The sequence below is a fragment of the Lytechinus pictus genome, chromosome 10 (genome assembly GCF_037042905.1).
Source record: "Lytechinus pictus isolate F3 Inbred chromosome 10, Lp3.0, whole genome shotgun sequence".
Taxonomy (NCBI): Eukaryota; Metazoa; Echinodermata; class Echinoidea; order Temnopleuroida; family Toxopneustidae; genus Lytechinus; species Lytechinus pictus.
Window position 1 is genome coordinate 2,984,490 of NC_087254.1, and position 259,007 is coordinate 3,243,496.

Genomic DNA, 259,007 nt, shown 5'->3' on the forward strand with positions numbered 1-259,007 from the left:
AGTAATTTAAATCGGTTCAGAGAAGATGCCTCTTTTATAAATGCTCTGTCCAAAGAATTCCTGATTTTTGGTCCTGTGAAAAATATACTCTTGCTCAAAAATACTGTTGTTTTAGGTAAGTGATAGTCATTTGACTGTCTGGTATTATATATGAATGCAAAGTATTATTTCTCAGTACTCCTTTTTTCTGAAGTAGAAATACTTTGTCGAGTCTCGTTTGAGAGGCATTTCCCCATGCTAGAATCCCATAATTAAGATCAATGCAAAATACTGGAAAATACAAAAACAACAACGCGCTGAAGTTCGATCTGTGAACAAGTCACTGCTCTGGATGCAGATCACACCGTCACTTTCCTCGAGTGAATTTTTGCAAACCAATCTAAATTCTAACCACTTCTTAAATTGCTGATGCTGTCTTGAACTCGCATTATTAGATCACTGATCTGTATGTACGTAATCACGTTGACTCCATAGAGATGTTATTAGTATATCTCTATGGTTGACTCACACTCATCAAATTGGTAGTCCTTTCACCGATTTACCAATATCATTGCTAACTTCATCCGCCTAACGCGGTAAAAAATAGTTCACTGAATTTCTCCCGCAAGCAAAGTTATGTGGCCGAGTTCATGAAACAAAACCGCTGATTGGTTTATAGCAATCAGTTGTGAAAGGTGTTTCCCCGCAAGGTCTCATAAATATAAATGGTAGCAAATAGGTTATTTGTAGTCACCGTCAATTTATATCTTAAGTTTTGCCACATCTTGTTCAAATTAGATAATTGTGACCCGGGGTTCATAGTTAAGAGGATAACGCATCAGATTTGCTTGGAAAATGCAATTGGGAAATTGGCACATATGCAGACTAAACGCGCACCAATAGGAAAGCATAATCGGAAAGGAATAACGTTGGAATGAAAAATTCATTATTTGTTATAATTTCAGACGTTTGTCACTAGATCATGTAGATCAGATGCAGTCAATCATTTATGAATTTAGAGGTATTATTTGTCATGATGTTTGGGTATTTGTAAACATGTACTTGGGCATGAAGGGGGCTCGCCGAGCGATCGATCGCGATAGCGGTAATTGAATGCATAATTGGTCACGTGGTCATCTACATCAGAAAATGGCGGACAGTGCAGAACTTGCGTGCGATTCGTAAATATAATGCCGAAATCGTGTTTCACCGCGAAGCTTGTGGATCTCAAACCTAAGTTAGGTGTGCGTTAGGTTACCAGGCACCCGCTAGCAGCCGATAATTTGTATTTCAAGATGCCGAGGGGACGTGGACGTCCGCCTAAGTCACTTGTTGATTCATTGGACGAGACGCCGGGAAATGCAAAGAAATCTGGTGGAGGAGCCGGAGTTGGACGGGGCAATGATGGCCAGAGCAACGGCTCCAGTCCTGCAAGTTCTCGCTGTAGCACACCGGTAAGTCAAGCCAGCAGTACCGGCGCAGTTGGCCGAGGGAGATCCCCGAGATTACGTGAAGCTGCGAGGCGGAGCAAGCGGCTAATTCAAGAGGTCATAGAGGCTCAAAGAAGTCCCCAGGCTAAGGCAAGTCCATCAAGCAGTAGCACAACAAGTACTGGAAAGGGGCCAGGAAAAGGGAGAGGGAGAGGTAAGACTCCCACAACACAGAGTAAACCGGGTGCAAAATCAAAACCAAAAGGGAAAGGGAAAGGAAAAAAGGCAAGGCCAAAATATGAAAGTTCAGATGAAGAGGGAGTTGATTTCAATGAGGAATTGTTGCAATCTTCGTCAGAAGATGAGATTAGTTCAAATAGTTCGCAGTCTGAATTACCAGATGATGATGAATTAGAAGAACTAGAAGAAGACGACAGTGACGACAGCAGCACGGCTGCCAAGAAGAGGTTATTACTTTCACGGACAAATCGGCCTTTCGCATTGCCATTCCTGGAGGCAGAGCCAGAGGAAATTCCTCCAATTGAACTTCCAAAATCTAGCACAGACCTCCTTATCGACAATGAGGATATGATGAATGCTCTATCTGTGTATGAAGTTCTTAGGCATTTCAGTCAACAGTTAAGACTCTCTCCATTCCGTTTTGAGGATTTTTGTGCAGCTTTGTGTAGTGAAGAGCAATGTTTGCTCCTAGCGGAAACCCACATTGCTCTGTTGTACAATCTTGTGAAGGAAGATGAAAGTAGCAGTACAACGTTTGGTCCTCAAGACCAGCGAGACAGTATCAATGTCCAGTTCTTGTTTCTAGATAATATGACGTGGTCTGAAGTTGCAAGAGCGTATGTTGAAAGTGACAAAGAATTCCGTGGTGCATTAAGTGCTCTAGAAGGAGAAAACTACCCTTTTGCTCCTGTGAGTGACAAATTAACAGTGTTGCATCTCCTTTGCGACCAGTTCCTGGCATCGAACAGAGTGCGTGAAGAGATTCTGAGTGAAGGTGCAATAACCTATGACGACCATTGCAGGTCGTGTCATAAATTGGGAGATTTAATATGTTGCGAGACATGTTCAGCCGTTTATCACTTGGAATGTGTGAATTTGGTGGAAGTACCAGAGGAAGACTGGATGTGCTCGGTGTGCAGGCAGCATCGCGTTCTTGGTGTCTATGACTGTATCTCAGAGGTGGAGAAGAGTGGACTCCTCATTCGACAGGAACCCTTGGGTTATGACAGGCATGGCAGAAAGTACTGGCACTTTGTTAGGAGAATTGTTGTGTGAGTATTTCTTCCTACTATCTGTCTTTCTTCCCATTAACTTTAGACATTGATGGCTATAAAGGGTGTGACCTTTTGAGAATCTGTAAACAATATTTCAGTCTTAAAAACAAGAAGGCACATAACTAAGAGCAAATGCATTTCCTTTTTATACTGATTTAACTTTGAAATAATGAAGAAATAAGAAATAGATTTTGCCTTAAACCTTTGAAGTGTAATATGTGTATTTCAGAAGTAAATTTCCCACCAACCACTTATCATCTCCCCTCCCTGTAAATTTGAGATGGGCTATAAACATAAGGCTTATTGAATTTAATTTGTCAAACATGCATTGGACATGAGATAAACATTATACACTGTACCCTTGCCACTGGAGGTTTATTTCTCTAAAGTTTGCATGCAGTATATCATAATCATTGATACTATTTATCTTTTAAAATATGCAGTGAAGGTGAGAACGAGCTATATTACTACTCCACCAAGCTTCAATTTGAAGAATTGATGCATTCTTTGGATGCAACAAAGTGGGAGGAGGACTTGTGTCTTGCACTGCAGGATTGTATGGCAGAGATCCTTGAACAGATGCAGAGGACAGAGGAGCTGACCAACAGCGCAAGGGGTAACCAGAAGTCAGTGCTTCAGAAGTCAACAGGTTGGTTGGTGCTGTCTTTTGTAAAGCTTGTCAGTTTTATTTCAACTAGTTTCTGTTTAAAATCAAAGTAGGCCTATGTTAACTAAAGAAAGTGAAAAAAAAGGAATTATGAACAAAATTCATAAGTAGCACCAAATTAAAGAGGAGGTTATTGTTTAATCTATTAGACTGTGAAGCTGTTATTTTCTGTGAAGGGTAAAAATCTTGAGAAGCTCAACAAAGCATGGTTGTAGAGAAGTAGGAGCAGCCTACTGCCTTCACAGCCACTCAGAGCTTATTCATTTGTTGTATTTGCTGTTGCTGCTGGCTTACAATATCTGTAGTGATTGGTGGCTGAAATAGCAGATTCCTCATTTAATGCATTATTTTATTGCTTAATCATTGGCTATTACATGTACCGTTGGAACTTATGAGTTATGCACAAGTCTTTCGCATGTTTGGTGTAAGCAAACTGGTAATAACTAGAAGGTCCTCTTGTTTGATTTTATATAGGATGTAGTTGTAAGAGTTATAAGTACAAAAACACAATTCACCCTCACCCTCCGTTTTCTTTCCTCCATGTAAATCTGTGTTACATTATAATTTCCTGCCCGGGTCTTTTTCTAAGAGCAGAAGAATATTATTAAAGTTGCCATCAGACTTGATTTAGTTTATTTTATTTCTGGTCTTTCCCCTTTTCTCTTGACCCTTCCCTCATTCTTATACTGTATATTCACAAGTCATAGGCTATGCAGAACAAAGGATTTACTGGGAGGGACAGGGGGCTGACAGTTTGCTGTGTAAATTGTCCATTTGAGTAAAAAAAAAACGTCTTGATATGCAGCCTAATGTCCCTGGCAGTGAGTTACTGATGTGTGTGCAGAAGGACCCTCAGAATAGAAACAGTGCTCACTCGATGAGTACTTGTGAGCTGATGTGAAGAACCACTTGTTCAAAGTTTCAGTCAGGTTTTCTGTAAGGTTACATTCATGTACATGAAAGGGGAATCCAACCCAAATAAAAACTTGTTTTTATAAGGAAAAGAAAAATCAGACAAGTTGAAAGGTGAAAGTTTGAACAATGTTGGACAAACAAACAAGAAAGTTATGAATTTTTTAAATTTGTAAATATTGGTAATCACTATACCCATGGAGACTTCAAATTGGCCGCATATGGGATGTCATAGTGATGTAAGGCAAGGACTACTCTTCCATGTACTCCAATACATATTATGGCTAAAATGTCATTTTCCCCAAAAGTTTTATTTCAAATTATATTTTTCTTTCATGAGGACATAAAACAATATACTACATGGGTTATATTTGGATGACTGCCCCAGGGGAATGGGTACTTAGGAGAAAACCACAAATCCCTGATAATAAAGTACATGGCCTATGGGAAAGTTGTCCTTGCCCCTTGTCATAATTTACTTACCCAGTTGCCAATTTGAAATCTACATAGTATTAGTGATCTCAATTTTAAAGCAGCTATAACTTTTGTATTGCTTGTCCGATTTCTTTCAAAGTTTCACCATTCTGTTTCATTTATTTTTCTCCTTCCCCACACAGCATTTATGGCCAAGGCTGGATTCCCCTTTAAAGGAAAACCAATGAAACCAGTTGAATTCATAAAACGAGAAAAATCCAAGAAATGGATCATTGAAAGATTGAATGAATAATATAAGTTTGAGCCTTTGAATATAGAGGTGACCACTAAAACTTGACCTTCCCTTTGGCAATGCAACCTAGATCTGTGGGGTCTCACACATTCAACTTCCCCATTACTTTGTCTATTTCTCTTAAATTTTCTGTTTTATCTAGTCTTCACTGTTTTTATGTTTTATCTAGTCTTCACTTTTTTTATGAGAGGACATGTAATAAAGGCTTCACTACATATCATGGATGAATTATTTAAAGCCCTTAAAGTGAGCAAAAAAAGAAGAAGATGGTTTAGGGTCTTAGGGAATTTTTTACCTAATAAGAAAGTTGTACATATCATATCATAGATCTCCATAGCATTACCATTAGTGAACTTGACATTCGAATCCTAATAAGTTTTTTATTGCTCGTCAATTTTAGTCAAACTTTCATTGATCCTATTCTTTTATTTTTCTTCTTTCACATAAAGCTAACTTGCTTCAGTGGTTTAATTCTCCTTTAATTCCTTGGATGGTACATTTAGGTGTTGTAAGCCATTGATGTGGATTCAGGTTTTTTTTTAAAGACAATATTTGCGTCAAGACTGGGGGTCGAGAATTGTGAATTGATTTTACTCCTGTGCGCATTTATTTTGTTTCAGATGAATTGAATGCTTTGAAGGCTGAACGAGAAGAGGCACTAAGGAAAGCAGAAGAGGAGAAGCGAAGGCTGGAGGAAGAAGCCGTCATCGCGCAGGCCCAGGCAAGAATGAAGGAGGAGGATGAATGGCAAGAAGAGAAAGAGGATGAAGAAAAAATGGAGGTTGATGTGGCCAAAAGTTCAAACAAGTCTGTTCAGGAGGAAGTGGTTGGTGATTCAGTAACCAAAGAAGATGAGACAAGAGAGGGGACGGGAATGAGAAGTGAGGAGCAGATGGAGCAAGGAGATCAACCTGATACCAATCAATCTGAACGTGACCCAGATTCAGAGCTATCAGAAAAGAAAGAGGAAGGGGATAAAGAGAACAAAGATGAAGCTGATCAGAAGAATAAAACTATTGTCATGACACGGTCAAGAAATCCCAACTACAAACCCCCTCCCCCTAAAGCCACTCCTTATCTAACGTACACTACAAGCATTCCAACTCGTACAAACACTTCCCTTGTAACAGGCAGACCGAGGACCGAAGAGACACTCGTCATTAATTCCAAGGGAGAGATTAATCGCATTGGTGGAGATGACTCCGGTAAGGGTGTTTTGACAAGGGGCGCCATGCGTCCAGAATCTCTCTTCAAGCTTGGCATGGAGGGGACGTATAAATCGTACAAGAATCAGTTCACCACCAATCGGCTTGCCCTCAACAAACCCCAGCACGCTGAGGAGCGAGATCGCAAACGCTACCTGGTCAACAAGTTCAGTCTGACCCCTGCAGCCGAGTTCAAGTGGCACGGGAGCACCAACAGCAATCGCATGCTCACCATATCCACGCTTCGTCTCACCACCACGCAGCTAGAGAGCAACATCCCCAGGGCTCTCATGCACACCAACTGGACAGTCCATCGGAACAACTGGATCAAAGCCGTCCACATGTGCTCCAAGCCTCATGCCTTTGCCCTAGCCCTCTCTGTCTTGGAATGCGCCATCAAACCTGTGGTGTTCAACTCCTACTTTGCAGATGGACTAGGTCACGTCAGAATGGTGAGGACTACGGCTATGGATAAGGAGGAAAGGAAGAAGATTGACAAGAAGAGGAAGGATGATGACTTTGAAGAGATCCAAACGAACTGTAGTTGGGTGAAATACTGCTTCCCTATCAAGCATCAGGTGAGTACTTCCAGGCCAAAGCTTTGGTAAAATGTCATAGTATTATCATCGAACATACTAAGGTTAAAGAAGTCGAGTTACCATAGAATCTTTTCTCAGCTGCTAAAAAAGCTCTCTGAAATTTTGAAATTTCAGTGAATTTTCATGTGAAAAGTTAAGAACCAAAACTGATTTTCTGTTTTGATTTAATACTGGTGAACGGAAAATCTCTGTCAGTATAGTAGCACATGTATCAGAATATTCCTTAAACATTTACGAGTAATGCTTTAGTGTTGTTTTTTGTACTCGGATGTCTCAACGTATGCTCTGTATCAGTAAAGACTCTTCTTTTTCCTGTGACGATTTTTAGGTGTGGAAGATGAAAGGCGAGGAGTATCGTATCTATGGCGGGAGTGGTTTTCGTTGGCATAGCTCCATCAGGAAGAGGCGCCCCTTGCCCCCACCGAGTCCGGCTAAGATTGGTCTTGACAGGTGTATCAAAGCAGCCAAAGCTGGTAAGTCAATCGTTAAGCTTTTATATAATGAGAGGGAATGAAACCTTTGGAACAATGTCATCTTGTGTAAAAGCAGAAAAATAAGTTCAACAAAAGTTTCAGGTGAAATTGAGCAAACAATTAAAAAGCTTTAAGCATTTGACTGTCAAGAAATGCTTATGGCTGTGAAAATCCTCCCAATGTGAACAAGATGTGAGATGTTGTCACACATGAACAACATTCCTCTTTGTCACTGAAAATTCTTTTTGCTCATTCTGATGATAGGACAAATAATTCATCGATTAAAACATGTGCAACCTGTATTTATAAGCTCTCATAAAAAAAAACACACCTCATTTTGTTACATACTAGTTAAAAGAGAAATAGGTGAAATATGTCCATAAGTTATGGCGAAGTTGTACACGTATTTGTGACATTACAGAGCTTGGTCGCATTGCCAAAGGGAGGATCTGCATAGCATCAAGCTCAATATTGAAGTACTGATAACTTTTGTTGATCAATCTTATTCAATTTTCTGTCTTCACACAAGTTAACTTGTTTCATTCTCTTTAAAAGTAAAACAAGATTAAAATTCAAGTTGTAGCCTTGCATGAAATAATGAACAATTAAGTCTTTGATTTTATTGCTTGCTATCAACAAACAGCAACAAGATTCCACTTCTTCATTTGTAATATTCTTTAGGTTGTAAATTGTTATTTGAAACACATTGAGGGAATGAAATGGATTTCCCCCTTTTTTTCCATGTACAATAAGTTATGCCTAAAGCCAACATACATGTACATGTAATGTATGGTTTGAATCTTAAAGGTCAAATTTACGTACAAGGATAATTCAAATGATCGTGTCATGTTTCCAGGTGACTTAACAGGCAACTTTGGGATTTGGGAAACATTATTACTCAGTTTTCATGTATTTTTCTACCAGTTTAGGTTGAAATTTGTGAAAAATCATGACTATTCAATAGGTGTGCTGATGATGTCATTGCTCCACTTTCCCCTATTTTATATAAAGTCATTATTATTTCATGTTTTCATACACTGTACAGTATGTGTGTGTATGTATGATATATCTCCCTTCAAACAAATTAAGAACGTTCCACAGTTAAAGTGAAATCCATTTTAACCACACTTTGCACATACATGTAGATACTTTAGTACCTGAATATTTGAAATATGCATAAGTTAACATGGGTCCATGTGCTTGATTTATTGCAATAGAGCTTCAAAATTCACAGAATGGATGTTCATAAGGATTGCACATTCAAACGATTTGGCATTTTTGGGCCTCACGAGGTCACTACAATGAGTTTAAACCTCTATTACTCAGTCAAAATCTATGAAAATTTCATCAAATTTTTCAATATAGTTAATCAAGGCTCCACATAAACTTTAAATAATTTTTTTTTGGTGGCCCGATATTAAAGTTTGGTGGCCCGAAAAATATAAAGAAAAACATTAATTAAAAATGAATAAAACAAACTTCTGAAATATTAATTCTGCAGCCACTACCACTAAAAAAAAGTTACTTTCACTTTGTACATCTTGTATGTAAATCTTGTTTGCTGTTATTTTACTTTGCTAATTGATTTGTGGTAATAAATAAATTGTTCTATTGTTGAAAATATGAAATGATTGAAAGAGAATAAATGAAAGAATTGTATTGTTCCCAGGTTGTGTGGACTTTTTTTTAAATCTCCGTATAGACACACACTCATAATAGTAAAGTAAATAAATAGTGCATAGCAAACTCAGATAGATGTACAAAACAATGATTTTTTCCCTTCTTCTTTTTTGAATCCTAAAACCTTCATTTAGATTATGCAGGCCCCAAATCCAGTTTATTTTCTCTTTTCCAGCATATTATAGCAGGAGAAATTCACAGAAAAATATGCTGCAAAATTATATCAATGCATAAAAGGGGGAAACAAACAAAAATAGTTTTTAGAATAGTATATTGAAAAAAGAAGAAAAAAAATAAATAAATAAGTGAAATAAAACAAAAGAAAGGGAATGGAGAAAGAAAAAACAAAGAACAGGAGAAAAAAAGAAAAGAAAAGAAAAAATTTAGAGAAAAACCCAAAAGGAAATGAAAGAAAAATGAAGAAAACAAAATTAATAAAAATGGGGAAAATTATTATTATTATTACTATTATTTTTCAGTAGAAATATATTCTTTAATCAGGCATATTCAATGGGAAGGGGTATAAATGGTTTAACCACTTAAAAAAAAATGAAACGGAAAAAAAATAAGAAAACGGTAAAAGTTGTATCTGGAAAAAACAGTGTGAGAAAAGTCCTTCCCTATATTTGCCAAAATGCTGGAAAATTCACATTTCATATCAATGAAATGCCTTCCCAAAGTATTTACCTCCTCAAGAGTGGTTTAAGAAGTCATTTATAAACAAGAAAGAAAGAAACTGTCTGTTTATTTTTGGCTAGAAAAGACACAGCTTCGAAAGAAACCAAGTATCAACATACATACAAATGCACATGTGGGACTGTGATGTACTCACCTATGTGTTTTATGTGTATAAATGCATTTGGAAATCTGTCTTTTTTAGTCAAAAGAGAGGTCATAATTCTTCTTTTTAATGCTTGCAAATAAACAGGTTACACCAGATTTGAGTAATATGGACTGTAGAAGGGCATTTCATTGGTGTAAAATGTGACTTTGACGAGATTTTCAAAGTTCTGTGGAAGATTTCTTAGCAGCAACATTTCGTATCGCAGCTCCCTAAGTCTGAATAGTCTGCTAGCGCACAGCTAGCTGCAGTGGTTTCATGCATGCAAAGCTCACGCCAGACGGCCAGCACGGCCGGCTGGATAATAGTTACTGTATGCTATAGTGGTAGGCCTACATACTGTCATGACTATGCAATCTTTGTGTGTGTGTATTTGTGTGTAGATTAACAAAAAGGGCGCATGACGAATTGGCTTGCAATTTGAACTGTAGAAAGTTGATAAATGCGTGCAAAATCAGGAGAAAAATTGCGCTACTTTGAAAATTATTGGTTGCCCGATTCGGGCCACTAAAACTTAACATTTTTTCAATAATGGTTGCCCGAGGTGAATTTCCGGGCCACCGCTAATGTCGAGCCTTGAGTTAATAATAGTACCCTTAAGATGGAGAATCTATTTATATTGCTATTTGCTCTTTATAATAATAATAATAATAACGGCATATTTACCCAGGGTAGCCATTTCAGTTCCGAAAACTGTTCTCCCAACGGGCCCTGCCATTATTATTACCTGGCTAAAGCTAGGCTACCGATTCAGGTGCACACAGCTTTTTGAGGATATCCTGCTGGTACCCATTTACCTCACCTGGGTTGAGTGCAGCACAGTCTAAGTCTAACAGCACTGCCAGTTCTTCAAAATGGTGTGAAAGATAACAATCCCAATCTCAAAAATGGGAAATTTCAAACAAACTTGGGAAGTACAATAAATGCTGCACTTTATTAAAACCCCATGTCATTTTCACCAAACTTTGCAAAGTTGTAGAGGAAGGTATACCTAAAGAGGTGCAAACATTACAAAATAGGGGTTCTTGTGCTTGATTTCAAACTATCAGCACTTTCATTAGAACAAAATGTGCTTTTTAAAACACCAAAAGCGTGCCAAATGCTTTGTATCTATGTGAGGAAAAACCTCTTCCATTTATTCAAACTTGGGGTCGTATTCGACATACTTTGTAGCACTGCAGAGTTAAGTACATGTATTTTTAAATGGGTATTTAAAAAAATTGGTCCATGGAATAATTCCAGTTTATTAACTTCATAAAGTAACATATCGGATCTGCTGTTAGGGTGCAGATAATGAGAAAAATCAGCTCATACATGTACCTACAGCTGATTAATCACCTGTTCATCCATTGTAACGTCAGCGCGCAGAGTGTAAAATGTGCACAGATCATGATGCGCACAAACATAACTTTGGAACGTCCTTAAGTTGCAGCAATGATAATCTTACTCATTAAATGGGCAATCAATCCCAAGGATTAAGTGTTTGAAATGTCATCTTAACTTAGAAAGTATATGGACCTACTGTACACGTATTTCATGAAACTTGGACATAATATCAAGTATCACTGATCATGTTGCATGAGTTTCAGGTCACATGACCAAGGTCAAAGGTTCGGGTCAAGACTATGTTGGGGGTATCAACATTGAAATCTTAACTAAGGTTAAGTTTGGAAAGGTCATTAATTATAACTTAAAAAGTGTATGGAGCTAGTTCAAGAACCTTTGACATAAGCGTAATCAAGTATTACTGATGGTCTTGCAAGAGTTTCAGGTCACAGGATTAAGGTCAAAGTTGATTTAGAGTCTGAACTTTGATCATGTTGGTGTATTTTTTGTAATGTCATTACTTTGAAATTTTATGGATCTCGTTCATGAAACTTGGACATACATTTAGGGGTCATCAAGTATCACTAATTGTCTTGCAAAGCATGAGTTTCAGGGCTCATGATTTAGGTCAATGATCATTTAGGGGTTAATGAAGTTTGACCATATTGGAGGTATTTCTTTTTTAATGTTTTACCATAACTTTGAAAGTAAATGGATAAGAAGAATTAAGTATCACTGACCACTATGCACAAGGTTCAGGTCAATTGATCAAGGTCAAAGGTTATGGAAGGTCCATGAAATTAGTGCATGTATTTCATCATCATATGAATGGTGTCTTTGGGAAATAATTATTCATCTTTTAGTTGTTTTCAAAGTCAACACTGCTGCTGTACAGAATCGCGTGATGCAGTGCATTTCACTTTTTTTTGCGATGAAAACATTACAAGAATGATTTTGATTAGCAAAGGTTAAAATATTGATAGAGTTACATGTATGAATTTCATCTTCTGTACATAGTAGAAACAGAATTTGCATTTGATTTGTTTGGGAAATCACCTTTTTGAGTAATTATTGGTCTGACATGCACTTCGAAATGTTGCTAAATTTAACAAAACCCATGTACACGGGCATCACAAATATGGTCTCAAAAGTTGTGCAAGACTTGAAAAAAATAGTTATGAAATATGCAAGGCAAACCTTTTGCATTACAAATTGATCTAAAAAAAATGTTTAAGCACCCCCCCCCCCCCGTGACTTTTAAGGTTATGACATTTCACTTTCATTATATTTGCATAACAAAGAAAGCATAAATTTGTTTTTAACAGATTAGCCAATTTTTTTTTAAATTCTTTTTCCTGTCATATGGTTTTTCTTCAGCTGGAAAGTGGGGCTACCCACCAGTTGACAACCCCAAGATGGAAGAGGAGATGGACACCGGTGAGGACAAACTGCCATCCGCAGAGACAGAAGAGGCAGGTACCCAGAAGAAAGAGGAGGGCAAAGAACCAGTTGCAGCAGCCACTGATGATGCAGAGGAGCCTGAAAATAGTGAAAAGGAGATTGAGATGCCTACGGAAGTGACGATGGAAGAGAAGATGGATACCAAGACAGCTGATGAGGAGGTGAAAATGGATGTTGATATGACAAAAGAATCAGAGCAGAGTGAAAAGGCAGAAGAAGACGAATCAAGGATGAATGAGGGCAAGATCCAAACACCCAATGATTCATCCCCCGGTGATAGCTTGGGGTCTAGTGGGTTGGATAAAAACAATAAGGATCCTGATGACACATCCATACAGAAATCTTGTGAAGAAAAGGCAGAAAATGAAGACAAGATGGCTGAATCAACAGATGTTGGAGGGAAATTTCTTGGAATAGCTGCGAAGAAAACACCTCAAATCATGAATGAGCTTAACATTTCCATTGCATTGAGGAATCACACTGTGTACAGGAAGATTCCTTACAAGTCCAGACTCGAGGGGCTATTAGAGAGTCGTTCCAAACAGCACTTTGAGGAGACAATAAAGTTCAAGTCAGAGATTGGGAAGTATGCCAAACAACAAAAGTTGGTGGAGGAGAAAGAGCAGATGCTGAAGGTCCTGAAGGCAAAGCTTGCTGCTGGTGGTGACATCAAGGCCGTGCAGGGTGTTGTAGAAGGTATGAAGCAACAGATGGAAGTCAGGAGAGCAAGAAAACCCCAGGTGTATCGTCAGTCATCAACAGCAGCTAAAACATCTCTGTCTGGTAAAGTAACCAGTGCTGCCAATGTGAAAAATAAAAAGGAACCTTTACCTTCTCAAGCAATTCCATCGACAAGTGCCCAACCAACTGAATCTGCACCTACAAAATCCACACCTGTAGCTCCGATACCATCTGTAAAATCAGAAGATGCTTCAACCCCACCAACTGCTTCAGAGAAATCAAAACTGTTGAGTGATATTAAAGAACTAAATGTTTCTAGTAGTAGTGAATCAACTCAAAAACCTACCATGAGCGTAGAAACGCCCGCAATAGAGACATCTGCAACAATATCAGGGGTTGGTCAGACTGTTGTGGCAAAATCAGTTATGAAAGCGGAAGAAACTATAACAGATAAGACTGATCAACAGGCTAGTGTTGCGCCTATAGTGCCTCCAGTTTGCATTCCACAATCAGAATTGACATTAGGAGCAATGGATGGAAGTCTTACTGAACCAGCTGAGTTGAAAACCCAAAGTACATCAGATGTCCAGGAACCATCTACAACACAACTTGCCAAAAATTCTTCTTCCAATCAAGATACTTTCAAGGAAATGCTCACCAAAGCAGATGAAAGATTACTATCGGAACAGTTACCTCCTATGAGTCCTAAACATTCTAGCAGTGATGAAATGCAGAGTGCACCAGGCGTTCAAGCTGGGGAACACAAAGACACAACTCTTTCATCATCCCTGGAAGTTGAGACTCCAGGGAAGAGTTCAGAGGAAAAAGAACAGATGATGGAAACTAGTGCCAAGTCTTTGGAAAATGATTCGCCCAGAAATCCTATCATATTGACAGATGATACCTTGAGAGCTAGGCCTTCAGAAATTCCTCCAGTGACATCTGAAAACAGCTTGATTGAGGAAGCTGAAGTGACTTCTGCTGAACAAGAGCCTCAGCTTTCACAAGAAAAACTGAGAGATGCTTCTCTGCTGAATATGGACATTCCAATGGATCAAGATCAACAGGATGAAACTGCCTCTTTGTCAGAACCAGTGCCAATGGATCAGCAACCCACTGAAACACCACAGGCAGACAAGCAAGAAGATTTGGCTTCAGTTGCTTTGCATCAACCCTCACCACCTACAATGGAGATAGATCAACCCCCTCAAGAGATGGAATCTACAAAGGACAGTGTTCATCCCGAAAAACAGAACTTAGAGAACATGCAGCATAATCATCTTGATAGTGTTTTATTATCCAACGAAACAGGAACTATTGTATCCATGGATTCTGAACTTCTTGAGAGTGGTCTTTCACAACCAGAAGTGGTTGAATCAAGTTGTGATGGAGAAAGGACTAAGCAAGCTATTTCAGGCACTAACATGCTTGAATGTATGCCATCTCCATCAAGTGGTGTTGGTGGCACTGTAACTGAAATTATTGAGGAAAGTGCAAAGTCCCTTGGAACAAATTTGTCTACTTCAAATAATAACAGTAATATAGCTGCTTCTGGACTCTTCCATTCCTCAGATCACGCAGATCTACAAGAGCCAAAGTGTGAAAGATTGCCACCACAGGATATCTCCAATATGCAACATCATGAAACTGATTGTATAAGTGCAGATGTAAACATTTCGGAACCTAATGACAAGGCATCTATCTATGAGAACGTGAATTGTGTGGATAGTTCTCTTGCTGCAGAGACCAAAGTGAATCCCATCTTAGTAATGGACCATAATAATGTTGATCGAGTGGCCAAGGATGTCCTTCCTCCATTGCAGGGAGATAACATCAATGTTAGTCCAGACCAAGGGGAAATCAAAGCCACAATAGACATGGAAGCGGAGCCAAATGTAGAGAGTGAACAATTAAACAAGGGCGACATCAACATTCATTCTTGTGACCCGCCTGAAAGAACTTTACATGAAGAAACAGAGCTCACACCATCTGTTGAGCAAGAGCATGCTATAGATACGGGTCCTGCCCAAAAATCGGATAGCTCAAGAGATGAACAGCTCATTAACGCCGTGAGTGATAATGCATGTGTCGACACATTGCCAGATTCTGCCAACAATAAACTGATAGAAACAGACACTGCTGTTATCAGTGATACAGATCAACAGAGTTTGAAACGTGTGCAAGAGTCTACTGTGTTGGAATCAATGCAATCTGTTGAGAGTACCAAAGTAGTTCCAGATGTCTCGACGGCAGTCAAGTTTGAGAATCAAGAGAACTCAATGGAAACAGATCCTGAAGCTGCACCATGTGACATGAAACAACCAGGTGAACCTCTTGTTGAGGATTCCAATGTTGCAGTATCAACTACTATAGAAGGCCCACAAATAGATACTAGTAATACGATAAATGAAGTCCCTTTGACGCCAAGCAAAGAATCTGATCTGCAACTGAAAGACGATTGCTCTCAAGTGACATCATCTGTTGATGCTACATCACTTCAGGATGCTTCCCAGAAAACTAAGATTGAGAGTTTAGATGAATCAATGGAAGTTCAGGCTTCAAATGTATCAAGAACTAATGTTTCCACTAAAGGAAACTTTGAACAATGTGAAACTCATGTGGAAAGCCCTATGGAGACAGATACTCTATTGACTAATGTGAAAGTAACTGAACATGAAGAAAGGAAAGTCCATGTGACTTCCGAGATTAAACAGTCACAAGAAATTAAAACCTCTGAAAGTAAGGTTCTTAATGAAGTCGACATGGATGCAGTCGAAGATGTACCAGCAACTACCATTTCGGTTGTTGTGACAGAGAAATCAGAGACTGTTATGACAACTGTCACAAAAACCACTACAACAACCACGTCTACCATGATCAGCCGTGAATTGAAAGAACTCATTGCCAGCAACACAACCACAACAACAACAACAGAGAGTATTTTAAGCAAGATTGACACCTCAGTCACCCAGACCATGATTCAGGCAGAGATCATCAAACTGGAGAGTGCTTTGAAAGAAGAGTTGGCTGCCATTCCAAAACCACGGAGAACCAATGACCGTGTGCGCCTTGAGAAAGGACCAAAGGGAAGGCGTCCTATCAAGCGCCTTGCCAAACCCTTGCCCATCTGCTATATGTTCTCCACTCGCAGCAGGAAGAGAAGCATCTTGGTGTTGCCTCAGCACAATCTCAGGCGTCTCAGCAGACGTGGAGGTAAACTTGAAGTAGAAGGCTACATATCCAACACCAAGAATGTAGGAGACTTCTGGCCTTACCCTTGTGCCCGTCCATCCTTCAAGATCTGCTGGAGGTATCGACTGCAGACTGTGAGGTCGCTGTCAGCCGTGAGTCTGCTGCTTCGTATCCTGTGGGCTTGCATACGGTGGGATGACATCAACATTAAACCACCCAACAACAATGGTGTCACTATCATCAATACGGATAGGGAAAGGATCACATCAGAGATCATCGATCGGCGGGATGTTACTACGAGTGGTGTCAGATCTCAGTACTTGGTGCGCAAGATTATTGTACCCAAAGAGACTTCCTTCTCCACACCAGGTAAAATGAAGTTTGTTTTATCAGCTTTTGACTGAGTTTGTAGTCCAACTGAAACAGAATATGTCAACACTTTTAATGATCAATAATTGCAAGAAGAGGTTATAGAAAAGAATTTGTTAAATTTGTAGTAAAGTAGCAATCAGATTATTAATAAAACAATTATGAATTTAGAAAATCTATAATTTAGAATCAAATTGTTTACCATTTGTCACTTCGAGCTATCATGTTATTAAAAAAAACTAGCTTACAGTACAAAATATGGAAGATCTTCTTTAAAGGGAAAGTTCACCCTGACAGAAAGTTTATTGTAAAAATAGCAGAAACAATAAAAATATTGCTGAATGTTTGAGAAAAATCCATCAAATAATAAAAAGTTATTTTTTTTAATGACATCATATGCGTGCAGCTTTCTTACATATTGTATTATAAAAAATCAATGAAATTGGTTTTTTACTATACTGTCAGTGTATCATTAGACAGTCATTTCACACTCATTCCTAAAAATAAAATAAGTCATTACGAACCATTCAAAAATTGAAATTTATGCATTTTATATTACATAGCATATGGGACAGTTACTCATTTATGACGTCACAAATCCCAAACTTATAACTTTCTTAATCTCTTATAATGGATTTCCTTCAAACCTTCACCAATATTTTTTATTATTTTTTCAACAAACATTTCTTCAGGGTGAACCTCCCCTTTGATATCCATGCTTTCCCCATTTGCACTTTACTTTATATTCTAACAACTATACAACCTACATCTCTCCTTAACAGAGGTGCACAAACCCCAGCGATCTGGTCTAAGATCAAGCATCACACCCTCACGGAGAGTGGTCCCAGAGAAACCAAAAGGTCCACAGACCATCGAGGTATGGGTTCCAGAAGAAGAACTGGAACTGTGGGAAGTTCAGCAGTTCTGTGAGAGGTAAGATCAACTCATAGATGTACAATGTCTTTGGGGCTTCTCATTCTGAATGTTAACACTTACATATAGAACGTGGTTAGAAAAGAAAGAAATGTACTTAAACATTCGAGACCATAAAAAAAATGTTAATCTTGCGGTAATCATGTAAATTGGCAATGCGATAACACTAAACTGACAACTTTTTGGTAAATCTGTTCATTTATTATTTTGGACTGACTTACGTTTTATCCATATTTATATTTTTAAAGTATGATAGGAAGAGGAAATTATTGATTGTTGCAAATTTTTCGGAGCAAATGAAGATTAATTTTAAAGTTAGAAAGCTGTGTACCGGTACTTCTTTGGGTTAACATATGATAAAAACATTTTTGAAATGTCATAAATCCTTTAGTGACTCTCATATTTTCTGTGCAATAGAGAACTGTATCATGTGCCTCTGTACTGTAAAGATCATTATTTTTTATTTATGTTCGTGTTGTTTATTCATATTTTCCTGCATGATGTAAACCTTTTCATTTACATCATTTTCTGAAAAAATTGAGTAATATAAATTTCACCATGGAAATGAGGCAACCACTCTAACATTAAGGGGAAGGGGGTTGTGTAATGAAGCAACTTGTTGGAGATTTGAGTTTAGATTTAAAGTTCTTTTTATTTCACAAAATCTTTCAATTGATAATATTCCTTATATTATTTGGAGTAAGTGTGCCAATTATCTCATAAAGATTTGAAAGAAATATACGATTTTCTTGGAAAAATGGTGCCCCATATCTGTGCAACCATTCACTTCGCATGTGATTCAGGGATTTTGAAGCCAGGGTAATAATATCGAAGTCCTTTGGAAGCGCATAGGGACGTTGTGACATAATGTGATATGCGCTATACAAGAATGCGTTATCATTATATTATATTGATGAGAAAGGCTGCATTTTGAGGCCGTCACATGAAATGCTAAAAATTCTTTATTTTTCCTACCATTTTGAGTCAGATTTTTCAAATTAATACCTGGGCAATTCCAAGTAAAAGTGGACATTTTCCAAAAATTTGTATTGGCTCTATTTCAAATCTGGATCAAATTTTTCTATCAAAACTCATGGAATTTCATAAATACAAAAGGGGAACATTATTAGCCACAATTTTTTTTCTTATGCATCTCCTTATAGGAGAATCCAAACCATACAAGAAATTCTATACATGGGACTACATATATTGTTTTTTACTTAATTTCAATTTAACAGAAAACTATTGCTTGTTTTGTAAAATTTTCTTTTGGATAATCTGAAGGTCATCATTTTACATCATATCAAACAAAAATTTTAATATATAAGTTCATTTACGTTGCCCGTGAGTGGATATTTCTGATGTCACTCCGTAACCAGGTATGGGTTTACGTTTTAAGTTGTAATTAATGAAATAATACACCAATTTTTTTATGTAATGCAGCATATTAAAGCTAGAACAACATAGAATCCAATCAATAAATCAAAATTATGATAGCAATTCAAAATTCACAGAGTTTGAGCATTATGTTTTCTCCTCAAATGTGCATGTCCATTTTGCGTCACTCCGTAACCAAGTTTATGAATATTCATATCTCATTAATTCAGTTGATCAAAATAAAAAATGTTGTTATTTTGAAAAGTGGGTTTCAGCAACTACTGTCAGGTACCATTTCTTTGCAAATAACTATTCAAATATGGCCAATATCTTTGTTTGAATGCAAAAAAGTTGTTTCTGAATGTCACTCCGTAACCGTGGAACTGCCCACCTCCTATCTGTCTAGGTATTACATGTGTAAAGCTTGTGTTCGCTGTGTATCTTATTTTACAAAAATCGCGCAGATACGTGTATCCGCAGACAAGGGAGACTGCGCAGACTTGGGGGAACTTGCCATATAGTAACCAATTTCCAGAATTTTTAAAAATATGTTTTTGTAATCTTTCAGGCAATTGAAGCAACAGGCCAGGGAGAAATACAAGGAGAAAGAAGCGCGTGAAAAGGAAGCCAAGGCGTTAGCCCTAAAGAGCACCCACAATAAGGAGAACGAGACTGCCGTCAGACTGGCTGTGACACCCAAGGGAAGCAAGGTGACCATACCTACTGTCAAGGGCTCCAAGTCTGTAGCTGAGCAGGTGAAGCAGGAGTTAGAAGAACAACTCAAAAACCAGAGGTTGCAGATGCAACAGGTGAGATGGTGGAAGAGGCGCACTGTCGAGTGTTATAATACAACTGTTAGAATTGTATACGTGTGTTCCAACTTTATTTAGGTTACAACAACTGTATATATTTAACAACTATACATGTTACAACTGTATATTCTACAGCTATATATTGCAACTGTATATTTACACCTATATGTTACAACTACCATCAAATCTGTCTTTCCAGCTCCTGTCTACAGTGAAATCCTGTGTTTAGTGGCCACCAATCTGCTTGACATTATATGCTTCCTAAGATTCAATGGATCATTAAGGAAGATGTATACTTTAAGTTAAAACAATCATCAATTTATCAGGTATTGTCAATTTGAATATTGGTTATTTTGGGATGACTGCAGACATTCGCAGCTATACATAGAACTTCTGGTTTTTTTTCTGATATTGAATGAAATAGTTGTGTGTATTGGGATAATTCTGAGTAATGTCTTGCAGCTTGTATCTTAATAGCAAAAGGTTAACTAATTTGTAAAAGCTCTTTATTCTCTCTCTCTCTCTGTCTCCAGAAGCGTCTAGGTGTATCCAGCCAAGGTGCCAAGGTGATTGTAACTGTGGCCAAGACAGGAGCACCTAAGACAACCATCTCCATGGGTAACATTGCATCAATGGGAGCCAAGAATAAAGGTTTACCCCCGGGTACTACAATACAGTACATCTCAGGACCAGGTGGAACTCAACAGGTAAGTGAAATTGAATGAGAGAGTGCACTGACCAACACTGTTTGGTCCCTCATGACTGTGTGTTACATATAGCTAGTCTAAGAGGGATAGCAAACTGACTCTCACCATGTGTTGACTCTCATTGCCTGTGTATTATAAATGATTTGTCTTGAAATATACAATCAGTATTAAATACAGAAGATATTACATGTAGCCTATAATATTATTCATGTAGAGAAACTTAAGTGTTTTTGAGAGGACAGGTATCTCTTTTGCTATTTATTAACATAATTATTCAGATATGAATGTATTAAGTAGTGAATGAGTGTGTGATAATTCAATGGCCAATAAGACTACACTGCTCAGAATGTGTCATGGGTAAGAACCTGGGGGATGCTTTAACCCTAATCCTCCCGGGGGGGGGGCCATTATGGCCCCCCCTCGACAATATTCGCGATATATCTGCTACGCAAAATTTTTTGACCTCGCCGCTCACTGACTTTTTACTTTCAAGTCTCGCGCAAATTTTGAGACCAAATTTGTGACGCCAGGGTACGCGGTTACGACATTACGCAACATTATGTAAGCGCATGTCAGACCCAAAATTGCTCATAAACGTGATTTCATGTACAAATCCAATGCAAATAGTGTATTTGGCCAAAATTCATAAATGTATCATTATTTCTACTTTTAATGATTAAACTTAATTAATTTTGCCGTGTTTATGATTAGAATTAAGTCTGGAACGATTTCCATCGAAAAAACAATAAAAAACAAAAAGTAAAAAAACACAAAAATACATAAGAAATTAAAAAAACAATAAAATACATAAGAAATCGGTCTTGGTACCAGAATTTTTTTCATTCACAATTGTAAGGAATGCTATAAAGAATATTTTCACCAAAAAATAGCATTCTAGGAGCTTTATTTAGTGAATCAGAGCAAAAAGTATGATTTCATGAATAAATTAGCATAATTAATTCATATAAAATAAAAATATATGAATTCAGTGAAATTTACCAATGCAACTGCGTAGATTACGTCATTCTCTACCATCATGCAAATTTTCGTTGTGATCGCGCAATCCACGGCTGAGATCTTAAGGGGGGGCCATAATGGCCCCCCCTCGGGAATGACAAGAATCAAAATACCCCGGGAGATTGAGGGTTAAGGCTGTTGGTTCATATATGCTTTACATGAATGAATCCAACAATAAGGGTTATGATTTTGGAGTGTTTTGTATCGAGCACTTTGTACGTTTAAGTCAGAAGTATTGTTGTTTGTTAGTTTTGAATTTGTCCATGGTTCTTTTTCATAAAAATTTGTTATAATAACATATGTATAATATCTATAGCACGTTTTCTATCAGCCAGTCAAATTGATTTAAGTCAGTAGCTTTTAACTGTTATTGCAATTAATTGCATTAATTGTTATTATAACAAGTATTATGAATCAGCCACCAGGGCTGCCAAGTATCATATGTAAGCTAAGAAGATCCCTTTGACTCTACCCATCCACCACCAGGCACGCATCATCACCGCCAACAACCCTGCAGCTGCGGGTCAAGCCCGTTACGTCATCACCAACTCCCCCGGCGCTGGGGGTGCCGGTACCCTGAAGGTCATCAAGCAGATGCCTCTACCTGGTGTAGCCAGCGCCGCTGGTGGTGCACAATCCACCACCATCATAGCTCCCAATACTCCAGGCAAGGTAACAGCCATCAAACCCGCCGGTGTACAGCAGATTGCACCTGGAGGCACGGTTCCTATCGGTGTCAAGGTGCAAGCAGCAACCACCCCAGTGGGTGCTACAACGGTGGCTGCAACCACTTCTCCAGCTCAGGGTCAGTTTATTCTCTTCTATTTTATTGACTTGCATTGTCCGTCAGATGATATTTTTCACCCACGGAAAATTGAAGCGTGGATTCTGACTTTCTAAACTTATGCTTCTTCAATCATTCCTAGTATGAAGAAAATATTTATTCCATTTCCCCAAAGACAAAGATGAGTGATATTAAATGTGTTTGCATAGCTTTTTTTTCAATTCTTCACTCACTAACATAATAAATATTGAGTGGAGTAGGAAAGAGTGACCTTGTTTGTCAGACGTAAATCCTATTCATTGGGTATCTTGTTAAAAGTGTTTTCATATTCTGTTTACTGTGATATATTTGATATTCAATGTTTTATATATATATATATATATATATGTATCATACTTGTAACAACATTTCACTTCTCCCGTTCTATAGGTCAGCCCCAGTTGACCGGTCAAGCCCAGGTCTTCAGCAACCAAGCCCAGGTTCTGCAGGTTGGTGGGCAGAAGTTTGTCATCACACCCGCTCAGGTCCAGGTCCAAGGAACAGGCCAGATGATCCCAGCCCAACTCATCCAGACCCAGACCAGTCAAGGAGCAGTTCTACAGAGGCTGGTCTTGACGCCTAATGCTTCCCAAGGTGAGACTGCTTGGAGCATGGTTTTATCTGCCATTTAGCCGTCATTGCCATAAATTATACACTGAATAACAATTGACTGTATCCCTTCATAGACATTAAGTGCACTCCTTTGCTTTACTTTAAGGACAATTCCATAAAGTATTCAACCTTGAACATCCGAGCCTAATATTTGTTTCCATTATTACTGCAATTCATGTTGTGCTACAGCCATGATAGCCTAAGAACATTACACGTTTTCATTTGAACTAAAGAAATATTATTTCAGGAAGGCCGTAACAGTGGTCATTTTTGTTGGATTCCGTACGAACTCCTTTTGTAATCCTTAACCACAGTGGTATTTATCGTGAAACCCATTAATTTGATGTGCAGTATTTCTGAGTTAGTTTCGTTATCATATTCAGGATCTACCCCAGGAAGCATACCCCAGGTGAATCTCCAAGCAGCCGTGCAGGCAGTTCAGCAGACTCAGCAAACTCAGAAGCAACAAGCAGCAGCGGCCGCTGCAGCTGTGACCACCATCACTTCACCGGCGAACCTAGTGTCTCAACAGCAGAGACTGGCCCAGAAACCAGTCCAACAACCACAGATTACCAAGGTCAGCATTCAGACAGTTGCATGTTGATGTTATTGATGGCAGTCTTTTGAATTGAAGTCAAAGATAAAAAAAAAAATGAATGAGATTATACTTATACTTGCCAATGTCAGGATCATGTTAGATGCTCTTAAAGCAGTTTTGAAGCAAGACATTTAAGAATTTATTTCCAAAGGAGTTTTTGATGACATTAAAGGTGTAGCATTTTTTGAAATTCATCTGCTCGTTCAGAAATTGTCATGAATGTTTTGTGTTGTTGTAAGGTTTAGATTGAATGAACTATTAGGAAAATCTTCTGACAATACTCTCCTTTCTTCCGTCCATCTACTTGAAGATTGCCAGTCTCCCGCAGCAGCCCCAGATCTCCATCAAATCTCACAACCTGAACACCAACCTGCCTCAATCACCTCAGGCTAAACCTATCCGTCTAGCCCAGACCCAAGGGGATAACCTACTCATACAGAAGACATCGACAGGAATGACTTCAATATCCCCAATAAGACCAGGGGTGCAGGTAGCAGCATCGGGACCATCAACCAGTGGCGCTGCTGGGGTGGTGGGAAACCAGGTTCTATCTGCTCTTACTCCGCAACAGCAGGTAAGATCAGGATAACCTGGGCACTGTAGCATAAAGCGTAGTGATTGGCAGATTTTCACCATTGATCATACGCAAGAATCAGTGTAGGATTTTGTCTTATTTGAGGGTTTGGTCAGGATGATATTAAGATCATGATTAGCATTGGAGCTGAGTTAGGTTATGGATCAGTTTAAGGCTGGATATGGCTCATTATCCAGGTCTTGCTTCAAAGAGATTGTCTTCAGGGCAAATGCCATGAAATTGAAATTGAATAGAATGTAAAATGATTAAAAAATATTTGAATATATACACATTCTTACCAGTACATTGCAACAGTGTGATATGTCCACTCCAATCCTGTCTCTCCAACATAATTATCTGCCACATAGCTCTTATGCACAATTGAAACTTAAACTTTTTCATGTTCATGAGCTTTCAAAGTTGTAACTCAAGGAATCAGTGATGGTGGTATGATCTGAATGATGTGTTTGCCATACCTTCTTCAGGAAATTCAGGTGCATGCTGTGTGCTTGTAAAAGATTTTATGTTGTCACTTGTTTTGTGCATCATCCTCTGCTTGTTGAGTTTTGGTATGCGTCGAATCATCCAATTGCTCTGAATTGTAAACTTCAAGCAGTTCTGAATATGGTACCCAATGTCTTCCATGTTGTCTTTTTGTAGGTAAACCTAATCAAACAGCAACTGGAGCTCCTCCAGAAAGCTAAGCAAGGACAAGGTCAAACGCCGTTAGCAGCCATCCAAGCACATAAGCAGTTCACACCCGATCATCTCAGGGTTACTCAAAAGGTATTTATATTCTAGTAATATCACATGCCTGCAAATAAGCTATATCTGAACAGGCCTTAAATTGTCAATCCACCATGAAGGCATCTTAGCCCGTCTTACAAAGAGTAACGATTGATCCAATCAATCTCAACTGTATGGAACTCCATCCATTCCATAATTTTTTTCTGCAGGAAATTTGCACAATCTCCTGAGTAAACAAAGAGAATCACAGTGCTGAATTTGAGAATGATGAGTGTATGAATAATGATAATATAGATATATTTACCCAGGGAAACCACTTCAGTTCTGAAAACTGTTCTCCCAGCGGGCCCTGCTTTTATTATTACCCCGGCTTTAGCTGGGCTGCCTAGGCGCTCAAGCATTCAAGGAATTTCTTCCTACCGGGAACATACATTATATCAAGGATATATTTTGAACAAATTTGAATTTTAGATGTTGATGTTGCTGGCCATCCATAGTTGTGGCTGATGCAGAGCTGCCAAGTAGTACGATTTTTCCGTATTTAGTATGTTTTTGCAACCAAAATACGGCAGTACGTTTTTTCTTTAAAAAATATGTTTTTTGTATTTTAAAAAAAAAATTAAAAAAAACATACACAAATATGGTTATAAGATCAATGTAATTTCAGGTAACTTGTTTTTTGTTCAATCATTTTTGTAAAAACCAGGGTGAGATATACACAAGTTTCAATGTTGTTTTTTTTTCATCTGCAAGAGCAGTGCACATTTTAGCTTGCATGCAGCTTGAGCGCCGTGATGGGCGAGTGCGCTAAGCATTTTATTATGAAATACACTTTTGGGGGGAAAAATACAAAATATTTATCTCACACGGTAAAAATACTGATTTTGGGGGATAAGAATACTGAAAATGCAAAATACAACTTGGCAGCTCTGCTGATGGGATCAATCGCAACTCTTTGTAAGACAGGGCTCAGGTGTTCATCTGTATTGGAGTGTATGCCTGTTAGAAAGGACCTGTAATTTGCTTTGTTACTGTTTATATGGCATTTGTTGGGCTTGTGTTAACACATCTGACTTTTCAGTGTGTGAGAACAAACCAAGAAGAGCCTTGTGAGCTTTGAATGTTTACTTGGTGGTAAGACCGGATGACAAGGTTTTCAGTGATATTCATGATGAAGAGAGGTTTTTCTGCTCAAAACGTTGAGATTAAGTGTTTGTTCGTGAACTATTATCAGAAAGATAACCTTCCTGACTTACATGGTGTTACAGCAAAAATTACCATCCAAGATTATATGTTATATTGAATTTTGCTTGCACAGTAGTTTAGCAATGTAATGGTGTTCAAATTAGAGTGTTATCTGAAATGAAAATGTCTTTCTGTTTTCCAGAAACAACAGTCGAGACAGCAAATGCAGGAGCAATATCGGAAACAGTCAAAGGAGAAGGAAAAAACACAAAGGTAACAATTTGATATTCGCTTTGTTGACTATTTTGAGAAGAATATACTTTTCCATTTTTTAAACAAAAATCTTACAATGGCTATGCCCTGGTACTCGTGCTGAACAAGTGAGCTTGGCTTGGGTCAGGGTCACTGTGATGTGTTACTTCAAAGAGCCTATTGTTTCAGCCTCTTCCTATCACAATCAAGGCAAAAGTGACTGAAATAATAACCTGATGTACAGTTTCTAACGAAAAACATGATGCAGAATCAAGATTTGTTCAAACGTCTCCCCTATAGAATGTATGCAAAATATGAAAACATTTATAAATAGGCTCTTTCCTTTTGGAGCCACAACATATGAAAATAAAGATGTCAATATTTCCCAATATAAGGTCAAATATGCAAAAAATTGATGATGTTGTGGAAAGAAATGCAGTCATATTAGTGATTCTTGCTTTTGATGTATGTCTCTCTGCAGAGAACATGCATGTCAGATGGTGATGAAGTCAATGTTGGATCGTATTGAGAAAGAGGAGAGACATGATCGGAAGAGGAAACTCCTAGCAATGAGGCAGGAGAGAGAGGAGATCGTCAAGAAGAAGGCTCTCCTTGAGACACATAAAGACAGGCTCAGAGAAGTCATATTGCTCAAACGCAGTCAGCTAGAGAAGAGACTCAAGATGGATGTTTATGTAAGGATCATAATTGTTTTATTGTATTTATGATAATCCAAATCCTTATTTAGAACAAAATATTAATCTAGTGCTTAATATAAACAACATATCATTCTTCATGTGTAGTTTTCTGATTTTACGGCCCTGTCTTAGGGCTTAACTTGAAATGTGGTTACTGTCTCCTAAGACTTTGTAAGCCATGATTATTTGATAGATGTTTTCATCAATTCTTTCAATTTTGATCATATACCGTTAAACCACTTGTCATTCGTAGATACACAGGAGAATGAATCTTTTCGTGTTAAATCAAGATGATTGTTTTTCAATGTTCCTCTCAACAAATGAACCATGCATTGTCTTGATTTTTATTTTGGAAGAAAATTTGAATGGTTTTCATTGGAATGATTGTGAGAGATTAGTGCCTTCCTTCATTTTCCCTTATCAATGTTGAATGGCAATCAGGGATTCAGAACATTTGTTTTACACTTATTGATTGATTTGTCATAATACAGAATCCAACCTTTAAATCATTTAATTATTCTCACAGAATGAGGTCAGAAGAGAGAGGTGGGCCCAGAAGAGGAGAGAGAAGGAATCGAAAGGCTTGATCAAACCTAAGAAGGTCAAGACTGAGAAAGCCGGCGGCACTTCCAGGTCGGTCAACACCCAGAAGACATCAGCGGCCACTGCTGCGAGGAAGAAGATTGCCAAGGCCAGGGCCCAGAAAAAGATGAATGCAAGTAAGAAGTCCAAGGCAGTCCATGCTGCTAAGAAGGCAAAGGCTGAAGCAGAGATAAAAGAGCGTGAAGAAGCCTCAAGGCTCATCATAGAGACCATGCAGGAAGGTCCGACTGCTTTACCTAAACCAGCAGTTGCTGCTATAGGTGCCCCTGCAGGAAACACTCAGCTCTTCTGTATATGCAAGACACCCTATGATGAAACAAGGTTTGTAGCTTCTGAACAAGGTATCAGTTATTTTCTCGCCTGAATAGCAGTGCGATACCTATAGGTGCGGCTTTTCTGACGGCAGCGGCGTCGTGAACATCAAATCTCAACCAGAGGTTAAGTTTTCGAAATGTCATCATAACTTCAAAAGTATATGGGCCTAGTTTATGAAACTTAGACGTTATGGTTATCAAGTATTACTGAACATCCTGTCAGAGTGTGAGGTCACATAACCCAGGTCAAAGGTCATTTTGGGTCAACAAACCTAGACCATGTTGGGGGAATCAACATCAAAATCTTAACCGAAGCTGAAATCGCCCCCCTCCCATGTTCCACGGCCCCTGAATAACACTTTATATGGTCATGGTATTAACATTCTTTGTCCATGCGGTACATAATATTTGTAATTCTTGGAGCATAACATAGGCTGGTTGTCGCGAAAGCAACAGGTCCGTGGCATTATGTCCACTGAGATCTGTCCAAATCCCTAAATTCTTCATATTAACTTTGTATAGTTACAGTACATGGGAATATAAATCTGAACCTCTTGAGTCCTTGGCCTTTCCTGTGTGGCCCTTAGCTCAGGTCTGTGAAGAATGTGTACAGGTACTTCAATGAATCATATCATGTTCAACACGTTAATATGTTCAATTATGACTGTACATATACTTTGATAATGTTTACTTTCTTGTAAATTAGTTTTTGCAAAGTTGATATTTCACATTGTCTAATGTATTTCCCTATTCAGGTTGTCAATCAGAAATATATATGCAGATAGGCCATTAAGTGGAAATCCAACCCAAATAAAAACTTGCTTTTAAAGGAAAAGGGAAAATCAGACAAGTTGATAGGTGAAAGTTTTTGGACAAACAATAAAAAAAGTTATGCATTTTTTTAAAGTTGTGAATATTGGTAATCACTATACCCATGGAGACTTCAAATTGGCCACAAATGTGATGTCATAGTGATGTAAGGCAAGGACTACTCTTCCATGTACTCCAATACATGAATGGCTAAAATGACATTCTTTTCAAAAGTTTTACTTCAAAATATATTTTTCTTTCATGAGGACGTCAAACAATATACTACCTAGGTAATATTTAGATTACAGGCCCAGGGGAATGGGTACTTAGGAGAAAACTACAAATCACGGATAATAGAGTACATGGCCTATGGGAAAGTTGTCCTTGCCCCATGTCATAATTGTATCCCCCGAACAGAGTTCGGAGGATACTATGGATTTGGCCGCCGCCGCAGAGATTTCCTTGTGAGTGCTCTATCAGCTGCATTTCTTCTCCGATCATCTTCAAATTTGGCATGAAGGTTGAGTATGGTATAGCAAAGCCGCCTATCGATTTTGGTGTGTGCGGAGACATCGTAGCCATGGCAACAAGAGTTTTTGTGGAAATAGCAGAGATGTCCTTGTGAGCGCTCTACCAGCTGCATTTCTTCTCCGATCATCTTTTAATGTGGCATGAAGGTCCATTATGGTAAAGCAAAGCCGCCTGTAGATTTTGGTGTGGGCGGAGACATTATTGCCATGGTAACAAGAGTTTTTGTCGAAACTGAGTGATCCAAACGTCGTCCGTCACAAACCTTATGACACAAATCTCCACAACCGTAAGTCACTTTTCAACCAAGCTTGGATGGTACATGGACTTGGGGGACCTGCATGTTATGCTGCAGTTAGAGGTCACATGGTAAGGTCAAAGGTCATTTTCAGGTCAACATTAAAGTTTACATGCATGACTCTCTTCTGACACCTAACTCTGCAACCGCAAGTAACTTTTCAACCAAACTTGGATGGTAGATGGACTTGGGGAACCTGTATGTTATGCTGCAGTCGGAGGTCACGTGGTAAGGTCAAAGGTCATTTTCAGGTCAACGTTAAAGTTACATGCAAGACTCTCTTATGACACCTAACTCTGCAACCGTAAGTCACTTTTCAACCAAACTTGGATGGTAGATTGATTTGGGGTACCTGCATGTTATGCTGCAGTCGGAGGTCACATGGTAAGGTCAAAGGTCATTTTCAGATCAACGTTAAAATTTACATGCAAGACTCTTATGACACCTAACTCCGCAACCGTAAGTCACTTTTCAACCAAACTTGGATGTTAGATGGACTTGGGGTACCTGCATGTTATGCTGCAGTCAGAGGTTACATGGTAAGGTCAAAGGTCATTTTCAGGTCAACGTTGAAGTTTACATGCAAGACTCTCTTTCTCCGCAACCGTAAGTCATTTTTCAACCACACTTGGATGGTAGATGGGCTTGGGGGACCTGTATGCTAAGGTCATTGTCGCCATGATAATTGTATTTATTTGTCAAATTTCAGTGTGAGCTCTATATATCGCAATGACGGATGACCCGATGGGTTCGGGGGATACATGTGCTCGGCTGCGCGACCCGCCGAGCATCTCTAGTTTACTCATCCAGTTGCCAATTTGAAATCTACATAGTCTTAGGTATCTCACTTTTAAAACAGCCATAACTTTCTTACTGTTTGTCCAATTTCTTTCAAACTTTCACAATTCTGTTTTATTTATTTTTCTCCTTTCAAACACAACATATGAACAAGGCTGGATTCCCCTTTAAGTATATTACAGTGTGGATGAAATGTTGACCTCGATTTTGTTTAGTGCTTGGATTTTACCATATTTCCTCTCTCCTCCAGGTTTTACATTGGTTGTGATGTTTGTCAGAACTGGTTCCATGGCACCTGTGTCAAGGTCTCAGAGAAGACAGCTGCGAGCCTCAAGGAATATGTGTGTGATGAATGCAAGACCAAGAAGCAAGAAGTCGAGGAGGAACTCTACTGCATCTGTAAACAGCCATATGATGAAGCACAGTGAGTCATTACCTGCATTCATTGTCGCAAGTCTCCACTGATTTTTTGTTATTGCTGTTGAACCAGAAAGATACATCTATTTTAGCTGTCCTTTGAAAATGTCTTAATTGTATTATGTAACATCAAATTAATTCATGTACAGGGGCCTGTTTTAGAAAAGGAAAGCTCCAAATGTATTTATAGATCTCTTAGATGCATTTTTAAAATGTTTTTTCTGTACATTTCTACCCCACTTCAATAACCGCTCGAACCGCAATAGTGTGAAAGCATGTGCCCCTCTTTTTAATGAACTAGAAGTCCAAGGCATATACAGACAGAACAGATAGATCCCATTATAAAGGGAGGGGTAGGTTTGCCCATATTCAGTCTTACAAAGATTGAGCCAATCAACCACAGCTAAAGAAAGCCAGCAACACCAACATCTAAAATGCCTGTTTGTTCAAAATATTTTCTAGATATGCTGTTAATTCATACATTCACTGCTTTCTTGAGAAATTAGTGTGCTTCTCTTTGTTTACACAGGCCAATTTTACTTTAGAAAGAAAATACGACACTGATGGATTTCCATACATTTGAGGTTGATCGGATCAATCGTAACTCATTGTAAGACGAGGCCCAGACCTCTCCCTACCGATTTCTATTCTTGTCCAAGTCCAGTGATAGGAAAAGAACTCAAAGACGTTTTGTTGAATCGCCCGCCTTGTCATTTTAGGTTTTACATTGGTTGCGACCGATGCAACGATTGGTTCCACGGCCACTGCGTTGGTATCTCCCAGGATGAAGCAGAAGGTATTGATAACTACATCTGTCCAGGGTGCAAGACAACAACCATACAGAACCTGGCTAAACAGAAGACCTTGACTGGCAAGGACTACGATCATCTCAAGAAGATGCTTAGACAACTCCAGGTGAGTTCTATCAGGTTTTCATTATGATGATAATTATACTTCCTTAATGCATATAACACATCCTTTCTCAGAAGTCTTTTAGCAATCTAAAGTACTGCAGCATAATTACCTTTGTGTTAGCAGAGCAGCTCTTATGAGCACTGCATTTCAAGGAATTAATTCCTGCGAGGTACCCGTTGTCTCACCTGGGTTGAATGCCAATCAGCCATTCTTCATCGTTCAGCAATAAATTTGGCATGAGTACGATTCAAACCTTTACTGTTGAACCACATCCAATTGCAGAGATTTTTTGCTTCAAGACAAAATATATGCTTGAAACCCTTAATCCTAATTTAACTGGGCTATTTCAGACCAGGATATACTGGGGGAGGGTCTATTTCACCCCCTCCCCTTCAGATCTCGGCCGCTGATTGCACTATCGCCGCAAAAATTTGCATGGGCGTAGAGCCAGATGTAAACTACAAGACTGAAAAGTAAAATTTTCAAAAAATTGTTAATATTTTTGTATTAATCATGCAAATTAGCATATGAAATTTGCCATAAATTTGCTTTTGTGTATGTTTTTGCCTTATACTCACTTTAAATTGCTAGTAGATTGCTAATTTTGGGTGAAATAATGACTTTTTTTTTCATTTTTAACAAATATATAAACAAAAATGGCCCCCAAAATAATGAATTTATTGCGACATTAGGGCATGTTGTGTATTTTTTATTTGTCTTGCAATGAATGGAGACTAATTGCCTTTCACCTTCATTCTTTTCCAATGATTGTTTGTTGCAGAGTCACAAGATGGCTTGGCCTTTCTTAGAACCAGTCAGCGAATTAGATGCACCGGATTACTATGATGTCATCAAAGAACCCATGGGTAAGATTGGTCTAGTGTCTTTTTAGATTGAGTTTGCAGGTGTTTCATTACATATGCATTGAGATCTTTACACGAAGATTGGATGTGGTTGATAATTAAAAGATCATTTGAATATGAAAGTAGGTGATGAGATGTCAATTCAATTTAAAGGATATCACAATACCATTTATCCCTTCCATCCACCCTAAATTATATATTTTTTAAAATGATGATGATAAAAATGAAATGAGTTCAAATCCCGGCCGCATCAGACCAAAAGACGTTAAAAGATGGGAGTTGCTGCTCCCATTTGGCGTTAAACATATGCTGGATAGAGCCTCGTCATCGATCTGGTGCTGCACAGCGGCTGCTGGGCCCACGATCAATTGGGCAAAACAAATTTTCAGAGTATTTAATTTCATGTCTATTTCGAACAATAAAATATGGACTGGACTGGACTGATTGTTGAACGAATGGATGGATGGATAGGTGAATAGGTTAGAATAATCAGTTTTGAGATTTACAAACTATGAAAGAAATATAAATAGATAATGAAATGTAATACCTTATCTGATCCCATTCTTTTGTGTAAAATATCTTACTTTCTTATACATGGTAACCATCTTCCAGCAATTAATGATCAGACTCAATAATCAAATATGATTTCCTTTCACTACAGACCTCTCAACGGTGGAGGACCGCCTGAAGAACAAGCATTACGTCAAGCTGAGTGACTTTGCCGCCGACATCGGCAAGATCTTTGACAACTGTCGCTTCTACAACCCAACAGACACACCATACTACCAGTGTGCCGACGTCTTGGAGAAGTTCTTCATCCAAAAAATGAAGGCTCTCAAGTAAGAGACCACGTGTAAATAGACCTTGATTCCTTTATTCATCTTTCATATTTATGCCAATTAATGTTTATATTTTCCTTCCTGGAAGGCGTTCTCTGTATGGCTGATGTGTAGTTTGTATATTAGTTCACCCCCCCCCCCTATGTATCCTTAGTTTCCAATGCAACATACCAATCCTGTGTACATTACTTTAAAAACAGTTTAAATTGAGGTATTGTAAGTAATATTGATTGTATTTATAATGTGATTTGCTGATTTTTTTTTCATTTGAAGTTAATTTGTAGAACATTCTTTGATTTTTATTATTCATGTAATAATCATAATCTGATGGTCCATGCTTGATGTACATAGAATGAATGGACAGGTTTAATTTGTTTTCGGAGGCCAAATCTTCACAAATTTGAACTTAACGTACAATACCAGCTACATGTATTTTTTCACTTTTAATACTTCACAAACGGCCAACAGCAATTGATTTAGTCCTCAAATGTATTGTTCTGTCTCTTGCTCTGTTTTGGAGAGTGTGAAGGGGTCATACAATGCTGACTGATATTACAGAGTACAACAGCATAATATGAAGATATTTTTATATGATTGGCAAAGTGTATTCACACTGAGTTAATTTCATAAAAGTAGAAAACAATATGATTTACAAAAAAACCTATCACTACAGACACGTAGAGATTAAGGCCCCCTCTTACAAATAGTTACGATTTATCCGATCAACCTCAACTGTATGGAAAGCCATCAATGTCATAATTTTTTCTCAGAAATTTGCATGATGTCCTTTGTAAACAAAAATAAACACACTCAATTTTCACCAAAAAAAACAAATGATGTATATGAATATACATCATATCTAGAAAATATTTTGAACAAACATGCATAATAGATGTTGACGTTGATGGCTTTCCATAGTTGTGGTTGATTGGACCAATCGCAACTCTTTGTAAGACGGGGCCCTGATGGGCCAGTTGATGATTCCTAGTCCTTGCAGCAATATGCAGGCTTATTTATTTGCTGCATTTATGAACAAATACATTGCACATGCTTTTACATATGGCTCTTGTGAAAAATAATTCTCGACTCCGTCATTTGGGCCACCATCTTTGAAAACGCATGACAGGGAACCATTAAGCTTTTGGAGCTAATCTCTGTTGAAGAATATATGTATTAGATTTGGGGTTCATTTAAAGACTAAACCCCACATCTGACCCTGATGCATTGTTTTCTTTAATCCAAAATGTTAGTTTACTTTGTAAAATGACCACCCATGACCATGGCCAATAAATAAGTTTGGTGCTAGAATTCTAATAAATGACAATAAATCGAAAATGTTCATTTCCAATTTTGAAGGAATAATCTGTTTTCGAGAAGTAATTATGTAGATGAAAAATAACTTTGAAATTAGTTTGTAATACATGTTCGTCATTCATCTTTGTCAAAAGTTCATTGACAGTTGTATGTACAGTGGTGTATACAATGTGGTACGATTTGAGATGCCGTAGTGGTTTATGATATCCCAATTCCATGTTGCTGGATTCCTTATTTATTATTTTTAGAAAAATTAAAAGTGTGCATGAATTCTAAAAATATTCAACCAAGAGTCTTGATTCCTCACCCCCCCCCCTTGATTTCCCCTTTTGTTGTGTGCAAAAGTTAAAATACATGTATGTTGATATTTTTTATTTATTCCTTAAATGTGCATGTTGCCCCATTTCCACCCAAAATTTTCCTAATCAAGTTGAGATTTGCATGACAAATGAGGATGTGCATGATTCACGGAACAAAAAAATGGCTTTGTTATTCATGTTGAGTGTAAGGTCGGAAAGGAAGACATTTTCTGTTGATAGGACAGAGAAAAATGTATAAAATTTATGTCCATTTGATGTCAAGTTTAACAAATGTCTAAAAACTCACCATGTAATGTGATTAGGACTTTTGGGATTATGTTTTGTGAAAACGCTTTTTCACAATGTCAGATCTTGAAATTGAACTTCATTGATCAACTAGTGTAGTTTTTTAAAAGAATGTTTATTGCTAATTTACTGCAGACCATTTTAGGGGGATGAATACAATTGAATGGCTATGAATAATGTAAAGAAACGCCTCATTCTTGATTAGTCAGAATTAAAGCTCGATCAGCTTCATACTTTTCATATTACCCCTTGTTGTCCGTTTCATAAAACATGTCATTGTTCTCATCATTTGCAAGTTCAATCAACTTGCTTCTCGTTCAGCCACTAATCAAATCATAAGTGGGCAAATTTGTTACCACTTCAGATAGTGTAAGACATTTTTGTTCAATTTTTTTTTCTCAAAAATTTGAATTTCATTATATAGTATTGAACTGCAAGCCCGGGATTACTGTAGTTTATTCTTACCATAATTTGGCCATATGAAATCAAAATCAGTGAGATTTATGAGAATGAAATTGCACGCAGGCTAACGACTTGGATGCCCAAATCTCTATATTTGTCTATGTACATATATATTTTTGTGACATAAAGCACATACTCTGTATAATTAATTTCTTATTTTGAACATGGATGTACAAATGTGAGTACATAAACACTTATTAGTACAACTTTATTGTGTATACATGTATATAATAAGATGCACAATTTTTGTGTTTGCTACGTGTAGTGGCCACTGTTCTGGAGGGAAGAGCTGCTTGTGCTTTGAAAAAAAAGCAGCTTTTTGACTGAAATCATGAAATTTGTGTATTTTGTAATTTTCATTAACATTTAGTAATTGACGAAAGGGGAAGAATGTCAAATCCTAAAGGATAATAACTGTAACTTGCTTAATTATTTCACTTCCACATATCCATTCACATTCAGATCGGTTCGATTACCATATTTTACATACATAATGATAAAGCATGTGGCTAAGCAGGGATTTAAATTCAGTTGGGTTACCACATAAATGGAAAACTATCAATTGTATGAAAATGATAATTTGGTTTCCTTTACAAGAGACGACCTCCATATTTCAATTAAGTATTGAAATTTTCATAGAATTTGTAAAGAACAAATGTATTTTCCAAGTGTTAATTGTACAAATAATGGTGTTCTTAGTTAATAAAGTCTGAATAAAATAATTGGAAAAAAAGAGCACTGGATGTGGAATCAAATATTTCATGTGTCAGTGGTTGTGATAAGATTAGATTAGTGGAATAATCTCTTACAAAAAAAAGCAAACATTGAAAATAAAGGCTCTGTCGCATCGTTCCGTGCAAGCCGTGCGGGTGATTGCCTGCAACTCACCCGAAAAAATGTTCAAAACTTCTCTTTGTGCAGATCAGACTTGCATGTGAGATACATGCGAGACATTGCCAATGCGGGCGACCTGCGGACAGCAAAAATAGTAAACCCGCAAGTCACACTCGGGCTTGAACGTAACGATAGGACGGGGCATTGAGAGTCGGACAAAGGATTCCATTCACACTTTGTGTCTATTGTGACTTTCATTACAAAAAGCTTCCATATGGTATCATTTATTCAAAGTTCTCACTTTTTTAACCTTCGATTTCACCAAACATGTACACATCAAGTTTCTACAAACCAGGCAGGTTACAATTCAGTCTGTTTTCAGTATCAATACACTACTTTGATTTAAAACTCTTTACAAACGTGAAATTCATTGTATCAATCATTTTGGTGCAATGGACACACGATCATACAGATAATAAAGAACCATCTCACCGTGATGCAGGTGAAGATGAAAAATTTGATGCTATAATCGTATTCTCTACAATGTAGATATATATAAATCAGCCGAGTTGAATTCTCTAAATGTTGACATTCCTTGAGTTGTAACGCTACAGATATAATGTACAAAGTGATTATCATAAAAACGTGATCAATGCACAAAGTCAATGTATTACAATCTCCCTTTCCTAAAATAGATGGAGAAACTTTTTTTTGCAATGACATACATGAAGGTAGATATTTCAATGGCAAAGACGACTACTATATCAAATCTATTGAAATGTGATAAGGTAGTGAAGAAATTTACCCTGAATATTAACATTTTGAAGTACTTTGCATTGTCTTTCCACTTCTAATATTGTTTTCTTTTTTTTTTTAGTAATGTGTATGTTACCTGATTTGAATTAAGACATTAAAAGCCTACATAATTGCAGAAAAATAGCTCTTAAATCATCTCCCCTTGATCATACAAAGTACAATTGTATAACATTATAGGAACGATTAATCTTTGCAATTTTAATACCTTCACTTTGACAACATTGCAGAGAACAGACTCATTGGTAATCAATAATAATTGGTAATGCCAATTACCGTACCTTCAGAGAAAAGAAATAGGGAAGATTTAAAATTCCATTCAAATCTCATTAGAGGCATAGTTCTTCAGCAACATTTATTCATTGCATAATACTGTACATACATATTATGTATGACTTAATCTGAACTTCTAATAAATAAACTTGAGTGCTTCAAAGACAATCTTCCCATTTCTACACTTGGGTCTTCATCAAGCCCGACTTGACATAATATGGAGGTTTAATTCGTATTTTATTGATACAAAATCATTAAGAAATTTGTAGTAATAACTTGATTGAAATGCTTTTAAAACATTACCTGATATTCAGTGAATTTTAATTTCAACATAAGCAATGGCAAGTAGGGGAAGTCCCCACAAAGACAAAAAAGGAGATATCATTCACTATACGGCATCCATGCTTAAATGCTACATGTGTAAACAGGGATAGACAAAAGCACCACAAATGCATTTTTATTGTCTATAACATGAGCTTTGGAAATACATTACAATGCAGATAACAATCAATATAAGAAGTGCAAAAGAAAAGAATGAAATGTCAAAACTGAGATATCAAGCTAGAGTATACAGTTCAGGTGAAAATTCAATATGAACTATATTTTACAAATGCATCAGCTGAATCTTTGAGGAAATTTGACGATTAAGTTAAATTACAGATTTTCTTTCCCTTTATATAAAAGCCCTTTGAGAACTAATCTGACAGATTAAAGTTATTTATACCTGAAAGCTACAAAAGATTTTGGGTACTAAAACGCTTCCTTTTCTTTACTACATTACAATCCCAAACCCCCACCTCCCCCCCCCCCCCAAAGCTAATTATCTAGCCTGACATGTCAACTTTTAGTGTAAAGGTTCACAATACGGTGCCCCATCTATCAGTTGCAGCGGACAGGTCTAAATTCGCAATGCCTCATGGAAAAAAAGTTGACATCTGTTGCGTGCTAGTGCATGCATGCGAATATGCTGTGTTGGCCGACGCGGCTTGACCCGCAGCTTGCATATGCTGTTAACTAGGGTCCAGGAGGTGGGAGAGAAATTTGCCGCATATTTCTTTGCAAAATGTAGACCGTTTTTTGATGAATTCTTCCAAATCGTTTTTCATTTTTTAAGAAACACAGTCACATTACTGTACACTAGCACTGCCCTGCCTGTGCCCGATGTCGACCCAGAAGTCAGAAATTTGGACTGTTCGCTGCAACCGATATATGGTGAACCATATTGTGAATCCATCGAATTAAGGTCAAAGTGGAGACTGTGCTTGTAAACTAAGTGTAAATTGTGATAAAAATGTTCACAATTTTGTATTTTTATCAATTACATACATGCCAAGTATTTACTTACTTATGTCTCAAAAACAGAAATGACATTGCTTAACCAAAGCTCAATTAGGATCTGGATTGCAGCAGATAAAAGTAGAATTTGGTTTTAGTACGATAGAAGCTTGAAGAAAGACCAAATTTAATTGCACATCATTGCTTTAATACCTACTCATCAAATAAAAGAAATAAAATAATCTTGATATAATGCTTAATTATTTGTTCAAAGTTTAACCTGTCAAAGATAAATAAAAAGAAGAATTTGGTCATTTTTAAAAGGAAACATGGATTAAATTCCACTTCAGACTATGGTGGAATATGAATTGCAAAGTCAAGATTTTCTTTCACAGAAAGTTTGTGACTTCTAAATATGCTACATGATTTCTACAGAGAAAAATATGTGCACACTTTGAAAAACCATTACAGTTTATCAACACTATAAAATATGATAACTTGACATTTCTAGCTACTTTTTTAAAGGTTATGATATACCTTTAAATATACCTCAGTTAAAACTGGTTTCCATCTTAAGAGTTACGATTGATCCAATCAATCTCAAGTATATCCATCAATGTCATATTTTTTTCTTTAGAAAATTTGCTCAATGTCCTTTGAAAACACAGAGAAGCATACTGAATTGTCAAGAAAACAGTGAATATATGAACATACATCACATCAAGAAAATATTTTGAACAAACATGCATTTCAGATGTTGACGTTGCTGGCTTTCCATAGTTGCGATTGATCAGATCAATCTGAACTCTTTGTAATATGGGGCCCTGGTCTCTATTTCATGAATAAGAAATACGTTGAGACCGTTTTATTCTACTATTTGATCTTTCCATGATATGACAAAGATACTACTATTTATAAAAGCTCCCTGATCATCTTAAAAGGGTACTCTGGGCTGAAAGTAAATTATATCTGAATTAAATTCAATGAGTTAAATGCTTAAAAACTTCATCAAAATCTGATAATGAATATAAAACAGTTTTTTAATTGAAATTAAGCAATATTTTTTAAAAACAATTTTATGCGTGTCGACATGATTATGCAATAGTTGGGTTGATGATGTCACATTCCCACTTTCCTTTTTCTTATGTTACCAAATAAAATTGTAATTAATTCATGTTTTCATACATGCACAGCATGTATGATACATGTATGTTTTCCTCGTAAGAAAATAAGTTACACCAATGATCATCTTACACATTGGATCAGTAGCCAAAAATAATTTCATATAATAAGTGGAGATATCACCAACTTGCTTATTTGCTTACTTGTTTTCCCCCCAAAATGCATATATACTTTATAAAATGTCATAACTTAACTGTTCCTTGTCCTAATTTGATGGAAATTTCAGCATAATGTTTTTTTTTCTTCAGATTTTACTTTATATGTTTAGATCATTTTATTTTCAGCTTGTTGTAGCCCTTTAAGACTCATCAGTGAATATCAATACATTTGATGAAGAGGTAAAAATCACAAGAAAAGGTGTACTGAATTTTTATATATTTTTGCCAAGCTTTAGAGAAGTACTCATGAATTTATACCTGCAGGATATTGGCCTTACTACAGGGAATATAATATCCTTACTAAAATGGATGGAAAATTTGATACTATTTTACTTTTATACATCCTACGTCTTGAATTTCAAATGTAGCAATACAATATATATAAAATACACTCGGTAGTATGAAAAGCACCTACACAATATACATGTACATAGAAAGCTGTATTTAAAGCACATATGTGAAATCTTAATGGTAATGAGGAATTAACACATAAGAGATAAAGAAGAAACAGAATGCTTTTTTTGTTAATTAATGTTGCATTAATAGATAATCTATCAAATCTATTAAAACAATATTGATCACTGAGCATATATTGCTCTACTAAAGCAAATATAAGATTGATACAGTATCTTTTAGCTAGTAAGGCAACATTATCAAATTCTAAAGTGAATTTAAATCATAATCTTTTCATTATTCATCTTTGAATAATGCGTCATTGCATCAAAACGTCTTCGTGTGAGCTTGGATAAATGAATAGAATACAAGAGTAATAAAACTTATCATTAAATTAAGTACAAATGGTGAAATGTGAAATAAAATCTTGCAAAAATGCAATTTCTATTAATCTGCTTATCAAAGTCAAAGGTAAATCATAAATCTTTACACATTTCAAGCAATTTTTTTTTTCCATATTAAGGAAAAGCAATTATTTGAATTGCACTACCAGGATTCAATTAATACATGTATCGTTAAAAAGTACTAATTGAAACAACGAGTAAGAAAGCAAGTATGCTGATTTTTTTAACAAATGCAAAAATAAGATGGGCTATCAGAAGAATAATTAGAATCCTATACAAAAATTATTGACCAAAACTGTGAATAGAATAGAAATGTGAAGTTTAGTTTAATAAATAAGACCAATGCATGATAAGGAATGATAGCAGTAAATTATTTAATTTGGGATATCTTATGTTCAAGTAAGTTCACTGAAAAGGGGACAATACAGTAATGAGTTGCATTAAATAGCAACATTTGCTTTTAAGTAGTACAGGAATAGACCCTATGGATTTGAATCATCATTCTATATTTATCTGTCAAACGGAGTACACTGTATCACAAAATAATTTAAAACTCATCATTATGCATTTCTTTTCATTTGATAGTAATTTGGATTTGATAACAAGCAAAAATATTTAACAATATCATCAATAAATATTCTCGAGATAAATAGGAGAGGTGGCACCAGTCCACTTCATAATCTTTTTAATTCATTCCAAACATGAAAATTCAATCAATTTACAAGAACATTTTCCCAATCTTTCAAAATTATAAATACAATCTCACAAAATATTTAAGCAGCATGCTTATATTCTTCATTGCCCTTTTCTTTACCAAAACCAGTTTGATTGTCACATATTACACAAGTAGTTAACACTAATACACAAGCATCATACACATATAAAAGATGAGAAATCTTGTTAGACAAGACTTTATTGCTTCATATCATCCAACTAGCTTTGCTTCTTTGCATATAACAAATAACAAAAAAATCATGAAAAATGTGATTAAATTTAGGTGGGCATACATAGAGTTGTCTGCATTGAGTTGTATGTAAGTGCCGAGTTGTAACACATTGGAATTAGTAGTTTCCTATGTACACTTTAAAAATGCAAAGCAAGTCAAACTCACTACTTCATGATGAAAAGACTTAAGCAAAAGTAAGGTCAATGTAGATTGTTCTCAGATGAATTATACATTGATAAATAGAAGGATCGAAACCCTTGATAGTGAATTTCCAATGAAAATCATCAAAACACCAAGTCGGTTGTGCAGATATATTCATTTGGAAAAAATACAATAGAAGTGAAGAGAAGTAAGAACGAAATCCATTGTGCCAATGCTATATCATTCAACAATCAAGACGTCAGAGGCCATTTCTTATGAGAGCAATAATTAAAACCATTCAACTACTGCATTTTAAAACAACAATGTCACAATTCATCGAGCACAATGCCCACATCTGAGAATACAGTGTTCTTAAAAGATGACAAGCACTTGATATGTGCCACTGGTTTGAATACTAACTGTATTTCTCATCAGTGTTTCCCCAGGAAAAATCTTTGCAGCTGACAAATTATGACACCACTGGCATTCCATAGCTGACAATGACAAAATTAACCTAACTCTTCATAATATTGGGTGATGTACATCTGATCAAACTGACTAAAACTTAAACTAAACTTCTCTTCTTCTTCTTCTTAAAAACAGTATTATCAAATCTGTACACGACATAATATTACTTCAGGTGAATCACTAGTGAAATGTACATAATTATCTTTTCCTTCAAAATGGAAACGTTTTACCTTACTTTCGATACAATTGAAGCACTTGACTGAACACAACTTAACAATAACAGAAGTGTAAAATACTTTGGTGAAATCCATTGCTTGGTGAATACCTCTTGAATAATCAACATTGCAAAAATATTGTATCATTTGCCTTGTCTTCCTATACATATCACCTGCAAACATATAAAAACAAATTATTAAGTGAAATATATCAAAAAATAATGGAACTCATGATAAAAATTAGGCCTCACATTAACCATATTGAAGACGTACACTAGTCATTTTTTCATTCTTTTTTTTCCTAACAAAGTCACACACTTATAGCACATGTTACATATTAAAAACATGCTGAACTGAAGAGCACAAGTGATAAATCTATTGAATTTTCTCAACTTATTGAAAATGAATAAGAAGGACATGTACATAGCTAACGCAAACCATTCATCATACTCGGTGATCGTGATTACTCTTAGATTTGTCTTGCGTTGAATCTACATGAATAGCGGGCGGAGTGGATCTACCATTCTGTGTCCCGTTTCCCAGTCTCGGACTGTTATTTGTTTGTCCATTTGGTTCCCATAGTAACGGGTTACTGTGACCCTTTCCAATCAATGGGGATGGAGTCCTTAGCCCGCTCTCTTCGTTGCTTGCACCTAGACTCCGCCCAGATTTGGGACTGTTCGAGCACGATGACGAGTTTGAAGCAGGAGTGTTCTTTCGCCGAGATTTACGTTGTCTAATTTGAGGTGAGCTGAGCAACGAATCATTGTCACTTGAACAGCCAGACTCTACACTCAGCAAGGAGTCCGATCGATTCTTGATCTCTTTGCTGCTATTACCCTTTGATCCGGTATGATTAGGTTTCTTTGCAGAGTTTTTACGCCCGGGCGATGTCCTGTTCCTGGCTCCCTTTTTCGCAGGACTTTCCGGTAAGGCTTTGGCACCTTTTCTCTGAGAGTCATCTTCGCTGGATGTAGATGATATCACTACAGGCGGTACCCTCCATTCCTGCAAGGGTACCTCCTCCCCACTCCCTATACCTCCTGCTGGTACAGCATCATAACCACTGGCACCCAGGTCACCTCCAAGGGTATTGTCCACAGGGTTCAGCTGACGCGCCGCAAACTTCCTCTGAGGGTTTGGGCTGCCTTCTCTCTCACTGTCCCGACCAGGTACCATCAGTCCACAACCGAGTCCACCACCACCACCACTGGCGCTAAGTGATGACTTGCTGAGGCCTAGACTAGAGGTATCCTTAGGAGCCTCCGGTGCTGAGATGCTATCAGCTGATGAGGATTGTTGACCAGCAATGCTCTGCTCTTTGGGCTTCAGGTAAAGCTGGGGAACAGGCAGGATTTGGTCTCCATCAGTCTTCTCCTCATTCTCATCTGCATCTTCAAAGACCACAAGTAAACAGGAAGAAAAACAAATAGAAAACATTTTTAAGCTTGGAGGATATATACAGTGCGTCCCACAAAAAACCAAACCGAGATTTATCGATGATTAATCATAACTTAATCACAAACACAACAGACAAATGACCTACCATTGTAAAGCTTAGGGATCTCCTCTTTCATCTGAAATAACTTAGATTATTTCTCATTCACGCATGAGTGAGCAAAAACAATTTTAAGAGGGGATATCAAAAAGTCATGTGGCGGGCTATATCTGGGTTTCAAAAAGAAAACTCCATTTTTAAACGTTTCAATATCTGCTCTTTAATTTGATACCTCAATTACAGAAAATGGTCGAGAAATAAAAAAGTTCTGGTTATTTGAAATAAGGCTTGAATTTCAATAATTTCATAAAATTAAGAGGTTCTACAGGCCAGCGTTCAAACTCACTTGACACTCCGTTTTGTTGACGATCAGCCATGCATTAAGTCTTTTGTTAACCATGCGATAGCTTCTTTGGGAAACCGGTGAAAACATGTTTATTTCATGAAATTATGGAAATACAAGCATTGTTTCGAGGGAACATAACTTTTTTACTTCTTAGCCATTTTTTGTGATTAAGGTATCAAACAAAAGAGCAGATATTGAACTTTTTAGGCATGTGATTTTCGTTTTGAAATTCAGATACCCCCCGCCAAATGAGTTTTTGGTATCCTTTCTTCAAATTGTTTTTGCTCACTCATGCGTGAATGGGGAATAATCTAAGTAATATCAGATGAAAGAGGAGATTCTAAGCTTTACATTGGTAGGTCATTTGTCTATTGTATTTGTGATTAAGTTATGATAAATCAACGCTTAATCTCGGTTTCGTTTTTTCTGGGACGCACTGTATATATATATATGAACGGCATAGCAACCTGGGGTTGTTTTATAAAGGTAAGAGTGACTGAAATTCAAGCTCGATTGCAAAGCACATATCATACATAAGACATTAACTTATTGATGGCAAAACAGGAGCAAGCTTCACGTCTCCTGAGCAAGATTTAACCAAAAATATGTGTTAGATATGGCACACATCTGAAAATAAGTTTGAATTCAATTCATAGACCCCTTTCTCACTATATATTCTAAAACCAGTTTACTGTAAACCGGTTCAGGAAACCAGTTTACTGGAAACCGGTTCAGGAAACCAGTTTGGAAGATTGCTTTGGTGGCATTCCTATCTGATCACCTGAAAGTGGTTTTCAGTTTTTCACATGAAATTTGAAACTGCGGCGTAGGCATTCTTCACACGGTATGTGGAGCAGCACACTCAAAATGTGTGAATATTGCTTCCTGAAGATTAGTTGTGTCCTCACTTATGCTAAAATCAGTATAACGAGGCAAAGCGATCTTGAAAATTCCATCGAGAGATAGTTTCCAAAACCGGTTTCGAAGATCGCTTCCAGCAAGACCATTTTGAGCATTCTCATTACATGTTAAACTAGTTTCAACTACATGTAAGCTCGTTTCCACTAAACTAGTTTTAAGACGGTAATGAGAACTGTGTCATAATTTACCACAAATACCACAAAGATATACATCTAAGTACATGATCTGTACTATCTGACCTTTGACAAAAATGCTTACTTACCATTTGGCGATGTCTGATTTTGTTTATCGGGAGCAAACTGGAAGTTATCTGGTAGAGATTTGACCCTGCTGACCGGCTGCTTGACCACCAGGTGTGTGCTGGGATTGTCACTCTATCGGGAGAGAAGACAAATCATGATTAAATGGATACCTCTTTTTCTTTTTTTTTACAGTCATTACATTCATTAATGCAGTGAAGATCGTCAATAAAGTATCAAGCTTCAGGGGACCGTTTAATAAAACTTGTTATTGAAAAAATTGGAATAGAAGTTAAAAGCTTCTGATATCCTGCAATCTGATTGGCTGATGGTAAATTTGAAACAAAAATTTGGCATTTGTTATCAAAACAAGTCTTTATGAAACGGGACCCTGTTCTCAGTCTTGTTCACTGCTTGGGGAGCATGTTATGACACAAATAGTCACTGACTGATGTTATAAGCTACTGAAATCATTGCATCTGATTGGCTCTTGAGCTAATTTGTCAGTGAAGATCACTTATCAAACATTTCATGAAATGCTCCCCCCGCAGATGAGCAGAGTGGAACTGGAACACTCTGGTTAGACAATGACAAGCCATATTGTGTGTTAAAGTCATATGGGCATCAGTTTTAATGGGAGTTGGTTATCATTTGCAGATATCAGACTCTGTGGAAGACACTAGAAATACCTGTAATAGAGACAACTTGGGGGGGGGGGCAAACTCGGTGTTCAAGGAATAATTTCTTAGGCCAAACCACAAGCAACTATCAGGCCAGGGAAAATGGGATAATAAGTTTACCATCAGATAGTTTCCAGTGGTATTAAAGTCTGCTGATCATAAATCTTGTTCTACTCTGAGTGATTTATATCTGAATGGTCTCAAATTCCACTTGAAAACATATGATACTGAAATAAATGCATCTGAGCAGCTCAAAGTAGATTTTTTAGTGATTTTTTCGTGCAATCACAAAGCATCTTTCCCCCACTCCTCTGTATCAAGATATATACAAGATATAAGATGTATACACATTTTTTAATGTCCGCCATGCCTCTAATGATATATAAGGTGTGTATATATATATATATACATCTCAAAATCTGGGACTAAGAAAAATATGTAAAGGATGAATATGATTTTCATGCACATGCTATTGTTAGACTTGCTCAGTGAATGCATTGTGTATTACAAACACCATTAAAATGGGGTTATAACATGATAGGCCTATCAGACATACGTATTAGGAAGATGCTCTTCTAATATACATGTACAGTACTTCTTGTAGACCTACCAAAAACATACACAGTAAGGAGCTTTAGTTTTCTCCTCCATGATGGGAAATCGTCTGAGTCTTGTTTCATAAAGACTTGTTATATTAACTTTGCACAATTTCCATAGTAAGTTCACCGTCAGCCAATGAAATTGAAAGATTTTAGAAGTTTTAAACTGTCTGTGCAAATTTGTTAGTATAACAAATTTTTTATGAAATTGCAATGGCCCCAGATTTGGGGGATCGGCCTTATTTTTCAAGGATGAGGAGGAAAACGGGGTATCAAGGGAGTCGCCATCATGGGTAAGGTTGTAAAATCTTAAGACCCCTAATCCAGAAAGAGGAAAATAGCATTATTTTTATTCTGTCTATATCAATTTTATTGCCAGGAAAGACTTAAATGACAAGTCCACCCCAACAAAAAGTTGATTTGAATAAAAAGAGAAAAACCCAACTAACATAACACTGAAAATTTCATCAAAATCGGATGTAAAATAAGGAAGTTATGACATTTTAAAGTTTCACTTAATTTCACATAAGTTATATGCACATCCTGGTCAGTATGCAAATGAGGAGATTGATGATGTCATCCACTCGCTACTTCTTTTCTGGTTTATTTTATGAAGTATGAAATATTCAAATTTCTTTCTCATTGTCAAGTGAAACATAGATTAATTCCTCCCTGAACATTTGGAATTATTATATGGTTCAGTCAAGTTGGTCCCTATTGTCAAATCTGTAAAAAATGAAATATTGTATAATTCAAACAATAGAAAACAAAAGAAAAAGTGAGTGAGGGACATCATTGACTGTCTCATTTGCATTTCACTGAGTTGTGCATATCACTGTTGTGTAAAAAATAAGCAAAACTGTAAAATGTCATTACTTTCTTATTTTATATCCGATTTTGATGAAATTTTCAGCATTATGCTAGTTTGATTTTTCTCTATTTATTCGAATCAAAATTTTTCTAGGGTGGACTTGACCTTTAATCTATTTCAATTCTCATAAATGCCATAATCAAGTAAAGAAATATAAATTACTGTATGTTTCTAAATTTTTGTTCATTAGCTAATTTGCTCATGTGAATTCTTTCTCTTTTTCATAAATCGAATCAAATATAATTTTAATGGGTTTATTTTGGCAAATATTTAGGAATTTTACAAATATGATTTTTTTTTTATTGCCCTTACAATGTACTTATTCCCAGCAACTAGTAAGTTTTGACAGTACAACTGACACGCGTTTTAAAGATTATAACCCTGATGCAAACTGGAAATTTAACAGATACTGTACGTACTTCCAGGGCCCCATCTTACAAAGAGTTGCAACTGATCCAATCGATAGCAACTATGGAAAGCCAGCAAAGTCAACATAGAAAAATGCGTGTATGTTCAAAAACTTTTGTGGATATGAATGTATATCCATATTAAAATTCATTGATTTCTCGACAATTTAGTGTGTTCTCCTCTGTTTAAAAAGGACATTTTGCAATTTCCTGTATAAAAAATTATGACACTGATGGATTTCCATAGAGTAACGATTGATTGGATCAATCGTAACTCTATGTAAGACAGGGCCCAATCCAATTTATATATCATGGTCTATTGTCAATAGCTGGATGACAAAATGACCCATAGAACTGTGGATTCTATAAGGGTATTCCTGAAATGAAACTTGACTTGGGTATCAGACATGCAATAATGTAAGGTACTAGTTTTCTATCTAAACAGCATAAAGCAATGGTTACACTTCGTAATTCCGAAGGTTCGTAATTCCTAAGGTTCTTTATTCCGAAGGTTCATAATTCCGAAACACGTAAATTGCCTATACCTCGATGTTCGTTAACCCGAAAACTTAAAAGGGTTCGTTAATCCGAACATTTGTGGCGTTATTCCGAAGGTTCGATAATCCGTAAACGAAATAAGGTTCGATGTTCCGAAGGTTCGTTAATCCGAAAACGAAATAAGGTTCGTTGTTCCGAAGGTTCGTTAGTCCGAAAACGAAATAAGGTTAGTTAATCATTCAGTTTTCGGACTAACGAACCTTCGGAAATACGAACCTTTGGAAATACGAACCTTCGGAATAACGAAGCTTCGGAATTACGGTTGTATGCGAAAGCAACTCTGGCAATATACTATTATTTAGGAATGGGCACCATGCATGAATCTGATTTAATACATTATCCATTTATGAAAGCAATACACATCTATCATAAACATCACATGTCGTTGAAATGTTCATACAGATTAAACATGTGATATAAATGAAATGTACTTAATTCAGATGTTGAGAAATATATAAGTTTGCAATGAACAAATTCAATGTGTTTTGATATATCAATGAACTGTATATTTGATCTCTTATTCTTTCACAATAAATGGATTTAATATTTAATTGGAAAAAGAGGAAACAAAAAAATTAAAAAACAGGGATTAGTTTGAACAGAAATAAAGAAAAGAGAGTACTCACTCTCTCAAGCAAAGGTAAAAAACAAATACATTAGGATAACAAGTGGAGCACCTCTGGCAGTCTCACCTGCATTACACAATTCGATATAGCAGCAGTTCTGACTTTGAAAACAGCTATATAATAATTATTCACAAAAGAAAACACTCATATGATAATAAAATACTAAATGCTATGTCCATTGACCCAACATGACCTTTGACCATGATCATGTGACCTAAGACATGTGCAAAACATACTTGATTACCCTTATGTCCATGTGTCATGAACTGCATGTGTAGATCCATAAACTTTCAAAGTTATGATGCCAATTCAACAAATACCCCCAACACTCCCAAAGTTCATTGACCTTAAATGACCTTTAATCTTGGTAATGTGACCTGAAGGGCGCACAGGATATTCAGGGATACATGGTTACTCTTATGTCAAAGTTTCATGAACTAGATCCACAAACTTTTAAAGTTATGACAATTCCACAAATACCCCCAAAATGGTCAAAGTTCGTTGACCCAAGTGACCTTTGACCTTGGTCATGTGACCTGAAACTCAAGCAGAATGTTTCGTGATACACTATTACCCTTATGTATAAGTTTCATGAACTACGTCCATATACTTTCCAAGTTATGACAACATTTCAAAAACTTAACCTTGGTTAAGATTTCGATATTGATTCCCCTAACATGGTCAAAGTTCCTTGACCCTAAGTGACCTTTGTCATGTGACCTGAAACTGAGGCAGGATGTTCAGTACTACTTGATTACCCTTATGTCCAAGTTTCATGATCTAGGTCCATATACTTTCTAAGTTTTGATGAAATTTCAAAAGCTTAACCTTGGTTAAGATTTCAATGTTGACGACGCCGCCGCCGTCGGAAAAGCGGCGCCTATAGTCTCGCTCTGCTATGCAGGCGAGGCAAAAATGAAAGATAAATTGTAGCATCATGAAATGAAATGTGGAGTCATTTTGAAATATATTTTGTTATAAATCTTACTGAAATAGTAATCAAATATTGCTGAATTGTGTATTATCATTATAATAATTATTATCAAAATTATTGTGTAGATATCAAAATACTTGTACATTCTTTCACCAGTCTTTTCACTAACACACTAATGACCTTTTGATAATAAGATTATATTTCCTTCATTTACCCTTAAATTCATTATTTATTTATGTTTTTATTTGGTTGAAGGGGGTGTTTTACTTAACTGCTAGAAATAAATATTCACAATCTTGTTTCAGATGTTATATATAAAAAGAATTGTAAGAGCAATTACATTCATTTATTTAGTTATTTCCTCTTTAAGGATATTCATAGCATAGAATGATTAAGAATATTCCAGAATGTTTTTGTAAAGCTTTGTTAGGCATGCCTACACCTATTTAAAGGCCGAGGAATTTCGTTATTTCTGAATAGAGACAGCAACACAAAAGAGATTCCTGGTGGTAGTGAAAAAGAACAATAGGATTGGTGGTAGTAAAAAGAACAATAGGATTAGGTATGTTGTTTACATGTTAATTTCACTGAGGTCATTCAAGAGCCAGATTCTAAAATTAGAATGCTCTAGAAATTGGCAGAATGTTCTTTTTGTAGACAATACTAGAAGCTTCCAGAATAATGAATACTAGAAGCTTCTAGAATAGTGAAGAATTTATATATAAGCTGGCAGTTTCTTCAAGGAGATCACATCATATCAGATCAGAACTCAGAGTTTCACGCCAGACTTTATGTCAGAGCAGAGTTTATTTCCACCTGGAATATTTATCTTCTGTGGAATTATTTGCACGTCATCAATGAACTGTTTGCAGTAACTTTGAGAGAGGAATTCTCAGTTCTCATTGAGATCATCAAGCTGTTTTAATGAACACTTTTCAACCCATGGATTGCTGAAATTGACTGTTAATCATCATTTCCACTCATTATAGTGACTCTTGATATTCATCGTGCTTCAACATCTGTTTCATCATCACCGTCATTGTGAACTTTGATTTACGGAATCTTCGCCAACCCACTTGGATTTTTATTTGGATATAACCTTGGATTGCACTTCTAACACTTCAAGAGATGTAAGATTATCATTATTTTTTATTTGTTTATGTATGGTTAATTATTTCCTGTAATTAAAAAAAAAGGAAATCAAATTTAAAACTAAATTTTCATTGTTATTTGTTGCAGTATCGTAACACAGAAAGCAGGCCATTCTGTCTACAGCTGGGTTTGCAAAAACTTGTCCACTGAAATGCATAATTCCTGTTGTGCATAGCATAAATTACAGGTTAATGGACATCTGTATCATTATCTATGTATTAAAGAAGTTCATCCTCGCTAAAATTAAATACTTAACTTTTATACAATATATATGTACAATGTCAAGTTCTATGCATTCATTTTAAATGTTGTTTATGTGTTTTCTTTAGAATATATCTTGGTCTTCATTTTAAACCTGATTTATCCGATTTGGGTAAGAGGGTGTCAGGAGGAGATATATGTGATATTTTATTAGCAATGATATATAAAGGTTTTCTAATCACATGAGATATAAAAGTGCTTTATACAACATGATTTCATGTATGATATTAATACAAATTAGATGTAGAGGCAACAGTCAGTATATGATTACTTATTACTTTTTTGTGACTGCATGAATAATTCAAGTTTTTTAATGATTGAAAGAATGCTTTAAACCAATTTCCTTTCAAAATGCATAAGAAGAAATAAAAATTGATAAAGAATTGCAAAAAAAAAACTAAGGGAAAATCATTAAAAAAAAAAAGTACTTTGTATATTGTTGTGATTTAAAGTAAGAACACTACAGAATACTTTTATCCAAGAGCTCACAAGTTTGTAGCTTTCATTCCAAACTGTGGAGTAAAATGTCTGATTTTTGTGTGATTAGCATTATAAAATACCTTATTGATAAAATGCAGTAATTGAAAAAAAAAAACCTATGCAACTTTGTAGATGACATCAAAGGAGGGCAGAAGGGAGGGCAAGATTAGAGGGAGAGGAGGAGAGGGGAGGGGCTGGTTTAGGAGGATGCAATGCTTCATGTATGCAGCTATGAGGTAAGTCATCCATAACACCAAATAACAAAACAAATCTACACTTGAAATAAAAGAGTTTCAAACAATATCATGTAAGAAATTGCATGTGTTAAAAATTTTACCTGCAATAAAACAAATAATATAGTAAATGATATAGTCAATCTATGTGCAATAAATGCATTTTGAATAGATTGTAACTTTGATACTGGACCAAGTTATATAATTAAGCATGTGATTATAAATGTTGATCAGCATGATATCAAAAAGAATATGATAGCAATCTGCTCATAGCTAAAGTGTATTATGATCTGCCAAAATATGCCAAGATGCACGATATGAATGTGTGTTCATGCAATGAGTGTGAAACGTTGAATGTACCGTTAATTTATGTCGATGTGGACTCAATGCCAATATCACATCAGCAGGAGAGAGATCCTACCCAGGAAGATGAAAAAGAAAGGTAAAAAGATGATATAATAAATGAAAAGTTGAAACACGAAGGATATTTGAAATTATAGATGAAATTATACCAAGGAGAAAAGCAAGTATAGTGTAGAAAGACGAACAGGGAACCTTTTTAAAAGGGTATAAATTAATAATAAGTATTTTACCACACATTGAAATTTAAACTTGAATCAGAATGACATACAAATTAACAAGGAATATAATGGAGTATATGTAATATACAATATGTAAAAGACTTCCAATTAATTTTGTTGATGTTTTTTATCATTGTGAACAGCACATCACTAGAGGGGTTCAAGTCAAAGATCGAAAAGAGCTACCTACGATACGACTAAATATCACCGTGCCCTCTCTCACCCGCTGCATTCATACCAATTGGTCCAGCAGTGTACACATCCAGATCCAGATCCAGATCATATTTTATAAATAAACTACTTTGATTAGTGCACTGGAATATCCTCTCTGATTCATCAATGGCTTGTAAAAAATAAAACAGGTTTATGGATAGGATCCATACATTTAGACACACCAAAAAAATATGAAAATATGGGTATTTTGTTTCCAGTGCCCTGTAAAAATCTCACTTTTGTTGAAATTTCTCCAGATGAATGATTCCTACAAACTGAAAGTAGATCCACATTACATAAGGTCATCTGAATTTATTGGTCTATATGCATCCTTTTCAAGAGAAAGTTCACCCTGGCGTGTAGTCGGTTTAAGTAAAAAAAAAATTGGTGTACCATCCCATTTGTCAACTGAAAATGACTTTATTTGTACATTCATCAATACTTCAGACACTCTGCTTCTAGAAAACAAATTTCAGTCATCACCAAACTATTCAAAAATGGGAATTTATATTACATAACATACAGAGCTGCTGTTTGCATATAAAACCACAAATTAAAATTAAAGCCAAAAAAAACTCTCTTATTCTTTGATGGATACAAACCTTCACCACTATTTTTTCCAGCTTTTATAAAAACATATTAATTTTTCCCCAATGAGCTAATATGTGAGTAATGTTGGTAATGTTAGTATCATTGAGAAATAGCTATAATCAATAAAATAATGTACCCAAATAAAACTTTTTATGAAATCACTTCATTAACAGAAGATGTAGAAATAACTTGAAGATGGATTAATGAAAAATAGGAATAAAAAATGAATCGTTTAATCTACAGTGGTGTGATGATGTATGTGTTCAGTTTGGAAAACAAATATATACCTTTTCTGACTTTTTATCTCCTCGAGATAAAGACATTTCAGGGTTGGAGGAGGTAACCTGTTTCATGCAAGAAAGGTAAAAATAAAACAAAAGGAAAACAATACAAAATAAAGGCTGTATATCAAATCAGATAACATAATCTGTATAAAAATGAAAAACAAATAACTTATATGGATTATGGAAATAATCTTAAAGAAGATAAATACTGATATTGTATTAATACGGATATAGTGTACTAAAGAGACTGATATTGAATAAGATACATCTTACAAGATATTTTAGAGTTAACAACCTATACTCACTTTAAATACATGTGATTCATAGGGACAAGTAAGTTAAAACGATGGAACAATATAGTGGACAAATGAAGATGAAATAGAGTAAAGTGTCAAAGTACTTGGTTTTACAATATACCAATATATCATTAGCTACCCACCTCAATATCCTGATATACTTTACTTTTTATTACGAATCTGTTATATGGTCTACTTTTAAAAGAATTTTTAAGCTTTGTAATTGTAGCATGTAATTAGTAATACCATACATGTAAAACATGCAATACAGTCTAAACATATATGAACCACTCGCCATCCTACTGTTCACAACAAAACAGACAAAGTTTCTTACGAGATATTATTCAGATATATAAAAGATGTATAAAAGTTGATTAATAAACACATACAAGGAAATATATCAGATATACATTATAAAAACAGCAAACTTTAAAAAAAATACAGTTTTACATGTACAATCAGGATAAAATCATTTTCCATATTTTGATTAAAGGGTTTGTTCAGTAAAACAAACTTATTTAAATCAAGCATTAATGACTTGCTGTATTTCTTTTTCCAAAGCGACTATTTTGTTTTTATTGTATACTAGTAAAGAAGATGTTTATCAATACACAGAGCTAGTAATAATAATAGTTACATATGATGCTTGTTACTTTGTTTCTAAGTGCTTTACATTTTTAATATACATATCATCCTTGACATTCCTGATCTATCTTTTCACATCATTCATAATACAGAATATTCAGATTGTAGATAAAAAATGAGCTTATTCACCAAATTTAACCCTAACTTAATCTTTTGAATAGAGAAAAATTGACTATATGAAATAGTTCAACTGTTGTCTTGTAAAATGTTTTATGGGAATAATCATGTAAAGTTGTATATCAAATTATAGGTTTGAAGATCGTTAAGATGTATGACATTAATCTTTTATGTTTGTATTTTGATGCTTTGCATAAAGCCTAGCTCTGCAGCGCTGCATTTTGGACACAAGTTTACTTTTAATAGCACTGCATTTCTACAGATTCCTAAGCAAGCAAACTAATGTCTGTTCTCTCATGCAAAAAAATGCATGCTTCTTCATGCCTTAGCAGTTGATATGGCTTCTGAAGTTCTGATTATCAGTCAAAAAGATTTAAAATAAAATATTTAAAAAAATTGGCTTGTATTCTATCTATCACACTTTACTTTTTTTTATGCACTTAAGCCAAGAGTCTCCTTAACACATTGTCAGGTGTTACATTTTTCCATATAAAGGCCCAAGATTAAAATGTCATTTATGACATTAATCAGCTCTGAACAACTGAAAAAGTGAACAGTTTTAGTAATTATACCTTAAATGTATTCTGAAATATATTCTTTTGTGTTCTAATCTAAACATCACATTGCATGTTCCTTGGTGAAAGTGATGTGTATAAAAAAAATTATAAAAAAGAAACATTTGCAAATACGATAAATCCTAGAAAAACACATGGTTATCACTGCAAACAGGTTTGAGAGGCATATTTACAACTATGCACTGTTTAATGTGAATTGAATTTTGTAATTTCAATAGGCTTTCTATAGTGATTATGTGGTTCCAGTGAGTAATGGGTTAATCTATATTGCCGGTTCCTAGGCATGATTCAAGTTGGTTGTTTGAAATTTAAAATATATCTAAAATATACCTTTTCTTCCCATTAAACTGGTCCCTAATATAAATCCTGTCAAATTTCACATCTTTTCAATGTCAATAGTATTTCTTGTTAATCGATATTATTCATCTTTTGATTACTTCAAAAATAAGTAAATTCCCGGTAGGTTTCACAATCTTGACTTAAATAAAATATTTAAAAAAGGTTTCACAATCTTTAGATATGAGCCAAAGTTTTAAAGCCCAGGCTGGCCAAAGCTGTAACAGTAAATGTGAATCATATTCAAGTATCATTGGGGCATTCTAATACTACAAAAGTGTAGTGGTCATTGGATGTTTCTTCAGCCTTGGGAATTCAAGTTTCTACCATTTTTTCAGCCGTTAGAGTTTCAATTTTACATCTACTGCCCTCTCTCAGTAATGCATCTTTTATAGGTTGTGTGCACTTACTTTACAAATTTAGTAATTGGATATTAAAAAGCAACAAAGAATATATTGCGAAATTTTCAGCCCATTCCATTCTTGACAGGGGGTTTTATATAAAGACAAAAAATACAAACCATATCATAATATTTTTTTATATAAAAAGTTATATTTTTGTTTCAACATAACACATTTTTCCTTCACATCATAAACTTCTTAGGGCATGAGTGTTCATACAATTTAGTGTTAAATTGGAATAGTTACATGTACATGCACTTTGGGGGATTTTCTTTTTATGCACAAGTGTTGTATGTTAGTAATAAAGACTTCATTGTTCTATTACTATCCTCATAAAAAATATTAACCAGTCATACTCAATTAAGTAAAATTAAAAAATTCAGAAACAACTTATTAAGAAAATTCTAATCAGAAAAGTGTCAATGATGAACAATTCCAATTACAATAACACAATATATTTCAGTACTATCAAGTTGTTGTATTGGGTTAGTTGGAATCAATACACAGATAGAATCAGAATTCACAAGTCAAAATTCAACCTTTTTAAAAAACGAAGAGTAAAGGTTAGTAAAAGGTAACGATTGGTGACTGTTAATCCAGAAAGTATTATTAGAATGAGACTCGAAAACTTTAGAAAAATATAAAGAATTTAAGACAAGAGATCAAAAATGCACATCTTACTTTCAACAACAATTGTGCCTGTATTTTCTTTTTTAAAGTCGAGGTGATTATATTGTTAATGAATATAGAGTGCATGCAATATGTATACCTTTAAAAGAGGAGTAAAAACATTGCCCTGTTCCTAAATAAAAAGAAGAGAAAGAGAGGGCAAAGGAGACAAAAAGAGATAACAATCTGGGATTAATTGAGGTTTGGCATCACCATGGCAACTCCAAAATGATGGATGAAAATGGTTTAATTTGGAGCATATTGTTCAAGAAATGAAATGTTCAAATTCTGCTATCCATAATACAGTTGGCTAGATTTTTTGAAAAGATTAGTAATGATTCAGAAAATGTTACTTTTCACACAAATGGATGTTAGTTTGTAATGAAACAGGAATATAAAGGTCGTGTGCTTCTAATATGTTTCAGCAGAGTGCTATAATGGTCGCTAATATTTCAATATGGATGGAATTCTAGTGCACGGGGAAGGAGTTGATTTGAAACTCATCTACATGAACTAAAGAGATGAAAAACAGTTTGATGATTATAAACTGGAATTTTTAGATTTTTAATGATGCTTTTTAGTTTGAAATAAAAGTGTTTCAATCCATTCTGATGTCTACTTTCAAATTCATACAGGGTATATGGACTGATGAAATCTGCTACTGACGTGGTGTAATGACCAGGAAGAAAAGAGGAAAATAGATGAAAAATTGCATGAGAAATCTACCTACTATAATAGTGCTATTCTATAAGTCTCTAAATAATTAACACTCATATACACTTAAAATTACTATGATATCTGGATCAACTCTAAATAGTGACCAGTCAAGCACTGGTTTAAATCTCAATCAAAAAGATTGAATTTGAATCTCAAAGGAATTGATGCAAACCTTAAAGATTAATATTCCAATCCTTTATGGATTTAACCTAAATCCAGTGTTTTGCTGGCCACCATTATCAGCCAATCTGAATCTATTTTCAATCCATGAAAGTTAGCATGTGGTAGCAGATTTTGTGCATTGTAAACTTGATTTTTTTTATTATAATCAATAACAGGTACTTCCATGGTCATATTTGTTGTGATGTCACAATATTCAGACAACGGATTATTAGGACATGAAGAATGAAGTCCTACAATTAATATACAGTCTTACACATTTCTAGCAAAATTTTGATAAATTCTATTACTGAACAAGATGAAAATATACGTAATGCATACTTTGTTGATGTATAAATTAATGAATTTAAACTATCGCAAAATATTATACCGTTTTTCAAAATTCAAATTTCCAATACACAGCTGAATGGAACTATGATTTGACTGAACATTAAGTGAATCTCTTGTATGATCTCTCCTTTAAGAAATGGTGTAATATACTGTATGTGTACATGTATCTTCACTTTTTAAAAGAAAGGGGGGAATTTGGAGAAGGTTTTAGAGTGAATTTTTATATTCAACCATTTCTGTGACTTATCCTGAAAGTCAATCCCAAAAAATAAAACTTCCTCTCTAAACTCAGATCTTCTACTTTTTACCTAATTCACACCTCAAGTTGTGAATGTTTTCATTTTCTACTTGAGAATGAGAAGAGACTGAAATATGCTACTTTTGTGGGAAATGTCATCTTGACAGCTCCTACAACAATACTCTTATGAGACATAAAATGCACTCTTAACTGTAAATGGTAAAATATAAAAAATCTTGAAGAAAATGGGAAAGAATGACAGCCCGAAGTTTTAAGAGAGGCTTTTTGTATTTTTATCTTAAAATATTTGATTAGCACAATTGATGATAAGTGAGGTCAAGTATCTCATTGCATTCCATATTCACCTAACATACCATTTTGTAAATCAAATCATGCATAGTCATGCTTTCATGCCAGTAAATCTATTGATTCATGCAGTTACATTCCACAAAGAATAGAAACCTATCTATAGCAATTCCATTCATGATATAAATTTTCAACAGTGTTAAATGTTACGTAAATGAACATGCAATGTCAGCGATAAGTTTATGATATTCCATATCATAATAAATGATGGGTGATGTGTATAGAGAAAATTGATATTATTGCTAAAGTTTAAAGTCTATTTCAAATTTGATTCTAAAAATGTATCATTCTGTATGAAATTATCTTCTACACACCAAATCTGAGATGATTAACCCGTCCTCAAGAAACCATATATAAATTCCAAAAATCATATGACACAAGACACACATCAGTTTAGACAGCTTTCTAGAAACAATTACAAATGATAAGAATTGTAGATATAATGATTCTCCCCAATTACATCTGTATATATTTATAAATATATATGCATATTTTATCAATCTTAGATATTTCATATTTAATCGGAAGCTGTTCAATGTAACTCTCCATTCATTCACATAAATTTAAATGTGAGTATTTATTACTTGTTTTTTATTGAGGTGATGTAAGATTGAAAAATACAGGAAAATATCACTGAAATAAGGGAGTGAAATTACAAAATGGAAGTTAAATGTTCTGCAGATTAAATGAAAATTGTTTTTGTAAAAAGGAATATTATTGATACATGTATGTATTGCAATGTAAGAATCCTCCATGAAATGTATCAAAACAAATCGATGACCGTGAATGATGAGTAACTTTTCTATATATAATCATGAACATAAGTCGATTATAGTCATAACAAATCCATTAATAACTCATGTAATAGAATTACCAATATCTAAACAATAAAAAAACATAAATAAAAGAAAACGTGGTATAGATACGAATATGTAGACTGGTAATAATACAAATAATAAAAACAAAGAAAAATAAAAATGATTATTTGTTCATTTATATGACTAATTTTACTGATTTACTGATCTACTGTAAGTGAATATGATTATATACGAAGTTGTTAGTACAAAATACTCTGATAATAGGCTATGGTTATGTGTTAAACTACTAATGAATCTAAAAATTACAGGAGAAACTCAGATAATGGTTTACCATTCAAAAGTATTTTTTGTCCATTTTGAATGGTATTTGGGGTGTTTTATAAATGGGAGACCTTTAGCAGCAAAATACTGAAGAATATTTTGAATACAAGCAACTATGTACACAAATTGTACACAAATTTATACCAATGGTGGCACACTTTTCAGCTTTTTTCTTTCAAAGTGTTTTTTCGACATTGATATTTTCTTTTGCGAATTGTTAAAGCAGCATTTTCACTCAGCAACAAAATATGTATACATCTGCACATCTTTTCTGATATGTCGTATAAATATGTCATTTGAACACTTTGAATACATGCATGTAAGAAATACTAGATATTTTATTTTGGATTTCCTGAAGAAAAAAAAAGAATTTTGCAACCATCTTACAATTTCTTACAAAAAGTGTGTCAAAAGAGTTCAAAATTTGGAATACTTTGATTTATGTTTACATTCAGCATTTTACTCAAGTAAGACTATATCTCAAATAACTACAATTTAAAAAGTTAGCAAAGTAAACATATTTCTTTTATCTTTTATGTTTGATTCATCAATTGATACCATTTAAGACACTCATTTTTTTAAATACGAATGAACAGTAAACTGACTGAATTACTCGAATTTTATATACAAAATAAGAAGAAAAAAAATCATGCCTATAATGAATAACACAAACAGCCAATAAATGGTGTGGATATTTGAAATTGACCAATAGCAGGCGACTACCTGATTGGGCCATGATGGCTGCGCCAAGAGGACGCTCTGTGTCAGGTGTGGTGAGGAGGAAATGTGAAAAATGGACTACGAAAGAGAAGAGGCCGGGGAGGTAACAGGGTGAAAAGAGAAAGAGATGGAGAAGAATAATGCACAGCATGAAATCTGTGAATATATATATGACACTGCACACATTGTTAATTCAATCATGACTTTGAGTGGAAAGAACACAGTGTCGCACAGTGTACAATACAGTGTGGAACACAATGTGAAAACACCTTCACACTGTAGAGGTGTCCACTGTGTAAAATCATCTCCACACTGTGAAATACAGTGTGTAAGTCACATTTTAACATAGTCCACTGTGTGAACACACTGTGAACACTCACACAGGACAGAGGTCCACTGGTGTCCACAGTGTGAAGTTATCTTAAAACTCTTAAATCTGAGTATTTCAACAGTGTGAACCACATTTTCAAATAGTCCACTAATGCACTACAAACACTCATACTGATGCAGTGTGCACTGTGCACAGTGAGATATTCTCTTCATACTTTTAAATTTGAGCATTTTAACAGTGTTTAGCATACATGTATTTCCATACAGTTCACAATGTAAATACACTCTGTAAACACTTACTGTAGATATTTTCACAGTGTGAAATTATCTCCACATTTTTAAACTTAATGCATTTTAACTATATAAATCACTTAGTCAACTATGTGAATGCAATGTAAACGCACTGTGCGACCCTGAGTTCTTTCCACCAGGGGTTGTTGCTTGTATCACACACCACTGCAATTTAAAAAGATAATAATCTTTAAAAAGATATATATATATATTTGTTAATCTGTTGTAGTTTCAAGTCCGGGATCTTGCTGGTGCGATTTATGAAATAAACCTTAAATACATGCGTTAAATAGTCAGTACAAACTTAACATACGTACATGTATTGTCAAGTGCAAATAATTCCCATGTCCAAGGGAGAGATGGGGTAGATATTAGATATAAAGTGAATCTTGCTCAAGTGTGTCATATTGTATACAATCGCATACATTCGTAATTCCGAAGCTTCGTTATTCCGAAGGTTCGGATTTTCCGAAGGTTCGTTATTCCGAAGGTTCGGATATTCCGAAGGTTCGTAATTCCGAAGGTTCGTTAGTCCGAAAACGAAATGAGGTTCGTAATTCCGAAGGTTCGTTAGTCCGAATACGAAGTGAGGTTCGTAATTCCGAAGGTTCGTTAATCCGAAAAAGAAATGAGGTTCGTAATTCCGAAGGTTCGTTAGTCCGGACGCTAAATGATTAACTAACCTTATTTCGTTTTCGGACTAACGAACCTTCGGAACAACGAACCTTATTTCGTTTTCGGATTAACGAACCTTCGGAACATCGAACCTTATTTCGTTTTCGGATTATCGAACCTTCGGAATAACGCCACAAATGCTCGGATTAACAAACCCTTTTACGTTTTCGGATAAACGAACATCGAGGTATAGGCAATTTGCGTGTTTCGGAATTACGAACCTTCGGAATAAAGAACCTTCGGAATTACGAAGTGTAACCGTATACAATACCTTATCATAGTAAAGTCTTATAAATATTACCACATACATGTAGGTAAAATGAACTACTTTAACACTCGCCATATTGGACAATACTGCATAAAGATCTTTGGGTACAGTGCACAGACCCTATGTTTCTTTACTAACTCCGTTTACAAATGAAATGATCTCACTTCGCCACTAGAATATATGTATTTCTTAAGCATGTTTTGTGAGGCAAAAGTGAGCTCATTGAATTTTATGAAATAGAGCAGCAGCAATGATTTCATTTCAGACTCCTTGCATATTTCTGATTTTGTTTTATCAAGAAAACCTAGTTATCCCTAACAATTAAGATATCTTCTTAACTGAATTAGAAAAATAAGAATTTTTTTTTAATCCAATAGTTTATGAATCTTAAAAGGAACACCACAAAGCTCTTCAACCATTTTTTTAAATTTTCCATTAAAGTATTGAAATAGTCTGTATACATTGTTTACTTTTGCCTTAAAAAATATATATATAATCATTTTAAAAAAAAAATCTTTATGCGAGTGTTAATTTTTTCAAAAATATATATATATAATCATTTTATCAGCTAATCCAGTAATTAACATCTCAATTCAAACTGATAAAACTATTCAAGCATTGGCTATCTCGTGAATTTTTCATTTGAGCAAAGGTCTGACCATTCATCAAATATATAAAATGAAAGAAAAAAATAAAATGCTAAAAATACATGAATACCTGTACATTTAAAACTAATGTTTTAATATCTTCTACAATACAAATTTAACCACGTCATGCTCATTGCTTTCGTAGCAAAATAATCTGTCTTAAGCAAGCAACTATTACACAGCAATTTTCACTGATAATTTCTTATAAAAGATCAACATGACATGTTGCATATCATGCACTTGATAGAATGAGTTCATAGAGATTGTAAATACAAAAAATAAGTTGAACTTCCCCCCACCCCCCCAAAAAAAAAAAAGTAATAATAATAATTGTCAAAATCAAAGTTTATTTATTAGTAGTTCAATCATGATAAGCACCTTTAGGGTTTATCCAACTAATAATTGTATTGAATGACTTTTAATTAAAGTCTGAATAAGAATGTGTCTTACTATGGATACATTAGTTGAATTACTTTCCTTAAATCAGTAAATCTACTGATCACATTATTTCATAAAATGATTTCACACTTTTGGTTTCTATGGTAAGAGTCAAAGCTAACATTGAAATGAAAATAAAAAAATGAAAATTGATCTCCAAAAGCTCACAAAATACTAACTGAAAATCTAAAACATTGGATAATTTAACCCTAAAGATGCAAGTGAAGGAATCTGTCATACAGACTCATGTAATAAAATCCAACCTTCGCCCAACATATATGAGATATTTTCCAGGACAAAAATAATGGATTAATGCTACCCCATAATTTTCTATTCGTGCTATTAATACTGGTGTAATTCATGTGCAAATATGATTTCAGATTACAATAATCAGTTTCAACTGCACAGAACAATTACGACAAATTATCAAACACACACACACAGATAAACGCCACATGATTTGAAAACTTACAATATGTTGAAAATTTGTCAGAGTAAGCGAGACATACATGTATTTTGACACAAACGATTCTAAATCTATACTACAATGTGACATGGAGCTCTACAGAGCCTTAATCTACATGTAGCTAAGCCTACATTTCAATACAATCAATACTAAAAAAAATAACAACTCAAAATATACAAATCTTTCTTAGTTCCTTCCCCCCCCCCCTCCTTTCCTCCCTCCTCTCTCTCTATCTCAAGTGAGTCTATAAAAGTGATAAATGTTATTTCTACCAGATAACATGAATTGGATATAAGGGAGAATGGTAAAATTCATATTCAAATTTCTTTGTCTTATTTTCATCTAGTCTAAAATATCCATTGTCCTTAATGCATGGTAGCCTTATCCCTCAACAAAATCTTTATATTTTCTTTCATTTTCAGCCCTCTGAATACCTTCTATAAACCGCTTTCTCTTTGTCTATTTGCATGTCTACGTCCCTCTCTGTTCTATAATCTCCCATCATCTCCCTCGTCTTGAAGAATGAGTCTTCGGATCAGTTTTCCGATATTTTTTTTGTTTCATGTTTGATAGAGTATACTACAGAGTTGCCTTTTTAAACACTATAGCATGCACTCTGAAGTCCATGTTCGATTACAGCCATGGTATAACTGTCCTAAAATTATGGGAAGCCAAAAATGCTAAGATTAGTTCACATCATATTTATGATGTTTCACTTTGCTTTTGTCTCATGCTTTTAATGGTAAGGAAAACTATTTGTCAGCATGTTGAATGGTTTTGAGTGAATCGAGTGTCAAATGAACGGTTAATTTGTACCTTTACTAATAAAGAGACTTGTGTCACAATTGGCTATCCATACTTTAAATAAAACCCAAGTTCACACTCCAGGCCTGCATCTCACTACCTCACACTCTGGACCACAGATGTCTACATAAACTTTTAGCCTTCCCTCTTCCATCACACCCACCATCTCCCAACCTCTCATCTCTCCTTACCCCTTCATCAGAGTTAGCCGCATCCTCCCGCTCCGACAACGCCGCCGCGTCGATGGCATCCTGTTTGAGTTGATCGGCGATGATCTGCGCGTCCTCTTCGTCATCCTGCTCCAGCTTGTGGCTCTCTTCCAGATGTTTCATCAGAACGGCCACCACCACATTGACCAGGACAAACTGGGCGATGAGCACGAAGGAGAAGAAGTACATGGGAGCAAAGTAGCGGTTGGCGCAGCAGTTAAACTCGCACCCCGACCTGTCGTCGCATCCTTCTTTCCTCAGCGTGTCCTGGTAAATTCACAAAGAGCATTTGAGATTCATAACAAAATAAAGGCCCAGATTAAAAAAAAAATCACAAACTTTCACAAAAATATGGGTGAAATGTGCCATCAAGGGTTAATACTCTCAATATTATTGTATATGTTTGTAAGAGACATCCCTCGCTGCCTTACCTGGAGTTAGAAGGAATGACTTGCGGGTTACAGGAATTTTACATTCCTTTTTTTCTTCCAGGCAACTCAAGGACTGCAGCGGGGGAGTCCTTTTAAAAATTCTGTCACACTTTGTAATGTCATCATTCTATGATTTTCTTTGTTTGAAATGCTGAATAAATAATAATTAGGCAAATGTGGATTTCTTACTTCCTTGTCTTTATTAAAGATTCTGACGGCGGATTTACCTTCATAATCCCATTCCAATTGTCTCCTGTAGCAATACGAAACAAGGTCAGGAAGGCGATGAAGAAATGCTTGAAGGAGGCATGGCGTCCCAAGCCTTCGCATGGATTCTGATCAGTGCAGGCTGAAATGATTGAGAAAATGAAGAAGAAAAGAAAGAAAGTGTGAAAACTCTGCAATTATGTGTAAATGTGAGAGTTCCATAAATATGTCAAGTGATGGATGCTTTAAACCTTGCTTTTGGTTATCAACATAACATTTCAAAACTTGTAGAAAGATCAGTGTTATAGACGGTAGAGATTTGTAATGTTGAGAGAACACTCCCGACAGTGTGATTGTTTGGGGAGTTATATCAATGTTTTGATATACACCATTATTTGTGACTAAATATACATTATATATAAATATAAAACACAACTTACCTAACCGACCAAACAGCTCAACCCCAAGAGCAGCAAAGATGAAAAACAATAAAAAGAAGAGAAGGCCCAAATTGCCAACCTGATGGAATAAAAATAAAAACAGCTGATGACCATACATGTAGATACATTGGAATGTGTTATACAAAAATATACATCATACAACCCTTCTGTGATCAATCCCAAAATTATCAATTGCTGATTAAAAGTAGATCTAAGATGGAAAATACATTCATATCTTCATTAGATGTGACTAAACTTCCAAAACAGAAATTAGTAAAAAAAAAAAAAAAAAATACAATGTTATTGTATTATTATCTTGTATTTATGCATAAAAGAGCAAAATTGATATATACATGTACTTCAATCTCTCATGCAAACCTAATTGTTCTACTTTGTATTATTCAAGATCGAAAATAATGAAATGCACTGTATTTACATGAAAAATCGATTTTACTCAAGTGTACTTAAAAATCAAATCAACTTCTATCAATTGAACTTTTAATAAAACATTAAAGTGATTGGTTAACATTGGTTTGACTTTTAAAAAATCTAAGCTAGAAGGTCACACTTGTCACCTGTGTCTGTGATATGTTACAAAAATGAAGCCCAGAAAAAATTGCGTTCGAAAATAATTATTTAGTGCTTCAAAAATTGAAATATAAAGTGACCGAAAACACCATCTTAATTTCATCCCATACACTTATGTGTACTATTCAGGCGTCTATAAGACGCCTATTTACAAAATCGGGGTTTGCCTTGTAGTTTTAGCTTTTCATTCTCAATAATGGTTGTTTTCAGGGTTTATTAGTTCTAATACATGCACTTGTACACATGTTTTATCTTGGTTTGAGAATTGTTTAAATCGGCTGCTCACAAAGTTAAACAATACCTTTAAGAAAAAAAGTGAAGAAAATGATAAAGAATAATGTTCCATTTATCACAAGGGGTAAGGGAGGGATACTCGACGAAATTGTAGCAGCAACAAATACATGCAAACACGACAGTTGTTTTAACCAAGCACAAATAACTTTTACTACGATATTGATTTCATGCATTACTAGAAAGCTTCACATCCAACAAGTGTATTCACATGGTCTCAATTCATTCATTACTTCTACAGAACTAGAAAAAATTAATATTCAATGATATGAATACTTAAAGGCCAAAGCAAGTGGAAACTCAAATCCACCTGCTATTTCTTTTAAAATACTTTCGATTGTGTCAGGTAAATGCAGAAATCACTATCAATACATGGTAATATATATTGCTCTCAATTCTTGTGTTAATTCTTTCATCCCAGTTATTTCTAAATTAAAAGTTTAACAATATCTTTTAGCTATTATCAATTAAAAGACTAAAAGAGAATAATATTTTACTTTCATAAAGAGGAATCCAACCGTGGTCATTAAATAGTATGTGAGAGGACAAAAAAAACAGAATGGTGAAAGTTTGAACAAAATCAGAATAAGAAAGGCACAACTGTTTTAAAAATAAGACCACTAAGGGTATGTGACTTTCATATTGGCAATTCCGTGAGCAAATTATGAAAAGTGTCTTCTCATAATATCCTGAGGCAGTAATAAAAATATATAACATACATGTAGATAGCATATTGTTTTAAGTCCTCATGAAATAAAAATATAATTTGTATAATTTAAAGTAACACTTGAAAAAAAAAATTTGAGATCAAGTGAATAGAAGAGTAGTCCCTATCTTAACTCACATATATTTGAAGTCCCCATAGGAATAGTGATAACAACTTTTTACAAATGTTAAAGAACTCAAATATTTCTTATTGTTTGTCTGCTGATGTACAAACTCTCACCAATCTGCGTGTCTGGTTTTTCTTTTTCCTCTTTAAACAACCTTCCATTTTGGTTGGATTCCCCTTTGATCGGTCTTTATACGATTACCTGCGGCAATGCCTGGAAAACAGTGTCCAACAGGGCACGGATACCTTGAGCCATTTTCAACAGTTTAAGCACTGACGGGGGGAAAACAAACACCGACCAACCAGACAATGAGGTAGATACATGTAGGTAGGTAGATAGACAGACAGACAGCCAAACACAGAAAGAAGAGATATAAAAGCATAAGTTGGGGTCCAAAATAATAATTTCAAATTGTGAATACTATGGACAAGGAGATTAAAAGGAAGGAAACCCCATAGGGATCACTCAACTATCTTGTTGTACAACCAATACTGTATAATCCATGAAAAGAGATTTGGAAATTTTAGGTGTCAAACTGGCTCAATATCAGAAAAAGAGTGTTCGTGGCATAAAGGCCGAATTCACAAAGGTGGTTTTTAAAACCATCGGTTGAACCCATGGTTTATGCAGATTTCATGTATAGATTACGCTTATTTTACTGCGTATATTAAAAGATGTCCAATGCTGATGCGCGCTTTTGTCACAGTGTGCCAAATTGACGCCTGTTGCTGTGGTTATCCACACTCAGTATTTATGAATCCACTGTTTTGAATTGATGAGTCCACTCTTCAAACAGTGGACTCATGAATAAAATAGCGTACTTAACCATGGCAACAGGCATCAATTTGGCGCACTGTGACAAAAGCGCGCATCAGCATTGGACATCTCTTTAAATATACGAGGTAAATAAGCGTAATCTACACAGGGTTCAACCGATGGTTTTAAAAAGAAATGTTTTATTAATGTTTATTTAATTAGCAGGGATCTGTCTGTTGTGTGAGGGAAAATTTTGAAACATGTAGTCGCTTTCATTGACTATTTTTTATAAGCTACTGAAATCCTTGCATCTGATTGGCTCAGAGCAAATTTGCCAGGGTAAAGCACTGACATGATACTTCATGAAACAGTCCCGTTTGTTTAGGGGTATTGAATTTAGGAGTTTCATTTGCATAGGGTGCAAAATTGTCAAGAGGGCACAAAATGGCACATGAATTTCATCAACTGAATGTGTTTTAGGGGTGGTTTATAGAATCTTTGTTCAATGTGTATACAGCAATGCAGTCGAGTGGTTGTTTGGGAAAAAAACAAAATACAAATGTTTGTTTGGTTTTACACCGAGTGTTTAGATACATTTAATATTAATAGTGCAATCTTTAAACATGCAAATCGTGAAATTATTACTTGATACAAAAACTATTTCATCATGCTGATACTGTATACAATACCTGTGCCAAAATAATATTTTTTTTATTTTAAGGGGGGAGGAATCCAACATACTTTTTCTCAATTGTATACATTGAAGGAAACCTTTAATTTTAAAGAATCATTTCTTCTCTTAAAATTTAAAAAATATCAATCCAAGTTTCATCATAAAATATGAGAAAAATAGATAACAAAATTGAGTCATGGTATAGTTTGACACAGATACTAATCTCAAATGTACTGAGAGTGGAAATAATTCATGCAATATCATATTTATATAAGATATATATATCACTATATCATCACAATGAAAATCATTTTCTACACAAGGATAGAATAAGCACGACGGTGACCATTGCCACATACATGGACATGAAGCCGCTAAAAACCTAGAAATAAAGAAAACCGTTATGATTATACACATGTACACCGATACGAATCAGGCACTTAGTCAGGATCGACACAGCATGCAAAACCAACGGACAGAACGCAGTAGGATATATCGCCCTCTTTGGCCATGACGATCACTTTACCTGCGGGATAGCACCCATGAGGACAGCGAGCAACTCTCGAAGGCCTTTCATGGTCTTCATGATCTTAAGAACTGTGGGTGCATTTTTGAATTTCCAACGAAAGTGGGGGTGTTAAAAAAGGATTGATAATATACATGTGAGCAAATATCATGGTGTCTGATGGATGAAAACATTATAGGTCTGGACTAAGATCATCTCCATAAGAAAATGCATGTGGGATAGATACTTCAAGCACCTGACTGAAAGGTTTATTCACGATAGATTCCCATGATATAACATCAATGGAAACTTCAATAGTAAAAAAATTCCATCGAGATATATTTTGTTGTGTGTAGCTTTTCAAAAGCTTTTTCCAGATTGTACATTAAAATTTGTCTGAAATTCAGAACTTGACTTATCAAACCTGAAACTCTTTCTCTTAAAATATTATCTTCAATAAATCAACAGATTTGATATATGATATCTTAACCATTTGTCATTCATTCTTTCACATTCTTATCGTGCAATATAGTTTCATAAAACAGGGACCACCGAAGTACAGGCGGGGGGGGGGGGCATATTTTTTCAATAAATGCGTACAAAAACGTAAAAATCACCATCTAATTGTGATTTTTCTGCATGTGCGACCTCTCCCTTCCCATTTTCAAAACCGTTCCGCAGCCCCTTCCATATTCTAAACAACTCATTTGCTTAACCATACAAAAAAAGACATTTACATTGTATACCTTGCGTTGTGATTTATTGGATATATGGATGGACTCACCTCTAGCAATACGGAGCACCCTCATGATCCTGATGATGGTCGGATTGATCGGTATGATGTTAGATTCTAATTCCTCTAACACTATACCAGCAATGGACAACAACACTATCGTAATATCAAGTTGGTTCCATCTATTCAAATTAAAAATTGGGAAAATGCCCTCAATTTAGTGAATTTGAAATCAAAAGTACAAGATGCTCAGTGCCTCACCACATTTAGAACTCAACTAAATACATGTACCTCTTTGTTTTCTAGTTCTGACAGCTACATGTTCATGATATAGTTCATGATTTTCTTATTTCCCATTTAGAATCATGTAGTTACATTTTTTGTGAATTAATATCTGTTTTATAAGCACACGTTGCAGCTTGATAATAGCACTTCATGATTCCTTGGTTCGGATGGGATATAACTGTATGAGATTGGATTAAGAATTTATCTAATGGTGTTGTCCCTTTCTCATGCTAACAGATATATCCCTATATAGCTGACTTAGCACCTAAGAACATGCTCTTCTGCTCCAGTCATGCTAACCCTAGTCGTTTTTGCCAACGGGAATTTTTTTGTCTTTTTTTTTCAGATTTTTTCTGGGTATATTTTTTATGCATATTTCTAGAATATTTTCCTGAAAAATACTCTAAAAATAGCATATTTTTAGGGTATTTGTGGAACAAATACTGAAAAAAAGCATATTTGGGGGGTATTTTCCTGGAATGACAAATACAAGGAATATTTTTTCTGTATTTTATCATCATTTTTAACATTCTTGTGAATTTGAACAATTTTTTAAAAATACCCTTAAATTGAATCAACATAATATGAGCTATATATTAAAAATACATTTTTATAGTATTTTCTCTGTAAGATGTAGAACAAAATTTAAGAAATATATCTTAGTCTTTAAATTGCATACTATATATGAATGCAGACATGGTGCCCAAAATTATTGAAAGTCAGAAAGAGTAGCTAAAACAATGTATTTTTATGGTATTTTTGGTGGCAAAAATTCATATTTTATTGGATATGACAAAAATACTCTAAACATATATTTTTAACAAACAGTATTTGGCATTCCAAAAAACGAACAAGAAAAATATTTTTTTATTGTATTTTTTATTCCAAAATACCCTAAAAATATATTTTCGGGGTGATTTTTGGTGTAAATATATTTTTGCAATATTTTTTTTCGAGCAGGATATGAACATTTTTATGAAACACCACTCTGAGCTCACTGAATCCAAACAAATCTCTAAATTACAAAAATACATTGTTGAAAGAAGGATAGAATAAAGAAATATACCTTCCAGAATGTTTAATGTTGTCATTTTATGAAGTACCACTCAACAGAAACTAAATCAAAGGTATTTGTAGAAATTAAAAACAAAAGGTAAAAATGACAAGGCACAAGAAAGAAAAAAATACTAGAGAAAAGATGAAGTGAAACTGGAGGAGAGGTGGTATCCATAACTATACATGGCACTGAAAAATAAAGTTTGGGAAGTTGAGAGAAAGACAAAATTATGTGGGATAGAGAAAATATAACTCATATCGATAAAATGTGAAAGATGAGAGTTAATACTTACCCGTCCTTGAAGTATCTTTTAAATCCGAGAGCAAAAATCTTTAATAAGGCCTCCAAGATAAATACGGCGGTGAATATATAGTTTAAGTACGTCATAACGTCAATCATTGCCTATCAGAATAAAATAAAATGATTGAAAATTATCATTGGCATTTTAATAAAAAACAGGTATTTTATCATGACTTACACTTGGAGCCTATCATGGAATGGAAAGTTAAAGATTTGGTGGGGAAGATCACATACACGAGTCTCTTTATATTGAAAAAAAACCTTACAAAAGTCTATAAAATCTTCCTGAATACAAACTTTGTAATCAGAAGATTATTTTTTTTTGGTAGAAAGAAAAGAAAGTTTGGCACAAACCTGAGGCATCATGTAGAACTCGAGCGCCATGGTGACGACGTTGAGAAATATAATAGCGGCTACCACCAAATCAAAGTACTTGCTCATCACAATATTATGAACCGACATCCTTGTCTTGGAGTAGTTGATGTAGTATGGCTGTTCCAGTGATCCTATGACGAACGAAAGATGAGGAATGGATGTTGGTCATCTTGATAAGGTTAATATTTCCACTTGTTCTTTCAAGTTTTTCACCATTGTTTAAATCAATCTAAGGCCATTGTAGGCCGTGACCTTTGATGTCCTGTTGACCAGCCTTGATGCCTCCCTCTCATTCCCTTGGAGATTAGTTGTGCCTTTTTAAAAATCTTAATTACCTTTGTACCGTCTTACAGGCATGTGGCTTTATGAAAAAGTGGCCATGCCCTTACACATTGAATTTCAAGGCGTGTTTAACCATTATACATGCACTTCAAAGTAAATTATACTCAAAGTTTAGAAAGAGATAAAGAAAGGGAAGAGAGGCAGTTTTGATTAGAGACACTAATCAAACAAACGTAGGAGGAATAGAGAGGGAGAGAGGGGGAGAGAGAGAAGGAGAGAATTAGAAAGATGGACAGAAGGTGCCATGAGGTGAGAAGAGAAAAGGAGTAATATCTCCATAACTTTTTTAAACATTATTATTAATGCTATCCATATATACATGTATATATATACACATAACATAACATACATGTACATGAAATGACTTACATTTTTATTTATAAAATCATGTCATGTTTGTGAAAATTGCAAAAAGAAGGAACTCATAGAACCATAACTTATGGAATTTGCAATAAAATGATATAAAATGGTAAAATTGTATGGCTGATGATAGCGAGGTAAAATCAATGATTTTTCTTTTATTTATTCAAAGCTCATTCTTACCTTCATTCCTTAAATGCTATAATCAAGTTTAGTGTGGCATTTTTTAAGATGTTGCATGAACTGCATAATAATAGTAATGATAATAATCATAATAATTATAATAATAATATGACTTGTAAAGCACCAAATCCACTCTGTAGAGTGCTCAAGGCGCATAAAGAGCTAAGAGCTAAATAAAAGAGTTTTTAGAAGATTTTTAAAAGTCTCAATAGAGGTGCACTGATTTTTTGTGTCTTCAGAAAGGCTATTCCTCAAAGTGGGGCACGCATAAGCAAATGATCTTTCCCCCCAAGTTTATGAAACTATTGGAATAACAAGGTAGCCAGAAGTGGATGAGCGTAAAGACCAACTTGGTCTGTGGTGGTTGATAAAGGAAAGACTGTATTGTAATGCTGATATGTGAATGCTATGAAAAGCAAGCAACAAAATATTAAAGATAATCTGATTTTTGATTGCCATAATGGTATACCTACTTTTATCAATTCATAGCAAGGCCAATAAATGATAAGGATGGGTATTAGAACAATGATTCCATTAGATATGTAGAGAAATATCCTCATTTTTAGAAATACATGTTTAACAAAGGGCCAGATACATGCATGATGAATAAAAATATATTCAATCGACAGTGAAAAAAGGAAAATATTTCCAATTGATCCAATAAATATATGCTAAAATATCTTCAGAGTACACTGTATCCCATGAAAATGCAGACAAACTGGGGACAATGAAAAGCAAGGTCAATTAGCTAATGATATCTTAAGAAAATTTAGATTCAAGGATGGACCAATAACATGTCATTAATCTAATTTGCACAAGTTTAGGCAAATGCATTCAGGTTCTTAGAAAGTTTTTGCGTGGCAGTGTTGAAAAGAAACCCATTTCCGATATTTCTCTGTATTTTTTATCACTGAAATATACTCCCATATGGAACATTCATCAATCATCAATCAAATATATTCTTTACTTGCTGTGGGTAACACATATAATACAAGTATATTACGATTATGTTCTGATGACCCTACACACACTACGACCCATCACGAATCATTATAACATGATGAACTTATACACACACACACACACCACACACCCAAGCACACAGAATGTACATGAATATCAATACAGTTGACCCAGGAAAGCCCATACATAAAATAAACTGATGACCCCTTGAATGAAAAGGTGTGATAAAATACATTGACCTTTACATGTACCTCCAAGTGAGCGTTCATGTGATGAGCTGTAATTTTCCTATACGACCTTTCATGTTATGAACTGCAATGGACTTAAATGACCCCTCAGGTGGCGAACTGTAAATTGACCTACTGTTCATGTACGGCCTTTAAGGTGAGGAACTTCAGTGATGACCCTTCAAGTGATGAACAGTAAGTGACCTACATGTACGATCCTTCAGTTGATGAACTATAAGTGACCTATGACCCTTAAGGTGATGAACTGTAAGTGACCTATGACCCTAATTCAGGTGATGAACTGTAATAGACCTACGACCCTTCACGTGTGGACTGTAATTGGCTGATATGACCCTTAGGTTCGCGTGACATTTGCTCTGGCAACAATTGCTCCACTGTTACTGACCACACACTAATGAAATGACCAACTTCAACCCTGGATTTAACGCTATAGCCTATCCTAAACCTAACCCTAAACCTAACATAAAACTCTATTGCAACCCTAATGCTAACCCTATATCTCAGACGAAATAAAGCCCAGAGCAATTGTCGCCGGAGCAAATGTCGTGTCACCAACCCTCAAGGTAATGAACTGTAATTGACCTACTTAACCCTAAAGATGATGTGACCATCCTGGGCCCCATAACACAAAACTAAGCAATGATCGTAGAACATTTTTCTACGATTGATTGCATAGACTATAATGTACAATCAATCGTGAAAATCAAGCGTACGATCAATTGCTAACCTTTGTGTTACGGGCCCCAGGTGATGGAATTTGATTGATCTGTATGACCCCTCACATTATGAACTATGTAGGCCAAGAATTCCTTTCATGAACCTTCGAGGAATGAATAATAGCTACATATGACCCTCCACCATAAAGTCTTAACCCCGATCTTCAATATGAATTATAAGTTTCCAAAACATTGCTGAAAAGGCTGCTGCATGAATGATATACTGGCATGGGGATGTGCTTATATAGCTGATCGGTGATGCCAAAAGTACGATCCGCGAAACGGATCTTGAATCTTGTACGAACCAATCTGACAATTAGCCCTCTCTTCGGGGGTCATATTCGCGAGCTCACTGGGGTCCACGTATATGGTAACGCCTGCAGCAGCGGCGGCCTTACTTTGCCTGGCTTTCTGAAGCTTCAGCTGCCGCTTCTCGATCCGCTGGTTCAGCTCCTCCGCCGCCTGCTCCTCCCGACACTTGTGGAAGTTCTCGACGACCACGCCCACAAACATGTTGAGGACGAAGAACCCAACGATGAGCAGGAAGGAGATGAAGTAGAGAATCAGCCATTCGTTGTGATCCCTCTGAGGCTGAAAGATTAAATACAAACATCTTATTTCACCATTGAAAGAGTATTCAGAATACGTACATTCAAGAGCTTTCTGTCACAAGAACACTTGCTATGCAAAATTTCTCATTATATTTACACATGATACTGTGTTTAAGAAATTTAAGTCAGTCAGTCATTCAGGTCTTAAATCATGTTTGGTTCGTGACTACGGGGGTGGCCATATTAACCATGCTCTCACAGAGATCACCCTCACCCTCCCTCCACTTTACTCTATTCGGTGCATCCTCCTCCTTCAACCCAACACTCCTCCGTCGCCCCCTTCCCCTTAATCGTTTACAAAGGTACATGTACATAATTTGCAGAAAATATAAAATATACAGATCGGGGGCCCGTTTCATAAAGGACTTGCAACTGTTGTAACTTTGGCAACTGCCATGGTAACAGGGCTCAGCAGCCAATCAGAATCAAGGTTACCATGGTAGTTGCCATAATGGCAAAGTTGCATCAGTTGCAAGTCCTTTATGAAACGGGCCCCTGAACTTTAAAGCCATACACAACTGATTAGGATGGTTAATTTCTCACCAACGCAAGCAAAGAGGAACCAATGATGGCAGATCCATTATCAATTTACTAATTACTCTGTCAAACAACACAGGTTTCTTCTAAATGCAGAAGTACACCCAAAACATAGGAATGTGGGGAAATCCTGCACCACACTATTCTGGGGAATTGAATGAATAGATGAAAGCTAGGAAGAGCTCAATGTTCTATACAGGATTTGGGGTTAGAAGGAAAATCAAATTTACCTGCTGGTCTATGCCTACAGCATCAATACCATTATACATGATATCTACCCAGCCGTCTTTAGAAGCCAAGACGAACAGTGCTACCAAAGCCTGTAACATACAAACCACAATTCAAAATTACATTTTATGGGATAATATGAAACAGAGCATGTAAGGGAGACATCTTCATTTGGATTAACACAATTGCTAGAGAAGTCAGATAAAAGACCAAATAATTAATTACTGCAATACCTTGCAGTTTTTTTGGGGGGGAGGTTTATAAAGGACATCTAAAATTATTATTATAGATAGATACAAGCGTTAAATCATTTGACTTGGAAATATTTTAATCTTCAAAAATATGCCATCAAAAACAAAACTACAATGATAAAGAAAAACAAACATTTGAATGTTGCTAATTCATAAGAATAGGTGCAGTCCTAAATAAACAAAGACGGGTCAAGTAGAAATCTTACGTCGTATAACATCTTTTAATCCATTGTTTACCGTCTATCTACCTTTGTTCCCCATTTTTTTCCTTTTTTCCCCCCACTCTTATGCACCAGTTTATTATGCCTTTCTTTGTAACCTGTTTGACCCACCTCTCACTAATTCTCTTGTTATTCATCCCTCTATCACTGTTTTGTTCCAGATCCTGTTTGATGTTGCCTGCCTCATTATCTTAATCCCTCTTGGCCTTACTTACGCTAATTTCCCTTTGTGTCTGCCTACTCCTTTTCTTTCATCCCCTTCACTAACCTGATTGGTCTTCTCTACTCACTAATGCCCCTTTTGTCTCCTTGTTTCTAGTGTTGCTGTAGCTTGTTTGTGGTCTATATTATGGTTGTTCCACTTTATATGTTTGTCATTTTGCCTCCGACGAAGATCCTGCTAGGATCGAAAGCTTAGGCCCCTTTTTGACTTTCTTATCTACCTTTGTGGATTCATACTATGATATGAATCAATAGTGATCACTATGATTATTCATTGACCATACATACCTGGGCTAAGTTGTCAAAGTTGTACTGTTGATTGATCCATTCATTCTCACTGTTGGCCACACACTGGGTCCTGTTCCTGATGTTACGGACGTTAGGACCAGAACAGTAGTAGAACTGACCTTTGAACAACTGTAGGAAACAATTCAAACAATGATTATACTTCATTTAATATATGATTTCTCACTGCTTTTTATTATATTTTTATCATCAGAGAATATTTGTCAAAATCTGCTACTGAAAAATTGGTTCATGCACTGATTTCTTCACGACTTGATTTCTGGAATGCCTTGCTTTACAATTTACCCAACACCCAGTTGTCTAAACTCCAAAAGCTCCAGAACGCTGCAGCACCTTTGGTTACCCTTCTATCTAAAAAAACATGTTCATATCACACCCATTCTGAAATCTCTTCATTGGTTAAAGGTCGACGATCGCATCATCTTCAAAATCCTTGTATTCCATGCAATTAACGGCTCTGCTCCACAGTACAATATTAATCTAGTCAACAAATACACTCCTGTCAGGTCCCTACGTTCATCCAACTCTGGTTCCCTAGTTATTCCTAAATCCGTTAAGACATGGGGGGTTCAGGCTTTTGCTCACGCTGGCCCTGTTCTCTGGAATGATCTTCCCCTCGCAATCCGTGAATGCACTTCCATTGACACATTTAAACGTTACCTTAAGACTCGTCTATTCAATGCTTCCTACTCTTAATTGTTCCTGAATCTATACTATTATATTTGTACTTTTTCTCTTTCGTACTTTCTTTCTTTCTTACACTGCGCCTTGGGCACTCTGCCGAGTGGATTTGGCGCATTACAAATCACATATAATATTATTGATTATTATTATTATCATTTTTATATGATTCTTTAATTGTTATTTTTTATTAGATTTCAACGTGTGGTCCAGTGGTTAGGGCATTGGACTCATAATCGCAAGGTTGTGAGTTCGAATCCCAACTCTGACATTGTCTCCACTTTGATAAAAAGGCCCAAGAGTGATATCTGTCGTCTATTACGTCAGCCATTATGACTGATTACCGGTAACCTAGACGTAAAATGTTTCCTAGGTAATTGGTTATATACCAGCTTGGCGTTTACCAGCAAAATGCTGTCCTGCCGAGTTCCTACGGGAGTTACCACAAACAGAAACAGAAACATTAAATAATATCTTATTATTCTCAAAAATATACAATAGAGCATATGAATATAGAAATGACCCAAGTCAGTGACTGCTTATTCCAAGTAAATCAAGATTATTTTTGTTTGTCCAAGGAGGAGTTTGTCCAGTTTTTATTATTTATAGGTGGGTGCTTCTGGATGGAATTCTGGGATATAACTTACGCACAAGATGGGCTCATGTATAAGCAAAAAATTTCACAAGTTTAACTCAATTTGAGCAAGAAATGGTCTTCAGTATCGGTATTTTTTGTATTCACATACTCAATTCCAACCATTGTTATCATGTTACATATTTTTGAAAATTGCATGGGAGACATTGACAATTAACTAAATCTTTGATACTACTAGTCCATGACCTTTGATCTCTTGACCTTGGACCTCTTTTTTTTTAAACAAGTGCACACGTAGTTACCAAGAATGCGCATAGCACTTTTATTTGAATGCAGGATAAAAATGCATTGCCGATTAAATGCCTAGCTCAAGGGCATAGGTTCCGCGACCGGGGATCGAACCCCGGACTTTCCATGTATAGTCAGGGGCCTTAGACCACTCGGCCACGCCACCTCACTTGGACCTCTTACCTGAATACCCAGGATTCCAAAGATGATAAAGAAGGTGCAGCAGATGATGACAATATTACCGATGGGCCTGAGAGAGGAGAGGAGTGTCTGTACCACCAGCTTCAAGCCCGGGGCACGACTGATAACCCTGAGAGGTCGCAACGTCCTCAGCAACCTGAAGACACGCAGGATGGAGAAGATCTCCGGACTGCTGGACGACACCACCGTGATGAGGAGGTCGATCCACGACACGATGACCAGGCTGCCGTCCATCACGTTCCAGCCGCTGTGGAGGTAGGCGTGGGTGCCAAAGAGGAACCCCTTCGCCAAGACCTTGACGAGCATCTCCAGGGAGAAGATGGCCATGAAGATGTAGTTTGAGATGGTCAGAAACTTCCTCTCCTGAAGGAACAATGTTCAAAAGAGTGTTCAGTTATCAACCAAAGACAGATTCAAAATAAATTACATAAGATTCATATTTCAGGTCCATCACTGAAACCAGACCACTTAGGGTGAATTTAATTCCTTTCAGATGCAAATACCATACAAAAGTGGGAACAACATCAACTTAAGACCTACTTAATATTTACGAGAGCAAATTGATCACACTGCGCACAGGTGGACAAATACATTGCATATTATTTGGCTTAGACTTAATAATGTCACAATGGTTATACTGCTTTTTATTAATAAAAGTTGTCTTGTTGTACATGCATGTATTTACATTTCTACATTTGATGCTCAATAATGAGTTTGGTTAACGTCTTTTTTCAATGACGATCATGTTGTAATTATTGTAAACATGTTCCGTTTTGGTCCTTGGACCTTTGCATCATACATGTATATCTCTGATTTCAAACTGGAGAAGTAAAAAATAAATATCTTACCACACTGTCTGGTTCTATTGACGGTCTCTCCATAGCTAATGTAATGCAATTCAAGAAGATGATGATAAGAATACCATAATCAAACCACTTCTGAGCTATCAGATGCTGTAGTTTCCTCCTTGTCCTATGAAAAAAAAAGATAATAATTAACCATGACAGTGATTGTGAGAGTACACAAGCACCATGTGATAGAATTCTCTTATTATTCTACATCACAAACCATTTATATTCCACTTGTGTTTACTCTTGCAATCTATTTTTACTATTATTATTATTATCATTTATTCGGCAAATAATACAAAAAATACATTTTAGTATAAACAATACAAAATGAGAAATATGAACCATTGGAACGCCAGGGACAGAAAAAGTTAACTGAATTACTGTGGCATGTAGCCTCCTGTCCCAATTCCAATGGTTGATTTACAATATATTAATAACTAAACAATAGTAAAGTACTCGTAATATAAAAGGGTATAGCATGCGACATGAGTGATTGAAAAGAATATGTGATATAGATAATATCAAACTATATTGATGAATTACGGGTAAAGATAAGTTATAACCGTACCCCCTCTACAGTTAAGAACACAAATTTTAAATTCAAGAGGGATGCAGAAACCCAAAAGTTGAAACATTGTGCAATTAGACATTGAGTAAAAAAAAAATCCTAAAAACCTAAAAACAAATCCTCTGAATATCTATAATCTTATTCCACATTATTTCTCCTCCTTCTCTACTTTCTTTTTATTATTTCCTCCTAATCCTTCTGCCCTCCTGCTTCTTCTGCTTCTTTTACTCCTAATATTTCTTCTCCCCTTCTTATTTTCTTCTCTTCCTCCCTCTTCTGATGCTCCTTCTTTTCTTCTCCCTCCTCCTCCTCCCCCTTCCCTGTCCTTCCTCTCCTCATTCTTTTTATCCTTCTCCTCATTCTTTTTATCCTTCTCCTCATTCTCATTCTTCTCTATTCCCTTCAGACGTTCCTCAAAATCTAATCAGCTTACTTGTTTCTTGGTGATAAGAGATACAGTGAGTATTCTTCTCTCGTCTTGAAACATCCCTTAGGCTCTGGACAACACTTTATGCAGTCACAATCCTGGATTAAATAGTGAAATAAAGACATAACAATCAGTCAAATTACTTATCCAGCTTTTGCCAAAGAAATAACATCCATGGAATTTTTTTTTCATTGTAAAGTAAACAAATTAATTGCCTCACACATTTAAAACTGGTTATTAATTGATTAAATATCTACAGATCATCATTCACTTCTGTATAAAAGCTATATAATGTACAGTGTGTTCTTGGTAGAAGATTAATAATAATAGCCAATTTTTATAGAGCGCTTTTCCCTGAATGGCTCAAAGCGCGTAACAGCATATTATTACCCCGGTCATTGGATTCATTTCAATCCCGCACGAAAAGTGCACAATTTCCACTCCCTGGGGAGCATTCCTTGCATTCATCGCAGCCTCATTATGGCGCTGGCAAAATCAAACATACAATATCTTTCGCATCCTACCGGGTACCCATATTGAGTGAGAAAGAAACATATTTCCCCTGGTATGTACTCTGAAGTCAGGTTTAACTTAGACCGTTGCCTAAGTCAGTTCTTACATTATAAAAGGCCCAAAGATGTCTAAATTGTGTTTACATTGCCTCTTTCTAATGTGTTTTATTGCATTCATCCCCCCATGCCTTGATGGTAATTCAGTTTAATATTCCTACACAGTTGTAAATGATAAGAGTGGAAAATAAACTTTAAAATTCAACCTATATTCTTAGAGGTGTGTGTCACATTTGGCATTCCATAGTTTAAATTAAACAACTTCAGAGTTTAATTTAAAAGCAACGGTTCAGCATACAGGCCCTCTGTCTACAACATTTTGGAAATTGCATCAATATTCACCTAGTATTCATATATACATGTAATAAAATATTACTCATACTATACATGGAAAATCACAGAAAGAAAACTGAAACATCTCAATGACTGAACATTTGTTAGTAATAATATACACAAGTAATACATGGTAGAAATGGCTAAACTACAAAGAAAGATGACAAAAATGTAAATACCAATTAGAATATGAGTGCACGTCACCAGAGGAGTATCGTGTACCTTTTAATCTGAGGGAGGTTGACTGATTTTGCTATAACACATATTTTCCATAGACACCTGTCTGTGTGTATTCATCATCATGTGTATAGGCTTAGTTACATGCATTAAATGCAGACCTGCCAACCTCTGGGAATGAAAAACTGTATTCTGTGATACAAAAAACTGTATTTTCCCCCAAAAAAGTGTATTTCATAATAAAATGCTTGGCGCACTCGCCCATCACGGCGCTCAAGCTGCATGCAAGCTAAAATGCGCACTGCTCTTGCAGATGAAAAAAAAAAACATTGAAACTTGTGTATATCTCACCCTGGTTTTTACAAAATGATTGAAAAAAAAAACAAGTTACCTGAAATTACATTGATCTAATAACCATATTTGTGTACGTTTTATGAAATAGAGAAATATAGAGATGATTTTAATCAATAAATTACGATTTTTTTTTTTTTTTTTTAAATACAAAAAACGTATTTTTTAAAGAAAAAACGTACTGCCATATTTTGGTTGCAAAAACGCACTAAATACGGCTAAAACATACTGGTTGGCAGGTCTGTAAATGGTTAGTTACTACACATGTCAGTAGTTCACTTCGGTGCTGGACATCATTTTATCACAAGTTATTAATCCAACAAAAACCTCAAACTATAGGACGTGTGGAAGATCAGCATGGAAGCTGATATCAATAGCAATGTTGCGATCAATAGTAGTCTATATAATGCAGAATGAATCAAGATGGGGGATATGCACATGTAAAGCAAAGAAACAGATGTGGAAATACTGTCTGAAACCCCCAAGAGAATGTAATCACGGGGAGACTATAATAATGATATATTGAATTCCATATAAATATTTTATTAAACAATAAATAATCAACTGAAGAATGAATAATACTTTCCAAAATTAAATGAAAATTCAATAAAAAGAACATTCATTAAAGGTCCTCAAACCGATTTATCCCTCTCAAAACAATATTTCAGGTTTCCGATTTCTTTAATCGAGATCACAACCATAAAACTGAATGATTTTTCATTAAATCAAAGACATCTAATTCAAACATTTGGGTTATTCCACGCTACACTATTGAAAATCACAATTAATTTTCAACATAAGATTCTGAATAAATTTTGCATTTTTGATACTTCCTATAACACTGCTAATTACATTATTAGAATAAACTGGTACTCAACATTGCCATGAAATTATGTTTTATGAAAACAGTTGTTATGTTTGAAGTATGGTATAAGAGAAGCAGACATCTAATCATCTCCTTCTCAGATATTATGTGACCATAACCACAATGCAGGGACCTCTTTCATAAAGACTTACGACTGTTGTAACTTTACCATTATTGCAACTTCCAGGGAATCCTTTATTGTAATTAGCTGATGAGTCTCATTAATAATAATAATAATATTCCGCATTTATATAGCGCTTAACACATCGGAACGACATCTCTAAGCGCTTTACAGACATATTATTACTCCGGTCATCGGATCCTTGCATGCCCGCATACAATGTATGCACCTTCTCCACTCCCTGGGGAGCATTCCAACAAGAGTTCTAAGACTCAATTGCTAGGCATACTACATAGGCTTTCGCATCCTACCGGGTACCCATTTAACACCTGGGTGGAGAGTGGCAAATTGTGGATTGACGCCTTGCCAAAGGACGCTAGGCCATGGTGGGATTCGAACACACGACCCTCTGATTACAAGGCGAGAGTCAGAACCACTACACCACGGTGCTTCCACACATTATCATGACAATAATGGCAAAGTTATGATAGTTTTAAGTCTTTATAAAAAAAACAGGCATCAGCCAGGATAGAGCTCTACATTTTAGTACCATGGAAGTATTACAGAGATATGTGAAAATGGAATGACTAAGGCACTTGGTGAAAACGGCAATAACAGAAGACAAGAATCTGTCAGAATAAACTTAAGAAAAAATCAGGAGAAAACTGAGATTAGTGAGAGCGACATTATAAAGTGATATAAAATCTGCTAGATATGATAGATAAATGAATATGGTTAGGAGTAGTGTGGCTGAAAAAGAAAACATTGCAGAAATACAATAAGAATTATTATGGTGAAAAAAAATTATATAAAAATAGGTGATTATAGGATAATAGTACACCCTCGATGATAACAAGTGCGCTGGACCCTGGGCATGTTTCATAAAGACTTACAAATATTGATTTTGATTGGCTGCTGAGTTCTGTTACCATGGTAATTGCCACAATGGCACAGTTCCGACAATTGTAGCTCTTTATCAATAAAAGTCACCATTAGCAGCATAAACGTGTATTTTATATTTTACTTTCATACAAATAAATTTTGATAAAATTGATTTTGAAAATACTGTAATTACCTTATAATGACATAATTTCAATCATAAAAATGAAACATAATTTACGGAAAAAAGTTCGATCAATTAAGGTATTGAAAACCAAAGACGCAAAAAGTTGCATCTGACTGTATGTATACTTCCAAGTATTTTTATATAATAAATTATACCAACCTAACAACTGTGACATAGTCTCAAAGATTACAAAAGCAGAGGAAAGATATACACCCTTATTTCTCATGAAAAAAAATATTACTTATAATCAGTATAATTATATATATAAGTATATGATGCAAACATAAAATGAAGATTGAACTAGAGAACATATAGTTATTGCACAACAGGTGTGAATATATATATATATACATGTACATGTAGGAAAATAGAATATATGAATGACTGATATTGCAGCTATAATGAAATATAACATAGACTACGTACTAATATGGCATATATAGATGTTGACATATGAGAAATGTACATTTACTGCATAATAACCATTCCTTTTAACGTACAGTTGCAGAAGCATGTACATGAGAATATATACATGTATGAAACTGGAGCATGAGGGTATGATAGAGCAGATATGGTGATGCAGGTTACATGGCTACCATGAGATCTCTATGCTACTTGCACACAATCGGAGCCGTGGCCCCAGCAACTGTATAATCACGCTTTCTAGGCATGAAACTCACCCATAGAGGAGTTGCCAATTTGCAGATGAACAGGGATCATTGGAGGCGGGTGTGTTCGATAACAAGCAAGGGTTTCAACATGCCAAATGTATGACATGACAAGATTGGGATATGGGACAAAAGTAATAGGAGAAAATATGAGGATGAGTATTTTCCTTTTTAATGATATTCGTAATAGTATACACAGTATTTCTTCCATGACTTTATAATCATAAATCTTATCTATTTTTAAAGAAAATAAAATGGGGAAAAATATGCAACGAGGTAGATTGGTTTCTCTCTTCTTTCACAAAATTAGGAGGACAAACACATCTAAATTAATTTCCTTCAAAATATGATGGTTAAATATCATTTTGAAGACAATTTGTTTGGTACACATAGCCCATCAATTTTAAATTGTAAAACGAAATATAAAATAATTGTTTAATATTTCCTCATCCATACATCCCGAAGGCCTAAAAGATGTACATACATGTATATTCTAATCTTTACAAGGACAGAAACTTAAATGACAACACTGTCCTCAGAAAATCCCTCTTACTGCAAGTCTTAACTTGCCATATGTATCTCCATTATCATATACCTCAATGATTTTGTGGCCGGATGAATAAAAAACTTTTGTTCATGAAATGATAGAGGCTGTTCTCACTACGTTCCTAAAACTAGTTTACTGGAAACTAGTTTAGTGGAAACTAGTTTAACGCGTAGTGAGAATGGTCAAAGCGGTCTTGGAAGCGATCTTCCAAACCAGTTTGGAAAACCACCTCGCGATGTAGTTTTCAAGATCGCTTTGCCTCGTTAAACTGGTTTTAGCGTAAGTGAGGACACAACCGTTCTTCGGGAAGCGATCTTCGCACATTTTGAGCGCGCTACTCCACACGACAGGTGTAGAATGCCTATGCTGCGGTTTCGAATTTCGCGCGAAACGTGTCACCCCACTGAGAGCGTTTCCATAGCAACAAGAGCGCTTTACGTGAAGTGATTTTGAAAACCACTTTCGTGTGATCAAGTGAGAACGCTAGCAAAGCGATCTTCCAAACTGGCTTTCTGAACCGGTTCCCAGTAAACTAGTTTTAGGAACGTAGTGAGAACAGCCTCTTAATGAAGTTAAGGATGAATATTGCGCTTCATAAAACTTCAAGATCGATGAAATTCAAATTTATGCTTCATTTCATTTTCCATTTTTAAAAATCCAACTATGCCCAATACCAGAAAAAAAATGTAAATTTCTGGTTTCCATTCTTCTGACTGAAATATTTTCTGTCATGTCTAAAGTTCTATGAATTCTAGATCCTAACCCAAATCAATGATACAATCATAATAATAATAGCTAATTTTTATATAGTGCTTTTCCAAGAACGGCTCAAAGTGCTTTACAGCATATTATTACCCTGGTCATTGGATTCAATTTCAAACATACAATATCTTTCGCATCCTACAGGGTACCCATTTAGCACCTGGGTCGAGAGTGGCAAAGTGTGGATTAACGCCTTGCCAAAGGATGCTAGACCGCGGTGGGATTCGAACACACGACCCTCTGTTTACAAGGCGAGAGTCAGAACCACTACACCACGGCTCTTCCACAATTATCGGATGATACACAATGTACATGTAACTATCAATTACCCGAATGCAACAGCAATCTCGTGTGAAATCGTCATCCCCATCGTCATCATAATCTATATACCCATCATCCTTTTCTTCACCGGTCGCATTTCTGTTATTACTCTTGGATGAATTTTTCCTCTTTTTCTACATGATGGCGAAAAAGGAAAATATCATCAGGGTAGCAAGATTTGGGAATAGCTTGAAAAAATGTCACTGATGATCATTCTTTTGTTGAGGGAGGAGAGGGATAAACAAATGTAGCATTTTCATGAAGAATGATCAGGTACAATGGGAGATGGTGTTAAGGAAATAAGATCAACTGAAAACTATAATATGATCTTTAATTAGATAAGCATGCAACTGTTCAAACATCTAAAAATGCATGAAGATGACTTTTCTGCAATACATTTTATCTTTTCTGCATGGAACTGCATTATACATATATATATATATATTAATCTTTTTTTTTCACGTGCATGAAGAAATATAAAGCTGTCCATATCATAAGATCAAAGTCAAGAAGTACAAAATTCATTTAAGTAGTAGTAGTAGTAGTAGCAATAATCAAGGTTTTAAATCCAGTTTAATCCCTGATGGTGGGAGTGGCCGGATCTGAGTATCTTTCAATTTTCTCTCAGAACAATATGTTGCTTTCTTCAAAGATGAATAAGTATACCAAAGCGTATAATATATCTAAAAAACAGAGAGTTCCTAATTAATCGAAATTCCACAGTAATCAACCATAATATGTACATATTCCAGCATCACATACACACTAAGTTCGACCAAAGTAATTGTTTTGTTCTAATTATGTGCAATATGTATCAAAATAACAGTAATATTAGACACATAAATGTAATAACCATTGCCAATTAATACCATTCCAATAACACCTGTTTAATGGTGTTTACATGTATTTCCACTTATGGGTAGGCCTGAATATAAGATAATTCACAATGAAATCTGATGTGGTATTACTTATGATAGGCCAAATTATCCTAACACACTCTGTATTTATCATCTGTTTCCGTCATCTTACCTAATGAAAAAAAATACACCTTCATTTCATAGTTTCGAATTTTCCATTATTTTCAGTTTGAAAATACGTTGCTGCACTGTCATTCAAATAAATGTTGAATAAGCTATATGTACACTGTAGCTACAAGATCAATATTTTAACACAATCTTGGCTTTTAAAAAAAATGACCACAAAATAGAGTCATCATCTGTCACTGCAAAATAAAATGAAAATAAAAACAACCATCAGCGAAGCAAATGCCACAGACTGCCACAAAATTAATCGTACGTGGACACAGGTCAAAATGTAAATTTCAAGAATCAATTCCTGCAAATGGAAAATTCATAATGAAAATGCACAAAAGAAAGTCAAATTATTGTCAAAATAAACTGTAATAATAGCTATAAACACATTTTACATGAAAGCAAATATTACAGGCCATGCATGATTGAGCTTATATATAAACTATTTGTTTGTCATAAAATGAGCAGTGCTTTCTGAAAAGCTGGCTTGGAAATGATTTCAGGTGATTTAAAATGATTTGATTTTATTTGTCTCACTAATGTGATTGTATAATGGATGAATTTATACAAGTTATACAATGAATAGCAACAATCCGGTAGGTGGCAGTTTTCTTATTTTTCTTAAAGCTGTTTGTAAGTTATGAACGATCGTACAAACAACCCAAGGCTCAACTGGCGACATGTTCTTGTGCTTGATGCGATACCTCAATCTTTTATTTATGTTTAAATCAACATAGTGGAAGTAAATTTCCTATAACTCTAATAAGATTCTAACCATAAACTTTGATTGTTAATTACACAGATTTTAATGTACAAAGATTAAATTAACACAGATTTCAATCTTCAAAGATTGAATCAACATGGACTTTTAACACCAAAGTTTGAATTGAAACATATTTCAATTAAACAGATTTTAATCTATAAAGATTGAATTAACAAAGATCTTAATCTACAAAGAATTTATTATCAACTTCAGCTCATGGGATTAAAGATGATAGAGAATCTGATTTGGAACCCAAGAAGAGAGCGATCCATTGATTTTTTTTTCATCTGACAATCTGATAACTTTCCTCAATTTTGATTGGCTAAGAAAACTGTTCCTATGGTAATTGTGGGATAAAACATATATTTTACATCTGTAAGGTCCTTTCATCAAAATGCTCCCAAGTTCATCGCTCATACGCAAAATAGTGCGTAATTCACGAACAATTTCATGATACAGTTCCGAGGTCAAGTACGGAATAGAGGGAGCTAGTTTTAGAGCATCTATGAACTTGAATCTTTTAATCTTCTATGGATTGAATCGTATAACACCCAATCTAAAAACATTGATTAATATTCAATCGTTTTAATTTCTTTCTATCACTTCTATTTCAGGGTACCTTTACTTTTTGAAGGAAATACTATGTAAATTCTTTCATATTTCTTAATCATATTTAACCTTTGCTTAAGATGAGACATAGACAAAAAGTTTATATTTGATCTTTATAAAGGCTTTTGTTGGGCGAACTTGTCTTTTTTTTAAATCAAGAAGGGTAAAAAACATACGAACACAAAACAAATGATTAGATTTCAAAAACAAACAAATTATTTTTTTAAACGTGTTTTACTCCAACAAATGATTTAATCTTTTAGTTTATGATTTCTTCCTACTGTGTATTTCACTTCTTATGTTACATCAGTGTTTTGTCAATATGAGTATTGTGTTGTATGGTGATAAAAATAAAACAAACAAAAAAACAATTTATACTGTGCCATACCATGTTAGCTTTCACAGCAAAATTTGAAAATTACATGGTGCGTGACAACATTACAATGCATTGTATGCTACATGTATGTGGAACATGCTTTAATTCATGCATTTTTCCTACCCATCTTTATTCCTTAAACTCTTCAAAACAACTAATCTTCTTAAAACCCACAGGCTCATATTCTGAAGTCAGGTTTAACTCTGTTCTAAATTTATGGGGAGCCAAATATTCAAAAATTCTGTTTATATTGTATATTTCTTATGTTTACTATTTTGTTTTCATTTTGCTTTCATAATGAAGAGAAATAGTTCCGATATCATTCACAGACAATTATGAACAATTTGAGTGTCAAATGAGTTAATAAATTGGATGTGTACTGTAGGGATTCCACCCACCCCCAATTGGCTCTCCATAGTAAAACCACAAATTTAAACCAGGGTTTAATTCAAACCTGAGTTCAGAATAAGGGCCCCTGTGTCTTAGTTTGCACAGCAAACACATTCATTTAGACAGGAAAAAAGAAGTTTCTGTCATAGATTTTTGTCAAAATCATTCAAAGTTTTCCGTTGCAAAGCATAATATAATCAGGGTATATAAAATTGTGTTTTTTTTCTTGTAGAATAAATAGCTTTTACTGTCTGGAGCTGTCAATTTGATAGAAATGCCTAATACTTTTCTTATGGTCCGTCCTGAATCTTTCTTTTAAGCACTACAGCACATCCTAAAAATATAAACAATAGAATGTATGTTTAAAAAATGGAATTGTTTTTATTTTTTATTTACCATTATCGATATCTGTGAATTCTTCCAATTTCTTTATTAATTCTAGAATGAATTAGAATGCATCTTATGAAGTTGCTCTAGATATATCATGTGAAACTTCCCCTTTGAACATTTCTAAGCTACGTATACATGAAGCAGTGGTGCACATGGACACAAACTGATTTACCCGGCAACATCCAGTAAGGCACCTCCGCAACCAACCAAGGTACGAGCACTTCTGTCATGGGATGGAAGAGCAGGATGAAGTGAAATATGACGACACCCAACGTGATGTTGGCAATGAATATCGCAATGACAAGGAGGAGGATGATGGTAATGATGATGTTAACGGTCATGATTATGATGACATAGATGATGATGATAAAGATGATTGTGACGATGATGAAGATGGTGATGGTGGAGATGGCAATGGTGATGGTGATGACGATGATGCTGATGATGACACTGATAATAATGATGATCGTGATGTTGATGACAACAATGATGAAGATGGTGGTAATAATGATGATGATAATGATGATCATGACACTGATGAAAGTGATGAAGATGGTGGTAATGATGATGATGCCGATGATGATGATGATGATGATGATGGTGGTGGTGGTGGTGGTGTTGGTAATGGTGATATGATGATGATGAGGAGGAGGAGGAGGATGATGATGATGATGGTGATGCCACTAATGATAATGGTGATTGTGGTGGTGATGATGATGATGATGATAATAATGACAATGATGATGATGGAGATACATCATGCTAATCAAACTTCCAATACTGCTAATGATGATGCAAAAAGATATCAATATGTAAAAATAAAACAAAGACTTAATGGCCAGAAGAAGCTAACCCACCTTCAAAGTAAACCCATAACATCAAAATGATGAATAATCATAAGATGCACAATTTGGGGCTTCAAAACAAAAATAAGGGAATCACTAAACTTGAGAGTGGGCCAAGGGATACAGATATAGGTAATAACAAATCATTATGTCATTCAGTCATCAATACTCCCCATCAATCTTATTATTTGATTTTCTAAATTAAAATGAAGAGTTCATACAGTACTGAGAAAGCTCTGGATAAAAATATAAGAAAATTCATAGTAAAATCAATGAGTGGTGTATTGTATTCTTTAAATTAAACTATTAATTTCCCCTTTTTAATGACATTTGCTACAACAGCTATCATAGTACCATACTCATATTTTCATTATTATTATTATTATTATCATTAGACTGATTAATGTTCGGTGGGTGTAGAGTGAGAGATGGTGAACATGCATGAATAGCTGATGTGGCCTAGTTGTAATGAAAAAGCTATAAAAACAGCATAAAAACACCATACAAACAAGAATAAATAGAAATGAATATCAAAATTATAATAAACATACACATGCATCAATCATGCATGAACTGAAATAAACATGCATATTCAAACATTCCTCCCATCCCATGCAAAAAAAGGAATCAGATTTCATGATTTGAAAAGAGAGTGCAATCATTCAATAAATTGGTTCTCATACTCAAGCCACATTCAAACATACACGTACAGACCTATTTGGAAATGTCCAAACTTAAACCCACAATACACATAGAGCAAGAAACCAGATATATAGAGGTACACCTAGTCAGTGGTCATGCTAGCATCACTGAGCTATGCTTCCGCAGAAGTGTTAGGAGAAAAGGTTAATACACTGTACATGGAGTTTCTTTGCAGCCCTTTAGTTCTGATATTCTGCACACCTCGACTGCCACGGAAAGAAGAGAGTCCATGCAAGCAGGAGTCATCTGCTCCGTGCAACATCGACTGTACGACCACTACTGCTTTTGTGCCAAAGAATATGCTGTAAAGCAAGAAAGTCTCTGCGGAAAGAATTCTGTGAAGTAGGACGAAGGGTGTAGAATGGCATTCCAACCCGTCCCTTTGCCGTGCAAATTTTCAAAAACAGCCAAATCGAGATTAATTGCAAGCATTTGGGTTCCTTGCTGCTGTGTGGAGATCGACCTTGATTCAGGTGAGTATAAGATTAATAAGTTTATATGAACAAAGTCTGTGCGAACAAACACACAGTATGTTCATATCTAAGTTAGAGAGGGGAGGTTAAATTTCGCGCATAAACAAGTTAAAGCTTTTTGAATGGACAGGCGCCCATCCAATACTGTTTACTTGTCATTAAAAAAAAAGGTTTGAGTTAAATCCTATTTAAACTCTTTAGATTATTTCAAGCAAACTGAATCTGATAAATCTTCAAGTGAACACAGTTTAACAATACATGTAAATTTGCACATCTGCTATCATGTTTTGAAAACAGCATAGGATTAAAAACCACATCTTCAATTCTTGGCATAGTAGTGGAAACTTTCCTGATTCTCCTCTAGCTATGACCTAAGGGGGTGTTGCAAGAAAATATTTGCAATCAATTGCAAATATTCTGTTACAATTTTACAATTGATTGATCACTTTTAACGGGAGCAAATCAGATTACACTCCTTGTTTTATGGAGCAGATTAGCAATCGATTGCAAATTTACAATTAATTGCACGACATATGCTTGATTTCAAGAACGAAAATAGACTTGCAATTGATCGCAAGTTTCTTGCAACGCCCCATTAGTGTCATATTCCAGTTCCATGACATTTGCTCTGGCGACAATTCCTCCAATGGAAAATCTGCATATTAAGCCAAACAAGACCTAACCTCTACATCTAATCAAACCCTAATCCTTATATTTACATTATTCTGAACCAAAAACTCTATTACAATCCTAACTCTAACCCTACATGTATGCCCTCCGAGACATTAAGACGTGTAGCAAATGTCGCAGGAGCATATGTCATGTCAGCCATATTCCCTGGGTTTCACTTCCTCCTTGTAAGAGTATATCAAAATAGAATCTGCGCAACATAAATTCACGATTAATGCTAGAGCCCACTGTCACACCAATGAAACCAAACTCCAATCGACCAATGGTATGCCATTGAAAATAACTTAATAGAGTTGGTCAGTCTAGCGTTGGTTTCGCCAATGTCACTGTGGCATATCAATCTACTTACTGCCTCATCAATGGCATCAGGATCTTCAATATTGCTATAGGTTGTTGGTTGCGTCCCTTCCGTCTGTAGATCCTTGTTGTCCTCCAGACAATCAACCGGTACCTGGGTGTCGGCTTGGGGGATGGCCGTTACTGATCCACCGTTGCAGGAGATGTAGGACGTCCGTCGGCTGTCATTGTTGTCGCTGTCGGGTAGGTAACCGTTGTGAGAACCATCATGTAGGGAGCTTCTATACGTGATAAATGGAATGGAATAGTAGCAAGAAATTTTGAGGTAACTCTTCCAAGATTCTTTTGTGTGTTGTGAACAAAAGTTAAATATTTTATGGAATGGAATACATGTAATAATTACCACTAGAATTGACACAAAAAAAACTTGTCACAGAGATATGAATTCCAGGTATCCATTTGACAATGCTAGGTAAACCCAGGTAAAGATTTTTGCAATCTAAGGGTCAAACATTTATAAGATGTAAAATGGATAATGGTTGCTGAGGACAAAACTATTAATAAAAACATATGCGCCATAGTGTTATGTTGTATGCCGCCCACTTGCGGCCTATGTTTTACAGGCGTGTTATTATTGTTCATTGGGGTCGGGTATTCGCCCCTTCCGGCCGGCAGCTTGCGTTGCGTGAGTATGGTTCAATACATGTAAATGCTTAAACATTATTCTATTGTGACTGGTTGTCCATCTTTGTAATAGTCTCTTAATAATGGCATGGTGGCAGCGGTGGGATTTTGTACTCACCATTGATTTATTTTGCGATGGACAACCAGTCACAATGGAATAATGTTTAAGCATTTTATTGAACCATACTCACGAAACCCAAGCTGCCGGCCAGAAGGGGCGAATACCCGACCCCAATGAACAATAATCACACGCCTGTAAAACATAGGCCGCAAGTGGGCAGCATACAACATAACACTATGGCGATGAGTAAAGTGAAAAAAAATTAACTTACAGGATCTGGTTCTAAAAATGAATTTAAAGAAAGTAAAAACTGAAGGAAAGAAAGCAAGTAAAGAACCATTCCGATAAGAGGATAATGATATAATGGGGAAAATTTGAGTAAGAAAATATAGTGAATATTAAAATCTGATAATACTAAAAAGGAAATGGCAATAGATCTCCTTAGGCTCATTCAGCTATATCTACAAATTACCTCAAAAAAATGTTGAGTACTAAATCAACAAGACAATAAAATCTTAAAACTTATACTAATAAATAAGAGGCAAAGACAAATAAGTTTGAAATCAAAACCTACCTGCTTATACTGACTGAAGAATGGCTATCATTATCCTGCCCGAGCTCATCGCCCAGTTGGTAAGGGGTGAGAAAGTTGCCCCCTTGTTTCTGGTCCTGGGGTGAATTGCTCCTCAAGCTGCCCCCCTTATGACTGTTCACACTGTTGGCGCTGGGACTGCGCGGGAGTCGGGGTGACCCCCTGATATTTAATGACGACTAGGGTAAGAGAGAGAAAAGTTGAGCAGAAATATCAAGCTATTGGCTAGCTAGTGAGTTGCTTCATAAGCTTGTTAAAGGCATGCAGAAAATCTTTTAAATGATCTTTTAGAAAGCATGTAGGGGAAGGCGGGGTAAGTTGTGACACTTTTTGCATTTTGCATGTTAGAATTGATATGACTAATAATATTGTAGAAATAAGTACCTTGCCTTTAAATATGATTCTTGGGAAATCTTTTTCACCTATATACAACTTTCTACCCCCACACTGAAAGTCGTTGTAACCTTTGAAAAAAACGATGTCAAGTGGCACAACTTGCCCCATATGTGGGGTAAGTTGTGCCACCTTCTAGGGTAAGTTGTGCCACAAAAACTATGTACAAAATGGATGCGGGAAGAACCAGCATGTCAATTTTTATTTAAAGTCTTTTCACTTGCTAATTCTCTATAAATACTAACATTCTCTAAAAGTAACAAAGCTGTCATGTGAATTTGCTCTTTTCTGCCTGCATATCGATGGCTTTTAAGCTTTGATTGTTTTTAAGCTTTGATTGTTTTTTTAATTTACATTACCATAAGAATTACCATGGCTCAACTTGCCCCATGTTGGCTGGCTCAACTTACCCCAGTCCGAACTTCATGCGTTAATTTTGCATCCACACATTTCTTATGCATCCATCATGTTAAAGACTGTGACAAGAATGAAGATCCATACCTGGACTGACAATGTTGTTCTTATGTCCTTATTATATGTAAAGACGTGTGTGTGTAAAAACACTTATCTATTTCACACCCTTTTTTACTTTTTTGGCTGAAATTTGTATTTTTCCCTCTAAAAAAGTACTTTTTGTATCAAAGTTGAAAACAATGTGGTGGGGTTAAGGGTTATGTAATGGGTCATCAATATATGACACCACCATAATGTCTAACTCATTCATTATTGGCTTGGGGTGGTGGCTCAACTTGCCCCTATGCTCAACTTACCCCGCCTTCCCCTACTGTTTGCTAGCTTGTAAATGTTTTTGGGGGGCCCTGTCTTACAGAGAATTACGATTGATCCAATCAACCACAACAATGGAAAGCCAGCAACCTCAACATCTAAAATACATGTACATGTTTGTTCAAAATATTTTCTAGATAAATGACGTACAGTATATTCATACATGCACTGTTTTCTTGACAATTCAGTATGCTTCTCTTTGTTTTCAAAGGTCATTGTGCAAGTTTCCTAAAGAAAAAAATTATGGCATTGATGGATTTCCATATACTTGAGGTTGATTGCATCGATCCCAACTCTTTGTAAGACGGGCCCAGATCATCATTCAGATTTATAATAACAAATGTAAAATTTATCTATCAAAGCTACTATCAGCCAATCAAATTGAATGACTTCACCAGCTTTGAACTATTATTGTAAATTTGTTGTTATCTTAACAAGTTTTGTGAAACAGGGACCCATATCTCTGTTCATATACTTACCAAAGACTGAGAGTCGGAGTCCCATGATCGTGTATCATGATCAATGAAGCTCCCTCTAAAAGCCCTCTGCATATCAACATTGGGTGAGCCTTGGGGCGTGGCTGCGGTATGGGTAATAATAGGGGGACTCAGGGGGTGGCTACCCCCTTCAGTAGGGGGGCAGGTTATTGCTAGTTTTCCACCTGTTTGAAGTGCAAAGAGTAGAATCATTGAAGAGGTTTCATATATCAAATAAAAGAGGGAATATCATTCAAACAATTTCCACATTTCCAATGATATCAGTATAAATAAATAACTACTCAATAAAAACTTTGTCACTCTCCTTTGGCATACATGTATGTGTTTCAACTACAGCAAAGATACAGAGGTTAGATAATTTGTAATAAATGCCAGAGTAATTATTGTGCATTAATTGTTTTATGATATATCCACCCAAGCTCAACGTTTCAACGAGTGTGTTCTTGTCGTCTTCCGGAGAATGTTGTCTCCTGAAGACGACAAGAACACACTTGTCTAAACGTCAAGTTTGGGTGGTCCTTTTCAGGACCAACATTTGCCCAAGAAAGATACGCGGTGTACCGTGAAACCTACTACACTAGTGAGACTAGATTCACTATGTACTGTGGCAGGCTCTTATTTGACACGGCGTCTAGTCTTTACTCTAGACCCGTTATTGGTTATAGTGTCAAATATGAGACTAGCATGAACTTGTGGAAAAGATGCTTACATGTTTTAATGTAGAGCTACATGTACTTACTGTTATCTTTATCCGATGCTACTGACAAGACGTCATCTTTGATCTCATCCAAGTTCTTCTCCTCCTTCTCGTTCTCTTCATTCTCTTCTTCCTCATCCTCGCTACCCGGTTTATCACCCAAGTTGGCTTCTTTCTGCTCAGGCTGTGTTTACCAAGAAAACAAACATTTTCGAAATGTGAATACGATAATTTGCTTTTTTGTTTTGTTTACTTATGGAAAAAAAATATTATATACATACATGTATCTCAATCTATATACGCAAATGTCAGTGTTGATACTACCATTTTGTTTTGTTTTGTTAGATATGAAAATAAACAAATTTTGATTTGGAAAAAAAATTTTATTTCAAAGTTAATGTAGACCCACAGGGGAAACCAAGGGAGCATTTCTTGAAACCAATAGTCGAAGTTTTTCACTGTAAACTGTTATAAACTACTGAAATCCTTACATCTGATTGGCTCAGAAGAACTTAGTCAGTGAAAATAGCTGATGTTGAAGTTATGCAGACCGAGCAGTGAAAACATATGGCAGCATTTCATAAAACAAATAGTGTTTTTCTTTGGGGTTGCTGGCAACTGTTATAAGCTACTGAAATCCTTGCAGCTGATTGGCTCAGAACAAATTAGTCAGAGACAACCACTTATTGTTTACTTCGTGAAATACTTTCCATATCCAGACTAAAAACCATATGGGAAACCAGCTGTCATGAAACGCATACATGAAGTCAGCAATTTTCAGGTGTCTGATAATTTGAACACAATTATGGAATAATCATATACATACAAAACAAGGAATGAACGTAAAATTTGATAAGTTCTTCACTCAATTAATGAACAAAACCTTAATGTTAGATAAATATTCACACAGGTTATGATGATTTAAAATTAATTGTAGAATAATGTTTAGATGTTTTGATTAATAAAATCCCCAAATCCCAAGACTGTCAAGTAGATTGAAAATACCCATATCATCCATCTTTTTTGGTTAAATAATGCAAAGATACGTGTAGGCCTACCAATGTTATCAATATAATTGACACTTATCCATACCAAATAAAAACAATCAGGCAATTTCCTGAAAAATACATCAATGTAAAATTGTATACATTTCTTTTTTTAATGATTGAAATGCAAATAAAGTGCAACAAGCATGAAACAGTGGAGAAAATGCATGGATTATCATGAATGCAGTGAAATCATCCAGTGAAAATTTAAAATAACAAACACAGAAATGATATTGAAGGCGCTACTTACAGAAGGGTCAAAATTATATTTAGTATTTAATATCATTAATACTTTTCCACATGCCTTGATATATATTCAACATGATAATAATCACCTTAACTAAAGTCACAGTATATTTTACAAAGTGTGTTTAGCTGAAATTATTTTTTTTTTTTCTTTCCAAGATATCGAACTTTATCATCTTTGTTGGGTAAAATTCTTCGAAAAACTTTAATTATCTGTATGTTTATTTGCTAGAGTAAAGCCAAAATAAATTATCTTATATCAAAGGCTTAAACCTGACAGCTTAGTTTCACCCTTTAACTTAACAATAGTTACAGACTACAAATTCATTTCCTCTATTTGTTTCATTATATGTAACAATAGCTTCACAGACATACTCTTTTGTAATATGAATAATTGATACAAAATCAATCAGAGCATATCAAAACTCATTACTGGAAGAGAACCCCCAGTGAAAAGCAAATAAGAAGTGTAAATTCATTAAACATGTACATTTAAATCATAATTATTACTTGTGCATCAGTTCTGGATGCTTGGATTAGTAGGAATAAACAGAGCATGTTATGAATCTAATTCCATTTCTGAATGTAACATACGTAATCTATTACAAAACGACCAAAATAAAAAATGCTTTTCACTATTCTATTGATGATGAGGATGATACTGATGAGGAACTGCATTTGTATAGTGCCATTTGAATGTGAACAGGGTTCAATTTTGTCTCCTTCCCGCATTCATTATTCATACAGTCAGGTCTGCTCAAGTTGATGTAATCACATACACCATAAATATAAATTCATGAATAAAGCCCCTAGACAGCTTGCGTATGGGACAGGTCTGTTGCCATGGAAACGACATTTGGATTTTTTTTTTTTTTTTTTTGCTGTTCCCTACCATGTGCCATTTGAGCCAGCACCACAGAAAATGAATGATTGTTTTTATCTGGAAAAAAGCCGTTTTTTCTTTACATCGCTCTTGATTCTACTTCCATCAGAGATGTACATGAATCATCATACATAACCAACCCTCCGCAATGTGAGTTTTCTAGAACAGCTCAAACGTAAAAATTGATAATGAAGGGGATAATGCTTAAATCTTTTCATTGAGAGTAAATGTTAAATGAAGATTCTAAACTGAAGATGATATTCATGACACACCATTACAACATATGTGGATGAAAATAAGAAATTACAGCTACACTCTTGCAAGTACAGGCACACGTCACTTTCACAAAAATTCATTTCACCTTTAAAAAAGGATATTTCATCATTATCTAGATGTGCACAACAGTCATCAAACAAATGATTTTCCCTCACTAACTTATTTTTTGGCAAAGCCAACAATATAATTCATTTTGATGTTATGATCTGCAAGTTGCCAATTAAAAAGCCCTATGAAATATCACAATGACAGAGGAAAAGTCGTCGCATAGGATTAGCTCCAAGGATGGCCAATAATGGACTTTCATTCAGAAGGTCAGGATTCAAATCCGACCATAAAATTCATGCCCTTTGGCAAGGCGTTTTTTCTACACTTGCCACTCTCCACTCGGGTGTGGTGAATGAGTACCCAGTCGGGTCAGGGTAGCCTGCTAATGTCAGGGTAATTGTATGCGAAGCTTAGATACTTTGTATTAAAGGTTATACACACCATTCACTACAATCTTCATATTTCAGAGGGTCTAGGGTAAATGTTAGGATTGTAATACTAGGGTTTTTGGTTCAGAATAATGTAAAGAAAACAATAAGAGTTTAGTTTTTGAGGTTAGGTTTCATGTTTGGCTTAATACATGAACGTGCAGATTTTACATCAGAGCAATCGTCGCCCAAGCAAATGTCACGGAACCGTATTAATTAGGCCTATAAATGTTGCAGATACATGTAGTTATCAATATGATTTACGATAGCATACAATGTTTTAAAACCTGACCAACGTTACAGTAGTGGATATTCAAAGCATGATATTCACACAACTCACTCCAATATTCATTAAGAGCATAAGAGTGGTACAAGGCAGCCAAACCATATAAGCAAATGTGAACAGGATCCCACTGCACAGAACATGTGTTTGAATATAACTCAGGAGAAGTAAACCTCTAATTCAGGTGCCTTTTTCAGAAAGTTTTGCAAAACGAGTGCAAAAGTCAAACGCAACTTCATTTTCACCAATCAAAAAACGCAAACTTTGTCTGCAACAGGCCAAAAATTATTCGGGACTTAGATGTATGATTGATTTTCAGGAGTTGCATTCAAACATAATTTTTGTGCAATATGGCCCTGAATATACATCATGTGAACCAATGAACCATGTAGCTCTGATGAAACGTACTCACCGTGATGTATCCACCAAGTGATATAAAGCAGATATATGACACGATGAGATGAGATTGGGGGCGTGGTTGGTGAGGATTGGGCCAGGTTTAGGGCGTGGCCAACGAGATGTGGGTGGGGCACCGGATGAGCAAGTGAGAAGTAAATATCATTTGGAGTGAGAGATGAAGAATTCATAATAGCGAGTATAAGACAAAATGGGAGATAAATGGGTTATAAGAACATCCACCGGTTGAAAAAAAAGGTTGCACGACATTTGCTCCCACGACAATCGCTCTGGGCTTTATTTTGGCTAGATGTGTGGTTAGGGTTAGGGTTAGGGTTGCAATAGGGTTTTATATCAGGTTTAGGTTAAGGATAGGGTATAGTACTAAATCAAGGGTTTAATTTAGTTATTTGATTAGTGTATGGAATTTACAGCAGAGCAATTATCATCAGAGAAATTGTCGTAAGAGAAAATGTCATGGAACCAACAAACACCATCTTTAAAAACATTACTTTGATAGTAGGAAGGACATCATTATTATTCATTCAAACCTTCAAAATTTCTTTGATATGTTTATTTGATTTTATTTTTTATATGAATTCAACTTTTTCTGAGGCCTTCACTCTCCTTTAAATGTAGGGATCAAACAAATACGGCACTGTATTTCTTTGAGAAAAAAATAATAATGCTATCGATGTGATTTCATAAATAAATTATCTTTATATCTTATCTTCACAAATATCACTTTGAAAACAAATGCATAAAAACAATGAAAAATATAGAGTGAGCAAAAAATATCATCAGGACTTGCATTTTTTTTTGCAATAAAGTATAAAGCACCAGAAAGTTGTTAGATAAGAAATCCATCGACTTCAGAGAAAAGATTGCAATTATTTGTTCCACATTCGATAAAACCCGACCCCGCTCACAGCAAACTACAAACCCCTTATCCCCGCTTAATACCAGATAATCTGCAACCAACGGAAGGCAAAATAGAGCAAAATTGGCAAATGCTCCCACTGGTGATTTGGGTTGCCATGGTAACGTACCTCTGCGGAGAATCCCTCGACGAGGATGGCAACAAGGAGATTGAAGAGGACGTAGTTGCCGAACGTCATGAGAGCAATGAAATAGAGGGCAGCCCAGGGTGAAGTACGGGACATGCCGTTGTAGAGAACAACATTCCAGTCTTCTTGGGTCAAAATCTGGAGTCAGGAGGGGAGGTGGGGGGTAATTAGCCAAAATGTCATTTATTATATATAAAGTACATAATAACTGAAAAAGAAGTAACCCTACTGGAAAGAACACCATGATCCACAGTGTGTTCACTGTGTGGAACGCAATGTAAACACACCTTCATACTGTTAAAAATATTGGAGCATTTCAACAGTGTGAATCACATATTCACATATTCTACTATGCCAACAGAATGAGAAGATCCACATCAGAGATAGCCAGAGCGAAATTCCTTTTACACTGTTAAATTTGACCATTTTAACAGTGTGAATAATATTTTCACATAGTTCACTATGTGAACACACTGTGATCACATAGTGGACTCTGATGAGATCTTTCCAGCAGTGAATGACAATGAAATATCAAGGAAAGGTATATTTTAACATTAAAAAAAGAAATTTAAGAGAAAGGCATTGAAAATGGTAATAAATATCTTGATAAATGCCTGATTTTAACCTTTAACCAAACACCAAGTGCATACAAGTACAATATTATTGACATTCAATGTTCATGTTTTATAATAATGGTAAACGCGTCGGTACATAACCCACATCAATCAAAATCAAGTTTTGCAACTTCTTTTTATCATCCACACATTCATGATAAATATGCTCACATACATGTAGCAATACAGGTAGTGATAAGATAAAAATTAAACAATGTTTACAAACATAATATATAGGTCTGTATAGGATAAATTTCAATGCATTTGGCGGCAAAAGATTAGAAAAAAGAAATGATTGTGCTTAGAACGATTAAAGTAACAAATAAGTAAATTAGGGTCAAACTAAAAAGAAAATTAAACATAATATTCTGTTCATCCTTATGTATCATTTGAATATTAACAAGAACGCTTTCCAGGGGCTCTTGTGCGATACAAATGTTTATTTTTTTTTAATGAGGGTGAATCGTTCTGTGCCTCATGCATTAAAAACATACATGTAAATAGCTTTGATCAAGAGTAAAAACATATATTAAAAAAGAAACATATGTTATATTATTTACAATTTTTCATTAAAATAAATAAAAGTATATTTTTCTCACCTGGAATACTGTAACAATGGCCCAGAGAAGTGAATCAAAATTCTTTCTATCACAGATCTGTTCACCGTCAATATAGTCACAGAATTTACAGCCAAATATGTGCATTCCTAGAATGCTGCAACACATTTAAAGACAAAAAAAAGGATAAAATTCAAATAAACTTGCATTCTCATTCAAAATCAAATCCCAATCCGAAGTGGTAAATTTTCATCATATCGAATTCATCGTTGCAATCTTTTTTCCATTTAAGAAGTATTACAATTATCAGCCTGTTTGAGGGGAGCTTATATTACTCAAATAAATGATTTTTACCCCTTTATTTTCATAACATAACATCCAACAAAATTTCACTTGGATATTAGACATTATCTTCTAAAGTATTACTCATGTGACAATGTCTTCTTTTTTTAGCATCACTATCATTGATTAATCAATAAAATGTATTAAATCTTATAAATATCAAGAGGAGAGATACATGTATATAACAGTATAAGGTTACTTTTTTCCTCATATCCTGATACATCACTGATGTTAATCATAAGTAAATCAAATTCAAGAATTTAATTTCCTATGAGCATGGACTCTGCTTCAAATAACATCTAAAAAACAAGCTGGCTTGCTATTCAAAAATAGCATTGAAGTAAAGAAGATGACAGCGTTATCACAATAGCGTTGACAGTTCTCGGCCGAATCCCGTTTCCCCAATCTATGGAGAATACAAACATCTAATTTGAAATAAAATAGACTCAATCGCCTACACACTGCGTATTGTTACTAAGATACAGTGTATGTCTTAGTAATTTCCGGTTGCTTTTCATATGATTGTGTTAAAACATCAATGTTTAAAATCAATAAAGAAAACACATCGAACCTATACAATTTTTTTTTCAGTAGTACATCCGGCAGAGGTTCTCCCCAGGAAGGGGTTATTGCAACCTTTCCTGCAACCTTCCCATTCTTCATCTTTCTTTCTTTCTCTTTCTTTCTTTTTAGTCATTTGGCAAAGAAATTCATAAACCGAAAAAAATAAGTAGAGAACTTAACTATAAAGTTATAAATTCTGTGAAAAATCTGAAGCTAAATTAAATGATCTTTTTCTAAGTCAAAGTTGATTATAGTTGTATAAATCAATCTCTTCATGGCTAAAGTTGAATAGTATTTATAAAGAAAGATTATAGTGACTGGTGGTTTTTTTTTATTCATAAAACAGGGGAGAAGGTAAATAGAATAGATTGCAAGCAATAATTGACTTTTTTGTACATTGACAGTTTCATTCTGCAAACAGGTACATGTCTGTAAGGGCCTGCTCTGTTAGTTTGGATGTCCATCAGAATTCAATAATGGGAGTCCGGAAAACCAATTCTTTGGTCTATTTAGCCCCAGATGATAGAATATATGTTGTTTGGCAAGAATACAGTGACGTGCATAGATACCTGGGCCCCCGTCTTACAAAGAGTTACAATTTATCCAATCAAACGTAACTCCATGGAAATCCATCAGTGTCATAAATTTTTTCTACAGGAAATGTGCAAAATGTCCTTTGTAAACGAAGGAGAACACACCGAACTGTCAAGAAATCAATGAATTTATGGATATACATTCATATCTAGAAAAAAAAAATTGAGCAAACAAGCATTGAATATGTTGACTTTGCTGGCTTTCCATAGTTGCGATTGATCGAGTCAATCGCAACTCTTTGTAAGACAGGCCCCTGTAATTTAAAATCATAAGGGGGGGGTTCTAAGTGGGAAACAAGAAGTGGAGAAACATTTTCAAGCCAATTGATTTTGTTCCATTTCTATTATGCTATACCTGAGCATAAAATGTCTGGGGTGGGGGGTATTGGGGTAGGGGCATTAGGTTGGGGGAGGGGGTAAGACCACCGTGAAATAAGTATGAATGATTACAGTCAAGCTTGAACTTTGGATTTAGTTCATAACTGATTTATTCAGCCAGGGCACAAGATGGATGAATCAGCTTTTCAGCACCTATAAATACAGTATAAGCTCTATCACATTTTCCGTGTAGCCTGCAGAATGTTTAAAAACTATCCATCTTGTTTCTAAAATCTGTAACACTTATACAACTTTATGTCTTATGAAAATATTCAATTTCACAATACAGGCCTTCAACAAGCTTCAAATAACTTGGAAAATGAATTAAAATAAATTGGATATTTAGCAACAATTAATATCCAAGAAATCCCTATAAGGATTCATATAAACAAATTGTATGTTAAAACAAAAAAATCACCACATGTGCTAGTAACTTTTGAACTTTTCTTCCTCAGAGTTCTTGCTGTTTTTTGTAACTCCTAATGGTGGATACATGCAGTAATTGGTGGAAAGACAAAAACACAGTAAGGTAATCAAATTTACCTATTCCAGTTTAAACATTTCCAAAGACCGGTCTTTTAGGGACAGACTGAGGACACTACCACAGAGCTAATGTATAAAGAGATTTCCCCCTTGGGTGTAATGCTATCATTCGATACTAACGTAATATGTACTCGAAACTGAGCTTTTACTTGCAAATTGGGCACAGTGCAATAAAAACAGCAATACACAGAAGCCATAATTGATTTTGCCAGGGTTTTTTCTTCATATGATAGAGATATAGTACATGCATAGTGCCATTGGGGTGTTCAACCACTGTAATTTTGAGGACATATGCTCAAGAAAAGCATGATTTTAGAGTTATGACATAAGTATAGCAGCCTTTTGTGCAAAGGAAGAACTCTCTACTAAAATCATCAGTGATTTTACGAACTGGCACAGATCTCGGCTGGTCTCCAAAACATGATTCGAGATTATCATGTTCAAGGTTTTGGTGTTTTTCTGATGCTCATAACTGAGTATATCCCAGTTATTAATAGTAAATTATCACAATCTGCGATGGCATACAAAAGAATTGTATCAAAAGCTAATCTTATATGTACTGAAATATAATAACGATATGTAATAATTTGTTAGGTGTTATGTTTTCTAACTTTAAATAGAATGAAAATTAAACATTAAAATTTTTTCAAATATTGAATTATTATATTAATTAAGAAAAATCATTTCTCAAACTCATTTTTTATCTTCTAAAAAGTACAATCCCCAAAGACCCAAGGCAAGTGTGTATTTCGACGTCGTATTGGGAAAATGTTGACAACGGGTAGGCTTACTTCAGAAAATGAAGCTTTGTATCTTTGCCATTAGCATTGACTCTTCTATCATTGAGGAAAGCAAAGCAAAAAATGACAAACATCGTGTTGAATTACAATACTTAGATGTAAAATAGCCTACTGGGTCGATCTCTTGGGGGTTGGAAGACCATTCTCGACTGAGATATGGAGCCTGAAATTTGAACCGATTTTTGCCTTGTTTCAGCTAAATCTCAAGATAAAATCCTCTTAATTGCCTGCTTAGTTACTATGGTAACTGCATGTGTGATGAATTCAGAAAAACTTCTTATATAGTTGTGAAAATGTGATCATATGAAAGAGAGTGGAATTGCAAGTAAAAGAGGGAGGGGAGGAAGAGAAGGGAAAAAGAAAAGCGGGGAGAGAAGCATACATTTCCAGAAACTTGGGGAATATGAAAAAAAGAGAATAGATAAACAACAAAATAAGTAAAGAAATATGGAAGGAGAAGAAAAAAAGGGGGAAAGGAAAATATGCTGGGTACGAAATCGTACTTTTTCAAATGTAAACAACAATTAGAGGTATTTTCCCTACGATACAAGTCTGAAAATGCAGTAGATTTCTATACTTATAAAGTTGAAGCAAACAAGTGCCATAATGAATTAACAATTAATTTTACTATATTTCTTATGTATTGTTTTTAGAGAAAATGCCTCTTGCCCAAAGAATAGAATACAATAAAATTAAGAAGTAAAGACTCTACGGCCCGAATTCACAAAGGTGGTTTTGAAAACCCACGGTTGAGTCCATGGTTTATGTAGATTTCCTGTATAAATTACGTTTAATTTAGTGCGTATTGGGCGCGTGTATAAAAAATGTCCAATGCTGATGCGCGCTTTTGTCACAGTGCGCCAAATTGACGCCTATTGCCATGGTTACATACGCTATTTTATTCATGAGTCCACTGTTTGAAGAGTGGACTCATGAATAAAATAGCGTGGATAACCACGGCAACAGGCGTCAATTTGGCGCACTGTGACAAAAGCGCGCATCAGCATTGGACATTTTTTAAACACGCGCCCGATACGCGCTAAATTAAGCGTAATTTATACAGGAAATCTACATAAACCATCGACTCAACCGTGGGTTTTCAAAACCACCTTTGTGAATTCGGGCCTACATGTATACTAGAAAATATTATGTGAATAGTGCATGATGGGTGAAAGTCTTATATCCAGGTCATGAGGTTGTTTCCCCAAGGTTTGCCTCATTTCACTTACTTCCTGTCAAAATGCCAATGACTCAAGTGCCCTATTACATATTTTCTTTATTCATAGCAATTCTCATTTTGCCAAAAAAGGGCTATCCTTATTCTACTCTGACCTACATAACAAAGTATATCATACAAAAGCTTCTTGTGCAATATATGTTAGCTACATGTAACTGAGTGGGGGGGGGTGATAATTTTGTCTATAATGCAAGTCCGGTAGGTTCACGACACATAGTAAACATTTCACATTAGGGGTATCAAATTGTAAGTGTTGATTTATAAGTAATGATAATATTAACTCGAATGTATCCAGGGAGGCCACTATACCTATTAGCTGATCTTCAAGTGGACCCTACATAACATAATATTATTATTACCCTACTCCATTCTTAAATATCGAGCACCCGGCAATAACAAGAAGCCAGAATGGAGTTGAAGCGCCGACCTCCCATTCAGGAGGTGGCCTCTCTTCAACTGACATTTTGTAACAAATTTAATTTCCTTTTTATGAAATTATTGATTTACAAAATGCCATATACTTTCAAATTATGTTTACCTATCTATTATAATGTTTGTATAAATGTAACCATGCCTATGTAAGCTCAACGCAACTCGGCTATGCCGCAATTATGTTTTTTTTAATCAATAAACCGGTTATTAAAATGAGATGATTTCAGAGCTTGAAAGTCTTTTGGTGGTAAATAGCTACATGCATGCAAGACAACACATGTGGCTCATCGAAGAAATAGTGTCAATTGCTTACTCAAATTCAAATTATGATTCATTGATATTTATTGTGCACTATAAGATAAACATGAAATCAATCTCAAACTATCAGATTGATTTGAATCAATCACAGCTTCTTGCAAAACAGACACTTGAATTACATATACATGTACTACATTAGCTCAAAATATAACTTGTACTTTGAATTGACAATTAGCTTGTCTTTCAACCAAACATGCACTTCAAAATATAAGCAATTGCAAGGCCTATTCATTTCTATAAATAAAAACATGAAAAATAACAAGGAAAATAACAGTTTGTTTATAAGTGTCATTCTTTACAAATACCGTACAATTTTAGATTAGAATGACCTCACTCTGAAGACCAACAAAATAATCAAATGCCAAGACAGTGTGCTCATGAAATGGTTGCTAAGAGAATACTTTCTTTCTCTTCTCTGCGTAAAGGTATTATCAACAACGTCATATCGCCTCCCTACTTCAGTAAAAGTATCTATCTTGCGGTTTTTCCTAATGGCTGGAGAGATAGCAGCCACACTTGGTCCAAAGATGCACACTTATCTATTTTCCGTGATATACTGGATAGATATGACATGTGCAGTAATTTGGGCACAATCCTTTGGTTTATCTGAGAGGAAATACACTAAAGGAGCATTTCTCCCTTGATGAAAGCAATATGCTGTTCGTTCATTGGTTCTGTCTCGTATCGATTATTGCAATGGGCTCCTTTCTACAATTCCCTCTAATCAATTAATTCGTATTCAACGACTACAAAATTGGGCAGCATGATTAATTTTACAGGTTTCCCGAGATCATCCTTCCCAACCACTCTTATTCTCTTCACTGGCTTCCTTTTAAACAGAGAATTACGTTCAAATTACTCTTGATTAATTGTCTACAAAACACTGAATAAACAGGCTCCACAGTATTTAAGTAACTGCTTGAATCTGTATACACCAACTAGAGCACTTAGGTCGGCCAGTGATCACCTTCGCCTCACATATTCATTAACTCGTACATTAGCTGGTGACAGAACTTTTACGGTGTCGGCTTCAAAATCCTGGAACGACCTGCCACTAATAATTAGACAGTCTCCAACATTAGCAATTTTCAAAAAGTCATTAAAAACTCATCTCTTTCGTACTTTGTAGTTTTTAAAATATTACATTTAATTAATTCATTGTAAGCGCTTTGGGCCTAATGGGAAAAGCGCAGTACAAATAATAAGTAATAATAATAATAATAATATGGAGTTACCTTTAAATCTATTTCTTCTTTTTTTATAGGGCATGCTGTCACATCCTGTGCAGTGTTGCTGATGCAATGATATGTATGATCTTTCGAACATGCTTTGTCAGTTTAAGAGAAAAATGCCACAATATCTAATGACTATTCAAACTACAATGGACCATATTCTCAGGTCAGGTTTAGTTTACTCTCTGGTCTAAAGTTGTGGTTTCAATATGGAAAGCAAATTACCACAAAAATCTCTCAAAGTACAAATTCAATCTATCTGCTTGGTTTATATATCCAAATCATTAATTACCGTCTATGGGGAAAACCACTAAAATAGTATGACTTCACCATTTAATAAATCATGAGAAAAGACCACAGTTCTAAACATAAGAAACACACAGTACAAACAAATATTGGATATTTTGGCTTTCCATATTTTAGCATAGAGTTAGACCATGGCTTCAGATAAACCAACCTTAATCTTAAGGACAAATGTCTTATACTTTACCATTGAATTATGAGAAAAGAGCACAGAAACATAAGAAACACAAAGAGAAACAAGTTTTGGAGACTTTGGCTTTCTATATTTTAGCACAGAATTGGACCATGGTTTCAGTTAAACCAGCCTCTAGAATAAGGACTGCTGTGTCTAAAGTCATGTTATCACTCATGTAATTATAATAAAATTATCACAACCATGAGGGTAACTTGAAGGTTAGAGTTTCTGCATGAAAAAGTACCTCTATGAATATGCATTGGCGGATCCAGGGGGGCACAGCCAAACCGTGCCCCCCCCCCTTTGAGAACCATAATAAATTTTAGCGGTGTTTAATCGCTCAAATGATTTAGTCGCAATTTGCACGTTTTCTCGCGCGGTAGTCGCGCGGAGCGGCAGTTCTTATAGCAGCTGTGATAAGTACTTGCGGTCACGTAGATCAAATGAAACCGCACACAAAAGATGCCGCGAGTAAGATTAGCGGCGCTCCGTATAAAGCGGCCGCCTGCTGTACTGCGCAATGTTTACAAAATAGAATTCCTTGGGAAGTTACCGCGCATCAGAGGCGTGGGAAAGAAGCCTTTACTTGCATTCTGCATGAGTTTAGTAAGAGAATATAATCATTTTGAGTTTTGGTTTTGTTGAGAACACTTGTTCTCTTAATCAATCCAGTTTAAATTCCATCTCGGACTCGATATTGGATCTAATATTAACAGCAATAGGATTCATCGTAACCCGACGGCCCCTACTCCAATTCAAATTGAATTTCAGACCTTTTACATGTTACATCAGTTTAACCTGCTTCTGGGTCTCAAGCTGAGAACCATAATCAAAATTTGTAATGTAAATATACCGCTTTTACCCAAGTGTGTCCCCCCTCTTTTTGAAAGTGAGGACCTATTTAATTTTCTGCGGACGAAATGACCTCCGACTTTAGGTGAAAACCTTCTTTTGTTTTCTTTTTTTTTGCTTGTCAAATTTTCATCAGGAAAATGTGCCCCCCCCCCCCCAATTTGGAAAATCCTTGATCTGCCCCTGAATATATGACTTAATTTTTCGCTACCTTAACAAAACCATTACATTTGCTCACCTGAAGATGAAGATGAATAGAGCTAGTAGAGAGAAGAAGGTTGCAACGTTATCCATGGTACGCAGCATGACCAAAAGCTGCCTCCGGAGGGCTGGCATGAAACGGACCAATTTGAGGATCCGAAGCAAACGAAAAGTTCTCAATACAGAAAGGCCTCCGCTGCCGTCTTGTAGGACCTCTACCACACTATGTTTTTTAAAAAAAAGCAAAAAAGATTAAATAATGAGCAAAATCTTCAAATTGGCAACAGCTAGGGAGCATATAATGAAACAAATAGTAGGTATTGTACAATGCCTTTGCAATGACATTATGGTGTCTATTTATAATGTATTTATTCAAATCTGTGTGAAAATATATCATATTTCAAGGGCTTAAATTGTTAAATCATCAGGCAGAAACCCCAGAGCATAATCTACAGATAAAGTGTAATAATTCAAAACAAAACTTCCCAGGGAACCCATTGAATTTGAAAAGGTATTTATTTAAAATCACATGGCAGCCCAAAGCTGAATTGAGTGAAATTTACATCGTATAGTAAAATACAACAAATGAATCAATATACATATAACAATCATAACATCTTCAAAAAATTACCAAAGATTAATAACAAAGGATGGAGAAAGAAAGAAATGAAGAAAACCTAATTAGTGACAGGTAACACAGGGGGCGGTATAGACAGGTAAAGAATTTAGAAAGGTAAAGAAGTTGAAGGAGGGTGGAGGGAGAGTACTCTTAAAGCCAGATGAAGTAGAAGAGGGATGTAATGGAAAATGAAAAAAGGCATATAAATCATAGATGGTATGCAAATACATTTTGAAGTCAATATGCAAATCAAGATAGAATATGGTAAAAACTCAAACATCATTAAAAATTTAGGAAACCACGCTGATGAGAACTAACTGAAAGTAATGTGGAGTTTAAATCATTGGGTAAATAAAATAATATAAATTCATAACATTCGAGAGACTTCAAAAGTATATAGTGGCAAATCTGTCATTTGAGTTAAAAAGAAATATTGTGGTGCTTCATTGTTCTACATCAAGAGTTTGGAGGGGGTACATACAATTTATACAAGCATGGAACAACTAATTATTATAACCATCTCAATGTTGAAAAGGAAATACAATGTATAACAGTACCACATCTGCTAATGGGGTTATTCTGTTGTAATACAAGAAAGGAAAATATTAAATGCTTCCAACAATGCTGCAATAACTGTCCTGTTACATATTTATGTGCATGTGACGTAAATACAATAAAGACCGAAATAATTAATTGAGTGCTTGGGCAAAAGAACTTACGCAGCAAGGTGCATAAAAGGATACAGTAATAACTGTCATGTTATAATATATTTTTGAATGTGGATGTTATCTATTTTATATGTGGATGTACATGACGTAAATGTAATAAGGAGATATTCAATTAAGTCCTTGGGCTGAAGAAATCATTCACCCAATTACCCCGGCCTACTTGACTGGAATAAAGTGTTTGCATTACTTACCTGACAATTACAATAAGGCCATCAAAGACGTTAAATCCGTTGCTAACATACCCCACTGGACCATAGGCAATTATCTTAAGGATCATCTCCAAGGCAAAGAGACTGGTAAATATCAGGTTACTGATCTCAATGGCCTCTGTAAGCTCATAAGGCTGTGTGGGAAGAGTGGTAAGAGAGATGATCATTGAGACAGTGAACAAGTAAACATAATTACTTCAAGTGGTATCTTTCTAGAATGTAGTTTAATACATGTATGTTGTGAACTATACAGGAAAAATATAAGGCAATGTATACATAACATCATCAACATCAAAGTAATGGGAAATGAATATACATGTATACCAGGATGAATGACATGAAAACTGAATCAGCCTAAATATATATTAAGAATAAAACTAATGTATTATCTATTGCCATAATACTTGAGGCTTCCTAATGCAAATAAACAGTTAAATGATGGCCATTTGCCTGTTTTCAAGAGACATCATCAGTACGGTGTAAATAATTAGCTGCTTTGCCTTCTCAATTCAACAGAGAAACACACATTGTTATTTCTCATATACAACATAAATCATAATGAGACATTTTACCCTTCTCTCACAATAAATGTCAATGAATGATGAACGTTGCATCCACGGACAGCCCATTTATCTTTACATGACATATAAACAACATTCTGATTTATATCCTACGATGTTCCTTAGCTTGGCCAACATTAACATTACAAAATGCAAACATGGATTCCAAAGGAACAGCGGGTTATAACGATATTTCATTGATTGTGATAAAATATATAGCAAATAATATTGGTGCAAATTTGTTTTGTTCCTTACATACATGTACGTTTAAAATCACTTCTCGCCTTTCAATTCACACTGAATCTTTTTCACTTTCATTTCTCACAAACTTTTCTTCCTTCCACCATACCACCAGTCCTTTCCCATACTAGTCATATGGAGAACTGTAAGCCTCGTCTATGATGTTGGAGCTAAATTCAAATTCAATGTATTGTGAACATCTGAATATTCTCATTTAACTTATATTTAATAATATTCTTTACATTTTCAATCAAAGACATTCAAATATGCATACTTTATGTTTTGTCCCTCAAATTTTTAGAATATGAAGATACAAAAGAGAAATTTCACAATAAGAATACAATCTGGTTTCCTAAAGAGATGAGAAGGCTAGCCATAGCTGAAAAACTTTTTAAAATTCCTTAATTTTCTATAAATCCAATGCATATAATAAACTCTGAGAGAAATTAGGAAAAAGAAAGATGACAGTTTTTAGAATGCAGAAGATAAATTCACTCCAAGAATTATATAAACTGGTTTCCTTAAGAAATGAGAAGGGTGAACATATCGTAAGAACTTGGGAAAGGCCTAATTTTCCAATCCAAACGCAGAAAATAAACCTTTGGGAAATATAGCAAAAAGAAAGAGAGCAAAGCATGGTCATGTCACAAAAGACATCATGGCTTCGACTGACTGTCCAAGATTACTGACAGATTCCAATGAGAAGCGTTGTAATGTAATGGAGTGTCTACGCGTAATGGTGCCAAGAATGCGTCGGTTATCAGTCTTTTGGGAGGTGACATTATCAAACGTATGCCGGAGAAAGACGTCACCCGGTCTAACGACCCAAGATCTTTGTCTACTTTATAAACCTCCGAGAGATGCTCCTCACATCCGACAACATCGTATGGTTTCATGCAGAATGTGCCAAGACACAAGTATTCCATGTAGAGGCATATCATTTTAAGAACGATTTTAGGGGAGGTCACCCCTCCAGTGGGCACATTTTTGTATTAGGGCAGCACAAATACATGTAGGACAACTGAAATAGGGCACAGCAGATCTCAAGGACAATGGGAGGGGCATTGAGACCAGTTAATAGGGCATCAAAGGTCATGGCCTACAGTGGTCTTGGATTAATTCAACTTATACAATTAACATTTAATTTTCAAAGATTTCAGATGGAACTTGATTCATTCTCTTCCACTACTTTTAAGCTTTGTCAGACCAGCCAACCTCTGGGAATGAAAAACTGTATTCTGTGATTTAAAAAAATGTATTTTTCCCAAAAAAAGTGTAATTCATAATAAAATGCTTCGGCATGCATTTGCTCATCGCGGCGCTCAAGCTGCATGCAAGCTAAAATGTGCACTGCTCTTGCAGATGGAAAAAAAAAAAATTAAAACATGTGTATATCTTCACCCTGGTTTTAACAAAATGATTGAAAAAAAAGTTACCTGAAATTACATTGATCTAATAACCATATTTGTGTACGTTTTATGAAATAGAGACATATAGAGATTATTTTTCTCAATAAATTAAGATTTAGTAAAAAAAACCAAAAAAAACGTATTTTTCAAAGAAAAAACGTACTGCCGCATTTTGGTTGCAAAAACGTACTAAATACGGCTAAAACGTACTGGTTGGCAGGTCTGCTTTGTATGTCATTTTTTTTCTCTAAATAATACGGTCCTAAGGGTCCTTTCACAATGAGGTATCTATATATGAAACTTTGAAGAATTTTTTTTTTAGGAATGCCAAAGCACAATATGGCTTTCAACAATTGAAATCAGCAAGGCACCCTAGTATAAAGAGACACCTCCAAGGTTTATGTCACAAAAAGATAAATGAAAATTTTGAATTACCAATGCACGTTATAATATTCATCAAGTAATTTCTGTGGGACTTGATTAGGATCTGACAAAAACAAGTTCATTGTGAATTAACAGAATAAAAAACCAAAAGAAAATACCATTCCTCTCACTCTCTGATTCCTTCTCTTTATCTTGTCAGCCCTTACTCTCTAATGCTCTTCCTGTCTCGTTATCTTTATCTCTCTCTCGCTCACACACACATACACCCACACACACACCCCTTCTAACATACTGTCACACCCTCATTCCAAATCCACTTTCTTCTATGGTGAACACATTTCAAATTCTAATGACTCTGTTTCACCCAATTATGAATAAAAAATGCAATATTTTCAAAAAACATATCAGCCATCTATGGTAGATATGAACATACATGTATAGCCCTATTGGGTATCAGAAAGGGCAAATTATACAACCCTTTTCTTCCTGGTAAAATTCCTGCCATTCTACCCTCCCTCCATCCCCTCCTTCCCCCTCATTCCATTTTATATATCTCTCTTCCTCTCTCCTTTTCTCCTTCCCACTCTTAAAAGCATCTTATGTTAAAGGTACATGTAAAAGTAATACAAAGTATAGCACAAACAAGCAAAAATATATCAATCAGGAGCTCACAGGTTTGAACAGAAAGTACATGTAACTTTAATATTATTAAAAGCACTATTCATAATATAAATGTCTCATTCTTAGAATAACCTAGATCAAATACCTTATCTCATGTCGCATTACTCTCATTATGTTTCAGAATGAGCAATATTTAAGAGGGGGCATTTCCCCCACTGAAGCAGCAGCTATGGTCGACAACGAGGGATAAAAACCTGCTGTGTCAAATCATGGATAGACTAACAAAGATAATAATAAGCCATCAGCAGCTCTCTCTAAATCAGTTTGGGATAGGATAGCCTTGCTTTAATCCCAGGGGATTAGGACGGTCTGAGCTTCCCTGAAGTCCAGGGCAGCGCCTCGCACCACGTACCAGCTGCAATGACGTCAGCAAGCTTGGTCAACTGTAGCCTCAATGCCAAACAAGATGGATCGACGGGAACAAAGAGGAGGGGTGTGTGGCATAATCTCTTATCATACTTCAGCGAGGGAAAGGGGGCATAATATATAATGAGAGCAGTGAAATCCAATGCCTACATAAATCAGGTAGTTCTTGTATCAATCATGACTGAGATTGTTCAGTAGCCAAGGGTCATTATCTGGATTTACCAGAAATATATAGACCATTTAATTCTTTATGAGGTCAGTTGAGGTAGAATGATCATTCTGAAACACATGTCTCAATCATTACAGCGTATTAAAATTGATATTAAATTTATGCTCCCCGAATAAACCGCAAATTTGCTACAAGAAAACCACCTGTTTGTGTATTTATGGGTGGCATTCTGGATCTGCAATTATTTGTAAAGGGGTAATGATACAACAGTATCAGTTAATGACGCTGCGACAGACAATCTCAAGAAATCAATGTGCACATAGACTGCTATCAGTCAACCCCATGGAATGATTTCAAAGATTTTAGTCCATCCATTCTCCTATAAAATTGAATTTCACTAATTATCTCATTATAGGAAGACTTTCTACTTATGAATAAAGTCAATACCAAAATTATGTTCTCATTTACAGGCACTTTGCTCAGTTTTCTTTTCAAACAAAAATAAAAAAGAATGTTACTTCTGGAAAATCTTGAAAGTAGTCAACCCTTTTCTCTCTTATGGTAAAAATTACTCCAGTAAGAAAAACAAGAAACCGTCTCGCTCAAGTACTTATTATCCTTCACTTTCCACCGCCGGTCATGCCCTTACGAGATGGACGTATATCTTAATGAAATCTCTTCTTTTCTTTCTCTCGCTTGCTTTCTCCTCAGAATTTCTTGGTCTATCAACCATGAAATTGTGCAGAGATGAAGGATTCTTCCCGCTGTTCACAAGATTAATGTTGTGATGTTAATGTCTTACCCAACAGCGTGAGATAACATCTCAAGAGGTCATAGGTCAAGGGTCTAATGCCAAAGTTAGGGTGACAGCAAACGCTTTTGTTTAGTATTTAGTTTCTGAAAGTTTTAAATGATTCCCATATTATACAAACATAAATGAAAGTTATGATTACTTACAAATAGATACAAACATACAAATAAAGGAGGAATAATAAAAACAAATGGTGATTACTTTTTTTGGAACCCACGCTACTATAAATTTAAGCATAACAAACCTCACTTATAAATATCTTGCTATTTCAGCCTGCATGAAACTGATGACAAAGTTTCAGCAATGAATACCTAAAGACACATTTGCTTAACATATCACATTCCTTGATTATCAGATTTCCAAGAAACAAAATGAACCCTTTGATCCCTCAAAGAAAGTTTGAAAGCGTATTATATTCTAAAATTCACCTATTTGGATTGAAAATCCAATATTCATTTGTGGTGTTATGACACTAGTAAACCTATGAATATATTTAAAAATAACAGATTGGATTATACAAAACCTAAGAAAATGCATGCCTTTACTCTTCACTCTACAGATAGAGTAATCAAATGTTATTTCAATAAAAATTTACAGACAGTTTGAATAGATTCTATTTTGTAATTCCACTCTACTCCAAATTCACTGAATGAAGTACATGTATATGAAAAATGAAAAATGAAACACTAAATTAAAAAATATTAATATCAATAGAAAACAATAAGCCCCCGGTTGAGTTAGATGAAATAAAAATCATTTTAGGGTGAATGTGTAAATAGCACAACCTGGAAACGGTGAATCTTCTAGAATACTCTATACCAAATACCAAACCTTCATGATAACGTGAAATTGTTTGAAGAGAAGGGCAATGGCGATACAAAATTCCTCTTACTAGTAGCAAGAGAGAGAGAAAGAATTGATATTTGTTCAAGAGAGGGAGCCTGTGTAAACTGATAATATAATATCATGGTGGATGATAATGGAGAAAGCAAACACGGAACAGTTGACCCAAGACTTTAAGATTCCACCAAACATATTCCTCATCCCACCACTCCAATTTCTTGTTTCTATTTGCAGTCGTGGGTGCTGTGCAAGGGTGTCTTCAACCCGATGCACCGTCTAGGTGATCATACGCGGCTGCAGCATAGTCAGAGGCAAGGTCGTGACACCGGTCGACTACACCCTATGGCAAATATGTACTGAGCATTGCATAAACCCACTCATGGAATCCTTATCCCTCACATTGCTACTGCACTGAAATGCATCACATTCTGCAGAGGCAATATTGTAAATGGTCGGTTTTTTAATTGGAAAGGGGCTTTAATCAAAATAGCAAAATTTTCATAAACCCTATTCATTCAAGAAGTTTACAGCATATAGACACATTATTCGTTCACTTGACATTGAAAAATTGTCCAGTGACATAAAATAAATAATATAGGATTTGTAAAGAACACGTATCCACCTTGCTAGGTGCTAAAGGCGCTCCTATTTTACACCGGCTAAGCTAGTCTACCGATTCTGGTGCGTACAGCTTTTTGAGGAATTATTTCCTGAAATTTTCTTGAAATGTTTCTCATATGTGAAGGACCCCGAATGACGTAGGTGAAGTTCACAAAAGTTTTAGTAAAACCCCAGCCAGATCACGGACAGTTGCCAAATGTCTCGTGAAAGAATCACACTTTTCCCAGTTTAACATGTGATTCTTGGAATGTTCATGTTTGTAATTCAATCACATGTCCTTCATGTTTGTTCACTTGCAGTGGTTGATCAATACTACAAACAACATTTGCAAATATGGCATGACATCTTCACGCAAACCGTCTAAGAATTTTTTTACTACTTGATTGCTGCAAGAGATTCAGAGGAAATCGTTTCCAAATTTGAACTTGATCATTTTGCTATGACATTCGCTAATATTCTTTGCCAATTGTGTGTTTCTCGTGAAAAACGAACATAGGGGTCATTCATACCATGGTGAAAGGTATGTTTTCAAAGGCACACATTTACAAAGGATGCAAATGTCAACAAATTATTATTTTTTTTTAATATTCGACTACACCAATTTTTAAAGTTCATGCACCCATGAAAATAAACCTATTGCATATCAAACACTAGTATTACACCTCGTATTGTTCTACAGTTGACTATACTATAATAATAAATTATAACTTATCTCTGTTTTTCACCACTTAAACAATAAAGGCATATAAAAAACTCAATGGATACAAATATTGCGATATGTTTGTTGGCAAGCATGTACTATGGATTATACAGCGCGTCCCAGAAAAAAAGCAAAACTGAGAATTATCAATGTTTTATCACAAATTAAACACAAAATCAATAGAAAAAATACCAATCAGGTAAAGGAGGAGATTCTAAGCTTCACAGTGATAGGTAGTTTGTCTATTGTAGTTGAGAAAAACTTGTGATAAATCAATAATTGTTAATTTTGTTTTTTTCTGGCACGCACTGTATAAATTGGCTCTGCATCTATACAGTGCATCCCAGAAATAAAGCAAAACTGAGAATTATCAATGATTAATCACAAATTAAACACAAATACAATAGAAAAAATACCGAACAGGTAAAGGAGGAGATTCTAAGCTTCACAATGATAGGTATAGTTTGTCTATTGTAGTTGTGAAAAAGTTATGATAAATCAATAATTCTTCATTTTTTTCATGAAACTGGTAATTTGAGTGCAACTTTAAGTTAAACTTTAATTTAACTTGTTACAAACACAAGAATAGGGCATTATCCTTCTAGGCAAACTAACGGTAGAATTTCATACATCCCACGATTGTACACTGCATCCACGAGCTATCTTTGGAAGATATGGACATATCATCCTTAGCTCAAAATTTCAGTGTGACTTCAAGTCACCTTTTAAATGAACTGGTTATAAAACACTAGAATTGAATTACACCCTTTGAGGGGAAAAAGCAACAATAGAGTTTCCTACATTCCAAATTTGTGAACTTCATCCATGAGCTATCTTTGGAAGATATGGACATACTTTCTCCTCAGCATGGGGGCATCCCAAATAGGTTACAGTTATGGTCTCTGCTTGACACTCAATCCATGTCTGGACCAATACATCACTACCTCTTCATCAAATTGGTAGCAGGTGCATGGAAGTAGGACACCTTGATGTGTCGTGTCGGTCTTCACGTCCTACCAAAGGCTGTTGTCCGTCTTTCTACCAGCTGACCCCCCTCGCAAGGTTAATGCTGGGTATGCGCACTCATGGGTGGCGGAAGTGGACTTTACAAGGTAGACTCCCCATCCATGTATTCTATATATCATATACATTAATATCCATTGATGTTGTATTAGTAAACCACAGGGTAGGAAACGATTTTCATTTTTAGAGGCTATTATTTATTTTCCACATGGGGCGATTGCAGAATTTTGGGGGCTATTTCTTTCATTTTAAGGGCTACTTTTTAGGGGTTAAAAAATAATTGTGCAGTAAAAGTAAATAATATTCTTCTGCCACAGTGGGAATATTGATTTTCTAAAAAATCTTGAATATTTTTGGAACAGATCCTGGGGCGACTATAGAAAGAATGGTCACCCCAAAGCATGCATTTTGGGGGAATTTTAGGGGCGATTTGAGCTGTCATGAGGGCGGAATTGCCCGTCGCCCTCATGTACTTTCCATGCTGGTATACCACCATTACACTCCTACATCATTCATTCTGCCTCCCCATCAAAAAGTTACCGCTTTCCATACCTGGTTTATGACCAAAACACTTACCTTTTCCATAATTCATTTGTAATCATGTGATCTCAAATGATGGAGGGAAAACATCTATTTTGCCCCCACTCCATACCCCTATCCTCTTTCCAGGAAGGGTGATGATGATGATGATGCTGATAATATTAACAATAATAATAATAACAACAAAAGAATCAAACAAAAGAATAAAAACGAAACAACTATGATTATTGAAATGATGTTTGATCCTCCGTAGATAGGTCAATAATTTTGTTGCACACCCCCCTCTGATTTCCATGACTCTTAATCCTCATATATTGCACTTTTATAATCCCCATCCCCTTCACATGCTGTGGTTAAGACCCCACCCCTCCCACCGTGACAATTTACGAGGTGTTTCATCTTCATAGATGGCAGTGGGTCATTCCTTACTGAGATGGCTGACCACTTTAATAGCTCCAATGTCCTCTTGGGGAGAAGGAATTTCTGACCTCTCCTTCACACCGCCCTAACATGACCCCGTTTCTCTTTAGACTTCGCTTGATAACCAGCAAAATGGGCTTGATAAGAAATATGAACTGCGTAAACTGGCTTAATCTCAACCATGATTTATGCAGATTTTACAACTGAAATAATGAGAGAAGATAAAAAATGAGTGTAAACTGTGACAAAAACATTCTAAGTTATTCTTGTGCCTGAGTTAGTGTATAGTTGTTGATTTAAACTATTTCACATATATTAAAGGGAAAGTTCAACCTGACAACAACTTCATTGTAAAAATAGCACCAAAAAATGCCAAACGTTGGAGAAAAATTCATCAAAGAATAAAAAAGTTATTATAATTTCCATTATTTGATTTGTGACATCATATGCAAGCAGCTTTCCTTCATATCTTATGGAGAAAAAAATCAAGTCATTTTCTCTGAAAATTGAAAATAGTTTTTACTGTACCTTCAATATATCAATAGACAAATTATTTCACACCCATTTCTAAAAAGATAATGATAAGTCATCACAAACCATTAAAGAATTGAAATTTATGCATTTAATATAACATAACATATGACACAGCTGCTTGTTTATGACGTCACAAATCCAAAACTTTAAATTCTAATAATTTTCTTAATCTTTAATGGATTTTCCTTAAACCTTAACCAATATTTTTCATCACTTTTTTCTACTATTTTGACAACAAACTTTTCTTCAGGTAAAACTTCCCCTTTAATAAACTGGAGTACACCACAACCTGAAAAATAGATGTGAGCATGAATTTAGAACACTTTTAAAAAAATTGAAAATTCTTTAATGGACATCTCTTAACGGTATGTTCAATAGTGGACACAAAATCTGCACCACCATGCACTCAGTGCTTATGTTTTGGTAACTTCGAAGAATTTTTTTGTGACGGGTGCATTATCAAAAGGTTAGCATAAGAAGGCATTCAACTTCATTGGAACGGTATCATGGATTGATTATGTAATGATACGTGAAACCTATAACTTTATCATAGCCTATTGTCTTCTAATTAACTCTTATAATCAATATGGTAATCATGTCTGTCTAATTTTCCAATCAAGTAATCCTCATACCCCATTACCCCTCTCTCTAATTTCCCACTCAAACCTCTCTCTCCCTTTCTCCATCTCATGCCTCCCCCCCTCTTGACTTTCTGTCTGTCTTTCTCTCTCCCCCTCCCTTTTCCCATTTGCCAACACTAAATGCTTTTTTTTTCTCTCTCTCTCTCTCTCTCTTCATATATTGGTCTCACACTCGATCACCCATCCCTTTACATCCAACACCACCTTGTTTCTTTGCATGCCACCCCCTCCCCCCGCGCATCTAGTCTTTACCACCCATTCTAATCCCATGCATTCTAAAACAAGCCACCAACCCAAATTATGGCTGGCTATGAACTTGCAGCCCTTTCTCATTAGTGTAATGATGGATGGGGCCCGGCAATGGTCATCAATGCATGAACGAATGATCCCATGTTGGAGGAAGATATTGATTAGTATAATTAGATTATCTAACGAGCTGACAGAGTGTTGATCCCAACACCGATCATGCCCCAGTGACTGGGCTACATTCTGCTTGGCATCGTCCATTCATCGTATTTTTGTCAATACATGCAATACTATATTCCCTATTAAATAAGCTTTTCACTGTCTTTCTCTCTATCCACAAAACAACTATTTCATAAACACTCTTTTGATCGTACTTCTATTATGTTCTGGGAAGTGTTTCATCAACATTTTTGTCTGACGAGTTGTCGGAACTCACAATTTATTCTACTTGGCTGAGAAGCATGGTTACTATGGTAACTGTAAAAAAAAACAGGACTTTTTGGATGAATTATCTGACCAGTCCTTTAAAGAAAGTCTTCCCGGTGTCTTTTCTATCCATAAGTTTCTCAGTTTTATGTTCTCTATGACTCTAACCTGAACATGAACTGAACCCGTTTTGGGGGGGTTTTCTTGCGATTCCCATCGGTAATATGTAATTCAGAATGGTTGAAGTGGTCTTAGGGAAGCAGATCACTTTCTGCTGAACTCTCCCTCACCTTTTTTTCGGGTTGTTCAGACAGAGCTAAGCAGCACAAATGAGCAAAACATATTGGATGATTTCAAATTCAGTGTTAGTGTTGATGCTGGTGTTGGTTTCAGAAGCAGAATTCAAACAATTGTCCCCATCTTTAATACCTCATATGATTTACAAAAATGGTCAAAATCGCACTAATGATAGCCAACACCTTGACTAAGGTGTTCCCAAGACCAGCTTGATTTTCAGTTTGGTGCTGTGCTGATATGATAATCAACCATACACAAACACCAGAAGGCCCACTTGAAATCATCTAATGCTTGTGATATGAAGTAAGGGAGAGGCAGGAGACTTGTTTCAGTCACTTGACTGCAAAAACCCGAGGACCTATCATCATCTAAAAAAAGGAAGATCGTCATCTAAAAAAAGGAAGCTTTGTTCAGAGTTGATCCTTCTTTCCCTCCCTCCCTCCCTCCCTCCCTCTTCTCTTTCCTTATTACATTTGACTTTCTCAGCACCCTCTAAGCTTATCTTTGTGCCTTCCCCTCTCTCTGCCTCCTCCTTCTCTCTCTCTCTCTCTCCCTTTTCCTTCTCTATCTACTTCTTCCCCCTTAACCATTATGATCTTTAATCTCTGCCTGTCTGTATTGTTCCTTCTCTGTCTCAACCCCCACCAATTTTCCCACTCTATGTAACCAACCATGAACCCATAAACATCCCGTCCTTCTTGACAACCCAACCCACACATCTCCTGCCTATATCCCTGTCTATCCGACGTATCGTATCAGGTCATCTAAAGTCTATTTCAGTCCTGCCAGGTTCAAGGTCTACCCCATCGGTTACAGCAATTAAAAAATCTTTGATGGGGGGTGAAATATGCGCCACGGGCCACGTGCATACCAGTCCAGCTAACGACATCCCCATCCCCAGCGATGATGAACAGCGGGAGCGATGCGAACTTGACATTGCGATGGAAGTGTAGAAAACACTGATCCTCTCCGGGGCCTCCCATTATTTCAACCCTTATTGATTCAGATCTTTAGCTGGCATTGAAAAATGAGAGACCTTGATGTAGGCATGTGTAGTGGAATCAATTAGCAATTCCCTGACAGTCACAGTTTGCTATGCTGTGACTGATTGGTAATATTACAAAATGTTTCCAATTGGCAAGTAATCAATTGACCTGAAATGTGTAACTAATTCTTTTTTATCCCTGCTAATTGTATCATATTCATGATGTACATTAAATACACCATAAAATTACATTAGATTCAGTATGTATAGACAGATATGATGTATGTCATTCTACTTGCCTGAAGTAGTACCATTTTAATACAACAGTCTTAAAACAGAAAATTCATGCACCTTCATTGCTGCTTTGAAATGAGGGACTAGGACTTGATTATCATTATGACTTACATCAACAGGGGCTTGTGTTATAAAGCTGTTCATAACTCTTGTGTCCAATGTATGTTAAGAACATGAATAACAAGCAACATCTGCAATCAACGTGACACAATGCAATAAAAATAATCAAGAAACCTACTGGCCTGTCATATTCAAGTCATTCATGTCATCATACAAAGCTTTACTAAAAGCTTTATGAAACACAAGGACTAGAATTAGCAGATAGATATTAGCTTTTGACCAGACATACAATAATGCTACGAAGGCAAAAGTGACACCACACACTCTCATCAGGGAATGGGTTGGTGTTCGATCCACCGTCTACACACTTTCATCTCTTCTTCTGATGCAGTTATACAAACGAAACCAACAAAACTGACTGCAAACCTACCAAGACAAAAAAAAAGCTTTGAAGCATTGGTAGGTCTAGAGTCGGTTCCACTAGGGTGATTGTGGCATAGTCTGATCTGGTGCCCATTTCAGAAAGAGTTCTGCTTAAACACGAACAAAACAAATCAAGCACAGTATATCATTTGCTGGAGATCAAGTTCAGCTTGAGTTTTGAAGTTGCATTTGATCAAACTCTTTCTGCTACGGACCCAAAATCATTACTTAAGTTGAGATCACCCTACCTGTCCGTGGAATTCAATGCCCATACTCAGGGTGTTGATGAGGATACAGACTAGGATACCCCTCATGAAGTACTTGCTCTCGACGATCTCCTGCACCTTCTCTGTGAGGACGCTCAGGTAGCCGTACTTGTAGCGCCGCCTCTGGACCTTGTACCTCTGCATCTCGGCCTTGCTCTCCGTGTCCGAGTCGGAATCGGAGTCGTCGGTCGTGGAGGAGGTGTCGGAGTCGCTCCACGCGTACTCTTCGGAGCGGTGCTCGGAGGTGCAGACGTGGGAGCAGGAATGCGAGTTGGAATGAGGGTTCTTGGAGGAGATGCAGGGAGAGTGGGTCGGGCAGGGAGTGTGGACGGGGCACGGGGAATGGACCGGGCAAGAGGAATGCATCGCTAGGCACGGTGAAGGCGGCGTCAGGTGGGAGTTTGGACTGCCAGGCTGGGTGAGGGGCGGGGCTGAGAGGCGCTGGGCTAGAGGTGGGTGGGACGGCGCCAAGGAATCTACAAAGATAAGAATGATAAAGTGATGAGCATTGCTAATGCAACTTCACAGATATATGTAATATATATACTTCCTTACTATGATCTCTGAGACAAGCTCTTAGTTAAGAGTAAGTTACGGTACAGAAAATGCACTTTTTCAAGTTACATCCAACTAAAATAATACATAAAATCAAAATATTTTGTTATTAACTTAAGCTGTGAAACTTGATAAACAATTGAAAATATAAAAAATAATCAATCAACAGAGATATAAATATTTTGTTAAATCAAGAATTAAATTTGAGATTAGAGAATTTTCAGATAATTTATCAGCTTCCAGGAACATCACATAGAATTGTATTAGCATTATACCACAATATTGGTAATTTATTTACATATGTAAGTGTTTTTGTGATTTCATATTCCCTTGTAATTCTGCTTATTTTGTTTGATTCATGTGTATTTTCATTTTGTTTAGTGAAACATTTGCCAATTCAGCTTTTAAACTACGATCAAATGCTTTTTAATGAATCTCCAATCTTGAATCTGAATTTTTAAGTGACATCACAAAATCTTAAAGAAAGAATTGCTCTTCACCTTTTCCAGTATCTGTTTTAATAGGTGGCAGTTTGCTGTATCTGCTCATGTGGTTGCCTCCACAGAGCTCTGTCCACTTCTCCTGGAGTCTGCCTGGTGACACATTACTGGGTGTGGTAGGTGTACTCCCTTCCTTGTCAGAGGCCATCTTGGCAAAAGCTACTGCTTGGTTTAAATCTTTGGAGTTTGTGGTTGGGTAATTAATGGACGAAGCTCTGTGAATGGACAATGTGGTGGTCATGTGATAAGGGGAAGACAATGGAGCTTGACACAGCGGTGATGGTTCCAGTTTAGAGATCTTCTCTGTACAGTAGTTCATTGACTGCAGTGACGCAGCACTGCCATTGCTGGACGGTATTGCCAGTTTATGTTTCCGCGACGGCGACGAGCTGACGTCGCTGTCCTCCGGACTCGCTCTGGGCGCTTGAGAATTGACATTCCCGAAGTGGTAATGGTGGTGGTGGTGGAGATGATGGTGAAGATGAACGCTTCTAGTCCTTTTCTTTTTGCGTCGTAACGATATTGCTGGCATGACTTTGCTCTTTCGCTTACTATGCATTCGTTTTCGCCATCGTCGAAACCACCGACTCACGTGACGGAATAAATGTCCAATGTACTTGAGGATTTCATCGTAGCAGCTTCCAACCTCGCCATTGCTTGCAAGCGTGCTGCTAGATCGAAATCTTTTACGTTGCTCTTCCATGAGCTTACTTTCTCTCTGCTTGGTTTCAGAAAACTGAGTTGCTATGACAACTAAGCACAAGTTTATCAAGAAGAAGGCACCAATCTGTTTAAGGATTTAGCAATCAAAATAAAAATATGTGAGTACAACATAATGCATACATTTAAGAATTGTTTTCAATTTTAAACGGCCATTTAAGACATTTAAATGGATTAATGATTCCTGATTCAAAGTTTAAATCCCATACAAGACTTAAATGAAAACCAAATGGAAAAGGGACCTTTATTTCACTGGCATGCATTCAAATTTCTGATCATTTTGAAGAAAAAAAACTCAATCCTTTGACAAAAACTTTGATTTCTCAGTAAAACTTACCTTTCTCATTCTTATGGTAGAAAAGAACATTGATGAAACAAATATTTTGGCCAAATTTGGAGGGATAATTAAAAATCAGAACATACAAATGAAAATCATCAAACATGCTCTAATAACAATAAAGATATGAAGAATAATATCACAGACCAACTTTAGGAAACAAAATATTTTTTAGCTTTTTAATTGAAATTTACATCTGAATTCCAGGCATTTCTTGATCTAAACCATTAAATCTTTATTTTACAATTGTAAATTAATATTTCAGCAAAATTACAATAGAACTTTTTAAAACAAAAGGCTTTTCTTAAGAGTAAAATTCAAAGGTGCAGTTTGCGACTTTATTACTCTTGGAGAGGGGTAAAAGGTAATGCAAGGCAAGAATGAGAACCAAAGGGTTAAAGAGGATAAGGTTATCAATCTGACTAGGAGCGACGTATTGGTTGACAATGTCACTATAGAAATAGAAAGGACCCTAGGAATGACGTCGTTGATACCTTGCCTACCTCGGCAGCGATGAAAGGATAGTAAACTAAAACCTCAGTGTCAATCTAAACCAAAATCTACCACACTCCGCTGCCACAATGAGCCACACACTTTTATTGCCAGCATCGTCATGTCAAAAATTGGCCATGTATCAGAATTTGTCCCGTCTCGTATGAATCTCAATGTTTATCATGCAGCTAGGGTATGAAAGGTGTTTGGTGATATTGGGTCTTGGTTTAACAGGAAATGGTCCCCTATCTCTTGACACTTTAGTATATTATCCAATGCACTTTAAAGGTTAGGTGGAGGGTAAAAAGTTGAGAATTCTTTAGTTTTTGTTTCTTTTCGAAAGCATTTCCAAACTTCAATGACAATTTTACACTTGTAGACAGTACTAGAGACCTCTAAAGTGCTTAGGGACGTTCAAATTAAGTGCTATATCAATAGCATTATAATTATCTTTAATATCTAAAATATGTTTATTATTTTTAATTGTTAAGACTGAAAACCAATGTAGGAGAGTCCACCAATCTTCTTGCGCTTAAATGCTTAAGAAAAATATTATCAGCATAAGGATGAAAAAAAAACAATGATATCGTTTGTTACTGCGATGATTAATAAGAGGCAAGCAGGCTGTTTTTTTAATAAAGAATTATCATTCAATGAATATTAATAGATGATGAAATGAGTAGATGTATGAAACACAAATTTATACAAATATAACTTTACATATAAAAATCTTCAACTACAGTCACAGAGACATGAAACTGAGACACATAATATTGAATATAATGCCAAAAACATGAATGAGGATGCAATAAATATTTTTCAATCATATGATCATTGAGGGAGAAATAGAAATTCAACTATTCTAAAATGTTAAAGAAAGATTATAGCATTGAACTACAAGTGCATGAAACATGGACAATTGAAGGGTGAAAGAGATTTTAATAAAAAGCTATAAAATTAAATGTCAAATAAGCTCCTTTCGTTAATTTTTTAATCAAGATTTATGAGAATATTTAGTTTTGAAACTTTCAACAAACATTTAGAGACATTAGACAGCATTAACAAAAATTGCCATTTTCAAACTTCTCACCTGTACAATTTACAGAAAAAGAAACATAGAAGAGATAACTACAAACACAATCATTATGGAGTATTAAATCAATTTTTACTTTTTTATTTGACCTAAATCCTACTTTTTAATACACTTTGCTTTAGGTTTGCATTCAAACTGGGGCAATAAGAATTTTAATTTTGAAGCACTTGTGAGAGCAAAATTATTTATTTATTTATTTATTTATTTTGTTTTATTTATTTTATACTGCAGGGTAGGCCTGTTCAGTTCTTAAAACTGCTTTACAAAGGCGCCCTGCAGTTTAAAATACATGTCAAGATAACTATGGTCTGAAGTTGCATTGTGCAATAATGATTTTCTTTGAAAAAAAAAATTAACCATGTTTGGTAGCAGAAAGAGCCAGAGTGTGGACATCTTTTCTTTTTTCCTTTTTTACTTTAGTCATTCTATTTCTTGGAGAGATTAATTTCTTCCAGCTACTTAAAAGAATTAGTATTTTATCATGTTACCCACTTAAGCAGTGCATCCCTTAAATCAGGCACCATGCAAAAGCACGAAAAAGGGATCAGATTTTTGAAGTGCTTTTTTATCCTGCGGTGCCTTTCTATGTTCATCTCGGGACGCATTTCAGTGAAACTCAAAATCCATGCAGATTAATGGCAGCATGTTAATTCCACTTTTTGAAGGCATACTACACGATATCATCATGGGATCTACATTCCTCTAAATTATTCAATAGCAAAATGGTACATTATCAATTTATGTCCTGCAAAGTGCATTCACATCTAATTGAGATTTCCAAATAGACACAGAAGAGAACAGGAAACATTCAAATAGAGGGAGATAAATAGTTTTGCAACAAAACTTGAGGTTTACATCAAGTTTTTAAGATTTCTCTACAAAAAATTAAAAAAAAAGAATAAAAGAATGCGCATCAAGGATCTGAAGGGGATCTAAAATAGAATATTCACTTCTTGGAAAATTACTGATACAAGGAATCAATAACACAAAACTACCAACAGAAACACACGAAACATGGCATAACACAGATAGAGACACACAAAACAAAGATGACAAAGCAAGGAAATCACAAAGGAAGCTACATGAAGTTATAAGTATGAATTTTGAGATTTTGTGCTGTTTGATAATCAAAGAGGAATATCAAATGGAATGTGAAAAAGAGAGTGAGAAATGACATGTATTATATAACCAGGTAACTACTACGTGAATACCATGTGATCAAGCCAGGGATATAAGCTGAGACTATTGAGTGCTTGAGAGAGGTACTGTCCATCTAGCAACACATGTCACACAACTACACCATCTACACCGTGGAGATAGAAGTCTGTGGCAGGGTATGCAAACACAATCATCATACTTACAACAATAAGAATCACAAAATAGGCCCAATTCCAAAAACTATGGACATCTTGTATTTGGTACATGATATCGGTCCATCCTTCGAGAGTGATGACCTGGGGGTGGGGTATGAGGGGAGGGGGGGGGCGGGATGAATGGTGAGACAAAGGTGACAATAATGATCAAGAGATGAATGATGAAGGATGAAACCTCATCTGCATTAAGGTAGGAATGGCTCCTGTCTGTCCGGATTCGCAGTACTTTTAACCCTAAGTAAAAAACCTTATGATTTTACAAGATATGAAGGGTGATGTTGAATGAGCTCTCCAGGAAAAACACCACCATTCTCTTGAACTAAAGTGTTTATTAGCCCTTGTTTCCATTCAGCAACCATGGCGTATACATAAGAGATTCTGTCTTTGAAACGAGATTGGCAAAAGTTGCAACAATGAAGGATCTGCTCACAATATTCTAAAAAATGAAAATGGAAATGTAAGCTTGAAAGAAATGTAATGGTTGAAATGTTAGGGATTAAACAGAGGTATATTTAAGACCCAAAACAAGAAAAATTAAACTGACTTGTTTGAGGTTAAACATTATTTTTTTAAGGTTTATGCAAATGTGTATATCAAATGAATATAAATCATAACTGATGCATGCAACTTTTCAATGAAGACATATACTAGAGGCAATCATGCAAACATATAGGCACAAGACAGTGAAGCAGTAGTAACATTGAATAAAAAGGGTTTCAAAAAGTACATTCAACTTGGTTAAAGGTAGCCAACTAGGCAGAGACCGCAGCAGTTGTCTTTGCTATTACGAGACTGATAGGGCAAGAGTACAAACAGTCTCTGCTGAGCAAACGCTGCCTGTATTCTCGTCTTGCTTAAGTTCTTGTTTTGTTTTTATCAATGAATATCCAGTGATAGATTTTTTAACCAAAAATCTGCACTGAATCAAAGCTAAGGGAAAAAAAACAAAGCATCAAGAGAGTGTCGGGAGGGAGAACTCCACTGTTTGTAGTCTTGACGCATCAGACGTATCCCTTTTTATCATTTAGCATAACAACAAGACATATAGTAGCAGTCTCCTTCTAGATTATAGGCCAGGTTAAAGGTGATTTTAAAGGTGATTGAGACTTGAGGATTACATAGGCAGCATGCACTTTAATATGGCAGAGATAATTAAAGGGGCATGGTTAAATGCATGGCAGTGAAATGCAGGATGGGTTTATTGAGGTGGTGTTAGCACTGTAACCTGATGCCTCTTTTTGGTGGCAGCGGTGGGATGGTGAATACTTACAATGATCAAGAACACATAATAGATCCAGACCCAGGGAGAGTAGACATCCTGCAAGTGATACTGGATATCAACCCAGCCTTCTAAAGTGATCACCTACAGAGTGCAAAGTGGGGGGACAGGTGCAGGTCACGAATAGAGAGAAACAGAAAGCCCAAGGTCAAAGGTCAATGATCATGACAATCAGAGTGAGGAATCAGAAGGAAAAGAGATTTCATTCATCATAAAGAGACATATTGAAAGAAGACGAACTGAAAGAAGTCGGGAACTAGCTGCTATAGGGTTAACAGGAAGAGAAAGGGTCTGATCATTGTGCCGAGGTGCAAAGGAGTCTGGGAAGGGTTTAGAAAATTGGTGCTTCTGTATATAGTAAGTGGGGAGATAAAGTAATAAGGGACTATTCAAATTGATTATAGATTGTGTGCTTCACCGAACTATGTTTCATTTATACTAAAGTGATGCAAGGCAACACTGAGTACATACATGTACATGTGAAGCATTCATTGTAGTGTTTAGACTAGTAAACACACCCATGAGTTGACAAGAAGCTAACAAAAATACATGTATAACTATCCAATAAATGTTATATAGAGAGAGCCATATATGTATACATGTACATACTGTCCTGCATACAATAACCAAAAAAAAATGTATACATATTTTGAAATATACATGAATCAATTAGTTTAAATGAACATATATACAGCCAATAAGCGGTAAAAATGCCAGTAACTTATAGGCCATGCTTTGAACAGAGACGGTTAAAACAGGTCGTCAGGGACTTGGCTGTTGGCTTAGTGATACAGCTGACATGCTACAGAGGCAAGATTATGAAGATGTGATGAATGCTTGGATATAAACTGGAGATTAAGACGGACTGGCCTACCATCAGGTAGGATGAGAGAAGATTAAACTCCCTAAACTAAGGTACATGATCTAGTGAGACGTTATTCTTCTAGATGGCCACTTCACAGGACAATGAATCCAGTGTATTCTATTGAAATGAGTATTAATATCCAAGAAAAGCAATCTTTAAATATTTCTGAATTACAAACTTAGAATGAAGGATTAAGTTTAGGACTGATGTCAAATGAATTAAAATGGAGGGATTTTTTTTTCTCAAAACTCCTGGATCCAATCTAAATCAAGATAATTTATATTTGATATATAAATATATATATATGATTTACAAATTGATATTATATTTATATACAAATATATCACAGATTTATTTTCATGTATTACATACCCACTAAAATCATCATAAATGAATAGTTTGTTCTCAATATCACTTGAATCAATCTTCATTTAAACAACCAAACATACAGACACTCACACAAACACTCTAAACATTTACATTAACAACAGACTTGAAGAGCAAGAATAGGCCTACAAAATACACATTCATCCTCAACAAATTATATATACATGTAGCTGTCATCCTGTAAGAACAAGTTTATATCCAGCTGGGGCCTGTTTGTTACAAAATTTAGAACTATGGTAACTTTATCATTATTGCAACTACAGTGGAGACCTTGAACGTGATTGGCTGCTGAGCCTCGTTACCATGGTAGTTGCCAATTTGGTAAAGTTATGATTGGTTGAACTCTCAATGAAACAGTCCCCTGATCTGTTTTACAAAACAAATGGTTAGTTTATCACATACAGCAAATAAAAACCTATAAATGAAAAAATGAAAATGAAAAGAAAGAAAAATGGAGGAATGTTTTATCATAAACCAAAGACAAATTTTCCAAAACAGGCAGAGAAGACATGACACGTCACTTTAGAGAGTAACACAAACTCATCCACATTGTGTCGACAGGCTGTCATAAACATCCATCCACCTTCCTCTAATGCACATCAGTAAAATAGGATAGGTTGTCATCCATGTGCCCAGTAGTGCAAAACAAATAACCCTGCTGAGACCATGCAGGTTCACAAAATTGAATATTTGGACTGAAAATACATATAGGTTTCGATCGAGGTTCAGCATTGTGACTTTATGAATTCGTGGAAAATTTCCAGGTGACATCAGGATTTCTCAGATTGAAATTGAAGTTTAATCATTTTTTATTTTTCAACCCACACAGATGAACATATATTTACAAATGATATATCAATTGTAACCCAAGGAAAGAGATTCTGAAGAGCTTCTTGCAAGAATAAGACCTGTGGAGGATTTCATCAACATTTTTGTCCAACAAGTTGTCAGATCTGACAACTTTCCTTGATTTTTGATTGGCGAAGAAGCACAATCTCTATGGTTACTGTTCAATAAAACAGGACTTTCAGATCATGCAATGCACCCCAGTAATCAAGTGTACATTTGCAATCAATTGCAAGATTTATGATTAATTTTTGGACCCACTGACTTGCAAATGAAAGCACGGTTCTAGCAACACCCCCCACTAGACATAAGCTACACCTCAGAGACAATGTGTGTCCCAGTGATCCAGACAAAAAGGATGACGATGCATGGGTTGGGGGTAGGTTAAGGAATCCAAGCTAATAAAAAGATGTTCCATTTTTTATGAAGGTTTTCAGCCAGACGTGCATCTGTTCACCCCCCGGGATAATGTGTCCCCTTTCTGTCTAACCGAGCCAGAGTCTGAGGGGGTTTGGTGGTGGATGGATCATGGATGGTGGGTTGAGGATGATGTACTAGAGGGTCGGTCGCCATGGAAACCTTTCTATTCCTGGTTACATTCTCATGCTCGGCTGGCTGGTGTGGGATCTTGTTTCAAGCTTGTTTATGCATGTTACAGAATGACTCTCACTCTCTCTCTCTCTCTCTCTCTCTCTCTCTCTCTATTGGAAGGTCTCATGAATTAACCTGGACCATCAGCAAGAAATACATAAATTCATCAACAGCTCATTTGTGTATGCAAGATTTTAAGGACGTTTTTCGGTCGATACATAATTTAGAATTCTAAAAAAAATCATTTTCAATCGAGGTTGCAATCACGGTTTATACCATATCCCTAACTAAAAATGTTATTTGTTAATGTCTCTAATCTTCTTCTCCATTCTAAAGCTTCTTTTGTTTGGTAAAAGTCAAAATGACCAAAATCTATACAATATCAAAAACGGATTGGTCAAATCACCAATGTATTCATGAATATACGTACAGTAATTTATTGATTAGTTTTTACCAGTATACTTGTTGATATTGATCATTTTTTTAATTGATTGAACACGTATTCACCAACAGATTGATTTCTTAGACAAATCCTTCAACAAATCCTTTGAAAATTTCCGTTCCGTTAGCGTGATGTGCCAATCCTGGTATTTTGCTGACTGAACAATACAGATACAAGATACCCTATCATGTTAGCATATGTATATTACCACAGTTTCGACAAATCCATTACATCTATCGAACCCTTCCACCTCTGATTTATTCGTCACCACAGTTTGGTTTTTTCATCAGGTCTCTCAAACGCCTTAGTAGTCCTGACTCCTCTAATCTAACAACCCTTCCCACCACCACAGTGTGGTTGCATTCATTATACAGTATTCCATCCCTCACCCTCAATTGGTACAGACCTCCTGAAGCCAAGGAAACCAACTAGATTGGGTCTCAAGCGTGTCAACAAGATTCATTTAACTATCCATACCTTTACCACCAAGGCTTTCAAAGAGCAAACTCTGTTAACAATGACAATTGCATTCAATCCTCACCATTATCATCCCATCCCCTTCTCCACAGGTTAAAAACTAACCAATTTACCTACTTCCAAACCAATATATTTACCCTTTATAAATTACTAATTCTCTTCCTAAATTTACTAAAATTATATAATAAACGTCATTCCATAATAGTTCTTTCCCAACAGATTCCTTCTTCCATGTTGCCACATGGCTTCATCACTTGATCATTAAGTTCAATACTATTTCACCTATCATCCTATTATCTCCAGAGGATCTTCTTTACAGCCAACTGAAGCTGCTTGGAGAATTCAATTTCCTGTTAAAGCTTACTTGCAGGACCCCTACATAATATCTATCTAATAGCTAACGGGGGGAGGACTGCAATATAACAGTTCCTCTTCTTCTTAGACATACTGAACATGTACATGTAGGCTATAGGTGAAATATACATTCTTTCAAATGCTGGCAATTTTAGGCCATAACACATTTTACATACATGTATAACTTAACCCCTTGCCTTCAGGTATCAGGTACTGCCTGCTCAAATCCTAAGGGAAATACAGAATTCAGTAGTCACAGGGTTAACCTCAATTTCCTTCTAAAGAAAGTAAATGTAGACAAGCTACCTTGTTAGAATACCATTGTCTGTTAATTCAGGAAGGAAGTATAGGCAAAATCATGGAATGATCATACTATTCAAACATTTCCATTCTTGCAACTCTGCCGATGTTATCCTCCTCGCACCACTATTCATCATTCTCCTTGGAAACGAATGCGTTCCGGTGATGCACTGATTGCGTCAATGCTTGCACATGAATGTTACGTACCTCATTATGCAAGCAACTTGGAATGGGTATATGGGGAGAGCGATTGTCCGTTGTCGTCCGCGGTTATCAAATTACGGTGCAATGCCTGCATAACACCCTCTGCTTATCCCCGGTCTAGACTCAGGCTCACATATACAAACCAGCCTGGGGTATTGGATGGGTCCTGGATTAAATTGCACCACTTATATGCTTTTCACACTGCACTTTTTTCCTTAACCCCGGGAAATTGGTGGGGCTAAGGGGGGGTCTTAGCCCAACCAATTTCCCGGGGTTAAGCTTAGCCCACTTCGTTTTCACACTACGTTTAGCAAAGTGGGCTAGCGCGGTAAATAGTACGGTACTATCTGGCCCTGCAAAAAAGCAGGGTTAGCCGGCTTATTGTGTTGCTAGCACCACAATTGCGGTGCTAAGAGATGCAGTGTGAAAACGAAACAGGGCTAAGGAAAGTGGGGCTAAGCATAAGCCAATCAGGGAAGTCGAATTGCACGTTAATCACGCTCTGTATGGTAAAATCATCAATATTCATGAGCTGAGGGATAGTCCGGGGTTAAGGCATTATCCCCGGCTGAGCAGATAGTATGGGGTTAAGAAAGACAGTGTGAATCGAAAAAAGATAGTATGGGGTTAAGGATAGTCCGGGGTTAAGGATAATATGGGGTTAAGGAAATGCAGTGTGAAAAGCATATTAGTGTTTTACTCATCCCTTCTACATGTAGCTACGTCTGAAGGTTAGAAGCTTGTTATCCCTTCATCTACACTTACCAACAAAAAACTGCTATGTCTGCTTATTGTAAATGGGCTCCCACAAAGATGCTAACATGATACCAGAAAACGTGACAGGCCCCATCGTCAGGTTGTATCCGGAATGGTTTGGCATGAAAATGCATTTCCCTGTTATGTTTATATATCATTTTAAAAAGTCATATCAGATAGGGTAGTTGCCCTCTGGTTGTTTAGAGCTATGCCCATTTTTAGTTCCATCATCATTTTATCATGTTACGCTTTTATGATATATGATTGTGCATAGAATGACTTCTTCGAGTAATTTCCATACATATATGAAACAAGTGGAATGCCTCTGGCCGTCTCACCTGCATCACGCGATTCAATATAGCAGCAGTGCTGATTTTGAAAACTACTATAACTCGCACAAGATGTTCAGTGATACTTGGTTACTCTTATTTCCACGTTTTATGAACTAGACCAATACACTTATAGAGATATGATGGCAATTCAACAAATACCCCCAACGTGGCCAAAGTTCTTTGACCTTACATGACCTTTGACCTTGATCATGTGACCTGAAACTCGCACAGGATGTTCAGTGATACTTGATTACTATTATGTCCAAGTTTTATGAACTAGACCAACACACTTTCAAATTTATGGCTGTAATTCAACAAATACCCCAATTTGGCCAAAGTTCATTGACCCTAAATGACCTTTGACCTTGATCATGTGACCTGAAACTTGCACAGGATGTACAGTAATACTTGATTACTATTATGTCCAACTTTCATGAATCAGATCCATAAACTTTCAAAGTTATGATGGTAATTCAACAGATACCCCCAATTCGGCCAAAGTTCATTGACCCTAAATGACCTTTGACCTTGGTCATGTGATGTGAAACTCATGCAGGATGTTCAGTGATACTTGATTAACCTTATGTATAAGTTTCATGAACTAGGTCCATATATTTTCTAAGTTATGATGACATTTCAAAAACTTAACCTTAGGTTAAGATTTTGATGTTGATTCCCCCAACATGGTCTAAGTTCATTGACCCTAAATGACCTTTGACCTTGATCATGTGACATGAAACTCAGGCAGGATGTTCAGTAATACTTGATTAACCTTATGGCCAAGTTTCATGAACTATGTCCATATACTTTCTAAGTTATGCTGTCATTTCAAAAACTTAACCTCAGGTTAAGATTTGGTGTTGACGCCGCCGTCGCCGCCGCCGCCGCCGCCGCCGCCGCCGTCGCCGTCGGAAAAGCGGCGCCTATAGTCTCACTCTGCTATGCAGGTGAGACAAAAACTTATATGAATTTTAACATCTTAATATTCTAGATTCCAAATCAGAACATACTTAATAAACAAATCATGGTGTGCCCATAAATATTATGAAATTTTAAGATATTACTATTGATAACTATTAATGTACTTATATTCATGTACAATAATCCATTCAAAGTATTCATAATTAATACAGCATTCCTTATTGTTAATGGTTAATAAAATACCTATTACCAATTAAATTATTATGTTTTGTTTCATGAAATATTTCATTTTTTTTTTTTTTATCTGGAGAGAGAAAAGTCTAATTGCCAAACCTATTAACTAAAATTATGGTGCAAGGCAGGAACTAGCCTGTTTCCATACAATCCTGTAGAACAATCTATGAGGATGCATTCTAGAGTTCTCATCTCTCTATATAGAAACATAGTGGCCCGTATTCTGAAGTCAGGTTTAACTTAGACCATGGTCTAACTCTGTGCTAAAATTATGGGAAGCCAAAAGTGTCAAAATGTGTATTAAGTTGTATCATTCTTATGTTTACTGTGCTCTTTCCTGATTCATCCATGGTGTTGACAAACATCTTTTTATACTTCCTAGACAAGTACATGTATGAATGATTTGGGAGCCAAATGGGCTGAAATATGATATCTCTACTGTTAGTGGTTTATGTAACAATTGGCTATCCATACTTAAACCACAACTTTAAACCTGAGTTTAAGTTAAACCCGACTTTAGAATACGGGCCAGTATGTCTCCCACTTTTCTGCTTTAACTACATGGGCCCTTCCACAATCCATTTCCCCTTTTTAGAGTCACTTCTTCATCGAGTAGCAGAATAACATACATTGTATGTTATCTTTCGATTACAATACGGATCACGTCTAGTCTAGCCTTATGTTTACGATAGCAACAACATCAGAAAGAGACTGAGGAGTCATTTCACAACGTGAGCAAACCTTGCTTTTCATCACCTCTGATAGACCTTCAAATTGCAGGTTTTCTTTTTCCCCAATACTAATGCTATTAATTAGACGACACTGTAAGTCAACATGTACAGTATATGGACTTAATACCTGTATAGTTTGTTATTAGTTTTTTTTAAAATGGCACTGAATAATGGGAATAATTCATTTCAAAATGTCTTTTAACACATCAACACTGTGTGCAAATGGGGGCTTGAGGGACAAAAATGAAAAAGAAGGGTAAAATATGGAATATCTTCTGTGTTAAAATCTGTCACAAAATTAGATTTTCATTTTAAAAGGTCTTAATTAAATTTGATTTTTATTTCAAATTGTTAGCATATTATGCAATTGCATCATAACACAAATAACCCTCAGTTCATGCTATGGCTCCAACAATTCTCACAAATTTCTATTTATCTGAAAATTTGATGGTAAAATAAATTCAAATATCCAACCAATTGGGTAATACCAATTCTTTACATGGAAATTATCAAAGCGATCCCACTTGCTCAATGCGTATACGACAGCACCACCCATAAGCACGTATCAACTGAGAGAACATACTCTATGCATGAATGGCCCCAGTCTAATCACGTCATGAAATGTTGTCTCATTATGTATTCTCTACGAGCACATGACCATCAAATGTTCAAGCCACCACGGGACCTGCACTACTCAAACACAGCTTGGTAGCTGAGAGGCTAAGTCCTCACATCCAGGGGCCCGTGACACAAAGCTTAGCAATGATCGTAGAGCATTTTTCTACAATTGATTGCATAGACTACAATGTACGATCAATCATCAAAATCAAGCATTATATGATCAATCTCTAACATTTGTGTTATGGGACCCTGGTCTAAGATTGCTAGCAATTGATTCCCTTGTTCCCCGATGTCAAGATCTACTATAGATATCAATTTTATTTCTATTACTCTTCTTCATGATTGTTCCTTTGTCACTTAGTCCTATACGTTCTAACAAAAATATTTGTAAAATTGGGGGGGGGGGAGTAAACAGTCCAGTGAATTACAAATTGAACATTATTTTCTTTACTTGCTTAAAGATATTTCTAAAGAATAAAATGTACAATTAAAATCATTCACTCGGTGCAAATGCCGAATTATTTCATATTCACCCTCATAGGAGCACCTTCATGGCAGCATTCCTCCCCCCCACTTGATTTGAAATGTGTCCAAGAATAACCCAACGTGAAATGCACATCATTCTATTAGGAATATTCCAATTATTGAAATACATTACAGAAATTCCTAATGTTAATATAAGTTAAAACAAAACAAACTGTAGAAGATATATTTGAATCAATAAACTTTAAAGGGGAAATGTTGGAGAAAGAGACAATATATGACCAATTTATAACACAATTCTTTAAAAGGCATTTGTATGTCTAACATAACATGAAGTGACATTCGCCTCTACACAAAGAAAGAGATACTCATTATCAAGGACTTTAATACACACTGCTAAATGACATGACTTTTAACAGGAGATCTATGGCCCGTACGTGAAAAACTCTGCGCAGCTCTTGATTTATTGGCTCGGTGAATGACGAGTATTAAAAACTGTTAAACATTACAACTGACATCTTTCTTCTCCCGACATATAAGACCCCGTCTTATTTACAGATGAGTATCATATACCTCTCACTCTCTCATGTGCCTATGACAGTGATGAAAGTTTTCATTTGCTTCAGAATATCATGGATATGTTTCTGTCATCTCTAACTAGACTTGGATTCAGAGATATGCTCATGTGGTGTTCATACAGCCATTTAATTCATATTGGCCCGTATTCTGAAATCAGGTTGAACTTGAATAAATTGTAGTCTAACTCTGTACTAAATTATGGAAAGCCAAAAATGTCCCCAAAAATACATATAAGTATGTTTCTTATGGTTACCATACTCTTTCATAATTCTTTACTGGGGAAAGCAACTTATTTATCCTTCTCAGACAGTTCAGAACAATTTGAGAGTCAAATTGACTGATAAGTTGAACCTCTACTTTTAATAGAGATGTATGTCTGCCACAATTGGCTATCCATAGTTAAACAACAACTTTAGACCAGAGTTTGAATTCAACCTAATTTCAGAATAAAGGCCTATTTTTTAAAGATAAATGCCTGTTGTGGTAATGATTTCAAAATGAGTTTGTACAGAATCCAATCAAATGACCATTCCATGCTTGAGCACCAGGGTCAATGACCCATACAATCAATCCCACTACACTACATAGCATTCACACAACATTAGCACACAGAAGGGAGATATTCAATCAAAATCAATGAATATCAATAGAAAAATAATATCTGATTAAAATGCAAAGAATGAATCTCTAATTAATTAAAAAAATTAACACAATACACATGGGATGAAAATAAATCATGGTAACCAAGTTAATGGTGTGCTGGAGAACTGAACGAAGGTCTGGAAATGAGAGAAGGAACAAAACTGGCATTAGAAACGCAGAATATTTTTAAGAAATTATAAAGGCAAAATAATTTTCTTGAAATGCTTGATGAGAAGAAAATTAACATGATAAATCAACACCTCATTCGTTGTGTATCTGTCAGGGTAAAGGAATATCATTGACCTTCAACAACAAAAAAAGGATTGACAGATTTAAACAGAAAATGACATAGACACAGATATATAATTTCAATCTCATTTTACAAACTGAGCCTCATTTACTTTGAAATTGATATATAAGAAGAGATTAAAGAATATATAAGCATAATTTAAAGACTGAAGGGACCATACATTCAAAAAGAAATACTGGAATCATCTTATATAAAAACAGAACACTTAAAAATTACAAGATTCTGGAACAAAAATATTGGCATATTATACTCTCTTATATCTGAAGCCGTGCAGTGAACTTGGTACCCAGAAATATTTGGACCTCTCAAAAACGTGAATAAATGGATATCTTTTCTTCTTTAATAATATATCACGATAAAGTTTAATTGGTTTGAGAGAAACTGAAGAATACATAGTGCAATAAGCTAATAGACCCCGGGTGGGTGTTTCATAAAGATGTTTGTAAGCTAAAAGCAACTTTACGAGAAACTGGTAATACTTTCTTAGGAACTTAATCAACACCAATGGAAATCTGGTATTCATCATTTACTACAAGAAAGGATCACCAGTCATAATTTACAAACAGCATTATGAAACACCCATCGGGTAATAGACCCCATTTTGTGAGTGCTATCCCCGTCTTGGAATAAAAATATTGTTGTCCTCATTATTCAAATGCTAAATGATCGAATACAGCTTCAGTCAAATGATTGGAATTTTAAACAGTCACATAACTCATTCTTTACAAACAGCATTATGAAACACCCATCGGTTAATAGACCCCATTTGTGAGTGCTACCCCCGTCTTGGAATAAAAATATTATTGTCCTCATTATTCAAATGCTAAATGATTGAATACAGCCTTAGTCAAATGATTGGAATTTTAAACAATAACATAACTCATTCTATATACATTTTGAATTGAATATCATGAAAATGAGTTTACTAATACCCCTTTCATAAACCCAATAAAACCTATCCTCCAATTAGCCGCCTAAGAGTAATGCGGATAATTCAATAAAAATTGCGTTCACAAACTCCGAAAATTATCCGCATTATTTTTACGAGCGCCCGTCCTGAAAAAGGCGGATAATCGTCATGACAACTGGACACGCCCCCTCCGATGCAGTTGTGTTGGAAAAGGGTGACCTTGTGACCGCACCATGGCAATTATCCGCATTATTTGGAAATATGTTCATAAACTCAAAATCTTGTCCCGATGCCGCTATTATGCGGATAATAGCAGCATCAGAATAATGCGGATAACTCTTGTCCTCCTCTGATTTTACGACCAAATTATGCTGCTCTTAGCCGCATAATTGGGTTTTATTGGGTATATGAAAGGGGTATTATACTAGATGCTTTTGATTTAGATTTGTAGAGAATAAATATAATGCATCACTGTAATAAAAAAATATAATATACATAATAAATTATCAAAAAATTAGATAATTGTACAAAGATACGGACTTACCTGGAATATAGCAATCCATGCGTAGAGTATATTGTCGAAGGATATTGAATTCAAAAATGGGTTTTCATCACTAATGGCACACTTTGTATAGTACTGATTCCAATTGACGCATTCTGATGAATTCACTATAAAACTGTTGTCTGCATCCGGTAAAGCACTCCCGTTACATATCAATCTGTCCAAACTATACAGAGGTTTGATTTCTGTGCAATGTCTCATACCCTTATCCGAGGGCAGACTGCATACATAGTCCGTCCAAGGCTCGTCTTCAACGTAAAAATCAGTGAGATTGGGGTACCTGTCGAAAATAAAATAAGGAAATTATTTACACAAAAGAAATGGATCATAACCTTCACAAGATCATGTGCCATTACCATTTTCATTTTGGAGGATGGTGATATATTATATATATGGTCATCTCAGGGGCCGTGGAACAGTATTTTGAAAAGGGAGACTGATCATACAACAAAATCACAATCAGATGGTAATTTTTACATTTTTGTACATGGTTTTGGAAAAAAGTAAGAAGTCCACCCCCCCCCCCATTCCTAGGCTCTTGCACCTTACCATGTAAATGAAAGACATATCTTCCCCATTGTTTTGTTCTCCAAATAAGCTTAAATCTTGTCATTAAAAAAAAAAAACACCTTCATCAGAGTCCAAATCTGGGACAGTGTTTCACAAAAGACCTTGTCAGATGTTTTATGCACCAGTCCCAAAAGGTTCTATCTTTCTAACCCAATCAAAAATCAAGTAAAGTTATCAGACCCGACAATTTGTTCGACGGAAAATGCTGATGAAACACCACCTCAGAGCACAGCAACTTAAGGTAGCCATAACTGGGGGCTTGCAAAGAACAACGAAATGTACTTTCGATTGATTAGTAAATAAGCCTTGTTCGTTGCTATGACAGGGCATACATTATCTTTTGTTACGCATTCTTGAAGTCTACACGTTAGAAAATTATTACAAAAACAGCGTCCAAAGGAGATCGGTCTACTCCACAAGATTATTTCTCCAAAGAAGTTTTTGAGTTTTAGAAAGCCAAGGTTTTGGATGAATGAATAATTGGTTTTGAACATAAATATAATGGAGCTCTTCAACATGAAGTCGTCAAAATCAATTGTTTATATACAGTTTAATTCAAGCATTCTGTTTATGCATGCAGTTTTATTCTGATGAATTCATGTCAAAAGGCTTCACTATGTCTGATTAAATGTTGTTTTTTCCAATTTTGGATTTTAGAGCCTGTCCCTTGGAATTTGGAAAAAACATTGACAAAATCCCCCAAATAGCCATACCCTTCTAACATGATAAATGACACCATATTAAATGTATTTTTAGTTTGTTGTATGTGATATGAATGCTACATGTCATTTATACTTCCTTCATGTGACAAACACAATACCAAGGTTATCACCTGATTTGCACAGTCAAATTCAATTTAGCTTGTCTACATGTACGTATGCCTGACGTCAATGCAATTGACACTGTCCTTAAATGTTGCATTTAGCATTCACCTCAAAGCTAACGCACACCATTCAATGCAGATTTCGAAGCTGTATTTGCAATAAAACAACAGTCATAAGGTATATCTGTGGTCAGATGACAGTTAGGTGGAATTTAATTGTATTTTACACATTGTCCATCGTGTCTAGGGTTTTATATAGATTAATGTACAATCTTACAGATTGTATTGTACAATTTATAGGTTTTCACTCATGTAAAATGATATCAGAAAATTTCAAGTTTTGAAATGGTACTTTTTTGTCAGAGTGATTCTGTTAATGAGTGCAGATTAAGTCTTAAATATTTGGTGTATGCAGTGAGATTCAGCACATAGGAGTTTCTTTTCAAACATGTGTATACAATGTACGTAAAGTGGGGGTGTTATGGTCTATGGCTCTTGTCTTACAATCAGAGGCACATGGGTTCAAATCCCAGTGATGGCGTGTTTTCCTTCAGCGAGAAATTTATCCACATCGTGCTGCACTCAACCCAGGCGAGGTGAATGGGGTACCTGGCAAGATTAATTCCTTGAATGCACAAAGCGCCTTTGAATAGACAACTAGATGATTGGCACCTCATAAATGCTACATATTTTTTTTTTTTCCCGGTAATTTAGTTGATAGGCAGAAAACTGAGCGCTTAGAAACACCTGTATTAAGCGCCCTACAAATGTTATAATTATTATTATTATTACATATTAGCTTACCACTTGACTATTTGATTTATTTTCTTATATATCTTTTAGTGATATATCAATCTTACACTGCTTTAGATTACACTCTCAAAAATGTTGGGCAACATACTGTCCACACAACAATTGGTTAAAACATTATCCAATTCTGGGTAGTTTTAAACCAATAATGTGTGCTTTGAGTGAAAACTACACAGTATTGGTTTACAACTACCCAGAGTTGGATACATTTTTTAACCAATTGCCATGGGAACAGTATGTTGCCCAACATTTTAAGAGTGTATAACTCCTGTAGAGATGTTACTCACTCTGTGTGATCAGACCTGCCAACCTCTGGGAATGAAAAATTGTATTCTGTGAAAAAAAACTGCATTTTTCCCCCAATAAAACTGTATTTCATAATCAAATGCGTGGCGAGCATGCTCATCGTTGCGCTCAAGCTGCATGCACGCTAACATGCGGACTGCTCTTGCAGATGAAAAAAAAACATTGAAACATGTGTATATCTCACCCTGGTTTTAACAAAATGATTGAAAAAAAAACAAGTTACCTGAAATTACATTGATCCAATGACCATATTTGTGTAAGTTCTATAAAATAGAGACATATAAAGATGATTTTTCTCAATAAATTACAATTTTGTAAAAAAAATAAAAAAATAAAATTATACAAAATCGTATTTTTCAAAGAAAAAACGTACTAAATATGCCAAAAACGTACTGGTTGGCAGCTCTGTGTGATGTATGCCTTACTACTGATCTAAAGCCAATTCTACTTCCATTTGTAGCAAATGATTGATTTCATTTGAGCTGCAGGTGCTGAGCATATCCTAACAACTGTTTCCATTAAGATCACATTAAGATGTGTCCTTCACAATCTTCTCCACATGAAAACACTGTCTATGTGCATAGGAAGGCGGTAAGTATGCGGTTTTCTACAGTTACACAGGCAAACCCGACTCCAGACTGACAAAAGGTAATTCTACAATTCATGGGCAATTCTAAATTCTACAATCATTATCTAGAGGGGTACACCCACTCCAAGCATTTGCTTTTTAGTGGATCCCTCCATTTCCTGATGATGTATATGATAATTTGCTTTTACATATCGTTTTGTTTACTTATGGAAAAAAATATCACATATTGTATCTATCTTGATTGTATAAGTTTTACTTGGAAAGTTATTGTAATCATGACCATTTTATTTTGTTCTGTTGAAAATAAACAAATTTGAAGAAAAAAAATATATTATATTATTATCAATGTTACACCTGCAACATTGACTCAAGACTAGCAAATGTTATTACAATATTACCAATGATATACCATCGGGGAGTTTAGAATTGGTTTTGTTATGTCTGTAGTAGCTAGTAGACATGAACCCGATTTCATTTACATCAATTAAATCGAATTCATTATCAAGATGCATGTTCTGAAAGAATGAAATGTGACTTTCAGTTGTTGGGGGGTCCTTCCACCATTGAAGAGGAAATGGTACTTCAGACCTTTTGGCAGGAAGACACAATATTCTTCTCCTCATCAACTGCGATTAGACACTGATTTGACGTGTATCAGAATCTGACTGAAACTTGGATATACCTAATCTAGATAACCTTGATTTCAATCACAAATCTAGATAAAAACTGAAAACTTCCAAGGGTAAAAAAAATGGTTACACTTCGTAATTCCGAAGGTTCTTTATTCGGAAGGTTCGTAATTCCGAAACACGTAAATTGCCTATACCTCGATGTTCGTTAATCCGAAAACGTAAAAGGGTTCGTTAATCCGAACATTTGTGGCGTTATTCCGAAGGTTCGATAATGCGAAAACGAAATAAGGTTCGTTGTTCCGAAGGTTCGTTAGTCCGAAAACGAAATAAGGTTCGTTAATCATTTCGTTTTCGGATTAACGAACCTTCAGAATTACGAACCTCACTTCTTTTTCGGACTAACGAACCTTCGGAATTACGAACCTCATTTCGTTTTCGGACTAACGAACCTTCGGAATTACGAACCTTCGGAATAACGAACCTTCGGAATATCCAAACCTTTGGAATAACGAAGCTTCCGAATTACGAATGTATGCGAAAAAAATGACTGTGATTGCAATGCCATATTTATAAATAATGCTAAGTATAAGTACATATATGATGCAGCTTTCAAGCTGAACTTTTAAAATCAAAGCAAAAGAATTGAGTTAAAACTTAAATTACAAGCAATCTCTTTTTCTTGTATTGAAATAAACAAGTATAACCACTAGCAGGTTATCAATACGATGTCAAAGTTCTAAAAGAAATACATAAATATGATGGATCGTTGGTAATGTGGATTTTATATGACATTCAAACTGCAGATAGCATTAAACGTTGAAATGAATTCAGGGACCCTGTCTCATAAAATCTACTATGATAACAAATTTACAAACAGTTAAAAGCTACTGAAATCATTCAATACGATTGGCTAATAGTAAATTTGTTATAGGTATTGCACATTTGTTATTATAACAAGTCTTTATGAAACGAGACCAAGATTAATTTGCCTACTGAGAGATACATGGCAAGAACCCAAGCTCCCTCACTCTTGTTTCTTCAGAAAAGTAAAAATAAAAAATATTACGTCAAAGCATGCTTAAGACCAGCAAGCCCGCGTGCGAACAAGGACTCGATTGATGCTTTTGATGGAATAACAGATTTGGATTACGCCCGGTACCCATTGAGAGAAAGGGAAAAGCAGCTGTGCGCGTTATTTCACCAGTAGCGCTCAAGATGGTATCTGCTTACCAGCGACAGACTCCCTGCTGTTATAAGTATGTTAAAATGACGAACCATCCAGACTAGCTCAGGAGCAAGTCAAAGTGTAAAACTCTGCCCTACAAATCTGGTTTGAAGATGTTTCTGTGTCCGCAACATGCCATCATCAGAAAGGGATGGGTTAATTATGTCTTGAATTGAGATACTTTGGTAAAATTAGATTTAACATGTCTGGGCTCCATTGCATAAAACTAACTATTATAGCAACTTTGCCATCCAATGGTAACTTCTCTGAAAGCCTTGATTCTGATTGGTTGCGTTTGGCATTGTTACCTTTTTAGTTCCCATTGGATGGCAAAGCTCCCCTGGTATAAAAGTAACTTTTATGCAATGGGCAGACCTGCCAACCTCTGGGAATGAAAAACTGTATTCTGTGATTAAAAAACTGTATTTTTCCCCAAAAAAGTGTATTTCATAATAAAATGCTTGGCGCACTCGCTCATCGCGGCGCTCAAGCTGCATGCAAGCTAAAATGCGCACTGCTCTTGCAGATGAAAAAAAAAACATTAAAACATGTGTATATCTTCACCCTGGTTTGAACAAAATGATTGAAAAAAAAAACAAGTTACCTGAAATTACATTGATCTAATAACCATATGTGTGCACGTTTTATGAAATAGAGACATAAAGAGATTATTTTTCTAAATAAATTACGATTTAGTTAAAAAATAAAAAATAAAAAAACGTATTTTTCAAAGAAAAAATGTACTGCCGTATTTTGGTTGCAAAAACGTACTAAATACGGCTAAAACGTACTGGTTGGCAGGTCTGAATGGGGCCCCCACATGATTAATATTGGGGGATGACAAGAAACTTGCCATCAAATACAAGTCAATTTGAGACCAGAAAATAAATCATAAGTATGGCAAATTAGTTGCAAATTTCCACTTTATTGCTTGTCTATCTATCTTTCTACATGTACAGCGGAGCTAAAAAGTTAGTGAACCCCACCAGAAATGCACTCTTTCATGCCGAGTGTTGAATGCAGACAACAACACTATAATATCCGGCGAGACCAGAGAAACAAACTTGACTGAAGGTAATATTGATCAGCTGACTTCACAATTTAAATATCTAAACGATGGCAGAACTTGAATGTTCATTTTCTGGTGAGGTTCACAAAATTTTTAACGCTACCGTATGTATATGTATCTATTGATATTAATTCCAAACATGGATTTGAACAAGAGTGACAATTATATTATATTGGATGGCTCAGAATGGAATACCAGAAATATTCCAAGAGTTCGGGAAAATATTCCACGAATCGCAAATGAGTGGAATATTGGCCCTAACGAGTGGAATATTTCTGGTATTTCATGAAATAAAGCCATCCACTATAATTATTATCATCTATTCCACCCCCCTCCCCCAAAAAGAGGGAGCAATTTGATTGAACAAGTCATAGATCACTTATCACATTATTCCATCATAACTTCATAGGATTAATTTTGGTCGTCGACTTGTGACTTGCATGTAGCTCATTATGACGTCATCAAGCGTAATTGTGCTCTATGCTGTGCATCTCATTGCTTTCATTGTTCTACGCATTGTACATTTCACGCATTCGCGCATGCGCATTAAGCTGTTGAATATGCTCTCATATTCAATAGCAAATTTTGTACAGGAGCCTATGGGATATTCGTCGGATTTCGGTCCTTTTTAGGAATATGCTCTGATACTGCACGGGCAATTGATGCAGCTCAAAATATGCGTCTTTAATGCATCGCTAGAACACTCTATATATATGATAACGACAATTATTGTTCTTTGTGGTAGACTTACCCATATCCTACGGTGGCATTGAGATCTAGGAAACATCTGTTTCTCAGAAGACCCTTCCAGAGTTGTACCCCGATGATCCCAAATATGAAGAAGACGAAGAAACAGAGCATAAGAACGTTGCCCAGCATGGGCAGTGTATCTAGAAGTAACATGACTAAAATACGCAGACCTGTGGTGGAGAAAAGAGACAACCACAAATGAGAGGGTACATGAAATGCACAATCTTTAAATTGTTTTAAAACAAGCCTACATGGAAACAAAAGACATTCTACTTTGCTATGGATTAGTGAGGGATATGCCTTGTACAGTCTTAAGTTTCAATGCGGAATAATTAGTTGAAGATTTAATATCAAGTTGAATAGACATAATCATAAAGTACTGTATGATATGTGACTATAACTTCATATCTTACCAAGATTACAATTATAGTATCTCAACATAATGCAGATCTGCTGAATAAAGCACATTTACACATAATGGCAATTTGATTCTTCAGCAAAAATCATTTTGCTACGGCAGAACAATCAATAGATTGCAAGGGGAAAAATGAGGATTAACTTTAATCTCACTACTATTCTAATTGCTTTCTCATTCATTTTGTAGATCTTTTTTTTTTATTCTTATGATATTGAAATGAATGTTAAACAAACTATGAATATATCAAATAATCAATATTTTCTGAGATAACAAATATTTAGATATGCTGACATTTAAACTTTGACATAAAAACAAAATTCTGCACTCAAAAGGACGAGCTGAATTCAAGCATGACCAATGTCCACTTCTGAAGGACAAGGTTGCTTTTGATCAGGTACAGCTTTTAAAAATAATCTCCCTCCTTCATGTTGTAAAAGAAAACAAGTGTCAACTTTAAGTGATGTGTTCATGAATCAATTCCTCTAACCATACTTTAAATAAAACCTTCTTTCTTTGTTCTCTACTCTCTGGATATACAAAGGAACTGATGAGTGGGGGAAACACATTCTAACTCCTACACCTAAGCCATATTTATGTCTTACCCGAATAAGAATATCTACTGTTATTATGAAACACTGGATTATAGAATATAATACTGATTACATGAAGTGGGCTCCAGATCAGTAGTGGAGGAAGGATTTAGATATTTTTATCATTGTTTGCTGTCAACTCTGATGCCTGGTAGGGTAACAGCGAGCGATCTTAATCGCCAAAATATCTCATAACGAAGAAGGGTGCAGAGGTGGAACACTACAAACAAGGGCTTGAAGGATTACACATAACATGTAATGTATCATCACATCAGTGCCCTGTTTGTACCTAACGTTATTGATGTTATCTTAGATATTCAGAAATAGTGACGATAATAATAAAGATAAATCATATAGCACGAATTGCATCCTAAATCTTGTGGTCTGTGATGGGGGCATGTTGTGGTTTAGTGGTTCTTAATCTCATCTTCCAAACACAGGGTTGTGGGTTCAAACCCCACCATGGCATGTTTTCTTTTGACAAGAATTATATCCACATTGTGCTGCACTTGACCCAGGTGAGGTGAATGGGTACTAAGTAGGATTAATTCCTTGCATGCACTGAGCGCTGCTGATACAGAAGTAGCTCAGGCTAAAGCTGGGGTAACAATATTTTTGTTTTGTGTATGTATCATCTGGCAACATGCATCCAGCTATCATCAGCAAAATCTTCAGAATGGGGATATCACTTAATGAACGTCAAGAGGGAGATGGTTTAAATATGGTAAGACAAAATAACTCTCTATCACATCAACACCCTTTAAACGCACCATACAAGCGGGTATTACCACAAAGAAACCACAAATTATCAGGGCCCTGTCTTACAAAGTGTTGCGATTGATCCAATCAACCACAACTATGGAAAGCCAGAAACGTCAACATCTAAAATGCATGTTTGTTCAAAATATCTTCTAAGTATAATGTATATTCATACATTCACTGTTTTCTTGACAATTCTGTATGCTTTAACCCTTTCTTTTCAAAGGACATTGTGCAAATTTCCTAAAGAAAAAATGATGACACCGATGGATCTCCATATACTTGAGGTTGATTGAATCAATCGTAACTCTTTGTAAGACGGGGCCCAGGTAGGGAGAAGGCAGGTGGAATCATATCATTAGCGAGGCTCATTATATCGTCATGCCGCTGCGTCAGTCGAGGGTAATACTCATTTTGCGCTGGTGAAAGCAAGCCCTCGTCTTGTTTAATACTCCTCTGACCCATTGTGCATTGACGGCAGCAGGGAAAGGTATTGGTGCAATGACGTGCTGAATCTCTTACCTGGCCTGTGCCTGTGCTTACACCTGCTCCCCTTCTCTACCTCATTATGTTCAGAAGTATATAAAAACACTATCTCTACTAAACTCTAGATATACATGCAGGTGTTTCTTGTTTTTATGTCATGTTCATAGCACAATACCTGCATGAATAGCTCACTATTAAAAACACCATTTATCTACTATCCTAGTTAAAGACATAGGCCCATATTCTGAAGTCAGCTTTAACTTAGACAATGGTCTAACTCTGTGCTAAAATTATGGGAAGCCAAAGGTGTCAATTTTGTTATTAAGTTGTATGTTTCTTATGTTTACTGTGCTCTTTCCTGATTCATCGATGATGAAGACAATCATTTATTTATACTTCCTACACAATTATGAATGATTTGAGAGCCAAATGAGCGGAAATATTCTACTGTTAGTGATTTATGTAACAATTGGCTGTCCATACTTAAACCACAACTTTAAACCTAAGTTTAACTTAAATCTGACTTCAGAATTCGGGCCATATTACATATTACTCCCGCTTCAGCTGTAACTGCTGCATTAAAGGAATTAATCTTGCTGAGTAAACATTCACCTAACCTGGGTTGCGGTCACCACAGGAAATCATTACATTGGGTGATTTCAAGTCCGGTGTTGGCGTTGGCGTCGTTGTTGGTGTTGGAAGCACAATTTGGATTGCTTCCCCTAGCTCCAAAACCTATTTGAGTTAGTAAAACTTATCCAGATCACATTCTTGACATCTCAACAACTAGTGAGTGACTTTCAACGACCATCTTCATTTTAATGTTTGGTGTTATACTCATGTCAAAAATGACCTAACACGAACACCAAAAGGTCAACACTGAACTTGAAATCACCCATTATGTTTTCCATACTTCTATTGAAAGTTGGCACATAAATCAAACATAACACCTACATGAAACCTTGGCTCACACTGACCCTTGCCCTAATTCTAATCTTAATATTGTTCCGAAAAAAGAACCATAACGACCCTAACCCTTTGACTTCAGAAAAGTCACAAGAGAAATAATTGGGTAACCGAGTCTACCAATAATTCTTTTTCATGGAAAGATTCCAACCCACGTAACTATTAAATCATCTTTCAACAACAGGAAGGTATTAAAATATCATCATTAAAAACTGATTTTTCCTTAAATGTGTCTTGAATCAAACTGAAAAAACAGCTCATTATTTCTCTCTTTTAATAGATACATATATTATATCCCACTCCTGCCACCAATACTTCCTGCTATGAAACATTATCAGTAATATATCATTTATTATTAACCTCAATTCCCTGTCGAGTCAGCACTGGCAGCAAATGTTATCACCAATTCTCTGCCTGTCTATTACATACAATGCAATGATATATGCTTTGAGTTATTTCTTGAATTTGAAGCATTTTAAGAACACTGTTAATAGTCATATACATTTCGAAAGGAGCCTTCTACTGTAACTCCATGGACAGTATAATATTCTCTTATTTGACCTCACCACTCTTTGAGTTTCAGAGGAAGTAGAAATATCTAACAGAATCCCCATGACAATCTTGTTAATGTTAGCTATAAATTTCCACCCATAGAAGTCCATTTCAACAATAGTGATATGATAACCTTTAAGTCTTGAACATCACGAAATAGATGAACAAGAATTAGTTTCATATGAAATAGATGACTTAAGGGTTTGAACCTGCAATTTCTTTAAAATGAAGCAGAATTTATTAAGATAATCTTCATGTATGTAATCACCCCCCCCCCCCCTCCTCTCTCTCCGTGTCCCCCTCTCTCTCCCATTTTCTGCATACATTAGTATCTTATGCATTTCAAATAGTGAATTCCAAATTAATTCGAACAATTTTTCATATCTGAACGTCTAAAACATGCAGTTAAAATCCTTTCACAGAATGAAAACTATTTTACTAAAACTCAAATTCTATGTCTCTCTAAAAAAAGGAGAAATATCAAACTCATTACTTGCATGATCTTTAATTGTAAAAGAGAATAGACTTAGGGATTTATGAAGAGAAAATTATAAAAAAAAATGACACAAGGAGTTGTTGGACTTACTTGGTATCCTATTTATAGCCCTTAGAGGCCGAAGCACTCGTATCGTCCTGATTGCCGATAAGCTAACATTCTCTAGATTCAGACTATACTCCAGTACTCTGTTACCATGATAAGATAATGGTAGAAAGAGAAGAAAGGAAAGAATAATAATGATAAAAATACTAGAGAGAAAAATATTCATGATTTTGTTTCAATGAAACGTGAAAGAAAAAAAACACACACATCACAAGTAGACAAGCATATGTTATTAAACAGATTTACAAACACATTTCTGAAAAAATAATATAATACACATCACAATGAGACAAGCATATGTTGTTATAAAGGTTTGCAAACAAAATTTCCCATCATAACATTATTAATTGTACAAAATACATTGACCACAGGTTTTTTATTATTCAAATCTACAGAACCATTATTCAAACGTATCAAACTAATTATAATGATTAAGGATGTTGCCCATCCTTTCATGGTGACATCTTTCTTGGAATAACAAGAAATCTGTGCAAGGCATCTCATGCCCTCGCACCAATACACACAGTGATCATTCAAAGGACTGCCAAATTTGATCAGATTACTTTGGTGACGATGCGCTGGGACCAGCGGGGAAAGTGGTAGTAGATTGCATTACCATGGCAACCCAACAGTGTACATCTGATCCAACCTAGATGAAAGCCGGCCGAATCAAGTTCTGGCCCGTCAAATCTGATTATCCGACTGACTTCATATTACATGTATAACGTCGATAGAGGTACAAGATAATGGAGCTCAATAAGCAATAATTGATTCAATTTTTTATGGTCATTTCCATCTATATGATATATCATCTTCATCTAATCTAGACATAACATCAAATATACAAAAAACAAATTAAGTATTCGTTGAGGTACTTTGTACAATATCTGTCCTCAAAGCTTTGACTTTGTAACATTACTGGTCCCTGTGTGAGTACTCCTTTTTTCAAGATATAACAAACCCATGATTTGAATACATTTTACTTATATTTACATAAAATCAGTTACCAATTCTACTGACCGAAAATCTAAATAGTACTTTCCTTACACTTTGAATTTAAATACTTTACAGGATCTTACTTTGATTGAGCCTCATAATTAAGACGCAACTGCAATTATCAAAGATTTTTTTTTTTTTTTTTTTGTTGAATTATAATTTCAACATTTTCATTGTCAAATGGACAGTTAACTGAACCAACTAAAAATGAAATGGTTTGGCAGCAATGTGAAAATCAGGGAAAAACCACAAATCGCCACCAATTAATAATAGCATGATTTTTAGTGCAAGCTAAAACGCATTTAGCAGCTGAGGTGTAAACATTGATTAATCTGCTGTGTGTCTCCCATAAACAACTTGAAGTGTTAACGGACATTAGCAGGAGAAAATTACATCTTGCATGGCTGCATGTGGAAGTTTTCTGTATTGCTAGAAATCTACTTACAAAATATATTTGAAGCACATCTCTATGGCAAGTAATTATTGCACGGTGATGAAGTGGATACCATTTTTTAAATGTCAAATCACATCATGATATATCTAGTTTTTCCTTTCTTCAATAAAGTGCATAAGACTCATCTTGAATATAAAAGAAAATGGGCTTGAATCTGATAAGTACTTAAATAATCTGATTAATATCAATTGTTGTTATTATCACATAATCTTTTTTCCATCAGGAAGGGTCTTATCATTCTACCAAAAAGAAAATTTTCATCAAAAGTAACGGTAGAATTGGCACACTTGACTTGATCAGTAAGAAACATTTATTACATCACCCACTAGATATATTGGTTGGAAAAATCAGGTCTGACACGACAACATGAAAATTGCTTTAAAGCATTTTTTTTCAAGACCTGGAGGAAAACACAATAAGTTTCTTAAACAGAGTTTTTAATTACATATATGTCATGAGAAAATTCTTAATCATTTGAGGGTGGAGTGGCGATAATGGTGAGGTTATTTTAACAAGCCATTACGCAAACTTTGTAATAAGGAAAGAAGACGAGGGGTAAATAAAGTAGTCATTTGATTTATTTCATTTCTGTATCAAGTTTTTCCATAATACAAATAAAAAAATACATAAATACAAAATCAATAGCAATCAATCATGAATAAACGCGTCACTTGCAAATTAGTAATGACAAACAATATACAACAAACATCATAGATAAATCAAACCTTTTAAAAGAACGTGAATAGTTGTATATATGTATGTATGCTTAAAAAAGGAAAAGAAATGAAAAAAAAGAGACCAGCTAGGAAGTGAGGCTTGTATGACGCTGATCTCTCGAACAGTACAGAAATATTAAAGGAACGTAAATAGGAGATTATAGAGTGTAAACAGATATTTAATTTCACAGATGATTTACTTCTTATCATGCAATTATCAACATGAACATAACATTCTTTAGAATCTTAAAGACTCTTTGCCTGCTTCGTTTGACTAGAGTAACATACAGGGAGCTGCCAACTTTGACTCAAGTCACATTTCATTCACAATACACACAGAGTGTATTAAATCTGTTGTATAGTGATGTGTGCATCAAATTGTATAGTGTACACACAAAGCTTCTTGTTTTAAATTACACTAACTCAATTAAAAGTGAATGTGAGTTGAATTGACAAAGTCCATGCAAAACCCCTTTTAAGGTTGCTCCCTTAAACGTCAAGTCCACCCCAGAAAAATGTTGATTTGAATAAACAGAGAAAAATCAAACTAGCATAACGCTGAAAATTTCATTAAAATCGGATGTAAAATAAGAAAGTTATGGAATTTTAAAGTTTTGCTTATTTTTCACAAAACAGTGATTTGCACAACTAGGTGAGTCAGTCAATGATGTCCATCACTCACTATTTCTTTTGTATTTTATTGTTTGAATTATACAATTTTTCATTTTTTACAGCTTTGACAATAAGGACCAACTTGACTGAACGATATAGTATAAAACAATGCTATCTACACATGTTCAGGGAGGAATTAATCATTGTTTCACTAAACAATGAGGAGAAAATTAGAATATTTCACATTTCATATAATAAAATACAAAAGAAATAGTGAGTGGATGACGTCATCAGTCTCCTCATTTGCATACCGACCAGGATGTGAATAGAGCTGATTTGTGAAATTAAACGAAACTTTAAAATCTCATAACTTTTTTATTTTACATCCGATTTTGATGAAATTTTCAGTGTTATGCTTTTGGATTTTTCTCTTTTTATTCAAATCAAATTTTTGTTGGGGTGGACTTGTCCTTTAAATAAATGTGGAACAGGAGTGAATTATGTCTGCAGCAGGCAAAGAGTTAAAGGAGAATGAAACCCTTGAAACCAGCTGAATCCATATCAAAGAGACAAATCAAACAAACATATTGTTGAAAGTTTAGGGAAGATTGAATGAATAATAAGAAAGTTATGAGCATTTGAATATTGAGATCACTAATGCCATGTAGATCCTCCTATTGGCAATGCGACCCAGATCTGGGATGTCACACACGTACAACTCCCTCATTACTTTAGTACTTATTTCACTTATATTCTCATTTTTATAGAGTCTATCACAAGGTGAGGTGTTCTCTTTATGAGAGGACAAGTACATAGATTTCACAACATTATATCATTGATGAATCGTTTGTCATATGATGAGAATGAGCAAAAAGATATGTTTTGGGGTATATTTTCAGTGTCCAAAAGGGGAGAGTTGTTCATCTGTGACATCATAGATCTTGGTCGCATTGCCAATGGGAGGATCTCCATAGCATTAGTGATCTCAACATTCAAATGCTCATAACTCTTCTATTGCTAGTCCTATTTTACTCAAACTTTTGTTGATCTTATTCTTTGATTTTTCTGCTTTCACAAAAGCTAACTTGCTCCAAGAGTTTCATTCTCCTTTAATATTCTGGGCAGCATTTCTTTTATCTTCTTTTGCTTTTCACTGCTTGCTTTCAGTGAATCGTATGTAAGGATTTGCATTACCTGATAACATTAGACACTGAAAGTCACTCAGTTCATGAAATGCAACCCAGATCATAATCTTCTTTCTGAGTACATGCATGCTATCATCAACCAATGGTGATGCTTCATGTAGAAAGGCACATTAGGTGGTTTCAGACCGCCTCGAAGTTTGTCAGTTCCAGGTATTTTCTGATCGGGAAATTCACCCCAATAAAAAAATACCAGGTAATTTGGGCAGTCTGAAAGCAAATTACACGTAATCTCCCCGAAAGAAAATACCCACTAAATAGTAGGTACTTGTCAAAATTACGAGAACTTTCGCGAGGATTTTTCCAAGGTCGCAGGTATTTCTGGAGTCTGAAAGCAAATTACGGGAACTTTTAGCCCAGTGTGTAGTTGGGCGCGGGCGCCGTGGGTGGCTCAGTGCTGAGCTAGTAATTCTGAATCTTGCACCTTGCTTGCTTATCAGACCACACTGCGCATGACCATAACTTCAGGAACTTATTCCGAAGGGTATGATTCGGGGCGATGTGAATGCGAAAAAATAATCAATGGGTATTTTTTAACCTGAAAAAGTTCTCTTAATTCAACGGGGATTCTTGTGATCGAGGCGGTTTGAAACCACCTATTTACATTGAACTTCTGTTTGACAGCCGTAATTTGACTTTCCAAACTTGGGTGATTGATGAAGTATCCAATGAAATACTTCTCTTTGTTTGCTTTAAACCACTTGAATGTTGACTTAAAAACAGACTCAACGCCTCTCTGGCGACCAATTACAGATTAAACTTTTCCTTGAATAAAATAACATCAATCATATTACAATCAACAACAGATAAATCAATGCATCAGCTTTTGGAGTCTTCCACATGTGGTGAGAAATTAATTTGGAAAAGACTTCACATTATTGAACCCTTCAATATGAAACTTAAAAATGATTGGTGGACAGAATGGCCTGTCACTTACGACACAATTATTACTTCCATGCAAAACTATACATCTTCATAGCTTCAATGAACAGCATGCAATTCACATTCACAATGCAGCTACAACTCCAGCAACACACAATAATAACAAACACAATCACAACACATAAACAAACACAATCACAAACACAATAAGGAGGGTGCTTATTGTTGCACTATCACCATCATCATCTTGCCATGCTAGGATAATACAATACAATACAATATAAATATTTATATAGCGTTCTTCACAATGATTGTATAAAGGATAAAACTATGATCCAATTCAAGTTCACTGCATACCTACCAATATTAATGAATGCATGTGACATAAACCTTTAATTCAATGTTCTGTTGATTTTAAGTTGTCATGGTTATTAATATTTTTTCATCAATCAGAATATTTTCATTTACATGCCTTTAATGGAAGAATCTCACATTTGAAATTTTCAGGCAAAAACAATTTTGGCAAAATTTGGATAATTTGTGATTGTCTTATATTTGAAAAATAAGTGGACAATTCTGATGACATACCTAAGTTATACAGGCCAACATGCATATATAAACCAGGCAGGGAAAGGGGCACATACAAAATAGAAAATAAAACTATGCCACAGAGTCAAAACTACATCATGCAATGTACACATTTGAATAAAAGAGGGCAGCGTTGACACCCTTGAGGCAAAGTAACCATTTTATTATATATATACATGTATGAAAAAACAGCAACCACTGGAAAGAATCATACATTCATGCTTTAAATTAAAAGCAATTTATTGAAATTTGCGTGCAGTAGATTAATTGCTTACAGTAAACAATGGGAAAATAGTCAATGCATGAATGTAATTGAGAATGTCACTTGCAATAATATCAAAACTATTAGATGATTTAACCATGTGAATAACCCCATCTGTATGAAAGAACCCATTGAAGGGTGAGAAGATTGTTGAGAATATATTCATCTACATCATCAAAAGAACTGTTTATTATCATGCATGTGCCTTTATTTCAAAGTAATTCAGGATGCAGATTTTAAATAAATGGTTCTACAGAGAGATGGAAATGCGGATAATGATGATAATGATGATGATGGTGACAATGACAATGATGATGATGGTGACAATGACAATGATGATGATGGTGACAATGATGATGATGACGATGATGATGATGATGATGATGGTGGTGGTGATGATGATGATGATGGTGATGATGATGGTGCTGGTGATGATGATGATGATGGTGATGATGATGATGATGATGATGGTGACAATGATGATGATGATGATGTTGGTGACAATGATGATGATGATGAGGAAAATGATTGTGCATATAATGAAGATGACATTAGTAAATCAAGTTGATGAGGAAGATGATTTCATGATGGAATTCATTAGTGATTGATAAGGAATAAATTGAAAATATACTTTTGATATCCAGAAAGCAAAAAACAAATAAAAAACTATAAAATAAATCTGATCCATTAAATCTGATGGCTTTAAAAAAATTATATTCATAAAAATGTGGTACATACTGTCTCATAAATATGCTTGTAGTTCTACCGATAATTTCCTTGTTATATCATCTTTTTTTTCTGTTATTTACTACCTGCATATAAATGACTATCCATTGCTGCATCTTCAAATAACACATTAAATGAAGTCTCCTGTCCTCTTACATTTTGTTTGTATCAAGTGTCTCGGAATGTAGATTTATTTTTCCGTTGTATGTACTCCTGACATTTGAAAATGTCGATATTCGAATTGATCTGAAATTCAAATTGCACCATGGATTGGGGGTTCATGGAAATTCAGTGCACCCATATAGGTTGGATATTGTTATAAACCCTTAAAGCACAAAATGTTAATGACGTTTATCAAATAAAGGGGTTTTCATTTTTTACCCTTCTGACGTCATTGATTTAAGCTATGGTAGCCTCAAAGCAGTAAATAAATTCGACAAAGGATAGTAACTGCTACTTTATGCTTCTCATGTTCTCCTATAAAAACTTCAAATATTGATTAATATTTTGCTGCTGTTATATCATTAATAAAAAAAAATTTAGTACATATTTGATTGCAATAAATAATTTTCAGGAATGCTACTTCAATGTTAATGAAATGACCAGTCTAGCATACTATTAAACATATCAATGAGAAGAAAAATGTGCTATACTGTGAAAAAATATTCAGCTCACATCAGGTTCATCAAAGTGGGCTTGTTAACAAGTACAAATCCAGTCAGCGTTTTTGCCCTCTAAAGAGTATGTTGTGTGCAATAAGTCGGAAATTTCAGTTGTTGTTTCTTTTTCATTTCAGGCAATTTGCATGAGATGTGGCTATTTTGTGGACAAACGATCCAAACGTTTACCAGATTTATAAATGTTCATAATGCCATACCACAAAATTTTTCATTTCAGGCAATTCGCATGAGATGTGGCTATTTTGTGGACAAACGATCCAAACATTTACCAGATTTATAAATGTTCATAATGCCATACCACAAAATTTTTCATTTCAGGCAATTCGCATGAGATGTGGCTATTTTGTGGACAAACGATCCAAACGTTTACCAGATTTATAAATGTTCATAATGCCATACCACAACATTTTTCATTTCAGGCAATTCGCATGAGATGTGGCTATTTTGTGGACAAACGATCCAAACGTTTACCAGATTTAGAAATGTTCATAATGCCATACCACAAAATTTTTCATTTCAGGCAATTCGCATGAGATGTGGCTATTTTGTGGACAAACGATCCAAACGTTTACCAGATTTATAAATGTTCATAATGCCATACCACAAAATTGTGGCTTTTGCTGATCCGCAATCATTTTAATGTTTCTGATCACTTCAGATGAATGATGCTCTGCAGCTTTGAAGATTCTGATTGCACATTATGTGCACCAGGCAAAATGAAGTAAAGGGAAGGGAGTGGGAAGGGAAAGTGGGATGAAAAGGGGATGAAAGAAATTTAAAATAAGATAAGAGAGGGAGAGTGGAATAGACTTTTTATGAAGTTGAAATTGTGAAATTGTTATCAGTATTGCATTCGTGATTGTTTACATGTATTTGTTACAACTGTGTACTTTATAGAAATTTTGGGGAAAAATGATATAACACAGAAAAGCTTGGAGATATTCAATAACACCATGCTATAAATGTTTGAGGGTTTAATGGAAAACACACAAAATTCAATTAAGACAAAGTGGGGTTCATTCAGGTGTACAATAAAAATTTGTTTTTGACTCCATCTTCATCTAATATTTTCACATTATAAATTGATTTTGAAAGATGAGTGAGTTTTAAGCTACAATTATTTCACCAAGGAATCATTGATTTTTTCTATTTTATTTTTTTTGCTGCTCATTGCAGTTGTAATTCTGTTTTAATCCCATATAGGACCCATTTCACTCAAATAACAATTCAATTAATCAAGCCTTTTTCAGCAGGGAGATTTCATGTGACATTAAACTCTGTACTTTTTTATTGTCTTCTTTTAAAATTTTATTTTTTTTGTCTTCTTTTAAAATAGTATTTTTGACCCCCCCCCCCTCCCCCAATTTTTAAATAAATTCAATACATTGAGTACAAATTTGATATACATGAAGATATATACATGGTACATGTATATGATGGAAAGGCATGCATGTAATATTGAATAATGGATATATCTTAAAAACACAGGCCATCTCTCCATACCAACCGTGTTGAAAAACACCACCAACAAAAATTCAGATTGTGACACACAGAATGAAATATAATATTCATATTTTAAGCATTTTTTGTAGATTAAATAAATCAGTAAAATATTATGATTATAATCCATTAATATCAAAACAATAAGGCACTTGTTTGTAGCTGGCTAGGCTGCGCTATATTACAAAGGTTATGCGGATAATCAATAATCAATGAATAGAGAACACAATATACGCATGTATTAGATAAACTTTTACATAATAACATTAGTAGATATATTTTACAGCATATTATGTCATGACACATAATACATTTATCAATTTACCACTTACAATACTAACTTGTTAAACTGAATAAAACAAACATAATTACAAAATAAATGTAATTGATAAATGTTAAAGCAGGCAAGATAGACTGTCAGTGGTGTTATTGGATCAAATTAAATTATTTATTGAATATCATGATCCTGTTTGGCTACTTTAATAATCATGCACATTTACTGGATTGTGCAATTCTAACTGAACGTACACCGAAGGAGATAAACGTAAAAGCATGGAACGATGTCATCAAAAATATTTATGGAGCCATAAGCATATCGAATGCCTTGCCAGCGCCAACGAAAAGAAATATAAATCATGTAGAAATGTAAATAATGTGTGTATAACAAAACAAAGATGTAAAACTAGTGCCACAGACACATAATAAGAAAAATAGAGCAATGCTTTCAGAAAAATTAAAGAGTTGCAAATCTTGACTGCAGTTTCAGATAGGATCTTTAAATCGTGACTTGTATATTTGTCGGATAAGCAAAATGAAAGGGCATTTAACAGCCCAATAAATCAAGGATCGAAATGAAAAATAATCAAACAGCCAATGATAAGTTGTTTTTTTAGAGTAGAAATTATAATAGTCAGTGCATCTACCTTGATTGATAGTGAAATAGTAGCTTGCTCAGATGATACGGGAGGTTTCGTATGAAACTTTTTTTCTGCTGCTTTGAAAACAGAAACATGAAGTCCATAATGCTAGTCCAGAGAAATACGGGAGGGCCTTTAAATATTTGCATTCAGTTTCCCTCCTCAACTTTTCAACTTGTTATCTTTAAATCCAGTCCTTTTCATATAATGAGGATTCTTAGAACACCACTGAGACTATCTTGCTTGCTGATAGAAAGGCTGAATAACAAATCTATATTTCATGATCAAAATATATATTTTTATTATCTAAACGAATACAGCACCAATGCAGAGTTGTAAGCACATCCCTATAAGTCTGAATCGAAAAATAAAATAAAAATGAAAAATTAATACATGAGATACAAAAATAAGCATGATCTATATATCAATTTGAATTCACTCATTGATTCTACTTAAATGATAATCAGCTTATGAAAATATAATAAGACAAGTTTTGCTTGGATTTGACACTGTTCTATTAAGAATAAGAATACACCATGTTTTTTTTAATAGTTTGCATCAAGGACTTCATGTTTTTTCTCAAAACAGAGGGTATAGGTTTCAAATAATAAGCAAATGAGCAGTGTTTTGGGTAAAGAAGGGTGTGTGGGTGGGTGATTGTGGGTATTTAGGTGTGGGTGCACTGGGAAAGCTAATTATAAGCAGGATTATTATGCTCGAGCCTAGTGAGCGCAACCTTAAAGTGAAGTGGGACTTTATAATAGTCATCTGCAATTTTGCATTAGTATAGGCAATTTGCATTAGTATAGGCTATATACTGCTTGTGTGGGCTAAGTGCAGAACTTCTATATGTTTTGCATCATACCAACACACTGAATGAATTGAATACATGAACTTGGTCTAAATAAACACAATTAAGTCTCTACCTATTTAGTTTGTGTGTCAATAGATACAAAAAGATGGCTAAATATAGAGAGAATTTGGTGAGTGCAATAACAAGTATCACATATGCAGTGCATTTCCCTGTTTAAAGGATCATAGCTTCAAATTTCATGAATTCTATTGTATAAATGATCACTATACATCATCTTCCATCCTGCAGTGTTTTATTTCCCAAATAAATCTTTAAATAAATTGAGAAAAATTGATTTATAAAATAAATAACTAAATAATCGAAATCATACATGGACAGATGATAAGTAGCAAGTCGGCAAGACAGGTAGATGTAAAAACTGGTCCCAAGCTCCCTTTCATCAAAATTGCCATAACTATAAATTTACAATAACACACTACTAAAGCCATTAAATTCTGTTGGCTAATCGTAAAACTTCTTATATAACTTGTGAGGTTTTTTTTGCCTTAATGTTACTTAAATCCAGAGTGCCCATCCTCAAACCAATACGAAAATTCTGTTAAACATAAAAAAAATTACAAATTGCTTTAAAATGTCTTTTTTATTCAACCTTTGTCATGCCTAACATTATTTCCTTTTTAATTTTATTAGATCTCTTAATCAGCGATGCTGGAAAGGACAAAGTCACACAGTGTGACCACGGTGTGTTCACACAGTGGACTGTGTGAAAATATTCTTCACACTGTTAACATGCTCACATTCAACAGTGTGAAGATATTTTCACACTGTGGACACCAGTGTGACTGTTCACAGCACGTTCACATGGTCGATTCTGTGAATATGTGATTCACACTGCTGAAATGCTCAAAGACAAGAGTGTGAAGGTGATCACACATGGTGTTCCACACTGTGAACACACTGTGGGACATGTGTTCTTTCCAGTAGGGAGTATATAGAAGCAAGGGAAGGAATACAAATTATTTTCTTCTAGTACATGTATAGGTGATAATATGGTTTCAGAATGGGGGTACTCAATAGATAGCAAAGTGTGTATTGCTTAATTTACTAGAGGAATAATTTTCAAGGGATATTCAGAGAACGAACGTGAGTTAACAATTTTTCAGTAATCATAACCAAAAATCATGGGCCAGCACCATCATATTTTGATGGGGCGGGGACAATATCATATTTCATATATAATACCCCTATTTATTCAAATGAGCAAAAAATTATATTTTCTTTTTATTCTCCTTTCTTAAATTTTCTCAATTTTTTCCCCCCTGTTTTATATTTTCTGTTTTCACTTTTAGCCTACCCCTATGGTGCTGCCCCTATCAAAACCTTATTTTAAAGATTAAGCACTTATGACTATATCATCCCCAAGATTAGGTAGAAATTCAGGATATTCCATTAGTGAATAAATTAATGTAGCATATTAAAATTTGCTTTATGTCGTCTATATCCTAGAAGAGGTAAAAATAAATCTACTCATACTATGTAATAATCATTTTTATATGTTTTAGCTCTGTATATTAACCTCAAATGTGCCCCTGGGCATTGAGTTCAAACCAAATGGTGACTCATTAAATTCCTCAATGACGAGACAATGTTATGTAACTATTTCATTACTTATATATCGAGAGGTACACAGATACAAGATGTGTCTAAGTATCACGCTTCGTTGATTAATCTCGCAAATAAAAAAATATGAAGAAAAGAAACTGAAATGATAACAATTACCAATCTGGTTTTCCTACTCTAATTCTGTATTTGATGTTTTTTTTTTTTATAATACAAACATAACTACAGCTTTTAATCTTTATAAAACTAACATTGACAGCATTGAGCAATACCTACAGAGAATACTTTCCACATTTTTGTAGTTAATTACATGATGGCAAACTCAGAAATGTTATTTGCTATGTATTATCAAGTAAATAATCATGATTAGATGACATACAGTTCGGAGGTTTTTTTTTTTTAATTGATATTCATTCTGTGATAAAATGTGTATATACCCGTAGTTCAGAATGAAACTTCTTCCTTTCTAATTAACATACATGTATACATGTATGATTTATACATAAATATATATATATGTATATATAAACACGATGAAATAACGAAGTATGTCCCCCGTCACGGAAAGAAAATAATAATCAAACTAAATGAAGAATAGTCAAAGAATGCTCAAATATTCCACTTTAACTAGTTTCGTCTTTAATTGAATTAAAGACGAAACTAGTTAAAGTGGAATATTTGAGCATTCTTTGACTATTCTTCATTTAGTTTGATTATTATGTATATATATATATATATAGATGTGTCAAATGTTCCAGCTGTAGTATAGTTTATTTCAATAATAAAGCTTAGGTTTGCCCCTTTACTTGAAAGAAAACCTATACCTATCATTACCCAATATAGAGATCTGTAGGATTTATGTGTTATTTCCTTTAGTTTGAAGTGTTCAATGAATTCTAAAAAAGAATACCAGAGACAATATTCACAGGATATACTTACAAACCCCTAGTGTACCCAAAGGCCCTTTCCTTATTCCAAAATATTTTATAGAATTTATAATCTTTGAATATTTTAATTCTATTCCACTTTTTGAATTTATCTGAAATACTATTCCATTATTTGATAAAAAAAACTAATAGATCTCCTTCCCATGATAAATCCATTGAGCTTGTACATCCAATGTGCAGTACATTAAACATCATGCCTCACAAAAAATGAAGTGCTTCATAAACAGATGTGAATAGGATAAAGATTTTGTATTTGAATGTAATAAAATATTTAAACATCTTTTGCCTCATAATTGGGATGTTTACATGTTATAGTAGACAGATATTTTTTTTATGTCAACTGATTTTTTCCCCACAAAATATACTGATTCAAGGAAATTCATCGAGATCACTCATGGACTGCCTTAAGCATGTGTCTTGGTTTGCCTTTAGATAGTTTGTCATGGCTGGGGGAGGGGCATGAGACATCCCCCCCATAGGCTATAACAATCAAAATTTGAGGGGACACATAGGCCTACACGTATATACCAATCAACTGACCCACCCCCTTGCTGGTCACAAACTATGGCCTCATAGAGAAAGTATGACCAAGGGAAAGTCTTATCTCTTTAAAAAACTTCTTTTAACAAATGCTGTCAAATTTAATGTTAATTTATTTCTAAGAAAAGTAGGTTATTGTTAGAATATGGATAACCATTCATGTTAAAACAATCTCAATTCAAACAAAAGAAACTGAAAGACTTGTTAGATGCTTTCAACTGCTAGTTGCGACTTTGACAAGCACGTTGCAAGGAGACAGGTCTGAGAAAGGGAATTAGAAGCAAACTTTGTAAGAAATGCAAACAAAATTAGAGGATGCAACTGGACTAATTCAATGATCTGTTATCCAATGCACTTAAGCGCTAAAAGATGGAAGGATTTCTCTTTTCAAGAGATTAAAGAATCGAGGGAAACAACTAAGAAGAGATGACTCTCTTCTGTAATCACAAGACAATGAAACACAGAGTGAAAAAAAATGTGAAGAAAAAAAATGGAAAGAAAAAAGGGTGTATTCTTACTCCATGATGTATTCAGCAATCCTTTACAAACCAACATTCCCCATAGTGAAACAAATCAGGAATAAAATAGAGAAAGTTGGAAAAGAGGGATGGAAATCAGTCAAATAATCATTTGAACAAGAATGCACCTGAAGGAGCAACCTTACATTATCATAATAATTACAAATCCACAGGATTAGATCTTTTGTATCATCAAGTAACTTTTCTTTTAATTATGATATTTTATGCATACCTCTACCATGTCTACACTCTGCATTGGGCTTTGGTAAATCGGTTCTAATCAAATATTAATCAAAACCGTAATACTAGTAATTATACAAACATAACACAGTAAATTTCTTATCTTGAATAAGTAAGGCACAATTGGAACATTATTTTTGGTATTGAAAAGATGGTAGTACAATTAATCATCAAAAAGAAACAAAAATAATGAAAAATATGATGAATTTCCCCTCTGCAATTATTCCCCATTTTGCTGTTGCAAGCAGATCCGATTATAAGCAAATTTTTAATTTGTCATTTGCGTAATCTTCTCACTTAAGCTTAACAATGACTTAAATTTTCTCTTTAGAGAGTACGTGAAGAGTCATGTATGCATTTAATGCCAAAGCCTACAGCATATGCACAAAAACACACTGAGAAGAAAAATAAGAAATATATTCATCAAACTATTCTCAAAAACTTACATGCACTTGATTGCAAATAAAAATGAAATCAAATATAAATCATCAATATGAGTTTCATGGTAAAGTGCAATATGATGTATCAAAGCATAAATAAAGATTTGGCATCATTCAGTTAAGATTCACACATAATAGTCATCCATAAACTCAATGAAAAAATAGGATTTCTTTCTCTAAAGCAACTCCGTTAAACTTGGAATTTTGTGCAGTGTTTCATTCATTCATAGATAGAAAAGGAAGATATATACTTTATATGCCACAGCAAATTGTCAATAAAAAAGTAAATTGGAATTGCAAAAGAACATTTGAATATTGACCTCAAGATGCTTTCTAGATCCATCAAATCGGGAAATTGAGGACTTATTCCATAAACTAAATAAGGTTTTGCTCTTATACTGTAGGCGACTTTGTAAGCGGGAAGAAAATTAGATATATACCTCCGCCAAGTAATATTGCTCCCTAGTTCCTATCAATTGTATTTTGCATGATATCAAATTAGTTAAATATATCCACTTTGCTTCTCAGTATGGTTGTATAATGGATTAGGGTCCTCAGGAAAGGGAGTCCATTAGGTTTAGCTACAAGCCAAGATAATTCTCGTGACATTTAGCATTTCAAAATCTAAGACTTGAATGATTTTTTTTCTTTTTTCAGCAACATTCATTTTCTCAATTAATAAAGTCATCACCACCAACATTTCTAATTCACCAACAATATCCTCAATTCAAATGCAATCATTGAATAATCATCAACATTTCATATGCAATTATGATCACATTTAATCATTGGAAATGCAATCATATTATCATCAAGATTTCATATGCACTCATTCTTACATTTATCAATTTTACATGCAATCATATTGTAATCGTCATCATTTCATTTGCAATCGTTCTTACACTTAACCTTTCAAATGCAATCATTATCACATTTACCTCTTGGAATGCATTCTTTACTGCAATCCTCACAAGTTTCATCATCTCATCCGGAACAAAAATGAATGCAACATTTCCAATGCAATCATTATTGAAATCATTAGCAGCTTCATCATAGCATCCATGAAACAATTGAAGCGCCTCTGGCAGGCTCGCCTGCATTATGCAATTCGATCTAGCAGCAGTGCTGAATTTGAAAACAGCTATCAAATAATTATTCACAAAAAACGCCATTCATAAAATAATATAATACGTTCACTGACCCTTAATGGCATTTAGACCTTGATCATGTGACCTAAGACTTGTGCAAGATGATCAGTGATACCTGATTACCCGTATGTCCACATTTCATGAACAATATCCATAAACTTTCAGTTATTATGGGAATTCAACAAATACCCCCCAAAATGGCCAAAGTTCATTGACCTTAAATGACCTTTGATCTTAATCATGTGACCTGAAACTTGCATTGGATGTTTAGTGATACTTTATTTCTCTTATGTCTAAGTTTTATGAACTAGATTTATAAACTTTTAAAGTTACGATGGTAATTCAACAAATACCCCCAATATGGCCAAAGTTCATTGACCCTAAATGACCTTTGACAAAATCAAGACAGGATGTTCAGTAATACTTGATTACCCTTATGGCCAAGTTTCATGAACTAGGTCCATAGACTTTATTTTAAAGTTATGATGTAATTTAAAAAACTTAACCTTAAGGTTAAGATTTCAATGTTGACGCCGCCGCCATCGGAAAAGCGGCGCCTATAGTCTCGCTCTGCTATGCAGGCGAGACAAAAATCAACACATCCAAGCTTCAACCACAGACCTTTCAAATACATCAAGAAAATCTTCATCTAGAGCAAACTTGGTGAAGCCCAAGTCTTGATGTTGAGAGACAAGTCACTGATCTCAACCACACTGTCAATTATAACAACCACAAGCTTTCATCAATGTCAGCTAATATGCTAAACTTAAAATTTAAACTGTCCTCCAATGGACTCTTTATTCCTGGCCCATTTTCTAGGTGGATACTGCAACTATTGCCTTTGCTGTTATGCGAAACTTAAGTGACATGTCTAATGCAGCACGACTACAAAAAAAGGGCGGAAACACCTAAATCCTCTTTCGTAGTAGTGTTTTCTTTGTAACAATAATTTGGTGTTTGCTGTGGATTTTTTGTGTGAAAGACCTGCTACCAATTCCTGGGGCCTATTTCAAAAAGGACTTGCAACTGTTGTAACTTTTCCATTATGAAAACTACCATGGACACCACGATTGTGATTGGCTGCTGAGCCCTGTTGCCATGGTAGTTGCCATTATGGCAAAGTTACAACAGTTGCTAGTCCTTTATGAAACGGGGCCCCTGGTGGGAATGAATGGGAATAAAACCATTACAGCAAGACAAGATGGTATCAGCAGTGCTTGCTCAGCAGCCAGTGTTTGTAGTCTAGCCCATTCAACATTGCCCTTACATTTAGCGTACCAGCAGACAATAGCTGCAGCTTTTGCCTAGATTGTAGGCAACTTTCTTCCTGATCTATTGCCAAATCTTTCATTGTCTTCATCTCTCTCCCATCAACCTGAACCTTTGCCTAATCTAGCAACGTCATTCCCCACTCATGTCTCCCACCACACCAGCCACACCCTGGAGTTGAAGAACTCACCCTGCTACCACTATGAAGAAGTCCAGCCTGTTCCACGTCTCCCCCAGGTAGCCCTGCTTCCCGATGAAGCCCATGGCCATGACCTTGACGACCATCTCGACAGCGAAGAAAGCGAAGATGAAGTGATCGAATCCCTGGAGGACCAGGCATCGTTGGGAGTCGCACTCAATGTCGCTGCAAGGACGGTACATACCCAGCGTGATACAGTTTAGGATGATCACCATCATGGATATCCGCTCAAACCAAGTGTGGATAGCGAATTAAGGAAAAAATCATTTCAAAGATACAATATTCATGTCATAGATGAAAAGATCATTTAAAAAGAAACACAAACAATATAAAATAGTATTATTCCACTTTTATCTTGTGGATAAGTCATCAAAACAATGTCTCTAAGTACTTTACCCCAGGGTAGGGAAAGGTAATTATAAATAAATTTATTTCTACAGGAGTCATCCTAACATGAAAATGAACTTCTTCAATCCAGTCTGGCCACAGGTCAATGATGCCTTATTCCTCTGTCAATTTTGTTATCATGACTGGTTGATATACATGTAATTACTGAATACATTTTCGAATATAATGAAGAAAACAAATTCTTTATTTGATTTAACACATCATCCCAATTATGATAGTTCCATACCCGAAACCAACTATATTACATTGTACTTAAATGTATTATTATATTGAATTCAAATCAATAGTGGCAATCATATAGGCCTGTACATCAAATACATGTATGATATTTGTGGGAGATACAGTTAGAAACTATATAACTTTGTTCTTCATCATATACAATTTCTACCTACGAGAATTATACTTGATTCAGTCGATATTTTTCAATTTGATTTGATCTCTCTAGAGTCTCTTCACTTCTCTTTGTGTTTCATCTCTTTCCCAGAACTCCTCTCTCATAATATTTAATCACGTTCTCTTTCTTTTACAATTTAAAAATAATAACTCTAATTTTTCCACAAATTTTCCCACATGCCTGCCACACCCATCCTTTGTGCGTAAATGGCTGAAGTCATCTCGTTCGAACTCCTCTCGTGTTTTATCAATCCAAAACGTCTCCATGAATAATTTCCAAATGTCAATTTATGTGGCAGCCTGCGTTGTTATGCAATTAACGAGAAGAGGGGTTGTGTTGATAAGCAGACATAATGGTATTCCCCTCCGAGCTATCAACTTACAGTCTGGAAAAACATTCAAATCCCTCACTTTAATAAACAGATTTCAAGTGTGGAAACATTAGCTTTCCAGAAAAAAACATTAGCCTGCAGTAGATATATCAGTCCTTGGTAATAGAAAAAAATGCACTTCCTCACTGAAAAAATCTTTCTTAAGTTAAAGGAACAAGAAGATACATATATGGGCACCTTTCTGAATTATTTCATAGAAAATATTTCATGCATGATGACAATAATAAACAGTTGTTCTTATTCCTTTTACAATGTTCATGTGATCTTATTTATATGCAAATATCTTTTCATACCACTCATAATATTCTCTTTCAATTTCAAAATAATTTTCTTAAAGGGAATTCACTGTATAAACTTCGTAACATATTCTCTGTGTTTCTTAGAGATCAAATTCCATATCTGTGATGTTTTTTTTTTTAACAACCCCCACTTCCCATTTTTCTTTCTTACCGTAGCATGACTTTAGATGCTACAATTATGAATTCTCAGCTAGATTCAGTAAAGTGCAGCCTGTTTGTGTAACCTCATTCCGAAAGATGATTGCGATAATTCATGATTGACGTTTCTTGGTTAAAATATTTTGCATTCAAGTATTTCAAAAACCATCTGCGCACAATGAGCTGTCCTTCATTCTATGGTCCATTTTCTTTTAACTTATGTTTGCTTTTAAATTTAATACAAAATAAATTCAAGCTACACATTACTGGATTTAAATTCCATTCATTAACTTTCCATAAGACGACAGGATATGAAAAAGAAACTTTGTATTATTTATAATACTGTAAAACATGCAGCATACGTGTGCATTTTCAAGATATGTAAAGCATGAAATGCTGTGAAATCAAGGGTGCACTTTTGAAGAGAAAGTATATTTTCCCATTTTAGTATTGTTATTTCTAAACTAATTCACAAGCAAGTCTATATAAATATCCACGGGAAGATACAACACATCATTTATAATGCCGGAAAAGATTTCGAACCAAAAGGATTTTGTCTCATAGCCTACATTGAACACAACGTGAAGAAATTATTTGCAATTAAAAGCAATTTTCCTTTCATACCTTGCATCATAAGACTGAACTACACTGTAAACAATGAAGTATTAAACTGACACACCCGAGGTGTTAACATTACACCCTAGAAAATTAACACAAATGAGTAAAAATATAAACAAAAGGTGTTTAACAACACCCAATATGCGTTGAAATAGCACTGAAAATTTAACACCAGAGTAAAATTCATAAACCCAACCATAATCTCCGTTTGCCTCACAAAATCTTCTCTCTAAAATTACTGTCAAGACCAAATCATATGGGGATCGGGTATTCAAAAAAGCTGCACCAGCACAATGGAATTCTCTACCGTCGACATTACAAAATATTACCCAGCTTGAGCATTCAAAGTACAATTAAAAACTCACCTCTTTTAGAATGTTGAACTTAGTTTGGTTCAATCCATGTTTTAATATTCTTTGATGTTTATAGTGTACATTTGATGTCTAATATTTAAATCTACAATTCTAACCATATTTCCCGCTTTCCTCACGCATAGAGACCTGTAGGTGTTATGCGTATAAAAAACTATATTATTATTATCTGGTGTTGTCCTCTATGTACAGCAATCCAACTCCACAGTTTTTGCTGCGTAATGACAGAAATAACACAGAGACCAAAAAACGGACGTCTGTAATCTGTTAATGGGTATAATGCCCAATCTTCTCCAGAAGGTCGAGATAGAAAGTCAACATGGCGAGTATAGGGCTTTTCTTAATTACAGACGGGAACTGGTGCATGAAAGTCCCAAGCTCATACCAAGCCAGAATCCGACCGCCTTGCTTTTCAACGCTCATCAACCTAATGTACACCATGGATATGTAATGCAATTATTGAGGTATGTGTACTTTTGTGAATAAAGGAAAGATTCCATTTGTGACTGAATCTTTCATGGGCATATTCTGAAATGCAGAGATAACCAATTAGAGTTTGGTTTATTCATATCTTGGAAATGCAACTTCTTTCAGAGCTCAATCCCAGCGAGAGTAACGTTTGGAAAATGTAATTTCTTGTAAAAAAAAAAATTTGCAACTAGCAAGAGTGATTTTTTGTGTATATATGCTCACTTGAAAAACACAAACTAGTCCAAAGAACTTTCAGAAAATATTTGGTAATTAATCTTACAAGATGAAATTGACATATACAAATTTCTAGTTAATATTTATTTCTGTTTGAGCTGCATGTAACTATATCCACTTTAAAAAAGTAGGGAGAGAGTTTATACATGTACATCATGTGTTGGTGACGAAAATCTGTTTATCTGATGGTCAATCGGATCGGGTCACCCTAGCCACTAACCCATCTCTGTGGTCTAGTGGTAAAGGCACCGGCGTTCTAAGATGGGGGCCCGGGTTTGATTCCCAGCAGAGACATTTTTACAGCCTCACCAAATTTTTTCACAAGGGCAGATAGCTCTGGGGAACCTTGATTTAAGCTCCGCCTACCATTGTTCTCTTCATTTCTTTCTGTAAATATATATATGGATTACAATATGGAATCTCATGTTTTGTTTTGTTTTGTTTTCTTCGTGAACACAACAAATGATGTTCACCCAGAATCAAAAGCTACATGTATATTTAACTACTTGTTTTCCCACGACAATAATTAATTAATCTCAGGATCAGGACAAGATTCTCATCACGATTAAACTGGGTCAGAAGTCATATTGGCATAATAATGAAATTGTCAGCCCACGGTTGGGGACATGGTCTGACATTTGAGATGTTGTCAAGAACCATTTCCATCTTGTGTTAATTGTTGACCAACAGAGCAGGATCAGAAGGACGAGGGTTGGATGAATAAAGACAAAAATAGGGTATGGTTATATTGGGAAAATTTTGCACTGAGCAAATGTTTATTGAGCAAAGTCCTATAGATATGAATAACTTAAAAATAATAATGATAATAATAATGATGATGATGATAATAATAATAATAATTATTATTATAATATTATAATAAAAAATAACATTTCATTAACCCAGGGTAGCTACTTTCTAGCTGCAGGCCCTTTTTAACAATATATGTCATATCCTTCTGCAACTTAAAACTGCTGAGCAACTAGCAAGAAGACGAAGGTCCCATTTTTATTAAGAAAACATGAGAAAAGGGGAGAGAGAGTAAGAGAAAGAGGGAGAGGAAGAGAGAGTGGATAGGGATAAGCATGGAAAAGGGGTAGAGATGGAGAGAGAGGTCGAGAGTGAGATAGCAAGGCGGACAGAGAGAGAGAGTCAAAGAGGGAGAGAGAGAGTCAAAGAGGGACAGAGAGAACAGAGAAGAGGATATATATAGAGAGAGGGGTGTACAGAAAGACAGAGAGAAATAGATATACATTAGGAATGGGTAGAGTGAAACAAAGGTGATATTAGGAAAGGAGAGACGAAGAGAGGAAGGCTGGAGATCTCGTGACATAGTGAAAGAAAATGAAAGCATCATTTGGCTCCAATTGATATTGACTTACAAATCCTCCCGACATCCAATACCAATCACATGAAAGGTTGTCTCGGCTTTTATCACATTTTTCCCAGGACTGAAGTCATGCAGTATTCATGTTGCATGAACAATGGTTCTCTCTGAAGAAAGAAGTAAATTTGTCGGGGAAAATCCCTTTTGTCTCGAAAATTCCCAGTGTCTCATCTTTCTTTATCTTCCATCACCATTTTCATGCACTACGACTGGTGCCAAAACAAACCCATAATGTTGTTTTCACATTTAAGTACTTTTTTTCTAAACAGAAAATATCAGGGTTGCAAGTGATTTACAAGAAAGCCTTTTCAAAATCATCAATATGGCAAAGAAAGTATGTTTAGTTGTATAATTATTGATTGATTGATTGCATTTATTCTTTTTCATTCCAAAATTTAACAAAAGTTACAATGTATAGCAAAACACAAACAATATAATATACAGAAATGACAAAAGGGAACCCACTGGAAAGTACACAGTACCATAGAAAATAAGTCTTTGAATGCCCATAGAGATAATTTTTAGAAAATAATATTGAGAAGTTCTGTGAAATCTGTGAAAACAAATATGCAATCAAAATTATCCCATAGATTTCCCATAGCAGACAAATTCTTTGTTTACTATCAGTTCTAAAATTAAGATATAACCAATATGTTGTAGAAATTGAGACGAGGAATCCGTTTCTGCTACAGACAGCTGAAAAGGTATCTTGACCTGATCTTGAACTCTAAACTTGTTAGATTTAACATGGGACTCATATCACAGATCACCTAATACACACACGTACCTCCCAAATTGAATCTCCTTCCCCGGCCATGTTGTTAAATCAATGCTGCTCTTTACCCCACTAAATGTAAGCGTCCAATCTCTCTTTACTGGTGATTTTTTCATTCTCACTCAATCTCTACCCCCCCCTCCCGCTTCCTCTCTTTGTATCTCATACCCCCCCCCCCTATTTCCTCCAACCCTTCATACCTCATAACTCTAGTTTCTGCCATTTTATGAAAAAATAACAAAGTGGCTTATTTCATTGGACAAAGTTGTAAAAACTTTATGTAAGTTTACAAAACCTTTCTGCTCAGTAACAAAAATATTGGAATAACTGAAAACTTTAAAAAAAAATCATACTAAATGTCATCTGTACTTGACAGTTGGAATTTATTGACTGTCATCCTAAAGTGCATAAGGTTTCTTGTAATCTTAATTTCTCTGATTTTTTAAATTTTGTATCCCATTTTTTATAAGAGGAGAAAAAAAACCAGAAGCACCCTGGCTGTGATTTCAAAAGTTTTCTGTTTGAAGATGTAGGATTCAGAATACTAGGTAAAAAAAAAAAACAGAGATTACAACTTGTTATATATTGAATTATTCTTTTGCACAGTAACAAAAAAATATTTCATTTTTAAGGCAATATTTCATAAATAAAATACAAAGAAAAATAACAAATAATGATAATAGCCATTTTTTATAGAGCGCTTTTCCCAGAACGGCTCAAAGCGCTTTACAGCATATTATTACCCCGGTCATTGGATTCATTTCAATCCCACACGAAAAATGCACAATTTCCACTCCCTGGAGAGCATTCCTTGCATTCATCGCAGCCTCATTATGGTGCTGGCAAATTCAAATACCTACTATTAATTATAATTATCACTTATAAGTTTGTTTCTAAAGACAATTTTCTAGTATATTAGCATATATTTTCAAATCAAATGATGATGACAAAAAACAATCAAACAATGTTGCAGACATGGATGCCATCTCCATGGGAACGAGATGAAATAAAAATTCAATATTTTATGAACCCTTCTCCCGCTGGCTCTAAAACTGAGAACTTCACCCGAATTCAGCCGAATAACCCCTCTTGTTTGCCCCATAGGATTCATATTACATATAACAAACTGCGTCCATAAATGACAGATGATTATTCAGAATCGCAAATGTCACATTACCATACGAGGACGTGTTTGATGATGAGCACAAATCCAGAGCAGGATGCACATCTGCAAATTACAACCCTGAAATCTGTAATGCATACCAAATTTGACCCAATCTTCTTCGTCTTTGCTTGAAAATTTCACGAGAACTGATTTTCGCATCATTAGCATGCGCTGCCGGAACCGACAGACGCGTGGTTTTTATTAAAGGTCCAGATATTTTCCACTCGCTGCCCTCCTGTTTTTCATCTTCAAAGCTTTTTATGCAAGCAGTTTGTTTAAGCAAACCAGCAAAGGCTTGAAATTCTCTTCATCAGGACTGACAAAGAGCAGAGTCTAGTATCTTGAAACATAAAGACTACCAGTTCTTCTAAGAACTCTCTATCAATCTTTCCATACATTCATCCATCCACCCACCCATCCATCAATCCATCCTTCCATCCACACCCACCCATCCATCCATTCATTCATCTATCAATCCATCCATCCATCCCTGTCTCCCTCTATAAAGATTAAACAGTCCTTTTCAGGACCATCTTACATGGCAAAACCAAAAACTTTGTCATCTAATCAATTAATGTTCTAAACCTTTTCAAACTATACACTCTATATCTGACAGACATTGCTGGCAAAAAAGAAATCAGGGATACAAAATATAAAAACAAAATGTCCATGTTGATCTTCATAGATTTATTTATGTTGTTGATATACATAATACGATTGATTCTTTAGGAATAAGGTCGTCTTTAACAAGCATAGAAATATTTGAAATTCATAGAATGCCATATTTGTCGCCTTCTCACATTAGAATTCAAATACAGTTGTCAGATTGGAATGAATCATCCTCGTTTTATTCACTTATCCACCTACACTTAATTTAATTTTATCACAAGCATGAATCGAGTATTCAGGTTTTTAAAAGGATTATTAAGGAAATGTATTTGAATTACTAGTACCTGAAGTCTGCAATGAAGTGCTATAATTAGTGGTATTAAATAAAATCCACCTTTAAGAAAGTTGTAATAATAGCAGGCGTGCTACTTTATTTTATTTACCAATTTCACCGGGTTTAATTTGTATGTGAGGCAAGCAATGGTGCCTTATGATGATACAAGAACAGAATCATTATCAATCGGATCGCTATCATCAATGATGGTGGTGGTGATTGTAGTGGTGGTGGTAGTAGTGGTGGTGTTGGTGGATGTATTAGTAGTAGTAGTAGTAGTAGTAGTAGTAGTAGTAGTAGTAGTAGTAGAAGTACTAGCAGTAGTAATAGTAGTAGTAGTAGTAGTAGTAGTAGTATATGGATGTGTGGCTTATCACTTTATACCGAGCATAACAAGCTTTTTTTTTTACTCCTACATATCACTTCTTGCACCAGGGGTAAATCACTAACAACTTAAATTAATAATTACATGTAGATATAGTATCGTTCTTGAAACTGATTTCAATGTTAGTGAGAGTTCAAAATTGAAATGAAGAAGCAACTAGAATATTATACACAGCTGTTACATCATCTCAATCTACAGTCAACAACCGTTTTTCGGTACTGCCTTATTTTATACTGCTCGTTATCAACAGTATTCCCACCATTCTGATCAGACAAGGGTTTAACCATATGTATTCATGTCACGCATGCTCTATTAAAATGCTATAACATACTTCCAGGAGGGGAGGGGGGGTGACTGAAGCATGAAAAATGCATCTCCTGCATACATGTTCTGAACATGAATGATGAGTGTGTCGACCCCATACGGAGAACATGGATTGACTTGATCTTTCATTCACATCATGATTTCATTCATTGTGTATCGAGTTAGAAGTGCTGGGGTGATAGCTATCAGTACCAAGTGATCAGTCTTGTCCATCTATTCATCTATCATTCCATCCATCCATCCATCAACCTGTCCCTCTGCCCATCCATCAATCCAATAACCCCTCCCTCTCTCCCTTCACCTATTAATCCATCTATCCATCCATTTTTCCATCCATCCACCCATTAACCCCCCCCCCTCTCTCCCTCCACCTATTTATCCATCTATCCATCCATCTTTCCATCCATCCATCCATCCACCCACCCATCAATCCATCCTCCCGTCCATCAATCCATTCACCCACGCCCATCCATCCATCCATCCATCAACCCCTCCCTCTGCCCGTCCATCCATCCATCCAATAACCCCTCCCTCTCTCCCTCCACCTATTTATCCATCTATCCATCCATCTTTCCATCCATCCACCCACCCATCAATCCATCCTCCCATCCATCCATTCACCCACGCCCATCCATCCATTCATCTATCAATCCACCCATCCATTCCTGTCCCCCTCTCTCCCTTCTACCATCCACCTATCTCTCCCTTCATCCATCCATCCGTCTATCTTTCCATCAATCCATCCATTCATCTATCAATCCACCCATCAATCCCTGCCTCCCTCTCTCCCTTCCTCCATCCACCCACCCACCTATCACTCCATCAATCCATCTGTCCATCCATCTATCCATCCATACACACACACATACATACATAGATATGTGTAGATATATCTACATACCTACCAATATCCCTATCAACCAATCTATATATTTGTCTCTATCTTTGTGTCTACCAAGTACATAACAACTTTACTTTCACTATCATCTATATTAATCAATACATCATTGTATATTAATACAAATTCATTGTTCCAAATCATTGTACGCATTGAGATTTTATACATCAATGTGTTCATATCTACTCAAGATATACTAAACAGTAAAAATGCTTCAAAAGCACTCCAAATTTTTTTAAACAATTTTAATGTGGTAGCAATATTACATAAAATCATGCCACGTTTTATACTATTTCTTGCTTCCTCCATCTACACATATTTTGTTTTTCTCACTCCCCTGAAAATTTTCGTTCCGACTTTATTATACCTCTGTCTTGTTAATATTCTCTCTCTCTAACTCCCCATTTCTTTAGGGTTTTCTCCTCTCTCTCTCTGTTAACCTCCTCCCCTCTCTCCTCTTTTTTTTTTCTCTCTCTCTCTCTCTCCTCCCCCCCCCCCCCCACTTCATCTTTCTTTCCATCTCTATCTGCCTCTTTCCTCCCTTTCTCTCTCTCTCTCTCTCTTATACATGCTCTCCCTATCTGCATCAATTTGTTTTGGTGAACACTTTCCACCATCATACTCCATCAATATTTCTTGCTATACGCTGCTACGGGCCCGGTAGATTGCAAACATCATCGCAGTGAGCATAGTTTGACTTCAAATCCCTTCCCAAAGCAACCATGAGAATGCCTTCACTTCTCTCGGTCTGATGAGCATAATTGAATTCCACCAAAATTGAAGAAACAGATTTGCTCGCTCAAATCTCTCACCCTCCCAGGCTGAATGTCAGTGCGGTTAAACTGTTTCGTCTGTTGAATCAAATCACCAGATACAAGCGTATGCTGCAATTAGCATTTAGATTGCTTGCACACCGAAACCGGTTTGGTCACTCTAGATATTTTGCGTCGATGTAAGTAATTCTTGATAGGGAGGTGATCTTTCAGGTTCATAAATCTCAGATGATTGAATATTGATCACACTTGTCACCTATTCTAAGGGTTCATGGTCCGAGAAAGCTTCTTTTTTTTTGCCAGACCATTGCAATGCCAGAACTCCGTTTTGAAGAAGTTGAACAACTTATTTCAAAACTGCGCCTCTGCTATAGAATTCTTAAAATTTTCACCATCCAATTATATTGAATATACCTGTACTACTCTCCGTCATGTAACTAGCTAGTATAATCTTTCAGATATAACATGGCATAAGTTTGTGGTATTTGCCATTGATGCTATCAAAACTTGTTTTAACAAAGCACTTTAATAGTACTTATCAATTAATCAACTAATCATTGATACATAAGTTATCTTGCATGGAATGCGACAAATCCAGGCAGGGCGCAAGGGTTACACACCTCTTTATTTTGAGAATCATTTAACATTTAAATCAAAATATAGCTACATCTAACAGCAGTGCCATCAGAGCCCCTCTAATTATATTCAAAGTTGGTCTTTGCGCCCTCCCTATTTCAAAATCCTTGATTAGCCTCTGACAGATCATGCATCTGAAGAAATCTAAATACTTGTCTGCTGTTTCATCATTCGTAAAACCTTGTGTTGCTTCTGACAAACATATATCAAGGATTGTTAGGGCTTCATTTCTTCAGTAATGAATTTGGATTTAATGGAGAAATTCTCATGCCATCCATTTCATGATAAAGATATAGGTTTTGGTAAAATTTGTGTAATCATATATTGTTAAAGCAGAGGTGTGCCACATCCATAAAGGGGCATCAGTCCATATTTGAGATTGGGGAGGTGGCAAAAGTTTTTTTTTTAAGTCAAAAGTTTCAGACTTTGAAAATTTGACAATATCATTTGTTTAATAGTATTTTCATTCCAGGTTTAATCTTTTTGTACATGTATGTAGTGTTTTCAATTGATTTTTAAAACATGTATTTGAATTGAATATTACAAACATTTCAAGCTGTCAAAATTTGGGAGATAACTCAATCTTTTTCCCTCCCAAAATATCATTGTGGACAATCCCCCCCCCCCCCCGATCAACACCTCTGCATCCAGATACCAAAGCATATATATATTACTGAGAACTTTTACCATTTTCCCCTAAGTAATGATTTTAAAAGTAATTTTGGAATGTAAGATGGAAAGATGAGACTAGTAAGAGCTGTAATTAAAATATTGCCTGAACATAATGGTATCTCAGAATAAGAAGACCTATAGTATCTACAATCCTTGATATAAAAAATGCCTGATGTGTTTGTCAGAAGCAACACAAGATTTTAAGAATAATTATTGATTGCTTCATATGATCCATACAAGATAATGGCCACAGGCGGACTAAGAATTGATGTAGTGGTAAAATAATATTGATTACCAGAGAAAATAACACCAGTAGCAATATCACAAAGATAAAAACCCCCAAAAAAGAATTTTGTGGCCCAGTGGTTTAGTCTTCAGACTTTGAATAAAAGTGTCATGGCTTCGAATCCCAGCCATGGTGTTATTCCCTTCAGCAAGAAATTGATCCACAAGGTGCTGCACTCAACCCAGGTAAAGAAAAAAGATACTGGCAGGAGTAATTCCTCAAAAGAGAGTAAGAAAAATCATATAATGTAAAAAAAAAAAATGTATACACAGTTGCCCTGTTTTTTCCTTTGTTATGTAATGTACTTTGTATGGATAAGTTCTTTTCATGTATTATGTCTTTATTGTCTATATGTCTTGGTGCACTCGTCACAAGCTATGCTTACTGAGTTGCTACCTCCATTGTTTTGTTAAATTTTTGAAAATGTATTAATGCTTTTATCTTTGGAAATAAATGTTGAATTGAATTGAATTGAATATAAAAAATCTGAAGAACTAGCATATTTTTAAGTCTACTTGGGCAACTAACAGTGTGGATATGCGCGCTAAACAAATGCCCTATATTGGTGTTATTATCATCATTTTATAATTATGGTATACTACATAGGCTGTCATATAATCCACATTGTCAACAGCTATGATGACCTTTTTGCGATCATAGGCGGAAAAATATTTCCAAGAAATTTGTTGTAGAAGGCGAATTGTCAGCAGAGCTTGTAACCTCTTCCAAGGAAACAACGTTTAATATAACCTCGGGCCGTTATAAGTCGAGACTGCAAACATCAAATCAAGGTTCATTAACAGTGCTCATCGTCTTTAAGCCACCCTAATACAATAGAGATTTACCAGCCGTATGTTGATCCTTCAATGACCTTTATCTCAGGAGTATTCCATGAGAAGAAAAATAGTTTGGATATGCAATGAGTTCTTGATTTCATTTTTTTTTTGGATTTTCTTTTAAATTGGAAAAAAAAATCAATCTAGAATCCAAAAGAAAAAGAAACTAAGAGCATAATCCCTATTGTAATGAAATCAGCTATTTTTTCTAAGGGCAGCAAAAACAGAGTTCTCTTACATTTATGACTCTCAAGAAAGTAATAGTAATGCATGTCTTCTCTTATTAAGACATAAAATTACAACGATTGCTCTCAATAAATGTAAAGTTCATTTTAACACACAAATGTTGGAAAAGGGCTAACAGCAATTTTTTTTTACCTAAAAAAAAAGGCTGTCACTCCCGGCCATTTTAAAGGGTGATTTAATCGTTTCCACTCTTTCATTTTCTAGAGTATTATTTGACTATTACGGTATATCATGTATTTACTGTTGGCCAAAAATAGGTGGAAAAGATACAAACACTGATAGGGCTTGCATGGGTTTCTAAATAAGCATTAAGGTTTGGAATCGAGCTACTCCAAGCAGTCTAAGAAAAGCTTGAATTCTGATCTCTGGATTGCCTGGAAAACAGATGGGTCAAGAAGTACACTTCACCTCTGACTCTATACCATGAACCAACGTATTGATTAAAGTAGTAACCTTAGTCCCACAGTCAGAAAAAAGGCAGTTTAGAATTACCCGCTCACTGTATGCATGCTGGGGGTTTTAAGGAGATTGCTTTGAACGATGGCGTATCTTTTCCGTTCATAGATTTCCTAAAACTTTGATTTTCCACGCACAAAGCTTTTCTATCTCCACTGGCCCAGGTTTTCTGCATTTTCTCGTCCTCTTGAACATTGTTTTTGAGAGGTTACAGTTTAAAATGCATTAAATTTTATCAACGATAAATCTGATGATAAATCAAGCTAAGAGTGCAATAAACTACGCAGAAAGCAAGCTGAAAGGTCTTGAAATCAAGGATTTATTCAGCAAAAATAGTTGCTGGTTCTCTCTAATATCATTTCTATCAATGTTCTCGTTCACCCCATTGTAAACATCAAATCAAAAATGCAATCAGTATCACAAGGGGATGGGCCATGTCGATTTACTAAGAGACTTTGGGAATAAAGTGGAAACAAGTCAATCATGAGTCCATGCACATGTAATAAGCTTTTAAACTAGATACCTGATTGCCTAATATCCCTTGTGCTTAGGAATCCTTTGAATAGTTGATGAGAACGACACACTGCACTCTAATTTCATTAAACTAATCACGCTAGCTGAGAGGACCATCGAGGGCCCTTCCCATCATCGAGGTACTGGCTCACACCGTATGGAAGCTTGCATGGTTTCATTCACAAGTTTTGATCATTATGAGCAGAAATGGATTCAAGCTCAATTTCCAAGGAATCATTCTAAATTTGAATACAAAACTCCTGAATAACCGCAAAGGCTTAAAAGAAACATAAATCAGGATGAATCTGAAATAACGTCCCAAAGAAGCACTTTTACTTTGGTAAAGTGAAAATAAAAACCAATTAGTTTTCACAGTATTTCGTCACCTGTCTGACACAAGGGCATTAGGATTTATGCATATGGTACTTCCCATTCCTGTTGGTCAGGCAGAAAGGCCTCAAAAGCTACGTACATTTTGTTTAGTGCCGCTTAAACCAACACCCTTATGCTAGCTGTGCAGGAATTAAAATTCATTGCATATGCGTAACGTAACAACCTTCTGCTAGGCAGATAACATAACATGCACAAAATATCTGTACTATCTACATATAAATAAAATAATATTCATTATATTCAATGCACTAAGAATGTTGCTGTCTGGCAAACATGAAAGTTGTATATCATTGGAAAATGTCGAAATTCCATTGCTTGATCACTATCAAACAGGCAAAACCATCTTTTGGGGGAATTTATTTCAAAATTTCTGACATTAGACTACCATCCCCAGTTATGTAGCCAAGAAAGGTCATTGACACAACCGATAATACAGAGACTGTTCAAGCTTTTGGTTTTTATCAGTATTTATACAGAGTATTCTCAGGATGGTTCTTAACAATTAACATTTATTTTTGTATCGTGTCCACTGCAACTGCAATGCAGTTGCACACATTGACTGCAATGAATAATTCAAAATGGCTTGCAATCTCCAAGTCTATCTGGTACATCATTCAAACAGTCTCCCAAGGCGGCTGTTGCTAGGCAACCATCTCAGAACTCTTCAATAATGCATTCAGGAATGCCATGTCAATACAATGTAACTTACACCTTGCTCCTTCCTCACTCAAAATAATCTAATCTTGAACTGAGCGCTACAGGCATAATGTGAGAAAGTAAATCAAATTACAAAAAGGTCAAACATTATATTTTTCATACCGAGATATAAGTTCAGACAGGACACCAACTTAGGAATTTCAAAGCAGGGTGAACGAGAGATAGGATATAAAGAGAGAAGTTTGATGCAAATTGTGTCAGTTTTCAAACGTTCAACTTCATAATAAGTGATCATTATTGTGAATGAATGAGTTAAGTTTTGATGACATGATTGCATCCTTGACGTTTCCATATATTCAAGGATTTTTTAGGCTTCTTTCTTTCTTTTTCCTTTTGGTGTGTGACAGCTTACTCTCATAGAAACCAACATATCAAAATAGCTATTAATTCTCAACAGAAATAATCTTTTTCTGGAACAAAGAAAATTTTAATTTTACAAACTGACACATTAGTAAACAAGTACGCCCACTGTTACAGCAAGGGTATCACTTAAAAATCTTCTTGGTTAAAATAAAATGCATCACGATATAACCATATGCGACATCTGCGCTTACTAATTCAGGGATTGGGGGCTTAAACACTGGATTGATTGGCATGTGACAAATGAAATTGACAGACAATGGGTGAACGCGAACCTAAAAAATACTAGACTTATTTCTTCAGACCCCAGTGTTAATAGCATCCTCAAATTGTGCGTGTTGATCTTAAAGAACAATATTTGCCTATATACTTTAGCACAACATCGTAGGCAATAGGTAAAAGGGGTACATTTCAGATTTTGCACTATTTTCAAATTAGATACTTTGCATTAACAAAAAATGAGTTTTAAATAAAAAGGAAATATATGTTTGCTTAATGAAGCTTGGAAATGAATATCTGCTTCTTTTTAGCTTCAGAATGGCAGAAGTATGTATATGTCAACATGATCTAAACTATCCATACTGTAATACATGTATCTAATTCAGATTTCAGTGGTGAGAGCTAGACCTAAATCACCTCGGCAAATAACAAGGAAAGACTCAGTAACAGACATCTGTCAAGATATTCTGCAACCAAGACTATGCAGACCCTTACATTTCAACTGAAGATCTAAATATTCTTTATGGACAATATAAATCACAGGAATCGAATGCATTATTAGATTATTTGAGCGAAACAATATATTGACTGAAGAACCATTCCCATTTCACAGCTTAATTAATTAGGAGCTTAAGACATTTTATCCATGACATGTAATCTCCTGATTTGGGGGAAGCTAGCCTTACTGATGAAGGAGGAGAGCCCAGCATTCAAGGAGAGAAGACGACGTCATGACTAGGTTATGAAAACACTATTATCCATTTTTTTGCAAAGTATTAATCCCAGATAAGGTAATCCTACAACATCATTTTGAGACACCCAGGAATATACAGCTGAAAATGCAATGAATTTGATTTCAAGCAGCCGATTCCCTAAATTCATGATTTTCTTAATTCAAACTATACTTTAATTTGCACAGAGTTTCATAGTCCGAGGCAGTTGATTAAATAATTTGAAGAGTCACCTTCAAAAGGAAACAAATGACTGAAGGAATAACAAAACAAATGAAAGGTCTGTAAACTGATTTGATTGCACAATACAAACACAACTTCTGTGACATCACATATCCAAGCACTGTTGGCAGAGCTCTTCCAGTTCTGTCAAGGCTGCATTGCCTATGCTCCCCATGTAATTACAGAGCAGGCAAGGAAGGAGATCTCGGGCTTTTATCTCAAAGTCCTCAATATTATTTCACATAAATTTGGAAGTATTGAATCATCTAATAAATTGCACCTCATGATTTCTTCCCACACAGGAAAAAAAAACGTTACCCCTTTATACTTAAGTCAGACATAGCTAGCTATCTATTAAAAGTTTGAGAGAGTTTATGAGATGCCAGGAGAAGCCTACTTAAGCCTGGTGGTAAGAAATAGATCTTCTCGGAGGGGGTGCGGAATGCATTCTAACCCCTGGATGTGGGATGATTGTAACCACAGTATAGCATCCAAAGAATGCCGATTACCCATCGCATGGCGTGCCAACTTCCACATCCGTTAACAAAACGCACCCCCACCCCCACTTCCCTCCAACCTCCTTCATCGGTTTCATTCTCCTCCTTCGTGGAATGTAAACACAGCATGTATGAAGAGAGGCTACAGTCACATCAACGAAACAAATTCTGGGGGGTGTTTCACAAAGATTAAAGTATGACCTAGAGTCGCACTTAAATGCCCACACGTACATGATACGCAACGCGCAATCTTATTGATCAATACGCAGTAGTGCGCGTCCTCCTTGCATGATCTGACCAATGCAGTCATGTCTTTTATACTCCACGCAACGAGACATTTCAGTGGGACTCTTAAGTCATACTTAAATCTTTGTGAAACTCTCCCCAGTAATATCAGGGGCCCATTTCATAAAGGACTTGCAACTGTTGTAAATTTGCCATTATGGCAACTACCATGGTAACAGGGCTCAGCAGCCAATCAAAATCATGGTTACCATGGTAGTTGCCATAATTGCAAAGTTACAACAGTTGCAAGTCCTTTAAGAAACGAGCCCCAGAGCTTTTTTGAATGCCACATTGGAGTCAGTTTCATGGGTTTGAATGGAGCATTATTAAGAAGAGATAGTGTGGATATATAAGGCGAGTATACTATACTAACTCATAAATCAGTCAATATATTTCAGGGTCTCTACAACCTAAATTTTCTCCAAACCGTGTCTAGGATATCTACATTCTACAGTGAGATTATGTGGCGCCAGTGATAAAAATATGAATGTTAATTTCTTCATCGCTGTAGCCCCTCGCCTCACCTACCCCTCTAATGTTTCTCCTGGATAATCCATCCCCTTCCCCATTCTTCTTTCTACTGACTTCATTTTTCTCGCCGTTATAGCAAACAACTATGGGGTGATTGGTGACTTAAAGATCCATATTTTATTGTTCGAAATAGACATCAGAAATGAAATACTCAGAAAATTTGTTTTGCCCAATTGATCGTGGGCCCGGCAGCCGCTGTGCAGTGCCAGATCTCACGAGGCTCTATCCCTTTAATTGTTGAACGTCAAACAGGGTAGCAGCAACTCCCGTCTTTTAACGTCTTTTGGTCTGACACGGCCGGGGTTCAAACCCCCGACCTCCCGGTTGTGAGACAGACGCTCTACCAACTGAGCCAACACACCGGTACATGAAACATTTAAAGGAGAATGAAACTCTTGGCGCAAGTTAGTTTTTGTGAAAGCAGAAAAATCAAAGAATAAGATCAACAAAAGTTTGAGTAAAATAGGACTAGCAATAGAAGAGTTATGAGCATTTGAATGTCGAGATCACTAATGCTATGGAGATCCTCCCATTGGCAATGCGACCAAGATCTATGATGTCACAGATGAACAACTCTCCCCTTTTGGACACTGAAAATATAGCCCAAAACATCTCTTTTTGCTCATTCTAATCATAAGACAAACGATTCATCAATGATATAATGTTGTGAAACCTCTGTACTTGTCCTCTCATAAAGAGAACACCTCACCTTGTGATAGACTCTATAAAAGTGAGAATATAAGTGAAATTAGTACTAAAGTAATGAGGGAGTTGTACGTGTGTGACATCACAGATCTTGGTCGCATTGCCAATGGGAGGATCTACATGGCATTAGTGATCTCAATATTCAAATGCTCATAACTTTCTTATTATTCATTCAATCTTCCTCAAATTTTCAACAATATGTTTCTTTGATTTTTCTCTTTGATATGGATTCAGCTGGTTTCAAGGGTTTCATTCTCCTTTAACACTGTTCTTCTCTTTCAACACGGAATGGGTGAAGCCTTATATACCAAAAAATACCCCAGGCTCTGCTCCTAGCTATGAGACCGTCTAGGTCCTGGGGCTCACAGCTGGAATGACTTAAATACCAACATGCGGGACTGATATTGACATGGTAGCTAGCTAAAAATAGATATTTCTTGGTAATAGTCAAGCAGGACCGGTGTTATGATCATAATACCATTTAAATTCTGTTCTAAAAGCTTTGGCATACCCCCATCCCCACCCCCTACCCTACAACTGGCTCTACATGTAATGTAACACATTGATGACATTTTAACAGTAGAACTTATATCATTTTAATATGGAATGTTTTTAGCGTAGAGTCATAGACCTATTAAAAACCATAAATCGGTCAAGAACCCCCCCCCCCCCGCTTCTAAGCTCATGATAATAATAGGATTTAATTCCCATCAATAATGTCAGGGATACAACACAAACCCAAACTAAAGCAGGGAGCTTTGTTATCAATACTAATTACCCCACCAATGTTAATAATGCTAAACAACCACGGAATAAACTTGAGAGAAATCCATGTTGATATATAGCTGACATCCATTGTTTACTCGTCTACACTCAATTTAAATATTTACATATGGAACATCTGCTTGTGTTTGAAGCGGAAGTATTTTCCCCTCTCCCGGACCATGCAGAACAATTTGGAATCACCCATAAATTAGACTCTGTTTACGGTGATGGGAGATTTGGAGCTACAAATGGGGTCATTAATTTACATTGGATATTTGGTACAAAACAGGAATAGTGTTCGTTCAGCTACATTTTCCACTACCCCCCACTATCCTTCTCCATTTGGGTTCAGCATATTATCCACTTATTCCATAAAAAAAAAATTAAAAAAAATATTGTTCTCATCTTCAGAAGATATGAATACATTTTATGGATCAGGGGGGTGTTTCACCAATAGTATGACATAGAGTCGCACTTAAATGCCAACGCATATATGATATGCAACACACAACCTTTTGATTTAATATGCAGTAGTGGGCACCTTCTTAGCACGATTTGACCAATGCGGTCATGCATTTTATTAGGCACGCAACTAGGTATTTAAGTGCAACTCTAAGTCATACTTAATTCTTTGTGAAACTCCCCCACCTGGATATGATAAAAAGAAATGAATGAACAATAAACAATATGCCTTATTATTGATAAAGCATTTAGATAAGAGAATTGAATGCTTGCATATGTTGTAAGTAAGTATAGACTATTTGTATTAAAAGAAATGCTTGGGGATTTTCTAACCAAAAGGGGAAAAATTGAATGTTATCACTGATCAAAGTTGGAGCCTATCTCCACATATAACAACCTTAATCATCATTACATAATGTGATTAGTTCAATTTTTACTTATAATAATAATAGTTACATACATAGCAATTCATACGTTGGTTTCTAAGCGCTTCACATTGTAATTATTTTTTTTTTTAATAATTTCAATTTCTTTTAATTTGCACCATCTCCACTCCCTGGGGAGTATCCTGGCGAGGCAAGCACACATGCTAATCATATTGACATTCACATCCCATTGAGTACCCATTTAACACCTGGGTGGAGAGTGACAAACGTGGAAAAGTGCCTTGCCAAAGGACATTAGCGCCGGGTGGGATTTGAACCCTCATCCTTTGGTTTAAGAGTCAGGTGACTGAACCACGACACCTCCACGACATAATGAACATACTTAAGGGCTATCAGATTAGCATTCACACCACCTCAATGAAGCAGTCAATAAACCTCACACATGCAGGTAATGATCAGGGACTATCACGAGATCATAGATGTTTTTCAAAAGCACCCGCCCTAGATTGCGCCAATTCCACCGGGCACCCCGACCTAATTTACCCCTGATCATCTTGACTTGAACAAAGCCGGATTGTATTTATCACTCAAATTTCAATTTATTCCTCTTCTTTTACCAAGTCTGACCTATTTGTGAAATGCCACAACTCCATGAGTAACACGGAGCTTGTGACTGGCCATCGCAAGAACAACAACATCTGCATCCGGGCAGTCTGTCCCCCGAGAGAGAACAGACTTGCATTTTTGCCTGTGATTTGCTTGGTTGCTGGCAGATGTCCAACAATATCAGCGTGTTTAAAATGCAAGTATTTGAGAAGAATATACATGATGATATTTACCACAGCTTCCTATATTAAAATTTTCTGTGAAAAAATGCTTAATAGATAGAAAGAGATTGTATAGCTGCAAGTCATAGTCGGCGCACGGATCCTATACATTGTACATGTCAAGAGCTGTTTAAAATAACGTGACCCTAACTATTCACAAAGGCCCTCAGTCAAGTGGACTAGACCAGGAGTCAGCTGGGTGCAACTGATATGTCTATTCACACTTCTGAAATATATTCTAGTCAGAAATAACTATGTTCTAGTAAAATACGACTAGAAAATAGTCAAATATGACTAGAATAACAGTGGTCGATCCTGGCAGTGGCATAATAGATGTCTGCCACCTCTTTACTTTGAGAATTACCCAAATAAGCATATGGTAGTGGAAAATTGAACATTATCATCTGCACCCCTTCTATTTCCAAATGTTGCTATTGCACCCCCTTTGTCTCGAAATCCTGCATCCGTCACTGGCCAAGATTCATGTCAAAGAATTAGTGCCAATCAGCAGAGAACTCCATTGCAAACACGTAATATATTATATTCACTTGTAATTGGATTGATATCAATCTCATCAACATGCAAACTGAAAGCAATGTTGGGATTCTTTCATTTAAATTTTTTTGATATTGGATCATGTCTATACTTCAAATCATAAAGACTTTTCTTATTTTAAAAGAAATATATACAAAACCATCAGACCTCATACATCTGATAGATAATATCCTGAAAGAAACACGAGTTCCCTTGTCCTACCAATCCATCAGAGTGATGTGCCTATTCATGGTGATGATGATGATGGGGGCATAGGATAGGGGACCAAGGAATGTTCGGTAGTATACAATCTGTCAACTCAAGTTATCCCATCTCGAGGAGCATGTCACACCTACTAAGAGGGAGAAATTGAAGAGAGTCAATAAAGCCAGGTTGTCCTGTCATGAAGGCCCTGTCACACTTATTCATATTCAGCAGAAAGACATAAACAGCAGGAATTAAACAGAATGAACATTGGTAGTTAACAGACAGTGAAGCCCATGAAAACACTGTCACACCATGTCAGAATCAACCAAAATGGAGGCACTTTCAAAATTCATGCAACTATCGGTAGAGAACTTTGAAAAAGCAGAAATGTCTTAGATGTTGACAAGGCAATACCTTGATACTGAGAGACTGACCTCTAGCAGTCGATGGCTAGTCTGCGGGCGCAGGCCTTGATAACAGGAGGGCCTTCACACAAGACTAGCACAAATGCAACACTGTGTTTCGGTATACAACTCATTGGCAGGCAACTTAGGCTGCATACTCAGACCACTTTCCTTTAGTGAAGGGTTTGTAAAGCAGACATGGTGACAACGTCATATTACAGATACTTTCTCTTCTTGAAAATTCCAGATTCTTCCTGGAATGCAATCAAAATGCTCTGAACACTTTTAGAATACATTACCGGCATCAAATTTATATTCAGTATACATTCTGAAAGCTCGATGAATGACAATGGACCTTGTTCCACTTCAAATTACACTTTTTAATACCCCCGTCACACTTATTCGGAATCAGCAGGAATCGAGCAGAAGCTGGAAAGAAAAAATATTCAAAAAATCTAGAAATTTTTGGGAGGAACTTATGAATTCATCAAACTGGAGTTGAAATTCAGTAAATTGACCAGGTGTACCATCATACACTAGTCAAAATGAACCGCAATGGAGTCAGATTGATAATTCGTGCTACGTTCTTGGACATTCTAGGGGCATTCTAAATATCCTGACTGCATTCTGAGTGCATTCGAAATATTTTTGTCATTTCTTTTGGCCGTCCCGAAGGTTTTGGTCATGTTCAAAACATTCGAGGGGCATTCTCGAACGATGTTGGAAGTAGATTTAAATGACCAATTGGTGGTCAAACAATAGTCCTTCATTCAGGCCAATTCTGCTTGATTCGGAATAAGTGTGATGGGGGCTTTATGCACGTACAAAGTCTTTCAGCATGTGCAAACATTCCGGCCATGTTCATGAATGCACTTGAACATTTGGAACATTCTCAGAATGCAATGTAAGTATTGAGAATGAACTTTTAAAAAAACTGGAATATCCAGGGTTGCTTTGAAACAGGAAAGCTCATCATTTGAGGATATGTAAAGTAGAATGGTTTGTGCTCCTCAGTGATGTACCGAGCATTCGTCAGCACAGAGGATATAAAAAGCTCCTGCAATGCTTGAACAACCAATTTGAACAATCTTTTTTTCTTTTTTTTTCAACTTCAACGCGGCTGCAATAAAGAGATAAAACACATTTGGAGCACGCTAACCAGATGTTGATTCCCCAGAAAAGCCTAAATCCTAGCTCTTAACAGACACATCTTGTCTAAAACTGCTCTAGATTCAATGAAGGAATCAGCGTATCTGCTGCCAACTCTCCAAATTCCATATAGACTGAAAGTCAATCTAATAGACTGCAGTCAGGACAGGAACGAATCCAAAATTGGAACAAAAGTTTCCATTGAATAGTATTGAATGCTTAATCTATTCGAACTAAGGAATTTAGAGAGAAGTCTCTACCAACAACATCAAGACTTTCAACTCTGTCCATCTTCTGGCTATATCTGCCTTTGGTGTGACGAGGGAATGTCATGAATGCAATGTCGGATCACTTTCTACAGTGGCAGTATAGAACGATACAGGTGTCAATGAAAGTGAGAAGGGGAAGGAGAGATGGACAGTAATGTAAGAAGAGGAGTGGGGGAAGGAAAGAGGGAAGATAAAAAGGGGGGGGGGCGGATGATGTAGACCAATCCATTTCATGTGCTGTGTTTCATATTAATTTCTAACTGGAAGGCTCAAAGTACTTCAGGGGAGCGTATCATCAACATTTTTATTTGACAAGTTGTCAGATCTGACATCTTTCCTTGAATCTGATCGGCTGAGGGGCACTGTTACTATGGTAACTGTCAGATAAAATGAGACTTGTTGCATAAAACGTCTGCCCAAGTCCTTTCGTGAAACGCTCCCCTGAAATGAGATAATCTATGCACTGACATATCAACACACCTTGTGCATCTTACAATTGATTGAAAATGCTTTTATATAATCCTCTTTGGAAGCACCCCACCCCCCTGTAAGTTATGGCCACCATATGAAGTCAAATTCATCTATACAGAGTACAGAGGGAAAGCAATAGTATAGAAAGACTGACAACAAAAACAGTTGAACATATAATAAAGAGATACATGTAGATGCAAACTTTTTAAGTCATTTTTTCTTAACTGTCTACCATACTAGAGGAAATATTACATACACAGGAAGTCTGTAAGACGTTACTATAGAGCAACAGATGGACAAATTAATATCTGTTTGATTGTGTGCATATTCTATTATGCTACAGTCATACCAAACGGAACAGACTCCAAACCGACGAATGATATGCCATTCAAAATAACGTAAAAGCTTTGATCAATCTGCGTTCAGTTTCATTGGTCTAACTGTCGCATCAAAGTGGAAGCCTATTTGGGCTTAGTGCACTACTAATCTGGAAAAAAAAAAATCAAAATTTCCTGAACAGTCTAAATGTGAATTTATCAAATGAAACTAGAAATATTAAGTAATATGCTCCAAGTAATTTTTCTTATTTCCTTTTCTCAGCGCCTTGAGCACATAATCAATGTGGATATGGCGCTTTAGAAATACTATATATTATTATTACTATTAATATAGATATTTTGGATGAAGAGGAAAATAATAAGGGAAAGATTGGATAAAGATCACAGCCAGCACACATGACATGTATCCAACCATTTAACCTGTAAGCCATCTCATTTGGTATTCACTTTCTGATGCGACTCACATTATGACGACTATCAGTATCCTTCATGCATGCTTGAGAATCATTCATGTAGCACATAGAGCAGAGTGATACGCTTTCCTCCCTCGCTATATATCTCCATTAGCAGCCGGATATCTCCCATATTGATGTCTACCTGCAGAAGACCACCCTCTAAAACACTGCAAGTTTTAGACAGCACACATATATATTGACATTATACGAGCAGCAAAGTGCAGTGCTCTTTACAGTGTCTATTTAGTGCTAAACCCTGTCTTAGGCCTACAATATTTAGGAAAATAAAAGCATTCCCCTCTCCAGCACTGCAAGTTTTAGAGAAAGCATATATGCACTGGCATTATATAGTGGTAAAGAAGTGCAGTGCTCTTTCCAGCGTCTATGGTGCTAAAACCTGTCTTATATTATTATTTAGGAAATCATAAGCATTCCCCTCCTCAACACTGCAAGTTTTAGAGAAGGCATATAGGCATTAACATTATAAGAGCAGCAAAAAGTGCAGTACCCGGTCCAGTGTCTATAGTGTTAAACCCATTCTTAATGTAAAACGATTACTGGAGATTCAGAGCATTCCCTTCCAAACACTGCAAGTTTTTAGAGAGGGCAAATATGCATTATATACAAATAGCAACGAAGCCCAGTTCTTGTTCCTATGTCTATAGTGTTAAACCCTATCTTAATTTAAATAATTTGTTCTAATGTATCTACTAATAAACATTATTCATTTTCTCAATGGATAACTAAATAATGTAGAAAAAACCTGATTTCATATGTCATATACATGTAAGTATGACAATTATGTAGGTGAGATGAGGGCACTGCAGGGGTATTTTGATGGGTTGGGGGTAAGATTACCTGAAGGTGATGTCATTTTTTTCTCAATTAGATAAAAACATAGATTACTTCATAGAATTCCACAATGCATACGTCTCTTTTTAATACTTCTTAGTATTTTTCTTGTGTTTTTTTTTCTCCATTTTGTATTCCTTTTTACCCTTTTGTCACTTCCCCCTAAATATAAAAGGGGTAAATTTGCCCCCCTCCCTGTAGCACAGCCTCTTATATAAATGTATTACAGCAAAACATCAGAGCATCTAACCCATTGATCAAACCATATCCAACCCTTTAACCTGTAAGGATGTGTTACCATGGCAACAGGATGTAAAAAAGCCAGTCAAGCATGATATAATGAGCTTCATGCTGACTTATAGGAAGAAGAGTCAATAGTCACTTTCTCCCGACCAATTCCACAACCATTACACGGCAAAGGCTAGATACATAAGACGTCATTTCTGATATATTACGGCCGGGGTTAGGCATTTTGGCGCGTTACGACAGTCGAAATGAAACGTTTAATGGGGCATGATTAAGTGGGTAGGCTGTGTGATGGTAAATACTTAGCAAGCTGTTAGTCTTATGCTAATTACGGTCTGCCGCTCACCCACGAGCAAATGAACCGCATCATGTTCTCATACATTACAAAACACAAATGTTGAATGGTTAGGGCATTTTTCATCAATGTAGTGTGAGTGTCAGTATGCACTGTTGGCAAAAGAGAGCATCAAATAACTTTCTTTGATACAATACAAAGAAAATCTATTGTGTATGGTTATTTATTGTAATAGTAGAATTCTAAGCTACTGATACTGGAACAATGTTGCAAAAATTTGAAATAGCGTAGGTTTAACTTGAACGATCGTTATTATGTTTTGTGTTGTTATCAAATTTTATTGAAATGTGTTCAAACTAAAATGTTCATTACATGTCTGACAAGATTTAAGATTTAAAATTGTCTGACAAACTTATATATGGGAATCAAAAGTGTGAATGAGATATTTTGAGGTAGATAATAAAACCAAAATACAGATCACATTACCATTCTATTCTTTTATTGCGAACTCTTCCTTTATTACTTCTTTTCGATATTTTTCTTTATCTTTTTGTCAATATTCTGATGTTATTAATCCTTTCCCCCTAAATGTAACTATTCTGAATTCTCTATAATAAAATTATGAAAGAAATTACCAACAATGCAAAGTGAGCTACACCTGTTTACCAAAGCTTGTTGATAGAATCTATAGTGGATATGAAGTCATTATAACACATCATGCATAAACTGCAGTTTCTTTATTAAAAAATGATTGTCTAATTCCCTAAACCCATGTTTAATTTGGTTAAAATTGGTGTGGTATGTTTCTACTCTTCCTTAAAAATAAAATGCTCATGGAGAATAAAAAAACAAGAAAAATACGAAAAACATAATATCAATAATGGGAAAATATGATTCGGGGTTGCCGTATACAAGCATAACAATCTGTCGACTGGACTCCTGCTTATTGGGTTCAATAGTGTGAATGCCGCAGTACTCCTGGCACCTGCGTATGGTCAATTATGAATTCCAACTATTCAAACCATCATCGATTGATTGATGCAAGCCATACACTGAACATCTATAAACTAGGATGGGCTATAAAGAAAATACTCATAAAGATGAAATAAATTGCCCCTAAAGCTGGGGCCCCTGGGTCAGAATATGACACCTCATGCAGGAGAGCAAATAAAGAAGGGCGTAATCAATAATCAATCATTATTGAATGTGTAACAAATTCGAATTTCACATCCAGGTCCTACTGAGCGATCTTCGAGTCAGTGTGGACAAGAGAAATAAGTTTGACTTTGAAGAAGCCACGAGGTGTAAAAAAATATTATCTTAGTTCATGATGGCAAATTATGTAGAACAGTTTAATATTGACAACATTGACCACAATAATTTCTTTGGTTACTCTCTTTGTACCTTTCTGTGTGATTATACAGTTTATAAATGTAATCTAAAGTGTATGTTATTATAATTAAAGAAATGTTTATTGTAAAATGTGAGCAAAATGAATTTCAACACTGTAGACAATAACATGAGAGTAAATTGTCTTGAATTGAAATTACACATAAAAAAGAAAAGACATTCACCCAATTCCTTGACCCTGACACTGCACACGTGCCCTTTCTACATAAGCCAATCGTTCTATCTAGTTAAGCCGTCAGTAGAGGTTATCCTAATCTATTTGGTTTGATTGGAGTCAAGACTATTGACTCACATAGCATGCCTTATCTCCATCGAGATGCATGCCTTCAATGCCAGCACAGTAAACAGAGGATAAAGCACTCATATTCACAGATAACTCATGCATCAGCATCATTTGATAGACGGAACTGGATACAGAGAAGGAACAGCTGGCCTGCCCTTTGAAGCAGAGCGTGTAATAGCAAGGAGCTTCAAAAACACTAATAATTTATTTGATAGAGGATATTAACCCAGAAAATGAAATTACAAAATCAAAATTATGATTTAGATATTACATTGTAAATACCAACGGAGTAGTTGAAGAGTGCTGGACTTAAGGACGTTCCACAGTTAAAGTGAAATCCATGTCATTTTCACCAAACTTTGCACATAGATACTTTAGAACCTGAATATTCGAAATATGCAAAAAATAACATAGGTCCATGTGCTTGATTTTTTGCCAGAGAGCTTCAAACTTCACCCAACTGGATGTTCTAAAGAATTGCGCATTCAAAATAATTTGGCATTTTTAGACCTCGCAAGATCAATAAATTAGTTTAAACCTCTATTACTCAGTTAAAATACATGAAAAGGACATCAAATTTCGCAAGAGAGTTAATAATTATATCGTTAGAATGGAGAATCTCTTTATAGTGCTATTTTTGCAATTTTAAGTCTAACAGCACTGTCAGTTCTTAAAAATGGCGTAAAAGATAACAAAAACCCAATCTCAAAAATGTGAAATTTCAATAACAAACTACAAAAGTACAATAAATGCTGCACTTTATTCAAAATCCATGTCATTTTCACCAAAATTTGCAAAGTTGTCGAGGAAGGTATACCTAAGAGGTGCAAACATTAAAAAAATGGGGTTCATGTGCTTGTTTTCAAACTATCTGCATTTTTATTAGAGCAAATGTGTTTTTAAAAACACCAAAAATGCGCCAAATGCTTTGTATCTATGTGAATAAAAAGTAAAAACCACTCTACCATTTATTCAAACTCGGGGTCATATTCGTGATTCTTGGCAGCACTGCAGAGTAAAGTATTTTGAAATTGTAGAGATATTTTGTAAAAATGGTCCATGGAATAATTCCATTTTTTAGCTTCATAAAATAACGCATCGGATCTGCAGTTAGAGTGCAGATGATGAGAAAAATCAGCTCATACCCACAGCTAATATTAATCACCTGTTCATCCATTGTGACGTCAGCGCGCAGAGTGTAAAATATGCGCAGATCATAATGCGCACAAACATAACTGTGGAACGTCCTTAAAGTAAACACCCACCTATTATACACTGTATCATATCTCTCCTTATCCCCCCCCCCCCCCCTACACAGAAAATAGTAGCTTGGAGCAGCATCCAACAAGCAGAAAGGGTAATATCAGGAGTAAAAAAAAACACATTTTAAATTTTAATCAAATTCCAAAGACCTTTTCAGAATTCAAAGTTTGGTTCAACCTTACATGTACATAATGCCACAAAACAGAAATCATCCTAAACTTGACAGCTGTTTCCATTCATCTGCATATAGACTTAGAAGGATTTGCCCCACATAGCAATATAAACTAATTTCCACTAATGGGTTATTGCACTGCATACCTCATCAAGGTTAGGATACCAATAGTTTAAATGATCTCCATCACGTTTGTCAATGGTCGTGCGCAGGTGTTGAAGGCGCTATAACCAATCAACGACCTCCCTATCACCACCGTACTTCTTTCACACTCATATTGTCTGGTGATGAGAACAACTCGTAGCATCACTGCCCCACCCCTCCCCCTTACTTCCCCCCCCCTCTTCTTCCATTCCTTATATCCTTATCGTTATGTATGCATGTACGGTCGCGGGTCAAATTCGCTCATGCTTTTCAGGCAAAGAGCACTTTGGTAAATGTCAAGCATTGTCCCTGTAAAAATGGAGAGCAAGGGCAAAAGGATGAATTTCAAGTCAAATTCCTCTCTGGGACATATTTCTTATCGTGCAGAAGGTAGGCCTATATTGATTGTATGCTTAAAGTAGGTTGGGTCTATGGATTAATATAGTTATACAAAACAACAATCACCGCACTACAATGACTTATAACAGCAAGCGTATTGATAAATGAAAACACTTTCAGTATAAGAAAACAAGATAAATTCTTCATCATTCAAAGAATATAAATTGCTTTACACCTGGAATTATGTTGTGTGATTCTCAGAAAAGGATAAATCATCCCTTCAAAAACAAATGTTTTACTGTCAAGCTCAGCTTAACATGTTTAGCTCGAATTCTGAAGAAAAATAGCTATATAGAGACAGAACATGCAATTACATGTAGTAGGGTGGGACAAACAAAAACACCATATGCACCTAATTAGTGTGATCATTACCATACGGGCGACAACAAAACAACTTTTTCAAATTACAGTGAAAAAATGAAACAAACCTGCCGCAGCTAGGTATGCAAATGATAAAAGCCAACAGAGGACAAATCAACACCTCTCGATTCACAATGCCTGTCATGAAAGTTGTTATTTCAAAGTCCTTATTGAATTGGGCAATGACGCAGTAGATGGAGTGTATCCAAGGATTGGTGCAGGCTCTATCAATTAACCTATGGCCATCATATTACATACCCTAACTCAGCTTACATTTTGAGCTTGGTCTTATCAAATCAGATGTAATTTGTAGGTTGAGATGGGTTGTTTTGGTATATGATTAAATTCTTTATGATGAATTCATTTTGACTTCATGAAATTATCTTCAAAAAAGCAAAATTTTTGTCAAAATGGAAGTAAAAGAATGAATTTTCTTTTATTCAGCTGTTGTGAAAATCTTGGGTCTCATGAGTTATCAACCAAAGGACTAATGGCTTACATCCTCTTCTAAGGACATTGATGAGTATCAATGTCTTACCAATTCATATCGATTCAGTCGTTAATGTAGTCAAAGATTTAAAGAACTATTTATTTACAAAATGATGTAGCATATGTCACCTCAAATCTAATATTCGGTTTAAATTCAATATGAATGAAAGAACATTTACAAAATAAGAACATATTAATATTTCTACAATGATCAAAATTATCAAACGATGTTCCAGTGCACATCATTAAGAATGAACTTCGGACTATGACTCAATGCAAGGCCAAACATATGTCTGTAGAAAAATAATTCAGGGTTTTTACATCACGTATTAAAAGGGAAAACTGTTGCCACTTTCACACTTTGGTTAATTTTTAAAATTTGCAAGTCCTTATTACGCACGTTTGATTGGTAAAAAGTCAAGATGGCTTTTTATTTCAAGTTGTGTTTGATTGGAATTCTTTGTACAACGGGCCCTGGGGCCTGTTGCAGAAAGAGTTGCAATCGATCGCAACTCTAAAAATCATGCACAACTTGATTTTCAACCAATCAACAGCGCGCATTGGGGCCTTGCGATTGATTTTTTGGCTTGCGTTTAAACGCAACTCTTTCTGCAACGGGCCCCTGGTCTGCTACCTGGTCTCTGTCAATTTATACTTGTATCAGATTCTGTCAACATATATTCATTCTACAAGGCTTGCTTACATATGAAACCTAAATTCCCTCCAATCCATTCCAAGAAACTGCTGAATGTCATCAATGTTAAATTTGTAACTTTAATCCAGTTTGCTCGCTGCTTGCTTGAACATACTCTCTCAAGCACTCTCCTGACCCCCACCCCCTTCTCTCTGATCCTGTCTCTCTTTCTCTCTCTCTCTCTCTTCCTTTATCCCACACTCCCTCCTTCACTCTTTCTCAACCACCACCTTCTCTTCCCTCTTCAATAACTCGCATGTTCTCGATCCACCTCTGTTACAATGTTTTATTTATTTATTTCAGAATTCAATCTCTTACTCTCCCCTATATTTTCTGAATATTTCCTTTTCTTCACTTTTCCTATAAATCTGTGTTTACAAAATACATCATTTACAGCCAATCACAGCTCACCATTTAGCATCCATTGTCTCGTTCTGTTCATTCGTATGATTTTACTCCGATGAGTGCATGTCAAAAAGCTTCAGTATGTCCGTTTTTAAGGACATTTTACGAAAAGACATCTTCATCTACTGCTTTCTTGTTATTTTCGCTTGATTTGTTGCACTCCATTTCTTCATTAATCGAACCATTAAGTTGCTCTTCGGATCAGTCAAAAAAGAGAAAGAAAAACATATCAATGTATACCATTTGCATATTAATCATCACAAACAATCAACAAAAATAACTGAAAGACAACTTTGCAATATGCATCCAAGGAGAGAGAGAAAGGCAAAAGCATAAGACTTAGATACAAATAAATCAACCCTTCCGGAGCTCAAACGCTTTTACAAAAAATAAAAATGATGATTGAATAAAGAAACAGCAATGCATCAATAAAAGATGCACATTTCGTGCCAGAGGACAGTGTGTTTTAAGAAGGCAAACAGGAGAAAATGTAAATAAATACAGTGAGTATCAGATGAAGAAAGTTTTGGATGCTGCGTGAAATGTCATGTCTAGTTAGAGGGGGTCATTAATGCGCCTCTATTTGTAGCAAGAAGCGTACTAAGTGTGAAATGCATTCTCCGCCCCATTACCCCCATTCCTTCTTGCAGACCCCTCTAGCCCTCAGCCCATATTCCTGTAAAAATAGCTCCGAATCGAGGCAGGTACGGAAACCGGGGCTCGTTTAGAGTCTTAAGAGCTTCTCCTATTATTGTTTCTTCCAAACTAATTTCACGGTGCTAGCTACCTGACAGTCCCCCACCGATCCCCCCATATCGGCTTGACCGAAGGGACATCTTGTAGAATCCCTGAGTAAATTACTCTCAGGCAATTAAATGCCAATTTGTCGGGGCGGGAAGCCTGATGGGTAAATCTTTTATGAGGGATGGGAAGAGGAGGGTAAAGGTAAGTGGTAGGCAGTCAGGCGAGGGTCTGGGTAGCTGGCTGACCTTAGCGGTGTTAATAAGCTTCTAAACATGGATTCACGTCATCAATAATGTCGGTCTTGTAAAAAAATAATAAAGCTGCAAAAGCCTGCAATACTAAACAACAATAGAGAGGCCAAAACATTTTCATTAACACTTACTCTAAAATAGCAAACTAAAAATATACATGTAACTACCTCACAAAGATATGTACAAATCTTATGAAAAGAAGGGTTGACATCTCATGTTTAAAAGAGGAAGATTTTCATTTCTATTGAATTTTATTACTGAGAAAAGAGGAAACAGATTTTATATCTAAAATCAGTCAAAAATTGAAGGTAAAAGATTGTCACAAAGGTTTTTTTCAATCTACACGTTGCTGCGAAAAATAGGTTCAAGAAACCAACATCTCAAATAATAACTACACTTATTATGCATGCTCTCTTGAAGGCTGGTGAGGAGAAATAGGCCCCGCTAAAGCTTGCAATGACTCATGAAAAAAAACTTCAAGATGCAGTGAGAAAAAAAAACAGCTAGACTAAAAACATCTGAAACAGAAAAACAAACTACAATCTTGACAAAAGCAATGACAACAATTTGTTTGAATTCTTTCAAAAAATCTATGGTGTAAATGTCAAAAGCTATATAAAACCATTTGACTATGTATATGACTTGAAAAAAATATATATATATATATATTTTTTAAATACATCTCCACTTCTGTCTTGCGTGAAATTTACGAGTATCCGAGCCTTGTACAATTTTTGGATGAACAATTATAAAAGACATCTAATTTTCCTCCTGCAACTGATGCGTGCCTTAAGTCTTTCAGATAAAAACCACTACACATGGAATGAAATGAAGCATGTTCCCTCGTCTGATAATGCATGTTACTTCCACCAAAGAAACACCTACTCAAAATCTATTCTGACTTCCCTTTCAATTGCACACTTCCTTTCCCTATCGTGCTTTTAAAATTTCTTCTAAACAAAGGAATCATATGTACCACTCACAGACACAACAGCAGACCATACCTGGGGACTTTCTCATGCTTAGAAATATACTGTTCTTTCAAAAACTAGCTTTCACCTTTTTTAAAGAAAGTACTTGTAGTAAGCTAAAATAGTTCATGAGAGAAAAATAGATTTCATATTACAATTATCTCGAGAACTTACAGTTAGGAGAACCAAGTTCTTGTTTTTTCTTCAAAACATATTGATGACAATTAAATCATCATTTCTCTTCCCGCACAAAACTCCCTTACAGTTGAGATTTACATGTATGATTTTTTTTTAGAATTAAGCAATTTGAACAGAAATGTAGTTTTGTAATTGATGTAGAAATGGTTAACATGACTGAAAGTCAACATTTTTCTCAAATATGCATGTTGCATCTGTGGACTTAAACACATACTTCCTTATTCAGCTTTTATCTTGCTGAAGTCTCATGGCAAAATGTATATGATTTGCTTAGGCAAAATCATTTTTTTTCTATGAAATCTACAAAAGGTTATATCTGTTTTACAAATATGGCTGCATTTTATACCAATCATTTATCTTTTACAGTTTCCGATTCAAATCATCTCTCAAGAGCAAATATCTAGAAGAATACAATGATGCTATATTTTCAAGATGGGTGATTAATACCAAAAAAAAACACCAGTTAATTCCTGAATATATTTTGCATGATATCAGATACTAGATACAGAACTTGTAATGACAATGAAAGTACAAATTCTATATTCAGATCTTCAAATCAGTGGAATTGATGAGCACAGTTTGACATTTATGAAAAAACATCAATAATCCTTCTTTAAGAACCTTAAAATGAAACTGGACAAACAGTTTTTCCTTCAATCATGCACAAACAATTCCATTCAAGGAACAACTCTCTTGTACATTTAGACATGATTCAGTTTGCACGTCTCTCACACTTCACTTCTTCAGTTATGAACAACAAGATATTCTCCTTCACAAACACTAGTACACCCCTCCTTTTTTTTTGATGGATGAAACAAAAAGGGAGCCTTGTAAGGAAATAAATAGATTAAAACCATGCCTGAACAAAAAGAAAGGAAAGGGCTGTCACAATTGTTGTCATGGAGGCATCGTCACCATGGTGATATCTGCCTCGTTGCCCTTGACGCATTAAGTGCACGTTTGTTTCAGCAAGCTTGTTAAAGAGTATCCCATGCTCCTTTAGCAAGTAGTCCTGATATGTGCGTTCTCAGTTGAGTGTGGTTCAGGGAAGGAAATAAAGCAGGTATTCGGTCTAAATTCAATATCCAAGCATGAGGGTTTCGGTAAATTAATGTCAACATTTTACTCCCTTCAAGCAAATGTTCAACTATGTGATCGTACATCTATAACACCACTCTCAACAGAACAAATGAAGAACTGACGGTTGTATGCGGATGGGTTTAAGAAAATATATTGCAAACTAAGTAAATCTATAATTTGGCACTTTCGTGAATAAAAGATGCATTATTTGAAGTGATATTTCAATTCCAAAGTCAAAAAGCTTGTGAAAGATACCAACTAAGGTGTTAGTTTGTGCAATGAAAACACCATGAATTTGATACTGGTGTAGTGTTGACACAACAGTCTATTAAAAAAAATCGGTAGACAATGAAGTATTACATAACCTTGGAGTTGACTTCTTACAGATGCACTAATCAAGACCTGAAATCAGGTGTAGATATGAATGTCTTGGGTTTCAGACTATGGGTGATTTTAGATGGAGTATCTGTTTATATTGCTATATGTATGCTCTTTTGAGCACCGTCAGTTCTTAAAAATGGTGTGAAAGATATCAAAAACCCAATCTCAAAAATGTGACATTTCAATAACAAACTTCAGAAGTACAATAAATGCTGCACTTTATTTAGAACCCATGTCATTTTCACCACACTTTGCAAAGTTGTAGAGGAAGGTATAATAAGAGATGTAAACATTAAAAAATAGGGATACTAGTAATTTCTTCTTTTTTTTTCTTCATCGATCTTATAACATAAACTATGGCTCCACTATTTAACTTTAAAAGGATGGGAAAATCTTTAAAAAGTGAAAAGTTATATACTCTTTCAACACTACATGATAATATTGTGGAATATTCCTTCCTAGTGAGATATATGATGGTTTTTGTTATCATTATCCCATTATATGGTCAGTAATGGAGTACAAGTACCATTAACATTAAGTTGCAATTATCCTTGTGTGTTACATTGTGTATTCATGAAGAAATCCATCCGAATCTTCGAAGTTGTTTGAAGTAGTTAAAATCACAATAGCATGAGTTATGGTAAATTTCCATACCATGTACTTATACTCTCTACAGAGGTATTTTTTCTTCTTCATTTTTTTTTTTTTTTAAATAAGGGCTTAGAACATTATCTAGTCAATCACCAAGATTCCAAATATGATTTTGATTTAATCCAGGCTCTAAGCCCTCATGATTAGCAAGTTCTCAGAAGATAATGCTCCCGTGACATTTATCTATATTCTATGATGCTGGCGCCACTCTCAAGCATATACATGTAGATCTATCAAAATTACCCTTCTTGCTCCTTCATCACTGCTTTTCTCAACTCTCCATTCCTTTATATTGCATAGAGTAATAAAAAGAAGTACCGGTATATTAAAGAGATCATAGATGCTATACAGTCTAGATGAAGCCCAACACTGATGATTGGTACAGTATAATGTACAAAATTGGAGGGAATATGGAATTTCATATTGAGCCCACAAACAAAAATGAGTAGAAAGGATAACTTTTTCAGGAGAACAGTTGAATGAAATAGAAAATTCTTTGCAGCTGTTTACTAACGTTGCATTATTATACTGATTACAACTTTTAGTTCATTATTTTTCTTCTTGATATCTTTTTTAATATTGTAAATTGAGTACATGTGGGATTGTAATGAAGTGCTTCTTCAATTGGCTAAAACAAATCATGAGTCATTGAATATATATTTGCCATTATACATACTTTCATTCATGCAAAATGCTGTAAGATGTAATTAATATGGCCTAAAATGTAGTTATAGCACTATGGTGTCAATATAGAGACTATTTCCAGTGCACTGTAAACAAAAATTATGAGTGGAATTTGAAAAGAAGTAAAATCTCCTCTTAAAAACTGAAAAGTAGTGTAGTGACTGATTATTACAAAATGTAACAGTCACTGTTTCTCCTCTGCCAAGTGTTTTAGAAAAAATAATAGATAAATCTAAATCTAAAACTTTTTGGCCAAAGTATGTATGAGAATGGAGTTAAGACCTTTTGCAATGAACTGATAAAGTTCATAAAATATTAAGAAATTGAATGTACAAATCAATCACCCGAGAATGCAACAATGCTGGATTAACCCTGTCGAGTCTCTGGTGTTGAATATTAACATTTGATGACGTAAATCACAAATGCATCAGAATTAAATTGCTTCTAAATAGAAATAATCCCCAATGAATCAATCCACAATCTACTTGTAGATATATTTTAATTTGATTGAAATTCCATAAAAATTGTTAGAGATCCGATTTGTGAAATGAACCAACCTCTCCATTAACCCCCACCCCCAATATCAAAAGATTACACGAAAATCTCTCTTTTGCCTTCAAATTCTGAATTTCATCAATTGGCAATAGCCAGAAAGACGTACGTATTAAGGGCTACTGAAGAAAAAAAATCCTTCGAGCTCTCAAGAATCAAATAGATCTCTTCCCTTCTTAATCATAGACTTGACCATCGTAATCCACGCCCGAGGCACGATCTTACAAGATATACTTCAGGTGCTACAAAATGGAGGCCAAATATGCATTATAGCTTTAGCTTGCCTGGAACCGATCAATTCCCCTTCGGCTGGGGCAGTCGTTCGGTATAGATACACAATCATGGGCAGTGCCAACTGATTGATGAAAATGGGCATCGTTGGAACACGAAATGTTTGACGACATGTCTGCTTCTGGACCGGGTTTGTTTGAAGGAGAAGATGGTTCGTTTGTCGCCCTCGTCCAGGCAAGAAGGTGGAGTGTATGACGCCAGCGCAAAATGGATATCATGGGCCTGACATCTTCTGTGCATAATGTGATGGGATATTGGTGGGTACACTGTACTCTTGCCCTACAGAAATCAACCCAAAAAATGGCAAATCTACACTGCCACAGCTGTGTTCAAAAGGATGCGTAAACACTGACAAAATCACTCCAATTTTAACTGAAAATCTAGATTCTTGATGTTTTCAGTAATCCCATCAGTTAAATTTCTAGATATAGAAAATTTTATTCATTAAAGCAAAGTTGCACCATTAATGTTTTAACAAATTTCTCAACTCTAATCATGCATAAAATCACTATAATACTCGTGAATTCCATAAAGTTACAATATTCATGGCTAAAGAGTTCATACATTTCTGAAAACAATCCATGTTTCTTAAATATCCACAGGGGATAGGGATACGAATGAATTGATTAACATTTAGCATAATGTTGCAAATTAGCCCCATCAACTTTGTAATCACTGCTAGAGTTTAGAGTAAATATCACCTACATCTCACACTCCCAAGTTAATTCATTCTCAGAAGATGAAAGAGGAAATTCTCAACGAATAATACTCAAGGGGAGTTGTCAGTAGATAAACGAATGTCTACCAACGTGCCAAGCATCGATTAGAAAATAAACCTACTTAATTATATATTTGCTGATTCATCACTCAGATATTCCTCTTCCTCCAGCCCCCCCCCCCCTTCTTTCACGCCTCTCTCTTCAACACAAATTTAAGTCATATATTTCCATTCCCACTCCTTACATTTGAAATTTTATTCTCATTTGAATTCATATCAACATTGATTTCCTTAATTCCAAGTTGATTCCCTTGTTGTTTGTTTGTCCGTCTTTCTCCATCCCCCTCTCTCTCTCTCTCTCTCTCTCCATCTCTCTCTTATCCTTCAGCACAGACAGACAGCTAATACCCCTGTGCGTGCCAATAAAACGTTGTCAGGTGCGACAGACAGAGGGGAGGTAGAGGCTATAAGCACACGTGAATATGTTAATTGCGTCTTGCTGCACTGTACATCATAATGCTTGTTTGCCTCCCTTTTTCCCCTTTTAAAATCTCTCCCGACTCCAATATCATGGGTGTCTTATTGCACGAAATGCAGTGAAGACGACAGCACACGTTGGCACCGAGATTCGTCTTTTCATTTCACCCATCAGATTGCACTGATATGATCTCTGATATGTTCTTAGATTGATAGTCTTCTTATTCTTATCCTATATCATGGTAAAACACACTTAACTATAATGTAATAGAAATTACAGTCTTAATTCAATATCATTCAACATTTATGAGTATAACACAGTGAATAATGCTGGCTCTCAAGTTTATATGAAAGATATTTTTATTCTTGTTATTTCATGTCATTTTTCATCATTCTGCCTCACAAATATGTGTTTTATCATCTGTATTCATTCTTTCTCAAGGATATACATTTTTAGAAGCACCAAATAATTAAATTTTGGGCACTTCCATCATGCGCTAGCTTTATATCTATAGTCAATGCTATGCAACAATAATCATCAAGCATTCTCATTAACCAACTGAAATTGATAACCTTGATGGCATTTTATTGACGTATTCATATTCCAGAAGAAAATTAAAGAAGTTTCCTTATTCATGAATAACCTCTTATAATTCAACACATTATGCCCATATCCCTTCTCGTCATCTTCATTGCTGACTGTATCAATTCCATTAACAAATATGCAAATGCACCTAACACAAAATAGAAAGCAATTTTGTTTAAAGTTCATTCAATATTTGGGGAAAAAATCCTGACAAACTTACTTGTATAGCCCTACTTTACCATCTCTAAATGTATAGATTATTTCTTCTATTCTGGAAGACGATTAAAAATCACACACTGGCTGATATGGGCCGTGTTTCACGAAGCAATCAGTAATTCTAACTATCAAATTTGCTCTTAACCAATCACATGCAAGAAATTCAGTAGGTTATAACAGTTGCAAATGAATATTACACTTCATGAAATTCTTCTCGGGAAGAGCTAACATTAATAACTTCATATCAGCAACCTTTGTTCCTTGTGGGATAGTCCAAGCATGAGTCAAAATCTTTATCTCTCTTGTGCCAATAATGGGTTTGAGAGATTATGTGATAATGTTCAAACCTATAGGGATACGTGCATAAAGACCAGGATATTGTAGGATGGATATTTTGTCATTTTCCTATTTTGTTTATTTCCTTTGACTTGTGTTTTCTTCAGCTGTTTTACATTTCTGTTCTGTCTAGACTTTCATTCATTTGCATTTCTTTTCAGTACTGCCCTTGCAGTCTGAACTTAGATTATATGAGTTTAATGATATTCAGTTGTCATTCATTTATTATATTCTGAATGCCTTTCCTCTGATTCTCTTCTGTCATCTTCATTCCTTCTCTATTCAGGTGTTCCACTCATTCCATCCCTCACCTGACTCCTTAGTTTCTACTTCCATTATTACATAATCACCAGACATCTTTGTCATCTTCATCTCATTCCTTATTGGTCTATCTTGTGAATTGGGTTCTTTCATTTCAGTTCGATCCTTCCATTCATTTGATTTTGATTGGTTGACGCTACTCGATTTAAATGTTTATGTAAATTCTACTATGATTCTGAGTTTTACTGAGGCAAAGTAGCCCAGAGATTAAAGCAGTGCACTACCAGACTTCTTCGGTTTATGTTCGATTCATTTGTGTCTCATCATAATCATATACATGTAGTTTCACTTATTTCGCCTTTGGTTTGATGACTGATGATTGAGTTGCTGCTTTGAACTTATAATTATTTTCTACCCCTGAACTTATAAAATTTTGTAAGCTTACAATATTATTCAAAACATTTATCACACTGCATTCTGTTATGCGAAGATCTCATTTTTAGGAGGGCGAGTCTATGAAAATTGTGTTTGAGCGTGTGTGTAATATATCTAAGAAAGAAGTATAAGGAAATCAATAAACAAATTCAGGTAACTAATACATTTTCATGCATGAATTAAGTATTAAGGTATATGTTAATGTGTACACCAAATAATGTGAAGGTACATGTTAATGTGTAATAATAAAACTACTGAATGTTGTAAAAGCATAATCAATTTAACACTGGTGTGACTGATACACCAGTAGTATATTGTGTTCTACATCCCAGACAGCACACTCTTCAAAAACTGAGTAAACTTTGGCAAGTTGCTTGAAGTTAAAATATTAAATAACTGTTACACAACATGTCACTTTCTAAACATCTGTTCTTAGATTGAACACAGTTTTCTTGTGTGATTAAATCATTTGTCTGTTTTTTATCATTTGTTTTTATTTTCATTTTCTTATATTTGTACTTTCCTGGAATGATTTACTATAATCTTATAAGATGCCTAATATCATCATAGCCATAAATATTCATTATTGCACTTTTTTTTGAAAATCTCAAAAATAAGTACATCATTGTTAGATTAACAATTTTTTCTCAGAACAATGCATTACTATATATATGTACATGTACATTAGAGGTATACACTGTATGGTAGAAATTTAGCTTCCTGATTATGAAAAAAAATCCATTCCAATTCATGAGTCAGTTTTTGTGAATAGAAACTAGATATTAACCTACATATCAAAACTATACAATACACATGCCCAATTACTGGAAACGAAAGTTTTTTAACCTTACAATATTATTCAAAACATTTATCACACTGCATTTTGTTATGCGAAGATCTCATTTTTAGGACGGCGAGTCTATTAAAATTGTGTATGAGCTTGTGTGTAATATATCTAAGAAAGAAGTATAAAGAAATCAATGAAAATTTTTAGGTAACTAATACATTTTCAAGCATGAATTATAAAAAATAATATTCATGCAGCAAAAGAAATCTTTATTAGAATATATTGGGCATTCTCCAATATCTCTTCTCATTACTACCCTACACCGGTGCTTTATTTCTTTCTGAATTAAATTTGTATGTCTTATGTTACTATTTATTTTCTTTAATTTTTCAATTCGAAGATTAATACGATTTTTTTTTAATATGTATAAGTAAGATTATTATGAATTGAATTGAATTTAATTTAATAAAAGACATTCTAAGTTTCATAATGAATACTTAAGATGTTGATAAACCCTCCGTAAGTCTATGGACCTATTAGCCTCGGTTGAAGTCGGTTCAAAGAAATTCTCGTGTTACATGATATGAAGTAACAAGTCATGTATTCCTGCAGCGGCCTTTATCCCGAGTCACATATTCAACATGCAAGATAGAAATATCTCATTGTTCAATATGATGTGTAGCATTCAGTGGGCAGACAGTCCATGCCGGATCCAATCTATGTCTTAATAGTTAGTGTGACACGTACGGACAGATGGGCTTTGCAAGACAACCTCTCTCAGCTGTGCCTATACCATCAAAGACAAAGGGGATTTCCGTCCTTGAAGGCTCGGGTCGTAATCACGCCTAGAATGCCGGATGCGGGATCAGAAGCGAAAGCGACGGTATGGAATAAACATGTGCATGAGCTGCTCACTGACTTAGGCGCTTAGTAATTCATCCTCAATGTTGAAGGAGTTATACAAAGGATAATTTGATTAACTTTCGTTTTGCAATGTTCATTAAAAATAATTAGACGTTAAATGGCTTCATTCTGTATGGCGGATTCATCAAGCTTTTACTTCTACAGAATCTGTTTTTCTTTTCTACATACATGTGTATTTCAACCTGGGCTCCTAGCATCCACATATATATTCCCCATTATTATCTATCTATGTATAAGGCCTTTTTGGGAGCAATCGAAATGTGTATTGGTCAATCTGTATGATTTTCCGTGCAGTATTACAGCGTATTGTATGATGTGCCAAAATCTGACAAATTCCCCGTAGGCTTATGCACAAAACTTGATGAGCAATATTAGCCATATTGCATGATCTAACCAATGAATAATGATCATTAAAGATAATGATGATTATATTGGATACCTTTTCTTCATGGGATACCAGATACATTCCACTCGTCAAGGGGATTGCACTCTTTGTTGGCTCATGCAACATTTCCTAACTCATTCACAATTCTGAGCAGTGCTTCCACTTTTCACAACAGAACTTCCTGGAATTTACTCTGATAGTTCCTGGAATTTTACAAAATATCCCGCAATTTTACAAATGTTCTCCAGTCTTCCATAGGATGTTATACTTCTCTTCTATACACAAAAGAGGGCCCAGTGCCGTAATGAGCCAAAAACTTTGAGGGGGGGGGGGATATATAACGAATCGGGCAAAATTTATTCAGAGTTGTGAGCGAGCAAAAATTTGTGACATTTTAATTACAAAGATCCAATTTTGGGATAGATTTTGACATAATATTGAGAAAATAATTTCATTCCCAGAAATGATGACTTCCTGGAATTTCTCACTTCCTGGAATCGTCCTGGAAAATAGCAAAAAATTCCCATAATTTCCTGGATTCCGGGAAGAGTGGGGGCACCGATTCTGAGCCATCTCATATGACATAAAATTATAAATATCTTCCTGGGATGGTGTTAGTTACAAATTTTGCATCACCCGAGGACAGTTTGAGGGAATATGAAAATCATGTGTTTGGATTCACATGACTCTCGATAAAGTACTCTTTAACTCTCCTGCGAATACTCCACACATTACATGGACCATGATTCCAACATCATGCCTCTGTTGAAATGGGGGTGAGAGCTGGCAATAATTTGCCAAGGATGCTCTGCTCATTCCGCCACCCAGCCACCCAGCGCCTATACCTACCAAGGGCAGGGGTAAATCAACCTGAAAAATAGGTTCAGCTCCATATATGGGAAGACCAAGGGTGTGGGATAGTTTACCATCTACACCAGACAGCTGGTATTAACCCTTTTGCTGCTGAGTACGGAAGGGTTGACTGCACAAAATCTATTTGCAAGCAGCAAGAATGTTTTAGGAAGCTATCTATCATTAACAGCAGAACAATGAATGTAAATAATTACTTTGAAATGAAATCATCTGTCATTAATGTAACAAAATCACTCTTCAAGTTTTAGGTCAAGTTCAAATCTACTTCTAAAAAAAATTTCCTCTTCTTAAGCAATTACAACCAACATACATCATACTATCTATTTATTTATTGTCATAACAAAGCAGATAACATACATCTGTTTGGCACAGATGGAGAAGAAAGAAAAGCTTGTTCTCAATCATCTACTCCGACCCACTTCATGTTCTCTGTACTTCGCCTTCAACATCTGCTTTTTCTTCGTTTCTACTTGTTCATCTTCTCTCTCCCCTCATATTCATTCTAAAGCTTTATTACAGTAATCAGTTTTTCATCCCTTTTTTTCTATCGCTCTTTTCTGTCTACTTTTATGTCTTGTTGTATGCCTTCAATTTTACCTTAATGTTCTATTCTAAATACATTATTCTGCTTTATATATAGCACATCGAAACGTGTCCAAGGGTTTTTACACATACATCCGGCCCCTGCCAGTGATCCTGGCAGACCCGTACACATTGAATGCACCTTCTTCACTCCCTGGGGAGCATTCCAACAAGAGCTTGAAGACTTCATTGCAAGGCATACTACACAGTCTTTCACATCCTATTGGATACCCATTTAACACCTCGGTGGCAAATTGTGGAGTGACATGTTGCCAAATGGACGCTAGGTGATGGTGGGGTTCAAACACATGACCCTCTGATCACAAAGCGACAGTCAAAACCCCTACACCACAACGCTTACTCTTGTCGAAGTACCACCCCCCCCCCCCCCCCCCCCCCGTCTTTCATACAAATAGAAAATCTTTTTAAACCAAACTTTGACATTCCGCTTACCACCCAACAGATTACCAACAATCGTATATCTACCGGGCTACCATCAATCACTTCTCAGGTATTTCCGTCCATGTGTCGTGACTATCTGTAAGAGTCACTGTGTGGTATCGGACTGTCAAAGAGGGAGACGGAATGGAAGGGTAAGAGATCCCATCTCACTGAGTACAGGGGTAAGAATTTATGACCTCTATCACTAAAACAGTAAAGCAGGATCGGTAGCAGGATATTACCGGGTAAGCCATAGAGATTATGAATGGTGGTGGGAAGTGGAATGGCCCGAGGGGGAGGCAGGAAGCAAATGACATGACAGTGTACTTAATGAACACTGACAATGAATGATATTGCGGTGCTAGAACCCCAATTGCAGTGCTAAGAGATGCAGTGTGAAATGAAACTGGGCTAAGGAAAAGTGGGGCTAAGCATTAGCCAATCACAGAAGTCAAAATTGCACGTTAGTCACGCTCTGTGCGGCAAAATCATCAATATTCATGAGCTGTGCGATAAAAAAAAGATAGTATGGGATTAAGGATAGTCCGGGGTTAAGGAAATGCAGTGCAATAAGCATAATAGACAATGTACATGCATGTATGATCAAAACTAGAAATATTGGAGAATGCGAAGGTGACTGACGGCAAGAAGTAAAGTCTCTATAGCAGGACCCAGAGGAAGAGTATAGCATACTGTTGATTGGGTGTTCTGTTGAAATATTGTAAACAAATAATTGAAAGCATGTTGAAGTTTGGTTGATCATGCTTTACATTTTCCATAAACTCCACCCCATGTACATGTATGTGTTGGCTTAGTATCCCAAAAGTTACAATACAAGATACTCTTGTGAAAAAAATTGCTCTTTAGAATATCATCTCTTCTCTAGCTTTCATTCATTTCTATGAAACACTCTGCTAATTGGAGAGGAGCTCCCGATTAAGTTCATTATCCCTGGCTCCCTATCGAAGGCTTCCCCGTCGTTCGTATCAAATCAATGGCTTCCTGTCAGAAAGCGGCTCGTTTCCTGTCCCCCGGGGAAAGTCTCTGGTATTGAACAATGTGGATCACTTTGTTCATATCTTGACGAGATATCACCGCAGCGATCAGCTGCTTCTACCATCCAGGACAACTTGGAGAGACCCTTTTGTTTATGGCTCTATTTCTGGTGGCGTTTATGACACAAGACCTTGATCATAAACCAGTTTTACGGTACTGGTCGAAAGGAACGAACGTAGAGCAGGGAAATGTGACAGCCCATCTGCATTCTTTGTAGAGCTTTATGGCTTTTATAAGCACTGGAAAGGCTTTAACCTACCGCATTATCACGCCAATTAGAAACCATCGACAGAACACAGCATTAAATCCATTGCCTACTGAAACTCGATGGTACCTGTACAAAACCTATGGGAATTACACAATTCAGTAGTCAACAAGTTAACCAAGTACCTCGGCCGTACTACAGACATATAGCTCTACATCGCAATGATAACATTGATGCTTCCATTAAACAACTATTATCTTATACAGACAAAGCAAATCAATATTCTTTTGAGGAACTTGCATTATATATCATCAATATAAATACATTCATCAGGCATGCTTCTTCATGGGAGAGTCACACACTTGAATGTTGTTGAACATTGTTGCCGTGCGATGAATCAAGTTCATTCAAACATTCCCTAATCAAGGCCAACAAAGAGTCAACGTAAAGATCAATATATGTCTGTATGCTTGAATCGAGCCACAGAAAAACAAAATGAGCAGTGGCAGATCTAGGATATTAAAAGAGGGGGTGCAAATGGCAAATTTGGAAATAGAGAGGCACAGATTACAATTTTCTTTATTTTTTATACCATGTTCGATGGGCAATTCTCAAAGTAGAAAGGGGGTGTCCAACCCTTGCACCCTGCCTGGATCCGCGAATGCCATACATTTTGAACTACCTACATGTAGATGCCTGCTTTGGAAACTGGTGAAGTATCCTCCCTCAACCTAAAAAAGGGCCCTGAATATTCCTTGATGGAAAGTCAGTGATTTTCCTCATCCATTACATGGATGATGCACTCTGGGATGCTCTCTGTTGCCATGGAAACTGCGGCATAATCCCATCCTTGGAGGATGTGATACAGGAGCCATCTTGGAGACTTGTGAGAGGTATCGAGAGACCGCGAAAGAGAACGCTGTCAGCTTTCTCCCATCTATATTCAGGATTAACATTCAACACACTGTCAGACCACATTAATATTTTGGATAGTACACTGCTTCTCCATTTTTCAAGACTCCCAAACCACAGGGAAAGGAAGAAAGGAAAGCATTCTGATCATTCTCTGGAGTGATACTCTGTCTCCCGTTTCTTTTCTTTCTCTCTTTCTCTATCCTCCTATCATCACTTTTACAACTATCTCTGCTACAACTATTATCACTTGTGCTCTAATTCTGCTATTACTACTACTATTACTTCTACTATTACTACTACTATTACTATTACTACTACTACTACTACTACTGCTGCTGCTGCTGCTGCTGCTGCTGCTGCTGCTGCTACTACTACTACGACTATTCCTATGACTACTACTAATAATACTACTACTACTACGACTACAACATACATGACTAATACTACTACTATTACTACTACTGCTACTGCTACTGCTACTGCTACTGCTACTACTACTACTACTACTACTACTACTACTACTACTATTACTATTACTACTACTACTACTACTACTACTACTACTGCTGCTGCTGCTGCTGCTACTACTACTACTACGACTATTCCTATGACTACTACTAATAATACTACTACTACTACGACTACAACATACATGACTAATATTACTACTACTACTACTACTACTATTACTACTACCACTACTACTGCTACTACTACTACTACTACTACTACTACTACTACTACTACTACTACTACTACTACTACTACTACTACTATTATTACTACTACTACTACTACTACTACTACTACTGCTGCTGCTGCTGCTGCTACTACTACTACTACGACTATTCCTATGACTACTACTAATAATACTACTACTACTACGACTACAACATACATGACTAATACTACTACTATTACTACTACTACTACTACTACTATTACTACTACTACTACTACTGCTACTACTACTACTACTACTACTACTACTACTACTACAGGGGCCGCGGAACGGTTTTCAAAGTGGGGGGCTGAGCCAAAAGTGGGGGGGCTGACCATGCTAAAAATCACAATCATATGGTCATTTTTACGTTTTTGTACACGGTTTTGGAAAAAAGTGGGGGGGCTGAAGCCCCCCCGGTTCCGCGGCCCCTGTACTACTACTACTACTACTACTACAACTACTACTACTTCTACTACTACTGAAGCATTCCAAATTCGGATACTAGTACTATTACAATTAGATACTCATACAAAATGTTCACACTTCTACCACCATGCCTCCTACCTAACCTATACTTCTAAGAACATTAATATTAGCTTAACTATTATCTAGACACTTTTTATTTCATGGCTATTAGTATACATTACATTCAAATCATACCACAATAAAGCTGGGTGCTTAACGCATGGCTATTGATTTCAATACAACCTGACAATAAAAATAATGATAAATGACAATCCACTTTGCATTTCTACTGGTACTTAATAGCTATTATGGACAATTTCCTCTCAATTCAGGGTCACTCCCAATAGTGCTGAAGATACGTTTACAAACTTTACACCGCCTTTTATTACAAGAGTTTAAGCTCTCACTTATTATGATTCCTGTTTAAAGACAGAGAAGGTCACTATCTCAGTAATCTAATTGAATTCAACGTAAAGCCAATGCCTATTTAGCTCTCATTAATTATCACTCAAGATTCCGTCAACATACATTCACTCTAAATTGCATGGATTTGAAATAAATCCAGATAGACTGTGGTCATGGATCAATTACATTCTGGATGTTATTTGAATCTTTAGATTATTTTTTAATCTTAAAGAATTTGATTTCAAATCCAAAATTATATAAATCCCTCCACTTTGCACAACTCGGTGCAAGTCTGAACTTTAAATAAGAATGTGCACTACATGTACATTTTTTTTCAAATTTTGAATTTATATGCTTCTGACTTTTACAAGGAAAATAAGAAATACATGTAAAGCATTATGAAGCAATTTAAGAAAGCATAGGAAATAAAATAACAAAAGGATTAAACCTCTTTAATGTGAAGCTCAAACTGAAAAGAGTGGGAAATGACACTTGTTCTTAAAGTGGATTTTCAGCTTATTTATATTCAACACCTCTTCTGCCTGACCCCATCTATCAGAAACAAGGGAAATATTTGTACTTTGGCCTTTAATTAAACCTCAACTACAAAACAAACGTGAAGGGAATCATTTTTAGAAGCGATTACCGACTGCTATAGGCACAGGTGTAACATGTCCTTGCGAAGCACACAAATTCTTTGCATGGATAAGAGCACATCGGACTACCGACTCCATTAGAATGTAATATTAATGAGGGCTCAAAGACCATATATGCAAAACCATGTACATGTAACCTTCGGCCAAAAGAAGACTCTTATATATATTTTACTGTAGGCGGTACACTAATGGTGACATAATGGTCATAAATTCACTTACTGCTTATGATTTTTTTTCTCTGCTTCAGTCATCCAAGTCACTAATACTTCAGAATATTCTTCAATTATAAGTACCCCCCCTCCCGGGATAATAAAAAGGCAGAAATCCATAAAAGGAAAACTATAATAATGTAGCATATACATACTGTAGCAAATACATCATAAATAGGCCTATACTAGATTTCACCCACCAGACAGACCTCTAGCACAGTTTTTTTTTTGCTGCCAGCACCTAGCAATAAAGCTTTCTATTTGCAGTTTATTTCGCTTGTGTAAACAGAAAAGGTTTTGACTCATACGCCATGGTACTCTAGACCTACACCGAGGTGAAATGTATTAAAATGACTACAATAGTTCATAAAACATCAGTTTCATTTGTTCTGGCTCTTCAAGTTTACAACCCATGTCAATAACTGTAGGGTTTGTTTAGCGAGTGAAGTGGAAATTGATAGGTATGAAACCTATTAATGGTTTCCTGAATTCTTTGAAGACTGTCAGTAATAAAAATTATCCAAAGTAACAGATATACAAATCCAAAAGTACAATACAAGTATAATGAAACTAAATGTATTCAAGCCTACAAATTCACAAATAAGTCGATAATTTGTAGGGCCTACATGAATACATATTGACCGATGATTCAGCACTAGAAACATACCCAAACATACCCATCACAATATCAAAAAGCCAAATGCCTGAATGGGAACTTTGGGATCAATTATTATCTACTTCCAAAATGACATGCAGTTTAATACATCGATCGTCATTGCCTCATTGCCAGCCGATATCCTTGGACTTGATTGCCCTTAGTAACTGGTCTGTAGGAGACAAACAAAAGCATAAATTTCTGTTTTCTGGAGAGTTAAAGCTGCCAGACTCCTTTTGAAGGAGGGGGGTGGGGGTAAAGAGCTCCCCCCCCCCAATCTTTCTCTCTCTCTCTCTTCTTTTCATACAATTCTTTCAACCTGCCAGTATGCTTTTTCTCTGTCTTTCAGTCACTGACCCCTCCCCCTACCCGCCCCATCTTTGTCTCTCTTGATCTTACACCCTAGATACGTTTCTCTTTCATATCATTAAATAGTTTCTCATAGCCAATGTTGATCCAGCGGAATATCTTTTTTTCACACAATTTCATAAGTGTAGGCAGCAGGTCATAGAAACTGCATCTTTACCATACCCATACCAGACCACCTATAGAGAAAATGGTAAAATCTAATTCATTAATAGGATGTGCACAAAGTCAGCTCATGCGATTAATATAAAGATAAACAACACTAAAATTGCAGCAACCTTCATGTTGATATTGCTTACTGAAACATGGAATACAAATAATGATCTCTTTTTTTCTTTTAGCCATATACATGTATGCATCTATACAGTATATTATATCCTTTGGAATTGAATATTGCGTTATCTCAAGAATTAAGGACATATATGGTGGTAGAATAAATGAGTCACCCTATAGATGAATAGGCCTATTATTACATACTTTTAATATTAGTCTATGGAAATAGTATGATATTTAAAATATTGCTTCTCAAGTATTATACCTATCCAAACAATGAAAACATAAGAACGGTGAATTGGGGGAATACCAATGTAAATAGCTTGTGAAGATTATTGGGTAAAAATGCTCCATGAGGGTAATTAAGTGTCCAACCAGCATCTGGCATTTCTTTGGGGCATTTTTATTTATCCAGTGTGATGAAAATTTTGCCTATTCTAGAGTAATTGCTGCTCATTTTTTAACCTTACTTGACAATAAGCTTCCCGCATTGGGTAAAATACTGCCCCAAATTTGTTGGATACATAATTATCCTCGTGCTGGTTTAAATTTTACCTAATATTTTTTACAGTGTTACAGGCAGACGTGTAGATGTGGCACTCTTTGATAGTATTTATCTATGATAATCTACACAGTATTATGATAACATACCCCAAAACAGGCATCGTTATACTTCATACTCCAACAAAAAAGGAAATTCTAAACATATTCTCAGCTACATGTATCTGTCACTGATCATTTGGTGCAAATATGGCGGTGGTATTTTCTCAACGCATAAGTTACCATTCATATCAATCTGTGCATATCAATTTCATTTAGATAAAGGAGTGTATTCCCCGTGGTAATAACGATGAGAGAGCAAAGTTTGAAAGATGGTGGTAAATGTGTAGGACATATTTTCTGATGCGTATCATGTTATGATCGAACCACCAAAATAGTCCAGTCATGAACTATGTATAGCCTTGAAGAGATGATGAAAGCTGATATCAATTTAGAGATGAAAGACCTGTCAACATAGTGAATGAAATACATTTCATACATTCATGTCTGTCCTTTGATGTACATGTAACATCCTACCTCCTTTTATTCTGTATGGGTGCTGGAGTGGATCTGGTAGTGCATAAACTACACCCCTACAATCCCTCTCCCTTATACCCCCGTCACACTTCGGAATCAGCAGGAATCGAGCAGAAGCTGGAAAGAAAAAATATTCAAAAAATCTAGAAATTTTTGGGAGGAACTTATGAATTCTTCAAACTGGAGATGAAATTCAGTAAATTGACCAGGTGTATCATCATACACTAGTCAAAATGAACCGCAATGGAGTCAGATTGATAATTCGTGCTACGTTCTTGGACATTCTAGGGGCATTCTAAATATTCTGACTGCATTCTGAGTGCATTCGAAATATTTCTTTTGGCCGTCCCGAAGGTTTTGGTCATGTTCAAAACATTCGAGGGGTATTCTCGAACGATGTTGGAAGTAGATTTAAATGACCAATTGGTGGTCAAACAATAGTCCTTTCATTCAGGCCAATTCTGCTTGATTCGGAATAAGTGTGATGGGGGCTTTATCCCCCACTCTGGAATCTGAGTATTTGCCACTTGGTCTACGCCCAGTTGGTCTACTATTATCATTTGGCCTCATTGCTACTGAGCCCATTCACAATTTTGTCAGATTCCAGTTAGACTATCACTACATCCAAATTTTCATTAGAAAAAGTAGAAAATAAAGTATACAAATTGAAAATTAGAACACTTGAACATTTCACTGAATGTGTATTAGAGCAAGAGTATCATACACCAAATGGTAATTAGAGAAATTGATAGTAGATTAAACAGGTGTGGTATTAGACTATCTGAGAAGTATACCAACTGCTTGAAGACCACGTGAAAGTAAAAACTGATAGAATTGGACTTGGAAGAGCAACAATACACCCCTGCTGTCCCCCCTCCCTTCCCCTCCTCCCCCATCAACCCCCCCCCCCTGCATCTTTCTGGACTGGAGTCAGACCGATACCGCCAATCACCAAGGCTACAGAGATGAAGAGAAGAGCATCCCCGGCTCTTCCTTGATCTTTCCTCCCACCTCCTGTCACGACCAGTCACACATCATCTTGGATTGCATCTATGTAGATTAGAAAACCATCAAAAATACATGTCAGGGGACAAGCCCGACTACACTGCAACCACAGATGGACTGTTGATCACGCACACTTCCTCGGTGACACTAAACTTTCAAGCATATATTCAGTTCTGTCCTGTATTTTTTATGTTCATAAAGCAGTCCAGTATGGTCTCATCATCATGCACTCATCGGGACTCTCTCACAGATTCCTACCACCATTTCCAGGCCTTCAATTTCAGTATTCGTACAAGGGCGAGGCAAAACTCTAAAAGCACATTCCTATGTATTACAGCCCAAAAAATATTCATTTTCTAAGGCACAAAAAAAATCTCTGAAGACAACTAGAGGGGCATTGTGACCAATTTAGAGGACAATTTTAGGGCAAAGCAAACTCTCTCTAGGGCACATTCCTACATTTACACCACAAAATTTCCAAAATGGAAATAAAATTAAAAGGACAGACCAAATCTCCCAAGGCCAATATAAGAGGGACATTGACGCCAATCCAAAAGGTACCACAGGCCAGGGCCTTCGACGTATTCTTTCACAAAGCCCCAATTGAAAATTAAATCAATTAATTGAATTAAAGATTCATTACCATGAAAGTAATATAAAGCACTCTAGACTTACTGGCCCGTATTCTGAAGTCAGGTTTAACTTAAACTCAGGTTTAAAGTTGCGGTTTAAGTATGGACAGCCAAAAGTATCGATTTTTTTATTAAGTTGTACGTTTCTTATGTTTGCTGTGCTCTTTCTTGATTCATCGATGGTGAAGACAATAATCTATATATACTTCCTAGACAATTATGAATGATTTGAGAGCCAAATGAGCTGAAATATTATATCCCTACTGTTAGTGATTTATGTAACAATTGGCTGTCCATACTTAAACCACAACTTTAAACCTGAGTTTAAGTTAAACCCGACGTCAGAATACGGGCCACTAAACACAGATCTACAACTCATGATATTCTATCAATTGTAACAATATGTTTTTTATGACAAAAGAATCGATACACAGACAATATAGATTTCACATATCCATAGCAAGCTTGACACAATAACAGATTTTCCATGGAAATCGCATGCAATACATATTGACTCAAACAGTTCATCGATTGCAGTCTTCACAATAAGCACCCCAAAAACAAGCCTATACCTATACCTAAACACGCTTTCCAATTCTATCAAATAGGCTAGAGTAAACAAAATGGACAATAGTTTAGCTAACAACTGTATACATAATTTTGTTTATCTTCCTCATGTGCAATTTACATATTTCTTAACCTTTCTATTCTCTTCTCTCTTTCTTCCTCTCTTTGTCACTCTCTTCCCCTCCTTTATATTACTAATACTCATTTGATTAATCAGCCTCAAAGTATTGCATTAAAAAAGTTCAAGTTCTACTCTAGACCCAAGCTTCATATCGCCTCCGGCTGTTCTAAATCAACTAAGCACCACCTCACTCCTTATTTAATCTCTATCTCATTTTTTGTTCTTATTTGGTCGTTCAGCAAATGTCTCTCTTCTTCTTTCACATAGTATCTTAAATTTTCAAAGCCCCTACTTTCCCGTCTCCCTCTCTGTCCGCTTTCTCATACTCACACACACACGCACACACACTCTCTCTCTCTCTCTCCCTCTCTCTCCACCTTTCTCTATATTTTGTACAATTTTGTTCATTACTGAATCAAGCTCTCTCTTTCATTCTTAATCTCTCATTCTCTCTTGCTTGATCCCGATTCTCTCCCCATTCCTTCTCTTAATATGTATTTTGATGATATTTGCTCTAGTGTTGTGTCCACAGCGTTGACGAGAAAGCAAGCAAATCGGTACTGAGTTGACCAAGGTAGAACAAGCAATCAACATGTGAACCAAATGATCGTCGCTTCATCATTGCTTGCCTATGGGGAAAAGGCATGCACAGTGCGCAAGACCGAAGTATAAACAGAAGAGCTGCTAAAATCAATCATTTGACCTTTTTAAAGTCTCGATTTGCATCATGTATTCTGTTATGATGTATAAAGATATTCCGAAGAGAAAACATGATCTGTCCTCATGACAAACAGTACGTCAACAAGATATATATAGGCCTATGGCATAATTTTTATATATCGCCTAAAACCCCATATTACATCATATCAAATCAAATCAATAGTACACCCGAGTGTGAGGAGTCTGGTACTCAGTTATGTAAGGTTAATTTCATACCTTGAATTATCAAAATACCATTTTTAATTAATTTCCGCTCAGAGACAGCATGTGCGCATAACTAATTATCATCCTGAAGCCTGGATATGCAGTGCACACAAACCATATAAGCCAAACATCCTCCCTACCAGTGATATAATGAGATGCATCTCTTACACAATGGCACACAGCTCCTAATCTTTCTCTACTGGGCAATATTTGTCATTTTCTAATTCATTTCGCAGACCTCAGGTCCTCGGCATTAATTGATCAAGCACACGATCTACGAGCGGTCATGCAGGCGCACTGTTTCTGACCTCGTTCATTTCATGCCTTTCATTATCGTACCCTCCAAACCGTTTCAAGATCATTTACATTATGGGCAAATTAATGTCCGGCCTTGTTCTTATCCCTGATACCAATGGCATGGTTCTTGACGTTTTCGTGATCAATAACATCGTCTCCACCTAAGCCCCTCGGTAAAATGCAAGTTGCACTTCTAATATTCTTCAAGATAAAAAATTATTGGAAATTTGGTATTGACCTTAAAAACGTTAATTGGTGTCCATCAATGCATTATCATGCGAACAACATACAAGCTTCATTCATCCGATATCTGTGTCAAAGTATGCAGCCTTTTCATAACCTGGGTAATGCTCGATTTTGGCTAAGCTAGTATCTTCCATGTCTTCCTTGATAATCTGAAATTGTGAAAATGAAAGCTGTAACACCCTGCACCCTCCCATCCCCAACTCCTTAGCCCCAATTCCACTACTGATAGAATGATATGTATTCCTGTAGAAATCTACACATTGTAACAATAATTTTCTATCTCTCTTTATCTGTCCTTTTGATGTTTATTGCACCATTGCTTACTCTGAATATAAGCCATGGTATAATTTTGCATTTTTCCTTCAACATCTTCTAACTGGACATTGTTTTCAAGCTCTGAAATATTACTATGATGATACTTTCATGATATTCTCTGAATGATTGTGTACTAATGTAACAAATTTCTGTAATGTTAACAATGATTTATATATGAATAGAAAATAAAAATAACTTATAGCAATATAGTTTTGCTTATATTCTGTTAAAAAGCACATGCCAACATCCATGCAGACAATTAATACAAAAACAACCTTTGCCATGGACCATACAATCAGATGTTTATTTACTGTCATGGTTATATATTGTGAACTTTGAACCATAAGTTCCATCATCAAACAACCCATTATTAGTTAGTTCCACTAATTAAAGGAACGCGGCTAGCACAGGACCCAACAATTGACATAGACACCACGAGGACAAATATATTTCATGGCAAAGGTATTCAGAATGCCAGTATGGTCTCCATGACCGATCATCCATTCCTAGTCTGACTATTACTAAAATAGATTATAACAAAGGGTAGTGCTTTCCAGACAAAGGTAGACTTTATTCAAATATGATTGAAGTCCCTCGGTACCCAATAGCCTGCTGTGTTAATACCTACAGCCCCTTTCACAACTGGTGGTGCGACTGCTTACAACCGTTGCGATTGTGTGCAACATATATTGTGACCAAATGATCGCAAGAGCGATTGTGAAAGCCTCTTAAGATAGCATATTCACAAGGTAGTTAAAGGCAGGTACTTGGATGATGAACATCAATGGAAACCGTTACAAAATGACATATATTTCAAAAGCTTTACAATCCAATGACTGTATTAAGGATGTGTCTTTATCCCTATGACAATCCGATATGACCTCAATAATTATTTTATATTGATCAGCATTACTTGATTTTTGCTGAACCATCACCTTGGTGGTCTATTCCAACCAACAATTTCTTTATTCTAAGATTGAGACAAATGATCCATTTGACCATTTTTTTTACTTCAAAATTGTTTTATATTCTTTGGCAATGCTAAATTCGCATTGTACAACCATGTAGACATGTAATCTACTATATCCAGGATAGATAAAATTGTGAAGAGAGAAAAGTCATGATTAAAATGATCTCAAATATTCTTTCACAATCATATGGTTGCTATAGATATGGAAGAACACATTATAGAAATACAGTTTCAATCTGATAATCAATATGAAATTTCTATTGTTATTTCTTACTGGTGGTTAGGGCTAATTGAAAACTAACTAGAATTACAAAGCTTTGTCAAAACAGACTACTTGTAAGTGGTCAAGATAGCTAATGTGACATTCCTCTGATTTAAACAAAATTTCAGAACGAGTAATTAGAATGTTGAAAATTCATTATTCATCGCTCATTCCCATCCATTTATTTAAATAACAATAAAAATTGAATATAAACCATAACGCAAGTGCATTGGTCTAGATCTTTATGGATAAGAGATCTGGGCCCCGTCTTACAAAGAGTTACTATTGATCCAATCAGTCATATCTCTATGGAAATCCATCAGTGTCATATAATTTTTCATACAAGAAATTTGCAAACTGTCCTTTGTAAACAAAGGATAACACACCAAATTGTCAAGAAATTAATGAATTTATGGATATACATTCATATCTAGAAATTTTTTTGAACAAACATGCATTTTCTATGTTGACTTTGCTGGCTTTCCATAGATGCGATTGATCGCATCAATCGCAACTCTTCTGTAAGATGGGCCCTAGAACTATAATTAATCCCAGACCATCCAAACCACAAGGACAACGATGCCCTTTTGATTTCCCTCAGTACCTCTCTCATAGGCATTGGAGATTTGTTGCCCCCTGTTTTTATTTCTTCCATTTATAGAAATATACCCTATAATAAAAAAAGAGGCCTTGCTCTAAAAAAAAAATATTGATATCATATTCGAGATATGGACTATCTATGCAACTTATATTTCTATTTATTGGCCTATATACATTATTGAAGTTGTATTTCTTCTAAAATCAACATCAAAATAAAACATAAAATCAATTGGTACTAGGGAAAACCAGGAACGATTATTAAATGAATTCAACACATTGATCTTTCTTTTCATATTGTTGGATCTTGATTTCAAAACTTGGCATTGTTTGATAATAAAATAAAATAGGCCAGAGCACAGAGGGGGGAAAGAGAGAAATAACGAAGGGTGTTATGAATACAGCTTGCATTTTGTGAGTCAAATATTCCTTTCTACGCTTGGCTGGACCTATAGAAATCTCAGTGAATGCAATTCATACATCAAATGAATATTTCAGAAGGAAGAAACCCGCAGTGTGTTTCAATCATAGGTGCAGAACATACTGAATTATGTCCTTTGCAGCTAGTTTACTATGGTGATACACAATGACCTTTTTAAACTGCTTTTCAATAAGGAACTTGTGCTTTAACTATCTGAAGGCAATTGCATTCATTTAGGTACATAAAGTCTTTGTTTAAATGGAAACACAATAAAACATATAATGATCCCATTGAAGGTCTAAAAGAGTAAAATGGAAAAGTAAGAAATGTCTTAAAGTGAGTCAAGCTTTGAGAAAACTTCCTGCAATTTACAGAATTCAGGGTGCAATCATCTTGCCATTTTGTCAAGCGATTGTTGTGAAAATGTACATCGTTTGTAAGTCTAAATACATAATTTGAATTAAATATAATTTAGAGGACCATCTTTCCACTTTTTTTCCTTTTCTTGTTTGACACATCCTTCCTCTTCCTTTTCCCAGAATGGCTCAAAGCAATTTACAGCATATTATCACCCCGGTCATTGGATTCATTTCAATCCGGCACGAAAAGTGCACAATGTCCACTCCCTGATGGGGAGCATTCGTTGCATTCATCGCAGCCTCATTATGGCGCTGGCAAATTCAAACATACAATATCTTTCGCATCCTACCGGGTACCCATTTAGCACCTGGGTCGAGAGTGTGGATTAACACCTTGCCAAAGGCCGCTAGACCGCGGTGGGATTCGAACAAACGACCCTCTGTTTACAAGGCAAGAGTCAGAACCACTACACCACGGCTCTTCCACCTGTAGTAGGGAACCCAGTAGCATTAATTCCTCAAACGAACTGAGCACCAGAATTAGGCGGCAGCTCGAGCTAAAACCAGGGTTATGATAGTTTTTATCGTATGAAAAATTAACATTTGCCTTATTTTTGCTATATTGTCCATTAAATCATGTAATTACTCTTTTGATGGTCTGCCTATCAATCCAGTGTTCCCCATCTTACATCCCGAGATGGACAATCTCTCTACAATTGCAAGCTTATCTCCAACATCTTCGGCATACGTGTTACGTGATGTCTCAAAGTCCAGATTTCAACCCGGCCCCCTAAATCGAGATATGTTTCAGTAGAGGAATGACACGCCAAGGTGATGACTGAAGTCCTCAGTCCACACCACACGGCCATGCCAAGCACGCCAGTAATGGTCTACAAACAGTTCCCCTAGCTCCTATTCCTTTCACTAGATACCGACTTGGGTTTCGATATACCTGCTACAAATATAAATACAAAAGAGGGCCAACCAGGTAAGGTACTGGCATGTTGCCTGGGAAGATCTCATGCACATGTCACCTCTCTGTGTCAGTAAATTTACAGTCCCAGTATGCTAATATTCATGTGGTAAAAATAGCTAGAGAGCCAACAGCTATTAGTGTCCCAATGAGAAAATGGAGCTTTAAATCAGAAATTGTTTGTTGATGAAAAGATGCAAAATGTAAATGAATGTTTGTGATATTAATAACCAATATATTTGTACATATTGCTGCAGAATCAACCTCATCAGTAATAAAATACAACCTCTAAGAGTATTAGTACATGTAGGCTATCCTTATAGAAAGATGACTTCATTGAAGTGCAGTATACTTGTTGAACCTTAAACTTTTTTGGAATAGATATTAAAACTCCACAATACCAGTACTTCAAGCCTTTCAAGGGGTCAGATTAAATCAACAGAATTGAATAAATTTACTGGTCATTCACTAAAAATAAGGCGTACACATACATGTCAGCTATATGAGGTCAAATCCATTTTAACCAGGTGCATCTTGAAGTATCATCAGATTCCAATTAGCCATGCCAATGGAAACTAAATACGCCATATACATATAACAAATGACCACTTAAAACTAGCAAAATTGCTCCTCCCAGTAAAATAAACAAAAAGGGGCAGCTGGTAATTCAACGACATAAAATCAATTTTAGATGCTGTAGACAAATTAAATTATCAGAAAATGCATTTTTTCTCACTACAAAATGATTTCCGCTATTAGTGAACCCCCCCCCCTCCTCCTAGTACAGGGACTCGATTTTAAGGCGCGCGAGAGCGATCGCGCGCTACATGCGCGCCTTAATCCATTTTAGGTAGCGCGATTAATAGCGCGCCTCGCGATCGCTGAGCTGCGCAGAAATGCCTAAAGTCCCCCTCGAAATCACCCAAAATCATTGCCGAGTGATAACAACTCAACGGCCATGTTCGAGATCCGCTTACCATTTAAAAATCATCCAATATCCACACTCAAATTCATGAATAAGCCTTGAAAATAGCGAGGAGCGCAGTTTCAAATTCCGAAGTTGCGTCTTTTTTTCTGTACCACGTATTTCCATACACATGGTACCATACCAGGTATGGAAAAAAAAAATCAACGCAACGGTCGGGAAACAGTTGCATACATGTATAGGGTCCATTATGACTACCACGCACCATGTGCAATTTCTAATGCACATGTTTCCCCTACAGATATCACAATTCAGAGTCTAGTAACCTAGCATTGGTGAGTTGTCATTCGGCTTTGCTTTTCAAAACGGCCTATTAACATCCAAAATAAGTTACCTTATTTATTAATTATAACTAAAAAATCATTTATTTTCTTTTTCTAGGGGATGAGGTAAATATCAGAAAATAAATCATCAAACAAAGGCAAAGCTCCATCTATTTTACAAGGCCGGCGGCAGGCTCACGCACGAACGCATTGGCGCATGTAGCCAGTCGGAGCTCTGTCTCTCTGCCAGAGCTCTGGGGGACAATTCGCTCAGTAAAGGCCTCAATGATGGTGATTTTCTGTTTCAGACAGAGTTTACATTTCAGGTATATTATTCAAAACTGCCAATAAAGTTTGATGATTTCTTCATTGTCATGTATATTTAAGTTCTTAATGAATACATTCTCACCGAATTTAGACTCCCCCATAGAGAAATGCAATTTTCGTGGAGAACTTCAGGAAAAGTTAGGGTATGTGGGCCTTTATTACATGTACATGGCCGAGTACAGGGTATTGTACTGGAATAGACGGAGTAGAAATTAGATATTGAATTCATTTATATCCAAGTCCAACTCACAGTCACACACACACACACAGTGCCACACACCCACATCCAAGATTCTAAGCATGAAACATGTACATGGCCGAGTACAGGGTATTGTACTGGAATAGACGGAGTAGAAATTAGATATTGAATTCATTTATATCCAAGTCCAACTCACAGTCACACACACACGCACAGTGCCACACACCCACACACACCCACATCCAAGATTCTAAGCATGAAAAAATAACTTTAAAAATCATACAATATTTAACAAAAAGTAATAATTCATTAATAAATAATAGGTGAACAGGTATTCCTGAAAATACAAAAAAGTAGCATTTAAAAAGAGCCCCCGAAATGCAAAATTAGCCCCAAAATTTTACCAAAAGATAAAAAAATGGAGCCCCCGAAAAAAAAAAATTGTCAGTGACTTAACTTTTAGCCAAAGTCAAAACCTCACTCAAACAGGTTTTACAATCTAATTACAATACATTGTAAAACAATTATAAATATTGCTTGCATATTCGATTGTTTCCTTCCTTTGGTTGTTGATTGTAACTTAATACATATATTTCCTCCATCTGTTTTGTTAATTGGACAAAAAGCTCCCCTTGTATGTTGAAGAAGAGCTTTTTGCAGTGCTCCTCTACCGCTCTCCTTAAAAGTTCTAGGAGAGCTTTTTATTGCTCCCCTCACAATTATAAAACTGAGTCCCTGTAGTAGCATCAGAGAACACACACACCCAGCTCCTAAGCTAAGCATTGATCGTATGATCCCTCCTTTCACAAACCCCATCATATAGGGTCTTATATTCCAGGTTCGATTACCCCAAGTATGCTACAATGTGCCAGGCCAATGGTGGGTCATTTCCGATTTAGCGCACTATGCTTTCAGTGGGGACTATCTGATTATACTGGGGGCCCTGCACATAGTTGATAGATACCTGTAAACACTTATGCAAGAAAGAAGGGTGTAATGCTAACCAAAATCACAGGAAATATGTGAGGGGGATGGGTGACTTTGTCTGTGTGACAGACTAAATTGCCCCATCAAATTGCATGCTTTGGGGGAAAAAGTTTTTTTCAAAGAGTCCCAAAAATCCAAGATCTGCCAAACACTGTAAACAGTATTTAAGAATATTAAAAAAATCAATATTCTACATACAGCTAATTTGCAATATTTGCATTTATTGCATAATTGCTCATTGCACATAAGGTTTCCCTCAATTCAGCACTTGCTCCAATGTGAAGAGAAAAAAGGCCCCTAAAAATATATATAAATCCTACCCTACTAAACAAGAAATACTATTTTCTTTGGGATTTGGTTAGCTGCTGCTATGTCAGTCAAAACTTTGGATGCTTGAAGTAAATGATGATTTCTCAACTGCCTAGCAACACAACAGACTTATGATCATTTATTCATTTTCTTTTAGAAACCCCAACACCATGTTTTGAACTAATATTGAATCTCATACGCTAAATTTCAGATATGAAATAAATTCTGGTCAGTGACCAACTGACCATATAACTAAGTTCAAATTGCATATGTCTTATTCATTCAAATCTTCGAGATTTAAATCTGAATATAGTGTTTGCCTGTGTACCAACTATTAAAGGCAAATAAAAACTCAGTGTAGTTCTTGATAATTATAGTGCAGGCTGCGAGCTCATTCTCATGTTCATACTGAAAATAATTTTTTATTATTACAGAGGCCCTACCTATTTCCTTTCAAATCACCCGTTGCATCTTAGATCTAATGAATATATATGCTAGTATGCACATTGAATCATTTATTTTATATTGTGCACAGCCAACTTATATATTCCTTCAAAACGTTTCTGTTCAATAATTAATTATTTAACTTGGACTTTTTTTCCTATAAAACCTGCCAAAGACTTATAATCAGAACATATGCTGTATTGAAACAGGAATGAGCAAGCATAAATGTTCATCAATGCCAAGAACTAACACACAAAGCAATTTCAATGTGTGCCCCCTCCCTCCCATTCATAATTTTCACAAAACCCACATTACATCATTCAATACAATCCCTTAAACACATCCTAAACCTTGATGCTCATCTCTCCTTTCCCTTCAACTCCCTTCCCCCGCCCCCCTCCTTCTACCCCTGCTCCAGACAATTCCTAGCATGGACGTTTCTCTAATTTTCTGATTACCCTCTAACCCCTTTTCTTTACATATAACTAGATAATAATACAGAAATATAATACTTCTATCAGGAAAGTGGGAGGTTAGAAGTCTTAGAACCTCCAACTTGCCTACGTTTATTAATATATATACTACCCTTTGTTTAAAAATAAACTCAGAGACAAAAGTCTATGAAGGCATGCAATTATGAAAAAAAAATAAAGGTACAAAACTACCTGTAAAACTAATTTCAAATATATTTATGAAACACATGGTTTGAAAAGGATATGGCCAACAGATGAGCTGTATACACCAGAGCCTTGGGTACCAGGTCTGTTTGAAGCAATAGAAGATCTTGTCATATAGTCCAGGAAACATTACCTCATCTCCTCCATCGGCCTCAGTCTCATCACTGATGGTTACCCCGTCCCTCTCCGCTCTAGGAGAATTGGAACTCTGGTCCTGGGAGCCTGGGGAACCCTTTTTGGTGCTCCCGTCTCGTTCCACAATTTGCTCCTCCGGTGGGGTGCGAATTCGCACGTTTCCTCTGGATTCCTCACTCATCTTGGATTTAGACTGTACTTGCCAAGGAAAGAAGGAGTTTGTAAGGTAGATATAGCCAAAGACAAGTAAATACCACCAGGCTCAGGTCTTCTTCAAACTAGTAGTAGTATTGCTTGTCCATGTTTGTTCCAAAATTTGCTATGTCTACCTTCACAATTCTTCTGGTGACCCGCACAAGATGAACCCAAGAATATCAGAGATGAAATGGCTGAAATGATCCAAATTCATAACATTCCTCTCGCTCGATTCATAAGCAAACCAATAGTCGGGTCCACAGGCAAACCAAGCGGTAGCGAGCGAGCTAGCGGAGGTCAAAAGAGTCAATTAAGTGATCGGATAAAATCAGTAGAAATGACAGCGTTCGCGTGCAGGGCGTGCGGTTGGAGTTGGGTTGGTCATATTGCCATGCCTACGACCATCCACCTGGGGAGAAAATAGGCATCGAAAGATGAAGACCGCGCTCCTGCTAGAATCACCGGCGAACCATCATTTCGGAAGTTGACAATGATCATCACCTCCTCAGATTGTCACAGGATTTAAATATGAAGTTATAATTTGAATGCGAATGTGTCAAGTAAAAAAAAAAGAAATAATGCTGAATGATAATGCTAACGACGGGATTATCGAACTCCCACGAGAAACAGATCAACTTACGTGTGTACCGGTTACATGCATTAATTGTCCCCACTCGCCGATTATGATACCGTCGCATTAAAATTATCCCTTGTAAAATTTTGATAAAGATAGCATAGATCTAGTCCTGGATTTAAATGGAATTCAGAAAGGAGAAAATCTTCATAAATGACCATGATATCCGGGCATGTTTTCCATCCGTGCATTGCTCAAACAAAATACAAATTTGTTGTGTCTTTTTCTCCGTCAGCGAGTGATGACTGAACCCGGTGACTGAAGCTCTGATTTGCGAGTCATCATCTCTTTGCATGCGCACCGCGGACTAGACTCCAATACCAACATTCCACATCGTACCTCTCCAATCTCATCTGGTGCGACGAGCTGCATGATCACAATCATGCGTCAATGCGCTGCATATGATGTTATTTAAGAATTCATGCACCAAGTGCATTGTGCCGCAATATTGCCTAAAACAAGAGAGGTTTGTTATTTTTTAGTTCTTGCATTGAAGTTAGCATGAGAAATAGCAGGGGAAACAGTAGATATCGAAACTGCACCGAATATATATGAAGCGGAAATATCTCACCATACATTTAAAAAGTTTCAGGTTTCACCAGGGAGTTGAGAGTTACTCCATGGTTTCACAATGATAAATGAACAATTAAATTTACCGTTTTTATTTTTTTCCTTTTATTTGTTTTAATGAGATGGCCTTGTATTGGCATATTTCAGTTTCGAACATGCCGGAATTGATAACAGGACGTTTTATCTGATATTAGTTCTGAATTCTCTTCTTTTATTTCTTATTAAATAAGATTATTTCTTGATGCGTTTGTTTGTTTGTTTGTTTGTTTTTTTTTTTTTTGGGGGGGGGGGTCTTCCTCCTTTTAAAAGATTTGTTTTTGCTCCGGTTTATTGTAAACGTGACGATTTATTATGCAGAAGGGTAAAACTGTTTGTCAATCGCCAAATCGGACATGTTGTCAGATAGTCGGGGACATAGGTCCGTCTCAAGTTTAGACTGATAAGAAAACAGAAATAACATGTAGACCCTATAAGAGGGTAAATGGAGAATATGAATTGCTATCAGGCCTAAAAACTAGTTTATTCCCGGAATAAGACAAATTATCCCAGGAAAACACCCCATTCCCTTTATCCAATGGCATACAAATGGGGGACACCCCCCCCCCCCCCCCCATTTCAAAAGTTTCACGTCCAAGAAGATGAAAAGAAAGAAAATCGAAAAGGAAAGAGTGAAATATTACTTACTTAACTCTTAACAACAGTCTAGTAATAGATGCTTTATCACAGGGAAAAGTTAATATATTTCTGTAATTAATTTATAGAATCTGCAAATATATATATATATATATTCATCTTGTATTTTGCTTTATACTACCACAACCGACGCAGGACCTTCATTTTTATATTATATATATATATTTATGTTTATTTATATATCTACAATGACAAAATAATTCTTGTTAACTAGAATCATAGTCGTTATTTTGTATAGAAATACGAAACACTCTCGTAGATTGTATAGCCCCCAAAAATGTCCTTCTGACATAGGACTGAATTATTTCTAAAATGTGGTAGTATTCTCAAATAAATGTTCATGAATAGACAGCTCATTTCATGATCTAACTTCTATGAACATTTCATTGGTCGTGCTTCAGCGGTTTTGAATTCACACTCTGTTACAGTGGTGCATTTGAGCCCATTTGCAGCATTGTCTATGGCATGTTAACCCCCATTTTTACATCCAGAATCTGAGCAGGGACATTTCCCTAATCATATCCAGGCTCATCAAATCATAAACTTGGGCATGTTCAGAAGGACAAGAAACATAAGAAATAAGTTTGTTTGATGATTGATAAGGGAAATCAGTGCACCAACTTGAAGGAAAATGTGAATATTGGACAATGATGGATGAGTAAAATAGACTGAAAAATAAAGGGGAATCCACAAGTTAATCACCCTTTGTGAAAAGGAACTTTACCAGAGAAAACAAAATCGACCTTTTTTCTTTTAAAAAGTTACATTGAATTTACTTGACCGCAGTAGCTTATTAACTAAAAATAATAATAAAAACAACAAAAATGCAGTATTAGGCATGAAACGGACATGACCCGTTGTCTTATCATTGTGCATCTCCCGTTATCAAACATGAAATGAAATGTCAAATATAGTTTGTGATTTGATGAGCCTGGTTAGATAATAGAGATTTCCCTGGTAAGATCAGGGAATTCCTTGGTCAGAATGGTCAAAGGGGGTTGATATACTAGAAAGTGCAGGACACACAGTAGTGCTGCATGCATGCAAACTTGGAATGGGCTGAAAAGCATCACTGTTACATAATAGACTGTGAATTCAAAACCACTGAAGCGAGACCAGTGAAATTTTTGTAGAAGTTAGAACATGAGATGAGCTTCCTAGTTCCATACATTTCATAGAGAATAATTTTATTTTTTAAGTAATTTAGCCGCATATCAGAGGGACATATTTTTTGGGACGCGCTATATAAGGCAATTCAGAGTGCACTTTTGGAAGATCCGTGGTGTAGTGGTTCTGACTCTCGCCTTGTAATCAGAGGGTCGTGTGTTCGAATCCCACCACCGGAGTCTAGCGTCCTTTGGCAAGGCATGACTTTGCCACGTTCGACCCAGGTGCGAAATGGGTACACGGTAGGATGCTAAAGATATTGTATGTTTTAATTTGCCGGTGTCATTATGAGGCTGCGATGAATGCAAGGAATGCTCCCCAGGGAGTGGATATTGTGCACTTTTCGTGCAGGATTGAAATGAATCCAAGTGCCCGGGGTAATAATATGCTGTGAAGCGATATGAGCCGTTCTGGTAAAAGCGCTATATAAAAATTATATATCAACTTACTGATTTACTTATACTAACTTACATTCTTACAAAATTACTTGCTTACAGACTTATTTACGATACACTTCTTTTTATAGGACTACTTACTTTAATTATTTACTTACATAATTACTTACTAAGACCATGATACGTACCTAATGACATAAAAGTGGATATTTGCCCATTATTCTCCACCTATTTTTCGCTGTTACAGATGTATTTCTTTTTTTTCTTCCCCCTCCTCATTCTTCTTTTTCGTCTTCTTCTTCTTCTCCTTCTTCTTCATCATCATCCTTTCCTTCTTTTCTCCCTATTCCTCCTCCTCGTCCTCCTCCTCCTTCTTCTTCTTCTTTAATTTTTTTCTTCCCCCTTTCCCACCTTTTTGCCCATCATTAATTATTCACTGTTTAATCTAGAACACAAGAGGACGGTAATCCAAATCAAAGTCAAAGAGCTTCGAACTCAAACACAATGAGCTCCCGAGTCGAAGCAGATACAGCAGAACTCATATGATGAAAATAATAAGTCCCATTTCGCCAAATAATATTTACGGACGACGCCACTTTAATATGGAAAAGACTACCTATAAAATGTGACATTGTTATTATCCTTCGAATCAATTAATAACAGGCATGATAGGGGTAAAATAAAAGCTTTTGGATACCTTTTTTTTTGGGGGGAGGCATTCCCATCAAAATAGTTTTTTTGGGGAGATGTGCCCCCCCCCCCCCCACTGAAGTGACGCCCAAGCCCAATGCATATTTTCAAATATTTTATCTTCTTCAAGGATTGACCGAGGAGGGGCACTGATGAAAATGTTAACTTAACCATAAAGAAATAGGAACCATCTAAATGGATGAAAACAAATTAGAAATTCCAATGAGTGACAATATGGAAAGAAGACGTTTACGTTACGTCATTTTTTGTCAATTCAAATTACAAGGGTGATATTGAGTAACACGACCCTGGCTATCTCTTTTAGTCCTCTTCTTTCTTCTTTTTCTCTGCCTTTCTTCTTCCTTCTATTATCCTTTTCTCTATTTATTCGGACTTTACAATCACACCAACCCCCTGAAGTTCATCACTAGTACTCTAGTATAGTACAGTCACACCAAAGAAATTGATCTTAGATCGATCAAGCTATTGCATTATTTCGAATGATATCATTCGATTGGTTTGGGGTCTGTTTAAGTGATGTTACTGCAACAAGAAGCATGTCAGAAGTCATTTGGCATAAACCAACCAGATAGAGCTGAGAAGTAAAGTATTCAAAATATGTTCGGGTGAATAGGGACCAAGAAACGAGATATCCATTAACCGGTATACAAATGAAATCACGCATGGGGTAAAAAGGATTGAATGACAAGGAAATGCAATTTAATTCGTGTAGCTTTCGATTTCGAAAGAAGAACAAAAGAAAACACCTGCAGGTGGGCTGTAGCCTTTTGTGGCGACTTGTGATGCCGCCAGTTCTATGGGAAAAGTGAATAGTGATAATTGTGTTAAAATAGATAATTTCGAATATTTCAAATTTCACTTGATCCCAAAATGTGCGTATTAAACATATGACGAAATATATCCCAAAGCCTTATTCTGTCCTGAAATTGGGCGAATTATGATATAACAGTTTCAAAATGTGAAAAACCTCCGTCAAAATTTGACAATTTTTAAATCAATGTTTTACAAATAGACCAGTTCGTAGTTACTTCATGGACAATTTTGGTCAAATGACCTTTCATTTCTTTTACTATGATAGGCAGATTTCAAAGCAAGATATTACGTAAGCTTGCCTTACATAGCAGGATGAAGAAATTGAATAGACCAGGTGACTAGAATAGCACACCAATGAACACTTTATGAAGGTATTTGTTGCATTCCTACTTTGAATGCACATCATATAGCATGTTGCACAATGTACTTGGCAAACTGTAAAATACCAGTCGTTCGTGGACGCATTGTTTTTTTTTGGGGGGATGTAAATGAAAACCACTATTCAAAAGAATATATGAATAATCAAGACATCAAAGTTGGTGCTTATCTCATTAGATTTTAAACCACCATGTCACTTTAGTACAAATGACCTTCCTCTGATCATGCGTAGAATCTTTTGATCATGCGCAGAAAGGAACTACGAACTGGCTTATTTCCACACATCACTTGAAACATCTATTCTTGCTTTCTCCCATAAATGTTAGCAATGTGTCTGCTCATAATATCCGACCAGAGGCACCGAAAAATAGCTTTCATTACAAAATATTTTCTATTGTATCTGACCAGTAAGTCTGTAGTTAGGTAGGAATCCTTTGTCTACAAGAAAAAGCCAATGAAACACATGCCTGACATATTTTACCCCTGCGGCATCAAACGTGGCTTTAAAAATAAAATGAGTGAGATGGTATTCCGTCACTTTTACCTCCATGATTCACGCAACAACCATGCACTGTCGTATAGATGAGCGGGGGTGGGTGGGGATCCCCCCCCCCCCCCCAAAAAAAAGGGGGTGGACTTTTTCGACCGGAGGAAGACATTGAAAAGAAAGAAAGTGAAATGAAAGGATTCACCAACGAGAGAGGATACTTTGTTTTTTGTCGCAAAATGAGAACTTGATTTTAAGCAAGTAGAATTTTTTGCTCCCTCTGGGGCCCGTTTCTCAACACCTGGACAAGTTAGTCATATCTTTATCCACCAACCATGGAGTTAGTTCCAATCTTACTAAACCCGTTTCACGAAAGGCTTCCTAACTAAAATACCTTGATATCGATACTATCGGTAAAATGAACAGACGAGACGTAGCCTTAGTCACAAAATAGCCTAATTTTCAAAAAGAAAAATTATGACAAAATTGCAAATATTGTGATGAATTGGGAAATACATCTTTTCAAAATAACAGCACATGTAAATTATGCATCATACATACTTAGACCATGAAGATTGGAGCATTCAGTTGCTGAGAAAATTAAATTATTAATAATTCATTCCATGACTAGAAAATCACATGTGGACGTTGAGATGGGTACCCCCGGAACATCGAATTTTAATAGTTTACGAAAGTAAACCATAACGGTTTTCTTTGTAAAATGATGATAATTATACGCCCTTCTACGGTTCCATACATCATCAAACTATAGTTTAATATTTTTTTAAAAATCTTTGATACCGAAACATGCAATTTGACAAATTCTATGCATAAATTAGAGATAGAATTTATCCAAATGTTAATAGGGGTCTGAAAACGACAAATACGAGTCAAGTTATGGATGGCCTGAAGTGGTATAATCTTTATCGATTAAATCATTTCACTATTTCAAACTGAATGGTTTTGTGGCGTTTTACTAACAGTTTTCATAGTTTCTTTGTATTAGAATTATCATTTAATGCATTATCCCACTTGTTTTGTGATGTAATTTCAACCTCTATGATTGATTACGTAAGATCATTATTTTCAAATATCTAGGCACTTTTGCATGTCATAGTCTACCCACGTGATGCCACTACGTCATTAAGAAAAAAGTTATGACAGCTTCGGAGGTGTCATAAATATTTAGTGAGGTTGTTGTACCCGATCTTGGTAAAGAGGGCTTCGTGAAACGGTTAGCGGACAAGTAGCTCACTATCTCCGATTTAGTCAAGAAGTTAGACTTATGACGGTGTTGAGAAACGGGCCCCTATTCATCAACTTCATCCAGTACCTAATATTATCCCCCACCAAGATTTTGACTCATTACGCCATTGACTGAAATATATTGCAGTTCAATTCGCATACATTCCATGTTGTATCAGGTAAACTTTGGGTACGACGACCTTTGTTAAGAAGCTTGGCTATTTTCATTGTTTGTAAACCGGAGTGAGGCTCATGATTGTCCAGTTTTTAGGCCGATCACCATTTTTTCCTGGAATGTTAGTTAAAATAGCTTGCATGTTCGCTGTCTTTTTAAATCGCGACTGGTGTTACTCGACTTGGGAAGGTTTTTAAGTTATTTCATCATGGCTGTATCTTCATACTTGATGCTGTTTGCGGTTATCTATTACATTGTGTCAACATCATCACTGAAGACCAAGAAGGATGAGGTCATCAGAATTAAATCGAATCCCTACACGGATTTCAAACGGAAAGACAGTAAGATATTGGTTGAAATTAAATGTCGTTGCATGATTTTTAAAAGAGTACTTGCAAACATTACTGACTGATTTGTTTTTTTAAGTTTTAAGACTAAAGATCTCATAGTTCTATCTTTTAAAATAAAAGTATTTTTTGACAAGATAACGTATTCCTCGAAAACGAGAATTATGAGACAGAAGAGAAGTGGGAACAGTGATCGCTTGGCATAAATTCGTAGGTAGGATGGGTGGATTTTATTAAATTTGTTTATATGTTTCTCGATAAAATTTAGTGGAAATCGTAAGCGAAAGGTATTAGGACTCGAACTCTCTTTATTTTCTTATTGTGTTACATTAATAATTATTAACTTCACGTAACTCAATCCCATCACTTTATCCTCTCTTCCTCCTACTAATCCTCATCCTCGATATTACTATTGTCCTAATCGTCGTCATGCCCATTATCATCATTCCATCATCGTCGTTGTAATCATCATCATCATCATTACCATCATCATCATCATCATCACCATCATCAATATCAACATCATCATCCTCATCACCATCATCATCAGCAGCAGCAGCAGCATCATCATCCTCATCTTCATCAGCATCACTACCACCATCATCATCATCATCATCATCATCGGCATCATCATCCCAATCTTCTTCATCATCATGATTATCATGATCATCATCATCATCATGATATCATCATCATCATCATCATCATCATCGTCATCTGCTGCTGCTGCTTTAGTTACTTCCAATCGCTTTAAGTTTAGGCTTAGTACTGTCTCTGCTTTTCTTTTCCTTTTCCCTCAACACTTCTGTCCTTTCTTGCGCCCCTCAATGTGGCTCCCAGAACGTCGTGCCTCATTTTCCATAGCCACTGCCGATATTTTGATTTAAAAAAAATGGTAATATCTTCAGGAATTATAAAATCTTTCTCAATGTGTTGTGATGAGCATTGGCGGTACCCCCTTGAATTTTTTAGAGGACCCCCCCCCAAAAAAAAAATCACGAAATCTTATTCTCACGGACTTGTCTTACCCAAGTAATTATTTGAAGAACTTTCTTGTTATTATGAACGTTTATGATTACAGTTACAGATATCGATTTGGAAGAGGAGGTTATCGATATCGCTCTTGGAGACCAGAGGACAGAGGTTTGGTCAGAGATCGTTATGACACCGGAGCTAAAAGCAAACAAGATGTCACTAAATAAAAAGGTAAGCCTCATACAGGTTGTTTGGTTTGGGTCGTGGTTCGGAATACACGTATATAGTTGTGTTTGTTTGTGTGCTACATGTGTTATATTAGAGTGTAGGAAAACAAAAGCAACATTTGGGAAAAATCACTCTTCAACAAGGAAAAGGACTATGTTGTGACTTTCAAAATGGTGTCGTTTTTTAACTTTGAAAATATATTCTTTGCATACCGTAATCATAACAACATCGGTACAATATGTAAAGGAATTGACCGGTTGGCTCCAGTATTATGTGACATTATTAATTTATGTTAATTATGTTACAGGGTCATAGGTTTTGTAAGGGGGACCACATGCTGTTCCATGAGTAATCAATGCATGATTTTATGTGACAAATGTTTTGAAGATACATGTATCATCATACATTGGAAACTACAAAGATTAATGATTAATCTTAGGTCAGACTGATTTTCACTTGGTAGAGGTTTATCTTCTTTTGCGCGGGGGGGGGGGGGTCATCACATTTTTAGCATCTCTTCAATCTATCTCTTTTTTTTTGGTTCAATTTACAGCACAAACCTGCCAAGGAACGTAAAATGAAACTCCACGGGAAGAAAGGACGTCCTCTGGATAAGAAACAGAAAGAAACACCTTTCGAGAAATACCTACCTGGAAGAAACTCCAAAGTTTGAAGGACTTAGGAGTAATAATTTTCATTGGAGAATCTTAGCCTATTTAGCATTTGAAATAGCCTAAAATCTGTAGCTAATATGCCTTCACGTATCTGTTGTTGTGAAGCCCATGCATAAGACTACACGTGTGCTTGTGTGGTATGGGGAACATTGTACGAGCAATTGTGGTATTTCAGGTTCTCGGATGTTGTTACCATGGCAATCGATGACTTTTACTAGTCTGATTTGGCACCCCTTATACCAATCTCTTATTGTTCGCAGATTTACTATATTATATTGAATCTAATCATTAACCAAATATAAGGAAATATGAAATAGACATCTATATCATTTTGCATTTTGTTGTAAAAAAGAATGATGGATCATTGTGTCTGTTTAATACGCATATAGATCAGAGAAAATTATCAACTATATATACATATACAATTAGGGAAGGGAAGATTCACGTCTACTTGAGCGGGGGGGGGGGGGGGGGCACTGAAAAAAATGTGAAAAAAGTATGGCCTAAAAAAGGTAATCACTCCATTCATATTTCTCCTGACGCGGGTTAGGGGGCGTATTATATTTTTTACATCTTTCTATTGTATATTCCAAAATTGTCACATTTTCTTCTCTAAATGGACAATTGGTTTACCACTAACATGAAATGATGTCACATTTTGGGTTCTACATCTTTGGTATCCCATTATCTTTTTTTTTGGTTGGGGGGGGGGGGGGGGGGGTGAGTGGGTCGGAGTGGCAATTTGAGTGCATTGTGTTTCGGGTAATATGTGTATTAACTAAAAATCATAGTTCATTGAATACAGGCCTATGCCAAAGCGATTGACCCTATCAAGTATGCATGCCGTCATCAATATTAGGTTTGAGCCTAATTATTTTTCCCTTTACAATAACATTGCCCATGGTGTTAGTAAAATTGTCAAAAACAATCTTAATAGCTAATCCAACTGTCGTTTGAATTTCTGATGTATATTTCGTGAATAAAGTAATATACTCTTGTCATCAACTTGTGAATCATTATTATTGCTACCTTGCTTGTATTGTGGATGATGGGAAGTTAATTTGTCATAAAATAAAAAAAATGATCTGCGACTAAACATAGTTCAAAAAGTAATTTACTCCTTAATTAAACTGGCAAACCCTTTTAAAAGAAAAAAAAGTTTTATCAAAATACACTCTAAAAAACACATAAGGCGAAAAGGGTGTAAAATGTTGGAAGGGGCTGAGGGGAGACGTTTTCCACCACTATTAAAGGGATGGTCCGGGCTGAAAGTATGTATAGCTTAATACATAGAGTAGAATTCACTGAGCAAAATGCCGAAAATTTCATCAAAATCGGATAACAAATAATAAAGTTATTAAAGTTTAAAATTTATTAGCAATATGTTGTGAAAACAGTCGTCATGAATATTCATTAGGTGGGCTGATGATGTCAGATCTCCACTTTCCGTTTTCTTATGTTATTACATAAAATCATAATTTTTTCATTATTTCATACTTGTGCGAATAATATGTCTCCCTTATAATGAAGTAAGTTGCAGCAATAAATATCTAATGCACTAAATCAGTTGTCAATTTAATTTGTCTAGTTCTTGGAGGAAAAAATTTGAATAAACTTAGCTTCATATAATAAAATACGATTGGCTCTTGTGATAAGCTGAAATTAGCATTTAATATCCAATACTTGCTCACTCGTGCATGTCCCAACGAATACTTTTTATTCAATTTTGTTTGCACTGATGTTAGTGAGATTGGAACACATTAGTTTAGGCCCCGTTTAGGCCCATACTGCACAAAAAAGAAACACTTTAGTTTAAAATAAAAAGAAGAAGCAACCAAAATAATTACGCCCTTTCTTGTTAGGGAAATATTTTTTGTGTGTTTTGACTTAACAGTTGCAAGAGTATATATTTTTTCGGGGGGGGGGGGGGGAGTAGGCAGTTTATAATCACTCGCGTCGCGTGCGGGTTCGTAATCACTCGCGTTTTGAATTGTTGGCGATTTTTTTTATTTCGGTGCGATTTTTTTTTAACGGTGTCTTCAATGGGACAGACATGCAGGGAAAATAAAATGAAATTGAAACTCGAGTTTCGTTTTAAGCCGGCAATTAAGTGCCTTAAAATAAAATGTACTCGACTACTGTTTTAACATAACAAACAAGCAAATCAGCCATGTGGCTCAACTAACTTAGAATAGATCCGGACTTCTACTGTGTCTTATACGAGGACTCCGAGTCGGAACTTGCCATATCTGCCACATCGATATTACATCGTATCATTCCCATATGCGGACATGCCTGCATGCAATGGCCCCAAGGCGACCGGACCCGGCCGCGGTCGGACACGACGTGCATCGGTAGCATGGAGCAAGCTAACGTGAGTCGAGCTTAGTTAGATCCCACGTTATATATGAGGCGCCGATTGTACCAATATTATATAGAACAATTATTTGTTATGTAATCATTATTCATCAAGTAATAACTATTATTTATATATAATTTACATTCTATTTGTAAATAATTACTATTATATAAAATAACATTTCTAATTATTTATATATAATTCCAAGTAATACTTCATTACTTGTAAATAATAATAGTTCGACATTCCATTATTTATAAATAATGATTATTTGTTTTTCATTATCTATAAATAATAATTTTTGTGTTTCATTATTTATAAATAATGACACTGCATACTTCATTATTTATTAATAATTGCAATTCGTTTTTTATTATTTATAAATAAGTTTGTCGAGTTTTCTATTATTTGTAAATGATAATTATCTATTAACAACGCCAGTGCACATTTCTTTATTTATAAATAATTTGTTGAGTTTCCCATTATTTATAAATAATGAAAATTCATCGTGTTTCATTATTTATAAATAAAATTTTTGTTTGAATATCCCATTATTTATAAATAATCATTATTTATAAACGATTTTTTTTACAGTTTGCCATTATATACAAATAATCGTTATCTATATACAAATAACCATTATTTATAAATAATGAAAAAAAAATAATCATTATTTATAAATAATGAAAAACAAATAATCATTATTTATTAATAATGAAAAACAAATTATCATTATTCATAAATAATGAAAAAAAAAATCATTATTTACAAATAATTAAAAAGAAATAATCATTATTTCTAAATAATGAAAAACAAACAATCAGTATTTATAAATAATGAAAAACAAATAATCATTATTTATAAATAATGAAAAACAAATAATCATTATTTATAAATAATGAAAAACAAATAATCAGTATTTATAAATAATGAAAAACAAATAATCATTATTTATAAATAATAGAATGTCGAACTATTATTATTTACAAATAATGAAGTATTACTTGGAATTATATATAGATAATTATAAATTTTATTTTATATAATAGTAATTATTTACAAATAGAATGTAAATTATATATAAATAATAGTTATTATTTAATGAATAATGATTATGTAACAAATAATTGTTCTATATAATATTGGTACAATCGGCGCCTCATATGTAACGTGGGATCTAACTCAGCTCGACTCACGTTAGCTTGCTCCATGCTACCGATGCACGTCGTGTCCGACCGCGGCCGGGTCCGGCCGCCTTGGGGCCATTGCATGCAGGCATGTCCGCATATGGGAATGATACGATGTAATATCGATGTGGCAGATATGGCAAGTTCCGACTCGGAGTCCTCGTATAAGACACCGTAGAAGTCCGGATCTATTCTAAGTTAGTTGAGCCACATGGCTGATTTGCTTGTTTGTTATGTTAAAACAGTAGTCGAGTACATCTTATTTAAGGCACTTGCCGGCTTAAAATGAAACTCGAATTTCAATTTCATTTTATTTTCCCAGCGTGTTTGTCCCAGTGAAGACACCGTTAGAAAAAAAATCGCACCGAAATGAAAAAAAAAATCGTCAAAAATAAAAAAACGCGTGTGATTACCAACGCGACGCGAGTGATTACGAACGCGAGTGAATATAATAAGCCGGGGAGTAGGAGTCGACAGAAGTAAGAGAAGGGAGGGTCGCCCATATTATAATGATAATGATAAACAAATGGAGAGGGAGAGAGAAAGACGGGGGGTATATAATTTTGTGTAAAGGGCCTATAGGCCTACTTAAATATGTGTCTCACGTTATGAAAGTTTGGTATAATGTTTAAGATGAAATTAAACATAATTCTAGAATCAGTGGCGTTATGAACAAAACATTTTGAGGGTGACAACCATGCATATTATTATAGCGGATTGAGCAAAAGTAAAAATAAATCATAACCTAATCTAATCTAATTTTTGGATAGATTTTGACACAACACTCAGAAAATAGTATAATCCGGGGGGGGGGGGCACTCGACCAAAAAAGTGGTAGGGGTGTGCCGCGGGCGAGACAAAAAACGGGGGCCTTGGAGCGGGCTCATTTTAAAAAGGAGAGTCCTCGGAACGGGCTTCGGAACTACAAATGTTTGTGAAAACGGGGGTCCTTGGAACGGGTCGCCTGCGTGCGAGTGCGTATGCATCCCTTCCGGCGGCACGAATGACGGGTGCGCTAGCGCAGAGGCGATGGTCGGACAGCGAGCTGCGGCCGCTTTTCACCAAAATTGCGACCGGAACGGCGTAACGGAAAATATGCGAAGCCCTGGAGCGGATTTTTTTCTTCTTTTTTCTCGAGAAGAAGAAAATGCTATGCTTTGGAGCGGCTTTCTTTGTAGCTTTTTCTCAATAAGACAAAAATGCTATGCCTCGGAACGGAAATTTGAGTGTAAAAACGGGGGTCCCCTCCGCGCAGGGGCGGAAATCTCTCCCAAAAGGTAGGGGGGACACAGGGGCGGATCCAGCCTTCGCCAATAGGAGGGGGGCGGAAATTTGTTTCAGCCATATTTTCCCCGATCGGCAGCTCGAAGATGATTTGTTTGTTTCTTTGAAGGGGTAGTCCTCATTAGTCACTTCTTAGCTTTATTCTTATAAATTCATATATAATCCTTATTTATATGATGCGAGCGCAAGCTAATTTTTTGGAAATTTTATGTATTTTTCCTAAAATTTGAACATTGTGGGCAATGTTTGTTATCCTGAAAAAATTACTACGAACTCAAAGCGCGAGCAGAAATGAACTGATGGAAAAGATACCTGTTAAAGACTGCGTGCAGTTAGCATTTAACAATCAAATAATGCGAGCGCGAAGCGCGAGCTGATTTTTTTTTTACATTTTCACCTAAAGAATATAAATTCTAAGCGATTTTTGTAACTCAAGCAGAATAGGTATATAAGTAGACAATTGATGGGAGCGCGCAGCGCGAGCGGAAAATTTCGAGATTTAGTCCTATAATATATACTGAACGAGACACTCTATTCATGTTTTGTAAATCATGAAAAGGATGAGTATTAATAATGCGAGCGCAAAGCGCGAGCAGAAAATTTTTATATACGATTTGAACTGGTACCTGTTAAGGACTGCTTGCACTTAGCCATGAAGGCGTTACATATTTCAACAATCAAAAAATGCGAGCGCGAAGCGCGAGCTGAAAAACTTTGAAAATTTCTAAAGAAAGAATGGAAAATTTTAATCAATTTTTGTAATCGTGAACAGGGTAGCTATATAATTCAACAATTGATGCGAGTGCGAAGCGCGAGCAGAAAAAAAAATCGAGATTTAGACCTAAAAATGGGCCACTCTGTTTATGTTTTGTAAACAGCCATAGGCTGATCGAGGGCTTTTTACCGTGTTTAAATAAAATAAATCAATCAAAATCAATGTTTTGTAAATCATGAAAAGGATGAGTTATAGGGGGTCTTCCTACATAAATAATGCGACCACAAAGCGCTAGCAGAAAATTTTTGATATTGTGATCTGAAACTGGATAATGATTTAAATAGAGAACAAGTTGAGTATTTGAATAAACATGCGCGCGCGTGTTTCATATTTAGACCTAGAATCTAGGCATTCTAAATACATCTTTAATCATGAAAATCATGAAACTTTGATATTCCGATCTGAAAAAAGAGTCAATTACAGCTTTATATTTCAAGCATTTTGTAGGAAAATTGTAAGATGGATATGGATCGCACTTAAAAAAAAGAGCTAAAATTTTCATTATTATTACATTGAGTTTTGACATAGGACAGGGACATCTTTATGACATGTAATGAAAATGATGACTATCTTCCTATTCCTCTTGCTAAGCGCGAGATGAAACAAAAGGGACAATTTAACTATTGAATTAATATCATATTTATTAATGCCTAATGAGGGCGCGAAATCTGGTGATATTATGGCATAAAAACTGGACATTTAACTTTTGTAATTATGAATAGGATGCATCAGTTAATATATTTTTAACCATTAATGCGAGCGCAAATCGCGAGCTAAAATTTTTGATAAACTGTCATGTAAAGGGGATTTTAAGTAGTTTGTTGCATAATCAATATTGAAACATACATAACTCGCCAATCAAAATGCCAGCGTGCAGCGCTAGCTGATACGTCTTGACAATCAGACCTGAAAAGGGATATTTTGAAAACTTTATGGAATACACGAAAATAATAGGTACCTGATAAATCAAAATTTGCGAGTGCGCAGCGCAAGCAGCAAATGTTGATAAAATTATTCAAACCATTAAACTGACATTTTTACAGAGCACTTTTTAAAAATCAATTTGTAAATCACACAAAATAATGAAAGTTCGATTTCCGAGGTGAAATATGTTTTGTATATTGACTTACAAACTTGATATTTGAGCCCCATATTGAACAAGATATGTAAATCACCTAACAGGCAATGCGAGCGCGAAGCACGAGCGAAAATTGTATATAGTGGCACAAAAGATTCTTTTTATTTTCCAAGTCTTCCCCTCATCTTATTTTATGCACTCGTCGTCTTTCTCTTCTTTTCCTCCTTTTTCCTTCCTTCTTTCTTTCCCTTTTTTTTTGCTCCGCCAATAGGGGGGGGGGGGGGAATTTGACAAGCAAAAAAAAGGTTATCATCCCAAAAGTACGGTCATCTCGTCCCAACTCGTCCCAAAATACATGTTTTATTTCGATTTAGAATGATGCATTTCTTACCGTCATAAAAGACAAAAAATAGTAGGGGGGACATTTGATATTGTGTCCCCCCTACTATTTTGAGTAGGGGGGACACGTCCCCCCTGTCCCCCCTGGGATTTCCGCCCATGCCTCCGCGGCACATACCCACTATGCATTATATACTGAGTGCCCCCCCCCCCGGGAGTATAATATACTTTTTACTCCTTCCCAACCGCGTACGGAGGGGTGGTAAGTGCACAATCGTGACGACCATGCAGATTATTATAGCGGATTGAGCAAAAGTAAAAAATAAAAAAAATTATAATCTAATCTAATTTTTGTCTCACCTGCATAGCAGAGTGAGACTATAGGCGCCGTTTTTCCGACGGCGGCGGCGGCGTCAACACCAAATCTTAACCTAAGGTTAAGTTTTTGAAATGTCATCATAACTTACAAAATATATGGACCTAATTCATGAAACTTAGACATAAGGTTAATCAAGTATTACTGAACATCCTGCATGAGTTTCACGTCACATGACCATGGTCAAAGGTCATTTAGGGTCAATGAACTTTGGCCAAATTGGGGGTATCTGTTGAATTACCATCATAACTTTGAATGTATATTGGTCTAGTTCATAAAACTTGGACATAAGAGTAATCAAGTATCACTGAACATCCTGTGCGCATTTCAGGTCACATGACCAAGGTAAAAGGTCAATGAACTTTCGCCATAATGGGGGATTCTGTTGAATTACCATCATAACTTTGAAAGTTTATGGATCTGACTCATTAAACGTGGACATAAGAGTAATCAAGTATCACTGAACATCCTGTGCGAGTTTCAGGTCACATGATCAAGGTCAAAGGTCATGTAAGGTCAATGAACTTTGGCCATGTTGGTTTTATTTTGTTGAATTACCATCATATCTCTGTAAGTGTATTGGTCTAGATCATAAAACGTGGACATAAGAGTAACCAAGTATCACTGAACATCTTGTGCGAGTTTCAGGTCACATGACCAAGGTCAAAGGTCAATGGATATTGGCCATGTTGGGGGTATTTGTTGAATTACCATCCTAACTCTGTAATATATTGGTCTAGTTCATAAAACTTGGACATAAGAGTCGTCAAGTATCACTGAACATCTCATGCGAGTTTCAGGTCACATGACCAAAGTCAAAGGTCATTTAAGGTCATTGAACTTTGGCCATATTTTAGAGGTAATTATTAGATTGCTGTCATAACTTTCAAAGTTTATAGATATAGTGCATAGAATGTGGATATAGGGGTAATCAAGTATCACTGACAAGTTTTAGGTCACATTATCAAGGTCAAATGTCAATGAACGTAGTATTGTATCATATGAATGGTGGTTTTTGTGAATAATTATTAAAAGGTTGTTTTTCAAAGTCAGCACTGCTGCTATATTGAATTTTCATACCCTTTGTTTCAGTGGGCAGTGCTCGCTCAAGCATGAACATTTTTCCAACTTTTTGGTGTCATTTGAAAGTTGACTTTATTGGCTTTCTATATATGTAAGTGTTTTCCCCAAAAATGCTATATTTTTTATTTGGCAGCCATTTCAAAAGTGTATAGTTTTTTTGGGGACGCACTGTATAGGGAGAGGGCGCAGGGAGGGGGGGGGGGGGGTCGATGTCTCATCAAATTCAAATAAAAGAAGAGTTTGATTGTGTCTCTAGTACCCTTATCAGCTCAAATTCAATTTGCTTTGCTGTGATTAAAAAATATGCCTACTTGTTTCCGAAAGAAATATGAGCATCCAAAAATGGGAAAAGATCGAGGAATATGAAATAGCCCCTTTTCCCGCGCAAAGCGCGGAAGCATCAACATTAAAAAAAATTGAGAAAGAAAAAAGGGCATTAATTGAGTGGTCGAAAATGCCATCCTTTGTCAGATGAGATTTGATAGCAACCCCCCCCCCAAATTAACCACATTAATTATCTTTAACTCGCGACGGGTATGTGGGGCACTGTTAAACAGTGGGGGAGAAGATAATCCTTTCCCGCTAATAGAGTTGAAGCTCTGAATTTTCTGAATTTCCCTGAAACCTTAAGCTGCTCCAATTCATTTGATTTTTCGTAGATTATTACACTCGACTAAAAAGAAAAAAGAGCTCAAAATTTTTTTTTTTCCTTTCCCATGCACACGAAGCACAGAATCCTCTGTGAATTATAAAAAAAAATGTAATTTCGTTCAAATAAAGTGCATCCTTTTATAGTATACAAAGAGACTCGGCCTGTGGTCCGAGTTGTCCCCACCCCAAAATGAGAAATAAAATCAGTATAAGCTGTAATCTTCTTTCCTCTTCTCCCTTCGCCTTTTCTTTTTCTCCCTTTTCCCCCCTTTTTTCTTTTAACGGACCTTTTTTCTTTAGGGGGGCTGCCCCCACCGCCCACTGTCTACGCGCCTATTTCCCTTTTTCTTTCATTTAATTTTCTTTTTTTTTTCTTGGTGGCGAATCTTTTTTTTTTTTTGGGGGGGGGGGCGGGGGGCGGGGATGGTACCTATATTATAAGCCCCCATTTGCGGCGCGCCTTGGAGATTGCCCAGCTGGAATGATGCAAGCTGGTAAAGTTTGCCGTGACTTGCAAATTAGCGAGGTATTCAGCTGCTTTATACCGCATCTACTGGAAAAATACAGTTGTTCCTGTAATCAAGTTTCCAGGTCTATCTTGTTGTCTTCCTAACTTGGATAAATTCAAAAACATAGCCGGCGAGTTGGACCCCCAGGCTAGGCTCCTTTTCTCTTCTTCTGACTCTCGATCATGCCTCCATTATTTATTTTGGTCTCTCCCTCTCTCTCGCTTTCCCCCTCTCTCTCTTTCTCTTACAAGTTATATTTCATTAATCATTACGATATATTGCACCCAATAAACATGATGAATCTGAACTTGGATTCTGAATGAATGAAACAGCTATGAATCTTATTTTAATGAAGGCTTTATACTTCTATCATGATAACAAAATGAGAGGTGTTACACCTATACTATGGTATATATCCCAAGGCCAACCAATGTAAAAAAATAAATCAAAATGAACAGATATGAGACATCACGACACAAGTGCGATAAATTTGGCCCAGACAATACAGCAGAATTCGAAGTTATGCTGAAAATAAATACTGACATTTGGAAACCACAAGTGAGTAAGTTGGCCTATATGTTACACGTAATCATGGTAATTGCAATAATTAAACATATTTTCCACTCGGAGTTGGTGAAGGAAATACCGGTACATTTTCATTGGACCATTACAGCTAGCCAATCACAGATAAATTTCCAGGCGCCTTGCTTGGCGCAAGCGCAAAAAACTATAAATAGACTAGACCCATTCTGGAAAAAGAGGCCTATATAAAATTTAAGAAGCATTTTGGGGTAAAAGTTGGAAACCGGACTATTTCACACAATTCAAATATGCTGAATCTGATAAGATCGGTTCCCAAGCTAATTTATCATGTTTTGACCACCTAATTTGCATAAACAAAATGGCTGCCAAATTGACAATTCAGAATATTATTTCGACAATGTTCTTTAATTATATTCGCTTTCACAGACATGAATACTGCAAAATCCTGCATACGTGTACCTTTCGGGACAACTTGTTATTTTTGTTTGCGGCTAATTAATTATTTTGGTTCATTATGCTATAATTTGATAATTTCAGCTCAAATGTTTATTTTTTTGGTACAAATAGCATTTACATCATTGTCAATAATTGTACGGCCCTTAAAATATAATATCACAGTGAATGATAATGTATTTTATTGTCTTTGAATTTCTTATGTATTTCTTTGTATTTTGTACCTTTTGTTTTGTACATGTTTTGTTATGGGATCTGTCAAATTATTGATTATCAATGGCAGAAAATAATTAGCTTCAATAATTCAATTATGTAATCACTTTTTTATTCGCATATATCCATGGGCATAAATAGATGCACCCACACCCACATCTGCATACAAAGGTAAACTCCTGTACGGAGGGCCTTCCCATTTAAAAGCACACTGGTGGAGATCCAACGAATTTCATGAACCTATCTGTATTCAAGCGAATGTCACTATTAATTGCTTATATTTTTATTATAAAATGGTATCTTGAATTATGATATCAATCAATTCATTCATATTTACAATTTTAGATGATGAATTATTAACTTTGAATCATAACAGTACTGTAATCCTCAACTCCTAATAGTCAATCAGTTGCATTTAATATCCTTTGGAGTAGTTATTTTCCCGACCAACAGAATCTGATCACACATACATGTATATATATTTAGTGTGTTTTTCTTCAGCAAAATGAAGTGAAAACAGTCTGCTGAAAATGAGATGTCCTGTGTTTTTCTCCATTACGCTTGTCAAATTGTCCCAATTTTGAAAAAAAAATTCTCAGAACTGAACCCACATATAATCCATCTAATTTCTCATTTTGCCTATCAATTAGACCGTTTTCCGTGTTTTAAAAACCAGACTGTGATGTTCTAAAGTTCCACAACGAATAAGTCACTGCATATCCTTTTAATAATTTTTTATCATTGGACTTCATTAACGGATTACATGTGCATCTCCATAATATATCTTTTCCAATGCAGTTCTGCACCTGTCCTATCAAGGATTGCCGCTTCATCCAACTTAGAGGCATCCAGCTTTCCCCAGCTTGATATACACCTTTACCTTCGGGGTGTTGAAAGATCAATGTCAGTTATCATCGATTTGGTGTTCCATTGGATGGCTTGATAGGGCAGCCTCATATTATAAAAGTCATCTCTAATTGTTGAAATCAAACCAATTTAGTACAAGTATTCTGCGGAGGCAGTTCGTATCGAAGTCATCGTGTTTGTGTTCTTGAGATATGTCCGATTCTCGTGTCACAGATCCATAGAGAAAACATAAACTTTTGTCTTGAGAGAGATTCTGCTGTCTAACCAGACCTTTTCAATACCGCAGTGAATTGTGAATTGTGAAATGTCTTCTAGGCCATTTATCGAACTTCTATATTCACACATCTTCATATCTTCATAAGATAGACTATTTCAAATTTCCAGAGGATGGTGGGTTCCTGGCATGTTTGGCGTTCCTGTAGGTGATTATTAATCCAAACCCAACAGCATCCAATAGCTTACCCAGCTCTGATAGGCTGCATGCGAGTCTGAGATATCACCATCAAAGTCTAGGTCGAGAATTTCTTCGATTGTAGAGCCAGGATTTCTCTTTCTATGAGGAAAGCAGTTGCCTAAGTTATGTTTGACTTGTCAACCGGTTTTGATACCAGTGAACATGTCATTCTTCTTGGGAGACTGACATTCTGTTTTGGAATTGATGATTCTGCACTCCAATGGCAGGTTTCCTCTTACCTTGCCAACAGAGCTGTATGAAGCTGTATTCATCACTGGCATGCAGTCTCCTGTGACTACCCTTTGATATGGAGTTCCTTGGGAGTCTGTCCTTGTCCCTTGTTCTTCAAACTGTACTTCACTCCTCTTGGCTCTGTAATGTGGCAACATGGTCTTGGTATACACTTCTATGCTGATGACATCCAGCTGTATACCTCACTTTTAATTCAAAAGGTAAAGATACAGATTACATGATACATGATTACAGAGGTTCGTGCAGCTGCTGTTGTTGGTGCTGCCATTGAGGATTCGATGTTGGATGAAGGTCAACTTCCTGGAGCTTAACAATAAAAAGTATCTTGTTCTGTCATCTCCACAAGCGTAATTATTATGACTACAACTCCAGTCTTAATAGGTGAGGAAGCTATATATCTCCAGTATGCAAGGCTAGATCTCTTGGCGTAGTCTTTGATAGAACAGTGAGCATGAAGAAACACACATTACATGTCTGCCAATCTGCATATTACCTGCTCCACAGAATTGCTGAGATCAGACATTGTCTTACATGAGGTGGTGCAGAAAATATCATCCATGACCGGATAACCTCTAGACTGGACTTCTGCAACTGTCTCCATGCTGGTTTACCTTCAACAGGCATCTCTAGCACTTTTTAACCATAGGACACACTGTGAAAATTTGTTCTGCATTGGGCAGTGACTGGGTTGGAAACCTTCTTGTTTTGCCCATGTTTTAACCATGGAGCTAAACTGTGTTTAGCCCCATGTTTTTATCATTTCCTGTATTTTCTGTATTCAGTATCGTTCGTCAAAAAATCTTCCAAGGCAAGGATTGGATAAAAGCTGTGGTTTTCAGTTATCACTTTGATGGTCGACTTGGGGAAAATGTATTGTTGCCAAATAAATAAATAAATCGGTAATGACCAAAAAAACTAGTAAGTGATCCAGTAATACAGACCCTTTGCATTTGTTACAAAATTATTGTTCTTTTGTTAACTGCCATGATTGCAGTTCTGATGGAGCTGAATAAAAGATATAATTTTGCTACAAGGATAATAACAATGTACTGATACTTATATCTGATTGATAAACTACACTGCGTAAATCATATTTAAATCATTTAATTGATTATTTGATCTGTTATAAAACATTTTAATATATCTATTTCAAGAAATTTAACTTCAGCATGA

General features: G+C 35.8%; 5 protein-coding genes across 5 annotated transcripts; 2 read left to right on the top strand and 3 right to left on the bottom strand.

Annotated features, from left to right (window-relative positions):
- The first annotated feature begins 663 nt into the window (after nt 1-663).
- On the top strand, nt 664-36,673 carry LOC129268957 (nucleosome-remodeling factor subunit BPTF-like). The gene is made up of 21 exons (XM_054906409.2): nt 664-689; nt 1,054-2,701; nt 3,148-3,353; nt 5,631-6,793; nt 7,143-7,287; nt 12,512-16,837; nt 17,620-17,770; nt 19,716-19,956; nt 20,493-20,666; nt 22,170-22,488; nt 22,897-23,100; nt 23,502-23,695; nt 24,027-24,290; nt 24,951-25,076; nt 26,425-26,495; nt 26,956-27,169; nt 27,699-28,096; nt 30,774-30,947; nt 31,660-31,855; nt 32,637-32,721; nt 33,380-36,673. Exons 2-21 carry the CDS (start codon nt 1,275-1,277, stop codon nt 33,559-33,561), a joined length of 10,260 nt encoding a protein of 3,419 aa, XP_054762384.2. The 5' UTR covers nt 664-689; nt 1,054-1,274; the 3' UTR covers nt 33,562-36,673.
- A 5,485-nt stretch (nt 36,674-42,158) lies between these two features.
- On the bottom strand, nt 42,159-114,811 carry LOC129269608 (voltage-dependent T-type calcium channel subunit alpha-1H-like). Its single transcript, XM_064105794.1, has 29 exons — nt 114,683-114,811; nt 113,053-113,204; nt 111,552-111,737; nt 103,587-103,701; nt 102,356-102,511; nt 97,743-97,884; nt 96,986-97,167; nt 95,310-95,506; nt 94,043-94,271; nt 87,433-87,558; nt 81,651-81,724; nt 80,647-80,770; nt 79,781-80,161; nt 78,016-78,144; nt 77,036-77,125; nt 75,963-76,248; nt 72,825-72,976; nt 72,463-72,572; nt 70,880-71,010; nt 70,117-70,187; nt 66,450-66,528; nt 66,030-66,151; nt 65,354-65,638; nt 61,247-61,321; nt 57,654-57,686; nt 54,518-54,574; nt 53,206-53,262; nt 46,068-46,179; nt 42,159-44,434 (listed from the first exon to the last, which is right to left on the bottom strand). The coding sequence occupies exons 1-29, from the start codon at nt 114,809-114,811 to the stop codon at nt 43,485-43,487; spliced, it is 4,932 nt and encodes a 1,643-aa protein (XP_063961864.1). The 3' UTR covers nt 42,159-43,484.
- An 8,918-nt stretch (nt 114,812-123,729) lies between these two features.
- LOC135155829 (voltage-dependent T-type calcium channel subunit alpha-1G-like) lies at nt 123,730-132,438 on the bottom strand. Its single transcript, XM_064106102.1, has 3 exons — nt 132,350-132,438; nt 127,065-127,851; nt 123,730-126,485 (listed from the first exon to the last, which is right to left on the bottom strand). Exons 2-3 carry the CDS (start codon nt 127,765-127,767, stop codon nt 125,983-125,985), a joined length of 1,206 nt encoding a protein of 401 aa, XP_063962172.1. The 5' UTR covers nt 127,768-127,851; nt 132,350-132,438; the 3' UTR covers nt 123,730-125,982.
- A 6,703-nt stretch (nt 132,439-139,141) lies between these two features.
- On the bottom strand, nt 139,142-172,536 carry LOC129269609 (voltage-dependent T-type calcium channel subunit alpha-1G-like). Its single transcript, XM_054907120.2, has 5 exons — nt 172,313-172,536; nt 155,037-155,134; nt 150,681-150,849; nt 143,769-144,185; nt 139,142-143,367 (listed from the first exon to the last, which is right to left on the bottom strand). Exons 1-4 carry the CDS (start codon nt 172,534-172,536, stop codon nt 143,858-143,860), a joined length of 819 nt encoding a protein of 272 aa, XP_054763095.2. The 3' UTR covers nt 139,142-143,367; nt 143,769-143,857.
- A 70,645-nt stretch (nt 172,537-243,181) lies between these two features.
- LOC129269745 (uncharacterized) lies at nt 243,182-247,045 on the top strand. Its single transcript, XM_054907240.2, has 3 exons — nt 243,182-243,528; nt 244,616-244,740; nt 245,291-247,045. The coding sequence occupies exons 1-3, from the start codon at nt 243,396-243,398 to the stop codon at nt 245,408-245,410; spliced, it is 378 nt and encodes a 125-aa protein (XP_054763215.2). The 5' UTR covers nt 243,182-243,395; the 3' UTR covers nt 245,411-247,045.
- Nucleotides 247,046-259,007: the final 11,962 nt, after the last annotated feature.

What these genes read in the sequence shown, in the direction of transcription:
- LOC129269608 (XM_064105794.1), bottom strand. Translation starts at nt 114,811, where the DNA reads ATGATATGCCTCTACATGGAATACTTGTGTCTTGGCACATTCTGCATG. An exon ending in ACTTTGACAACTTAGCCCAG is followed by an intron (nt 77,126 to 78,015) that starts GTATGTATGGTC and finishes TGTATGTTACAG; the next exon opens with GCTTTGGTAGCACTGTTCGT. An exon ending in GAGATAAAAAGTCAGAAAAG is followed by an intron (nt 53,263 to 54,517) that starts GTATATATTTGT and finishes CTTCCTGGGTAG; the next exon opens with GATCTCTCTCCTGCTGATGT.
- LOC129269745 (XM_054907240.2), top strand. Translation starts at nt 243,396, where the DNA reads ATGGCTGTATCTTCATACTTGATGCTGTTTGCGGTTATCTATTACATT. An exon ending in GGATTTCAAACGGAAAGACA is followed by an intron (nt 243,529 to 244,615) that starts GTAAGATATTGG and finishes TTATGATTACAG; the next exon opens with TTACAGATATCGATTTGGAA. An exon ending in AGATGTCACTAAATAAAAAG is followed by an intron (nt 244,741 to 245,290) that starts GTAAGCCTCATA and finishes TTCAATTTACAG; the next exon opens with CACAAACCTGCCAAGGAACG.
- LOC135155829 (XM_064106102.1), bottom strand. Translation starts at nt 127,767, where the DNA reads ATGGAAGAGCAACGTAAAAGATTTCGATCTAGCAGCACGCTTGCAAGC. An exon ending in TAAAACAGATACTGGAAAAG is followed by an intron (nt 126,486 to 127,064) that starts GTGAAGAGCAAT and finishes TTATCTTTGTAG; the next exon opens with ATTCCTTGGCGCCGTCCCAC.
- LOC129268957 (XM_054906409.2), top strand. Translation starts at nt 1,275, where the DNA reads ATGCCGAGGGGACGTGGACGTCCGCCTAAGTCACTTGTTGATTCATTG. An exon ending in GACCAGGTGGAACTCAACAG is followed by an intron (nt 20,667 to 22,169) that starts GTAAGTGAAATT and finishes ATCCACCACCAG; the next exon opens with GCACGCATCATCACCGCCAA. An exon ending in GACGCCTAATGCTTCCCAAG is followed by an intron (nt 23,101 to 23,501) that starts GTGAGACTGCTT and finishes TATCATATTCAG; the next exon opens with GATCTACCCCAGGAAGCATA.
- LOC129269609 (XM_054907120.2), bottom strand. Translation starts at nt 172,536, where the DNA reads ATGGTGATCATCCTAAACTGTATCACGCTGGGTATGTACCGTCCTTGC. An exon ending in GGCTATAAATAGGATACCAA is followed by an intron (nt 150,850 to 155,036) that starts GTAAGTCCAACA and finishes TCTCCACCACAG; the next exon opens with GTCTGCGTATTTTAGTCATG. An exon ending in AATGCCACCGTAGGATATGG is followed by an intron (nt 144,186 to 150,680) that starts GTAAGTCTACCA and finishes TATTTTCGACAG; the next exon opens with GTACCCCAATCTCACTGATT.